Below are 268157 nucleotides of genomic sequence, written 5' to 3' on the forward strand. Positions count from 1 at the left end.
CCCAGTGAAAAGGAGCAAAATTATTGCTAAAATGAAAAGGGAACGTACAGACATGATTTTCTGGTAAGAGACACACCTCTTAAATGCAGAGCATGATAAATTAAAAAAGATGAGATTTATGAACACATTTTATTCCTCCCACAAATCAGGCCGTAAGAGTGGTGTGGCTATACTAATTTCAAATAGGATAAACTTCCAACTAATAGCCGAAATTAAAGACAAGGAAGGTCGTTTTATACTAATTAGAGGCAGGATAGACCATAAAGAAGATACTTTACTAAATGTTTATATGCCCCCAGGGCACGATAGATCGTTCATCAAAAGGATGTTTAATCTATTAATACAAGAGTCATCAGGGACTGTAGTCTGTGCAGGTGACTGGAGTATTCAATTACAGTCTAAATTTGACTCTACAAATGTAAACAAGAAGAGTAACAAAAATTCATCAACCATGCAGAATTTGTTGAAGGAGTCCAGCATGATAGATGTATGGAGAGACTTTCACCCCACTGAAAAACAATTCACTTATTATTCACCTCGCCACAAAGAATACTCCAGATTGGACTATTTTTTCATGCATACCACAGATAGACACAGGATTTGTGATTGCAATATAGGTGTTACAGATGTTTCAGACCACTCAGGAGTGTATCTAACACTGCATCTAGACAATAAAAAGAAAGATACATTATGGAGACTGAACCCGAGTTTACTGAATGACAACACATGTAAAGAGTATATCAAGAAAGAACTGAAAGAGTACCTGCTAAATAATGATAATGGATCAGTATCTCCAAATGTACTGTGGGATGCTTGAAAGACTGTAATAAGAGGAAAACTTATAGCGTTCTCTGCTTTTAGAAAAAAGGAAAAACAGAGACGCCTACTTGAACTTCAGGCAAAACTGAAGAACTTGGAAAATCAACACTCTACTCACAGAGACCCTCTATTACTGGCACAATTAAAATGTACTCAACAGGAAATGGATCAAATCTACGCTGAAGAAATTGAGAAAAAAATGAGATTTAGCAAACAAAAATATTATGAAACTGGTCCTAAGGCTATGAAACTTCTCTCATGGAGGCTACGTAAACAACAAACTGAGAGGACTAGTTATAAAATAAGAAATACAAGAAATAATAAAATATGTCACAAACTAGAGGAAATTGAACAATCTTTAAGTTTTATTATACAGATTTATATTCCCAACCTGATACAGCTGATACCTCGAAAATTGACCAGTTTCTAAAATCTCTGGATCTTCCCTCAATAGGTGTCCAGCAGAACAAGGCGCTGACCACAGAGATAACCACAGCTGAACTGGATAAAGCTATCTCACGACTAAAGGCAAAGAAAACACCAGGATCTGATGGTTTCATCGGTGAATGGTATAAAACCTTCAAATCTGAGTTGGCACCAATGCTACTCGGGTGTTTTAACTACACCCTTAAAGAAGGACAGACTCCCCAGTCATGGAGTGAGGCAGTAATAACAATAATCCCTAAAGAGGGTAGGGATAAAGGAGAATGTAGTTCGTACCGGCCTATATCTATTTTAAACACCGATTCTAAACTCTTTGCATCAATCATTGCCAAAAGGATAGAGCATATTGTCTCCGAAATGATAGACCCTGATCAAACAGGTTTTGTCCGAGAAAGACAAACACAAGACAACATTCGCAGAACATTGCATGTGGTAGATTATATAACTCAGGAAAATATCAGCGCCACACTTATCAGCCTAGATGCAGAGAAGGCGTTCGATTCGGTTGGTTGGGGTTATCTTTGTCAAGTGCTAGAACGATTCGGCTTTGACAAGAGATCAGTTCAGTGCATTAAATCACTATACACATCCCCTACAGCTAGAATAAAAATAAATGGGCACCTTTCTCAACCCATCAAGTTGGAGAGAGGGTGCTGCCAAGGTTGTCCACTCAGCCCTTTTTGCGTTTTTTATAGAGCCCTTAGCTCAGGCAGTAAGGGAAGATTCAGAGATCAAGGGGATTTTAATGGGAGGTACAGAATATAAGATACGTTTATTTGCAGATGACGTTTTATTGACTCTGTGTGAACCAGAGAGGAGTATACACAAATTGATGTGTCTTTTGAAATTGTTTGGTATCTACTCAGGATATAAGTTGAATACACATAAGTCTCAAATCCTTTGTTACAATTTTACACCAAATGCTGGGTTGCAAAGTAGATTTGACTTTAAATGGAACGCCACATCTATTAAATACTTGGGTGTGTGGATACCTAGGGACTTGTCTAAAATATATGAAAGTAACTATGGCCCTGTTACTAAGTCAATTAAAGCAGACCTCAATAGATGGACTATATTACCACTAGACCTGTCAAATAGAATTGAAATAGTAAAAATGACGGTGCTTCCTAGGTTTCTGTACTTATTTCAGTCACTTCCTGTTGCAATTCCCGCCAAGGACTTCAGTGAGTGGAATTGGATGATTTCAAGATTTGTGTGGAATAGCAAGAGACCCCGGATTAAATATATTACCCTACAATTGCCCAAAGATAAGGGGGGCCTTGCACTCCCATGCATTGAGGACTATTACACTGCTGCCCAGTTAAGACCACTTGTCTGCTGGTGCAACCCAGAGTACTCAGCAAAATGGAAAGATTTAGAACTGGTACATTCTGCATTACCAGTACAGTCTGTATTGGGAGATTATCAAAACCGGGAATCCTACCTGCGTGAACTAAACCAATGGACTAAGCTGACCCTTAGTGTGTGGTTCAAGACCTGAAAAAGGTTTCACCTTGAGAACCAAATAAAAATACTTAAATGGGTGGCCCACGATTCTGATTTTTTACCATCTGGTTTAGACATGCAATTTAGACTCTGGGCGCGCAAGGGTATAACTGCTTACTGCACTATAGCCAGTATTTATGACTTGAAATCTTTTAACCACCTTTCAAATGTATATAACCTTGGAAGATGTGACTTCTTCAGATATCTCCAGGTCAGGGACTATTTTAACAAAGTTATTAAACAGACAGAGGAAAGCGAATCTGACTTGGTTAACATATTTATTGAGGCATATAAGGCTAGAGGTGTCAAACATCTAATATCACTGATATATAATTCATGTTTAGAATAAATGTGGACTGCTCTTTTATCATACTATACCTAGGCAAAATCCCGGACAATCTCATGTCAGACGATAAATATCTCTATAAAGTCCTTCTGGTTGCAGCTAAGAAAGCAATCACACGGAGATGGCTGCAGGCAAACCCCCCATCAAAGGATGATTGGTTAGCAATAATCAATGAAATACACTGCATGGAGAGACTGACCTTCTCATTAAGGCTAAAGTTTGACCAATATATAAAAGTCTGGAAGAAATGGATTATGTACTGTACGGAATGTAACTCTTCTTAATTGAAAAACCCTGATTTGTGTATTTTGACTAATGTATGGCCCGTGTTACCTTTTTCTTTTCTTTCTTTTCTTTTTTTAATTAGTTTTTTATTCCCCTCTTTTCTTTTGTCTTGTTTTATTCTGAAAATATCAATAAAAAGAAAGTATCAAAAAAAAAATAAGTTTATCAGTTATACAACAAAACTCAAACCTTTAATATCATTTAAAGGGGAAAATACTTTCTTACCTGAACCACTGAGTAAAGATAGTGCAAGCTTTGTCCTCTCAAATGCCATCTCCTTCTTGGATGTCCCAAAGGACATAACTGGCAATGCCGGAAAGGCCTCCATCATGGCCTTTGCCAACTACACCAACACATAAAATGAAGCGTTTCATCTTTATTGTGTTTCACAAGAATAACTTGGACTTTTCTAATTGGAAAAAAATCTAAATCAAAGTATTGTTATACTTGTAATATGTAAATGACAAAGTGCATGAGCTGTATCGACTTTTTTTTACATATCAAATATTAAAATAGCACTCACCTTCCCAAATGTTGAGAAAGAAAACAATCTGTGAACAAAGTGAATCAGTAAATCAAAAAGAATGCATAAAAGATGAAATTCTTCATGTTACATTTTGTTAACGAAATGCTAAATCCTAGTTCCAGTGACTGCAATATTCTTCAGTTGGCCGAAAATAGTCAAAGTATTAACAGCATGGTCCAGAAATGATTAGTGAAATTGTGATACTGATAGGCCAAGAAACCTTCATCCACTTAAATACAGACAAAGCCGACCTAAATTTTTTCAGAGAGAGTCAGAAAGAGTCAGACATGAACCTACACAAAGAATCATAAACCTAGAAGGTATACATTAATAAAGGGCTAATAATAAACAGCTAGGGTGAGCTAGGATTGAGACCATCAACTTTGACATGATTCAAATCAAACTCATCCATAGCAGGCACTTTAGTGCATGCACTGGCCAAATACAATTCCTGCAAGTCGAGTAAAAGTTAAAATAACAATAGGCTACATAAGATTATTATGGGTTTATCATTGGGTCAGTGAGTTATGTGACAGCTCACTGGACTTGTTGCAGGAATGCACAGCAGTGCATGAGAACTTTGTTGAAAAAGTTCAATGCCATAAAGCCTAAATAAACATTTATTGGATTGGATTATTTTTTTTTTTTTACATATTTGTCAACTCACAAGGGATGCAGGCATATTAACCGCAGATGACAACTTCAAAATGTCCTGCTGGTTTTACGTGTAGGACAATAAAGACAGACACATCATGCATTTGATGAGATAGTTTCCCCTGATCATGTGTCTCATGATCATTTGTGTCTCATGATTATTTTCCTTTGATGAATGCAATGGCTTCCCTAAATTTCGGAGCAAGCCTTTGCGTTAAAATGGTGTTCGCTTTAGCACCCGCAATGGGGGCCCTATCTTCACACTTAGCTAAATACATTGTAACATATCTTTCAAAGAGATGTAGTATACTGGAAACATTTCATTAATATGTTATGTTGCCTCTATAGGATACAAAAAGACAAGAAATATGTCAGCATTGGTTTTTGAAAAGTGAAAAAAGCATTAGCATACAACTGTCATCTGCTACTCTGTTGAACATTAACATCAACTATTTAGAATAAACCTACCCTTGACGATTTGTCATCATTGATTCCACATTGGTCTTTGAAAAAACCTGGTAGCCTATATGCAAATATTCTACAAACTTGTTGAGAAAATAACTCTCCGCCGAATTGCGCACACAAAGTCCTCTCCGTCCGTCAAGTCCTCGGCACAAATCACCTCCTCAACGCGTCAAGAAGGAGAGGAAGAGGCGGGTTTATGAGTTTAACGCTTTCTGATTGTCAAGGTAAAAATAAGGGTCAAGGTAAAATAAGTGTAAAAACAAACCCACACACTCAAAGCTAAACAGAACATATAGGGTAAAACTGATGTCTATTTATAAGTTTAATTATTGTTAAAATATAAAATCGTTATAATTAATACACATTGTAATGTTGTGGGTTATGATGGCAAATAATAGGTTAAAGGACATGTATTTATGAAGTTAAAGGTAGGCCTATATAAATATGTAGAAAATGTTTTGATGAATTAACAGTTTTTTGAAAAGGGCCTCAGTGTTACGACCAATGAATTTAGGACCCAGATGCAGGACACATAAACAGAGGGGTTGATTGGTAATGAGGTTTATTGTGGTAAATGGAGATGAAGATGGGTTGAAGATTCTGGAGGTTAGCAGAGTGAAGGGGACGAAGGCTGACCAGACCAGAGTCAGGGTGTGAGTGTGGCTGAGCAGTTTTGAGTCCAGAGAGGCTGAGCAGGAAGGCAGGTGGGTGAATGGTGATCCTGAAGCAAAGGAAAAACAGGGTGAGACTCAAAAACCAAAACAAGCACAAAAGATTAATTTCAAAGGTTTTTTCAAAATCTTAATTTAGCCTGAGCCGTAGTCTACCGCAGTAGTTGATACAACGATCTGGCGATGAGTGGGTGGAGAGCCGGGGTATATATACTGCTGAGTTGATGAGGAGATGGAGAGCTGGTGTGCAGGTGAGAGCAGGTGAAAGGAATGAACCTCAATCAGGAGGGAGCCAGAGTGAGAGAGTCATGACACTCAGGGTTTGAGAAAAGAACAGGCTCATTATTGTGCTGTATTATCTCAGAAAGTACACAGTAAAAGTACCTAAATGTACTTATGGAAGATTTTGTTTTTATATGACATCAATGTCAGAAAAATAAGACTCAACAATATGACATATAATGGACTTTGACAGTGGATTTCACAAAAAGTGCAGTAATAGTACTTCATAGTACCTGTGCATGTAGTCTAACAACTACTAAGTCTAACCATATCAGAATCATTTTCTACTTATGGAATAATTCTTTTTTACAAGACATCAAAGTCAGAAAAAAAGACTCATTATAGTGATTTATAAGGGACTTTGACAGTGGATTTCTGGGTTTAGGAGTTCAAGGGGCTTGTGGAGTTTAAGAGTCTTGTGGCGCTCGGAAAGAAGCTGTTCTTGAGCCTGGTGGTTCTTGTCCTGATGCTTTTCTCCAACATCTCCGAGTGTAGAGGTCCTGTATGGATGGCAGATCAGACCTGGTGATGTGCTGTGCAGTTTTCACGACCCTCTGCAGAGCTTTGCGGTCGCAGTCGTTGCAATTTCCATACCAGGTGGTGATGCAGCCAGTCAGGATACTCTCGATGGTGCATCGGTAAAAGTTGCAGAGTATCCTGGAGTCCATACCGTACCTCTTCAGTCTGCAGAGGAAGAAGAGCCGTTGTCTCGCTGCCTTAACAACAATGTCGGTTAGGTGTGAGCAGGACAGGTCCTCAGTGATGTTTACCCCAAGGAACCTGAAGCTACTGACTCTCTCTACTGCAGCCCCATCTATGTGGATGGGGGCGTGCTCTCCTCCCTGCAGCTTCCTGTAGTCCACTATAAGCTCCTTTGTTTTGAGAGAGAGAGAGAGAACTCCCCTACCCTGGGCAGATATACCCTCACCCCCACCCAAGGCAGATAAACCTTCACCCCCAGCCAAGGCAGATTTACCCTCACCCCCACCCTGAGCAGATATACCCTCACCCCCACCCTGAGCAGATATACCCTCACCCCCACCCTGGGCAGCGACACCGAGCCTCTCAGCAGCAGCTCCCCCCATCACAGCTGTCTCTTCATCAATTGCAGGAACATTACCCCCAGAAAGAACAACCAAATGAACGTCTTCTAGAGTACACCCCACTAAAAGAAATCCCAACAGAGAGAGACACCTACGCTGATGTCGCTGCCAGAACAAAGGTTCCTCTGCAACGCCAGATAAGAGACAATATTTATCCTTTTATCACAAAGTTAATTAGTTAATTAACTATTTGGTTCATATGTTGAATTTATACTGCACATATTTGATTGTAATGAATTTATGGTATCTTGGAAACTTTGTTATGAAGCACTACACTTTTAATTGAGAGAATTGCATCCTTTTCTGTTGGTAGTTGGAATATTCAGGGACTGAAGTCCTCTATGTTTGGAATGAAAACTTCAAACCATGATTTTGTAAATAGTATAGGAAACACTGATATTGTAATCTTACAGGAAACATGGCAACATGAGAACACCCCCTCAAACTGCCCAAGTGGCTACACTGAACTGAGTGTACCATCAGTTAAACATTCCCATATAAGAAACGGCAGACAGTCAGGAGGAATCCTTACTTGGTATAAACAAAAACATTTCAATCATATCTCACCCGTCGAAAAGGGAAAAATCATATTTGGGTCGAAATTAAAAAAGGACTCATTGAAAACTACAAAGATGTTTATTTATGCATTATTTATTTACCCCCTTCAAGCTCCCCATATTATTCGGAAGAATACCTCCAAGAAGTCCAAAGAGAAATACTTGACTTCCAGTCACTCGGTTCGGTGTTACTACTTGGGGATTTGAATGCCAGAACTGGCAAAGAGAAAGATTGTATTGATACAGATGAAAATATTCATTTAAATATATCTCCCTTAAGCCTGTGGTTACAGAAGAAAGACAAAGCTATGATAGTACAGTTAATAAGAATGGGAAAGACATCTTACAAATGTGTAAATCTCTAGGACTCTATATAGTGAATGGTAGGACCCGAGGAGATTCTCTGGGCAGGTTTACCTACTGCTCTGTTTTAGGTAACAGTGTAATAGATTACGCAATCACGGATCTCGATTCAGACCAAATTAATGCATTCACAGTCCTACCCCAATGTCCCATATCAGACCACAATCAGATCACACTGTATTTAAAGACATTAGAGACCCAGACTCCTAACAACACACCCGATGACGACCTGTTAACCCTCCCCAAACATTACAAATGGACAGAAAACAGCCTCACACACTACACCAACACATTTAACAATGCTAACATCCAAAACATACTAGATACATTTCTAAGCAGACAGTACCCCATAAACAAAGAAAGCATTAATTTGGCTACAAAAGATTTGAATCAAATATTTATTAAATTAGCGAAGGAATCCAAAATGAAGAGACAAAGTACCAAATGGAACCAAAAACCAGCCAAAGAACCGTGGTTTGACAGTGAATGTTCCTCTTTCAGGAAACAGCTCAGAAAACTGTCAAACAGGAAACACAACGATCCTAAAAACAAAGAACTGCGTCATGCACACCGCCCTTCAACAATACAAAAAGATAATCAATCAGAAGAAAACTCAAAACTCAGACAATGAATTGATGAAAATCGAAAAGGCAATAGTCCAAAACTGTTTTTGGAAACAACATCGCCATTCAGAACGGCGACATTTGGAAAAGCTACTTCTCCACTTTATATCAAAATCCAGAACAATTTGGTTTAAACACACATCAGATCATCACGGTAGATAAATTAAAATCATTAGAAAATGTAATAAAAATAATCAAAATACTTTAGACAGTCCGATTACAATGGAAGAGCTACAGGACAAAATGTCTAACCTGAAGAATGGAAATGCGTGTGGTATCGATGGTGTCAGCGGAGATGTTAAAACACGGCAGCAGGACACTTCAAGCAGCTGTGCTTCAATTATTTAATTTAGTTTTAAAAAGTGGTGTATATCCTGAGATTTGGAACAAGGGTCTGATTACTCCTATTTTTAAAAATGGAGATAAACTGAATCCCAATAATTATAGAGGAGTCTGTGTCAGTTCCAGTCTGGGAAACTGTTCTGTAGTATATTAAATTCAAGAATCCTGTCCTACCAGACTGAAGGTGACATTCTAAGTAAATCCCAAATTGGCTTTCTCCCCAAACACAGAACAACAGAACAATCTTGCTTTGTAGATTTCAGGAAAGCTTTTGATTCCAACTGCCTTTTCTATCAGCTGCTCCAAAACGGTGTAGGAGGAAAAGTTTATGATCTGATTAAATGTAAATACTCTGAAAATCAATGTGCTGTAAAAATTGGACAAAAAATAACTGAATTTTTTAAACAATGTCGTGGGGTCCATTAGGGCTGTAATCTGTCACAGACACTTTTCAACATTTATATCGACCATTTAACTAAACTACTGGACGACTGTCCTGCCTCAGGACTGGACTTACAGGGACAAGATGTGAAGTGTCTTTTTTATGCAGATGATTTGTTACTGTTATCCCAAACAGAACAAGGTCTACAAGAGCTTCTAAACATCCTCCATCAGTACTGTGAAAACTGGAACATCAGTGTGAATCTAGAAAAAACTGAAGTCATGATATTTCAAAAGAAAGCAAGATCACAAAGCCAAAAATATCTGTTTAAATTGGGAGATACATTATTAAACCACACAATGGCGTACACATACCTGGGCCTAGTGGTCACTGCATCAGGACATTTTGGTAAGGCTGTGAGTACATTGGCTGATAAAGCTCGTAGGGCTTATTACAGCATAAGAACAAACTTGTTCAAACTCAACCCCCCAATAAGAATTTGGATCAAAATTTTCAAAAGTGTGATTGAGCCAATTCTGTTATATGGAAGTGAAGTCTGGGGCCCATTAATCAAAGAGCAGCTCTGGGACTCAAACCCAGTGGAAAGAGTCCATCTGGAGTTTTGTAAAAACAGATTACGAGTCCACAGAAATTGTCCAAACCACGGCTGTAGAGCCGAGCTGGGCCAGTTCCCTCTACTGATCCACATTAAAAAAAAGAAGGTTGAAGTTCATGAACCACCTGATCCAGTCCGAGTCAGAGTCACAGCAACACAGAGCTTATTTAGAACACACACACTCTCTGATCACTGATAGAAACACCACACATAGATCCATATATTAAAGCAATGTCCTGATCCCCAACTCACAAATTCAACAAACAGACAAAGATAATAAACAGAAATATATGAATCAGTGGAAATTAGAAACCCAAACAATACATAGATTATAATGCTATAGTTTACTGGACAGGGAATTCAAATTAGCCCAATATTTAAGAGAAATAAAAGAACCTCTTAAAAGACAAACAGTGACTAAATACAGGCTCAGTGATCACAGACTGGCCGTAGAAACTGGTCGATATAGAAGACAGTGGTTAGAGAGATCTCAGAGTGTGTGTGTGCACTGTGGAACAGGACAGGTGGAAACTGAACTTCATTTCCTCACTAGCTGCCCCAAATATAAATACATTAGAGACACCTTCTTTCCCAGATTTAATGATCGAATCCCCGGCTTTCTTTCCCTCCCTAAAGAGGAACAGATGAGAATCACTCTGGGAGAAGAGAGCTCGACTGTAGAGATATCAGCAGAATATGTGTCTGCATGTCATCGAGTGAGAGAGGGTTCTATGTAAGTTATTTATATTCAAGGTTCTTCATGTCACAATACATGTCTGGTCACAAAATAAGACATGTTTACTCATCTGTAAATAATTTCCATTACTCTTTTATGTAATTGTATTTTTCTTTTATTTATTATTTAATTTCATATGTAAATGATTATAATGTGTATTGTATATTTTGCTTTGGCAACATGTTTAACCCAAACGTCATGCCAATAAAGCCATTTGAATTTCAATTTGAGAGAGAGAGAGAGAGAGAGAGTTAGAGAGAGAGAGAGAGACTGGAGCGAGAGAGAGAGAGAGAGAGAGAGACGGGAGAGAGAGAGAGAGAGAGAAAAGGAGAGAGAGAGAGAGAGAGAGAGAGAGAGAGAGAGAAGGCTGGCAAAAGAAAAACGTCTGGCTCCGGCTGTGCGTCAGTCACGAGATCTTGGTTCTCACAGATCTGTAATTTGGAGTTAGCTGCAAAAAGGTAAGTTGGTTTTAAAAGGAATGATTAATTAAACGCGTAGAGACAGAAATCTTGTAATGATTGATGGTGCTTATACATTTAACAAGTAATTTGTAAGTGTGTTCAAAGAGACTACAATTATGAAGTTATATAATGTTTATACAATGATTGTACCCTAGTTTTCATATTGTTTTGACCTGTCAGAGCACGGTTCACAAACTCAAGCTGAAACATTTTTGTTTTTTCCATCACAGCCTCAACCAAGTGACTGAAAGGAAAATTGGAGTTTATTTTGGGTTTTCATGCACCTGTCAAGTTAGGTTTCATTTCTCCCTGACGAGCTAGAGAGAGAGAGAGAGGGAGAGAGATGCATCCATAGCGAGAGAGAGAGGGAGAAAGAGAAGGCTGTATTTCTGTGATTAATTTGGAGTTAGCAGCACTTGCAAAAGGGTAAATTGGTTTTAAAGGTGCACTAGATTGTAGATTTGGTGGTGAGATTTGAAGGTTGGAGAAGTCAAACAATCTGTGCTATATTTTCTGAACTAAATACACAAACTTTACTCAAAGGAAAAATGGGTCCTTGAACACTGTTTGGAGCTAAAAAGCGACCAGGAGAGTTACGATTTCACTGTTGCAGCTTGAGCTAATCATAATAAAGTATGTGATTAAAAAAATAAAGTTTATGTGGGTATGACCTCACTGTCTTGGGCGTGGAAAGCACAATGACAAAGCATTTTTAGATGGACGATGTTAAGGTCTTAAAAATAATTTTAAAAAGTAATGAATAGCTTGTAATTTTGATATATTAAATGGATTATAATGATTAATCGAAATAAAACAACATTTAATTTATTTTATTTTTGGGTCAATTTTGACACTGTACCAGTTTACCAATACACTACGAGTGAACTGGGACAGTGCAGTATTGGTAAAGTGGGACAGCCATTCAAGTCATAGTTTAGAGGGGCAGATTATATAAGATTAGTTTTCTTTCTGCTCCTTTTCATTCAAAAGGTTTACATTGATTCAAAACAATGCAAAACAAGTTTATATCTCCCCCACGGGACAGGGCATCAGCCCCCACGTTGTTTGTTTGAATGAAATACATGTATAATTACATAAATAGTAGGCTACCTTCTTAACATGTCCTCATAAAATGTGATTGTTAATTTGTATTTACTTTAATGCTAATTGCTAACTGCTCACATACAAAAGTATAGCACCCACATATAAAAACTAAATAGCTAGTTAGCAGAGTCAATTAGCCAACTTCAGGGTGACATATTAATGCTAACTAATATTTCCGAATCCAATGGTAGAAATTAGTAGGGCAGGGAGGCAGAAAGAAAGGAAATAATAATATACCAGGTTGCCATGGTAGTTTCGATGAGTGAATTAGGCTATGAAACACAATAAAATGAATTTTGACTCAGGCTTTTCCCACTAGCGTGTCCTATCAAACTTAACTTCTATTTCTGTTGAATTTGTTGTTCAGTCGGATCCTGGCTTAGTCTACATATGTTTTCTCACTTTTATAATTTATATATAATATAATTTTGTGCTACCTGTTTATATTAGTTTTATTGTATGACATCTTGTAACCTGTATTGTTCTGTCTTGGTTGATGGTTTTGTGCATTTGTTGTTGATTTGTATGCATGTTAAAGGCCAATCTAGAGATGGGTATTGCAAATTAGCTTAGGCTGTGAATGCTGTCGCGTGACTGGTATTGGTTTACTTGCTTCATACTGGTTGCTATAGGCAACCAATTAACATTACAATAACGTTAATTTAGCGTAAATGTTTTCATTGTTTTTTTAGAAGTTTGATTTTTAGATTTTTCCCTCTCAGCCTCAACCAATTGACTGAACAGAAATGTGAGTTTATTTTAATAAAATTTTCATGCACCTGTCAAGTTAGGTTTCGTTTCTCCCTCACAGCGTCATCAGAGCTCCAGTCATGGCTGAAGTGGATGACAGTCAGTTTTCTCTGATGAGTCTGGAGGATGAGCTGACCTGTAGCATCTGTCTGAGCCCCTTTAACTGTCCGGTGACCATCCCCTGTGGACACAACTTCTGCCAGGACTGCCTGCTGTCCCACTGGAAGAACTCCTACATCTGTCCTCAGTGTCGGACCGTCTTCCCAACCAGACCTGAGTTGAAGAAAAACACCGTCATCAGCACTATTGTAAATACCCTCAACCTCAGGTCCAACAAAAGCAAAGCCAGCCAGGACATGGAGGAGAGCAAAGAAAAGGAGACAGATGATGTCATACGCTGTGATACATGTATGGAGGCAGAAGCGTCCCAGACCTGCCTGACCTGCATGGTCTCTTTCTGTGAGGAGCACCTGCGACCTCACAGAGAAAATCCCAAATTTAGTGCCCACCAGCTTTGTGACGCTGTCGGGGACCTGTCGGAGCATCTCTGTATGGACCACCACAAGTTAATAGAGTTTTACTGCAGCGAACATGGCCGTCCAATCTGCAGCCTTTGCCTGCAACAGGTTCACAAAGGCTGCCCCTTCATTTCACCTGAGGAGCAGAGGAACCAGAAAGAGGTGTGTTGGTACCTATATCATTTATGACACTACAGCTCAGCTCAACTTAAACTCTAATGGACTTGTAGGTTAAAATAAGCATCTGCCTCCTGCAAAATACAGGGTTCAAGTTTAGATGTGCAAGGTTGAATTTACAAGTCACACAGCAGATAACTTTATTATTATTAACTTTAAAGTGGTTTTCAACTTTTGGTGTATTGTTATTTTCAGTCTGACCTTAGGGACAAGCTGGGTTTGCTGGACACGAAGATTGAGAGGACTGAGACTGTTTTGTTCCAAATGAAAGACGTGCAGAGCAAGCTCAAGGTATTTAAATTTTGTCTCAAAATTAGAAAACATGTCAAGAAGCATTTCATTAAAAAAAATATGTGATGGTGGTCCCTCTGTTGAGTTGGTCTTGTGTTTATGGCTCCTTTTTGTGTAGGATGCTTCAACCAAAAGGAAGACGGCGTTGGCAGGGATGTATCAGCAGATACGGGATATGTTGGCTTTAGAGGAACGTGAGGCCCAGCATGAGGTGGACCGGGAGATGGAGATTGGTCAGACCAAAGTGCAGGACTTCACGAAGAGGTTTACTGAGAACGCTGAGAACATGAGAAAAGCCAGAGAAAATATCAACAGTCTGCTTGGTCAATCCCGGACCCTGGCCTTTCTACAGGTGGGAGGAAAATATGAAAAACCAGTCAGGGAGGGTAAAAGGGAGAGGATTTAATGCTTAGCCTGAAGACAAAGGAGGAAAACATTAGGGACAAGGCAAGGGAATTGGACTGGATGCTATTTTGGTGAATGCTTCGTTTCAACCACAACATTTTGAAGAACAATCGTGTAACGTCTATAGCTACAGATGCATCAAGATTGTAATCAACATAATATATCAATCGACAATATTTTAGAATGCAACAGACCACATGAGTCAGTGTTGTTTTTAGCAATGATACCAACATTTCCTGGTTCTGAAACCTTGATAGTCGGATGGTGTATTATGTGATTTATGATCAAATATGTTTGGGTGTTTCAGCTTTGCCGTTTACATTATCACTATGTTTTAATGTATCAATGAATTGAGGAAATAAGTAGCTTCATGTAATTTCTGTTGAGATCATTTCTGTCTGTGGCTCCTCTGAGTGGTGCTATCACAAACAGATATATGCATGGTGCTACACCCTACACATGCTAGACCCATGTCTTACAAAACTTGGGGTATTTGCTGTCTCTTGTTTCTCACAGGCCTCCTTTGACTTGCCACGGGTTGTGAACTTTGACCCTTATGCCCCTCGAATCAACCTGGATACCAAGAAGGTGACAGCAACACAGGCCTTTGCTGCTGCGCTGAAGGAGCATCTGACTGAGCTCTTCAAACAGCCTGTTGAAGACAGACTACTGGCTCTAAAACCAGGTGACCCCACTGTGCAGAAAGTTTAACATGAAGCCAATCACTTTTCACCACAGTACATGTTTGTCTCATGACCTCATGTCATGAGGGAATATTGTGAAATTAATGAAATGCTTAGTTTAATGGAATAAGAGACACATTGTAAATCAGCTAATACATGCACTGCACTGACTATATACCATTTGCAGATGGATCTGAAAGTTCTGCAAGTGCTGGACCTGAATCTGGTAAGTTCATCAAAGATGATTGTTTAGCAAAACAATTAAAGGAGCAAAACTACAGATGCCTCTTTGACAAGCATTTTGAAGCACAGACATCTTTAACATATGATAGAACAGTTGTAAGTGTGTGAAAGTTTCTTTAACTCCCCTTCCTACCTTAAAACTTCCAGATCCACCAGAGCAGAGAAGACCACCAAGGTCCCACAGTCCAGGTCGTGCGCCCATCCAGCCAATCTTCCAGCCATATCCTGTCCCTGTTTATTTTCCTCCAGATGCAGGCTGGAATTCATCCCAGTATGCACAGTCCTCTCACCCTCATAGGGGTCCACCTTTCAAGGCAGGACCAAAGACAAGTAAGATATCGAATCAGCACAATGTTTTATTGATCATGATAGCGTGATGAAAAGATCTCCATATTGATCATATTTAATTTAGCATTCATCCGATGACTTTTCCCAAGAAGATGATCATGAACAAGTCAAATCAAACCAACCAACTCCACACACAAAAATACACAACAAAACACAATACTTACCCTTTTAGCCAAACTTAGCTTTAAAGGCGAGAGAACCCAATCAGTTCGAATGGATCCCAAAGAAGGCTGCAAATGTGTGCAAGACCGACAACACACAGAAGGAACACACTTTGAACTAGCTCTGGAGATACTTTAGATGTAGCGGTCCAGGTTTTGTGATCTGTCTCTGAGGTTTTCACTCAAACACACTGTGTATGACGTACTCAAGGTATTTTGTATTATGATCAAATAGGTGAACAGAAAATGTGAGGATAAGCTGTTAAGCAAATGACATGTTCCCTTTTTCTTTACACAGACAAGAAAAATGATTCCAGTCACCAGTCGTCCCAAAGTATGTCATAAATCTTTATTATCTTGTTTACTCAAAAGTTATTTTTGTTTTCCATGCACACCATTTCCTGCTGACTCATCATTTGAAATAAAATCTTGACCAGATATACATGTAATGTTTGCATGATATGAAATATTACATTTAGAAAATGATATTTTTTTGGCTTCATGGATAAGAAAAACATGTTTAATCATTTGATTCTTGCACTTTGTTTGTTGGCTTAATCTTTTGAAAAATAATTTTCTGTTGCTCAACATTGAAATGGCTTCTCTGAGTTTTCTAACAATATTTCATTTTGTAAATCATAAACCTTGTTACACTTTTTGTATAAATGAGCTCTTAACTGGAACCATTTTCTCAGTATTTGTAAGCTCTTTGTGTAGTTTAATCTTTGTACTTAAGGTCTTGTCATGTGGGCAGGGCGGTTGTTTGATTAGAGATGTTTGAAAAATGAATCAAACAGCTCATAGCTCTCTTACAAAGTTGAAACAACCTGAGCTACGTATTTGCTAAGATGTTTGAAAACTCTGGAGGCTTTTCACATTCAGAACCCATTTTAGTAATGACTACAAAATCAGGTTTTCTCACAGTTGTACTTCACAGAATCAAGGTTTTAAAAGTGCACATATTTCAGAATATTATGTTTATATATATATATATATATATATATATATGTATTTATTTTTCAGAACAAGATAAAAAGCCCCCCGGTGCTCCAGGTGGAGGTAAACAGGGTGCCAAACAGTCTGATTTCACTAAGAAAGACAAAGACCATCCTTCATCTGGAAAATCCACTAAAGGCAATCCACGGCCTCACAAAAAAGAGTAGATGCAGTAGCAGATGTATTTGCTCTTTTAGGTGGAGGTTATCAGTATATCACATGATGGGGAGTACACTTGACGCTTTGCATTGTGCAATAAAAGGCTTGTTGAGTAATGACACCCGTCTGTAAATGATTGATGAAGTGTGCTGCTGCACGGTGTCAGACGAGGTGAGCTCTGCATTCGTTTCATTGAAAATATAACATTCTGTCATCATGGTAAAGTTTGTTCCCCTTATGTACATGATTATCCTCAAATGTTAAGGATTATTGCTTTGACATGTATTAATAAAGGATCTTTTTTCTCCATCATATATTATTGTTTTCATTCCTTCTTTAAGGAGCAGCTAAACATGTTTGTTTTTCTTCTGCTGTTTTAACTACAGAGGACAACAACCATATAAACCGCCTTTTGTGTCTCATTCAGATGTTCATTTAATTTTCTCATTCAATGTTTTGAGTAAAAAAAAGTGTAATTTAATACTTCAGAATGAGGTTTTATTGCCAAGTATATTTACACATACAAGGAATTTGACTTGGTGTATTGGTGCTAAACAATTAAAGAGGAAATAAAGCAGAACTAGCAACAATTTAAATAATACAGTATAAGAAGATATTACAATATATAAAATAGAATTGAAAAATGTAAAATATAAAAACTAATTAAAATGTACAAAAGGTGTAATGTAGGAGCTGTGCAGTGGACAATGAGAAACAATCTTACAGTGTATGTAACCTACTCACAGAGTGCATGTAAAGAAAATCATTTTAAAGTCCAGTGGACGTTAATGTAACGCATAAAGAACAGTTCAAGCTTCAACCAACTTTCATTTCCTTTGATCGAGCTTTGTTTGTTTTTGATAAGAGGCCTCATGCATAAATATCAGGGTCAGCAAACAGTAGTGTGACTATTGATAGCCAGGCCTTATGGTTACAGTCATGCTACCTGTTGAAATTCAAGTTTTCTGTATGGTGTATTTTAACTCTGCATGAGACCCTTTACACTGTGTTAAACTGTGTGCCTGCTGGGTTGCTTAATTCTGATTTGACTCGCCTGAATGAACTACAGTAACTGTGTTATGGGTTGTGTTTGGACCACAGGAGAACAGATAGCATATTAAAACTTTAATATTCACTTTGCAGGTACAGGAGAAATAAGTTATGATATAAGTTAAGTTATATGGAGGGGTAAAGCAGAAAGCTGCATTTGTTCACAGGTTGCACACAGTAAACAATGTAGAAACACTGGAATTCAGAGCTACACGAAAACACACAAGTTATGATGAAAAACTCACTCCGGGTTGTCGTAGCAGGGAAACCACAAGCGGGCAAGGGGAGAGGAAGACCCTGAAGACGGCTGAAGTGATTTCCAGGGATAACAACAAGGCAGTCAGGTGGGAGGCAGGCAGGTTTGGCAACAGAGAATACGCTCTAAAGTAAGTGCTGGAACATCTTGGCATGGAAAAGTAAAGAACAGTCTGGCAGTGTCTGGAGCAGAGGCAGGATGAGTGAAAAAGTAATGAGTGACATAAGCCGTTTTCACATATGCACTCTGGATGATATCTAGAGGACAGGAGGACTTCTCCGGAGATTCTCCCGACCTAGCCGTTCACATATGCTCCTCACAGCGGGAGACTATCCCTGTCAGAGGGGAGGGGGCTCGGGGGATTTCCCGAGCTAAGGAAAGGAAGAGAAGGAAGAGATGTTAATAAACAACGCAGAAGTAGAGTCCGCTACACAACGCTATAATGACAATATTAACCTTTATATCAATGCTATGTGTAATCCAAATGGAATGACAACATTCACAAAAGAGAGGAGAACAACATACTGACGAACAGAAACATAATGCAGACGTTTAATTGCTTTGCAGCAACCGGTTTGGCAAGAAAGCATTGTCGTACAACACTACCACCTTTATAACGGAATAAGGACATAGTGTCGGCACACTGCCAACCTTATCAACTATATGCATAGAAATTGCGTTTTATTCAATTTGAAATATTTAACAATTGTCTCTAACTATGTGTGAAGGGCTGCATAACTTCAATAACTTAAAATGAAAATAAAGATTGCACAGTACATAAATAATGCATCTCCAACTCTGGGGGACAAACAAGTTAATACAGCCTGATATCGTAGTATCCGTAGCTGTTTGCCCTACATTTTGTTCTATTTAGAAGAACAAGCTCATGAAAAAGGACATTGGTGATGACCTGTAACTCCAGGTTCAATCTCCAGAGTGTATGCATCTTAAAGGGATCCTTCACCCGTTGAAACATGAATCTGTATTGACATTGGGTCATATATGTAGTAGAAATGTGAAACACATTTTGAAGTCGGTGCCTTCTTGGTCGAAAAGGCAGAAAGTGTCTTTTTGGCTCATGTGGATGAAAGACACCAAATCCCAGAATGCACAGCACCACAGGCCACTCCCACTAAGGTCAGGTTTACAGACGTAATTTACTTCAACACAGAAGGAATTGGCATCTTGGAAATTCCTAACAGAAAACAGACTCTATATCTGTTTCCATAGACAAACAGTGAGAGCACCGACACTACCAGTCCGCCCCAGCTCGGCGGTGACCAGCAATAAAGTAGCTTCAGTGGTTGAAAATATGAGGAACTAGCGTTGTAGTTTCACCTTGCTAACCGCAACAGCTTCCAATGACACAAAATTATGATTTTTGCGTCATCAGAAGCTCCCTTTCAGACTTAGAAATACAAAGATTTCCAGTCTCAGGGGAAAATGAGGGCGGGATGCACGACCATTCAAAAATACTACCAGGTTTCTAATGATACAAAGATTGATGCAAACGGGTGAAGTATCCCTTTAAGTATTAAGAGTTGCTCCTAGTGACCAAGTTCTAAAACAATTCTTAGAATCATGACATTTTCTAACAATTTCCCCTCAAAGTTAGGACTAGATCCTTGTAAAGATGAGTTATTCACAAAGAGACTCTCAACCCTTAAGAGAGCTCCTAGGGTGTAAAAATGTCCAAACACTAGGCTACATGAAGAATAATGAATCTTTTTTTTTTTTTTGAATCATAGTTGGGCCAAACAGACAAAAATTATTTGTGCAGACATTTCAATTCATCTATGACTTTATTCAGTACAAAGTGAGACATGCATGTTGAGTTTCTCTACATGTAAGGCTCTTCACATGTTGCTATTATCAGCATGTGAAGAGACCGCTGCACCACTGAGCTTCTGATTTCAAACATTTTGTAAGTTATATACTTTTAAAGTAGCCTCTGTCTTAAATATTATCACACAGATGCTAATTTCATAGTGTTCATAATTACACAATGTCATAGATTCTATGATTTCCTTTTTATCGCATTTTTTTCTTTATTAACCAATCACAGTTTCTGAAAAAAATGTATCTAGCAACAGCGGGTTCAACCACATCCTCTCACTAAGATAGAAGTTTCTTCCTTGCTCAGAGTTGCTAAATCACTCCTAGGCTAAAAGTCCTTGCTAGTATTTTTTGAGCCAAGTTAGGAGCTCTCTGAGAGGATTCTCAGAATGTTTGTGGATATGGGCCCAGGAGTCTCGGCTTTCTGAACAGCACAATTTTAGACTCCACCTTGTATTCCGTGATGAAATAATGCAGGTACACATTACACAGTGTGAAGGGTTCCGTGTACAGTTAAATGAATTTAGGCTCCAAAAGGTATAACTATAACCATAAGGTCTGGCTATCAATCATCATACTTTCTGTGTTTGCTAAACCCATATTATGCTTTTTCTGGTTTTATATGCTCTTTAGTGTGTTTTCAAAGTGTCCTGTGCATGTTTAGGCACATCTATTTGCAAAAATTCAAAGTCCGCGGAAACACGGCTTCTCCTACGTCCTCCTGTTAGCTGTAGCATTAGCTGCATGTAACGCTCGGTTCTAGGCCCCCTCGATAAAAAAGTTGTCAGTCCGACGTCATTGTCAGTGTGAGATCACTGATCTAAGCCCATTGGCTCGTTGTGGCAAGCCCTGCAGCTCATGTTACACGCCCGTTAACTTCTGTAGCACGCCCACGATATGCCGTAGCCTGCAGTAGCACAGTAGTGCTAAGGTGCTAATGTTTATGCTACCCTCAGACGGAGCCAGTGGCTACATTCCAAATATGGTAAAAGAGGCGGGACATTTCCGAGAACCGTGCTGAGCGACTGACCAATAACGACAGAGCGGATCGGCAGACCAATCAGAGCAGACTTGGCCCACGTGGGGTCTAACCAGTGGGCGCGCACTGTAGCTGTTCCCAACGTTCTTGAAGCCAAAATATGTCGCTTAGGGGCGCTTCCATCTTGCGATTTTGACGTCATTTGGAGCCAGAGTCTGCGCAGTAGGATCCGGCGGGAGGAGCCCTGGTAAGACGCCCCGCCCATTTAGCGTATTGCCCTGATGACTTACGCAGCCCAGCTACGCCGAAAGCGCTCCGCCAGTCTACGAGTCTTATGAAGAAATGTGTAAGTACAACAAACCACCGTATTCAAAGTCTAATATTTAAACACACTGTGTTTTTAAAAAATCCCGCTATTTTGATCATTATTGAAAATACGTGGGCTGCTGGGTCCTCTGTTTTTAACGAAATCGTTCTATATTTAAGCTATATTTAAGCTAGGTTAGCAATACAGTCTTCTAAAATAAAAATCACACTGAGTCATACACCAGCTAAATGTTAAATAGAAAGGTGATGTTTTCTTTTCCATTTTACAATCAACAGAAACTAAAAATGACTAATTTCAACCTTTGTCTGAACACCTGTTACAGAGGTCAGGCTGGGGTCGCTTAGTTTGAAGGAACCTCCTCCTTCTTTCACCTGTGCCAGATGCCCTGCTCATCCACTGTGGTATAAATTACCTTACTCCCAGATGAAGAGTCCTCTCTGCCATCACCCAGAGGAGCTGATCGACATCTGTACAACTGAAGAAGGTGGACAGAGTCTGGAGCTTTGTGACAGTGAACAGTGAGAAGATGGACAGAGTCTGGTGCTTTGTGACAGTGAACAGTAAGAAGGTGGACAGAGTCTGGAGCTTTGTTATAGTGAACAGTGAGAAGGTGGACAGAGTCTGGAGCTTTGTGACAGTGAACAGTGAGAAGGTGGACAGAGTCTGGTGCTTTGTGACAGTGAACAGTGAGAAGGTGGACAGAGTCTGGTGCTTTGTGACAGTGAACAGTGAGAAGGTGGACAGAGTCTGGAGCTTTGTGACAGTGAACAGTGAGAAGATGGACAGAGTCTGGAGCTTTGTGACAGTGAACAGTGAGAAGGTGGACAGAGTCTGGAGCTTTGTGACAGTGAACAGTGAGAAGGTGGACAGAGTCTGGAGCTTTGTGACAGTGAACAGTGAGAAGGTGGACAGAGTCTGGTGCTTTGTGACAGTGAACAGTAAGAAGGTGGACAGAGTCTGGTGCTTTGTGACAGTGAACAGTGAGAAGGTGGACAGAGTCTGGAGCTTTGTGATAGTGAACAGTGAGAAGGTGGACAGAGTCTGGAGCTTTGTTACAGTGAACAGTGAGAAGGTGGACAGAGTCTGGAGCTTTGTGACAGTGAACAGTGAGAAGATGGACAGAGTCTGGAGCTTTGTGACAGTGAACAGTGAGAAGGTGGACAGAGTCTGGTGCTTTGTGACAGTGAACAGTGAGAAGGTGGACAGAGTCTGGTGCTTTGTGACAGTGAACAGTGAGAAGGTGGACAGAGTCTGGTGCTTTGTGACAGTGAACAGTAAGAAGGTGGACAGAGTCTGGAGCTTTGTGATAGTGAACAGTGAGAAGGCTACCATAGTCATCCTCAGATAAAACACAGAGATCCAGGTCAATATTTAATTTATTTTTCTTTCCATGATGTTGCCCTGTGTTTGACAGGCCAGATGCTGGAGGGTTGTGTTGGATTTGTTTTTCCATCATAGTTTAACAGTCAAACAATCATCCAGGATCTTTATACTTTATTAGATTTTTGTTTGGATTTATTTGTTAAATTATTTTTTATACTTTCTCCTATGTTCCAGCAGTTCAACCTGATGGTCTCCCTTACTTATTTTCCACATGGTTAATGAAGCCAGGGGTTGTTTATTGAAGTTTTTTTTTTTTCATAAAATGTTTAAATAAACTTTTTTTAAATCTGAATTGACTGTCTCTGATTAACTGGAGCACTACAACGTGTTGGTCACAGTAAAATAATTTAGCAGTTAAGTTTATAGCTCACATTTGAAAAGGCCTTGAACTGACATTAATTTCTTCTTGACCAACAACAGCTAAGACAACAGCAACGCTAACAGACGAGATCAGCTTGTTAGCTTATTTTTACAGTCTATGGCTCTAACAGTGTGGGCTCAGCAGAGTGTAGCTGACGGACTCAGAGCGGAGAGGGAGCAAGGGGGAGCAGTACATGAAAACAGACACTTTTTTCGGACTTTACCTATTGTGAACGTACAAAAGTAGGAACATAGATTAAATATACAAACCCCAAAAAGGGCATAATATGGGCTCTTTAAAGTCTACAAAAAGCCATAAAATGCATCATGTTGAAAACAATCGAATCCAAAAGAAACTTGACTTGGTGGAAGCTTTGATTTACCATGATCTGGATGACTGAGAATCTACACAGACATTATCGAAAACAGTTTTCCCAGTAAGCGTGAATCCCTCCATGGCCGTGGGTGTCTTCCGCTGCAGCACATGCAGGTAGATTTTAATTTACACTGAAATGATGACTTGAGGTCAGGTGGACAGTTTTAAAAAGGTTCAAAAACAAGGAAGTTCCGACCAAATAATCTGATTGGACATGAGGTAGATCTGATAACATCACTGTGGGACTTTTCACTATGACAATCCCTCCGCCACAGCCAGGTGTCCTCAACAGTTGTAGGTGTAAATCACAATTGCATCAAATGGATTTTGTCATGAGCAAAAAAACAACAAGCTGTGAACTCGGAGCTAGTCTGCTGAAACGTGTAGAAAGACAGAAAGTGGGGGAGGAGCAGGGAAACATTTCTGTCTGGGAAACAAAATTAACGATTAGGTCATATATTCATATCATTGCTCCCTCTGGATGATGTTGCTTAGAGATAATTACCATGTGACTGTTTTAAAAGGGGTGCACATAAACATGCCGATAATCATGAGGCACATTGTGTCACAGTTTTGTTCCCCTGCCTTCACTATGTCACTCACCCCTCCGCTCCAGACACTGCCAGGCTGTTCTTTACTTTTCCATGCAAGATGTTCCAGCACTTACTTTAGAACTGATTTAGATTTATGTCTTCCTCTCCCCTTGCCCACTTGTGGTTTCCCTGCTACGACAACCCGGAGTGAGTTTTTCATCATAACTTGTGTGTTTTCGTGTAGCTCTGAATTCCAGTGTTTCTACATTGTTTACTGTGTGCAACCTGTGAACAAATGCAGCTTTCTGCTTTACCCCTCCATATAACTTAACTTATATCATAACTTATTTCTCCTGTACCTGCAAAGTGAATATTAAAGTTTTAATATGCTATCTGTTCTCCTGTGGTCCAAACACAACCCATAACACAGTTACTGTAGTTCATTCAGGCGAGTCAAATCAGAATTAAGCAACCCAGCAGGCACACAGTTTAACACAGTGTAAAGGGTCTCGTGCAGAGTTAAAATACACCATACAGAAAACTTGAATTTCAACAGGTAGCATGACTGTAACCATAAGGCCTGGCTATCAATTGTCACACTACTGTTTGCTGACCCTGATATTTATGCATTAGGCCTCTTATCAAAAACAAACAAAGCTCGATCAAAGGAAATGAAAGTTGGTTGAAGCTTCAATTTACCATGAACTGAATTACTGAGAACCCACACAGACATTATTGAAAACTCCTTCAGATATATCCTACTGTACCTAATACATGTGAATCCCTCCATGATGGGCGCCTGTGGATCTCTCAACTGGAAGGTCAGGGGTTCGATCCCCAGCTCCTTCAGCCACGTCCAATGTGTGACAATACACTTCCCCCAAAGTTGCTCCCGCTGTTTCATCGGCAGCGTATGAATGTGTACGAATAGGACTAGTTACTTCTGATGGTCACTTTACACAGCGCAGTCTCTACCAGCAGGGTGTGAATGTGTAGGTGTGACCTGCAGTGTAAAAGCGCTTGTGTAGTCAGAAGACTAGAGAAGCACTATCTCAAGTCCATTTACCATGACTGTGGCACCCTCCAGTCATATGACTGTTAAAAAAACATATTTTACCTATAGTATGACTAAAGAAAATATACATTGTGGAGTATGCTGTATGTGAGAAAACATGTAGGCTCACACATTGTAGAGGTCCTGGGAGAAGAACAACAGCTACATGTGTTTTTGAATGAATGTGATATGAATGTGTAGCTTTCTCCTATCATGTACACATGATCATATGTAGCTTGACACCATCAGCAGAAAATAATTAAGTACTGGCCAAGGTATTTCCAAACTATAATTAACGGGTAGGTGTGACCTGCAGTGTAAAAGCGCTGTGAATAGTCAGAAGACTAGAGTGCTATACAAGTTCTATTTAACATAAGTCAGGAAAGACATGTATCTGGATAACCAAATCTGTGATAACCACATGTGAATGCTGAAACTGTTCTTTATGCGTTACATTAATGTCCACTGGACTTTAAAATGATTTTCTTTACATGCACTCTGTGAGTAGGTTACATACACTGTAAGATTGTTTCTCATTGTCCACTGCACAGCTCCTACATTACACCTTTTGTACATTTTAATTAGTTTTTATATTTTACATTTTTAAATTCTATTTTATATATTATAATATCTTCTTATACTGTATTATTTAAGTTGTTGCTAGTTCTGCTTTATTTCCTCTTTAATTGTTTAGCACCAATACACCAAGTCAAATTCCTTGTATGTGTAAATATACTTGGCAATAAAACCTCATTCTGAAGTATTAAATGACACTTTTTTTTACTCAAAACATTGAATGAGAAAATTAAATGAACATCTGAATGAGACACAAAAGTCGGTTTATATGGTTGTTGTCCTCTGTAGTTAAAACAGCAGAAGAAAAACAAACATGTTTAGCTGCTCTTTAAAGAAGGAATGAAAACAATAATATATGATGGAGAAAAAAGATCCTTTATTAATACATGTCAAAGCAATAATCCTTAACATTTGAGGATAATCATGTACATAAGGGGAACAAACTTTACCAATCAACTTAAGACCATTCACAATAAATGATGCAAAGAACAATGAGCCACACTACCACTAATGCAAAACAACATCTAATGTTGCATGTATCATCAATATTTTAGGAGCTAACCACTGTCAACACAATATTACATCTTGGGTCACTTATGATCCAATGGAATAGCTCACACAACCCAACGCCCAAAACCCCAACACCCCCAATAAGCGACAGCAAACAGAGAAAACGGCAGATTTAACACGGTTGGTTCACACTTTACAGTGTTGGACCTTTTAAGCATTGGTACGAAACAGAAATAAAAGTTGGACCCAGAAAACCAGATTCTTTTTCTTTACCAACAGTAAGCTGATTTACATGTTATAGCAGATATCATGTCCGAAGCTTTAAAGGCGTATTCGTTAAGTCAACAGCGTCCCCTGAACCCCTTAAATGCAGTGAGGTTACACCTTTGTCATAAAGAACGAAGAGAGACATGTTGTGATGACAGATATCTACTGATCTATACCTCAGCAGTTTGTCGTACCTGCAGGGGGAGCATGCATTGTTGTACTTTGACAAACAACTTCTGTAGTCCTTTGTATCACTTTGTGAAACTGTGACTACACGTTACCATTTCCTTATTGATAAGCCAACAGAGCATTTTGATGGCTTGTAAGTTTCCAACCATAGATATAAAATGAAATAACATTGTTCTTCTATGGGAAACACTATCTTGCAAGCATGACATCACGGGGTTAAAATCTGGCCAAGGACCCTTGTTGCACGTCATGCCTTTCCTACTGACCTCAATAAAAAGAGACAAGACAATCACAACGAAGGATGGGATGCAATAAGTCGAAAAAAAGATTAAAAGTCATCATCTTCGGTAGTTCGCACCAGAATTATTAGTTGGTAAAACTAATGATTATTTTCATTAATGTAGAACCACTATGCTGGTTTAATGTTGTGTCTAAGTTGTAACGCGGCCAAACAACACAAAGCAGTGTGTGGCCGGGTAATGGACCTGCTCGACCTGCTCGGATGACAGCACTGTGGAGGATTGGATGGCATGTTGTAATGGGCAGGACAGGTTACACATCACCACTCAACCAGAGCAATGAGAAACCACATTCAGCACAGGTATACGGATGAAAACCTGCAAGGAGGACCAAATGACAGATAGTGCTGGCACTGCCAACATCAGCCACACTCTGCAAACCAATTTTACATTGTTAACCTGCAGAGTAGTAAAACGCTCCAAAGTGCCACATATTTCAACGTAATATAAAATAGCTGTGAATTTGGAGAATGTGAAAAACTGTTTGAAATAGCAATTAAATCGGCTACACACAATATGACTTTGACATTTATGGGGCTGTGTTAAATTAGCTGTGCTCCATTCTGACTGTTTTCATGCCTCAAGACTAGTCGACTGTTTTGAATTTAAATTCCCATCAATTTACAGGGAAATAACATTCAGACTAGGAATATCCCTAATCATAACGTGATAAGAACAGAGTCTATATGACTCGTTTTCTCATCAAAGAGTTGAGGCAGTGACTATGTAAGGCTGGATGATTCACACAATATATTCACTTTTCATGATGAAGATGAGAAGCTTCAATATGTTGTTCCATAGAGTACACTGCTGAAAAGATCTAAGATACGACTTAGACAAATCTCTGTCAAGCTAAACGTCTTGTAAAGAATAAACCATTTCAACAGGGCTGGTTGAATTAGCTTAACACACCACATGCTTTCGGTTGAGCTGGATAACATTTAGTATCTCAGGAAAAATAAAAAAAACTCAGCATGTCTCAATACACGTATGTTACATGCAATCTGCCAAAAATACCAGGGTGTTATACTACATCCTGTTTCATTTTGAAACTCAAGACGCACTGTTATAAATAGTGCATCCAGACTGCATGCATACTGTGTATGCAAAGTTCATTATTTGCAAGCCTAGTCGCAATAGTAAAAAAAAGGTTTCATTTGAAACACAGAGGCTGCTCTGCTATTAGAAGTTGGAAACTTTAAAAAAAAAAACCTACAGCCACACAGACCTCACATGTAGGATTTAGAAGCATTATTCACCATAGCGACCATCAGCTCTTTTTTTTAAGGTCCCATTAAAAAATTCTGCAAGGGGAGTGTATGCAGGACAGCAGGTCGGACACTAGCCTGGGAAGTGAGCCATTATTTTATACTGCCTTAGACACTCCTATTAAAGCCTGCAAAAAGGTAGATACCCTCATGTCTGGTTTCTTTGTTCTTGTCAGAACACTTGACTTATAGACTACTGTTATATAGTGAAAAAGGTTTTTAAAAATAAATGGGCCTATCCTTGCTTTATTTTTTTCTGCATCAGACCTGCAAGTCTGGCCCTCCAAATATAACTAGCACTCTAGCCTTGTATTCCCATTAATAATGACAGAGGAAAACGGCTGGCTGTGCATGTGTGGGCCTGAATATCCCATTTACCATAAAACTTAAAATAAAAGCCCATCCTAATTTCAGGCCCAGTCCTCGCCTGGAGTATCCGCATGCTTTGATGAATAAACGCAGGTCTCAAACAGAGGCCTTAAGAGGCTTTCAACACATTTACTGTTGAAATAGTTTGCAAATAAAAAAAACAAGGAAAACATGCAGCAATGCACAAAAAAATGAAGAGGAACTTCAACATCTGTCCGAGCAAGACTGAACAATGCTAGTGTTCGACGAGTGTGATAAACAGGGTTGAAGATCAGCTGGAGATTGTGCGTGTGCATCCACAAATGTGAGCACCGCCTCTTAAGAGTCTCCTGCATGATAATTCTGGATAAAGACTAAAGACATTTAGACCTCAGTGAGGGACGGAGGATGCTTCTGCTTGTGCTTGCTTTACAGATGGAAATAATTGTTGACATTGTGAAAACTAATGTTTTTTTTCCATCTCTCATGGGAGGTTTTAGCACTACAACATCTGCCTTAAACAACCAGGCATTCTGATATGTTTAGACAGCTCAGTAGGCCAGCACAGCATTCATTAGGGATCATATTAACGGGGGTCAGAGCAGCAAGTTGGGATAGATGGGAAAAGAAGTGAGATCAAACCCTTTGCTGTCCCACAAGTTTTGTTTCAAAATAATTTTAGGTGTCATATTGTCGCCTATCCCAAAATAAAGGTAGGGCCATTTCATAGACGGAATTAAATAAAAGCCCTGGCTACTGATTGAAGTGTTACAGTATGTGCATATGCATCCACACTACTACTGCAGCTTGCACAAAGTTACGGAAGAGCCACTGGAAAAAATCCAGAAAGCTGGATAAACAGCTTCAGCAAAGGGGAAGACAAAGGAGTGGAAGGGATAAGCCCTGTCTGCCACGTTATAGAACGTAGCAGTGCCATTGTCACAATCCAACAGCACACCCACACGCTTTGAATTGGGATTTTCCAGCACAGTCTCACTGCTGTTAAACCAAGCCGACAGCTTGACGTTAAACCACTCCACACACCAGGATTGGGCGTTGCGGCCCAGTCGACTGGTGGGACCTTTGCGGTCAACACTGTTGTAAGCCAAGCCTATGCCAACAAAGTTGTTGCTGCTCAGTCTGACTTCCCAATAGTGGCGACCTCTAGAGAAACCTTTTGAGGCGAGCACCTGGGAGCAGACAGAGAAGCGTTCAGGGCAGTCAGGGTAGTCTGCGTGTTCATCTGACACCGAAGCTACAGTCAAGCCCTCACTCAGTACGATGCGTTTGTGAGCCGTCTTTGGATCCAAAGTGAGAATGGTGCCATCTGGTAGGGAGAGAAAAAAAAAACGCCATTCTTCTTACAATCATTGTTACTGAGACAATATGAGGGAAACATACCAGCTACACTACAACACTTACATTTCAGAAGATCACTTCTTTTTTCAGAAGATGTTAGGTTAGGGGGGATGTCCACAGTTCCTACAGCAGAAGACAAAAAAAATAAAGATCAGGCTCATGATTAACAAATAAAAATAAAAGTGTTTAAAATGATTATAACTCAACCAATTGTACTCATGCAAGTGTGTTAATAGTTCAGAGTAGTAGTGCATGTATTGCGATAAGTGTACATGACACTTTATTCTGCATCAATTTAATGTGAGTCTGACAGTTCTGAAGTGCTACATCTTCAGAGAACTCTTTTAATTTATGGTAGATGATGTCTACCTGGTTTCTGTGTGGACTCGGCTACAGGAGTCAGTCCTCCATGCTGGTCTTTCCCACCAAAATCCAACAGGTTTTCTGTTGAACGGGCTAGATTTTTTTTCCCCATTTTGTCTTCTGTAGACTGGTTACCTTTTTTATTTTCTAAAGAAAACAAGATGACAAGTTTGTTTTGAGATTGCAGCAAAAAATAAGAAGCTGTTAAAGTGTTATGTGAAAGACATTTGAGAGAAACATGCATGAAGGGAACATTCCAGTTTCCAAATAGCATCCAGACCACAAGGCATTATACGGGAGTCTTCTCTCATTATCATAAATGAAAGATGTTCAAAACCTGACTTTTTAAAACACCTGATACTGACTTCCCATCCTATACCAAAGTGATGAACAAACAAATATAATAACAGGTCAAAAACAGCTGTTGCTAGTTGCAGCCATTGTACAATCAGAGTGGCAGCAAAGATCTTTACTGTCTCTAGTGGCAGCAGAGCACAAAGGAAACATTATTTCTGGAGGCAAATTGATGATGACAGTGTATCAGGGCAAAGCCTGGTGAATTTGTAGACATCTGTTCAAACACTGGCATTGGTATGGTAAAAACTCTAACATAGTTAAACAATTAAACAGCACCAAAACTACAGCTCCCTAAATGACCAATATAGTGGAAAAATATATAATCTTTATAACACATTACTGTCCCAGAACATGTGACCAGGTTTTATGTCTGTTAGGTTTATTCACTTTGAATCTTAATGCAACGTAACCTCTGACTGAATAAACCTCAGCCTGATTGCGTAACTTGTTGATGTCCCAAAGGTTCATGGGAAGTATACAACCTAAGAAAGTTTGTTGAGTGCTGGCAATTATGTAATCCAGCCAGTTAAGACCGGTTTTTTATCATCTTTATTTTTTTAATTAATGCCACAAGTTCAGTATGACTCATCAGCTATTGTCTGTTTTTACAGTTTATTGACCTACATGACCTTTAACTTAGGTTCAACACATTTTTTGGGATGAAACTTCATGAAAATGCATCAAATCAAGCAAAAAAACAATGTTTCACCGGTGATCCATTTCAATGGCAAAGTTCTAAAGATTAAGTTTCATTTTTTCGTATCCATCCCTGTGTGTCCCTACCTCAAACAAACTACCAGCTGCTGCTCAGGGTCATGTGTTCTTTTTAATGTATGGTTACAATGTTGAGAGCAGTGTATCAAACTGGATCACTGACATCCTGAAATACACCTGGAAGTGATGGGGATAATTCTGCAGCTCCTTTATTGACTTCTTGTTGTCATGTGGACGGAACCCGTGGTTTTCTTTTTTTTCAAGGTGTGAAAGAACTAGAAATTCATCTTCACAGCTTTACCACTCTGCATGATGATTACTAGGCATTATGTCTCATACTGGAATTAAATGAACAATTAACGCATCGGACATAGTTTGCAAGGTGTCTGTGCATAACATTTATTTTTTTCTTTGGATTTCCGATCCAAAAAACGCATCCAAAAAAAACGGACTCAGTGTGCAAAGGCCTTTAGTCTATAAACAAATGCACATTTTCTTACTTTGAGGTCTCTTCTTTGGGCCCTCTTTTGGTTGAGATCCTGGGCTGAGGGGCCTGGGGAGTCTGGGAGCCCCCATAAACCATTGGGGATCTTAAATGGAAAAAGTAAATGCATCACAATATTATATTGGACATTGTGAAATCTCCTTGTATGTTTTTCATCAACTCCAACATCTGGCTCATGTAACAAGCCTGATACTGGTACGTCTACATCGTACCAGCCTGTACTTGTTTACCTACCGTGACCAAATTGAAGTGGATTCACGCCTCTGTACTGATAAGAAGGAACTGACTGGAGGAATGGCTGAATAGGTGGGCGACCTGGACTGTGAGACCTGGGCTTTCTCTTCTGCTTCTGAGAATCTGACAGTTAAAAAATATGATGGGACATTTGGCTTGTCATTTGTGTTCAATTAAAGGCTTTCTATGTGATTTTTCACACTTAAATATAATAGAAATAGAAAGTATATCCTCTGAAAATAACTCTGTGAGTCATGACTGTCTACAATGGGTGTAACACCCGAGTCCCACTGTCTGTGATGTTTTCAGAGTTTTCAGAGTCCTATCTTCAGTTTGTTTACATCGCCTGGACGGCCGGCTGACTCCTCCCCTCGTGTATAAAAGTTGTTTAATTGAGGGACTAGAGAAAAGAAGAATAACATACTGTACTCACTGCTTAACTGTGTTTCTAGATCACGCTCATTTCAGGTAAATTTACATGCAGTGTGAAGATACAAGCATAATAAAGATCGCTAGCATTAGCATGCTAACACAACAATGCACCGTGAGTTGTTTTGGTTTCATGCTGTTGCTCAAGGGCGACATCTGCTGGATCAATAAAATATCATATATATAAAGCCTTTAAGTTTCAACCTCTCCGAGCACATGTGCTCATATTACCCTATTCATGCATGAAGGAAGGTTAACATAACACAGGCTGACATCCTGTTTTGTTTAGGATACACTTAAATGCAGATATTTTATCTATGTGGATTTCTTTCTTTCTTTTGTTGCTGAAGTAAAAGATTCATAGAGAGGAACATACCAGATTCTGACTGAGACCCAGAACTTGCAGGTCCTGAAGCAGGAACTTCTTTTTTATCTGAAAATGGTAGAAGAACAGGATTCATGTAGACTATGATTGTCCTCTATGTCCCCCACTTACACACACATACACACACACTGATGACAGAAAGCTATTATTGTCAAGTTTCCACTCAAAGTACCCAGGTACCAGTTTTTAGGAGAAAGATTTCTTTGTTGTTTCTGCCATAGTTAAAAAAGTGAATAGTACACATATATTGTATGAAATAGTTACATCCTTGTTTACAATTGATTTATCATCACAACTACATAAACTGAATTAAAACATAGCAGGTACATGGGGGTCCCTTGATTATTTGTGCAAAGATTTAACAACAGCAAACATGGAGGAAACTCAAGTTGTGCTGTGTACAGTGGTTTAAATAAAATTATTTCCTAATTGCTTAATTGCCAAACAGGACTTTTTTAAACAAACAACAATGACATAATCAGTTCCATTTTAAGGTGCCTTGTTTGAGTGGAAAGTTCCCTTTGTGGAAACACAGCTTGTGCTATCATTGACTACCACATGTGAAAAAGTAGAGCGAAAACCTGATCTACTTATTGATCCAAAGTTGTCCTTGAAGATCAGAGATACAAGGAAATCATTTTTTTTATGCTCATAATTCAAAGTTAGCCCGTCACTACAGAGAACAGAATCAATAGGGTCATCATTGGGTTAGATTTGGTTTGATTAGTCATGAACTCACCAGATCCAACAGTAGCTATGTTTAGTTCTGCAAACAAAATTAGACACACTCTTTAAAATACTTTCATAAAACATCTGCGGAAATGAATTCTCCCACTCTCTGTACAGTCAGTCACCTGGTTGTGGTGTCAGTTGTCGGGTCTCGATTGGCTGTTTGAGGATGTCAGTCAGATGATTCTTCAGGGCAGCAGCAAAGGCCTGAGATGCTGTCACCTTCTTGGAGTCCAGGTTGATTTTAGGGATGTGAGGTTCAATGTTTGCAGATTTGGGCATGTCAAATGAAGACTGGGGAAAGAAACGTAATGTTATTTTGTTGTTTTGAAAGAAATTGTGGAACTAAGTTTGACCTTTTTTCGACTGCAGGGTGTATAAGAGGAAACTGGAATCACGGCCCACGGCTTAATACTTCCACCAAATATCCATGTTGCAGTTTCCATTCATCAGTGTTTACCACAGAATGACAGTGTGACTTAAGTCAGGCAGAGGAACTATTTCTCATTTGAAAATATTTGAAAGAATAAATGACCCTTCAAAGCAAAAGAACAAAACAGTAGGCCTACATAAACAGGGGAGGTCACAAACAATGATGCAGGAGGCACATAATAAACCTCTATCTTCACCGAGCATTAAAGATTTGACCTGAACAGCAGCACGTTTCATCTCTGTTTAAACTCAGAATGCATTCCACTACTTGAACAACAGGGTGTTCAATCAATGTGCTACAGCTTCTAGTTAAAAATACGTTTGACTAGACGTTTTGTCGGGTCTGAATGCAACCATAGCTCTGTCCTAAGTCCCAGTAAATGTGTGTGGCAAAGGTAAAGAAATTCCCCACAAAGAATTCCTAAGACATCTGATTCACAAAAATGGGCTGAACAGACAACTGGAAAACATGATGCCTCCAGTCACAGCTGTCACACGTGCACACTAGAGGTGTAAAAATAGTGACTTGAGAAAGAAAAGACAAATTGCAGAGTGAGGGTTAAAGCAAAGCATGCAGCCAAATTAACCTGCTGCAACAACATCTGGATATCCTGTGTTTCTGTCTCATGTACTGATGAATATGTATAATGCATTATTTGTATCTATGGACTTGTTGGACTCAGTAATAACAAGAATTTGGTGTCACAGGGTCGTTCCGTACAGTAATTGCATACCAGTGCAGAGCATCAAATGAGATAGTCTTGCTAACTCTGTTTAAAAAAACCTGTCTTATTAAAAATGCATTTTACGAAACAACTGAGCAGATTTTGTTTCCCCGACATTGAACCGTAAAACTTGATGAACAAAGAGGTCTCACCTGTAGGAAGGCCAGAGTTTGGGACTGACTCAGCAGACTGTGGATGTCTTCTTTAGCCTTGCTCAAACTATCGATGTTGTCAGCGAACTTCTTCTTCCAAACACTAACTTTGGTCTGCCCGCTCTCCAGCTCTTGGTCCACCGCAATCAGAGCATCCCGCTCCTCTCTGACCAACATATCCCGCATCTGCTGATAGTCAGCCACCAGAGCTTTCCTCCTGTTGGTAGCTGAATCCTAAAGGAGAACACACATGGAATGCATTTATAGATCAGTAGGTAGTAAGGCAGGTGGATACAAATAAAAGACAGACCATCTACAAAAACTTAGTTTGCAATTTCAGCTCATTTGAACAGTTACCTTTAGTTTCAGCTGCATGTCTGTCATTTGAGACAAAACATTCTCATTCTTTGTAATCTTCCCGTCCAGCACCGACAAGTTGCCTCTCAGGTCAGACTACAAACAGAGGGATATAATAAATTCAGTGAACTCAGACAGATACACAGTTCATGGAGAATCTTAAATATGTCTGCCGAGAGCAGTGAATAGAACATACATGATCGATGATGATAATGATTGTAATACAGCCTCAGAGGTGGGGTTTACTTTTAAAAAGAACTAGGTGATAATGCTTTACTTATCAATCACCACCTCTACATGATCTGCTTAAAAAAAAACTTCCATCTTCTTTAAAACTTTGCATTAACCATGTCTTCATGCAAAATATTTAATTTATAATTTTCTACTAAGACAACCAGGGACCAAAATTCCACATGGATTACATTGAGGGCAATACATTAAAAAAGTAAACAATTATCAACTTAACCAACTGTTAATTCTTACATTAAAAAGACATATTTAACTTTGCTTTAAGACTACTCAGGTACTGATAAACACCTCTTTCAGGTTCCTCTGCTCCTCAGGTGAAATGAAGGGGCAGTCTTTGTGGGCCTGTTGCAGGCAATGGCTGCAGATTGGACAGCCATGTTTGCTGCAGAAAAGATCCATCAGCTTGTGGTGGTGCGGACAGATGCGACTTAGCAGGTCACGAACCGGCTGGCTCAGCTGGTGGAGGCGAAAGTTTGGATTTTCTCTGTGAGGTCGCAGGTGCTCCTCACAGAAAGAGACCATGCAGGTCAGGCAGGTCTGGGACGCTTCTGCCTCCATACATGTATCACAGCGTATGACATCCTCTTTCTCCTTTTCTTTGCTCTCCTCTATGACCTGGCTGGCCTTGCCTTTGTTGGACCTCGAGTTGAAGGTGTTCACAACAGTGCTGAGGACGGTGTTTTTCTTCAACTCAGGTTTAGTAGCGAAGACGGTCCGACACTGAGGACAGCTGTAGGAGTTCTTCCAGGTGGTGAGCAGGCAGTCCTGGCAGAAGTTGTGTCCACAGGGGATGGTCACCGGACAGTCAAAGGGGCTCAGACAGATGCTACAGGTCAGCTCATCCTCCAGACTCATCAGAGAAAACTGACTGTCATCCACTTCAGCCATGACTGGAGCTCTGATGACGCTGTGAGGGAGAAACGAAACCTAACTTAACAAGAGCAGGAAAACGAAACTAAAGAGACTTCAGTCATAAACCAAACAAAACGTTGACGGAAGGACGAAACTCCGACGAGTTTCTTTAAGTTCTTTCCTTATTTAGGCTTAGTGTAAATGGAAAATGGAAACAAATGTGTCTTAAATGTTTTTTTAACATTATACATTCCGCGCGTCGCCGAGTTTGATATTCAAGTGTAGCTTAGCCTGCAGGCTATTCAGACACTAAAAACAAAACATTAAATTCGATAGGGTTAATCTTCGATATTTTGGGGATAAATCTGCCATTAGCTTACCTTTAGTCTCCGAGTGTAACTTCAGGATAACTCCTTACACCTTACACACACCTCACACCTTCTTCCTGTGATCCTGTGAGCGGTGAGTGCGTTTGTGCTGATTGGTGCTCTCTCTCTCTCTCTCTCTCTCTCTCTCTCGCTCTCTCTCCCTCTAACCCTCCCTCCCTCTCTCCCCCTCTCTCTCTCTCTCTCTCTCTCTCTCTCTCTCCCTCTAACCCTCTCTCTCTCGCCCCTCCCCTCTCCCTCCCCCCCCCCTCTCTCTCTCTCTCTCCCTCTAACCCTCTCTCTCTCCCCCCCCTCTCTCTCTCTCTCTCTCTCTCTCCCTCTAACCCTCTCTCTCTCTCCCCCTCTCCCCCCCCCCCCCCCCTCTCTCTCTCTCTCTCTCTCTCTCTGTCTCTCTCGCTCTAACACGCAGCAAACTACACAAGTACGGAAGAGGATTAGGGCCACTTAAAATTGTTTTAATTCTGCCTTCTTTTTCCCCTCAGAATTCTATGGAAGCCCATTTCCGCCAGTTAAAAAAATGAAAATAATAAAGTCATAATTATGAGATAAAAAGTCATAATTATGAGATAAATAAATAAATAATCGAAATAATGAATATGACTTTATTATCTCATAATTTGACTTTATTATTTTCATTTTTATTTTTTTAACTGGCGGAAATGGGCTTCCATACAATTTTGAGTTTGTAAACAAGATAGTACTGACAGACAACAACAGATATACATTAAAATATAGGCAACAAACAGAACACAACAACAACAATCACTGTAAGTTCATTAAAAAAAAAACAAGGTCAAAATTGGAGTCAAGATAAAAAAAATATTATCAGTTTTTATTTGTATAGAACCAATTCATAACAAATGTTTTTGTAAGACACTTTACAAGAGGGCACGTAAAATCCCGTACTCTTTGTTATATTATACAAATAGCAGGTAAAGTCAATTTTTTCTACCTCTCCCACAACTGTAGACGAGTAGGGATGATTCTGAACTGGTCAAATGTGACCACCTTGGCAGACTCGGTAGTAAAGTCCCTGGAGTTTAACTTTCTACCACTTAATTAAAGGAAGGAGTGCAGGGCCTACTGCTCCAGATGCAGGTCGGTTCATCAAACGTTGAAGGTGGTTCAACAAAAATCTTCACTTAAGTTGTCTTATTAACTCAAAAGTCAAGGAATTTGTCTTCTTTATGTCTGCCTTTCATTCCTTTGCCATATGGTAGGCTATATTGAATAAATTGGAACGCGATGTTGTTGCATATGTGGCACCCTGGGTATTTTAGTAGCTAAGACTATGCCTGTGATTATTGGTTATCAGTTATATTATTACATTTGTGCCCCCGCCCACACACACACACACACACACACACACACACACACTATTATTGTTCTGGTTTAATGTCATTTAGATGATTTGTGTGATTTAAAATAGGAGGAATTCACCTGCTTAGGCTGTAAGTACCTGCAGGGCAATATTCATTGTGGCCAGTAGGTGTCAGTAGCAGCATTGATATGTCAACAACTGGGCCTGTTCCCTGTGTATTGCAGGAAGTAAGCACAGTTGTATTGCATCAGACAGTCTGCAAAGCAGCACTATATGCCGATTATCATATAAGACTGTCTTTCTGTTGTGTTTGCAGTTACGAATGCTGTAAATAAAAACACCTTTCTTATGGAACCCACATTGTCATAATTCAGTGTGCGTAACACAAGTCACATTTCTTCACCACTATTAATAATGGTCTGCAGTGATAATTATGATGATAGATACAGAACATTTCCCCAAAAGTGTAGCCATATAGAAGAAAGAATTATATTAGAAGAATGTACCTGCTGTCGCCAGATTAGAGCCAAAGTGGATTGCCTTGAAGATCCCTTGCAGAGAAAGTTCTCCTGAGAGACAACACTGCAACAAGTCGGCCTCAAACATGCAATGCTGCTGTGGTCAGAGTTCAAGTAGAATAATGCTTTAAACTCTCACAAACTCTTAATTTGTAGGGCTTCGACTAACATCATTTGGTTAGCATCAACCAAAAATCCCTTTCTTCATCTCTGTAACCCAGGTTTGTCCTTCATTCATTTCATATCTGTATTTGTGCCTATTCACTCCCTCATTTACTCATTAGTTTAAAAAATGTAAATAAGAAATGAAAAGGCATTATTTATCGGCAAAGTCATTGTATATTTTATTTTTTAGAGCAGAAAGTGCCGGTCAATGTACTGGACAACTTACAACCAAGAAAATCAGATTGAGTATCAATGTTCATTTGTTTAATTTCCCCCTCAAAGGAGGTTGTGCCCCTTAATGATGCACATTATGAAACGTTGATTTTCATGAACAACCTTTTTAAACAACACCTAAGTTTGAGTAGGATATGTTCCGCTTGAATAGATGACTGGACTAATGTACAGCAATGCATTGTGCTGCGACATTGTAGCTTAGAATTGATCTTATTCATTGTTGTTGTCGTTGCTCTGTTTGCCCCGTAAAGGTTCACATATAAAACATGTCCGCATCTGAGATACAATGGAAGCAAAAAGGCAGACACATCAACATTTTATGTTCATCTCAGTCAGAATCTGACCTCCTACCTGTAGTCTCATTATGTTCACAACATAGATTTACACTGGCTCACAAAAAAACTACAACTGTGACTTCAGACTGTTGTTTTCAAAACCCTCTACATGTGTTTAAATCCACACTGTGATACTGCAGCTAAAGTTCATTATAGGGTTCAGTTGCTGTTTATGTGTGGTTTTTCAGAATGCTGTGAGTTGGCCCACTGTCGTAGGCCTCACTGAGCTGGTGGAGGTCCTTCATCAGGCCTGCAAACTGTTCCTCCTGTAAGCACATAGAAAACAGACATGTTTATATCATCACTCCACCATTACTTTTGTTATTTAACAGATGCAGAGGCAACTGCTTGGGTCCCCAGGACAGTAGGGGGCACCCGAGGGCTGATAAACTTTAAACCACAGCAGTGGCTCAAAATGTGCAAAGTTTGCAATGAGAGTTGGAAACCTCCCTAAGGGGGCTCCATCTCACAGCACCCAGTCTTGTTGCGCTGCTGAGCAATGAAAGGGAGCTGGCATTTCCATTGTCATGGAAAGTTTTTCAAGATATTTATATCTACAGTACAAATAATAATAATGTGAATTGTGGAAATCTTGTGTTGGTGTGACATCATGCTGATAAAAGCTGGATGGAGGGTCCCTCCTGTGAATTTGTTCTCAGGGCCCACACAGACTCTAGAATCGCCACTGAACAGCTGAATACCCTCAATGAAAGGGTTACCGCAAATATACCTCCATAGCAGTTTTATTATTAGGGAAAATATGCATGAAATCTGCCGAGGACAACATACACTCACTGTAATCCAAATATAAAATGAACTCATGTTAGTGAAGTTAGTGTTTGAAGATCAATTATTTCCAACATGAAACTGCAAAAATATTGAAGTGTTGAATTAAACCACAAGCTCTGAAAAAAAAAATACCAATGAATGTTGTTTGTTTCATGACCTCTTTTGGTGTAAGACTGCCACAATGCCACCATTTTCTCCCATGTTTGACAATGAATGAAAACAAGTGGGTTTGTTCAACAGGTGACGTCATACAAAACCTCTTCTCTGAATCATTAGTTAGGTGTACTAGATGCCAGCACTACATTGATTTGGCACAACAAATAAACATCGGCTCCTGACATTAGTTCATGCCACATTATTTGCTGATGTTTGCATTCCTTGTTGACATATTGACTGTGAACACCTTTCAGTAGGTAACTCTGTTTTTATCATTTGTTAACCATTTCCATCTATTCCTTTATTATAGCGTGATGTGTTACTTACCAGTACGTTCATTCGCTCAGAAGCTGCAACTGCAACCCCCAGCTTCCTCTCATCTTCCTCCCTCTCCTCCTCAATCACACCCAGCCTATGACACACACAAATAAATGTGATGCTCATACTGTATATAATAACATAATACTTCAGCATTCAATTATTTACTGATAAGAAGAAATGTCATTTTAAACATAACTAGTTAGTATATAAGTAATACAGTATCTTACCTGAAGGTGGCACTGGCAAGCTGCTCTTCTCGTACAGCCAGCATGCTACGGAGCTCGTTCACCTCTGCCTGCAGCATTGCATTCTGGTCCTGGCTTTGGATTATGAAGTCCTCCAAGCGCTTTGCCATGTCCAGCTCACGCTCTGTAACTTGCTCGATCCCCAGACGTAGCTCTGACAGCTCTTGAGCATGCTGGTGTTTGGATTAAAATGTGACATTTCATGAAATGTAACAATGATATCAAACACTATGCAGGTATTGATTTTGTCATTTCAGTGGGAAGGAGTTTAAATGTACCCTATCCAGTAAGTTGAAATGCTCGCTCTCAGGCTTCATCTCACTTGACTCCCTGTTATTGTCTTTGATCCAGGGAACTGGTGCATGTGGACGTTTGATACTGGCATTCTGAAACAGCATGACATATTTCAAAGAATTCAAAGTTATTGATTCAGAAATTCAATATTTCACGGTATCCTCCCCAAAATGGTTACATATTTATTGCAGTGGCAAGATGTCACAGACTAAGAGACAAACTAGGCTCACAGTTCCTCTTTTGACTTACAGTATTTGGTTTGGAAATGCGTGGCTGGTTGGTCTCCATCTCTGGCTCATTGTCAGATGTTGGCAAATTTTCAGAACTTGTCTGCCTCTTTAAGGCTCTCTTGTGAGCGGGTCTGTGTGGAGCACTCTGGGTTCTCTTTACTGGCGTTCTCACACTCTTCTGAGGCCTGGCATCTCTGCTGAATTAATGTATTAATTATGTCAGTGACATGCATCAAAAAGTGGCATATAAAAAGTCTTTAAAAAATAATAAACCATACTATGTCTTTATTGTACACTCTGTGGATATGAGTATATCCTGATTTGAGTTAAAGATGCAACACACTGATTTCTACTAGTATGATCAATCACTTTGTAAAATAACTTTTGCATGAAAACATAATGGAATTGTCTTTTTGATGCATAGGATAGTCTAAATGTTTTAAAATTGTTCAGGAAAGTCCCTGACAACATGTATACAACTTATAAAAAGCCCAGTTATAGACACACAACTGTCATACCTGTCTTGGCCTTTGGAGTCTGCAGGAAGCTGCTGAAAGGATGATTTGTGTGGGCTGTACTTGTCCAAGTATTTAGGAGGGATGTACTCTGGCTTGCTGCAAGAAAGTGTCTGCTTAAATAACATGAACACCATGATGTACAAGTTCATATGTGATGTGGACGTTAAACATACCTGCTAACTGTAATCCTCTGTGCTTCAGGACCTAATGACTCTGATATCTGGTTCAGAATTGAAGGCAGAGGATGCAGCTTGTCAATTGTGTCCTGGGGAAGAAAATTATATTCATGTTAGGTCCGATCCAGCATTGTCTTTGACCATGAGCTCAGAGTCTTGATACCTTTTTGCTATAAATTGCCTTCCAGGAGAGATTGTCCCAAACCACCTCACAAATCAAGTATTAAGGGATAAAGGTCACACAAAAATACTCTTTAACGTGTTTTTCTAACACTAATATGTGTCCCTAGCCTGTCTACAAATGCCCCACTTATGAGAAAAGTCCATCCTCTCTGTCTTTTCCCTGCTTTACTTTTCAGAAAATGTGTGCTCAAACAGGCCATTTAGAGTTTGTCCCATCATGACATCACAAAGGGCAGTAACCCCTCCCCCAGGTGGGTGACACTCCCACAGCTAGGTGTTTGTTCTGCCCTCTGAGTCTGCCTTCTCACTGTAAACAACAGGGCATGGAACGAGAAACCCTAGCCACCCAAGCCCTTCCAGAGAGGGGGCGTGGTCAGACACAGCTCATTTGCATATTTAAAGCTACAGAAACAGTCTGTTCTGAGCAGGGCTGAAATAGAGTATATAGAACTTTTTAAATATAGTGGATTTAACAAGAAACTTCACATACTTGTTTTGGGGACCTCTGAGACTTATGTTCAAAAGGAGTATAATATGTGTCCTTTAATGGGAATCTGCCAGTACACTTTGTAGAAACAGTTACAAACAGTAAAAAGTTGGAGTTGGAGTATATTTATCACGTGAATATCCTGATAGACTCATGAACATGGAAACACTGTATAGTATGCTCAACAGTTCAATTCTCTAAAAAAGGAACAGATTATACTCATTGGTATTCTGTCCTACCTGGTCCTTCTGATAGATGATGTCCACCAGCAGGCCGTGCAGCACAGCCAAGCGCAGAGGCAGGTCCACATACCCATCAAAGGAAGTCATTGGGATTTCAGGGTCTGAACTTGAAACAGTTTGAAGAAAGCCCCTCATTCCATCCCAGTGCTGCTGCAAGAATTCATTCATAAACAGCATGTATTCCTCCTTCTCTCCAAACCTGAATCAGAACAAAATTATGGATTAGGTGAAACAGTTAAGGATAACAGTAAACATATTAGACCTGTTTTTCAGAATGTCAAAAGATGTTTTGCACAGGTATAAATGCACACAAGGATCTTTTTTTTGTCGCAAACAGGCTACTCACAGGGTGAAGTTAGCCAAATTCTGGATGACTTTGGCAGTTAAGGTGAGTGTCCGCAGGGTGTTTGTCTCTGGATAAGGCTGTATAAGCCCAAAAAGAGATGGACTGAGGATAGCCGAGCATAAGAAGCGAAGAAAGAGGGAAGCGGAGATGAGCCGCTGACCAATTTCTGGTCGGCCCTGGTCTTCACACAGCTCCACCCAGCTGGAGAAGATCTTGTTTAGCTCTTCAGGAAAGGGTCTGAGGGCAAAAAATACATATGGAAATCATAAGCGTTTGCAAATTTGGCTCTTTCATCAGCTCAAAACAACTGGCCTAACATTCTCACTTCTCTCACCCGTGGATCTCAACAATCTTTTGCACCACCTCCTCACAGGTATCCATCAAATGCTTCTGATTGTTCGCCAGTTCCAAAGCAGGACATTTACGAGGGTCAACTTCACACTTGTCCCCTGAGGCGTAAAGACGGTTGACAAAGTCCCCTGCAATGAAAAAAAAGATCACCGAGAGATTAAAACACCAGCCAATATTGATCTCAGAAAACCACCATAACAAAAGAACCACCCTACCTAGTGTATCAATAAGGTACTTCTGGCCCACCAGCTTCATATAATCATCAATAGCTTTAGTAGCCAGTGTGTTCTCTCTGAAGATCAGTGCCTCCTTCTCTCCAAGACGTTCCACCTCGTCACTTCCCAAATCAACAAGGAACTCCTGAAACAAAGACGTTCAACTTTGAAGTAATATATTTAATAGCTGTTGTTGTATAGTCCGATTATGTTTGAGTTTAAGTTTTAAATTGATGGGATTAAAATAAATGTTGACAAAGGACTAATCTTCTACCTTTGCTTTGCCAATACTCTGCAGTACATGGACCAGAGCTCCTGCCAACTCTTCCTTCTGCTTCACATTGAGAAGTGGCTCCAGGTTTCTGCACATTTCCACATAATCCACTGTAACATACTCAGCAAACTCTTTATATCTCTCCATGGGCAGCACTTGCAAATTCTGGAAACGGGCCTTGATGCGGAGTGAAGCCTGTTGCCCCAGCTGTTCTTTGCCTCCTGCTGCACCTGAGGGTTTGTATGGAGTGATGGGATACCACTTCTCCTGGTAGGTCCTCCCGCGGATCTCGGATAAAGGTATGGCCACGCTGCCCAGTGGATGGAGGCTGGACTCATCTCGAGAGTGACGCTTCTTCTTAGGGTCTTCTTCGCGGAAGAGGTGCAGGGTGATTTGGGAGACACAGGGTAGATTGTCCAGCTCAAAGAACTCACCCCAGAATAGCTGACACCCTCCAGCCACACCTCCACTGGCACCAAGGGCTCCTGAAGATCCGGTAGAGCTGTCTCCGGCAAGGTTTGAGCGGTTACTTGGCTTACCCACAGCTTGAGTGCTGGTCCGGGCAAACAGGGTCCCATCCAAATGTACCTCACAGTAATAACTCCTTTTGGGTGGCAAATCCTTTACTTCATTTACCCACAGACTAAGGGAGTTCTCTGTGCGTTCAATGTTATCCTGTGAGCAATGACACATTTAGCTTTTTTAAACATTTTTTTAATTACCAATACATGTGGAATTAATGGCTAATGGCTAATGGCTTACCTTGTTTGGCTGGGCAGCTCGTCTCAGGTCTTCAATCCAACGGTCACGCTCAGCAGCTGATGTGCATCCAAAGCAGTGGGTGTTCTCAGAGTTTATCACCTGTAAGGTTCATTGAAACCAAAAGGAATGTGTGAGCCACTGATCTAGGGAATTTTATTTACATATAAATGATATATTTAATTGAGGGGACTGTATGCTGCCCTGTGAGGACCCTAAAGGAGCATCATTTACAGACTGCAGCTCACCTCAAAGCAATACTTCTCCCCCAGAATGGAGCTGTGAACCGGCCTTATGACAGTGCTGGTGTCAGAACTCAGGTCCAGACTCCCCACTGCACTGACAGGAATTGAAACTGATTCCCGAGAACCATAGAGCCTTGAAAAAAGAGAGAGTAAGAAACTTTCAAAAATGAAAACGATTAATGTTACTTGTCGTTTGCCAATGTGTTTTTTTTTTTAAAGGTTATAACGTTTATTTTAGCTTTTCAACTACTAATTGCAACAGCCATCTGAAACCAGCATAATGTTGAATTTTCACAGATGGCTGGTACAAAAGTTGGCATAACTAGACATCTAAGCATCAGTAGTATATATGTGTAAGTAGATTTATTTTGACAGATTGGTCAGATCTTTCTCACCAAAAAGGAAACCATGTGATCACAGTACCGATTGTCATGAAATTCTAAACAGCCCTTAAGGTCTTAAGGTTGTAGCCTGTTGACTTTTGTAAGTTTTGTTGGGGCACCAACATGAAGTTAGTATTTTTCTCTGACGTCTTAATAACTATTGATTGACTCAAAATGTTGCGAAGGTAACAAGGTTGCTATGAGGATGAAGACTATGGAGTTTTCTCTACCAACAGGGTCCAGTGAAGTATCTCAATATCCACTAACAACATCCATCCAACAAATTTGGGATGGATCCCATGATTTTTGGTACAGGTCTATGCACAACCTGTTAGCATGAAATGTTATTATGTTGGTAAGCTCTAAAGCTCTAATGTCCAAGTACTGTGTTTACAGAACCAAAGACCACCTGAACACCCTCTGCTGCTTTCTGAGCAATCACCATTTTATCATTGTCACTGGGCATTATAGCATGCTGTCTTCAGCCTTTAGCTCAGCCTCACAGAGATGCTACGGTGGCTATGGATAGAGTAGTATAACAAAAAAGAGGTAAGCCTTCCTTCCTTTTTAACCTGATAATGACATTAAAAAAAACTTTTTTCATTGAATTAAACTCGCGGCATGAACTTTAACTCAGTATTAAAAAATGTATTTCAAATTTGCTGAAGTGGAGAACAAAACTACAGAAGGACACAGAATGTTCACATGTCTTAGTGGATCATGGATTGCACTGTTTTTGGCCTTTTCCAAACATTACAGTAATTTGTACCTGCTGTCTTTGTTTAGGACAGATTGGTTCAGTGGGCCGTTGTTATTCCTCTTGGCCCTGTTCTCAAGGCGGCGCTTGATCAGTGCCTAAGGGTAAAAAAAAGGAAGCATGTGTATATGCCTTCCATCAACAGGAAATGCACGGGTAGCAGAAAGATGATCATCTCTGTTGTGTAAAATACTCACCCTCACGCCACCGTCTTGGTTCTTTGGTCGAGGGCCGCCCGGAAGGCCCACATGGGGGTCAGGGCTACATTCTGAGTGTAAGAAGGGATCATTTCACTGCAGGAAACTACACCATAACTATACCATTTTTATGTCAAGCTTTTTCAGTATTCTATCACACATGGAATTGTTTGACAAAAACTTGAAGTCAAATTAAAGGACAGTGTTTTCACTTTAACTCATTTCTACATTTTTCTCCACCTACTATTCTGGTAAAAAAAAAAAAATTGTCAGATCAGACCATAGAGGAAGTGGTTTTGATCTGGAACTGCAGACATCTATATAAAGTTGACTAATTGAGTGTACGTCTTTGACACACAATCTTAATATTGTAACCCAAAGTTGGAAATTAAAAAATTACATCCTGTCATGATTGCTTCTGTAGTATCACTAAAGTAAAGACATTAAAGACAGAGGCGCTTTTCATTTGGAAAAGTTTCATTTCTTTTGCTTACCCAAAGCCCCTCCACAAACCATCCAGCGTCTAAATCCCATCATTTAGTCTCTCTCTTCATAAACATGTGATGACGATGACACCAAAGCAAATCCAGCCAAATTCAATGTCCGATTAATAATAATGTCCACAGAGCTTCATCTGAGCCAAACTCGAGAGTTGAATGGAAACAGATACTAAGACCTCTCCCTCCTGCTCCAAATGTTCACTCTACTGCTAGATCAACAAAGCTTGATGTTATCTTCCCCAAAATACGTCGCGGAAGCAATTTGATAGTGACTCTAATGCAAAAAAAAAACATTCAGCAATTTCCTCTCTGACTGGCAGCAGAGTCATACTTAGTGAGTGTTGCTGTGATGTCGATATCTGTTATTCTGGTGAAGCTTGTTTTCGCTCAGTTCCACAGCATTTTATCATGAATTAGTTGTAGGCCTACTCTCTCTCTGTGTGTGTGTGTATGTGTGTGTGTGTGTGTATTCACCTGTGTCGATATCTACAAGGTTTTGCATGCTGAGGTTAGACAGGCAGCTGCTGACACGGTTACGTGTCCACATCGTTGGCTGAGAATCAAACACAAAACACAGGTTTTTTTAGTTTTTTTTTTTTTTTTACAATCAGAGTGTATAGAAATAAGTCTGTGATGTTTCCAATGTATCTGCAGTTGTAACTAGACTATTAGTCCACCATGTGAGTATAGGTGACTGATTGGGTTTGTGCATGTTTACCTCTTCCTCGGGGGAAATGATAATTTGTCCATCTTCCAGCATACAGTTGGTAATGTCCCATAAGGGAACTTCCTGCGGGGGGACCCATGGTAGTTTTTGGAGACTACAGCCAGTGGGTACTGATTCACCCCCATCTGCAAAACAACCATATAAACACATACACACACACACACAAACACAAATACAGTGAAATGAGTTTGTTCAGTACAGTAACATAAAATAATCAGTCAATCAATCAAACTTTATTTGTATAGCACTTTTCATACAACAAACAAACAACAAAGTTTTTTTACATCAACATGAATAACACACCAACAACATGACTCCCTCCCCCACCCCTATCCCACAATCCAACTACTACTACTACTAACTAGATAAGAACAGGTACTGAGGAAACGCTATCATTCATTCTAAATGAGGAAACACAGGAGGTTCAAAATGTAAGACAATCATCAAAACCAATCGTGTATAATTTGCCTTACTCTGAAAGGCATTAGTCTATAAAAATATAAATATTGCATAAGCATAATTGCAAGAACATGCCAGCCTTTGTTTTTTTTTGTTATTGTTGTTTTAGGGGGTCATTATGGCATAATTATCTCCCCCTGCATTTGGCCCCTCCCCTCAATCAAGTCACCGGCGCTCCTGATGTTATCGCTCTCTTTTCATGACACACCAGCATGAGCTGTACACATCCTGTGGTTCAGCATATTCTACACATCTTTAAGCATGTAGGCCAATTGTACCTATACTGTGTCTTCTTTTGAATTTGATTTAAACAACAAACTGGATGTAACAATAAAAATAGAGGTGTTAATAGTGTAAGGGTAGGGGTCTCGTAAACACTTAATGAGATTAAGAATAATACTATAATACTTTACTATAACAATACAACATGTTTGTCTCAAAATGATGATAAAGACAACTGTCAAAAAGTACAGTTTTTGTGTCCATTAGATTTTCTCCTTCATACCTTTGGATGTAATTATGTGTGTAATGTTATTTTGTAATTCATACTTAAAAGATAACCCTTGATGTTTTCTTTATTTTAAACTAACACTCTTGACTTTTGAGTGTTTTTTTGGTGTGCCATTTTTGGCATGAGCAGCAACACACCTAAATGCCATACAGTCCAACTTTTTTCAAATTTGATCATCTATGTCCTTCCCACAGTCTCATAAGTAAACCCATATCATTTAAGGTTGAAATTGTTTTCTCAGCAGAGAAGCTAAGGGGGATAACCTGGTTTCCAATAGATTTCCAAGAAAGCTTGTAAAAAATGCATATCTCTAAATTGACACATCACCTTATTCCCCTAATGAAATAAATATCTAAGTAGCTAGATTTAATTTGTTTTCAAAACATTATGACTTAATTTTTAAATGATTGTCCCATTTATAGTGAAATAAAAGATAAAGCTGGGAATGTTTTAGGTGTTGCTACCTCATGATGTACAAATTGACACCATAGCATTAATTGTGTTTTTCAGGGTTTTCTGGGTTGATTTATTTTCAGTAGGCCTTTAAATAATAACCCACTGAGTCTCAATTAAAAACCATGTGACTGTGAGTTATGGAGGCATGTTGCTAGCCAAGCTAACGCTAACTTTAGATGATATCCAAGCTATGAAAAGCCTTTTACAGCTCCATCGTCTTTAACTAAAAAATGCATGCATTGTTAAGGTCAAAATGCTCCACTTAGGGCTAGAGCCAGTCAACAACCAACAGGTGATGTAAGAGTGGCTGTGTGCACTTCAGCTGTACAAGTTGGAGAATTAAAAAAAATCCCTAAAACACTCTAAAAGATTATGTAATAGCCTACTTGTAAACACAACACTGTCAAAGTGTTTGGAAAAAAAAAGTATAAATGAAGTCAAGAAATCTGGATTGAGAAACCTTCCTGACACTCCTCGAAGTTACCACGGTAACAAATTCTGCGGTGTCAGGCTCAGATTTGTTGACGGTTGTGATCACACCTTCACGTAAAATACACACATGATAATCAATTCAGCATTTTTCCACTCATTGCACTATTTGAATTTGAATTTACACTACTGTATAAATAATTTACTGACAACATTGAAATTGCAACCTTTTGTTTTACATAAATATTAATTTTTTCCTCCTTGTAATTTAATTTAAGTTTGTTTGACTTTCTTTGGCTCTTTAATTATGTGTCATAGTGAAGAAAGCCACACAAACTCCAGCTACTGAATGTTAGTTACTGAATGATCTGCTACACACAATAAATCCTACTTGAACTTATGTGGTAACCATTTACATGAAAACCACTTGTGAGTGTTTTTACGAGGATTCACATTTGATCTTAATGTGATTTGTTTGAAATGTTAAGTTTTATCATTTTAACTTTTGGGCCCATCTCAGACACTAAGATGGCATTAAGAGAAAAAAAGTTCTCCTTACCTGTCAGTAAGTTGGATGTGCTGCTCCGACTCTGCAGCTTGGGCCTTTTGAGCTTCTGGGACACCGTCCTTAGGTACTTTTTAAAGAGTGCCCCTCCGCCGCCCTTCTGTGTAGGGTCTGTGGAGGAGACCCCTGAGCTCTCTGCAGCAGCTGAAGCTGCATGAGCTGAGCCAGCAGAGCTGGAGGACGGGGAAAGGGCTGCAAACAGTGACCCTGGAGGCTCGGACAGAGCTCTCCTGAACGGGTTCTTTCTGGTTCCTCCCCCGCCTTTCTCTGGCTTGGCTCCCTCTCCACTTTTTCCACTCGATGCATTTTTGTCTCCACAGTCCTCGCTCAGGGCCTTACGCCAGTTTTGCACCTTGCTCCATTTGTTGGCTGAGGCCTTCTGAATCTTATCGAGCGTGGACGTGGAAGAAGCTGCTGCTCCTTCAGCTTCTTCTCTCACCTCGTTGAGTGTTCCTTTGGATCCTGTGTGCCACTTGTACGTGTTGAGGGTGTCTGTGGAGTCAGATGTTTGGACTTCAGGAGGATCCACAGGAGATTCCATTTCGTTCTCTGTTGATTTCTCCTCCTTCAGTGGCTGTTGAGCTGCAAGATCTAAATCGTTCCCCTCAGTGCCCATTTTCAGGTTTTAAGGTTGTGTTGCTATAGAGATTTGTCTTTCCCCTCAAAAATGCATCAGACTAAATTCAAAACCCTCATTAGACACCGTATTGCTCTCTGGGAGACGGTTTTGGGTGCAACGGATGACAGAGTAGTCTGTTCCCTCCTCTAGTTCTATCTCACTGCTTTTCTTGTTTCCTGCTTGCAAAACGTAATCTGGCAACAACGAGCCACCAACTTCTCTGACTGTGGTTGCTTTTGCTGCAGCTCTCGTCTTCCCTCATGGGTGGCTTTCTTCCTCATTAAATAGCACAGAGAAGTTCTCCTATTTGCAGAAAACTTTTTTCTGTTCTATATTTTCATTGAACTCTCCCCTTCTTCCTCACTTACTGGTTCAGGTTCTCCTCTTAAAATTAACCCTTTCTTAAGAATACTCGCATTGTCTTTTAAATTACAGCCTTCTCCAGATATTTATCAGCCCCACCTTTAACCCAAATGAAACCTGCTCGTCTGTAAGATATTGAATCACAGGCACAGTATGAGTGTGAGAAATGTGTTTTTTCATTCTGAGATAATTAAACTGTTTGAGTGTGAAGACAAGGGAGCAGCTACAGTTCTTACCCTTGTTTACCCCACTGTCTTCTATTAATAATTAAAATTGCATGGAGATGCTAAATTATTAAATGCAATACAGTATCCACCCTCATCAGCTACCTGTGGGTGTACAGACTGTTGACTGTTAAGATCAGCTTCCTGTCAAAGCGAGGCTTCACTTCCTGCTGAGATCCGTTTGTCAGACTGAGAAAACCACTTCCTGTGTTCATGCGTCTATCTGCTTGTACACACCTGCAGGATATATCTGTGTTTCACTGGGGCAAGATGGCACCATTAATGTCAGCTGTTGGCTGATTGTAAATTACACATAGCAAGCTACTGAGTCCTTATAAACATGGTTTATGTTATGTGGACATTCAAATGGGACGGTCAACCTTTTCTTTAAGAAAAGTTTGTCCCCTGTCCCTTCAAATGTTTTTGTAACCTCAGAGTTAATCTCTATTGACAGACAGCCGATTAATAAATCATCAGAGAAAAAAATGATGTGTACAATTAGTTGACAGCTATGATGGATTTTTGTCTCTTTTTTACCTGGGCCCTCTGGTGGCTGCCTGTTGGTATTGATAAAGGCACAGAAATGTTACTAACAATTTGCATTAGCTGCAGGGAGAAGTATGGTGGCTGGGAAGTGCAAAGCAAAATCACAGTGTGAAACATTTTTACATTTTGGAAAACCATATCACAAAAGCAAATACTAAAATATTATCACCTAAGTCCATATAAATGAGAGACTTGGCCAACATGATGTCATCCATTGTTTGGTCGACTGCCTTTTTGAAGCCTCCACTTTGACATTTGGGCCACTGTCAATGTATGAAATACACTTAAAGAGCTTAAAAGATATAGGTACATTTAGGGCAGACATCAATACCTGCAAATTACTATAATCAATTATATTAATGTAGAAACCGCTCGCACCTGTCACTCAAATAGGCCATGACCCTTATGCCCTGTGACCACCTAGTATTTTTTTTTTAGAAGAAAAGCGCTGCACGTCCGTCCTGTCTCTATTACAACAGTCGCTGTATGACCGACACTGGTCTGCTAATTTTTACAGCATTTTTTTTTTGTTGTTTTTTATTATGCTCTACTTTAGGCCTTTGTAAAATTTCAGTGGATGAGTTGTGAGACAAAACTGTATTTTAAACCAGGTTTCATGCTAGTTTAAAGATGAGTGTTTTACTGTATGGTCTTTTGGGATTGACTCACATTTGGAGCCAGCCCCAAGTGGCCACTTAAGGAACTGCATATTTTTGTTCATCACGCTTGATTCATTTATTAGCCCTGGAGGATGTTTTTTGCTTTATGCTCACCCTTTATATGAATATTTGGGAAATGCAAATCAACACATTTAGCTGACCCAGATGCTTTTTGCACAACTGACTGGAGATCAACTCTGCAATTACAATTATAATTAATGTTGTTTTAGTCGATATTCAGCCATGAGTCAAACTCTGACATCCTGCAGCTTCAGGCGGTCTCAGTCTTGGTGGCAGTCTGACTTGTTGGGGTGAGGGACAGGGGAGGGGGGGCTCTTAATATTGTTTCATTTCAGGTCCTCGATGCCCTCTGGCAGTCCTCAGAGCAGGCTATACCCAACTCCTCATTTTTCCTCAGCCAATATGGCTAATAACTTAGTGCCGCCCCAGCTCCCATTGTTAGTCCTGGCTGGCTGCATGCTGCACAGAGGGCAACATCACATGTGCATCAGCCCTGAAATAACGTGCATCTCCGCTTTCTAGAGAATAAACTTTCAGAAAAGTCTCCTCTGAATCTGTTTGTCCTTTTTCAAATCCTATACTTAAAGGAAGAATATACGACTTTTTGATCCAGTAGATGTCGCCCTTGAGCACCAGCATGAAACCAAAATAACTCGAGCTGCATTGTTGTGTTAGTTACAACTGGCTGCCTTCAGTTGTTAGGACTACAACACTTCTGCTGTCTAGAGGTCACATTGAGGCTGCGGTTGCCAACCTTTATTGGCTTGTGACCCAACTTTGACTTCACAAAACTCTGGGGACCCCAGATTTGATGTTTTAGCTTTTTGATAAAATGAAAATTTAAATCGTGATTTTTCTTTTGAGTTGCAAGTAAACAGTACTTTAAGGGAACTATTTCAGGTTTATTATTGAGGCCGGGGCAGAAAGGCCGAGATGAGAATTGTCCAAAAAGGGAGGATTTTTCTTTTCTCAAGTGTACAGCCAGGCGAGCTTGTATTTACAAGGCTGGAAATTAATGCTGGATGCATGATGCATAGATGACAGACAGACCGAGATAGTTTGTAACATGAGCTACATCAGCCCTACAAGATTACGTCTTGTAGCTTAATTAAAGCAGAATGCTCCAATATATTCAACTTTGAGCAATAATTAGACATTTCAGGGGAGCCCATTTGAATACCATTTGGGGTCATGCTGCTTCATGCAACGACAGTATTATGATATAACTAATATGTAAGAGCAAATAAAGAGGATTATTTGTGCACAGCAGCTATAAAATGTATTCATTTCAGTTTTATTAAATTATAAAAGTGTCATATACAAGCTTTGAATGACGTTGTTTGGTCAAATTAGAAGAATACTAATGCGACTTCTTGATATTTATATAGGTGATTTTCCAAAGGTCACATATTATGCAAAATAAACTTAACATGTTTCTCTTACACTAATATGTGTCTCTAGTCTGTCTACAAATCCCCCAATCATGAGAAAAGTCCATCCTCTCTGCCTTTCGCCTGCTCCACTGTTCAGAAAATGTGTGCTCAAACAGGCCGTTCGGAGATTTTCCCTTCATGACATCACAAAGGGCAGTAACCCCTCCCCCAGGTGGATGACACTCCCACAGCTAGGTGTTTGTTCTGCCCTCTGAGTCTGCCTTCTCACCGTAAACAATAGGACATGGAGTGAGAAAGACAGAGACACCCAAGCCCTTCTAGAGAAGGGGCGTGGTCAGACACAGCTCATTTACATATTTAAAGGTACAGACACAGAAACAGCCTGTTCTGAGGAGGGCTGAAATAGAGGGGTTTATAGACATAGACAGGATCAGAGTGGATTTAGAACAAGAAACTCCACACACATGTTTTGGGGAGCTTTGAGACTTATTTACACTGGTTGAAAAGGAGGAGAATATGTGACCTTTAGGCAACATTATTTCATTAGAATTTCAGTGAAAATAACAAAATGTGATCATTACATTGTCCCAAGGGTTATACATTTTTTTCTATCAATACTTTTTGATGTTATAAACAATATATCTTTTTTTTATAATCGATATATGGAAAAGTGCCAAAGCTTGAAAAAATCCATAAAAATATCTATCGCTGCATTTTCATCCAAAAGTTCCACCTAGAAAATAGAAGAGCACTGTCTAAATCCACGTTTAAAAAACAAAATCTGGTACGGTGACAACCCCACATGTTGTAACAATATTGAATTGAAATGATGTCTGATTTCTGATCTGTCTGTGAGCTCCCCACAATCTTCAGATAAGAGCATGCATCATAATAGCATTGTATAGGAAGTTTGAAGTTTTTATTTTATCATTGTTTCATACATACATTTATACACCCAGCCCGGTCTGGGATGGTCTTACAGGACACCATGAGTTAAAACATTCCAGGATCAGAGTGCATAGTAGGTCTATTTATTGTCACAAAATAAAAAGAGAAAACAAAACCCTAATTAAACAGAATAGCCTGTCTTCTTTTCCAGGCTTTTGAGACAAAATTAGCAAGCTTAAACACATCAGTCTTAAATAGCCATTCCAGTTTTTGCACATCTACCCAAGCCAATATTTCAGGTTTTTGACGAGCTACTTCATGAAACACTAATTCTGTTAAATCCTCATATTTTGTACAATGCAAAAGAAAGTGGGTTTCAACTTCATCCAACTCACACATCTCACAGTCAAATAAAGGAATATTTTTGAATCGAGCGACTTCAATGGCCAGAGGGAGAATACCAGATCGTTTTGTGCAACCAAGGATCTTTGGCTTCTAGATAAACGACATGTAACATACTGTATAATTCAGGCATAAAATCATGTTTGATCTGTACATATGTCCTCAGTTTTGGCTTGGATAGACCATTCTGAAACCATATTTCTTTATACTTGATCAAGAGCATATCTTTCATGGAGTTTACGTTACAACACAGATTATTCATGAAAATATACATTTTATCCACCTCCTCAAAAACTGAATAAAGCTCATTCGCCCATTGAGAGTTATGTTTTTTGCTCCACATGAATACTTTTTTGTTTATTCTGTCGATTCCACAATCAGATCATTTCACATTTTCGTAGTACAGCCCCTGGCACCCAGCCCATGTTCCCCTAGGAGCAAATCTATGAACCCCCAGGAAGCATCCTATAGTTTTAGTTCTACATTCTATCTACATTTTTGTAAACCCCACACCCCTGCAGCACAATTCAAAATGGAATATAGGATGTTAACTCAATTTCCAAACGGCTCACTTTCCCCTTCCCAAAAAGAGTGTGATAAATGAGTACACTAGTCACGTTTGTCATTTTAGATTTCATACATACAGGTGATTGTAACTATTGATGATGAGAGCGCTTCTTGCTGTCCACTCACATCCTTTAACACTAGAACCACCAAGATGGTTTTGGGGTTTTTATAATGCAAATAAATCCTAGAACTTTTCCTAAATATGTGTCTTGTATGTTTTCTGAAGCCTTTAAGTTCCTAAAAGAAAACACAAGAGCATTTATGCCTCTGACCGCAGCAGTCATACGGACCGCAGTTGAAAATGATACATTCCCCTGCATTGTTTTGCCGCAACTTTTTTTTTAAACTGCGAGAAGAACACCTGTGTGTCAAGGCCAGTCTGACATCGGTGCCCATGGAGCCACAGCAGCCACAAGAGCCGAAAAGAAGGCAGTGTCAGATCAACACCCACTGCAAGCAGAATAAGACCCTTCTCTCCTGGAAACAAATCCAGTTGCTGAGAGGAGCAGGAGGAGGAGCATCATTACAAAAATGTTTCCTCTCATTATTTCGGTGTTTATCTCTTTTTGCAGTGTTTTATTAAAATGCATATCCTAATATAATCAACAATATTAATAGACTAAAAGTTATGTATTATTTATTTTTGTAGAATGTATTTTACAGACGGAAGACGTGGAACAGCAGTAAAAAAAAACAAAAAAACACTGCCCACTATAAAAAAAGCCAACAAATATTGTGAATTGACATGAGACATTTAAAAGGTTGCCAATCCTGCTCTATGCTCTGTGATATTTTGTTTGTACATTAAAGTATTTATTGTAACTTCATCAAAAAAAGTATTATTATTTGTGTGTTTATGAGCACAAACAATTAAATTACATATGACCGCCTGACAGTCACTCGGTCACTCGCAGGGGGCCCAAAATTGCTGGCGGTCCTGGTGTTAAAATGCTTTAATTATGTTTTGAATGTTCCATCTTTGGCCAGAGCACTGCTGCATTAGAAGTTTTCCATTTTTAATCTCCAGACATCTCTTTGTCCGTCTGCTCTTCAGTTTTTTGCCCTGAAAGAGAGAACACGATATCATCTGCATACAACATTAACCAATATCTTTTATTATTAATAATAATAATAATAATAATAAATTAGATTTATATAGCGCTTTTCTAAATATTCAAAGACGCTTTGACAGGAAACAACAACAAAAAAAACAAGAGAACAATACAACAGAAGTGGTGTCGAGGGAAGAGGATGAGAGTCAGTGGTTGTAGGCGGTGATGAAAAGATGAGTTTTTAGGGATTTCTTGTAGGAAGTGAGTGTGGGGGAGTCTCTGATGTTTTTAGGGAGAGAGTTCCAGAGGGTGGGAGCTGCAATGGAGAAGGCCCTGTCCCCCCAGGACCGAAGGTTGGTCCTGCAGGGGGGGGACAGGAGGTTTGCATCTGCAGACCTGAGAGTGTGGGTGGGAGTGTGTCGGTGGAGGAGCTCAGACAGGTAGGGGGAGCCAGGTTGTGGAGGGCTTTGTAGGTGATGATGAGGAGTTTGAAGTGGATACGCTGGGGGATGTTTTACTAACAGTGGTCACTGTAAACTCTTTCATCCTCTAAAAGCCCTGACACACCAAGGAGATTGTCGGCTGTTGGCCCTAGTTGGACCATCGGTGAGCGGTCGTCGTCCTAGTTTTTGCCGTGTGTCCGGCTCTGTCGCTACCCATCGGCCTTTTTTTGGCCAATTCGACATGTTGAATCGTCGTCAGCGGTCGGTGAGAGGAATCGCGAGAGCCATTTTCAACTTTTTAATCAGACATTATTCTCGATTAGTAGGCTACCTATAAAACGAGTGGTGTGCGACAGCGGTGTGAAAAATGGTCTTCTCGTATCATAACAATGGACTACCGCCACCTGCTGGAATAGAGAGTTATTTCCTCTCGCGCATGTGCAGAACGTACGTGTTGGTTGACCGTCGGCTGTAGTCTTTGCGGTGTGTTTTAGTGCAACATTTTGGCCAAGACAAAAGGCGATGTGAGGCCACGCCTAAGGCAGCCTTTGTCGCCACTAGTTCTTTGCTGTCTGCTTGGTGTGTCAGGGCCTTTATGTCGAACACTTTGAAACTCTGACTTTCTAAACTGTTCTACAGAGATAACATTTCTCTTTGCCTCATCTCTTCTCTGACTGTCATTATTTTAATATCAGTTGATTTTGTCGTACCTGAGTGAAGTCCCAGTAAATCCTCATTCCGCTCCGTGCAGCCTCTTTGCAGTCATAAAGGCTGGGGAGGGTTTTTCCTGGCCAACGTCAGTTAAACACCGGTTGTCATTGTACTTGTGGGACTTCATGCCACCGATGTAGAACTCACCACTTTCACGATAATAAGTGTGCTGAAGAAATAAAAAAAGTGAGCAAGTAGATTGTTTCTGCTTATCCAAATGCAGCACATTATCTTTAATGCAGCTTGTTACTTCTGAGAGACTGATCATATTTCTTCCATTACTTACTTGGGGTCCATACTGGTGGCAAACATAGGCGATAGGTGTATGACCCGACACTGGGCCTCGGTCAATGCACATGTTAGCATCAAGATTCCTCATCTGTAAGAAAAAGACTTATCAAAACACAATTTGATGTAAGTATGTGGCACACACCCTGCAGTATAGTGCCTTTACCACACAGAGTCTATGAACTCTTCAGGACTGACAGAGGCGGCTCATAACATTTATGATCTTTCAGTCACATTAAACATAAACATTGTTGTGGTTTATTACTTGTTGCAGCTGGCAAATTACATTCTAATGATCACCATACATGGCAAACATTTGAAAGAATGTATAAATCAAGTTATTTTTTATTACAATATTAAACTGATTTTATTTTCAATATTATTTTAGGTTTTTCCTCACATAGACTTAATCTGTATACCTCGGTTCAGTTCTCTTTTCCTCCACACACACTAGCTAGCCACGCTACTCTTTATGTTTCTATTCACTGTAGTTAAATGGAGCTCAGCGTAAGTACAAGCAGGAAGACTTTTATACAATTTTCTTCATTCAACTTATCCCCTTCCTCGTATAAAGTTAACAAGTTTTACAACATGATTAAGCTGCAATACAGACTTACACAGAGATTCCTGATGGATGATGCAGTGAAGGAAAATAACATCTTGGTCAGGGTTTTCCTCTTTCACTTTATCCTGGATTCTTTTCAGCAGCCCAACATGTTTTCCAGTTAAATTTGGCGATCCATCCGTTGTGACATTGGCACGTTTACTCCAAGGTAGCTTCATTCTCTCGATGACAGCAGACACCTGGTTATACAAGTCCTCTCCTCGCGTTTTTCCTTTCAGGGACTCCATGGTCAAAAACTCCTCCGTTATCTCAAAACTGTCATTAATCCCTCGAATAAAAATTTGGAGCTGAGCAGTGTCTTTTACGTCATTACTTTCATCCAGCGCTAGTGAATATAACTTAAAGGACTCAGCCTTTTTGTTTAATTCGCTGGCTATATCTTCGTCAATCAGTTCCACACAGCGAGTCACAGTCCTGCGTGATAAACTGATTTTTTCAAACTGGCCTTGGCTCTCCGGACACAAGAGACCTGCTGTCTCTACCATGCATTCTTTTAAAAACTCGCCTTTGGAGAAAGGCTTGCTAGCCTTTGCTAATTTGAATGCCAGCAAAAAACTTGCCTTGCTAGTTGACTCTTGAATCGCAGTTTGATGGTGAAAAAAATGTTGCTGAGTCTGTAAATTAGCCTTCAACCTCTGAGCCGTAGCCACCCGTTCTTGCGGGGACTGCTTGCTAGCGTAGTTAGCATGCTTCATAGCAAAGTGACGGCTGATACTGTACTCTTTGAAAACTGCGACAGTTTCTTGGCATATCAGGCATACAGCCTTTGATCGGACTTCAGTGACTAAAAAATATTTAGTTGTCCACTCCGTATTAAACACTCGGCATTCACTGTCCACTTTTCTTTTCTTTGATCCGCTCATTTTTACAGAAGGGCTCATACAGGTTCATAGGGCAAAGCGAAAAAGTGAAGAAGGGCGTAATACACCACACTCTGAAGTGCGCCATCTATTGGGGAAACGCGGGCATTACAGGGGAAAACGAATGAGGTTTAATTATAATAAAATTTAATTTAATAATAATATAATTTGGACAAGTTCGGCGGGCCGGATTAAAAAGCCCAACGGGCCGTATATGGCCCGCGGGCCGTAGTTTGCCCAATGCCTGGTCTAGACTCTATAGAGGGGTATCCTATCCTGCTGTCGGTCTCATGACCCCTCCAAGTACATGAAGTCATCATGATGGAGTCTAATCCCCAAAGACTTTGCACATGTATTACCTAAATGTTTCAATAAATAATTGTTCAATCTTAATTAAGTCTCTTCTGATTGAACTACTTCAGTGTCTTTCTCCATCAACCGTGCTTTTCGTTAAATCACTTTAAAACATAACTTGAACGTGGAAAGTGGGCACGGGGGGAGGTGGGCTTTAAAGAGACACAGCTGAAATTAAAGGTTTCAGGCAGAGACGGAAATTAGGGATTTTACTGACGCCATTATCAGATGAATAAGGAAGTTTTTGTCCTACACATTTCGCAACGCTACTCAATAGGTGTCCCAGACCTACATAGCTGATGGTGAAAGAGAGTTTAATAGATATCCTTTAAGTGTAATTTCCTCGGTAGTACTCACAACACTGCAGACACAACAGACTGATCGAGGTGGCTTCTCGGCACCACCATATCGTCGCTACACATGTCCCTAAAGGATCTTGTTACAAAGATTCAGAGTGACAGAGAACTCTCGATCTTAACTCACAGAGCCGTAGTTTCATTTGTAACTTCCATTCTCAACACTGGGTGACTATGACCAACATGACTGAAATTGGATCTAAACTTACTTCTCCGTAAGCTAGTATGTCCAAGGAATCCAGCTTAGGATACACATTTTCAATGTACCATTTAAAGGGTTTACATTTCAATCTTTCTCTGAGTTGTTTCCTCTCCGAAACATCCCCAATGTCAAATCCATGACATTTTAAAAATGACTTTGAAAATTTAAATCTCTGTTGTTTAAGAGCAAAAAGACAGTAAAAAATCTCTTAAAAACTACTCAAATTGTGAACTCTTCACAATAAAGATATTCTCTTCTGATATATGAAGTACCTCTAATGGCAAACCCCAAGCAATGTTAACGTTGTTCTTGTATTCATCCATCCAGACTTCTGCTACCTTCAGGGCATTTCTCTTCATGGCGGGGGCAAGATCGAGCATGTAGGGCTTGTGGTTCCTCTCGATGTGGGCGACCTTGGAACAGGGCACTACTTCAACACTCCCTCCACATGTAAACACCTATATGAACAGGTACAAGAAAAAAACATAAACAAGAAAGAAAGCAGACGTTTACCGTTAACTATTCAAGAAGGTGATGTCAGTAATGTTTCTCGTCTGTCTCATATTAGAGAAACATAATGTGTTTAGCTTAAATATGTGGAAAATGTGCATTTTCACCTTCAATTTTCTAAAAATTCAATTTACTAAAACTTTTAAAAAAAGTCTCAGCCAAATCTTCAGCCTTCACTTGTTTAAAGTTATTTAAAAAGAAAATCTTATTTTGAGCATTTCTGATGATCCAAGGCAAGAATTATTTATTGTAATATCTACAATTGTACTCATTTTAAGCATGCCTTCCCTGGACATTTGACAGAGAATCCTGACACTTAAATCTGCTTGAAGCCAAATAGTTTCTGCATGCAGTTTACATTTTCTTGTGACATTGTAAAAGTATGCTTCTGTGAACTTAACTGGAGTTTGACAACTTCTAATTTTTTGATGTTATTTCAGGACTCAAAGCATCACCACTCAGCTCATGCTGCTAAACTGCCCAAGAAGAAGAAGTGGACCTCTGTGGCCAGTCCTACCACTTCTCCTGCTCTTCAGCACCCTGCCCATAATGCTGACTCTCTAACGTCGGCCATCAGGCCCCAGGCCACCATTCCACCTGACCAGCTACCACCGCTCCTCTGCTAGATGACGGACCACTGACGATCCACTGGTGTTCAGTGGCAAAGTATCAGTCACTATTTCATGCTGTGGTAGACGACATGCTGAGGTACAAGATCGGCCGTCTTGAAAACCCTACAGCCAAGCTCTGAGACTTTGTATGTATCAGAAGCTTTGGGAACGATTGGATCGCCCGATGTTCACCGAAACAGTAGATATGACATTTTATGAGGAACAAAGTACAAAGTACAAAGAACAAAAGTACTACCTCCAATAAACAATGTTCAATGTGCTCCAAATTTCACAAGTGTCATCACAGTGCCAGCCTGAACTGCTCTACATAAATTATGATGTAATCTTCATTGTGTTACCTGTTCAAACTTGCTAGTGCAACAACTTGTTACGGCCAGCTCATGTAGGCCCTAACATTTCAAAATGGAGGTCCACACAGTCCACTTGCTGAAGTTTTAGTTTATTTCACAACAACCCAAAAGTGCAAGAGCAGAGGGAAATCAGTCCAATCTGTCCCCCCAGGAACCCCGGAAAGCACTGGCAGCCTGCTTGTATGCCCTTCCACCCAGGTGAAGCCCATCTGCAATCAGCAGGTAGGTGGGAGAGTCTCCCAGGCATGCCACCGCCAACCACCAGATGACGCCAAACCCTGAAAGACAAAACACAAGCAGTACCAGGCCAAACACCATGGCCAGGGCCGTCACACCTCCCCCCATAAAAAACGTACACTTGGGTGTACGTACACATTAAACTACCCCCCGAGACAGAGCATCTGCCATTACATTATCCCTACCCTTGATGTGACAGATATTAAAGTTGTAGGGCTGTAAAAACAACAACCAGCGCATCAACCTTTGATTGCTGTTTTGCATGTTGGACAGAAAGGTCAGAGGGTTATGGTCAGTGAATACAGTAACTGGTGCAGACCCAGAAGTTACATACACTTCAAAAAATTGTAGACCCCAAATAAGTGCCAATGTCTCCTTCTCCACGACTGAATAATTTAACTGATGACATTTGAACTTACGGGAGAAGAAGCAGACTGGATGATCAATAGCCCCCTTCCCTTCTTGCAACAGTACAGCTCCTGCACCAACTCCACTTGCGTCCACCTGAAGCTTAAAGGGCTTCTCAAAGTTTGGCGCTGCAAGCACAGGAGAACAACAGAGCAAGGATTTCACCGTAACAAAAGCATCCTCACATTTGGGAGACCACACAAAAACCGTTCTCTTACTCAAAAGGTTTGTCAATGGGGCCACCACAGTCGAAAAATTTGGGCAAAACCCCCGGTAATACCCCACCATACCCAAAAACCTCCCCAACTCCTTCTTCGTTGTTGGCACCGGGTACTCATCAATAGCCTGAACTTTCGCTCTTACAGGGAGCACTTCCCCTTGGCCAACAACCTTACCAAGGTAAGTTACCCTAGCTTTAGCAAACTCACACTTGGACAAGTTGATTGTCAGCTTAGCTTCAACCAGACAATCAAACAGGGCCTTAAGACGCTGAACATGAGACTCCCAAGAATCACTGAAGACCACAACATCATCCAAATAGGCAGTGCATCCTGACAACCCGCGCGAAACCCCGTTCATAAGCCGCTGGAACGTTGCTGGAGCGTTCCGCAACCCAAACGGCATGACGTTGTATGCAAACAATCCATTAGGCGTTATAAAAGTACAGATCTCTTTGGCTCTGGGTGTCAATGGTACTTGCCAGTAACCTTTCAGAAGGTCCAACTTTGTCACAAAACTGGCACTGCCTACCTCATCCACACAATCATCAATACGAGGCAATGGGTAACAATCTGGCTTCGAGACCGCATTCACCTTCCTAAAGTCCGTACAAAATCTATCAGAACCATCATATTTAGGAACAAGTAAACACGGTGATGTCCAATGGGAGGATGCTGGCTCCGCTATCCCATTCTGCACCATATAGTCAACCTCCTTTTCCATACGTCTTCGCTTCTCTATAGGAACACGATAAAAACGCTGCTGAATAGGTTTAGCATCATCAACATCTATGTCATGCTGCACAAGGTTGGTACGTGATGGAGTGTCTGAAAACAGGGAGAGGTGAGAATTAATTAACTGAGTTACATCCTTACATTGTACCTCTGACAAACCCCCCAGAAGAACCCCCAAGTCATCCAAAAAGGACGAGTTGTTCAGTTTACCCGTGACAATCTGCTCCGACGGAACAACAAAGTCTTCAGATGGGACCGTGACAGGCTTGGCGACAATACACACCGGTTTAGATCGAGACACATTCACAGATTCATCATTGCTTTGCCCCGACCTCTGACTGTCGTCCATAGAACGGCTTAAGAAGGTTGACATGACACCATTGAACTTTCTTTCTCCTATTCGGTGTATGAATAAGATAGTCAACCTCAGACATTTGACTCTTAACTGTATATGGCCCACTAAACTTAGCATGGAAAGGGGAACCCACAATAGGCAACAACATCAACACTTGATCACCTGGTTCAAATTGGCGGGACTCAGCCTTGCAATCAAAAAGATCCTTCATCTTTCCCTGAGCCCCACAAAGCTTCCTTCGTGCAGTCGCACAAGCAGTATACAAACGGCACCGAAAGTCATTCACATAATCCAGAATGTTGTCAGGCGGATCAACGGTCTTCCAGTGGTCACTCAACACCGCCAAGGGACCACGTATAGTGTGCCCAAAAACTAGCTCATTTGGTGCAAAACCAGTACTCTCCTGACAAACTTCACGCACTGCAAGCAGAAGCCAAGGAAGACCTTCTTCCCAGTCACGTGAAAGCTCAGTACAATAGGCCCGTAACATTGATTTTAGGGTCTGGTGAAATCTCTCCAGAGCCCCCTGAGACTCTGGATGATAAGCACTGGAAACATTGTGTTTCACTTGAAGCTGCTTCAACACCCGAGCAAAAGTACGAGACATAAAGTTACTTCCCTGATCCGTTTGAATCACCCTTGGAACGCTAAAGGTGGAGATAAAAGTAGTCAAGGCCTTCAAAACAGGCCTCACCTTGATAGAGCGCAGAGGAAATGCTGCAGGGTATCTAGTACTCTTACACATTACGGTCAACAAATAACTACTCCCACTTTTACTCTTTGGCAGAGGACCAACACAATCCACAATCAGGTACTCAAAAGGGTTTTCCACAACAGCAATCGGGCACAAAGGAGCTGGCTTGACCTTCTGATTGGGCTTTCCAGTCAGCTGACATGTATGACACATTTTACAATATGCAGATACATTCTGCTTCAACAGTGGCCAGAAGAAATGACGAAGCACACGGTCATAGGTCTTCTTAATCCCCAAATGCCCAGCAACTCCATCATGTGAGCTGCTCAACACTAATTCCCTGAATGCAGAAGGCACCACCACCTGAGTTACCTGATCAACTTTCACACTATCAACGATACGTGTCCACTTCCTGAGTAGCACACCGTCTCGAAGGAAGTAACCACTTTCCATCTCACATATCTTTTCCTCGGAACAAACCATGTGAAACAAAGACGTCAATGTGGGATCTACTACCTGCTCTGCAATTAGTTCCTCCCTACTGACAGACGTTAAAGGCACAGGACAGAGGAAGGCTTGATCCTTGATTTCCCCCAAAATCTCACCCTCAGAACACAACAGCGAGGAAGCCCCCCTTTTAAACACTCCACTGCGTCCTGCAGCAACCCTACTCATCGCCCGAGTCACAGCACAAACAGGAAAAACAATTGGATGTTGTTTAGCACACTCATCTGGACTCTGAGAGCACTCGGGTGATGCTGTCACCACAAGAGAAGGTGGATCATCTTTCCCCACTCTTGCCCCTGCCAAGTCATTACCCAATATAACATCCACACCCTCCATTGGCAATGAGTTCCGCACCCCCATGACCACTTCTCCTTTTACCAGATCTGAACACAGGTTAAGACGATGCAATGACACCAACAAAGGAACCAAAGAAATTCCCAGAACTGGAGTTGTCTCCCTAGTGTCTGTAGCAGAAGAAAACGGCAACACACGTTTCAAAATGAAACTCTGGGATGCCCCCGAATCCCTCAAAATACTTACAGGTTTCATCTCACCATCATTCAGAGACACAAACCCATGTGACATGAAAGGGGCATACACTTCATCAACCCCCTTTGATGACAGATCAGGAGATGTTCCTGGCACCATTTGACTCTGCACTGATGGCAGTGAAGCCACCAGACCAGCAGATTTCATATACACACTTGAATCGGCTGACTTCTGTTCCGACATGGAAATTGGACACTCCCCTTTCCAATTACCTTTATTTTTACATGAATGGCACACTTTACCTGGATCAAATCTACCATCCGTACCTGGTACACTTCTGAAACTGGCCTGAGAACCCCGATTAGCCCCAACAAACTTTCCTGGCCCAAACATCACATTGTCCCTTACGCCCCAGCGCCATTCAGAGCCACCAGCATGAGTCAACACATACTCATCTGCCAACACTGCAGCTGCTGAAGCTGTCTTAACCTTACGCTCATTGATGTGTACAGCAATGTGGTGTGGAACAGAGTCCTTAAATTGTTCCAATACAATAAGGTTACACAAATCATCATAATGATCTACCTCCGAGGCAGAACACCAGCGTGCAAAGTGAGCTGAAATATCCCGTGCAAACTCTACGTGAGTCTGTATATCACCTTTCCTCCAGCTTCTAAATCTTTGCCTATATGCCTCAGGAACCAATTCATAGGCTTTCAAAACTGCAGCCTTCACCTTAGCATAATCAATGCAATCACCAGGACTAAGGGTAGAATATGCTTCATGAGCCTTACCAGTGAATACACACTGCAGCATTAGGGTTCTGTCCGCATCAGGCCAACTCCTTGCATTTGCAACACGCTCAAACAGAAAAAAGAATGTGTCCGGATCCTTCTCATTGAACTTGGGTAACAGGCGCAGATTTCCCGCAACATCAAATCCAGCATAGCCAACAACAGTCTGCCCTGACAAACCAGAGCCCAGGAGAGCTTCACTAGCTTTCCACTCTCTCACCAATTCCAGCTTTAACAGGTCAAGTTTTAACCTTTCCCTTTCCAAAGCCACCTTCACCTCTGCCTCCCTATCTTTCTGTGCCTGCTCCACTCTCAGCTTTTCGTGCTCCAACTGAAACTGCAACTTTTCCCTTTCCCAGTTAGCCTTTTCCCTTTCTAACTGCATATACTGTTCAAAAGACAACTTCTCAATAACTCCTGGAATCTTTATCTCAGAACCCTTACTCTCTTTCCCCCTCTCCTGTGTCATCAGCCTCAATAATCCCCCCAGCCACTGCTAAAGCTGTAAGAACCCTTTTCAATTGTGTTATTCACAAATCATTTTTGTGTGCCAAACTTAACCTAAGCAGTTCAGTGATCAATGGTGTGTTCATGTGCTTAAAAGCCTTATCATTGCTTAAAAGCCTTATCATTGCATGAAGCTATGGCTATATAAGTTTTAATCTTATATGCCCAATAATGATACACGATTTAGTTTATAACCTTGTATTTCCTCCTGTTTCTCTCTCAGCCCCTTATTAGCACATCGACCAGTACCACCACAAACTTTGGCACTGCAACACCAACATCAGGGAGGACATCATCCCCAGCCACTGCCGCTGTAAGAATTTTGTTGTTGTTGCCAAACATCAAACCCTAACCTAAGCAGTTCAGTGATTTATGATGTGTTAATGTTTTATTTGTGTGTGTCTTTCTGTACATCATTTTTTTATTATTAGGTTGTAACAGCTGCTCCCTCCAGTGCCTCCTCAGACCCTCCTGTCTGTGCCTCCTCTACCACTCCTGGTCCTGATCCTCTCAGCAATATGTCAGCGGAGGATGTGTTGGCTGCCCCTGGCCCTGACCTACCCTGGCTGCCAGTGAAGATGAGGAAGACCATCCCCCAACTCTGTGGAGAAACCAGCGGCTATGGACCGACCTGAAGCTGTGATACGGGCCACCTGGGCCAGCGCTCATCTACCATCAGGCCCCCACTCCAGAGCGCTTTTTTAATCATCGCCTGCTTGTGTGGATGCCGTACCACTTGTGGAAGGTCAGGCTAACCTGTCCTGTGTGTGGGAACCAGCTGGTGGGATACGGTGCCCACAAGAGAGCCCGTCAGGTCCTTGACGTGGACAGGTACTACCTGATGGTCACAGAGACCCTCAGGTGCAACAGCATTGGTTGCAAAACCAACTACCTGTCCAGCAGCAAGACCATCCTGGACCAGCTTGACCTGGCTCACCGGCTCGATTTCAGGCTCATCCTGACTCAGAAGTGAGTATTGTTATGCAGATGATACTCAGCTTTATGTATCAATGAAGCCCGATGGTACCAGTCAGTTATGTCAGCTAGAAACATGCCTTAAGGACGTTAGGACCTGGATGACCAGAAATTTTTTGCTACTTAACTCAGACAAGACTGAAGTTATTGTGCTAGGCCCTAAGAACCTCAGAGAGACTTTTTCTAGTGATGTGACTGTCCTTAATGACATCAGCCTGGCATCTAGCACCACTGTTAGGAATCTAGGAGTTATTTTTGATCAAGATATGTCTTTTAGCTCTCACATCAGTCAAGTTTCAAGAACAGCCTACTTTCACCTTCGTAATATATCCAAGATCAGGAATATCCTGTCGCAAAGTGATGCAGAAAAACTACTTCATGCATTTGTTACCTCCAGACTGGATTATTGTAACTCTCTTTTGTCAGGGTGCTCTGGCAAATCTCTAAAGACTCTTCAACGGGTCCAGAATGCTGCAGCTCGTGTACTGACCAGAACCAGGAAATGGGACCACATTACTCCTGTCCTGGCTTCTCTGCACTGGCTCCCTATACAGTCTAGAATAGAATTCAAGATCCTTCTTCTCACCTACAAAGCTCTAAATGGCCAGGCACCATCTTATCTTAAGGAGCTACTAGTGCCGTACTGTCCCTCGAGAGCGTTGCGGTCCCGGAGTGCAGGCCTGCTGGTGGTACCTACAGTCTCCAAGTGTACTATGGGGGGTAAAGCCTTCAGTTATCGGGCTCCTCTCCTCTGGAACCACCTTCCAGCCGGGGTCCGGGAGGCAGACACAGTCTGTATTTTTAAGATTAGACTTAAAACTTTCCTTTTTGATAAATCTTATAGTTAGGGCTGGTGCTGGTGTAGACCAGCTCTTAGTTATGCTGCTATAGGCTTAGACTACCGGGGGAACTGGCACCCTGAGCTCCTCTCTCTCTCTCTCTCTCTCTCTCTCTCTCTCTGCATATACAGTACATCATATTACTGCATGTATCTATCTATAAATCTCAGTCACTAACCACCTACTTTCCTGGGAGCTCTTGAGCTCTCCTAGGCTCCTCAAGATCGTCGGTTGACGGCTTGCCAGAACAACCCCCACCCCACCACTACCCCCTCCCCACCGGATCGTGGGTTGGCGGCCTGCCAGAACAACCCCCCACACCCCCTCCCCTCCCCACCGGATTGCTGATGGACGGTCTACCTCCCCCCACCCCCTTGCTCTCTATCCCTCTTCCTGCATCTTATCCCATCTCTCCCCCTATCCCTTTCCAAGCCCGGCGCAGTCTAGGCCTGTGAAGACTGTTTCGTCATGAGCCGGGGATCCGGCCGAAGATTTCTGCCTTTTAATAAGGCAGTTTTTTCTTACCACTGTAACTTTTGCTGCTTTGCTAAAGTGCTCATGATGGATAGGCCGGATCTTTGTAACATAGCAATAAGTAAGGTCTTTTACCTGCTTTTTGTAACATAACAATGAGTAAGGTCTTTTTACCTGCTTTTTTGTAATGTTAACAGACAATGAGTAAGGTATTTTACCTGCTTCTTGTAAAGTGTCTCGAGATAACACTTGTTATGAGTTGACGCTATACAAATAAAAGTTGATTGATTGATTGAGTATAAAGACACCACTGTAACGAGCATGTACAAAAAAATGTTAATGAGAATACATATTATTGTGTTACATTGTTTATTTGAAAATTGTCTGTAATTGAAACAGACTGATATAAGAGGTTGGACTGTCTTTTTGTGTTTGTCTAAATGTCTCTGTCTCTTCCCTTTCTTTTAATACAGATATGCTTGTGACATTCGGGTCATCCGCTTCCTGCGGGAGAGGACCCTGGGCAACAGCCCGTCTCACTTGGTGAAGCAGCTGAGGGAGAACCACAGCGAGGAGTGGCTGCAGCGCCTCTGCCAGTACCTCGGGGCATGCTCTGACTTTGTGGGCCGGCCCAGCCTGTTCCCTGTGGTGTTTCAGGACCCGCCTGAGCCTGTGGCCATTCCCACCTATAAGTGGATGCTGGCGGTCTACGGGCGGGACATCTTAAGCAGGCTGGAGCACATCAAAGCCAGCATTACATCTACCTTTGGCTCCATCCTGAAGATGGACTCCACAAAGAAGGTACAATTCCTCATCACTGCTCTTATTCTCATTTCACAATTCTACAAAAACGTGTATCAAAGCATCACTCAAACTGACAAAATGACTAAAAAGGGATATTCTTCATCCCTAAGTCGCATTGTTAAAATGATTTTACCTGTAAAAGGCTGTTAAACTGTACTAAAAAAGAATGGTATACTTACAAAATGTAAATACATAAGTCAATACCAGACAAAATGATATGCTAGTTAGACCTAAGTCACTGAATGTTTCCTCTGTATGCTTTCAGATCACCAGGAAGTTATCGGGCATTGCCAAGGAGACTGCCCTCTGGCTTTCCTCAGTTAGTAACGAGGTGGGTCAGATCTTGATCAGTGTCCTGACTGCTCAGGAAGGCTCTGGGCTGGACCTGATGGTGGCTGACCTCATCCGGAGGTACAGGGAAGCAGGTGTGGCTCCTCCAAAGCTCCTGTATGTGGACTGTGGATGCTGTAAGAAGGATGGGGAGCAGACCAAGCTAAAAGCATGATTTGGTGGATGGCCAGACGTTGTGGTCAAGCTGGACATTTACCATTTCATGCGCCGGCTGGCATCAGGATGCACCAAGGATGCCCATCCCCTTTACCCCATCTTCACGGCTCGCCTGTCCTGCTGCATATTTGAGTGGGATGCAGGTGATGTCGCCGGGTCAAGAGGGAGCAGCTGAAACGGGAGGGGGTTCCTGGCATCACTGATGGCCTTGTGAACCAGAACATTAGGAAGAGTGAGTTGGTACTCTACTGCAGAAGGAGGACAAGAGGAGAGAAGGAGACCATCTCAATGATTGACCTCCTTTTGCACAAGCTTATGGGGGAGAAGGGCAGTGACTTCCTTGGTGTGCCACTCCTGGACAGGGATAGGATGGTGAACATCTGGGAACAGCAGAGGAAGCATGTAAAATGCATCCAGGATGAGCCAGGTGTTCCTCTCTACACAGAGACAGGATCATCCACCAAGGAGGGCATCATCCTCACCACCTACATGTGTGCCAGGGGCTCAACATCACTGGAGTCCTTCCACTGCCACCTGGCCAGGTTCATTCCAGGTCAGTTTCAATTAAGTATAACCTAGCTCTTTGACATAAAGTATTTAGCATAAAACATGTGTCACCTGACATTGTACAAATAGCTCATTGTATGAATTTAAAATATATGTTGTTTTTATTTTAAGGAACGAGTGCCAACAGTCTGAATTTTCAGCTGTTCCTCCTGGAAGGCCTGAACAGATGGAACCAGGACCGTGGTGCTGCGGCGCTGGCTGTCAAACCTCCCTCACTCCTCACCTACTCAGGGGACCTTGTGCACTGTGTCAACACCTTCAGTGTCAAAGTGCTTGGAAAGAAACTTGCCCCCTCCTTCCAACCCCCTGCAGTGTATACTGGTGTGTGTCACTTTCCCATCATAATTAATGGTTTTATTTCATACCTTTTAGATATCATTATCATTACTGAGTGAGTTTGATAATAAAGTTTAACAGCTAACTCAGAGTACATATTTAAAAAGGCCCTGCAACGGTTTTATCTTTTGAAGAAGCTAACCTGCTTTTTTAAAAACTCAGAAGCTCTGTTGTGTTGTATGGTTCTGTTTAATTCAACCATGGTTAAGCCAAAAAACACATTTTCAGAAATGAGCAATGAGTATTCTCTTTTCGTTCCCAGGAGAGCTGATAGGTATTGACTACCTGTACCGCCAGACAGGAAGGGCAATGCAGAATGTTGACCCTGAAACAGAGGAGACGGAGCAACTGTTGGAGGATGTGGCTGTTGAGGAGGAGCCAGAGGATGAGGGTTTTGATGATGGCGGACATGACCCCACATTTGACATTATTCTGGGTAAAACCCTCAGCCAGTCTGGCCCCCCAGCTCTGACCACCAGCTTGCCTTCTGGCCCCACAGCTCCCACCACCAGCATTACCTCTGCCCCCCTGCTCCAACCACCAGCATTACCTCTGCCCCCTGCTCCAACCACCAGCATGACCTCTGCCCCCCCTGCTCCAACCACCAGCATTACCTCTGCCCCCCCTGCTCCAACCACCAGCATGACCTCTGCCCCCCCTGCTCCAACCACCAGCATGACCTCTGCCCCCCCTGCTCCAACCACCAGTATTACCACTGCCCCCCCTGCTCCAACCACCACCATGCCCTCTGCCCCCCCTGCCCCAACCACCAGCATGCCCTCCCTGCTCCAACCACCAGCATGACCTCTGGCTACCCAGCTCCCACCACCAGCATGACCTCTGCCCCCCCTGCTCCAACCATCACCATGCCCTCTGCCCCCCCCCAGCTCCCACTGTATCTGAGCAACTGTTGGTAAGTGTTTGTGTGATGTACTGCATCATTCTGTATCACATCTGTTTCTTAGTTTCCCTGCCAATATGAATATTTAGAATAATTATATTATAATTTTGTTATATTTTCCAGGCTGTTGATGAGCATAACATACCAGGGATGGACAGCCTGGCAGAGTACCTGGTTGGGCTGAGAAATGAGACAGCCCTCACTCTCAGCAACCAGCAGACCAGCACCATTTTGTCACTGTGGCAAAATCTTCTGCCCTTTGACCAGCAGCGGGTGGTCTATGCAGCTAGGTACCAGGAGAGGCTGAAGACGGGGTACTTCAGGTCTCCAAAATATAAATTGGAATTCACCCCCGGTGCGGAGAGCATGAGGCGCTGCGTCCTGGGGTCAAGTGGATCACCTGCACAGTGGCCCGACTGTTGTCGGCTTGTGGAGGCCATCTTTGTCAGGCTCTGTCAGCTGCACAAGAGCCCAAAGAAAAAGGGAAAGGGCAGCCTGACAAGATGGTCTCTCATGCTGAAGGACTATCGGAAGGTTAGGCAGCTGGTGAGGGATAATGGAACTCTAATGAAGGACACCACTCTCCAGCTGTATGAGGTCACCCAGACCACCCTCACACAGTGGCACAATCGGAGAGTGAAGAGGCAGGATTTGGCAGTACTTCTGCAGGGGGTCAACCTGCCTGCCTCTCTTCCTGTAGCCCCTGTGCCTCTGCCACCAGCTCTCTCAGCAGCGTGGACCTCAGCACACCTACTATCTGCCCCAATGCACAGCAGGACAGGCACTTTTAAAAAGAAAGAATGCTGCGCCACACACTGCTGCTCCAGCCACTGTCCGGCCAAAGGTGCCCATTCAGAGGCAGTTATTTCCCCTGCCTGCACCTCTGCCTACAGCTGCTCCTGCCCTTGTAAACCCTACCCCTGCCCAAAGCCCCTTGTTGTTTATGTTTGCTGTCCCCTCTCCCAGGCCTATCGCCCCTGCTGGCCCTCTTCCCTCTCCACCCCCTGCCCCGAGGCCCTACAATCGTCAGGTGGAACATAATAAATGCAGCAAATGCCATCAGCCCTGCAACAAAGACAGTGGCCACAGGCAATTTCATGGATACATTTATTGCCCCACTTTCGCAGGGATGCCACTGGAGCAGTGGCTGGAAGAAATGAGGAGGAAAAGGGCCGAGAATAAATTATGATTCATCGTCATCGTTCTCCCCTTCTGTCTGCCCCGTCCTGTCTGTCTCTTCACATTTTAGTCTTTTAAAATGCTTACGTGGCATTCAAATAAGCAGTGTGTACCGTCCCGTCCATGTAAACACGCTGTAGATACTGCTCGGAAAATCGGCCACAGCTGGACTCGAGTGTCCCACTCATTGTAGACAGTCATGACTCACAGAGTCTGCTGCAGGTGTCAAATCTCAAGTTCAGAGAAGTAAAATCTACAGCATTAGTCTGTTTGAGGCTAGAGGCTAAAACACCAAATATATCATTATTTTGTTTAAAGGAAATGTCCTAAAATGTGAAATGAGCCTTTTACTTGAATGTTTTTAGATTTTTTAATTGAAATATTTCAATAAATGTGTGTGCTTCTGCTCCAATTCTTTCATTTGACTTATTTCTTAGCAATTTTACACAGTAATATAAAATAATATTACAATTACAATAATATTTGCTATTTTTTAGTAAGTAAAGTCTTATATCTAAAACAATTAGATGACTTATGTCAATACCACTTAACTTCTGAGAAGAAATGAAAAACAAACACAATATCACTTTCTTACACATTTTGAATGCTAAACAGAATCAAGTATTGATTTAATTCAATCACAATATGGATAATTGTTTTCTTATTTAAAATTACTTTTTCATCTGAACAATCCAAAAAACTTTATGTGAAGTTTGTTTTGGTCCAGGCAGGGTTCGAACCCCCGTCCTTCGGATGAAAACTTCCCCTATTAGCTCTCAGCCTGCAGGGAAAGTTGTGAGGCACAGACTCCTAGCTTGGAAGTCGCGCTGCCCGACTCCCCTGGTCACTCTTTAAATTTAATATATGACTGTTTCAATCAAAAAACCACAAGGTTTATTTACAGAACAATATACCGCTGTTTTCTGTAAATGTATGATTATGACCTCGTGAGGGAGAAAAGATGTGGAAAAAGTAGCGCAGCCAGACTGGTCTATGTCTTTTCCAGCACAGCGTGCACTCAGCTTTCAATACACGGGGAATGGGGATGGGTTTTTAATCACGTTAGTGGCTGCTGCACCCGCTGTAATGAAGGCACGTGTTTCAGTATTTTATACTGGTATATTGGTCGCACCGGTGTATAAGACACAGCCAATTTTTAAGACGAAAAAATAGGTATTAAAAGTGCGTGTTATACACCGGATTTTACGGTAATTTTCGTATCATGATATCAACCTTTACGTTGCTCATTATAGGTTTTAATACAATTCGGGGAAAATAAGTATTACAAATATTTAATAAGATTAAAAAAAAGACGATCGTCTGCAAAAGTGAACAAAGTAAACATCTGTAATATTTATTCTAGTTATAGAGAAGACATTCAATCAAAGAGTCTTCAATTTAAACTTTCCTTTGACAGTTTCAGAATCTCACAGTGTCACAAACATCTCAGACAAAACAAGTGTTTTACTTTATTTTTACGTCTGATGGTTGAAATTGGAATGGTTGTTTTTCTTTGTTTAATTATTCATAATTTATCTAAAAATCAGCTGTTCAGGTGGTAAAGACTGAAATATACAAGTTATTTTTTATATATATTTAGGTTTAAAATGTAAGGCTTTAAATTGCTACCACTCTGTGAATAAAACCACAGAAGAAGAAAATGGACTTCAGCATTAAGATCCTCAGTGTGGATCATTTGATTATCAGCCTGAAGTCTACAGTTTAGTTTCACATCATATGAATCTGAACAGAGAAATTAAACCTGTTGTCTTACCTCAGAGTCTCCAGTCTACAGTTTGGACTCTTCAGTCCAGCACACAGCAGCTTCACTCCTGAATCCTGCAGCTTGTTGTGACTCAGGTTCAGCTCTCTCAGATGGGAGGGGTTGGACTTCAGAGCTGAGGCCACGACTTCACAGTGAGTCTCTGACAGTCCACAGAAAGAAAACCTGTCATGACATTAATGGTACATAATATGTTATTTAAAGGAATGTCTTAATATTTTGACAAATTGTGTTTTCCCATCAGAGGTTCAGCTGATCTGAACTCACTTTTGTTAACAAACATTTCCATCACTTGTAAACGTGTGTGTGTCTCTGACTGCTCCTGGTCCCCGTGATGGAATTGAGAAGCGGAGCGTGCATTTAGTGTGAACTATATCATCAGTGTGTATAACGCAGCGCAGTTTAACAGAGTCTGTGTTGAGATGTTCACAGACTACAGCAGGCTGTGAGATGACGTCGCTATCATTTAGTTAGCTGCAGACACGGTGACAGTGAACAGAAAAAGTGACCAGATCACGTTTGTTCCCAACACGCCGCCGTATGGATCAAGAATCCACTGTGTTCTGTTGCACTAAAAGTAAAACTGTGCACCCAGTGGCTGGAGTGGCTTTGTTGTGTCAACAAACAACATAAATTGAGTCCCCAGTCTGCTGACACGACTTCCTTTAAAAAAAATAAAGGTGAGCATAATACTTTTAATTTTCCGCAGAACATAATACCTTACTAACACAATTAAATGTACTGGAACAAATGTGTGTAAAACAAAAACAAAATGTATTATTTTGGCCGGTTTACTTTTTTATCCACCCAGCCACCTTCTGTGTGTAACGTGATGTAAGGTATTACCTTTGGTAACTTCAGTAATCATGTCACTTTTACTAAACAGTTATCTGGTTAATTGTGTTACTTTAAGTTCTTCTACTGTCAGTGTTGCTCCCCCGACCTGGCCTAGTGGTGCCAGAGAAGAAGTTTCTGTATGTAAATACAAAGAAGCAACACAGTTTAGCTGTGTTCAGCTCGGCTGCAGGATTTATTTATTTATTAAATATATATACAATTTTAACCTGAGTAGCTGTGGTTTTTACTTACTCAAATTAGCATACTCAGCCTCAAATATCACACATTCACACACAGCTGTCTCTATTTCAAGTCAACAAGAAACATATACACAAATAAGAACATGACATGTTTACATTAGCTCTGATTTCTGAATCATTAGCAAAACAAACCCCTTTAATGTGTCTCAGCATTTCCACGTGCTCCGTAATGTTATTACTTACTAGCAACAGGTGCGCTAGCCTAGCATGCTTAACATCTACTTTTCATCTCATACCTAACTGTAAAAATACTCAACTACAACCGTTATACTTTACTTACTAAATTGCCAACACTCTTAACCATTATACTGGTATTTATGCTTGTGGTTTTGAGGACAATAAACCCACCTGTATGTAAATACAAAGAAGCAACGCAGTTTAGAACTTGCCTCTTTGGGGTATTATGCTCCTCACAAGCGCTATGCGCCCTCTAGTGACCTGATTGAGGATTGCAATAACATAGTAACAAGTTCAGTGCACTGGAATTCGGCTCTGAATAGCTATTTTAGACACATAAACATAAAAAAGTATATTGGGGTCTATTTTTAACTCAATACATTTGTTCTGACTGTCCCAATGACTTTTAACACAGTTTTCAAATCTTGTAATCCATTTTTAACTTTTTGATAACCTTTGTTTTTAGCTTTAGACGATACACATTTTAATGAATTATATACACGTTTTTTTAACCCTTTACATCAGCATAAAGTGAGGATAGAAAAACGAATCAAATGTCCCTTTCCACGCACGCTAACACAACTCGTCAGACTTTAATCTTGTGATGTTGGCTCGAGTCCATGAAGGAGGAAAACAAAAATGTCCGAGCGGTTTAAATCAAGACAAAGAAAAATCTATTCTTGATTTACTTAATAGGCCGTGTGCAGGAGTTAACCTTTAAATCAGCATTCGACATTATCCTAGTCTTTGGTTAATGGCGTTGTAATTAGGGCTCCTGCGGTGATCCAAGGTGGCTCAATAGCACGGTGTGCGGTATTTATTTGTCTGTGAATCAGGGTGGCAGAGTTTGTTTTGGATGAGTGTGTGATGGATACATTTAATGTGTTAAAGATGTCTGGAAAAAGAAAAAGTACAGAAAGTAAAGTTAACTGTGTTCAAACTCATAAAGTGTCAAAAAAAGACCCAGAGTGCTCCTCATCTCTGTCAGAGAAGCCCACACAGTGTGATACACAGAGTGACCTGCAGGGTGACCTGCAGAGCTCACAGGAGAGTGACTCTGAGGAAACCATGCAGGAGAGTGGTTACTCTTTTACCAGAGTCAAATCATTTTAAAAAGAAACCAAAGGGTTAAGAGCTGTTAAGATCGGGGATTTCTTTCCTGACATGCAGCTGTTTCATGACTCTGTCAGGTTTTTTATGAAGAACTCGGGGAATCTGGGGCAGCCTTCTTTCACTGAGCAGGAAATATTCAGGCTTAAGAAACTGTTGTACAAAGTTCGAGCCCAAAATGTTAAAAATGAATATGTTTATTTTTGTTTTGTCTTTGTTTGGATGCACCTTTTATCTAAACATGTGTGACATAAAGCTGGGCTCTTTAAATTTTAACGGTGCTTGAGAAGATGTCAAAAGAGCTTCTCTGTTTTCTCTGTGTCAGAGTAAGAGACTTAATGTCACAGTACTCCTGACAATGAGAGTGACTGGAGGAGGGAGTGGAGTGGGGAGGTTTTCTCAGTAATAAGACCAGTAACAGTGGGGGGGGTTGGGATTCTCTTTTCCAGAAATTTCTTACCTGTGTCCTGTGTTGTAGAGGAAGTAATTCCTGGCAGACTTCTGGCAAATCTCTGCTGAATTTGAGCAAGTAAAAATGCTCTTTATTAATGTGTATGTTCCCACTGTGGGTTCAGAGCGCCTCGTGTTTCTGGACATGTTGAGAAATGTGCTCAGTCACTGTAACAGTGAAGAGTATTTGTTTCTGGGAGGAGATTTTAATTGTACTATAAACCCTGTGTTAGACAGGAACCACCCAGAACCCCACGCTGCTTCTAAGAGCTGTTTGTTTAAACTTGTTGAACATTTTGATTTATGTGAAGTTTGGAGATATTTCAATCAGAGTCTGCGTCAGTACACCTGGACACACTGTAAAGATAACTTGTTGTCTATGGCCAGACTAGATCGTATGTATTGTTTCAGTCATCATGTTAATGTGTTCAAAGGTTGTTCCATATGTCCAGTTTGTCATGATTTGGTCTTTTTTAGTTTTGTTTTTCAGTGTTTAGTGTTTCTTCATGTTCTAGTGTGTTTTGTTCATTCTTGAGTTCTGTGTGTTTTTAGTGTTTCATGATTTAGTTTGTAGTTGTCGTCAGTGTTTCTTGTATTCCTGCCTCTGTGTGTTTCCCAGTGTGATTGTCCTCACCTGTGTCTTGTTGGTCTCACCTGTGTTTGATTACCCCTGTGTCTATTTAGTCTCTGTGTTTCTTCCCTTCCGTGTCAGTTCATTGTATGTTGTATGTTGTAGGTGTCGTATGTCAGTTTACTCGTGGCTACTTGTTTTCTTGTGATTTGATTTCTGAAGTGAGTTTTTGTTTAATTAAATAATTTTTGGTTCCGCATCTGGGTCCTGCTCTTGGATTTCTCGACTCGTGACAGAATTAACTGACCAACAATGGACCCAGAAGATTTTTGTTTTGAGTCTTCTGAGTCGCCCTGGACAGGGACTCGTCTGGCCTTTTTCCCTGGCACCCAAGGAGGGAGGAGAACGGTTCATCGGGGCTCACAGAGATGTCCGGAGTCCATATCCTCAAGCTCACTTGTGGCCTTTCTTCTGGACCTTGCCTTGGAGCCGGGCAACTCCACTGAGCCAAGGCCTCAGCTCAAGTCTCAGACCAGGCCTCAGCCCAAGCATCGACCCAGGCCTCAACCCAGGACTCAAACCAGGCCCCAGCTCAAGCCTCAGCCTCCCTGTGCCTCAGAGCCACAGCCTCCCTGTGTTCCGGCGGAGCGCAGTCTGCCTCCTGTTCCTGTTCCCGCAGAGCGCCGTCTGCCTCCTGTTCCAGCAGAGCGCTGTCTGCCACCAGTTCCGGCGGAGCGCCGTCTACCCTCTGTTCCTGTTCCAGCAGAGTGCTGTCTGCCACCAATTACGGCAGAGCGCCGTCTGCCTCCCATTCCGGCCGAGCGCCGTCTGACTCCCGTGTCTGTGTGGGAGGTTCTGCCCACTCCCCTGTCTCTGTGGGAGGCCCTGCCCACTCCTATGACTCCTATGTCTCTGTGGGAGGTCCTGCCCACTCCTATATACTCCCCTGACAAAAGACAAATGCATCATCAGGGAGAGACAGGGTTTCCTGCTGCACGAGACGCTAGTTTATCACTGTACATTAGCCGTTAACATTTACGACGAAACTAATTAATAACTTTATATATAATACTCAAAACTTTGCAAAACTGATACAGAATAAAACAATTAAGAAACTATCTGTAAAACAGATCAAAATGAGTTAAGACAGTTGATCAGACCTCCAACCCTTCCAGAATACTAAGGTGCAGCCTACACCTCATAATAACTGGTCCCCAATAGGCTACTATGACAAACCCAGTATGCTAGCCACACAAATCCAAAATACATCACTGATCTTGTAGATATGCATTTTAGGGTTCCTGTGTACACCACAGGTTCCCACCTATCAGCCCGTTTCTTCTTGCCACGCTCTCCTTTGTTGGTGAGCAGCACCCTGTCCCCTACATGAAGAGAAACACCTTTGACTTTCTTATTGTACTGACGGGCCTGTTTTTTCTGCTCTTTGGAGGTGTGCTGCTGAGCGATTCGGGCAGCCTCAGACAGGTACGACACAAGAGTCCTGGAGTAACTGCTGAAGTCTGCCAAAACGGGGTCATGCAGAACAGACTTGAACATAATGTCCACTGGAAGCCTTGGGACACGGCCAAACATAAGATGGAATGGTGCATAGCCAGTAGTCTCATGAACAGTTGAATTATAAGCAAAGGTTAATGTCTGGATTTGTCGTGGCCATTCTGGCTTTGCTCTCAGGGGGAGGGCACGCAGCATATTGCCGAGGGTACGATTAAAACGTTCTGTGCCCCCATTGCCCATAGGGTGATAAGAGGTGGTATGAGACTTGGCAACACCTGACAGCTGCAGCAGCTCAGACAGTAGCTCACTCTCAAAGCTGGATCCCTGGTCTGAGTGAATACGTTCAGGGAAACCGTATACACAGAAAACACAGTCCCACAGCTTCCTGGCCGCCTGCTTAGCAGTCTGGTTCCTGCATGGGAAGGCAAAGGCCATCTTGGTGAAGTGGTCTGTCGCCACAAGAACATCAACTGATTTTTTGTTCTTGTCTTCAGCTGACCAGAAGTCGATGCAGACGAGCTCCATGGGAGCTGAGGTCTTTATGCTCTCCAATGGGGCTTGTGCTGCAGGCTCTGGAGTCTTGGCGAGCACATATCTCTTACAGCAACGCACGTACTCCTTCACATCCCGTTCCATGCTGGGCCAGAAAAAATGTTGTCTTGCTAGGTGGAGGGTTCTGATCTGGCCCTGGTGTCCCGCCAAAACGTGCACTCCTTCCAATGCCTCGTTTCTCAAACTCACCGTCAACACCATCTGAAGTCTCTTTGTTTTGCTCACTGGGTTTTGTGTCTCCCTGCACATAATTCTGTCTTGAATCTTCAGCTTGTCCCAGTGCTTCAGCAAAGCCAATGACCCAGCAGTCATGTTATGTCTTTCCCTTCTGGAAGGCCGTCTTCTGCGGACAACAAACGGTAGGACACTGGAGATGAGAGGGTCTTGTAGTTGGTTATTCTCAAGCTCGTGCAAGGTAAGCGAGGGCAAGGTGTCTTGACCAGTGGGCTGCAGCTGCTGGACATGGTGAGCAAGGTGGGCAGCTCTAGTCTTCGCACAGCTCTCCCAATTGCTGTGACACAACAAAGTGGCTTTAACTTCAGAAGAGCTGCAGGAACCCACAATGTCTGGAGTCAATCTGGATTGATGGACCACTTGGACATGTTGAGTTCCAAGTCTGAAAACATCCTGCACATTGTCAGCCTCAGCACCTTCTGCCTCCTGCACCAAGCTGCTGTAGGGTTCTTGGATGAGACGTCTGCTGATTGAAGAAGTGAAGGGAACACGACTGAGGGCATCCGCCACAACATTCTTTGGACCTGGGATGTACTTCAAGTCAAAGTTGTAGGATGACAGCTTGGCCACCCATCGTTGTTCGTAAGCATCAAGCTTGGGCTTGGTCAGAATGTGGGTGAGTGGATTGTTCTCCGTCCAAACTGTAAAGTCCTTTCAACCAGTGACTGAACTTTTCTGAGACACTCCACTTCAGGGCCATGAACTTGAGACGATGAGCTGGATACTTCTGCTGTGACTTGCTGAGGGCTTTGCTCGCGAAGCTTTGGCTGTGCTTTGTCCTCCCTGGCAGGCAATTGGGATAATACAGTACCCAGCCCATCTAGAGATGCATCCACGGACAAGATGAAAGGTCTTGAAAAGTCTGGATGAGCCAAAACAGCACAGTTGAGAAGCTCACTCTTGAGCCTAGTAAATTCTTCTTCACATGCAGGGGTCCAATCTGCAGCAGTCAACATTCTGAACATGCCAGGACCCTTACCAATCTGACCAGACCGCCCTTTTCTCTTCTGGCCAGCTGTCAGAGCGAACAGAGGCTTAGCGATGGCTGAGCAACTGGGAATGAAGCTCTGATAGAAAAAGACCATGCCCAAGAAGGATTTAAGCTTCCTCACAGAGGGAGTGCAACCGTCTTCATCCATCAGTGCTTCTACTGGCATGTTGGAGATCACATCCACTTTAGCAGGATCCACTGCAACACCGTTCTGATCAATGACATGTCCAAGGAACTTGACAGACTTCTGCAGCAGATGACATTTTTTGGGGCTGAGCTTGAGATTGTTGTCTCTTAGCTTCTGGAAGACCATCTGCAGCCTGCTAAGGGCCTCCTCTTCAGTTGGAGCGAAAACAAGAAGGTCGTCCAAATAGCAAAGCAGACTTGTGAAGTTGAGGTCTCCAAAGATGTTCAACATCATGCGCATGAACGACGCCGGACTGTTGCAGAGCCCTTGGCGCATCCTGTTGTACGCGTACAGGCCGACAGGTGTTGTGAAGGCGGTGTACTTTTTATCTTCTTCACACATGGGGATGTTATAAAACCCGGAGGTAAGGTCCATAGTGCTGAAGAAGGCATTGCCACCAAGTGCTGCCAGACAGTCTGCTTGATGAGGGAGTGGGTGGGCATCCTTCAGGGTTCGTGCATTCAGCCACCTGAAGTCTGTACAAATCCTAAGCCCGCCGTCGTTCTTCCAAACCATGACAAGAGGAGATGCATATTCACTGATGGATTTTCAAATTATACCCTTCTCCTCCATGTCAGTGAGTACCTGCCGGAGCTGCTGGTAGTGAGCAGGAGGCACCCTCCTGTAAGGCATGCGGAACGGGCGGTCATCTGTCAGGCGGATGCAGTGTTCAAAACCTTTAGCCTCACCACAGTCAAGTGAATTTCTTGAGAAAATGTTCAGCAAGCCGTCACTTGTAGGTGGGGCTGGCATTACATGAGTCAACATCAAGGTCGCTCAAACCCAGACTGGAGAGCCTCTCTAAAGCTAACATCTGTGGCAGAAGGTCCACTAGCCTCACCCTGCTTTCTGTTCTCCATCTTACATGAACCCTGCTGGAAGGCCAGGTCCTCCACCCCAATGCAAGGTGAAACATCTGCAATCTTGGAGTTGCGCTTCAGAGTGACCGGCTTGGATGAGAGATTGGTGATCTTCATGGGCACCCACCGGTCTCCCCACATCGGTGTGATGACTCGCCCATCAAGAATGTATCTTGGTCTTGACTTAGAAGTGCAAGGCTTCACCATAATCATGCTCCCTGGGGACACTGGCACATTGCTGGGCAGCTTGCCCCACACAAGGTGTTCATGCTGAGGGAGTAACATTACAGCATGGGGTAGCGTCACCGTGCCAATCTTGTCAGGAATCTCATCTCCCCTCCATCTGATGGTGCATGACATCATATCCAAAAAGTGCTCATAGTCCAGAAGCGAATGTTTGCACCCTGAGGATATTAGCTTCCAGTAGTCTTTGTTGTCTTTCATGCAGCGCATGAGGTGCTTGAGGACGTTCGAGCCCACAATGAGTTCATCACGCTGGCCTGAAACCACCAAGACAGGGACGATACATTTCACTCCGTAGATGGTTATAGTCAAGTCATATATACACTTGGGGTGTGTCTGTTTACCTCCACAGCCCACCAACACAATCTTCTCTGCTGATTGAGGTTCTCCCACAAGAGTTCCAGCTTCTCTGAGTAAACATTCAGCCTCCTCACTAAGAGTGCAAGCCATTGACCAACCAATCAATCATGCCCTTCAGTTTAACCTTGTCATTCACTGCAACCTCTGCATAGAATAACTCACTGAAAGCTGGCACCTCTGCTAATCCTTGGACCACAACTTGATATCCATCAGGTAAGGCTGAACATGTGTTTACATACAGGAGCTCAAGATCCGTCTCATCTCTATAGAGGGTTTTCCGACCATTACTCACACCGCCCCTCTCCGAGTGTGAGTGTTCTAGTTTTCCGAAGGCTGGCTGTGGCCGGTGTTGGGCCTCAGCCATGTGGTTGGGACAAAGGACTCAGGCCTATATCACAGTCTCGAGCCTGACTAAAGTGATTTTGAAGGCAACTAAACAAAGGGGTCTTAGCCCAGCAACCCCCCAACAGAAACTAACAAATAGGTGTGAAAAGTGGGGGGGTTGGGGGCTTCTAAATTCTCTATCCTCATTGGAGGAGGCCTGAGGTAAACCCACAGGCAGCTCCAGTCTTTAAAAGCAATCACCAGGCATTACTTCCTTCTCTTCAAGTGTGGTCTGCCGACACTAGAGGATACCCTCTCCAACAAGATGGACTCCAGCATTCGAGACAAAGCCTTTCCTCCTCTTGACTTACATAGGTTAAACTCCAGAGCTGAGGTTGCTCAGTATAGGTAGCTCTTCACATGCTGAATTCAAGCATCAGAGGATTCAGCTGACTACTTCCACGGCATATTTTTAGGAGTTTTGGGCGCAATCAGATGCTATCAGGTTCGAGCAAAAAGAAGAGTTTCTTTCCTTTGTTTTTTCGTAAGACGTCATTGAACGCAACCGGACAGGAGCGCTGAAGGAAGCCCACTGATCCCTGAATCCACAAGGACACATAAAGAACTCGGCTCCTGCAACCAGAAGACCCTATAGAGCAGCGCTCTGGTCGAAGATCTGAATCCCGCTACCCTCCTCCTACATCTGCCATGAAGGAACCCTGCCTGAATCTGATGATTCAACATTCAACAGAGTGACGATCTAACCAGCTTTGCAATGATCACCAGGAGTTACCCCAAGTAAGAGCTAGTTTCAGAAATAATTATGTTTCTTTTATAACCACTGATAATTATGCATCATTGTTGACGAGACGTCACATTCTGTTTATTATCTGTTGTAAGCTGCTGCATTTGTTTTATTGTATGTATGTAATGCTATGCTAGTTTACCTTCAGTCAACGGCTTTCACAATCAGAAAGACCAGTGTACCCGCCGTTGAATCAAAGTCCGGCCACTGGCTTTCTGGTGTTTAAGTAACAGTTACTGAACTCAGCTCAGAGAGCTCAAACTATTTCAAAAGGTAGCCACACAGCTTCCTTTGTTGTCTACCATTTTGTCCACATGTGACGAAGCCACATGGTGCATTGTCTCTCTCCACCATCTTGTTTTCTTTCTCTCTTTTCCTCTCTCTCTCTCTCATCTACATACACACACACACACATTTACACCTCATTCACAAGTTTTGCTTTATAATGTTTGTTTGCTTAGATTAGTTTATGATAGTTATTTGTTTGATTAAGTTCATGGATTTTGGATTGATGTTGCTTTGTTTAAATAAATTCTGTTATAATATAAGAGAGCAGTTGTTTGTGATTACTGGTGTATTTGCATTGTGATATAAGCTGGGTGCGAAGGCTTTGTGTACGGATTTCACGCCTTCAATTTATTAAATATAGTTATTAATTATTAATAATATTAGTAATTAAATAACTAATTTGAGACTGATTTGAGTGATATTTTGGTTATATTTCCCTGAGTACAGGGTGGTGCCCCAAAACGAGATTAAACATAGTTTAATGATATTTTATTTATATTATAAATAATTAAGTATAATTATTAAAGAATATAACCAAAGTTGACTTGATACAACCCCAACACCGGCTTCAGCCTGGCCCCTTTGTCTCTGTCCAAGTCTAGTGCAGTCCCTCTTCCAATGACCAGGATTAAAGCAAGATAGACACAGATTCTCCCTCCTACAATGCATGAGTGTGGAATGGTTGGGATCACCACAAACCCGACAAGACCTCATCTGGAAAGGGCCTGGAGCAAATTGCCTTGAAGGGGCAGGTGCAGGTGCAGCAACCTGTACATTCTGATGCACTATCATGCGATCCAAAAGGCCAATCAGAGCATGCATGCTATTCACATCAATGGTGGGGATGTGGGGGGGAACAGGTCGGCAACCAACTGTTTCAAGACAAGGCTGAGCAGCAGAAAGAGGTGCTGGCAACTGTGAAGGTTGGGAGGTGAGCACTGACCTTGGGTGGGTGGACACTGGCATCTGGGAAGGATATTGAGAAAGACCAATGGTAGGAGTTGGAATAAACTGGGGTGCTATGGGTGAAAGCTGAGATGAAATGATGCTGGACTGTACACTGCTGCAGATGATGGCTGTGAAGAAAGACCTGAGGCAGAACAGAGCTGTGAGGTAGGACTGACCTGCAGTGGCTGTGAGGTCTCCATCTCATACTCCATGGCTGTCTGGGTGTGGCTGACTGCATGTCTCTGTGGAGCTTGAAAACGTGTTTGAGTGCGTGATCTGAACCTCACTGGTTGTCCACTCTTCGACTGCTTTAAAGCTGAGCCTATTGCAGAGGATTGGGTCTGGGCAATATTTAATGAACATCTTAAACACTTCACGCCCTGGATCTTCAACACTGCGTCCCTGCCTCTTTAATCGCTCATCTGCGATATCAATGGCTTTGTTCAGTCTAATCCAGTATTCCATAACCCCCTCCTGTAGCAGTGGCTTGGTGTTATATGAAGTCAGCCATGGGCATTGAGGAGGAAGTCAACTCACCAAAATGTTGTTTCAAGATGTCAAAGACTAGTTCAGGAGTCTGGATGTGGTCGATTAAGGGGTTGTGGCATAATGTCACCTTGACTACGTCCTTAGCCTTTCCCAATAGCCTAGCTATTATCTCTTGTGACTGCTGGTGTGTTGGTATGCTTCTTTTAACTAGATATACCTCGACCATTTCTACCCATTCATGTACAGGGTATTTATCACTGCTGTCCCCTCTGAAAACTGGTGGCTCATCTTAACATCTGACTGCATAACAAGTTTAACTCCAGATAAGTTTAACTCAGGTTTATGCTCTGACTTATTACTCTCTGTCGAGACAGACTCATTGTCTTTTTTGTCACTCTGCAGCTGTGCAACAATAGACTGACCAATTTGATTGGCCAACTCTGAGATGAGAGTACTCATTGCGAGATGCTGTTTGTGTGGTTTCTAATTCACAAGGTGTACAAGTACAAGTAGGAACATCCGAACCAACAAATGACTCCATAATGACAGATACAAATACAAATTATATACAAAATAAAACCCTATTAACACACTTTACAAAAATTCACTCTTCAGCTTTTGTCACTTTTTTCGTTTGTTGTTACTTGACAGTAATAAATTGTTGCTCAACTGTATGTAATTAAAAAAAAATCCTATACTGCTGAAAGTGACCAACTTGAAATTAAAGTAGCAGAGATGAGCTCCCCACGGCGATCGAGATGACGTCGATTCTTGTAGAATCCTGAAGGTCACCAATGTAACCCAAAGGATGTGTTCTGCGTTGTGTTCTGGGTTGCTGAAATAAATCACGAGACAGCTCTTGGATTCTGGTTCTCTGTATTCAACAAATAAAAGCAGAAATCAGTCCTGTGTGTGTGTTGTCAGAGTCGAGCATCTCAAAAGACAAATGCGTCATCAGGGAGAGAAGGGGTTTCCTACTGAGTGAGACGCTAGCTTATCACTGTACATTAGCCGTTAACATTTACGACGAAACTAATTAATAACTTTATATATAATACTCAAAACTTTGCAAAACTGATACAGAATAAAACAAATATGATCATAAACCAAACACCACAGTTTGATTACATGTAAACTATAAAAAAAAATACTTTTAATTGAATTTATCGCATTAATCACCATAAACCTACCTCTGACCAAAGTTGTAACGGCACTGGCCAGAGCGCGCACGCACTTACCTCCGTCATTATGCACAGACACACACACAGACTCCAAAATAAACAGGCAAGAGAACAATTGAAAACAATTAGATTTAAAATGAAAAATTAGTGTTTTGGGGAAATTCATAGGTTTTCTAATGTAATAACGACCTGTTACATTAGCAAATTAAAAATTGTGAGCTGGGATCATCTTCAGCAATAGTTGTGGTTTTCAGACCGTTAAAGACTTAGTTAATAAAAATCAATGTCCTTCTTTTACCTCTTTGAATCTGATAACTTAGCCCCTATGCTGCTTTGTTTTTGGGTTTGATCCCTTTGTTACTATGGCAACAATAATGCTCACTAAATCCCAGTGACAGTTTGATTTGATTTTGATTTGTGTAGGGAACATCAGCAGCCTGTATAACCAGTGTCAGATTTAGTCATTTGGGGGCCCTCTGCATCTATTGGGCAAATGTGGTGTTTCTTAACGGATGGGTTGGGACCCAAAAGTGGGTTTCAGAGACTTTTTCAGTTGGAACCAAATGTTATTCACAAGTAATTAACAAATTGGAAATGGTTGGATACAATTATTATTTTTATATAAATTCTGCTAGTATAAAGCCCAGTGGTTCAGACCATTGACAACATGAATTCTGATTAAAAAAAGAACATAAGCAACATTAATAAAATGTCAAACATTATCAAAAGAAGAATAGAAGAAATTAATCTAAGTGAATTAAACATTTATTTTGGCAAACATAGTTTTGTATTATTATCACATAAAGACTCAAATTCTACAGACACATTAAACCAAATGTTAACAAGTTTAGAATGTGAAGTGTCTGACGTAACTAGGACAGAGATAATATACTGCTCCTTTAAGTTTATAACGTATACATCTGGAGATAATTTGTATCTGAAGGAGATTTAGGAGTCCCCTCAAGTTGAATGTTTATCTTAAGGTGTTGTGTAAGGGAATTGCCAAATATGGATGTGTTACATGATGTTTTTTATGACCCATGACGAAAAGCAGATGTTTAGGTGCATATAGGCCAGGGGTGGGCAAACTTTTTGACTCGCGGGCCACAATGGGTTCTAAAATTTGACAGAGGGGCCGGGCCAGGAACAGATGGATGGAGTGTTTGTGTGAACTAATATAAATGACATGTAAAAGCCATTACATGAAAGGATTTGGCCTTTAACAGGTAGCAAAGCATGAATATGCAAGGCTCATTGTACAAATTGATTTCCAAATGCATTCATTTAATTAAATTAAATTGTAATAAACACAGTAGAGAAACTCACGTTCAGTTTCAGTGGGAACAGTGTTGTTGATCTCCCTTTTTGCCAGTGCATTAAAGTCTGGAGAAAGCCAGTTCTTGTCGCTTTGCTCAGGAAATTTGTCGGATTTCCCCATTAACTCCAAAAACGCACTGATCTCCTCTTTCAGCTCCCACACTCGTTGAAACACTTTGCCCAAACTTAACCAGCGGACACCAGAGTGGTACAGTAAGTCCTGATGATCCGCATCAGTTTCCTCCAGGAACGTAATAAACTGACGACGCTGAAGTCCCCTTGCTCGTATAAAGTTAACAAGTTTTACAACTGGATTCACGACATGATTAAGCTGCAATACAGACTTACACAGAGATTCCTGATGGATGATGCAGTGAAGGAAAATAACATCCTGGTCAGGGTTTTCCTCTTTCACTTTATCCTGGATTCTTTTCAGCAGCCCAACATGTTTTCCAGTTAAATTTGGCGATCCATCCGTTGTGACATTGGCAAGTTTACTCCAAGGTAGCTTCATTCTCTCGATGACAGCAGACACCTGGTTATACAAGTCCTCTCCTCGCGTTTTTCCTTTCAGGGACTCCATGGTCAAAACTCCTCCGTTATCTCAAAACTGTCATTAATCCCTCGGTTAAAAATTAGGAGCTGAGCAGTGTCTTTTACGTCATTACTTTCATCCAGCGCTAGTGAATATAACTTAAAGGACTCAGCCTTTTTGTTTAATTCGCTGGCTATATCTTCGTCAATCAGTTCCACACAGCAAGTCACAGTCCTGCGTGATAAACTGATTTTTTCAAACTGGCCTTGGCTCTCCGGACACAAGAAACCTGCTGTCTCTACCATGCATTCTTTTAAAAACTTGCCTTCGGAGAAAGGCTTGCTAGCTTTTGCTAAGTTGAATGCCAGCAAAAAACTTGCCTTGGTAGTTGACTCTTGAATCGCAGTTTGATGGTGAAAAAAATGTTGCTGAGTCTGTAAATTAGACTTCAACCTCTGAGCCGCAGCCGCCCGTTCTTGCGGGGACTGCTTGCTAGCGTAGTTAGCATGCTTCGTAGCAAAGTGACGGCTGATACTGTACTCTTGGCATATCAGGCATACAGCCTTTGATCGGACTTCAGTGAAAAAATATTTAGTTGTCCACTCCGTATTGAACACTCGGCATTCACTGTCCACTTTTCTTTTCTTTGATCCGCTCATTTTTACAGAAAAGCTCATACGGGTTCATAGGGCAAAGCGAAAAAGTGAAGAAGGGCGTAATACACCACACTCTGAAGTGCGCCATCTATTGGGGAAACGCGGGCATTACAGGGCAAAACGAACGAGGTTTAATTATAATAAAATTTAATTTAATAATAATATAATTTGGACAAGTTCGGCGGGCTGGATTAAAAAGCCCAACGGGCCGTATATGGCCCGCGGGCCGTAGTTTGCCCATGCCTGATATAGGCGATTGTCTCTGTATGTTCGAGAGAGATCATTATTTGGCTTCATGATCCTCCTGGTCAGACGTGACCAGTGACTCTGTTTCTTGCTTAAATCAAAATTATACTCTTTGAAAGCAAGTCAGTCTCAACGGCGAATTTCTTCGTCATCAAACATATCAACAACAAGGAAATCCACATCAATTTTGGCATCACGAACAGGATCAGTTGGGGCCTTCTGCAGCGGAGAGCTTCAATGGGTGCATTCCTCCATCACCTCAGAGTGTGAGTGTCTGTTTTTACACACATTGGGGAGCCGATTCTGTCTGTAAATTTGGCTCCACTGTCAAAGAACTGAAGTGCAATGATATGTTCATGTTTGGAGTAATTCTCCCTCTAAATTGGGGTTTATTGAGTTAAAAAGTATATAAATAAAGGGGAATAAAATAAAGAAGAGAAAAGAGAAAAGAGTTGAAAGGTAATGTTATAGGATAAGCGCAACAAAGTAACTGGAGAGCAGTTAGCTAAATAACCATGCAAATTTAACAAGGACAGGGTCCGTATCCTCTTAACGGTAAGTCATGTGTAAATTAGACACTGAAGTGAAAGTTGGCTTTAAGAAGTAGTCAGATTTTGGAAGATGGCGGCAGCTGGTAGGACAGGTGTAGTTGGAGCTCTTCTGGTATATGTGTTGCTAACAAGTATATTGAAGCCTATCGACACCGGGCAGTTTTTAAAAGATCACAACAATTTCAGCGATGCTAAAAAGCCAATCCATGCCACTGATCTGAAAAGCCTCCACACAAGTCAAGCAAACAAACATTTCGGCTTCGGGAGACACGTCATAGCCGTGACGTTTGTTTACCCGTCTCTCTACAACCGGGCAACAAAACATGCCAAGACTGTGTCCAAACAACAACAAAGACACACGCTGATTATTGCCATCTGCCTCTTACTATCTGGAGACATTCATCAGTGTCCCGGCCCACTAAACCAACCTGCAGAAGATGGTACCTGCACCGCTTTCACAACTAGGAGGAGTAACAGCACCTTCTACCTGAGTGCCATGGGGGGCCTGCAGTCTGCCGGGGACGTGGCGTCCAGCGTTGCGGGGATTTCGGTGAGCGGGGATGGCGGTGTGTGTCCGTGGATCGTACCAGGTGTGCTGGCGTCTGCACCAGCGGGGCAGCCGGCAGCGGTGGGGTGCCTGGATGCCGGTGCGCTGCCCGGGAGCGTTGCGAGGATGGCGTTTCCCCGTGTTTGTACTTCGGCAACAAACATCAAAGGTGACGATCCTCCCACACGATCAGTAAAAACTCTGACTATTGGCGAATGTAACTTTAACCAAAACATTAATCCACGTGTGGCTAGAAGGCATACAGCTGATCCAAACAGGAAACGAATCATTAACCAAGCGATAAAAAAAAAACGGAAGTGGAAAGTCTTTCAAGCTGTCAATCACTCGAGAATAATATGGGATCCCAAATCAAAACCCAAAGGTCTATTTGGGGGACATCTTAACATTCGAAGTTTAAAATCAAAAAGTGACCAAATTCAACATCTTCTAATGGACTCAAATCTAGATTTTCTATGCTTGTCTGAGACTTGGCTGCATGAAAACTCGCCATCTGCAGCATTAGAGGTACCTGGCTATCAAATCTTCAGAAGAGATAGAGTGCCATCAAAGGGAGGCTGGGTCATGGTTTATGTGAAGGATAGTATTCAATGTAATTGAATACTATCAAATTGTGGTGGTCAAATTGTGAGTTGGAATGTATTGGCTTGAATATCACTTTGTCACCACAAATGTCTTTTGTCCTGATTGTAATTTACCGCCCACCCTCTGCAAATAATGCATTTTATGAAAAGTTCCAAAACATGCTTGTAGAGTGCAATTTTAAAAAAGAGGTGATAATAATGGGCGATTTTAATGTTAATTGGGATGATAAGGCTACTAGAAAGAACCTCAAACAAATAACTGATGGTTTAGATCTCTCACAGCTGATCAACGGTCCAACAAGAATAACCCAATCCACCAGAACTCAGATTGACTTGGTATTTAGTAACAGACCTGAGAGAATTACGAAATCTCTCAATATGATCACTGGGATATCTGACCACAATCTTATTCTGGTGATCAGAAAATTAACAAAAACGAGATTTAGCCCCTCAATTGCCAAAGAGAATGAATCTCTTAGAATTCCTAAGAACAAGCATGAATGTTTTAAAAACACTATAAATAGCGTCAATTGGAATGATTTGCTCTTAGGAAAAAACTTGCAGGAGGGCAGCCAAATATTCTCAAGTAAAGTGCTTAGTGTCATCACAGAATTTTCTCATAAGTTTAAGTATAGGAATAAAAAGAACAGTCTTCCCTGGATAAATGCAGATATTTAGATAACTGATGAAAGAGCGAGATCTGGCACTGAAAATGGCCATTAAGACCAGATTGTTCCACGACAAAGTTCATTTCGCTATGTTAAGAAATAAGGTGATAACAGGGTTGAGGAAGGCTAGGGTTGATTTTTTTTATGACAATAATTAATGAGGCGAGGGGAAATTCTAAATTAATATGGAGTCAGTTAAAAAAGCTCCTGGGTCAACAAACCAAAGCAGGAAAACAAATTGAACTTAGCCTGAATGGAAACCTGACTAAGGACCCATCTGAAGTAGCTGGAGCTCTTAATCGATACTTTGTCGATTCTGTAGCAACTATTGCACAGAGCTTCTCTGCTAAGCAGGTTAATCTGTGCTTGGCAAACAAAACAGAGCCAGCTTTCCATTTTATAAATGTTAGTGAATCAAAGATCACAGAAATGATTAGATCCCTCAAGCCATCAAAAGCAAAAGATGATTTTGGGATGGACACAACAATGGTTAAGGATCTTGGTGCAGCATTAGCCAAACCCATCACCAAAATCATTAATCTCTCTATATCACAGGGTGAATTCCCAAGGGTGTGGAAATCTGCCGTTATTTCACCAATTTACAAATCTGGTGATCCCCATTCACCCTGCAATTATAGGCCCATCAGCATTCTTCCTATTATGTCTAAAGTTGCAGAGAAATGGGCGGCTGAGCAAATTATACATCACCTGAACAACAGCTCTTATCACCTGCATCCAATACAGTTTGGATTCAGATCCAACCACTCAACAGAGACAGCTAATTGCTTCTTCATCGAAAAAATCAAATCACTGCTAGATAACCGTGGCATTGTTGGTGCTGTCTTTCTGGATCTCAGAAAAGCATTTGACACTGTAAATCACAGGGTTCTTCTATCTAAGTTATCCACCTTTAATTTATCTGCTGATGCACTTACATGGGTAGAATCATATCTCTCCAACCGCTCTCAAAGTGTGCGAATACTTAATTATCAATCTGACGCCCTCTGCTTGTCCACGGGCGTTCCGCAGGGATCTATACTGGGCCCACTTTTATTCTGCTTGTATGTAAATGACCTGCCATCTGTGTGTCCTGAGGTTAACATTCAAATGTATGCTGACGATACAGTTTTGTATGTGCATGGTTTAACAAAAGCAGAAGTTGCTTCAAAACTAACAACCGCAATGGTCAAAATTACAGCATGGCTTAATCAGTGCTGTCTCCAACTTAACGTGTCTAAAACTGTTGGTATGTTCTTCACTAAAACAAATGACTCAAACCAGATATCCGATCCAGATATACTTGTGTCAGGAGAAAAACTACAGATTGTAAAAGAATTCAAATACCTTGGCATTATACTTGACTCCAACCTGAACTTTAAAGCACATGTAAAAAAAAAGTCTGTAAACAAATTAAATTTAACCTTGCCAACTTCAGATTTATCAGAAACTCCATGTCCACTGAAGCAGCCAAGATGTACATGCATTCAATGATTTTCTCATATATGACCTACTGTTTGACAAGCTGGTCTCAGGCAAGTCACACCACATTAAAACCACTACAGTCTTTGTATAAACAGACAATAAAAGTTTTAGACAAAAAACCAAAGCAATTCCACCACTGTTCAATCCTCAAAAAATACAACCTCCTGAGCTGGGAGAACATGATTAAACACAAAAATGCATGCCTCCTTTATAAAATCACACATGGTTTGGCCCCTCCCCCACTCAGAGAGTTTGTAAGCATACGAACAAACACACATCACTTCACGAGGGGTGTCTCAAGAGGCGACTGCATTATTCCTCTAAGGAAGTGTGTTTTTAGTCAGTCTGCCTTTTCTGTTACAGCCTCACGTGAATGGAACAACATCCCAACAGTTATCAGAGAGAGCAACACATATCGTTCATTTGGTTCAAATCTGAAACAGTGATTATTTGATAACCACATCTGCCAGCACTAAACCTGTTCCGCTCGCTGCTGCCCCCTTGTGTCTGGTTGTTGATGAATGTTTCCTGTTTTATAAATGAATGTGGCCTACGTGTTAGTTGTCTGTTGAGGTGAGCTTCAGGTATAGCTCACTCAATGTTTTTTATGTGGCCTTGTGTAATTTGTAATTTGTACGTGTTTTATATAGTGTTACATGTTGTCTTGTTGTGTGCACGTTACAGTTACTTTAGTAGGTTTTTGGATACGTGCTTTTACTAATGTTTTTGTAGCTTTTAGCAATGTTTGAATTTGTTTTGTTTTTTTAGGGAGCCTTTTATAAAATCTGGCCAGGGACAACAGATGAAAATTAGCATTTTGGCTAACTCTGGCATATTTACTGAAATGTTTATTAATATGCAATGTCCCTGTAAAATTAAAAAAAAAAAAAAATTAAAAAAAATTAAAAATAATTGAGTAAAAATTAAATAAAGGGGATCCCTGGCCAGGGGAATTGGAATTAAACGTATAATGTAGGTAATAAAAAGAAGAAATAAAGATGAGAAGTATAAAGATAAGAAGTAAAAAGATGAAAAATGAAGAGATGAAATAAAGATTAAAGAGTTTTGAGAAAAGTGGAAAAATGAAAGAGCTGAATAAAGGGAAAATGTGTGCATTGAAGCATGCAGTGTGAAGTAATCTGTTAAAAGACAATTGGTTAAAATTTTGGCCAAAGTAAAAAAGTTAGAAGGGAAAATTATAAATGAGTCGACTTTAAGATTTAAGGTGAATCGCAGTTGAAGCTTGTGTCTGTGTGTGTGCGCTCGCTGAGGCGCGGCTGTACTTGAGATGTGTGTCCGCTTGCTGGAGCCGTGTTGAGGTGTGTGCGTTCGCTCTATACAGCCTGAAGTGTGTGTGTGTGTCGCTGTACAGTTTGTGTGTGTGTGCGAGGCTGAGGAATTTTTGAAGCCTTGGAGCAGGCTATGTGTGTGCATTCTTGGAATGTATGTGTGTTGCAAGACAGCTTGTGTCTTGTGGGTTGCGCTGTGATTTGGATGTTTTTGAGAGATCTGTGAAGCTATGTGTGTAAGTGATCTGGAAATGTTCTTGTATGTGTGAGATTGATAAATAGAATAGATGTATTATTAAATAGGCATATATAGCAGGAGATTGGTTAAAGGTGATTTTAGTAAGAGGGGACATTTTTGCTTCATCAGTGTTAAAGCAGTGTTGAGCCTTTGCTTCAGAGGACGTTTATTTAATCTGATCTTCATCAGTGTTAAAAACCTATGAGCCCTTTGTTTCAGGGGACGTTTATATATTCGATTTGATAAAATATGAGCCCCTCGGAGGACGTTTGTTTAATCTGATAAATACATATGAGCCTAATAAAGGACGTTTATACATAAGTATAGTATCTGTTTTCTAACAGAAGTGGAGAGACCAGAGAGTATAGTCTGTACACATTCAGGTAGCAAGATTAGAGACAAGAACAGAAAAACTCCTGATAAAGTTAAAACTGCCGGCTGATTGGAGTGTGAATTTCTTTTTCTGTCTGTTTGTGTGTATGTGTGTGATCACATTATGCTGCGAATTTTGTCTGTTCAAAAGAACGTATAGTCTTATCTAAATAGGTGGAGAAGTTAGTTTTAACTATCGGAGGATACATTTTGTATTTGGCTGTTGATTGGGAGGATACTGTGCTGATTTCTGTGTGCGTAGACTCTGTGCACAGGGGTGGAGCTGCGATTTTAAAAGTGTGTGTGTTCTAATGCTAGTATATTACCACCCTCTAGCAAATCAACACATTCTGATTCATTTAATGTCCAATAACTAAGTTTAGCTGACACATCATACAACAAGACAAAGTTACAAAAGATAATTAGACACTAACTTTATGAACATCCATTGTGAGTAACCCAGTTAGCTCTAAAAACCAGATTCAAAACTGCTCTTTGTGATGCTTTTATTTTGCTTTTCTTATTGCCTTGTGCCGCAGTCTCTTTATTTCCGGTCTTCATATAAAATGTGCTTTTATTTTGAAAAACTGCAAAGGGGACTTCTGCTACATCGTAAAGTTACGGGAGTAAATACATACAGCTAAAATAACAACCAAGAGGAGAAAATGTTACACTAATGTTGTTTTGTGAGGTGGATTTATCTTAAAAACATGTTTGGGTGATTAACTCTCTTTCAGAAGGATGCTACATGTAGCATGTATCCATTTGTTAGCTCTGAGCTCTGACTCAGCCAGTGATGAGTGACAGGAGGACTACTGTTAAATGCACGTAACTTTATCGTGCTTCAACTGTAACCAAACAGCTATGATTGGCTTAATTGTCACTTAATAAATCTTACTTGACCAATAAGTTTTCATCAATGACTCCACTGGTAAAAAGTGTGGGGGATGAAAATAAGTTTCAGTGAAAGTGTGGGTGTCACAACACCCACAACACCCATGGGTGAGACGCGCCTGTCTGTGCATTAACTGCACTGGGTTTGGACACGATGTTAACCTTTTGACAGCCAGGTTAGACGTTAGACTGGACGCCCTTGCTAAATTTAGGAGGCGGGTCCAAGAGGCGTTGCCTCACATAGAGAGCCAATTAGCTTACTCCTCCTGTTAAGGGGAGTGGAGAGGGAGCCCCCCTCCTCTCTTTTCTCTCTGTGGGACACAGAGGGAAGGAAAACACACCCCCGACAGGGAGACAGCTTTTGCAACAGATAAAAATGACAGATAATGTGTGCATATTTCACTGAATTGTTATTGCATTGTGTATACGAATTCAGAGTGATTAAACTTTTGTTTAGTTTTCTTTCTGTTTTCTCTGTTTCTCTTTACTATGCTGTGTGAGAGCTAAAGGGAAGACAGACAGATGGATTGTGTCTGAACTGGATCAGTCCAAAGGGCAGATGATGAGACCCCTGGCATTACTTCACAAACACTGGAAGCTTGCAGATAACAGCACGTAGGGATCCTGAATCCAGCTTGATCAAGGCCAGTGCGGTTTTATCCACAAACTCTTTCAACAAACACCTGCATTTCTCTATAAGTGAATACATTTCTTTATAGTCAACATTTTTGATACATGCTTAGTTTGTTTTCACATATAGGCTTACAGTATTTCTTCTTATATATCACATTGCAATTATTTAGGAGGAAATCTTGGCAACAGACTGACTAATTGAAGCATTTGGTTAATTAATGGAGTATTTTTGATTTGATTGATCATTTGTGGAGAAGTTGATTTCATTCAAATGCTGTTGAGTGCTGTGAATGCTGGTTTCATTATCTGAGTATGGTCTAGCTTGATCTGGGCTATTTTGAGATGGAACATTGACATTATTTCCATAATTTTAAGATAAATAGGTTTTCACCTTGATTCACCCTGCCACCCATTATACTGCGCGTTCTGCCCGCTCGCCTCATAAACTGTAAATATTACGTTCAGAGCTGGCTGAGAGCTGGAGTCTAACGTCACTTTCCTGCGTTGTCCACTTTGCCAATTCGTTTTCGAGTTGGTTTGAATTATGATCACTTTTTAGCACGGCAAGTTTGAAAATGAAAAGCCAAAGACCTTTGAGTTTTCATTTGAATGATGTCATACAATATGCATACATAGAGAGTAAAAGTATAATGCAAAATGGATGACTGAATATTCATTTTAAATATAGGTCAAATAATGCACCTATAATCTGAAAATTAAAACATGTTTCTGTTACTGTATTTTCATTTTAAAATTAGCTTTTTCATTTGAATTATGATACAGATTTAGCGGGGCATTTTTTGAAAATGATAAAGCAAATGCCATTTTCTTCCTCATTTTAATTTAGTCAAAGAATGTGCATTTTTAAAGTTGAAAACTAAAATTCAAATTAGATAAATTAATCATCATTTTATTTTTGAGTCAAATAATACACCCATATTCTGAAAATTAAAAAGAATTTCTGTTAATGCATTTGAATTTTCAAATTAGCTTTATCATTTGAATTCTGATCACTAATAGCTTCCATAGATAAGACAGGAGGGCAACTATCACATCACAGATGAGAGTGATAGTGAGGGAGACTCAGAGAGAGAGGGTCCTTCATATCTTTACCCGCTAGCAGCCAGTACAGGGGTGAAAGATGATGGATGCAGAATTTTAAGAGAGATTGAGAGGACTATACATAGATGCCTTGTGAACACAAGTGAATCTACCAGTCCAGAAACCAAGCAATTATTGGAAAAGCAATTACAGGAACTGCAAAAAACACAGAGAAAAATACAGATACTTTGGGGTATATATTACATCCGAGAAAAAGAAAGAGACTCGATAAAATGTGTCCAGTAATTGTGCGTGGTCAAAATTTAGAGTATAAACCTTGGCAAAGTACAGATATGTCAAACATACTTGAAAAGTTACCCACTCTTCAGGATGGAGCACATCCTTGGATTTCAAAGTTAGAAGAGGTTTTGGTGGGAACACAGCCTGCCATGGGAGACATTAAGAGAATCTTGGCTAGTCTCATTGGGATCCCAGCGATGGAGGAAATCCTGCAGGCGGCTGGCCTTAATAGATATGTGGTGACTGCAGTGTATGATCCAGAATTGTTGGCTGCAAGTAGAGGTCGGATGTGGAGAGCATTGAGAGATGCATTTCCAACAAACGTAGACCCTGATAATATTCTCATTGAATCATTGGGCCCACAAGAAAACCCAAGAGCTTATGTGTCAAGGGCTCATCAAGTGTGGAGAAATGTCACAGGAAATGACCCGGATTTGAATCAAATGGAGCAATCAATTTTGCGAGCTAAGATACAGAAGGGATTGCCTCTACCAGTGTGGAGCAAACTGGCAGAGGTGGTTGGTCTTGGAAGCGTGGCAAAAGGTGTGTATACGGATCACATAGCACATTATGTTGAGCTATGTCGGAAAAAGGAGCATGACCAGAAAGAACAGGACCAGGAGACTCTTAGAAAACCAACTACAGCTGGTGGACAATAAGAAAGAGAAGAAACAAGCTGTGGTTATGCAGAGTCAGCCTCAACCAAATCAATTACCACCACAACCGCAGCATGACTAGATCTAGTTTCAGCTACCTCAGCTGTTATCCATGATCCCCACTGCATCTTTTCCACAGTCAGTTTTTGACCAACCACAGATAGGAAGGTTCAGGAAGTAGAGAGATAAGTGAATGCTCAGATAATGAAATTGTTAGACCTGCTAGGTCTGATGATTCAGGAAGCACATGGTTTAGCCCATGTGCAAGGGGGGAGTTAGGAGAAAGATTACGAAAGAATATGGTTTTTGGGTACTATATTTGCTTGAGCAGATTGATTAGATAGATAGATAGATAGATACTTTATTGATCCCGAGGGAAATTCAAAAGAATACCCCTCGATGAAACAAACTTAAACTGTGCAATTAAAAAATAGACTTATACAAGAAATGTACATAACCCATGATTATGTCATAGGCAGGTGTACTATTTGTCTAAAAAAACAATGTTAGGACGCCAATAGGTCCTATGTGTGAGTTAGTTGTGGATTTCGTTGACATGATAAGACCGGTAGGAGGTAAAAGATATATGCTAGTTGTTGTGGACAGATTTTCAAGATGGCTTGAAGCCTGTCCAACCAAACGGAAAGATGCTCAGTCTGCTGCCAAGAAAGTTTTTGTGTTGTGAGGTCATAAGCAGGTGGGGACACCCAGACTGCATATCTTCAGACAATGACAAAGAGTTTGTGAATAAAACAATAAGATAAATTTTTTAAAATTGGACATTAAATAACATCTAGGAGTTGTTTACCATCTGCAAATCCAAGGTGTTTGTAAAATAAATTAAAAAAAATTAAAAAATGAATGATGTGTTAAAAAAATGGTATTGTTAAAATCTGCCAACACATAGGTCTGAATTGGATGAAGGTGTTTCTGTTGGTGTTAATGGTGTTTTGATTAAAGCCACGCAGAGGTCAAAGTTTAAATTTAAAACTTATTTAAAACGACTGTTATACTTTGATCCCTGATGCTGCTGACAATATGACTAGTGTCATAGATGCTTTGAAACTTTTAAGGAATTCATTTGGTCCATCAGAAGGAGCAGGATGGTCTGATAATGCTTGGATGCAATAACAATTAGGACCAGTAGGAGCTATAGTGTTTTAGATTCTGGTGGCTACTGAGTGGTAATGACCTGAGCAAAGATGAGGAGGTCATAGAGATTGGACAAGAGCTGGTAGAGAAATATCCATTTTGAATATCTGAATTCATCATTGACTCACTATTATTTTGAACAGGAAGTGAATTGATAAAAGGGGGTAAATTGAATATGTTAATCATGTAGTGGAATAATGTGAAAGTATGATACAAAAATGAATATTTTTGATGTTTTTGTATGTGCAAAGATACTGGTTGTTGATTTTTCTTCCCAGGACGATATTTGGAAGATCAATGTGAGGGTGGCTGATTGTCCAGAGATCCTTCCAGCTTAATGGACTTGAACAACCAAACTTGGAAAATGGAGGGTGGAAGTGGACAGCGGAAACCTGAATGAGGACATCATGATGAGGGGTTTCGATTGAAAAATCATTGAAGGTTTATGACAGTAGAAGCTGATGCTGCTACAAAGCAACAGTTTGATATATACGTATGTTTTTATATTATTGGATTTTCTTTATTACAATGTAACTTGTATTATTGATAAATATTATGTATGTTTTACTCTATAGTAGATATTTTTAGCAAGACATATTACTTTGGATTAGTATTGGAGTTTTCTGGAACTGTATAAGATGCATATATTGGGACCTCAGGTGTTTTCTTTCTTTATCGATCTTTAGGAAAAGTGGTGTTAGGTAGGGAAAGGTCCATTGGAAGGTGCGATGGGTCGACCAGCCTGACTTTGGACAATTTTTAGATTTTATTTCTGAGATTTTAAATGTATGCATTTATAAATCATCCTATAAAGTGTTCAGAACCTTTTTCTTTTTAATTGGTTTGGAGTACTATAGGTGGTTGCCTGGGGCAGAGGGACCGTGAGAGAGTTTTCCTGTCTAGATTGTTTGATGGATAATAAAGAAAGATAGTTGCCTGATGGGTTTTTCGCTCTCACACTCCACAAATAAAACTTTTACTATATTTCTAAGGTTAAGCATGGACAGAAGTGATTCTTGTGAGGCTAATTAACATCATAATTGTATCATTTTTCTCATTAGCGAGACTATTGTCTCGAAGGGGGGACTATGAAGTGTCTGACGTAACTAGGACAGAGATAATATACTGCTCCTTTAAGTTTATAACGTATACATCTGGAGAGAATTTGTATCTGAAGGAGATTTAGGAGTCCCCTCAAGTTGAATGTTTATCTTAAGGTGTTGTGTAAGGGAATTGCCAAATATGGATGTGTTACATGATGTTTTTTATGGCCCATGGCGAAAAGCAGATGTTTAGGTGCATATAGGCGATTGTCTCTGTATGTTCGAGAGAGATCATTATTTGGCTTCTTGATCCTCCTGGTCAGACTTGACCAGTGACTCTGTTTCTTGCTTAAATAAAAATTATACTCTTTGAAAGCAAGTCAGTCTCAACGGCGAATTTCTTCATCATCAAACATATCAACAACAAGGAAATCCACATCAAACGACTAACAGATAAAAGTCAAACACATCCAGCAACAATCAGAGTTTTTAAACACACTTAAAGTTAAATATCATCAATTTACACTCAGAAACCAGCAAACTGTCTGAGACTGTTTCCAGAGACTAACAGCAGTTTGGCTGCTTCAATAAATAAGAAAACACAACAACAAATAAGAAAACACAACCACAAATAAGAAAACACAACAACAAATCAAAAAACACAACAACAAATCAAAAAACACAACAACAAAACACAAAACACAACAACAAATCACAAAACACAATGACATTAACTTTAACGGAAAAGGTAGGTACCTGCAGTCGACAAGGATCGTCGCTGATTGGACGAACACAATTTCTGTCTTTTTAACCGGAAGTAAACGCTTCATACGCTTTTGGGAGCCAGGCAGAGAAATGTCAAAGAAGTAAGCGGAGATTTAAAATTCATGATGTATTGCCCAAATTGTGGCAAAGAGCTCCCAGAAAATGTACGACCGTGGTTTGCAGTGGTTGTAGCAAGAGGTTACGAGATTTTACATCCATTAAGAGTGATCGTATTATCCCCTGTGACTGCTGATAAACATTGTTTGACTCTGACGCAGTCACTTACACACCTTGGGCCTGTTTCTGAAAGAAGGTTTTGTGTATACTCTGAGTCAGTTAACCCCGAAATGAGGGAAACTCTGGGTATTCCGTTTCAGAAGAGGAGGTCACTCAAACCCGAGAAAGAGGGGTAACTCCAGCCCGTTTCAGAGGGAGAGGTTAGTTTACCTCTGAGTCAATTACTATGGTAACTGAGTCTGTGAACCTAACCTGGTCGGGAGCAGGTTTTCTTCAACGAACCCCGAGTTTCTCTAGGTCTCCTCCCTCTTTGAGAGCCAGAAACGTCGTTTCACTTCCTCATTCTATCATTCAGTCTGTATCACGTCGTGTTAGTGAAGCTTCACCGTTCGTCTGAATAAAAATCCAGGTTGTTTTAATATGATATGTTAGGATGGCAATAGCCTACTACAGCGTATAAAACTAACTGTTTTATCGAACATGGCATGTCTTTAAGTCGGTATGAAGGGGCTGCATTACTCCGTAGGGAATTAGAGCCTATGCTACATTAACGTCGGGAGATGTTAATTTAATAGGGTTAATTTATAAACTAAACAGGATAAAGATGAGAGGACATTTAGCCTATGTGTGTGAATACAGCTTTATGTTGAGGATAAAGTTAATGCACATTCAAATAAACTCTGAATGAAGTTAACTTTAAATCAATATGAGCCTATTATGTTATTATATTTCATTTTGAGCTGTTACAGCTGTACAGTTTTTTTTGCAAACTAGGCTGGTTTTATCAAAATACTTAACACAATTCACAAAACCACACACACAAACTGCAAAATACCTCATGTATCCTGCAAAATGAAGCACTGCAACCAAAACTACACATAGCATTATCAAAATCAAACTTTTGCACCAAATGGCACACACTCCATTCATATTACCAGATTTTAGTCTAACCAACTACACACTGTTGGGCATAATGAAAAGCACTCTCATCTTTAGTATGCTTTGCCATAATACTAACATAGTTCTAATTGTAGAAAATTCTTCAGATTGTTCACATGCACAGAAATATTTGCAGATACACACACATGCTGTTGAAACATTTATTTTTTTATTTTTCACCAAACAAGTCAGTGCTACATATACCAGTACAGTAAAACAGCTCAAGTTGGGCTGCACTCTCTGTCCAGCCTCTCACATTGTCAGCCCATGGTTGATGGTATGATCAACTAAGGTTGCTCTGATTTCATTTGAAAGTTGTTTTCTTCTTTGGCCATGAACTCTTCTACCAGCTCTACCCCTACTTCTCACCCTCCCTCTTCCTCTTCCTCCCCCTCTCATTCTCATTCTCATTCTCATTCTCATTCTCACCCTCCCTCTTCCTCTCTCTGCAACGTCTTCCATCGTTGTTGTAAAAAAAAAAGGTGCTCACTTGTGGTCTTTTCATAGTGCTTACTTCCTGATTGAAGTGATAACAATTAACCATTGAGGTGTTTGGCCAGGTGGCACATATATTGGCCAATTAGCTCATGTAGTGTCATTTTGAATGGCAGTGTTTTGAGATGGCAAACATGTGACTTTATGTTAGATTGTTGTGTCTTATGCAGAGAACCGTGTTCAGTGCATTTAAAAAATGCCATTTTGAATTGCAAAATGTGTGTAAAGCAGAAAATGTGTTTAGACTTTTGGAGACTTGAGAAGAAGTTTTGCTCTCTGTGTGTCAGTTTAAATAATTGTGCTATGCATGTCATTTTAGTGTGTTAGCAATTGGAAAAAAACTGTAATGTCATTGTGTTTTTTGATTTGTTGTTGTGTTTTTTGATTTGTTGTTGTGTTTTCTTATTTGTTGTTGTGTTTTTTGATTTGTTGTTGTGTTTTTTGATTTGTTGTTGTGTTTTCTTATTTGTTGTTGTGTTTTCTTATTTGTTGTTGTGTTTTCTTATTTGTTGTTGTGTTTTCTTATTTGTTCTTGTGTTTTTTTATTTGTTCTTGTGTTTTGTGATTTGTCGTTGTGTTTTCTTATTTGTTCTTGTGTTTTCTTATTTGTTGTTGTGTTTTGTGATTTATCGTTGTGTTTTGTGATTTATCGTTGTGTTTTCTTATTTGTTGTTGTGTTTTGTGATTTATCGTTGTGTTTTCTTATTTGTTGTTGTGTTTTGCACTTCATGGCTACCGTAGGCTTCATCTTCAGCAGGCAGAGGTTACACAGAGAGGTGAAGCCAAAGCATTATATTTTGTAAATTAGACAACATCTGGCAGATTAATAATCAGTGAAAAGATATTTAGTGCAGCCGTGTGTGTGTGTGTGTGTGTGTGTGTGTGTGTGTGTGTGAGTGTGTGTGTCCGTGTGTGTGTCCGTGTGTGTGCGTGCGTGCGTGTGTGTGTCCGTGTGTGTGCGTGCTTGTGTGTGTGCGTGTGTGTTTTAATGTAACTGCAGTCATTCTCCACTAGACGGCACTGCACATCCATTTTAAATGTTCCAAAGTTCCACATTAGATCTCTTTTTTTTTTTTTCAAGCAGCCATGCTATTTTTTCTGTTCTTTTGTTATTGGCCAGAAGTATCTCAATTTACAGTATCCCAACTTAAAAAAAATGTATTCTTATGCCTTTAACTCACATGTGCAAGTGCACTGATGACAAGTCATCTTCCAAACGGAGTGATGGAAGAAGGATCAATTGAGAATGCTTCAGTTATAGCACATAAACATTATTTCTCTTTTTGCCAGAATCAGAGCGAGAGAGTATATCTCACACTGTATATAAACATGTAATGGTTTTAAAACCTTTTACATTGACTTTGTCTCAGTCTGAGCCAGAGTGGTGATATGTACTAACACATCCTATTTTCATGACAAAATAAACAGAGTAAGACTTTGTTTTCACAATGAAGTCCAGACATTATATAATAACATGTCTTTTTTTTTTTTTTTTTTTTTTTTTTTAAAGTAACTGCTGTTGTTCTTTAAGGTTTGCTGTGGTGGCAGGCCTTGGTGTAAGCCGTGCACACTCAACTAGCCTGTCCTTTGAAGCACAATGCTATCATCCTCTGACATCGCTGCTAAACCTCTTACATAATTAGGATGTGAGTATTTAACTCTGAGAACTAAACAGAAGATCAGAGAATGGAGCAAAGACCAGACATATTTAGTCATCAACAAGGCAAATAAAGTCATTATAGTTTGACGTCAAACTAATTTGTGCAAATATTAGATGCTGTCATATGTGTATTGTTAATGGCTGATTTAATGATGTGTTTGCATTTCTTTCATTTCAGACATTTTTAATGCCTCTTTGTCCTTAAGGGTCCCAAAGATCGTCACAAATTAAAGGTTCTTTACAGTAGTTCAAAAAGGTGGAAGAACTAAAGTACTCTTGTACAAAAAGTCAAAAGTCTTTATTCAGTTGGCTATTTCATTCGAAGATAGATTAGATTCAGATCATTAGAAAAAACAAGCTGTAGTGGAACAAATTGGCCTTCTTTAATTTGTAGCTCTCAGCACACAGTCTGTCACATGCCAGTTTATTAAATGTTTTTTTTTTCCACCTTTATAACCCTTTGTATGAACTTCATTAGATTAGCTTTAACTTTATCTTAAAACAGCAACAGCAATGCGATGAAAAATGAAAATTGCAACATTTGATCATATAATTGTGTGGCATTTATTCTAAGTAGCCTAAATAATGAGATGAAATGCATTTTGGGAAATGTAGGATTCAGTTGTCGTTTTTTTTTTTTTTTTTTTTAGCTTTCCCCTGTCTCTGATCTGAAATATTAGATATCATGGACTCTTATGCTTCTATTTGGACCACAATCCTAACATTTTTTTTAATCTGTTTTCAATCTTTCAATTGCATTGCAAAGAGTCAATTAAAGTTCTCCAGATTTACCCTTTAAGTATCCAGGTCATCAACAAATAAGCTATCACCCATCAAATTTGTTAATGCTCAAACCTGCAGTGTGTTTTTTTTTGTTGTTAAATGTTTAAATGTCAGTCGTAGCCTATATGTTACATAGTTTTTGGTGACCAGGGTTGTTTTTTGAGTGGTATAGCATGTGCCCCAACGATCAGATTGGCCCCCCTAGGTGCCATTATCCATAGACTTGCTAACTGCGCAGTCTTATGCAGGACTGATGTTCAAAACAACATTAGCTTTTGTGGTATTTATTTATTTATTGTAACAGTGGCTTATGGAGATCTCTTTCAGTCTTAAGGATAAAGCATGGGAATTCTGTCTTCTGCCACTTTATTTAATTTAAATTAAACACCTATAGCGTCAGGAGTGTAACACCTGTATGAAACCTCAATGTCAGTTATTTAAGTGGATATGATTATGCCTCTCAGAAATGTCTGCTACAAGTAGGCTTCTTCATGCTAACCTTGCATAAATCAAATCCCAATTTGGGCCACTCTGTCCAAAAAATCTAGAGCCACTTCTTTTGTTCTGGACTGAAGGATTTTGTTTACTTTGGCTATATATGACTTAGGGAATAACAGACAGGCCACTATAGATAGATAGATAGATAGATAGATAGATAGATACTTTATTGATCCCGAGGGAAATTCAAAGCATCCAGTAGCAGGTTACAAAGACGTACATGAAACATTTGTTTACAAATTAACCACAAAACCGACGCCCCCCCCTCCCATACATATATATTTACCCCCCAAAAAGATTTAAAGAATACCCCTAGATGCAATTAAAAATAGACTTATACAAGAAATGCACATAACCTGTGCAGGGATAAAAAATATATGTGAAATTTAAACAAGAACCTGTAAACAGTTGAGGAAAAAAAATAGACCTCACGTCGTAATTAGACCTGAATATAAAAAAAAAAAAAAAAAAAGTGTTGACCTTCTGAAGTTGTGCTATATTGCATTTAAATCATAGACTGTAAATATGATATCAATTTGGTGAACACTACTGAGCTGAATGCAAATGAAACTGTAGGCCTAAATACATTGTTCAAAGCCTATCACTGCAGATTCAAGATGAAGGCATACAAAACCACTAATTCTGTTTCTTGAGGACTAAGATACATTACATTTTTTATTTAGCCTAAGTATTTACTGTGCTCAGGAATGATTGCTCTCTGGTGTTAGTCCTTCACTTGATCAGCTACAGTCATCTGGCAGCAGGTTTTTATGAACCCAGCACTGCACTGCTTGAGAGGTGGAAAAAAACTGAGTTTATAAAAGGGGAGGAGCGACGGCATCATCACAAGCATGACTGAGAGGAGGAGAGGACAGAGAGACTTTACTGACCTCCTGCGCCGGCGCTTCATCCATCCAAGCGTCGTTTAGCAGTCAGTGGTGGACCGCTGAGGGAGTCTATTTTACCGTCTTTAATCCACCCGTTAGCGCCGGGCTCCACGGGTTGCTCCGGAGCTGCTTCCTTTAGCACAATAAAGCTAACCACTGCTAGCTCCTGGCTTCAGTCACTGCCCGGACCCGGCGAAGTAAAGAACCTAGCAGGGGAATGGCAAGAGTATACTCGGATAACCCTTTCAGAAGAAACAGCCACTGAGATTAGGAAAGGAGCCCTGAAATATTTCATACTTTGATCAACGGTAAGCTAAAAAAAATATATAAAAATGTATGTTAAGTTAACAGCGTTTTGTAAAGTTAGCGCTAGCTTGCGGGCTAGTCACAGTTAGCCAGTTATGTTGTCGTGTAACATTGAGAACAACGTTAAGAAGTCAGCGTGTCAAATGTTGAAGATACACTGAAGTGTGTGTGTGTGTGTGTGTGTGTGTGTGTGTGTGTGTGTGTGTGTGTGTGTGTGTGTGTGTGTGTGTGTGTGTGTGTGTGTGTGTGTGTGTGTGTGTGTGTGTGTGTGTGTGTGTGTGTGTGTGTGTGTGTGTGTGTGTGTGTGTTGGGAGAAATGCATACAATAATGTATCAATAAATATATAAATAAATGTATTCATATATTTATTTATGTGTTTCTGTGTCCATGTTGTACAAGGAAAAGTACATTAAGTGATTAAAAAACAGACAGAAGCAAATTTACATATATACTTTTCCTCTTACGACCTGGACACAGAAATAAATATATGTGTAAATGTAAAAATACGGAAATAAATGAATAACTCAATTAATGTGGAAATGTATGCATTGATACATATATAACTGTAGAAATACGCTAATAAATGAATAAATACATGTAAAAGTATATAAATAGCCGTTTTCATTAACAAAGTGTATTTATTATATATTCATTGATGTATTGTTTTCAGCATTTATATATTTATTGATGCATTTATTTAATTATTTATTTATTTATACATTATTGTATGCATTTCTCCCAACATTTATTTATTTATACTTTAGTCATTTTTTGTCCCTCATTGCTCAGAGCTAAATGTTCGAAGACCGAAATTACTGACAAGAAAACATTCACAACATAGGAAACACTTTCACATCGCAAAAATGAAAGCGTTAGTAAAAGTACATTAAAACAGAAATAGTACTAAACATGTGGTGTGTTTTAGACTGTTACCTAAAGTCTCGTAAGTAAAGTAATTATCTAATTTTGACGTGTCTTTTAAGTTGTTTACAGATCCTGAAGCATGACGGTAATTATATATAGTAGTAGCAGTGCTTGGTGTGTTGTTTAGAGAAGCATACTGTGACGACCTGTTTAGTATGATGTCTGTCTTCTTAGCCCGTTTAAATTTAGTCTGCCCTCCTTGATCCCTCTATGAGCAGTAGTGCTGGGACGTTAGCTCACTTGTCACTCCCTTCCTTGCAGCCAAATTCCCATTACTGCATAGCAGGAGTTACAGGCATGTATGAGCATGCTAAAAAATGAAGTCTGTGTGTGTCTGTGCGCAGAACATGAAGTTCAAGATACACTCTGCACTTCTTTCAGATTGTTTGGAGTAAGCATAGTTCTCATCTTTGCAGCACATCACGGGATGAAATATGACAAAAGTTCATGGTTAAAGTGACTAAAAGATTCCTTTCATGCCTTTAAAGATTCCAAACTCCATTTGATCTGCAGAGTCCCTCTGCACCTTTAAGAAAAATCTAAAGACCCAGCTCTTTCATGAATACCTACTAACTTAATGATGATGGTCTCCATATTATTGATGATGATGATGGTAACGACGATGTTTTTTGTTTGATAACAACGACTTATAAGATGGTTTCTATACTGATTAGAGCTCTCAAGAACTGCCCTCAATGTTGTGCTTTGCCTCTGGTCACTTCCTGTCAGCACCTGTGTGTCCAATCAGACTCAAAGCTGATCGTTTGCTCTTACTGACATTGTTCCCTTTTTTCTAGATCCTTGCTTGTGTTATACTTACTCTCTGATGTGAATTGTAGAATTAATGAAAATGTGTTTTACATTGTCCCTAGCCTCTACAACAACGCTCCTGCATGTGAAATTGGCTGTTTACATGAGAAAGAAGTGTGTAGAAATGTACCTGCCCATTTTTTATTTATGTGCTGTAGAGTGTAGTTGTGACTTGAGTTTTGTACAGACAATCAATAGTACATAGCTCATTCATATCTCTGATAGTTTGCAGTTGAAGTCATTGCAGTGGTAAAGCCTCTGTTTGACAAATGAGCGGGAAATGCTGCATCCGTTGATCAATGAGCTCCCCAGTCACGGCTCAGGAGAATTCTCTTCTCCAGCCCATCGCTGTACTCATTTTTCTAGTTTGCATGGCTGCTTGCCAACATACAAACACATACACACTCTCCCACAAGGTCATGGGCGTGATTTAAGCAGTCAGACAAAACACATCTTTAGCATTCTACAGTTCTACACTTTAATTTAGCAGATGCTTTTATCCAAAGGGAGGTGCATCTGTGATTTAGAAATAAAAATAAGAACAGGTGCTGACAGGCTGTGCACAGAGGCAATCTGTGTATGGCACAGTTATAGTTATAAAATCATCATTATCAACAGTAGCATCAGTATCGTTAAGTGCTTAGGTGCCACATGTAGTAATGTTTACATTTTGGGACTCAGTTCATGTTTTCAAGAGTAAATAAAATGCACGGCCACATCTTTGACCTCAGATTGCACATCTTTGTTTTATCTCATCCTTTTTTTTCCGTTCAGGTTGTTGGTGTTACTGTAATCCCCATCATGGTGCAGAAGTACCAGTCACCTGTGCGGGTGTACAAGTATCCCTTTGAGCTTGTGATGGCGGTAAGTGTCTCTACCTGTACTCACAGTCAGTCCTCTGTCTACATGAATATTACATGTCATAGAGGCACAGTTATGTCATACTGTCATTTGGGTCACCCTCAGAAAGTAGTAATTTAATTGCACACCTTGCATGTGATTGGCTCACAGACTCACAACTGTTTCTGAAGGCAGTTCACCTTCCCACAACCTAATATCACTATTCTAACTTACATATAGTTTGAGTTGTTTGTTTTTCTAAGTGCACTGACAGTGCTGTCTTGGCGATCTGCCAGATGTACAGAAACACGACTATAAGCATGGGGGATGAGCCATGACAACTTTAAACATATAGAAATGTTCTATGTAACAGTGTGTAACAAAGTAAACACTTTATGTCTGACTAAAGGAAATGACCTGGAGATTTTTTCAGTTTCTTTCTTTTTGAAGAAAAACTTACAAACAAATGAAAACACAGAAAACAGACCAGTGATGAACTTGATGGGGAAAACCAGTGCAAATAAAGACTTTAAACCCCTGCAACGTACACAATACTCTTCCATATTCCATATTCCAATACGCTGTCCACATGAATTTTGTTTGAAAACATAAATATTTTGCTCCTTTTCTGGCTGCTATCCAGACTAGTACAGCCTTCTAAAGTCTCTAAAGAAGACATTTAGAAGACAACTGACCTTGTTTTAATTTGAAAACAGAAACTGATACGCTTTGAAATAATGAAGCAGGTACCCACATTCTCTTGCTGATTGGGTCTTAGTCACTATTTCCCCTTACCTCTTTGTTATGGATGTGTCACATGGTTCATATTTTCAGGAGAGAACAAAAATACCCAGCTTGACTTTCATTTCTTACCTAAACGTAGATGACACCCGCTGAAATGGTTCATGCTAGCTACTATTCTTTTATTTTTCCATTTTGCATTATGTACTGTACCGCCATGCTTACACAGAAGAAAAGCTATTGTTCAAGCGATTACCAGGTCGAGCTTTGTAATCAGCCCTAAATGGATTGCCACTGTTTTCAGTGAAAGAACCGTCCAATTTGTGTGTGCCTGTTCAGACAAGAATACAGATGCTCGGAGTACAATAATGGTCTTATGATTTGTGTTTTAGATGTGTTAGTTTGCACGGAGATTAGTTGTGTAATTGCACATAAATGCTTGTCTGGACTTGGATCATTTTGGTTTTAAAACCTAATTATAAAATGAAAACTTATTAGTGAGGATGTACCTTCTTATAGACGGGCTACTAAAAATAATTTGTCCATATTGCTTTGCTGTCTGCTAATGGTTTTTAGACCTGTTCATTTTACACCCAGTTGTTGAGCTGTAGAACTGCACACTCAAAATCTAGATGTACAACATGACTGTGCTGTTATGTCACACATTGGTTAAACTGCACACGCTGCAGCAGTAGTCCATTTGAGGTGTAAAAGATTCAGTGCCTTGCATTGCTACATGACTACATTTCTGCATGTATTCTTTCACCTCACCGCCTGCAGTACAGAAAGTGTCTGTAGAAATGCATGTCCATTACGTGAATTTCTTTTTCCATGTGTTGCATGTTTGGCATGCAAAACTGCTCAGTCAGTCTTTACCTTAGTGCTGTAGAATAATGCTGAAGCCACCAAATTATAGATGCACCAATCCAATGTTTGAGGTCCGATACCGATCGGATACCTGGGTTAACGTATAGGTACCTGCTGATACAGATTCGGCCGATAGTTTTAAAATAAGAACCTGTATACCTCACTGTGAGGATGAGAGGTTTTCCCAACTTTGTAAAACAACTTTAAATACATAAATAAATACATACAGACTAGATTACTGTCACAATCTGACTCACAGTCTGTGTAACACTTCCCTTGTAATAACTTCACTCACCCTCTGCTGTCACAGTGAACACTGCTTGAGCTGCATCATGTGTGCAAAGCAGCGGAAGCTGTGCACTCCTTTTGTTGTTCATGGCCTTTTCATGTTGTTAGCATTGTCTCTTAAAATGTCATGCACGTTAGTAAACTGATAAAGTGTTTCTACAATGTTGCGTAACATAATGGCTCTAGGTATCTGCAGTGAAGTTTTTAGCTTTTACATACATTAACTCTGCGGATAAGTGTTCCCTACATTCTTGAAGAAGCCAGACAGAAGGCATTGAGAAATGAAGTACGTAATTGCAAACTGCACCGCGGTCCCAACTGTTCATCACCGGAGACGTTACAACAGGAAGTTTCCTGCGTCTTTGCAATGATACCCTATCTAGGTATTTAAGCCACGATTGGACAGATGTCCGATACCAGGATTGGATCGATGCATCACTACACCAAATAGAAAACAATGTTTGAGACCCTGCAGTATCTCCTTACTCAATCTATTTATGACAAAACTGTTTCAGTACGACAATAAACAAATACATTTTCAATTCTTTTCACACCTCTGAATAAAAGTGAACACATCTTAACAATCATATATATTTTAATCACAAAATGATTGCATTTTGGCTGGATCATTTTTTACAGCAATGTTTTGACACAACATGCTGTTTACAGTTGTGCATTTACATAATTTTACTAAAACAGTCTTAGCCTTGTTAAACAACCATGCACCATTTCAACAGTAAAAGATGTTCTATGGGGTTGTTCTGATTATAACAGCAGTGTATGACTCTTCCTGCTTTCTGTGCAGTTAAAATGAGTCCAGGGTGAGTTCCTGTCGTGGGTTCAGAGCACAACAAGTTACAGACAGGCTGTTTTCTTTAAATGGAAATCAGCTTTTACTCCGGCGAGAAAGAGGAAGCAGCAAGAGTAAATCTTCTTAGCACTGGCTGGATTGAGCACTGGGGGAACAGATTGCTATAAATAGGGGGCTGGTATATCTGGGTCTGCACATGCAGCAGAAGCAGGAAAAAAGGGATCGCAACATAGCAAACTCAATATAATTTATAAGCTGAAGCTGACCCACCTTTTAGAGATGGCACAAGCCGACTTCACTGCATGTTTTTAAACTAGCCAACCAACTGATAAGGCTTGTTCTAAAGGTTTGAGACAACAAAAAAGCGTTGTGTTTTATAAGTTAAATCAGAAGCAATGTGGTAATAATTTGTATTTAAGCTTTGAGTCATAAATTAACTAGAATGTTAATTTGACTCAATTTGATGCTCAGTAAATTGCAATTGAATTATTTTCCCCTCTTATGACTTTCCTCTGCAGAGAGAATTCTTGCAGACACTGCAGAGCAGACTTAATGGTGCGTCACAACACTTGCTCGCTCTCTTTATTGAAAACTCAGTGGAATCTCTCCCTTTTACTTCCTATAGCCGTTCTGCCACTGCAGCAAAGGACTGTAACATAATAGAACTTTGATAGTTTCTCACAAATGCAGTAGGTTGTTAAACAGGAATCAGCTACTTTGTGTGAAGATCATTCCATCTTTCATCTTGTGGAAAGTGTACATATTGCCGGCAGGCAGATGTATAGACTAAGAACATCATGACAAATTACTAAAGGCTTTGTTTGACCTTGTTATTCCTCCCGGGTGTTCTGTGTTAGAAGCATCTTAAGTATTTGCCAGTAATGGCTTCTCCTTTTCCTCTGAAGGGGAATTATATTTGACATTTTGCTTTAAGGAATTTAGTGAACTCTCTCCGCTTGACACTTTTGTTTGGATACTGTCAGGTCTTTCAAATACCCATCAATTCTACTGAAGATAAAAACCAAGGCTCAACATTCCTCCGTTCTTTAAATGCATTCTTTTAGTCTCAGTGAGATAAAGCCTGTCTTCACATGGCCTCGAGGAGCCACTCGACAGGCCCACTGACAGGTGCTATCAAAGTATTCCAACCTTTGCCTAACACCACTGTGACTTAAATCAACTGTTGCATAAACCAGACTTGGATCTCAGATGCCCCTCAGCTGTTTTCGTTCTTCATTGGTAACCATACCCTGCTCTGAACGTATATGCTCAGTATTCCCAGTTGTGACAGCCGTTCAATGCATGATCCCTCCATGGTAGTTTAAAATCCTGTATGATTTTGTGATCTGTATTTTTTACTGCACAATTCTGAACTTCTTTCTCTAAAGACAATTGACTGATATGGCTTTGACTTAAACGGTTCCACAATCTGGACACAAAAGCAAGAAAATAAACAAAAAGGAAAAATGGCAGCACCAGGGTCACCCCATGAATTTGACATTCAAAAAAGCCGGGTGAAAGGATCATGTTTTGAATTGCATTTTGTCAGAATCTCTGTACTGATATGTTAGGTTTCATTATCGTATACAGAGCAGCACAGGAGCAAAACCATAGCAGACACTGGTCACTTTTACCACTCAATTTTTTAAAAAGATGATTGTACCTTTAACCACAAAGGTCTCCTTCTCTGAAAAACAAACTGATGCAGTTGTTAAAGTAGGTCAAAACACTGGATTTGGCTGGTTCATGTTTGTAATAAAGGTTTCTCCAATGCTATTTGGCAGCCTCAGTGCATCAGAAGGATCTATGAGCTTGTTTATAGGTCATTGGCTTGTTCTAAGGTTTGGAGACCTGAGTCCTTCATTATTTAAAAGGTTTTTACTAAAAAGGAATTACCTGCAAGGGCCTCCTCTTCTCCCAAACAAGCAGACCCGGTCGTTAGAATAGAGCAGCTTCATGCTAACAATCAGATTTCTCTAAGGCTTTGGGGGCTGCTAGCTGAACCGCTGCTAACCTTACCTCACTAGCTTACCAATTCCTCTATCTGCTAAAACTTGCAGTAAAATAATGCTGATGTGACTCGACTCTGTAAGAAAATAGTTGACAGGAAATATAAAAATAGGGCTGACAGTCAGTAGATTTGGAAGACTTTGTAATTTGTATCTGTCTGATAAAGCATGAGACTCAGAGTGTTTGGGGAGTTTGGTGAAGCACAGAATAATAGTAAATGAAAAAAATGAGTCAAGCATTCATATTAAACAACTGAATTGTATTTGACTCATAAATTCCACAGCTCCAGTGAGCACTCGTTCTACTGGTAGGTGTTGCTTTTCTTGTTTTGATTTCATCTTGTGAAGTAGATGGCAACAGTGATCAAAAGCTATACAAAGAAAGTTGACAGCACCAGATGAGGCACTTAAGTCAGCATTGCATGCACCGTAATATTCCAGTATTGGAATTTTTATGTTGAGGCTGACATTTGTTCCACGACAGTGCAGTTGCACTCAGAGACCTTTGGTAAGCACCAAAGTGCAACAAACCAAATTCTTCCATAATGTTGCTTTAAGAGGAAAGCTCTAAGAACCGAATCGTACCAGAGTGAAATGCACGCCATTGAACCTTCTGTCTAACTTCCTTTATAGATAAAGCAAAATTGTGCACAAACGCTTTTGCCCCTCAAAGAGCTGTACATATCAGTGGAATGGGTTTCTTTGTGCTTCCTCAAAACCCACAAGTATTTGTATTCACAGTCTTCTTATAACTCCAAAAGTTGCTCTTTCTTTTGTCATGGAGAGTTTACATATCACTGAAGTAAGGAAGTGCGGTTGTCCACCGAGTACTGCTGCTGGTCATAAACAGGAAATGTTGTTGCTGCCATTATTGTAGCTGCACAGTTTCAGAGCCTCTAGTTTATCCTCAGGGAGTCACATAGGAATGTCAAATACACAATACATTCACCCTCTGGCTGTTATTTCAGGCCTGAAGGGACAGTTGCTTCTGGAACAAATCCGCAGAAGAAGAATAGAGTCTGTTGCACCAGGAGAAATGAAAAACTGGCTCAGCCTGGAATAGTAAATAAGAGCTTACTCAATGCTGCCGGTTAGTTCAGTTGAAAAGACAATAACTATCCCTGAAGGCCTTCAACCATCAGACTAGTGCTCATGCTGAAGAGAGAAGTTATTAAGAGAGGCAAAGCCTACCTTCGCCTAGTGCTGGGCATTTAATTGAATTTCGATTTCAATTACGATTTTGGCTTTCCAAGATCATGAAAACAAGATAATCAAGATTAAGTGATTACTGTGCCGCATGCTGTGCTGCACTTGTTTAGTCGTGTGGAACATGTTTGAAAGTGTTGTTATTTATTCTCGCTTCAAAAAACATTACCACTACCTGAAAAACAAGGTTAATGTATTTTTAAGTATAATTTTTATTTTTCCCTTAGTTTTTTTCCTGTATTGCTTGTTTTTCAAAGTGTTGAGAATGTTTAAGTGTTTTAGTTTGGGGGCGCAGATGGCATAGCGGTTCGGTCACGCCCCATGTACAGAAGTTATATTCCTCCATGCGGGCGGCCTGGGTTCAAGTCCAGCCTGTGGCTCTTTTCTTGCATGTCATTCCCCACTCTCTCTCTCCCTGTTTTCTGACTCTATCTACTGTCCTATCGAATAAAGGTATATATACCGTATATAAATACATATATATATATTTTTAAAGAGTGTTTAAGTGAGATTAGTGCATGTGATGCAGATGTTTGAAAATCAATAAGTAGTGGTAATCATGTTTATTAATCGTGACCCTCAATCAAAATAATCATGATTATGATATGCCATATTTTTTTTGCCATAATCAAGCATCCTCACCCTAGCAACTAGCTGACCTGCTCCATGGAAACGTATGTTTGTGTAGTTAATCCATGAGGACAAAGCGCTTTGGTCCTGCCCCTGTCCCAGTAGATTTACTACAGGGCAAGGAACAGGATGTGCCCTAATAGTTTAATGCCTGCAGGATTTCTGGCACCATCAGGAGGCATTTCCTTCTTCATGAATCTTTTTATCACTTTCTGCAGCAATTAACACAACACATGTATGCTTAAGATACGCAATGTTTTCATTCCATTAAAATGTTTCAAACGTAAACTGCAGGAAACCATGTCATCAGGTCTGTTAAACCCTCTTATATGGAAAAAAGGACTAAAAGGCATTACAGTGATCTAAATTTCTCAAGTAATTTGAGCACAAGAAACAGAAAATGTGGCTGAAAGATGATAAAACGGGACAGGACTTACTGGTCTGAACAGAAATGGGGTAAAGTAACGAGAGGGAGAGGATGCAGAATGACCCAGACTGTATTAGCATCTTATAAGGCTAATCTCTGACCTCCATTACAGTAGCCTCTGGGAAGCAATGATGCAACTTGAGAGTATCATAATGAAGTTGTTTTTTTTTTTTGCTGGGCCCAAGCATTCTGTACCACTCAGGTTAAAGCTACGGTTGAAAAGTGTCCCTCACATGCTCCTGTCTCAGACAGTCTGGAACTTGTTTGCTCTATATCTAGGTGTTGCCAAAGGCTTGTAAATGAGGTCAACACTGTATTACTGAAAACGATTGTTTCCTATAATCCAGGGTTGCATGAACTGCTTAGCGTCACGGTTCACTTATTTTATGAGGTGTTTGAAAAGATATAAAACAGGACCTATAATGAAACCTAGTTTGAACAAAAAACTTGAATACTTTGAACTTGGGCGATCTCATCTTTTGAAATATTTTTCTACTTTAGTACATTCATGGAAAACATTGACCAGTTCTGCTTTTAATTCCTGTTCCTCTTTTGTCTTATGCTGCTGCTATCATCTGCGGTTTTTCATTTTGTTTGTGTTCCCCTGTTGTCTTTCTGAAAAACTGGTCTATGTGTATTCTGCCAGTAGCGAATGTCAGAGAAGCTTGAACACAAGGTGATGGAAGATATGTTTAAACATCCATCATGGGGAACAAAAATATTTTATTCCAAGAAGTACATGCTTTCCCTTGATGTGTAACCACACTTTTTTAAACAGCAGAGCTCACATGTTCATGCTATACAAAGAAAGGGTTTAAAGAAGATATTTTTTTATCAGCTTAGTTTTGTTCCTGCTGCACGAAAAATCTCAGATCTGAGTCCGTGAACTACTTTGAGCTCTTAGTGCCTTCTATTATTACCTGTATGTAGACCACCTCTAACACCTTTTAGTGAACATGGAATGCCAACAAATTATTTTGTGCCTGTAGACTGCTAAGCTGTATAATCCTGCTGTCCCAATTTTCTCTGTCCAGCCTTGGATAAGCACATAGCAGCCCTGCCAGGCTGACATCCTGTCCCACCTTTTGCTGACCCACTTATAGCCAGGTCTGCTCAGGGCCTCTGCTTCACAATTATCCGTCTCTAAGGCATCTCAGGCAATATTCTATCTATTTAATCCAACGTGAGAGGCTTCTTGTTTGTTACCCATTTCTCTCAAGGTCTTACATCTCAGGCTAGTACTTACACAAGCAAACACTCACCTTTGTGTCAACCTTACCTAAACGGAGAAATTTGGGCATTTCAATAATTTGTTATTAAATATCTATCCTAAAAAAGGTGCTCTGGTATATGTCCTTTTTCCCAATTAATCTGAATGACAGAAACACTCCGAAAGAATGCAAATAACTAATTTATGTTATTCAGATTTATGAATGAAATTTGATCTTTCTTTTCGAGTGATATATTTTCTGTTTTAGCTGTTAATGTATTCTTTCCACATTCGCTTTCCTCAGCATTGCACCTGTCTGTTCTGATTCAGAGAATTTCAATTTACTCTCCAAATGAATCATGTCAGAGCTCTGCCTGCAGTGTGTAATTCACTTACTCGGCGAGATGCTGTTTGCCAAATTCAGTGAAGACTTATGGCCTGCCTTTGGAACGGGGGCTTATCGCCCGGTTTTGCTGCTGGGAACAGCATTGATAAAAAGCTGCACCAACTCCACGTGACTCTTGCAGCCTTTGAGAACATTCTGGAGCAGATTTCATTCACTGATCACCAGGACACTCATTCATCCTCTTTTCCTGCTGCAAGGTCGAGATGCTGCTCCAACAGCTCCCCTCCCCCATTCTGCTAGACAAAGATAAATGTGTGCGCACATACCCTTACACAATGACCCTGTAGTAGTTTACACTGCATATAATGCAGCGTGGCACAGAGTAGTGACTCACATCTATGCGGCAGTTTTGTAACGTCAATAATAATGGGAACAGTATGCTGTGACGCCGTCTGCCTGCTTACTGCTATGTTTGTCAGATAATATGTTATGTCAGGGTCATGTTTGAACTATTTCTTCTTGCTTTCAACTTCAACATTCAATTATTTCATCAACCATGATGACCTTATTAAATGGTTTCTGTAAAGTCGGCAAGCGATTTCAGAGTATCAGATTGTTTCCTGGAAATGTTGAGGTAAAAGCACTAAAACTACTGAAGGAAAAAAGAGAGGGGGCTATATGTTGATCTCTTTTCCATGTGCTCTTTGGAGATGACTGGACTTCCTTATGTGTAAGATGTGTGTATAAGGATACAACTCAACCAGGATAGAGGCAAAGCAATGCACATCTACCCTTCCATCCAAGTATTGTCTTTACTGGCTGCAAAATATCAAGCTAGAACTGGATAAAAAATTATGACAGATAAAAAAGAGCTCGCTATAACCATCCATCTATTAATCCATTATCCTTACCGCTTTTCCCGTTCGAGGTCGATCCCAGCTGTCATTATAATTGGCTATAACCAATTGTTATGTAAAGTCTATGTGCTAAACGCAATATTCCGTCAAACATGTTTGAATCTTCAAAAGATGTCATTGATGTAAGGATGTGTAATTAAACAGGGAAACTCCATAGACTTCCAGGAAGGTTGACAAATGCCAAACATTTCCCTGATAATTGCTGGAAGGTAAAGCTGAAACAAATGGTTAAATGACTGCAGAAGGTTTTTGTATTCATAAGCAAATTCCATTCTCAACTCTGTTCATTGTATCGGCAAAAAAATGTGTTAATGAGCTGACAAGTTCAGTTTACTGAGACAGAGTTTTGTCTTAGTAAAAATGTATTTAGTTCAGCACTCTTGGTTCTTACTGTTGTGGCTTTTTGATAACCAACAGATGGCCATCCTGCTGCTTCCCTTTCCCTTGTGTGCACACGCACGCACGCATGCACGCACGCACACCAAGACATACTTGCATAACCCAGTACTACAACTCAGCATATTACATGGCCCACCAAATATTTAGGTCCTTACCATCATGCAGGGTCAGTGGACTTGGCAGACTGTACCCGGCCTCTCTCAAAGTTGATAGTTGCAGACAGTTCTGCCTTTACAATGTTTAGTGTAGCTGTGAGAACACTGCAAGGAGATAGTGGGTAGTGTGGCATGCAGAGACCAAGGGCTCTATTGTTGCCTCTGTTCAATCAGGAGCTTGTTGTCTCTCCTACCCTACATCAGCCTACACCTACGCTCATATGCCGTCTGACCTGATGGGTGGTGAAGCTTTCTATTTTCCTTTTCCTTTAGTTCCAATGAAAAACTATTCAATCACTCAGCTACATACATTTTCTTTCTTTAGATTTTACAGCAAGTTAAAACATTGCATTACTCCTTTTTAAGTTTTGGAATTCATATTTAAAGCCTTTTTAATGGATTATTTTTTTTTGTACATCAACAAAGTGTAGTGTGTTTAACTGTTTGGCCTACCTGCAAAGAACTGGGACATCAGTGGAGGCTCTTGATACATATCAGGATCTTTTCCCAGGAGTGTTTTCACCTACTTAAGCCCACATGAAAAGCTCGTAAGACCGGTCTTGTTGAAACGTTAAACGAACCAGCTCAGGTCCTGCTATCATTGTTCAGGTCTTTTCTTTCAGTTGTTCCTCAGAGTAAAACAGAAACTCTCGGTGACTCTGCTTTCAGCCATTATGCTCCGAGGTGCTGGAGCAGTCTGCTGGAGGAGCTGAGAGGAGCTGGAAATAGTGATACTGTTAAACGTAAACTTAAGACATACCAATTCAGTCTGGCTTTAATGTAGTGCTTTTACACCTAATGTACCGATACACTGATACTGAAAGAATAGTCCTAAAATCAGAGTTTGCAGATATTTTTAAGCTCTGTCCCATCTTATTTATTTTTCTTAATATATAAATTTTTGAATTGAGTTGCTTGGTAAGTATATTATGAAACTGTCTTCTTAAATAAAAGAAAAGCAAAGAGAATCAATCACAGGCTTATAGGAAAGAATCTGAAGTAACCTGCAAATCCTCATGCATTATGATTTCTCAAGTAAGCATTTTACTACAGGTTTTCTTTTGTTTTCACACTTCCCTTTGCATTTCAGCCAGTCACGAGAAACACTGAATTTTCAAGCTGTTTGCTCAGTAACTTTCCTCCTGCTCTCCCCTTTTCCTCTTCCATGACCTAGTTTGGAATTTATAGCTTCACTCTCTGGAATGAAAACTGGGAGGAATTTTCCTCTCCATATGCCCTTCTCCATACCCACTTCTCTAGAAACCTTTTCACCTCATATTATGTAAACAGTTGTCTCCTTGAGTTTGTGCGTCATGACTATTATTTACAGAAGCAGGATGTGTGACAAAGAGAACCCGTCTCATATTTCTTATTTGGCGGCACAGTAAAGGCAGGAGTGGATGGATCCTATTACCTTCTTTGAAAACAGCATCGAACACTTCACCAAGTCTGTTTGATTGATTATTGACATGCAGACTGTGCCCCTGCCCCAACATAATACAAACATGTGACTGGGCTCATGTGTTCCAACCCTTATAGCATAGTCCCCAACATGTCAGTGTCCAGGACTGCCTCAGGTGCTGGGTGGGAACTCATAATGATTTTTGCCTCTAAACATGGCTAAATGATGTCACAGGCCTAACCACAGCACTGACGCATAGCTGAGTTTGTTTGTATCGCGCCATCATGGATGGTGTGTTTTTGTTATACAACATGTGTTGGGTCTTTTTTAGAGGAAACATTGGAGAGCAGCTTAAGAGGGCCTAAAGATGGACAGCCCTCTGATAATAAACCCTCTAGTTGTTTGTTTGACAGTAAGGCTCATTAATCTGAAAGACACTGAAAGATACTGTTAGATGGACTACTTGTGTACTACATGAGCCCTGTTTCCACCAGGCGGTCCGGTTTGGTTCAGTACAGTTTGGTATTGTTTGATACGTGGGTGTAAGCAAGACGCCGATAGTTGCATCAGCTACTAGCAGCGACTTTATAACAGTGCAACGCAGTGTAGCCCCCCCATTCTATTTAATGTAGAATAAAAAAGGGACAGAGTAAACTAAGGCTGCAGTCATTTTGTAATCAAGTAATCTATCGATTATTCTGGCGCTTATTCGAGTAATTGGATAAGAAATGCTGCATGGTCCTTTTTTCACCGTTTAATCACTTGCTTTATTGGTATTGTGTTGGAAGAGAAAAGTGGAGCGGGCAAATAGCGTGCTCTAATGTCAGTGATTATAACCCCACTCTGTTTAACCGTGTGCGTGAAGGTCACAGACTACAGCAGACTGTGAGATGATGTGACGATCGTTAAGTGTATTTTTATTGTTGATAAATGCAGACACAGTGCACTTAATACTCAGCATAGTTTGTTAACATGTCTGTTGGGTATAAACATTGACCAGCCATGTGGCGGATAGCCCTGTGAAATTTACCTGCCAAACGGAAAATCTACCCGCATTTGGCGCTTGGCGGCAACCATGGCTATGGAGCATAAAAAAACAAAACAAGAAATGTCCAGTATGTCCAGTAAGATATAATATGGGACTATCAACTGCTGCGTCTCTACATTTCAGGTTTTGAAATGCAGTTTGTTTTAGACATCATCTTTATGCCGTCCTTATCAAGCAGGTAAATCTTAAAAATTCCCCTCAGCCAAAATGTTCCTGCTTCCTGCAGGAGAATCCAGCTGACAAAAATAGCGGTGGCTGACCTCTGGGTGGCTGCTGTCTTTATTACACAACCATTTTTATATTCCCCAGAGATGTCACAATGAGGAAGTTCAGAGTGTTCTCCCAGTTCAGAACACTTCCCAGGAGACTTACAGGACAGGACATTTCCTCCTAACCATAGCAGCTTGACCCTCATTTCCATTTCATATTTGTCTTGTCTTGTCATGTTTGTCTTGTCATGCATATGGCAACACAACTAAGAGGTGGATTTTTTTTGTTTTAAGATTTATTTATGGTATTTTGTCTGAAGATAGGACAGTGGATAGAGTAGGAAGTCAGGGATCATGTTTTTAAATCCTACTGCTTTGTGGAAGCAACAAGAGAATGCTCTCCTCCTGCTGTGTTTGTGGCTCTCTGTTTTTGACACGGGAGCTTATTTCTAAGGGGAATGCTGTATAAAGCTCAGTATGGAAGAACATGTACCATCAAGTCGGTTAATGTCTTCTGCGCCTTGCTTTAGTTTCTGCTTTGCTGTTGCATCAGAAGTGTTGCTATGTTACAACATCTTTGCCTTGGGGTGAGGGTGTTTCTTACTGTGCAACAAGTACAACTATGCTGTGGTTTAATATGAAGACATTGTCCTGCCTAGGGTTGGTGGTGGTTGAAGTCAGTTCAATAAGCCTGTATTTATTTTTACAGTAATGCTGTAGATTTGCTGCTTCCACTTTTTAACTGGGATGTCTATTGTACATCACAAAACATTTATTATAGCCAAAAGTGACAAATGTTACAACTCTCAAAATCATCATTTTGATGTCCTAAGTTCAAGCCAGATAATGGCTGAGCTGCCTGCCTGCATGCTTGTTTTATTGCCTGTAGTACACATGCACCAGTCCTGAAATGTTCTATTCTCTACATTTTCTAAAGCATCCTTCCTGAGCTAAATATTTCTTGTTTCCATACCGCTGCTCTTCTCATATTACCTTATATCCTTATGGAACATGTGCTTTGTGCATGCAGTAAGGAATCAACGTAACCTTTTACTATTGTTCTGAATATCTACACTTGTGTTACCCTAGAGAGCACTTACAGTCTCCAGCTAAATTCCAGGAACCATTCCTGAAGGCTTGGTCAGTTAAGATGTGTCCAAACATACCCTGTCGTCATGGAGACTGGAGGACAACGTTGTTGTAGTCTTTGTTTCACATATACAGCTGTTTCAGTCAGAATGGAAACTTTGACAGGATTTGTGTTGTTCTATTATTAACTGTTTCTGTGTGCTGCACTTGGGAAAAGGACAAATGAGTATTTGCTGTTGTTGAGTTAAGTCTGGTGTCTTTTTGGGTTGATGAGTCATCCCTGCCTGGGGCATATAAAACTTAGCAAGATTCTTAAGAAAAAAGTTAGGACGTTTTAAAGAATGTTCTTAAGAAATGACACTGTTCTAAAGACAACAATCAGGAATTACACTTAAAAACGTATTTATTTTCTTACTTATGAACTTCTCAGAAGCAGTAGGGAAGGCTTATATCCATATATAATAGGCCTATGCCTTTTTCTATACATTCGGTGGAACATCATTGACTAAAGGACTGAAATGTTATTTCAATACATTATAATAAGCATGTTTGTCAACATTATTGCTGTAGAAAATATTTGAACATTAGTTAGTTTCTTTGGGTAAAGGCAAATTAGATTGAAATCATCTGTCAAATGTGCTAGCTTATTTTCAGGCGTTTACACCAAAAACAACAGTGGCAAACTAAAATCAACGATAAATGTAAAGACAAACTTAGTAAAACTGAAAAACAGATTCTATTGTCTAAAATGTGTTTAAATGTAAGAATTTAGAGGCTTACCTTTCTACTCTAGCAATTTTGGGACAAGTGTAGTGTGATCTTAAAGTTAAGAAGAAAATTAGGACGAAATTTAACAACTTTGATTTCAAGAATCTTGTTTATTTTCATGTTTTTTTTCTTAGGAAGAAACACAAGAAGAAAGTTAAGAAAATAAATACAAACTTTTTTCAGGAATATGAAATCTTCTTAACTTGAAATCATTACTTAAGAAGTTTCTTTTTCTTAAGATGGTTTTGTGAATCTTCCCAAAGAATGGAAACAGGGGCTGGTATGATGTGAAATGAATAGAGCATCCAGCTTATTTCTGTAGAGCTGCAGCTTTCATTTTCAGCACACATCTGGTAATTGTATGTTATCATCTATAGTAGAGTAGAATTCAAAAGAGGTTTTATTTCAAGTTCAAGCCCTATATCTTTTTGCAATAGTGATGACGTGAGGAAAATAAATAATTGAGAAAACGTTTAACGTTACACACATCCACACTGTTTACCATTAAACTCTAGGTCAATATAGACTTGGATAATTACCTGGATGAATGCCAAATGACCTTATTATTGACTGTGTTTGTGTTATTTCATCTGCATTCAGCTGTGCATAGTGAGTCAGGCCTGCTGCAGAACATTTTTTTTTTTTTGAACTTGTGACTGGAGGAGTGATTTATGGAGTGCCAAAGGAGGCAAACAGGCTAGATCCTGCTAAAGGTTAGTTGATTATCCTGGAGGAACTGTAGTGCCGAGGTTTGTTGACTAACTCCTAATAGAAACTGTCTGGCTAATTTAACACGTTGGTATTTTTCTGGTTGATCAAGGAGTTGATGGATGAGAGACACTCCCTGAAACCGAGCACTTGTTCAGAGAGGGACGTGACAACAAATGCTCTTAATTTCTATTCTTATGTCATTATAAGCACCATGTGAAATACAGGAAGATGATCAGATGGGACCAGACTGATTCTACTGAATATTATGAAATAACAACATTGTAGCCTAGAAACATGTCCCTACATCCGCCTTTTCAAGGAAATTCCTGGTATCATGACTCTCCTGTTTCCTGTTTTTTGTAACACGAAAGCAGTCTGGCCTTTTTTCAGTGGACAGAGGTAACTAAATGTTTTGTTTATTTTTTCATGAAGCAGAACAAGGCTCCTTTGTGGTTTTCTGTCTCATCAAATAAACCCCATGGTTTTGTATACTTATTAAGGTGTTTGTTAAAAAAAAAAGGTGGTGTTTTTGAGCAACCATGCCATTTGTGGTCGAGTTTGCTGTTGACGTACTGTTGTTTGTAATGGGTGAAACTCCTGTTTACAGTCAGTGCTGTTGTGCTGACGGCAGTACAAAGCCTACACCCAGAGTTCCAGAGCATCAGGGCAAAAAAAAAAAAACAGAGCTCAGCATTCAGTCAGTGGACAGTGGGCAGTGAGTCGCCCTGGCAGTGGTATGCCAGGAGCTGCTGAACCCTACTGACTGCCTATTCACACACAAACAAGTTCTACTGCTGATAAACACACGAATCAGTCAGAATCTACTTGTATGTTTGTTTCTAGAAAAACTCAGTTAGGATGGTGGTTAAATTATGAAAAATAGGATAATTTCATATTGATCAATATTGAGATTTATCACAATATATAAAATGATGATGCTGCTGGTTTGTGTCCTAACAACGACAGAAGCCTAGAACACAGGGTTAGTGTTGTTCTTCATGTCTAGTAGCAACCAAATGATCAGCAGATGTTTTCTCATACTCATAATAAACTAACCAGGCAATACAAACTGGTAATTTTACCAAACCGGACAGTTTATGTCAAAAACAGTGTTTCATCAACATACTTAAGGAACTGCGGACGGGGTTGCCTCTTCATAGCTCTGCTTGTTTTGCTCTCAGCTGCCACTCTTCCTATGACTACAGTTCAGCTAATAAATTCATATAACGTTGTCTTTTTCAGATTGTAGCGGCTTGCTTTATCCATACTATTAAAAAATGTTCTTATTGCTGCTCTGTCCTATGCATGAAAAGAGGCTGTTTTGTCTGAAATAGTCCAAAAAATGAAAAATTATTATCATTAACTGCTATATGCAAACTCAACAACCTTTATCAATGGCTGGGGTTCAAATATCAACTGCAACTTTCTTCTAGGCTTTGTTGAACTTTAAGTGATTTCTGTTCTCATGCTTTTCACAGAAGCTCAAAGACATCGTCTTATGCTCTGTAGAACACAGCTCCTTTATTAGCCAGACTCAGCTGACACAACTCAGCCGACCCCAAAAGTCTTATGAGCAGCACTTACTCTCTCAGTTGATCAAACACAGTCTGTCCCTGCACGCGTCTTTCAGGCACACTGTATGATTTCAGTCTAAGTCCCTGTTAGTGAAGTGGCCGTTTTGCAATTAAAAGTATTGCACTTCCGCATATCATAAAAGTCACTACTTCATTTCTTGAAGTCTTTCTTTGCTTTCCTGGTCTCTTTTTGTATCATTATGCATCTCGTTGGTCATTCATTGGTACATAAATGCATCGCTTTGCATCCTGCAGTGTTAAGTTTCAGGATGGAGTTTCATAAGCCGTCCAAAATGAGGAAATATCCTGTTTGTCTCAATGCAGAAAACATTCAGAAGTTTCTCGGACCAGCTCAGTTTTTGGCCTAACCAATGATGTTATCACAATCATCACTCACTTTACTGTGGACTAGACAGTCTAGTCTCTTGTTTTGACTTGCAAGGTTTGTTACCACACCGTTCAGATCCTTGATTGCTTGCGATAAAGACAAGGAAGGAATGGCTGCTGCTGCACGTTATGCTGGCAAAGGCCTGGTTGTGTAACAGCTGGCTGGCCTTTACATAAGTGCTGAGGTTGCCAGTGTTTTGCATACATGAGAACGGATCATTTAGAGACACAGTGGCCCTTATTGTGTTTTGAGGAAATAAAAAAGGCCAGTATTTGAGTCGGGACAATTTTCTGCTGCAGCTCATCTTCAGTGAGGCGTGTGAAAAGATGCAAAGTTGAAAACGTTTTTGTTTTGAATATAATATAACCTGGCACTACAAGACCTTGAGTTACTGTGTGGTGTTTCTAAAGCTTTAACCTTTTCTCATATTCATTGAATGAAAAATGTTTTAGACTCGTGAACACTTTAAGACTCAAATTCTGTGTGTTTTTCAGTCAGTCAAAAATAAGTGTGCCTTGTACGTTAAATGTCTTAACTGTGATGCTCTTCTGAATAAAAAAAGATTGTAATAAGTTGTTTCTTGCTGTTTAGCTACACAGTATATACAACAACTTAATACAAAACAACACTGTATAGTTAATCACTATATTGCTCACTCTTTCAGGCCTATGAGCGTCGCTTTCCCACCTGTCACCTCATCCCCATGTTTGTGGCGAGTGACGTGGTGAATGAGGAGACCAGCGAAGACGGTTCCACCCAAAAGGTCGAGCGTCGCTGTGCCCTGGACGTTGACGCCCCACGCCTGCTCAAAAGGGTATATTGCAATTAAGTTATTACATTTTGTGAGCTTCATACAAAAGTTTGTCAAGTTACAAGTATAATTGTGGTCTCTTGTTTCATGACTTGTTTGGTGTGTGTGTGTGTGTGTGTGTGTGTGTGTGTGTGTGTGTGTTTTGCAGATTGCTGGTGTGGATTATGTCTATTTCATCCAGAAAAACACGCTGAACCGGAAGGAGAGGACACTTCACATCGAGTCCCACAATGAGACCTTCTCCAACAGGGTCATCATCCATGAGACCTGCTGCTATTCGGTCAGTAACAAACACAGCTCTGTGCTGTCAAATGCATGCTGTTGTCCAAAAACAGCTAAATAACAAACGTGTATATTTGTAGTACAACCTGTTGAATTTGAAGAACCACACGTTAATTCTGATAGGCAAATAAGCAAACACACTTGCGTTCTGTAAAGCTGTTGTTCAATTGCTGACGGGCAAGCCGCCACCAGCACAGCTATGTGAATGTTTGCTCCTCCTCTAATCCCTGCTTCCCTGCAGAGAAAGCCATGTTAAGACTAGCACTTAGCATTTAGCTAGCTATTTCAGCCCATCTCTCTCTGTGAATTACTTTTTTTCAAACACTGATCTGAAGACAGCATGCCTTCCCTATCGTACTTTCCTTTTTTTCTGTGTGCTGCATGCTTAACTCTAACTTCAGATCTGCATGAATGGTCGTGCTTTGAGTTAATGAGGTCAAGCACATTGTATTAGCCTCTAACCAACTAGAGTGCTAATATTAGGTCTGAGGCTGCATAGAGGCTCTTACTGCGTGGTTAAGCATACTGGCCTAACAGTGACTGGGATGGACAGCTCAATTAGATGGGGCTAATGGACTGACTAAAGCTGAAATATTTTGTGATTTTAAGAGGAATGAAGCTTCCAGCACAGTGATATCAAAAAGCATTAAAATCAACATGTATTGCCATGAAAGATACTAGGAATCAAAAATCAATTTAAACAACTTAAAACAAGGAATTACGTGCTCAATTCTTTAAATTGAAGTAACAAGAGTATCCTTATCCTTAGTATTCTTCTAAACTGTTTGTCTTTGACAGAGTACAGGTTCTGGCTGCAAAGATAACTTCACAATAACCAAGACCCATGTCCTGTCATCGAGTTACAGTACTAATTAACATACAGTAGTGACAGCCGCTGTTGTTATTCTTCTAACTGATAAAAGTGACAATCAGTGCTGAAACGGAGAAGCTGGTACCCAGTGTGCAATGCTCTCTGCGAAGAAGAGAGGACAGATAACACATGCTGTTTGAGTAAGTCTATGTATTTTTCTAAAACGATGACAAAAAAACAAAAACAGAAGAATGTCAAAATAGTAAAAAAAAACAAAAAACACACACTATAGGGAAATGCTTGCTATGCAGCTGGTTATATAAAGAGCAACGCTGCAACATTGCAACTTGCTGAGTCAAACAAAAAAAACATCTGAGTTCTGCAAAGAAAGAAGCAACCTTTCATTATAAAATAAGAATACATGATCCTTTAATGATCCTCAGAGGGGAAAGGCGGGTGTTACAGCAACACAAAAAGAAAGACAAATACAAAATAAGCAAGCATAAATACCAATAAGAATAAATATATTAATATTAGAAGTAAGCTAGCAATCCATGAACATGCACCTGGACTCTGATCCTGAGGTATGGCTTAGCACATCCCTATAAAATGTATCTGGTGGAGATAAAATTAAAACTACATTTCAGTTATTTTTCTGTAAAGGTTCCTGTAACAGTGATAGCATCAAGTGAAAGATAGATGGAAAATACTTTTTCTTCTGTTCTTCTCCAGTTTAGTTCTAATTGAACATCACCTCTTGAAACCTTTTCACGTCACATCAGAGACATGTGTGTTCGTTTGCCGCCCTAAACCTCCAAACTGTCACATTTCAATAGCTGGCTAGTTTTATATAGACAGACTGACACACTCCCACTCACAGTGGGAAAATTGCTTTTCTGTGTGCGTCACCATCAAGTGAAGCTTAGTGTTTAGTAACCATAGTAACCTGTGTGTCCAGTATAAATTACAGTACATGCTTGTGATTTTTGTTATAGGTCCACCCAGAAAATGAGGATTGGACGTGTTTTGAGCAGACTGCCAGCCTGGACATCAAGTCTTTCTTTGGCTTCGAGAGCACGGTGGAGAAGATTGCCATGAAGCAGTATGCAAGCAGTATCAAAAAGGTGTGTGTGTGTGTATGTGTTGGTACACCTAATAATTACACACACGGGTGGCCTTTGTATTTTCATTGTTTGCACAAAATCACAGGTTCACAAAGGAAGGACTGTTCCCTTATGCGTGTTGTATTTATTATGCCCAACTGACATGAGTCTGTTTGAGCAGGTTTGTGAACCATGATTCAGCTGGGCTGGATTTGCATAAATACGATTATATAATCTCTTTGAGTGGACAGGTGTATTTCACTGTGGACTCAGTGAGTCATCAGCTTTCATTTCTGGTAAATGTGGGAAATGTTTAATATATTCTTTTTGGTTTCTCTCTCCATTTCCATTGCCAGACACTTCGGTTGTCAAAGTTAAAAAAGATCAGATCTGAAACTGTTCTGCATGTGCTTAATTACTATTGAACATTCAGTATCAGAATCAGAACTACTTAATCAATCCCCAGAGGTGATTCAGTATTATAAGTATTGTTTATTTCTGCCTCTTTTACTACTTTTTCCATTTGAATGACTTTTGTTTATTTTACCTGTGTTTCTCAGGGAAAAGAAATCATAGAGTTCTACCTAAAGGAGTTGGAGGATGAAGGGATCACTGAAGTGCCGCGCTGGACTCCCTCCTCCCATCCCCTGCCTCTCCCCAGGCCAACCAGCCTCTCCACCAGCCCAACGTTTCTCCCCAAACTTGCAGTCACACCCTCTGTTTCTATCCCGCTGCCCATCGACACCATGGACAGCACCTCTCCGGATGCTAAGCAGGACAGCAGTGTGCCTCAGACAGACAGCCTAACAGACAACCTGGCTGGTACACCTGAAGGTCTGTTCCTACACATGATTAAACATGTATCAACTCTGGTGCTACTAGTTAGTATTACAGCAGAACAGTAATTAAAGAAAGCTGTCATCATTTAGTTTTAATGGGAAGCATAATTAATCTTCCCTGTTTTACTATGTTAAACAAATTATTCATGTTTTTATGATTGCAGATAAACTGGATGCAGACTATATCAAACGTTACTTAGGCGACCTGACCCCCCTGCAGGAAAGCTGTCTGATCAGACTTCGCAAATGGTTGCAAGAGACACACAAGGGAAAGGTAAGATTCTGTTTTTCAGGATTTTTTAAAGAATACTTTTTAACGGAATACAATTATTGAAGTTGTTTCCAATTCTAAAAATAAATATTTATAAGTATAAGTATATATATAAGTATCAGGGATATCTGTAGAGGTTTAGCTGTAGTAAGTTTCTTTTCTATCTTTAACATGTTATAAGATACTGATAACAATGGTTCATTTAAATCAGCCAGTTACTAGAGATATTGAGAATGTTCTAGTTTAATGTATTTGTTCACAAAGAAAGCACACCTAAACATTCTCTCCCCTCACACGCTCCAGATCCCGAAGGACGAGCACATACTGCGTTTCTTGCGCGCCAGAGACTTCAACATGGAAAAAGGGAGGGAGATTCTCTGCCAGTCACTGACCTGGAGGAAGCAACACCAGGTGGACTACCTGCTAGAGACATGGAGCTCACCACAAGTCCTCCAGGACTTCTACACAGGAGGCTGGCACCACCATGACAGAGGTAGGCAGTGTGTGTGTGTGTGTGTGCGCATATAGAAATTCTGTTATTTTTTTAAACCTGAGCCCCATTTTACCCTTTTGGTCCAAATGAATCATTGATACAATACACATTGTTATTCCTGTGCTGTCAGCCACAAGGAGAGATTTAATGGTGGCCATGTAAATAAATGCAAATGTGCCAGATCGTCAAGGGAGAAGCTTGTAGAGCTTGTAGATTTGTCAAGCAAAGTTTCATTTTCAATAAGAAACTTTTGCTCTCTGCTAAGTCGCTTTAGTGGAGGTGCTGTTCTACTACTGCCTTAAAGACATAGTTACTTTGGTGTTTTGCAAATGTAAGCTGTGATCCAGCAAAACAATAGCTTCTGTTAACTCCAATGTAAAATGACAAATTGTTAGTTTCTAGATTTGGAGATGACAAAAAAGGGAAAAACATATGACTGTTCTTAAACAATTAAACATTTCAAAACGCAAAAAAAAAATCTGCTGTGCACACGCCCAACACCCAAGCACACATTTATGTTCTGTGTTGGCTGTTTTTTTTTTTAGCTGGCTTGACCTCCTCCATAAGTTGTGGAAGATTTCAGCTCTCCAGTTTCTTACAGACTCAAGTTACACACAGAGACACACACCATGTGTCATTCAGGACCCAGAGTCTTCAGCCATGCCATTGAAAAAAAATATGAAACTAAGTAGTCAGCACTACTTGGTTACCCAACTGAAACAGACACACACACTCTCACACACATAGTGACATTCTTCGTTCCTTGTCGAGAGCATAATGACTGTTGACATGATCAATCAAATATAAATGACTTTTTATGTTCCCATGTCACTGAAGAGGTTTGTCACCATATGAATTTCAATAGGTGAAAAACTCAAAAGCAATCGTCTGGTTACACAATCACTTCACTCTTCCACCACGGATAAAAAGACAAACTATTCTAATCTTTGCATGTAACATGAAGCCTTATTGTATGTAAATAGAGATAAATTGTGTAAATATGTGTTTTCCTTCCCCAGATGGTCGTCCTTTGTACATCCTGAGGTTGGGTCAGATGGACACCAAAGGACTGGTCCGGGCTCTCGGAGAGGAGTCTCTGCTCAGACATGTGGGTAACACGAGTTGAAGCCCACTTCAGGCTTTGCATGTTGAGAGGGTGATATGTTTACAGGTCAAGCAGTTGGTTGGATTACAGTCTTGTGAATTTATTTATACTGGCATGCCCTGACAAGTGCATTAAGACCAGGAAGTATACAGTTCAGTACATTTATAAATAGCCAGCTTGTGTATAACGTTGCCCTTAAAGTAAGCCGCTCTAGTGCAAGAGCCAAATGCTTCAAATGTAAGATCGCTTTGGACCAATGAATTCATGTTGTGTCATTTTAGGTGCTGTCTATCAACGAGGAGGGTCTGAGACGTTGTGAAGAGAACACCAAGGTGTTTGGCCGACCTATCAGGTATACCTTCTGTACTAATCACTTTAGAGCTGAAAAATGAACTATTGCAGATTAAGTGGATCAGCAGAAATAATCAACATCAATTTGGCTCATCAGCCAGCGGCACACCTCCAACCCTTTCACACGAAGAAGTTTAGCACAAGTGGCGGACAAAATTGTACTTTCCTATGGCCTGCATTGTTGTGTTAGCACGCTAATGTTAGCACACTTTGGTTAGCACGCTTTGGTTAGCTCATAACTTCATATTGCATATGAATTGACACGGAAATGACCGTGATCTAAAGACACTTACATGACATCCAAATAAGCAGTGAGTAGGCTATGTTATTATTCTTTTCTCTAGTCCTTAACTAAAACAGCTTTATACACGAGGCCGTCCCGTTCATGTAAACATGATGTAAACACGGCTCTGATAACAATACAGCTGGCGAGACTCGCGCTTCTCACTTGTTTTAGACAGTCATGACTCAGAGAGGATATACTTGATTTCTGCTGTATTTATCAGTGAAATGTCGCACATTCTTCCTTTTAATCTGGAAATGTTAATTAAAAAATCTCATAATGATAACTCACTTGCTTTTATCAGCAAATTGGTAGCATGACATTTAAATGTGGTAAAACAAACGCGAGAGCTGAACAATTGTTTTAACAAACAAGTTTCATTTTGTGATCGTTAAAGCTAGCATGTGGGATTCCAAAGGAAAAAATCCTCTAGGCTTGTCTCTATGTGCACTCATTCATATGTAGAGAGAGAGATAGTATTTGTCATCTGTCAGCCCTCAAACTGGAGGAGCTGTCTTGGATAAGAACCATGCAGGAAGGCATGTGAACTATGAATGGCCGTGACGTCATAACTCTCGAGCCAGGGCAGATAGAGGGAAAAGGGAGGAAGTAGAAGGAGGCAGCGAGGGAGGAGGGATGCTCCAGAATTAGCAAGAAATGCCTTCACAACTTAAGCCTCACTTCAGGGTGACAGGTGCTAAGTGGTTGCAGTGAGGCTGTTGAGCAATTGTGTGTGAGCAATGCGTTTCTGGCGTGCGTTTTATCAACGCTCTAATCCTCGCTCTGTCTCTTCTGTAGCTGTTGGACGTGTCTGGTGGATCTGGAGGGGCTGAACATGCGTCACCTGTGGCGACCTGGAGTCAAAGCACTGCTGAGGATCATCGAGGTTGTGGAAGCCAACTACCCAGAGACTCTGGGACGGCTTCTCATCCTGAGAGCTCCCAGAGTGTTTCCTGTCCTATGGACTCTGGTGAGAGCTAGCAGCTAGGGCAATCTGCCATAGTGTCGAAGCTATTTCAAGTCTTTGGTCCGTCCACTCTTTAATATTTGAGACAATAACGTATCGAAGCACACCATAACAGTACTATAACCTTATAAATAGGGCTGCTCATGTCTAAAGATTTCCTACTTCACTCATCTTTTCATTGTGTTGTCATACATTTTATTATCGATATTTACATTTTTTTCAGGGGCATCAGAAAAATTGGCTTGAGTAGCAATGCTGAAAATTTTATCAATAACATTAATTAACACTACGCTACATTACAGAGAATACAACACCTTAATATTTAGCCCTTTCTGCCTCACCTCAGGGTATCAGGTGCTAAGTAAACAGACAGCAAGAAGATCCTTTTAATTGTTTGATGCCTGTGGAGCTACTTTTTTACTTGAACCTGAGCTTCCCCTGATTCTACCAACTACTGTCACTTCAATGTCTCTGTTGACAAATGAAAGCTTTACATACTTTTAACTGGATTTAATTAAACATAAAACACACATTCTGCTTTGTTTTTTCAACATAACAGCACACACACACACACACACACACACAGTTTTGCTGCTGCAGAGTTAAGATACAATGAATTTGTGTGACCATGACCATATCAATGTCTGCCTCTAGGTGAGTCCGTTCATTGATGAAAACACACGCAAGAAGTTCCTCATCTATGCAGGCAACGACTATCAGGGCCCTGGAGGGCTGGTGGATTATATAGACAAGGAGATCATCCCTGACTTCCTCGGAGGAGAGTGCATGGTAAGTGTCTAATGAAGACTTAAACTCTTACATAATCTCTTGAGGTTATGAATACACTTGAAGGTTTTCTTTTACTGTCGTCATTCTATACATGCTCGTTTGTTTCCTTTGCGTTCATGTGCATGATTTCTTTTTGCAGTGTGAGGTACCAGAAGGAGGCCTGGTTCCTAAGTCGATGTATCGCACAGCCGAGGAGCTTGAGAATGAAGATGTTCGCCTGTGGACTGAGACCATCTATCAGAGTGCGAGCGTCTTCAAGGGAGCTCCGCATGAGGTGAGACTTGATTTAGAGCCCGCAAAGTGAGGAGAAAAGCTGTATTGCTTGTGGTGTTTTAAATGAATATCTAGGGCCCGACAACAGAGAGCTGCATGTTGGTCTGTGAGGAAAGTTTTATTTCATGTTCTGCCATCTAGTGGAGGCATGTAGTAGATCACCTCTGTGTGCTCCTTTTGAATTCTGATGCGGAACAAATGTGTCGTGGCTATGAGCAGAATCTGTGCGCAGTGACATGCAGTTAATCCCGTTGCATCATTTCTACCACAGGGAGATGCATCATCATTATGCATAATCACCCCTCTGGAATGGTTTTGATTTCATTTTAATGAGCTCTAAAACAGACGGTCAGGTTTTTCTCTCACGGCCGTCGCTGAAATATTGAGTAATGTAAGAAGTTGTCCCAAGTGTAAAGATAAAGATTTTAAAATGATGATGAAATGTTTGTCAGTACTTTTGAGTCCAGTGTAAATTCACATCTTCTCACATCTCTACTTCCTCCTCTCCTCCACAACCAGCTTCTGATTGAGATCATTGACGCCTCCTCAGTCATCACCTGGGACTTTGACATGTGCAAAGGCGATGTGGTTTTCAACATCTACCACTCTAAGCGGGCTCCTCAGCTTCCACGCAAAGACCCCACGGGAACCCACGGCATCACATCCCCGGGAGGCAACAACGTGCAGCTCATCGACAAGTCCTGGACACTGGGACAGGATTACAGCATGGTGGAGTCTCCGCTCACCTGCAAGGAGGGCGAGAGCGTGCAGGTGAGGTTCTTGACCTTGAATTCACAGTTAAGAAATGCTTTTTGATTATGAGACAGGAATGCCTATTATATGTCACTGTTGAAATATGCTGGAAGGGGCAATGCTATGATTGATATGATTTATTGGTTGAATAATTGATGTTGGTCTGGTGAATCTGTCCTCTCCTCAGGGCTCCCACATCACCAGGTGGCCAGGTTTCTACATTCTTCAGTGGAAATTCCACAACATGCCAGCCTGCTCAGCCACCAACCTGCCGCGAGTGGACGACGTGCTGGCCACCCTGCAGGTCTCCTCGCACAAGTGCAAAGTCATGTACTACACCGAGGTGTTGGGCTCTGAGGACTTCAGGTCAGTAACTCATCAAGGACATAAAAAGAAAACATACATTGTATTGATTTTACATATGACCTTTTGTATGTGTTCATATTTTGCTGTTTTGATGTCATGTTACCATGATGTTTGGACAGATTTAATTTGAAACATTACTCCTACATGACTGCTCATTTTTCACTCCTGCTTTCTCTCAGTTTGGCCACTCTTTGGCCTAGATCGTAGCACCATGTATGACACTTGGTATTTAGATAATTTATGTCTGTTATGTCGCTAAATTACCTTATTTAAAGCCTTGAGTGCATCATGAGTTGTTTAGTTGTTTAGAGATATTCTAATAAGGATGCCACCCTCCTTTAAAGACCTCTGTAATTCAGCTTTTCTGTCCAATCGGCTCCTGTTCTATTGCTCACGATCCCCTCTATCTCCTCCTCCTGCTCTGTCTTCTTCCTGTGAAGAACGGCTTGCTATGATGTGCAGAGTTTGTAAGTGGCTCAGTTTTTGCCCCTTTTTGTTAGCACTAGCTCATTTTCATTTTCTGCAACAGCACCCTCTATGGCAGTCATGCTTCTAGTGCAGGGAAGAGATGTTTCTGCATCTGTTCTTGCTTATGGCTTAGAGTTGGCTAACAGGAAGATGTTGTTCTGATCACCATGAGGAAAGAATGATTGCACTGAGCCTGCTGTCTAACTGTACACTTGCTGGCTTCAGTCACCCTGCTTGCATGATTAACAACATTAGAAATCTTAGAACGGGTCAATGGGTCAGCACTCAGTCACTGTTTGTCAGGGGGAGCACATGCACAACATACACCAACAGGTGTAACATACTAAGAGATTTTGTCTGGCATTTGTGTTTATTTTTTTCTGTCATTCATTTGTATTACCAACTAACTGAATCTCACTTTGCCTCTGCATACTGTATACCGAGTCATTCCAACAGATTTGAGGTCATCAGTTTTAACTCATTCTAGCAGTATTTATGATCATTAATGCGAGTGGTTGACATATGATTGAAATCTTGATGTTTCCAAACATTTAACTGAACTAAGATGGAACTGAGGAAACCCCTTTTTGCCACAAAATGCACCTGCTCAGCAATATATAAACACATACCTAGCAATCATAATAGAAAAACGAGAGGGAGAGAGAGGGAGGGAGAGAGAGATGGTATTAGTGCAATACATTTTCAAATGTAGTAGACTAATTAATTTACCATTCAACCAAAAAAAAAGTAAAATAGGATAGTTGTGAGCTGCAGCTCTAAATACAAGTTTTACAAACCAGTCCATTTGATTCCTTAAATGCCCGAAAATGAAAAAGTTTAGGGATATTAAATTATTATGATCGGTGCACACACATAGAGTCAAGATTGCCAGAATATGTATATTGTTCTTTTTTTGTGGTTTAAAGTTTTTTACATGTCAGGTCTTTGTTGAGCCTACCTTTGTAGAACCAGGTACCAAAATAAAGGTCTACTTTGTAACATGTTTAACATCATTAAACAGCTGTTTGAAGCTGATTAGTCCAATCACACTGTTTGAAGAAAAACTGTTCTGTTGAATAACATTTAGAAGTGATTTCCCACATAATGCATTCTTGAAAGCTCAAAATTGTTTCATTATAAAAAGACTAATATTTGAATGCAGACATGCAATTCAGGGAGTACTTGAATCATTAGAACACATCAAGACCCTTGTTTCAAATCCATGTAAAAAAGATCAAACCTAATAGAAAGTACTTCATGCTTTGCCACAGGCTGCCAAACCTTTAAACAAGCAAAGACTCTTTTTTTTTTTTTTGGTTTTGCATGTGAGACAGAGGATGTGCTCTGCCTTCAACAAAACACCCTGAACTAACTAGAAATCTTTTCCCCTAACTAAAACAAGAAAATAATTTATAATTCTGTGAATCATTTTGTTACCTAAAGCATTGTTGGTTTTTGCAGCCTGTGGCAGGGCGGGTAGCATTGTGTGTCACACAGAGTGAATCAACCTCCCAGCTGTAGCTCTGATCTGGCTGCATGGTTCTGCATCCTAAGCACGAGTAGTGCACGCAGAATGCATCCAGTTAGTCACTGGCAGACTGTGGTTGCTCTGTTTTAGGATAGTGAATCATTTGAAATGAAGTGCAGAATGTTGAATTTGTGAGTGCTGACATGTTCTGTGGATCTCTGTCTCTGACCTCAGGGGTTCCATGACCAGCCTGGAATCCAGCCACAGCGGCTTTTCTCAGCTCAGCGCTGCCACCACCTCCTCCAGCCAATCGCAGTCCAGCTCTATGATCTCCAGGTAGAAACAGGAAGTTGAGAACTTCAGTCTCTACATCCCCCTCCCAAACCCCCTACCCCCCGTCAGCCCTTAAAATCAACACCGAAGCCAACTCTCCTTCTTCCCTTCCTCATCATCGTCTTTGGACTCTGTTCCTTTTTGCACAGACAGTCTTTATGGAACTGAAGCATGCTTGCACAAACAGAAGACAAAGAATAAATCTGAGGCAAAAAAACAAATGAGACTGTGTGTACAGTTTTAAGGGCTGATTTTTTGCACAAAGGTCATATATTTTTTGTGCCTGGCATCTCTGCCGGGCAGCATTTTGAATTTAGTAGAATGTTTGCTTACGTCATGTCCTGTACAGGGTGGAAAAGTTAACGGTCAGGAGGTGAATTGCGGTGCTTCTGTGGCACTGGAAGCAGAAAGAAGCAATATCCTCACCCTAGAACCTACAGGACCAGATAAAGACACTGGAGGCGCTGTTACAAATATGCATTAACATGTACACCTGCTTTTACAGTACTGAGACAACTTATACCTTGTTCATGGATGAAAACTGGACGTGCTGTTACATACAAACATACCAGAGGGGTTTGTTCAGTCTGGTGACTTGTTTAAAGTGTGTGTGGGTGGGTGAACTCTTAACCTATGTAGAATAACACCTGCATCTATTTACTTCTTCATGGAGTTAGGGAGCAGGTGGAGTTTACGAAATAATGGCAATGCAGATGCTGTAAAAATAACATTCATAATCAGTTATTTTTCTGCAGCTGAGAGAGTTGTATGACTTTCTTTTTGTTGCTCACTTGGCAAACCCCCTTTCATACATCTCACAAGGGCTTTTTTTTCATATCATGAAATCATCTGAACATTTGACTTGGGTCTGACTCTTAGTGAAGCAATCTGCCTGAAGCAATAACATGAGTTTGATTTTTTTTTTTTCAATGTGTAAAATATTTCTATTTATCATGAAACATGTGTGTGGAGGATCATGGGTGCTGATTGCAGATGAACTTTAAAGATGTGTACAGACAGAAAGGCAAACTGAGCCAGTAAACTGCTAAACTTTGTGGCAACAACTTGATCACTTTTTTGTCCAGGTTTTCATTGTGTCAGGAGAGGAACAAAAAAAAAAAAAAACTAGCCAGCTTTTCTCCTGGACATGTTTATTTTCCTCGGAATGACCACAGTTAGCCAGCTCTCTGTGCAGCGTCTGCATTATTAAAGGAACTCGACACAAAATCAAGTCGAGAGGGACATGCCTTGTCACTGATTTGTGAATGTGCTACTGATCGGCTAGTGCTCCCCAACCATTGAAACTCCTTACATTTGAAGGTTTGGGATGTTATTGAGAAGGACTGCCATCATTCTCTACTCTTTTTTTTTTCAGTGTGAATTAGAGTTGTGTGCGTTAGAGATGAATGTTACCTTCAGCTTATCATTTAAAGTTGCACCAGTAGACCACATATTGATACTGTACATGTACTAGTGTTGGTTGGAGTTTGTTACTGATTTTTATTTTCCTTTTTGTTTTGGAGATGAGTACTTGACAGGAGGCTGCAGTGTGGTGTTACTGCATGCTCATTTGGTGATTGGGTTCACTGATATAAAGTTTAAGATTTAGCCATTTTAAGAGTCATGTGTCAATAAATACCATTTTAGCCTTTGTAAGCATCACTTAGACGAGTTCCTGCTTTATTCAGGGTCATCACTGTAATAGATGAGCAATTGTAAGCTGAGTGAACAGTTCTATTTGCAACACAAACATGCTTTTTCCTGAATCGGTTTATTCAGTTGATGACTTAACTAAGATCTCACTCCCTGTAAAGGAGAAGAAATCTCAGCCGTTGCTGATGCTGTTACCGTGGTTATGGAGTGGAGCTGACAATACAAAAATAACGGATAAGGAGAGGTTTTTCTCTTGAATCATGCTTCTGAAAATACTGTCCCTGCCGATTGTTTTTGATACATATTAATGAAAGGTCAAAGGTCAACTTGTGGTAACGATGTCATTAACTGCAATAATATGAAATGCTTTACTGAGGGAAAAGGACCTCTTCATATTGTGGGCTATGAAGTGTGTATGTTGGTGTAAAAGGGTGAATGTTGGAAACAGTGGGATAAAAGATCAGCCTGTAAAAAATAAATAAATGGTGTAAACACTCCCTTTGCCCCGATCAGCAGGTGTGCTTCTCTACGCTCTCTTCTAAAGCATGTGTAGAAACAGCACGACTAACTTAACTTCACCTGCTTAGTAGTAGACTTAGTTTCCATTTTTCAATAGTTTGACTGATGATGATAACAACTGAAACAAATATCAGTTCCAGACTGAACTACTCTATACTTCCCTTGTGTCTCTCTCTGTCTCTCTCTCTCTCTCTCCTCTTTGTCATTTCTACACTCTAGTTTGCTGTTTTGCTTTGAAACATGTTTTCACTGCGTATATCATAGGAAGCAGAGTGGGACTTGATTGAAGCCATAGGAGAAAAGAAGTTTCAGTGATATTGTTTGGTAGGCTTACATTAAGTGATACAAACACCACACACCTCCCTTATTCTACTGTCTCTCCTGCCTCTCTGACTTTAGCTCTTACAGTTGTGTCCATTTTTCATCAAGATCTCATTGACAAATGAGGGCTATAACTATTTGTCTTGAGTGTTCAACATATTTGTCTTTTTCTCCTTTTGCAGAAATCATTGCATATCTTCACTTTACCTTGATGTGATGAATTGTGTAACAATGTCATGTTTGGACTAATAAGAATATTGCGCCTTTACATCTTTTTTTTTTGAAAACATTAAACTTGAATTATGAGAAAATACAAACGTGTCTCACAGTCATTTTATGTGTTTGAAAGTTTTGCCTGTGATGAATATTGCTTTAACTTGGTACTAAGTCAAAGTGCATCTTGTACCAAACTTGGAAAACAAATTCTTAAAAGAACAAAAGATTTTCATGGTCCACATATTCTCAAATTGAGACAGCAGAAATAAGTATGACTGTGTAGACTTACAATTAGCGGCTGTGGCTCAGTTGGTAGAGTCCGTCGAGTCCGTGCAGCAACATGTCCGCTGTGTCCTTGGGCAAGACACTTAACCCTGAACTGCTCCCGCTGCTTTGTCGACGGCGTATGAGTGTTTATGACTGGAATTAGGTATTCTGATGGTCTCATGGTAACCTCTGCCATCAGGGTGTGAATGTGTAGGTGTAAAAGCGCTTTGAGTAGTCAGAAAAATAGAAAAGCACTATACATGTACAAGCTCAAGTCCATTTACAATCATACATTTTTAAAGAATTGCTAAATTATGCCATAAAACGTTTTGTTTTCTGCATGCCTCAATTTCTAAAATTATATTATGAAAACCTAATCTGCCCCACTGAGCTAAAATTTATCTTCAAAATTAACTTGTCTTTTCCTCTCTGTATCTATCAGTTCTTCCGATTCATATCCGTCACAATCATTTTCTAGAATGTAAATCTAAAAAGAAAAAAAAAACATCTAAAAACATTGTGAGATCACACAAAGACATAAAACCATTAATCTGATCTGAAATAATATCAGATGAGCAGGCTACTGGTCCAGCATTTTGGATTTTGTATAGAATATATATATTTTTACAATGGTCATTCTCTGCTTCTAATAATAACATTATTTTCATTTACATGCACATGTAGTTGAGTGCTAGAAATTGATTTAATGGGGGCACGCCTCATGTATGGAGGCTGTAGTCCTCCAAGCGGGCGGCCCAGGTTTGAATCGAGCCTGTGGCTCCTTTCCTGCATGTCATTCCCTACTCTCTCCCCCTGATTTCCGACAATATCCACTGTATCTCCATTAAAGGCAGAAAAAGCCCAAAAATAAATCTTTAAAAAGAAAAACTGAAAAAATGTAATGGATTTAATGACCTCAATATTACTTTGCCAACAGGGGGAACTTGTGTAATATGGACATTCATTTGGTCAGACATTCTGTTATTCTACTGATATGAGGCAATATTAAATCAGTTTCAATTCAAAGACACATGTATCTGTATAAAGGTGTAAGAAACCATTTTGCCAGAGTATTAATTACAAAGTTGTAAGACATGCACCTCACAATATAATTCCAAATAAAAACATAACATAAAAATATGATATACAACTACTGAAAATATAAATGAATGTTAGACTTTACACACATCAAATACACAAATTATATGAAAAATATAAATAATCTTTCTATATAATGTATTGATTTAATACCATGTACTATAACACACCATATTATATCATGTGAAGAAGATGTACAAAACAATGTGACAAATAAATATAATTACAAAATTTATGTAAATAGTGAAACAACAATAGTTCGAATAATTGTAAAAAAAAAAATACATTTTTATGTGTTTTACACTTTGATCCACTAGATGGCAGAATTTACCTGCGTATGAAACTCATACGCACGCCAGAACGCCACAAACTCCGCCCTTATAGTGACGTCAGAACACGGAAGCAAAACAAACACGTTTATTCATCCATGGCATACGCTCTGTGTTCCTGGGACCGCAGAGGTTGATTTGTCGTATTAAAAGAAGTTCAACGAGCCTTTACAAATGTGCGCTGCTCCTGCAGAAGAGCTGGTGAAGCAGTGGGAGAGGTCAGAGCCACATTCATGTGAATATACTTTAAACAATCCACCACTTTGATACCTATGGAAGTTGTACAAGTAGGCTGCAGCGGTGTTACTTGTTATCAATCGCTTGGTATGATAGGATTGGTAATAAAAGAAAGAAGAAGGCCTACAGCGCTACGTAATAACCCCCTTTTTCCTTCGTCATGTATTCATAAGATATGACCACTTTAAGGTCGATCTCTGTATCTGTGTTGTTGAAACTATCTGCCTTCAGCTCATGATTTATGAGTTAGTTATGACAAGGCCAGTAAGGAAATCATGATTCAGCATGATTTCATTCAGTTCACAGATCGTGTCATTCCAGACAAAAAAGTATTTTTTTTTCTCTTCAATACCACATTCAAACTGAGGTGCAAAAATAGCTGGTCTCAAAAAAAAAATATAACGATTTGTCTGTGTCAATCAATACATGTCAGACTGAGGAAACCTGCCAAAACTGAAACTATTATTTATACAAAAACACAAAACATTCTCTCTGCTTCAACTCCAATGTTTAGGGTTGTTGGTTGAACAAAACAAAGACTCATATAATGCTACCTTCCTGTCTTTAAAAGTCGTCAAATGCATGATGACGACACAAACCGTTGCAGTCATACAATGAATTGCCTTATAATATGTGGAATATTTTTGAGAACACATCCAGTGTGTAGTTTGACATTAGGCCTTGTCAGACCACCACTGTAAGTATCCTGGTCAGATTCACTGATTTTCACTTGAGCAATATGTGTTCTTTTAGAGTGTAAACTTAAGAATACAATCAAACCTGTGCAGTAGTTGTAAATCATTAAACAGAAAAAGATTTAGTCCATTTTTGAAACAAGTAAAAGACCATAGAGGTTAATGCAGTTGCAGAAGTTGTTTCAGGATTTAATGTTTGTGTTTAGGTGTCAGTCCTTTGTTCCAGTGATTGCTCTCTAGACTCCAGTGTGTTCTCTGTGCAGTGAGCAGGCTCGTCTCAGGCAGCAGGTGGTGGAGGAGGATACCGAGGACTGGCAGAGGAGTCCAGACTTCTCCGGACTGGAGCGCATCGGAGGAGTCGACCTCTCCTTCATCAAAGGGGACGATGTCAACGCCTGTGCTCAGCTGGTGGTGCTCAGCTACCCTGACCTGGAGGTGAGCTCTTCCTTCTCAACACCCAGTAGTTACACAGAGACAAAGAAATCCCTACGCTTTGTCGCCCTCTGGTGGTTGAGCAGTACATAACAACTTGTATAACAGAAGAGTTCTTTTTGTGTGAACAAACAAACATGCTTTTATCAGAAACAAGAAAGATCAGATAAACATCCATAATAACGCAACAATATATCCTGTTGTAAAATGCAATCACTGTTTTGGATTTGTCCTTATTTACTTTATTTGGTTTGTTGAAAGCAAGGTTGACACGTAATATCTTTAAGTATACTGTTTTTATTGCTGCTGAAAGCTGGCTGTCTGTGAACAGACTTCAGCAAATGACTCACACAAAGGCTGTCTGCTGGATTTGTTAGCCACTGAAGTGATTTTAGTGGTTTAAAATGCCCTTCACTTCCAGACTATTATGACTAAGCAGAGATCAGTGACACCTAAACAAATCATTTAAGTTATGGCTGCAAACAAAAACAGCCGAGGAGAGCTGCAGAGTTGGTTGTCCCTCTGTAGACTCCTTTCTGTTGGTGATACCGTCTTTTCATTTTGATCCCATTGTTAATAGAAGGATTTCGATTTCAGCATCTTTAAAGCTCCAGTGAGAAGTTTTTCACTCGTTATGAAACAGACTGAAATGATTACTGATGCCTCTACATCAGGGGCGTGTCCAGACTTTTCTGACTGGGGAGGCCCACCTGCAGGGGCACTGACTTATGTAGGGGGTGGCATGAAGTTTGTGGTAACCCCACACAAATGAGGGTCATTTCTTTAGCCTTCTATCCCCACTTATGATCTGTACTGATAAGTAAGACAATTTGTCAACACATAAATGTTCTTAGTTTGATTCTTTTGGGATTCAAAAACAAATATGGGTGTGAAAAGTCACGATTTGAACTACTTTATAAAATGATACGCAGACCTTTGTCTAGCTTGCAAAAATACATTTATTAGCATGTTAGTCTATTGCAAGTTTTTCCTTGGACATTTTCATGGAAAAAGCAAAGTATTTATTTACAAGTGAATGCATTAACAAATATTAACTCATAAAGAAAACTATCAGCAGTCTGTTAACAACTTTCCCACCAGAGTCCCACCTCTGATTAGGCAAATAGCCAATCATAGATTTGGATTTTGGGTGGCACCTGGGGTGGCCAATCAGATTTCAAAGGGGCCCATGCAACCCCCTCTGGAAACACCCCTGATCTACATGACAAACTCAACCATAAGAAGAAGAGTGACTCTATTTAAATCATCATTGTTAATGTAGATTGTGTTGTTGTATGTGTGCAGCTGGGTCAGAGTGAGGTGATGTGTCTAACTGCACACTGCTGAAATGTCATTTTCTACATTTTAACTGCAAAGTCTGTCTGTTTAAAGACAGCAGGATGAGATTCTTCGATTGGAGAAAAAAAAGCTATATACATGTATGTACAACAAGACAGGAACAGTAAAGACATATAGAAATGTAGATGATCACTTTGTCCCCGATACACCGTAATAAATGTACAAGAAGAAATAACCTATGAAACGACCTTATAGAGCTTTTGAACGTTATTGATTATTTTTGTTCGACTTCACTTAATCTCTGCCCCCTCTCAGTTGTGTAATGACTCTCACCCTTTAAATGTTCAAGTCAGGTTCATGCAGGGTAAAGAAACATTATTATTCCACAGGAGAGCCCAGCTTTAATGAACAAACCTGTTTACAAAAGAAACACTGTGTAAAAGGTGAATCGAAACATAATGTGATAACTGGTAAAATATTGATTCCCCATCTTAAATCAGAAATAGCACAAAGACAACACATCAGAGGTTTAAACCAAAAAATGTCATGGTTTTTTGTAGAATTTAATGCCTATTTTGCATTTGATGACAGCAACAATTTCTGTAAAAGTTTATACAGGGCCATGTTTACCACTATTCTGCACCTTCTCTTTTAACAATAATTTAGAGAATGGGATGTTTTTCCCATTCTTGCTCTTAATAGGATGCTCAACAGTTAAGGGTTCAGTTTGGCAAACACTTTCAATGAAACGTCAGGGCTGAAGGCAGGCTACATTATCCCCAAGACAGAGCCATGCAGTTTGAATACGTGCAGAATGTGGTTTGGTAAGATGTCGTCTCCTAAACCTGTATTATCATTCAGCATTAATGGTGCTTTCACATGTGTGCAGGTTCCCCATGCCATGTGCACTAATGCACCTCCATACCACCATTGATGCTGGCTTTTGAACTGTTCGCTGATAACAAGCCAGATGGTCCCCCTCCTCGTCTGCCCGGAGGACAAAAGACGGAGGGGAGGGGGTTGTATCATTCACCTTAAGCTTTAGTTTTCTTAAACATGTCCATGACCTCTTTAATACAACCTTTCACAAGCATGATGACATTTTCTTATTACACATCCTTCTTGTTACTTATTCTTTTATACTTAATGACATTTTCCGCTGCATGTAATTGATGCATGAACCCAACACGGCTAATGAAGTGCTGTCCAGTAATGGGATTATGCTCCCTGCATGCCTTTAATTTACCTCCTACACTTTTGATACAAACTAATACTGACATCCTGTTGCACAGTGTGCTCACTCCCTGGGTTATGCAAACTAAATATCAATCGTTCAGTACACATTTCAATAAAATCCTTTCAAGCTAGAGCTCATCACACTCAAACATCCTGGTCTCCAGCCATCATGGACTTGACCCAGTGTTCAAATGCAAATGCATCAGATGTTTCAATAACTCAAACCTTCAACTAAAAATGGTCTGAAATCAGTGATTCTACACAGGATCGTTAACATTAAGTTACACTGTGCTTTTTAGAGAAAAATAGGGACCGAGGGGAACTGAATTTTTCTCCTAAAATAAAAAATAAATCTGATTACGCTGAATTTGGTTGTTCCAATCACAATATTTTTTAATAATATAACAGTTGTTGAATTTACATCAAAGACTCAGCACTTCATTTGGACTTATGACTTGGTGTCTGCAGCTTAACAAAGCTTCCCTTTTCATACATTAGATACAGTTTAAGCAAATCTGACAGCTGAATACTATCAGTGCAATTCAAACCATGTGTACTGATGTTCGATGCTGACTGACTACTTCAGTAACTAGCCTGCCAACTGAATTTTTATATATTTTTTGATTTAACCAGATAAAGAACCCATTGAGATCAGGATCTCTTTCACACGGGTGACCTGGCCAAGAGGTCAGCAGCACATGTCATAAGAACAGTTACAATGAAGTGACAGTATAGATTAACAACATAGTGTTTTCAATAAATAAAGAAAGTGCGGGAGCTGTGACACAACAATAAAACAACAATTTAAGATTTTAAAAACACAGGCACTTAGCAGGATGATTTTATTGCCCAGTAGATATTTGGTGTTTTTTTTCTCATCCAGCATTCAGAGTTACAACATAAATTGTGTGACTACTCAGATCATTTTGAACCATTTGTGTGTGTCCCTCTAGTGAAACAATGATAGAATGGGGTCTTCAGTACTGAGAGCATATTGCTGCCGTCGGCTGATTTCATTGACTTTACAACTTCTCCCGAGTATAAACAAAACATGGTAACCTAAGCAGAATGACCTGTCTGATGTGCTTATATCTACATGGGCTAACAGATGTTTTGCAGTGTGCCAGATGGGGGGTTGTTAGTTATAATTTTGCAAAGGTTCAGTGCCATTAGGAAGACTCATTCGTCCAAAGCAAGCAGAACCTGAACCTGGACTGTCCCATTCAGAACCACAGCTGTATGCGTCTGAACCAGAGCTGTGATAAATAAAGGGGGGGAATCACAGCGAGTGAGCAGGAAGTTTAAACACAGACAGGTGAAGATGGACTCATGAGGCTTTACAACCAGCTATCCTGTTTCCCAGAAATAGTTCTACTATGAGTATTAAGAAATAATAAGCAGTGTGTCTGTCCCCTCTCCTTTCCCAGCTTCTGTATGAGGACAGTCAGATGGTGACTCTCACCGCCCCGTACATAGCTGGCTTCCTGGCCTTCAGAGAAACCCCCTTCCTCCTGGAGGCTCTGCAGCGGCTGGAGAGGAACCAGCCTGAACTCCTTCCTCAGGTACGTTTTTTTAATAAGCCTCATATTCAAAATCTGTCTCTTATGTTTTCAGATTTTTACAGAAGTATGAAAATAAGTACGACATCATATGATGTCAAATCTGCAAGTTGGGATTTTCTCAGACTTTCTAAGTTCTTTCTTTTAGCAGCTTATATGAACATTTTCTAGTGGGAAACTACGGTCATGTAAATTTGTACATCATATGAATCCACGATGTAACGAAACAAAGAGGCAGGAATGTTTGGTTGTTCCTTTTTGAGCTGAAGTTGAGTGATTTGATACTTAGTTTGGACATAAAAACATCTATAACTCACTGCTCTTATTGAACTTATTGAAAAGCTGTTAACCCCACATTTCTTCAAACACATTAAAAAAGCTGATTTAAATTTTGGCTTCTGTGGGAAAAAAACAAGCTAATTTTCCTTCTCACAATTTTTCCTAAAAAGTCTTAGGATATTCATCCTCACCCACTCACTTCTGCTTGTCACAGCCCACATGTCTCCCCCCCGCTTCCTCCAGCTCTGTCTCTCTTTTTCACCATGCAGACACACTCACATACAGTCACTGAATTTTCACTTGCGCTGACATTTAACCCTGGACAGGTGCAGTCAATGCTCCCCTTTTCCTGCAACCTTTGGGATGAATTATTCTCGGTCACTTCTGATTTAATACTGAGATATATCTGCAGAGTCACCTTTGGCATCAAGATTTCATCGCTGTGCTGGAGCGGAAAGAGTATGAGCATCTTGCCTGTTTCTAACTTTACCTACTGAAGCTCAGACACTTTCAGCCTGACAGCTTGTGTGCTATAGTGTTGTGGGTCATAGATTATAGATAGATAGATAGATACTTTATTGATCCCGAGGGAAATTCAAAGCATCCAGTAGCAGGTTACAAAGACGTGACATGACATGAAACATTTGTTTACAAATTAACCACAAACCGACGCCCCCCCCTCCCATACATATATATTAACCTGAAAAAAAAAAGATTTAAAGAATACCCCTAGATGAATTAATTTTTTTTAGCAATGTTTAAAAAGAATAAAATGATCAAAAAACAGACATTAAATAACAGTCAGTGCAAACATTAAAGGTGTGATTTAAATAATTGAGGTTATCATTAAAGTGTCCAACTAGAGGCTGACTCTTGGGACAGCTGTGCAGATGGGAAATGGAAAAAGGAAGATTTAGTCCAACTGTGTGCTTTCCTGTGTGCCATAACCGTGAGGTGTTGTACAGACGTATGGCCAGGGGGACAAAAGAGATAAGCAGGCATTTGAAAATATTGTCAGGACTCGGACAGATGGAATAAATAACAATAAGGTTATCCCTGCTCCACTGAAGAAATTGAAATCATTCATTACCTGCACTGTTCCAACTGTGATGCATTCAACTATCTGCTGTGGAATAGTGCTTTCAGTGAGGACAAAAAAGCAGCAGTTCAAGCCTTGAACTCTCTGGACTTTAAAAACACATTTCTACGATGTTTGAAGGATGAACAGTTATGTTTTACTTTGTTTTGTGCTACAGATAAATCAATCCCTGATGTATTAGTGTTGTGCTTCCTACAGGTTGTGTTCGTGGATGGGAACGGCCTCTTTCACTACAGAGGTACGTCCAGCTCCGCCCACCCAGGAAATAACAACACCATTATTTGAATAGCACTTTTTTTAGTATAACTGTACAACATTAGTAAAAGAAACAAAAAACAATAAGGCAGTTTGATGATGTTTGCACCTCAATAAATCCCTTTAAGTGATTCATGTGCTGCAGTGTTTTCTGTGTGAAGGAGTCCATAGAAAGATATTTTCTACATCTAAGGTCCTTCTAATAGACCTCCATCTGAAGCACAAGAGGTCCCCTATATTTCTCTTTTGTTCCACACACAGTACAGATGCCCTTATAGAGAAGGTGCATTCACCTTTTGCCTTGAGCCCAGACTGCAGAACTACATAAAGGGGCTCTGCTTAAGCATCTGAGCTGTGACTCAGATCACAAACCTTTAAAAAGGTCAGTGATATAGCTCTTGGAAAATCTTTTCTGTGCATCGAAAGAAAATCAAGAAAATCTTTGAATAAACTATTAAAGGTGCTGTTCAGGCGCACTAAAACAGGAGTGTTATGATCTGGATGTTTAAATCCTTGCTGCTGCATTTTAAGAGTTGTGTGATAGATTTTTGACTAAGGCATAAAGCGAGTTGTAGTAGTATAAAGTAGATGAAATAAAAGCATGAATCACCCTCTCCAAACCCGCCTGAAGACAAACCGTTTATTTTTGAAGCATTCCTCGGCTGAAAGAGAAGGACTGCACAACTCTCAGACATACAATACCTTTGCTATTGGTGCAGAATGTTTAGAGCAACAAACTCAACAACAAAGGATGAAACCCAGTGTACAGCTGGGATGGCGTCAGCAATCGACCATAATGTGGTAATATGTTACAGACAGTCAGCGTGATGTCCTTGATGTTAAATGTACATCTGAAATTCACTGTAGTGTCCCCTGTAACATATTGTATGTTTTCAAAGTGGTGACTTGGTTTTTTGTCCTTTGTTTGGACCGTGCAGAGTTCGGCCTGGCGTGTCATCTCGGGGTGCTGTCGGGGCTGCCTTCAGTGGGCGTGGCCAAGAACCTGTTGCAGGTACAGGGTGTGGACAAGAGTGAAGCGCATCAGTCACAGGTGAGACATCATAGAATTTCAAAGCAGAATTCGACCAAACTTGGACTTTTTATGTTTTCCTCACTTGGAAATGTTGCACATTAATTTGTTGCCCCTGTATTTATTTATTTATTTACTTATTTACTTATTTATTTATTTATTTATTTATTTATTTATTTATTTACTTACTTATTTATTTACTTATTTATTTATTTATTTATTTACTTACATTGGATCCCCATTTGTCGTTTTTTGAACTTTGTCCGTCAGGGACTCGGCTGACAGAGTACATCCTTGTAAAATAAGTTGCTCAAATGTTTCATGTGCTGAGTCATAAGTTGTGTCTTTGTTGTCGCTGTGTACTAATGCAGTGTCTGTGAAAGAGCTGCAGACCTCGACAAGAGGCATGGATGAATTATTGAAGTGAAGTTACCAAAGTGTAATCACCTTTTCTGTTGTGTTTACTGCTCACTGCTTTTAAAAGAAGAAACTAAATGTCAGAGGGAACAAGCAAAGGACAGAATCCTTAATTACATTTGAACTTGAGTGGGTTTGAACTAACAGACTCCCACTTCTATTTGTGTGCGTGCTGTTTTGACAGTGTGACTTTTTCTGCAAGCCAAGGCCCTCCTTTCATACCTAATGCTGAAGTGACTTTCTGAATACAAATCAAGCTTGATGAAAAATACCTTCGGTCAAAGCACACCTTGGGGACTGCAAAAACTCGATTTTATTAATATGCAAATGCTCCTTTTGTTTTAGTCTGGGGCCTCAGTAACCAGTTTAGAAATGAATAACAACACCTGAAAGTCAAACGACAGGTGTCTGGTGTCTAACGTTCAGCAGGGTCAGAAGATTTAGAGGATTTGCAGAAATAAAAAGAAGTTCACGTATCTGTGTCTTTGAACTGTAAAAAGGTCCAAGTTTAGATCATCACACTGTCCATTTCTGCAAGTGGATCTTTAATATCATTTAGTTTCTGATTAGATTTTCAAATTCTCTGATATGTGGACTGTATAGGATGTTGTCAGAGGGAAATACTAAAACGTATAGATTTGATGTACTTAAATGGTTGCCAATAGTCCCTCCCCTTAAACTGGAGCATGTCCTCCAAACTGCACGTCACTGATCTTTTGTAAGACTCCCACACTGCAGACATTTTTTATTTCATTCTGTTTGACCGTGACAACAAATCAGAGTTTGTCCAAGGTGACTTCTGTTGCCCAACTTAAAACTCTTCTCTGAATCAGAAGTGAGGTATACTAGCTTACTTAAAGTCTTTCTATGTGATTTTTCACACTTAAATATAATATAAATCAAGTATCTCCTCTGAAAATAACTCTGTGAGTCATGACTGTCTACAATGGGTGTAACACCCGAGTCCCACTGTCTGTGATGTTTTCAGAGTTTTCAGAGTCCTATCTTCAGTTTGTTTACATCGCCAGGACAGCCGGCTGACTCCTCCCCTCACGTATAAAAGTTGTTTAATTGAGGGACTAGAGAAAAGAAGAATAACATACTGTACTCACTGATTAACTGTGTTTCTAGATCACGCTCATTTCAGGTAAATTTACATGCAGTGTGAAGATACGAGCATAAAAAAGATCGCTAGCATTAGCATGCTAACACAACAATGCACCGCAAGTTGTTTTGGTTTCATGCTGGTGCTCAAGGGCGACATCTGCTGGATCAACAAATCACATTTGAAGCCTTTAAATGTATGCAACACATGAGTCACTCACACTGGCACAAGGCACATTATTTTGAAAGGAGGTGACACTTAACCCTGAAATGCTCCTGTTGCTTCGTCGGCGGCGTGTAAATGTGTATGAATGGGATTAATTACTTAAGATGGTCTCACTACATAGAAACCACTTCCATCATTGTGCTAATGGGTGTGAATGTGTAGGTGTGACATGCGGCATAAAAGCACTTTGAGTAGTCAGAAGACTGGAGAAGCTCAAATCCATTTACTATTTAGTAGCATCAGTGTACTGTGGATACAAAATATGCACATAGAGTGTATGTACCAGAGTATATCACAAATTCAGACACAGTTGCTATAAACGATGTACATCCTGCTGTAATGAGATAAGGATGAAGTAAAAACGGTTCAAACTTGTGCAAAAAGAACTGTAAACACTTTTTATCCAAAGATTTATTTTGGGGCTTTTTTTTGCTTTTATTAGATAGGATAGAGCTGAGATCTGGAGAGAGAGTTGGGAATGACATGCAGGAAAGGAGGCGCAGGTTGGAATTTTGCCCCTTTTAGATTGAACAGCTGAAGAGAGACAGGTAATGTTGGGAGAGGAGAGTGGGGGGGGGGGGATGACATGCATCATAGTGCCGAGGTCAGACCCAAACCAGGGGTCGCTGCAATGAGGACCACAAGCCCCCCCGCCGTACACGGGTGTGCAACATTACCGCTCAGCTATCAGGCGCCCCCATAAGACTAACTTTTTAACTCATAATCCCTCAGGAAATGACTGAAGCAGGATTTATAGTCCGGTTAATTCCACTGATAATTTCAAAGGGGGCATGAACCCTGTCTTTAAACTGACCTCACCTGGGGAAAATATCATTCTGCAAACTCATGAAGATCATATCGATATGTAGACGACTCATGATGGGTATCTCCTTTAATAACACGTGCAAACAGAAAAGTTTCATATCTTCAGCAATCATCTGATCCTCTGCTTACTCCATTAGAGGGCAAACGACTCTCAGCTCATATCCCCAACAGTCTTCATGTAGTCGTGTAACATGCTAATTCAATCCTCTGTATGAGTGTATCCATCTCCCTCAATCAGTGTTAGCTGCTTTGGCGTCAGGATGTATCGCTTGGTCTCTGCTGTGGGGAGGAATCTGATCTCTTTGTTTTCACAGAATATGGTCACATCTAAGGATCAGTCACACTCAGCTCATGTTATCTATGTGCACAAACGTAATGGCATTACAAGCCCATGCTGCATCTTTGGGCTTTAAGCTATTATCTTTGGATCAGTTAATGTGCATGAAATTTTAGATCTCCTAACCCTATCCATGTAATCGTCACTCTCTGATGCTCCTTCTGATTTGTCGACAGGCTTGCCCTGAGTCACCACTGCAGCTTTGGCGTCGGAGCTCTTGGTTGACAAATTAGCTGTGAAGTAATCTGTGAACAGGTCATTGGGCGAGGGGTGGGGTTACACCCTGGACTGGTCACCAGCCAATCACAGGGCTGACTTATAGAGACAGACAACCAGACACACTCACATTCACACCTTAGTGCGATGTAGAGTCATTAACCTAAGGAGCATGTCTTTGGACTGTGGGAGGCCGGAGTACCCGGAGGAGAGAACCCGCGCAGGCACAGGCAGAACATGCAAACTCCACACAGAGAGGCTCCTGTCTGTCCGGGGGATTCGAACCAGGATCCTTGATGTGAGGCAACAGCGCTAACCACTGCACCACCTAGCAGACAACATAAATTGATAAAAAATGCTGTTAAAATAATTACTCAGAAATTTTCAAGGGGAAAAAAGAGACTCTGCCCACTTCAGACTTTACATTCATGACATTTCTGTTACTATATTTTCACTAAAAGGCTTTATATGTGATTTTTTTGATCCAGCAGATGTCGCTCTTGAGCACCAGCATGAAACCAAAACAACTTGCGGTGTTGTGTTAGCATGCTAATGCTAGCGATCTTTATTATGCTCGTATCTTCACACTGCATGTAAATTTACCTGAAATGAGCGTGATCTAGAAACACAGTTAAGCAGTGAGTACAGTATGTTATTCTTCTTTTCTCTAGTCCCTCAATTAAACAACTTTTATACATGAGGGGAGGAGTCAGCCGGCCGTGCGGACGATGTAAACAAAATGAAGATAGGACTCTGAAAACTCTGAAAACATCACAGACAGTGGGACTCGGGTGTTACACCCATTGTAGACAGTCATGACTCACAGAGTTATTTTCAGAGGATATACTTGATTTATATTATATTTAAGTGTGAAAAATCACATAGAAAGACTTTAAATGAAGAACACCACAACATCCTGTTACACAGAATAGACCATATTCTCACGGCGGCCATGTTGCCTTTATGTCACGCTTCAGGGCGGGTATCCCAAATGTTGTTGTCCTGTCTTATTGTTATGCTCCAAGTTGACGTAATGTCAACCTCACAAATCTGAACAACTGTTTTCATGTCAGAGGAGGGTGAAGGGAGATCTCCACAGTTCATGGGATGTTGCTGGAAATAGATCCTGCAAGTTTAACCTCAAGCTCAAATCATTTTGCTCTATGTGCTCACATGTGGACCGATATGTCCCTGTAGTGTCAGGATCCATTGTCTGTGTACTTTCTCATCAGTTGGGATGCCTTTAAATGAACAACATAACGGTCACTGTGCAGATCTCCCTTCACATTACTCTTTAATCCACGCAGTGTATAAAATGTTAGTTTCTTTACAACATTTCGCACAAGGACATTTCTAATTTGATTTGCTAATGACTTTGGCAGTGCTTACATAAATGTTACCGTTCACTTCATTATGGCGATCATATGCTGTTAACACTGTACGCTACCCAAAGACGCTGGAGGTCTTACATTTATCATGTTCTGTTGAGCGTTAATATATAGATTGATAAACACCTTTCATTTCGTATACCTGATTATTAAACATCCTTTAATATGGCCAGTTTTTGTCTTTTCAGTATCCATTGTCTTTGAACTTTCTCATGGATTGGAAAGCTCTGAAATGTTTGCTCATGTTTTCAATGTTAACACGACTTAAACCTGGAGTGAGTAAGACACGACAACAACATGAGCATGATGCCATGGCAACATGGCCGCTGTGGGAATATGGTGCATTGGTAGTATTTAAAGAATGGTTTACATCACCTCTACTTGTAAAATCATACGTACTTACATCATTTTGGTGTACAAGTATCTTTCTACCTCCTCATGACCCTTCAACAGTCTGTTTGTCTGTTACAGGATGTGTGCACTCTTTTAAAGTCTCTCTCTTCCTGCTCAGTCACTCTCTGTTACTAACAGCTGAATGCCCAGAAGATTGAAATGTAAGGTGTTTGTTCTTGACTAAAGACATGGGAGAAACTGTATGTTTTTAAAACACAAGAGCCTGAGACAAAACAAAAAGAGGTTGAAAGAGGAGAAAGATCGTTCCTTCTCTCGCTCTTTGTCCTTCATGCTCTTTTGGGGAAAATGATCGACTTGCTGAAGCTGCTCATCGTCCTTGCTTGTTCTGCCTCTGTTTGGTCTGTGCCTACCATCTTTATCCTTCCATTTCTCACTCTCCCCTTTTACTTTCTTTTCTCCCCACTGTGTCTCATATTTTCTGTTTTTTTTTCTTTCTTTTGTCCGTCTTTGTCCCCCTTCCTGATACCTGGGCTGTAACTCAAAGTATGTGTTATTGATGACGTGCTTGTTTTTTCTGACTTGTGCTGTTCTGGCTTCTGTCCTATACTCCTGCCAAACTCTCTCTCACACAAACACACACACACACACACACACACACACACACACACACACACACACACACACACACACACACACACACACACACACACACACACCGTTGGCCTCATCCCAGTCGGGATCGGAGGCCCTGTGCGGCCCCTCCTGTCTCCCCGCTGGCTGCTTGCTGTAATCAGTCATAGTAGAGCAGACACCCCATCCATCATGGCGGCTAAGCTTCCTTCATCGCTCTGGCCTGTAACCCACAGCATGCCTGTCAACAGCCGCTCACGTCACTACATCTGACTTTGCAGCGTCTCTCTCACTGTGAGATCAAAACAAACTTAAAAAAAATACATTTTTTTTACCTTAGTTACCTTGAACTCATCAGTCACTAATCAAACACATGTCTGAGGTAGAGGTTTGATTAAATTAAAAAGTGGCCTAGTGGTTAGTCCGCGTGGCAAATGTGTGTATAGGCTGCAGTCCTGCAAGCGGGCGGCCCAGGTTTGAATCCGACCTGTGGCTCCCCCCGCATGTCATTCCCCAGTTTCTTCTTGATTTACAACTCTATCCACTGTCCTATCTCTAAATGAAGGCATAAAAATCCCTAAAAAGCCTTTACTTTACACTGACATTATATATTATATTTCTTACATTTTCTTTGAATGACGTTTTGAATACTAAAATATAGGAATCTCACACAGACTCTTAATGATAATGATGTCACTGGACATGGTTTACTTCAGGAGTGTTAAAATACATGGTGAGTTTTTGTTAATTATAACTTTATATAATTATATTTTTAATATAATATATTTAAAAAATACCTATAATAGGTAGTGTTGATTAGGTATCTTCTTGTTCCCAGGAAACATGGAACACGTGTTCCTTCATTAAATACATTTCATATCCTAAAGATGCCCCGGTTAAGTTTGTTTTGCCCAGATCATGATCAGTGTCCTTTCTCCATTTTTTAAGTTTTTTTTATTTTTTATTACTAAATATGGATCAAATACCTGTCTTATACAAGAATGTGATATGAAAGAAAGAGACTCGGGACATGGATGAGGTGCAGTCTGCTAGTGAGAAGATGCATCCCTCTGATTGAGTTGATGATCCTTACTCATAGAAGATCTTTGGAGAAGAACAGACATATGATTGAGCGATCTGGGATGCTTATACTGTGACTAAAGTGTGACCACAGAAGGTGCTGCTGCATGGATTCTCTTTTGTACAAGAGAGGTTAGATGTTATTAACCTCACTCATTTTTTCAAAGCGGTTTGGGAAAGTACCTGACAATATTTAGATTTTAATTTCCAGATACTTTCTGCTGGACAGAGTGAATGTCACACAAAAAAAAGTCTTGAGGGGTCATCCAAAGCACGACAGACTGAAGGTCACAGTTTCTGATCGATATCAGAAAATGTAACCTGACTCCTTGACATTTAATATCACTTCGCAGCATCTAAACTGTTCAGACACTTGTCCTTTCTGTCCCCTGTGGAGCCCTGTGGTCACACGAGACAATGTGAAACATTCAAATGTTTTTCTTAGTTTGCCAAACAATATTTATTTTCTAAAGAAAAAAATATATTAAGGCAAAAAATGCAGGTATTAAACTTCTGATTTATTGTCTGTACTGAACTTTATTTGCCAATATTATAATCTAAAGTCAATATTCATTCAATGTACCGGAGTTCTAAATATGTTGAGGTGTGAAAGTGAAGGCACACCAAGATTAAAAACACAAGACTGAACCAGCACAAAGGGTTAATAGTTGTCAGGTTGCCTCTTTTGTATTTGCTTGCTTTATACTTGCTTGCTTTGACTTTGATTTTTGTTTGGTTGCCTTCACAGATAGCTGCTCTGCAGAAAGGAGGAGACAGCTTCCCACTCACAGCCGCCTCAGGCAAAGTGCTTGGAAAGGTGCGGCAAAGGACAGACACACACACACACACACACACACATGCGCACACACACCCAAAAAGAAGCAAACGCTTTAACACATGTGTTGTTTTTGTTGCCGTTACCTTCAAAGAACACCCAACCTGCTGAAAGTCAAACTCAACTGAATGTGGAGAACAGACGCAGAGAGACAGAATGCTGGAAAAGTTACTTCAAATATATTTCTCTTTGTACTCAGGCACTTCGAAGCTCCGACAAGAGCTCTAAGCCAGTGTACGTGTCAGTCGGCCACAAGATCTGTTTGGACACAGCCGTACGCCTCACACACTCCTGCTGCCGCTACCGGGTCCCTGAGCCTATCAGACAGGTACACACACACACAGACACTGTCAGTCAACAATGAGCTGAGAAAGAGATGCAGTGATCAGCAGTGAGCCTGATTGAAGCAGTGTGTTTCACTTAGCAGCATCATGCCTGAGAGACTTGTTAAAAAGAGGGGGGGCAATGTATGCAGCTAAATAAAGGATGTTCTGTTTTTAGGGATTTTTTTTTATTCTTGTAGCAATGCAGAAAAAGTGTTAGACAATTATGCAACACTTATTCCCAGTGACTGGTTCCACAAAGCTGCTGTGTGACAAGTGAAGATTTTTGCTCCAGGTTCTCTCACAGTCATTTTGTGAGCTTTCATTTGTTTACTTTAATTTGCCCCAAAAGTGTGACTGAGTCTGTTTCACTTATACTGTATGTACTGCATTCTTGACATGGTGCGGGAGGGGCGTGTGTGTGTGAACGCAAATGGCTGAATTTGTTCACACTCCACTTACTTGTGTTTATTTCAAATGCATACTTTTCCTGCCAGACCCTTAGTAGTTAGGTTGAGCTGATGTCTGAATCCAATAGATATTAGTGTAGCTCCTTGGTTCCCAACCTTCCCAAACATCTCTGTGTAAGGGGGGGGGGGGGGGGGGAGTATTTAGATCTTCACATATTAACTGAAATGATAACACAATTACTGGATATAGGGAAAAAACGTAGAAGTGAGTGCTGCACTGGGTCAAAAAACAAAATAAATATAGAAAAAATCAGGTGCTCTTCAGGAACAGGGGACAATAGTGGAATAGTTAATAAAAAAGTTTGACTGTCCTGATTAGAAGAGAAAAAGTGAAGTGTGGAGAAGCAGTCTTAAACTGAAAGTTCGAGGCACTCTGATAACATTTAAAATCCTTTATTTATCAGGGACTGTCAACGCGTTTCAACTACTGAGTCTTCGTCAGGACATAATTGATAAAGATGAGACAGGTGCTTAAATAGGGTGTCATGTGACGTCATGGTCACATGATAATTACTGGATAGTTTAGAAATTGGTCTTTTGGTAAGAACTTGTGTGTAGGACTATTCTGTTGGGATTTTTTCAATGAAAGTAATTAGAATTGATGGTAAAATGAACAACAATTTATCACTTTTTGTTGTGACTCCCGGGGGGGCTCAGCTTTTCTCAGATACAAGTAAGGGGGGGCTCCAAGTAAAGGGTTTGGAAACCACTGATCCCACATCGTTCACCACAAGCAAGTGGCAAGGTTGGTGATGTCGTCATGTTGAGCTGAGGTTCAACTTCAGTTGTGAGAGCGTGTCTGACAGTCTCTGACTGTTTGGAACGTGTGAATTGTGTGGATTGATTGAGTGATTGATTGTCTTCATCTGTTAGAAGCAGCCAGATAAAAAAATCTCCAGATATATAAGGCCCCCCCATAGGTGGAAACTTTCAGCTGCTCTTAAGTAGGTCTATTCTGCCTACACAGATTCCCGTAGTGTAAGTCAAGTAAATAATTTATGAGATGAGATGAGATTCAACTTTATTGTCATTACACATATACAAGTATAGAGTAACGAAATGAGACCAGAAGTGCAATAAGCAGAAAGGGCAAGAATCTGTGCTATGTACAGTAATTACAGAATTTACAGATGTAGACAAAAAACGTGAATTATTGGGTATATGTGGATGGATTAATGGGATGCTATAAATATAAATATATTCTTCAGATTATAATATACAGATTAAGGTGCAGTGAGCATGCTATACTAGATTACAGATAATAAACAGAATATGGACATATTGTACAGGTCGATAACTTATTGAGGTGATATGAACATACTATACAGATTTAGGTGCAGTGGACAATAATACAGGTGGATGAGAGATGTGTGTGTATGACCAGGAGGAGTGCATATATTAGAAGGCATGGAAACACATCTGTAAATGGTCATTTGTGATTTATTTTTCTGTGTTCTGGCTGAAGAAATTAAACTTTTGTCTTGAATAAGTTTAACTCTACCACAAGTTTTAACACGCTATGCACTCAGAGTCTGACTATCTGAATGTTTTGAGTAAACACTTTGTTGGATTACATTATAATGAGATGCTTTTTAGCAAAGTTAGGCCAAAATTGGATAAAGAACTAGATCTAGTCTAGTTTGAAAAAGTTGAGTTTGAAAAACTCAGAACATTTTAAATCGACTGCAGTCGACTGTGTTGTTTATATAAAATGCCTACATGGCAATCCTCCGACAGTCATTGTCACAAAAGTATCTCCTGTGAGATATGAGGGCATGTGACTGAAACAGACTGGATGGAAGTCTGAAAACAAGGAGGAGACATTTGGATTCTTAGTGTGCTAATGCATAAAGAGCTGCTGCATTTCAAGAGAAGTTTCTGAAATGAAATAATGTTGTCGGCTCATGATGAAGCAGATCAAGATATGATATGACGTGACCAGAGGCGGATTTATAGACTGGAATGAATGAACTTTACCTGAGCTGATATTTCCCACCTTCTCAGGCTCTGTTTCCTCCTACCACTAGGCTGTGCTGTGCCTTTGCTGTTCAATATGCCATTGATGTCCACTCTACAGATAAAACGCACACGCACACACACACACACACACACACACACGCACACACACACACACACACACACACACACACCTCAAAATCAGTTTTTCACCAGGGGAGCTGCAGAAGCTGTGGCTAACTCATCCCCTCCTGTGCGTGTGTTTATTTCATCAAAGTGTGAGTGTGAATCGAGCTGGTGGGAGGAGGCGTGGGAGGATGAGGAGGAGGAGGAAGTTACGGCAGCAGCAGCAGGGACTGAATGTGGACATCAGAGAGACCCACTCTCACCTTCCTCTGTCTGAACAATGGCACCACTGCTCTGTCCTTACCTCTGACTCTCACAGCACCCTTTTTTTAACATCCATCTTCCCTTTTCCACCCTGTGTTCTCTCCCCTCTATCTCTCTCCAACAGATATTTTCTATTCTCTGTTATTGCTGACATCACAGGGATAAAAAAAAGCACTCACAGATCCAGTTCTGGAGAGTGTCAAGTTCAGAGCTGAGCTCAGTGTTTACGTCGCTCTTTCGTCGGCCGAGCGTCCCTCATGCCTGTGAAACCTCATTCACAAGTTGTTTGAAAGAAATTTCAGAAAGCTGTCCCTCTGACATGGAGACTGTCTAAATAACACAACAGTTGTCTTTTTTGAAGATTGAAGCAGAATTCTGCCCCTCTGTCCAGAAACTCATTACGGCTGATTAACGGCAAAAGATTGTTCACAAAACTTCTAACAACAATAGAAAGAACGCTCACAGACGCAAACACTCTAGTGCTGCATGTATAGACATGTTAAGGGACAGAATAGATGTGTCTCTTTGCACCATAGATTTCTGCAAACATGTTAGGACTAACATCTGAAGGTGTCCACGGTCTCTGAGGCAGCAGTGTGATGTGGTGAGTGGCTCCTGTGGGTCACTGTTGACACAGAAGTGAAGTCAAGTTTTGGGTTTTTTTCCTGAGCACAAGGTCTGAATCCAGGACAGCGCCCCCTGACCCAAACTCAACCCTCCCTTCTCTTGGTATCAAAATTACACAATTACACTTTCTTCAAACAGCTTTGTTTCTCAGCCAGTGTTGCTGCTGCTGCTGTGGCTCGGGTTGGTTTATCTGTTTTGATATTTTCAAAACAGCATCTTTTTATTTATAAAGCTCTCACAGGAAAACTACCCTCATACCTGACAGAACTCGTACATCTCTCGACTGGGTATTACCAGACACCTTCCTCAAGACGTTTACTGTTGAATGTTCCTCGAGTCAGATTGGAACTGGGAAAATCAGCTTTTTCTTATTTTGCACCGGACTCTTGGAACAACATACAGCATCTTCTTGAGGGAAATTAACTTTTACCTTTTGGGCATTTTAGAAACCTGATTTTAAACCTCCCAACCTCTGTTTGTAACTGTTTTACACAAGTGTGTTTATTTATTGCAGTTTTGTACTCGCTTCATTATCCTAGTACATTTTAGCCTTTTTTAGACTGATTTTAGCAGTCTTGTATTATCTGTCCCCTGTTTTTCTATTTTCTATCTAATGTCTGTTTTCTAATTATTTCTGTAATGACTGGATGTCATTGTAAATGAGGGTTACCCCTCAATGATCTTTCGAGTATAAATAAAGGTTGAATGAATTAATATTATTTAAACTAGGGCTGAAATGATTGCTCAAACAACTAACTTGATTACTGAAAAGCCTCAAGGCAAATGACCTGCCTCTAGGCTTTGTTTAAATCAACTATACAGGGCACTGCTTTTGCGAAAGAAGAAAAAAGGCGAGAAGCAAAAGAGAACGAACACCCCAGCAGAAACAACAGAACATGTCTCGTGTTGGATCACTATTTATTTTATTTTATTTTATTTTATTTTATTTAACCTGAATTTAACCAGGAAAAAGTCTCACTGAGATTAAAAATCTCTTTTACAAGAGCGTCCTGGCCAAGACAGGCAGCATCACAATTATAGAGTTTCAGACATAAAACACTTAACAACAATGAACATAAATACAGGAATCACAAACAGAACCAGTTCATCAGAATCTGTCATAAGTCATGAGCAACAAAGTGATCAAAAAGGTTCAATACGAGTTAGCTAAAACATCTACAGTCAGATATTTCTGCCTCCAGATCATTAAGACGACCTTTAAAAACATTCAAGGAAACCAGCTCCCGAAGATTTAAAGTATCTTGCAACCGATTCCAAGAAGAGGGAGCAGCATACTTGAATGCCCTTTTTCCTAATTCAGTACGGGCTTTAGGGATGGTTAGAAGGTGTAAATCCTGCAAGCGAAGATGGTAACTTCCATTACTTTTTAGAAGTATGTAGCTCTGTAGGTAGGATGGAAGCAGACCGAGAATACACTTATAAATAAAAATATGCCAGTGATTTAGTCTACGTGCAGACAAGGCAGACCAACCAACCCGAGCATACAAGGAGCAGTGGTGAGTAAGGAAGTTGAAATGAAAGGAAACTATAGTGCAGTGTGTCTTAGCCTACCACAACAGCATTTATCAATGCTGCAACACCTCAAAAGAAAGTCAATCCAGCCTATAAACACAACAAGGTATCATTCATGAATACTAAATGAATGTGTGTTCTAGTTCAAATGAAGGCTAGTAAAGACCGCAAGTTAACAACGGCTATATTTAATGGCTGGTTAAAAACCAGTGTGATGATTATGTGTCCGTATTAGACTATGTTTTGTAATTTGATTGCAGTGAGTAGGGTCAGCAGGTGTGGGGCATCGCTTCATCATGTACATTAGCCAGTCTAGTGAACTTAAAGTATTATATTTATTTAGACCCAGTAATAAGACAAGATAAGATAATCCATTATTAGTTGTTACAGCAGTAAAGGCAAAAAAAAATTGTGAAATCTGAGATAAGCATCATTAAAACACGACAATAATGTGTAAGTAAAAGGCAAGAAATACTTCAATCTCAAAGGGGAACAATTCATTGAAAATGTAGAGCCATGTTTTATTTTGTCTCTTGTACATTACTATTGCTCTTTTAATGAAGCAAAGTCATTTAATGAAAACAAAATGCTGAGCAGATTCATCACCAAAATAAGAAAATACATGATTACTGCAGTCTGAATTTAAACACTGATACTCAAGCTTATGTAAGGGACACAAATCAAGTCAATAAAATGTCTGAAATACTCTAAAAAACAATGCTCCTTTGACACAGAGTCCAACCATATTCAATCAATCATTAAACGATGAAGAATGTGCTTTTGGTAAGGACTCTTGACGTAGTTTTTGTTTATCAGATCATTTTAATGGCTAATAGATATAATAATCAAACCTTTGTTAGAAAACTAACAAACCATTCATACTCACTTATTAAAATGTTTTGTTTTTTTAAATGAAAAATGAACTCATAATAATTATTGTTTCAACAGAACTGTTCGTTTTTAATATAAAAAGGTGTAAGTAAAGTGAGAACAGGTGATTACATGTGTGCTCAAAGTTTCATTCCATTCATGTGATTGAATCATGAATGTCATCGATGAAAGCATCAACCACTCACATCTGACTTTCTGAGGGTTTGATGAATGTCGTTTATCTTTAGCTTGATGATAAACTAACCTATTAGTGGAATAATTGATAAATGACTTCTGATGATGTAGCAAGGATCTGATTTAATTCAGTAGATATCTTACTTACTGCTCCTTTAACAACATTTAAATGTCAGCATTAAAGCATTTCTAATAAAGTCTTGCAGAGCTGCTGCGTCTTCCCGATATCATAGCAGCTGTGTGCTCATTTTCTAAGTACAAATTAACCCTTTACACTTCTGTTTTTTTCTTCTCCCTCCTCCTCCTCCTCCTCCTCATGAGAACCTCTAACTTTACATCACGACTGAAACAAACCCCTCCTACCACAGCTTGAGAGATTCACAGTGAGACAGATGAAGGAGAGAGATGACATCATAGTTGGAGTCTGCAGTGAAGGCACATGTGTGAGGGCACTGCAGCAGAATCCTACATACCACAATGGAGAGGCTAAAAACACACGCACACACACACAGACACACACTTGCACGAGCTCAAACTAATTCACGCCTCGTCTCGGTCATGCTCCCTCACACCATTAAAATCTCACACTCCCTCAGTTTCCCATGCTTCACCTGATAAAGCTCAAGGAAATGTGATAGGGAGCAGAAATCGAGCTGTCTCGACGCATCCGGATTTTTTAAGATGACAGTTAGAGTGACAGCAAAGGTCAGAGACAGGATGCTGTCACATCAGAGGGGCGTGACATTATCAGCCAGTTTAAATCATTGAGCACATTGTGGGATCTATGTCTTAGAACATGGTTATATAATGTTTTGTAAGGCATGTTGCCTTCACTATGAGATAGAACTGAATCTTGTGTTGACGTGTTTGAGCCAGTTAGCCAATGTCAATCATGCTGCAGTGTAATAATATGTAACCTTATATTTGTGTAACAAAACCACAGGTAATTGAACTCAAAAGCACGACTCAAAACACAGTCTTTAGTAAGGGAAAAAAACAGTCTTTACTTTTGACAAGCAGACAGAATCCAAATAAAGGGAACAGGCAAAGTCGACGTCAAAAACACAGCAGAAGTCGGTTCCAAAAAATCATCCAAGAGAAACAAAAGGCTTGCATGCGTCACACAGAGGTCAGAGACGAACTGGCACAGAAGGAAGGGAAGCCACAGACTAAATACTAAGGTGAGGGGGAAGACAACGAGATGCAGCTGGGAACAATCAGGGTGGGGCAGACAATCACACAGGTGGGAAACACATGAGGGTAGGTAGTGAAGGATCTGAAATGAGAGGAGAGGTTAGTGACCCAAAACAGGAAATAATACAAGTAGAAATTAAAACATAACCTAAGACACAGAGCTGACATGACAATTTGTAGATGTATTTACTTAGACTTTATTGTTTCATTGCTGCAATAGAAAAGGTAAACAGAATATCTTGCAGTCTAACACAGATACCTTTGGAAAGTGACGAAAGAACTAAATAATATTAAATCAACAGAAAGTCATAAAAAATGTAGGATCAGAAATAGAAAGGATATGTTTAGCAGACGAGTCCTTCAGGGAAAAAAAAGTAAACACAATAAAGTTAATCTCACCCACCTTGCCAATAGAAAAAGGTTCTTGACCTTGTGTTCATGAATTGTACCATAGAATTATTTTCCAGCTAACTGGCCCTGATAAGATAAAATGGCTGTTGTATGAAAATACAAGCTTCTACATAGAGAAAGAGAGAGAAAAAAACATTCTCTATGAAACTTTCAAGTAGAAAACTTTTGTCTTTTTATTTTTTGCAACTAGAATCTGTGCACAAGTGGAACCTTTTCCCACTTCAGCCCTTCAACTCTTCCGTCACACATGCACAAGTTTTTTTTAAGGGAAACAGCAGACTTGTAATCAACGCTTTTAAAAAAAGTTTAGCACAATCACATTTCCTTCCTATATGTAAATCTGCTAAACTCGCTTCCCTTCAGTCAGAAACTCACTCTGCTCACCTCTCTGTGGACGGAGAAACTAAAAATAATCCACACAGTCCTTCCATCCTGCACACAAGCATGTACTTTATGTGTGATGTCTGTGCACACAAACAAACACGGACACATCTCCTTCCTCACTCTCCTTCAACAGTCAGTTAAAAGCTCTAATGGACCGCAGAAGATGTGAAACCTAATTCTCTGTAAGCTAATGTTCTCTGACAAACACACTGCTGCTCCGTCAGCCCTGCTCACATGGAATTAACAAGCCTGTCTGCTGAATCCTGAAGAAAGTGGATCACAGAATAATACAAACAGTGGTTTATTATCGATTGCAGATTAAAGACCTACAGATGTACCAGCCTCCGGTACACTCTGAGGGGTTTTACAACAGGACAAAAAGAAGACGTATTACATTACCTTTAAATCAACAGCAAGTCATTTTTATCAAATATATGAAAGGTTACAAAACACATAGGAACACCTATTTATTCCTTAGTATTCACACAGGCATTTGTTCCAGTGCAGAGTTATTTATGTTTATTTTTATTTTTTGGCATCCCTGTGGACAAAGAGGTATATATTGTCTCTTTGCTGATCTTGTCCTGTACTTGTTAAAGTTGTCGACAAAAACCCCCCTTCTGCTGTCTTTTATAATCTAATATACTATTCACTGTGAATCTTAAAAAAGGTTGTTTATGCAGGGTGCTGTGACTGACTTTATCTCGCACCTATACCTCAGCAGCTGGTTCAGGTATTCATGATAATTGTAAAGAAATAGTTAGTCTTCTTCCTGATGATCTTGTTTGCTCATAGTATATCAATATAAGTCTGTTTGATACATAACTATTATATTATTAGTTGGTCGTCCTCAGATGAGCGTTCCAGTGATGTTTCCAGCCATCCCGATCCTCCATGCGTATGGCTAACTCGCCAGTGCTTTCTGTACCTGCATGTTATGATAATGCGTTATGAGGATTCACTTCAGTGTCTTTAGCGGTAGGTGTGGTTGGTAGGAGGAGAAGCAGGGTCAGTACTGATGACACACCTGAGGGGGGTGTGGTGGCTCTGTCCCTGTAACTTTCATTAGCAGAGGCATTTAAGTTACGGGCTCACCGGCCTTAGCGTTAGGCGCTAGGATAGCATTTAGCTGTGGGGTTTTGAAGCCCTCGTAACTTTCCCAAGAACATCTGCATATGTATATGTGGGAGGTCGTTGTCTGTGTTTAGGCTCCAGCAGCAGCAGTTTACTGTCAGGGAGCTGCTTGTGTCTCAGCTTCATCCTCCTAGATGATGTTTTTTCACTCACCCACATTGTATGCTTACACAAGGTGTCTGCGATGTGTGCAGTAGTGCGGTAGTAGTAGTGCTAGTAGTTAGTGCATGCTGCTTCTGCTTTTTGCTTTCAGCTACTGCCACCAGCTCGCCCTCTCTGCAGGGAGTAAACGAGTAGCCGTGTGTGTAAGTCTCCTCCTGCCGGTACACATCCTCTCCAACACAAAGACTATTGCTGTGCCTCCTCATTCCTATGGTTACTAGGAACCCAGCGGTCCTAGGCTAAGGGGATCTCAGAGCAGCCATGGGGCTTCAGAGACATGGCGTACAGGGCTAACTGGTGTGTGGATATGCCCTCCCACCTGCCAACCACTGTCCCACCTATGGGCAAATAGTATGATGGGTCTCATTAACTATGGAAGGCAACCCATGTAAAAGAAGTTCATTTCCAATAAAAAACACAGGTGATGCTCACAGCTTACCCAGTAACAGATTTAAGTACATAGGTAAAGGGGCGGGTTAGGGATGATTTCATTTCATTTCATTTTTTATTTGTTCCGTAAATGTCAAAACACACAACACACAAAAGAAAAGACAATTACAGAAATACATTTCTATTTTAAAGTTGTCCGTGCAAACTGACATCAAACATCTTGTGCCTGAAACGTCCACCTCCTCACAGTCCTCCCCATCCAGCATGGTAGAGTGTGAAGGCTGTTTTATAACAGGCCAAAAACTCCACACAGGACCTTTATTACCATGCCCCTGACGGAAGTCACAAAGTGTGCAGGTCGTCTGTCCATCCCTAGACGACCATCCAGTGAATGAAATACGTTAAATTTGGGATGATGAAGAAATAGTAATAAGTGACCAGCTACTTCAGAGTGATTGAAGATCAGCGTGTATGACGAGATAGAGAGAATGAGATTTTTTGTCTTTGCATTTGCAGGACAAGTTCATCAAAGAAATAATACACACTGATGTGCCCACAGGGATTTAAGGGAACCAGCATATAATGCAAGTTCTTCACAATATCTTTACGTGTTGTTAGTCCAGTGAATTTTTATCGATATGAACCTCTAGGCGCTTAAATGAGACCACCATCTTCACTGCCTCGCCACTGTAGACAAACCATTAAAGGATCATTAAGGATCGGTCCTCCTGTTGACCCCATTGTCCACCACACATTCATTCTTTTTGCTCATATTAAGCATCACGTGATTGTTCTTGTGCCATTTGATGAAGGCTTTTTATTCAGTCCTCTGTGCAGCACTGACACATTGTGTTACAACATACATGTCAGTTATGTTAGAGCTCTCATTTGATCAAAAAAATAACTCAAAGTCTTCTCACAAATATCTGTATGAACCAGGCTCTCTACATCAGAACGTCGATCTGAAAGTGATTCTGCAGCTCCAGTACGGTCTGTGATCTGGACACTTTCGTCCATCATCCTGATGACATCATCACCATAAAAAAACACACAATGAAAAGAGTTCAATGAAATGCACCCATGCTCAGTTTAATGTACTTAAGATTGCGCTAAAGATGGCTGTGTACCTGACATGACTCATCACTCACTTCTCTTTCTCTATAGAACTTTTTTTTATCCTTGAACCACTGTTAGGCTGTGTTAAGCATGGAACGGATGAATGCTTAAGTGATTTTTGAAGAAAAACAAGAAGTAAACACAGAGTTCTTCACAAAGACAATTTGTACTGCTTGTGTTTTCTTCCTAATCCTTCTTCTTCTTCTTCATTTAGATTGGGGTCAAAAAGCACATTAACACAGAGAACTATTGAAGAAACACAAACTGCTGTCACAAAGTAACTTTTCATTGGGGTTAACTTTACAATTCACCTGGTGTCATTTAGATCACTATATGGCTAGCACATCCATTTATTTTGAAAGGGCATCTTCTACTCTATGTACCTTCACTTTTTTAAACATCTCCTGGCAGACTGCATAGCGAAAGAGGAGATTATCAGTTTTCAGCTTTGTAAAATTAATAACGGTAAAATGATGACAGTGAAGCCCCTTTAAAGTGTTTTATTAGTACTCACACTTGACGGATTTGGTTGCTGTATAACAGTTATGTGGTTAATAAAGCTGAATTAATGATTCATTAATTAGATTCCAAAATTATGATTATATTTACAATTTAAGCAAACACAAAGATATAGTCATAATGTTTATTATTATAAGCCATTTGTATTTTAAGTTGTCCTTCCTGAGCAGTAGCCATTTCATGCTTTTATTTAATAAATACAATGTACATAATGTTTATCTTCTTTTTATAAATACCTGCAGTTACCTTCATGTCATTTATCTTTTTTTTACTGATGCAATATTTTTATTTTCAATTCAATTTTTTTTTACTGATGGTATGTTTTAATCTGGTTTTTACTCAGTACATCCTTTTAGTATGTAGCACTGTTCTTACTTTGTCTGTCATGTCTTGTCTTGTGTTTCGCTGAAGGCCGGCACCCTCACTGAAAAACAAATCTATGAATACAAATAAACATGTAAACCTTTCCTAACTAATTCCTGATGTAACCCACATTCAGGAAGGAGAATTTCCACCTCTCCCATATCCAGCTGGAGACATGGCAACAGCCCGGGGACAAATAGAAGTTCTTTAGAGCACATTTCTTCAGATCACAGAGACAAACCATTGAGCCAAAATTTAAAAAATCAGTACTTTCCACTGTTGCACAAATAGAGAGTAGTTCCTCCCCAAAACTTTTAGGGCCCAAGGGAGCACCCCAGGAGGAGACTCCTCATCTTAAGATTCAGAACCCCTAGTCACCAAAGTAGCTCAGGATTACACAGCAGACAAACTCCCCACCAAAATCTGTTAAATACAAAACCAGGCTCATTCTCCATCCCTCGGAGTCACTGAAGAATGAATGGTTGAGCTTACCCAGAAGCCCCCAGTCTCTCCCAGGAGGTAAACGGGGGAACACCCACTATGGTTCCCTCATCCAACTTAGGGACTGGAAGAGTCTTCTTCTCATGAAGACACCAAGCCCCCCCCCCCCCCCCCCCCATCCTAACCCTAACCCAGTCCCCAAGAGCTGGTGCCCTCAACAGTGCTCTTTCAGATATACAATGAATAAGCTGTGACCGTGCATATTGCATTAACCTAGACCTAAATGAACCTGACCTAACTCTCTGATGAAGCAGGACAAAACAGGATCCCTTTCTAAAGGATAAGGACTCCATTTTTTCTTTATGCTCTTTCACAGTCTGCTTTAAGTTGTTTGTTATACCTATAACATTATATGTATATTAACGGCCTCCCAAGTATAATTCCAGAGAGAGAGAGAGAGAGAGAGAGAGAACATTAAGACAAAAACAAGACCAAACTGAACACATAGCAGGGTGTTAAGGTCTCATTCACAAGGCTCTACACTGTGAATTAGACGTTGAGACACAGCAGACAGAGGGAGCAAATGATGCACAATTTTCGCTTCCAAAATCTTTGAGACATCCCCCACATCCCATAACTTAATTCTGTGGGAAACCCTGTTATACCCTCTTTTTTTTAATATCTCAGCTGACCCTTTCTTTCAAGAAAAAATCCTCCCGCTTCCCTTGTTACAAGCCAAAATACCTTTCACTGAAACTTTCAAGACAATTTTAGAGAATGTTTAAACTTAGGCTCTTTGGTCTGCGTGCCATAAAACACTTAGGGCACGGTCACACTGGCCATCCGTACCATGCCCAAGCACACTTCAACCCTAAAGTCCAGTTTGTTTGGCCAGTGTGACCGCTCCCTTAGTTGGGACTTGAGCTGCTGACATAGATAGAGTCGATCTTCATGCTGAGGGTCTGCTGTGCTTACTGTGACCTACTTTGTAAGTCATATAGAGGCATCAGTAAAACTCTGAGACTGTTTCATTACCACCTTCAACTCCTCATAATAGATGTGTAGAAATGTTCTTTTTGACATAAGATAAGATAAGATAATCCTTTATTTATCCCACAATGGTGAAATTTACAAATTACAAATTTGACTTCAGTTATACCAAAGAAACAAGGTCACAGATGGAGGTGTGCGTCTCCTCTTTGGTATCCAGGTTAAAGAAACACACCCCTGTGTCGAGTCTGTGTCATTCATCTGACACAAAATCTCATATTCTACCTGATCAGAGGTCAGGACATATTCACTGGCTGTCAAATTAAAGTGACCAGTCATTGTCAGGTAACCATCAGAGCACATGCATTTTGTATTTTATGCCTAAATGTAGTTTTTTACTCCCCATGAATAAAGAAATTCAACTTGTAGAATGTGCATTCTTCCAAAATGCCACCTGGCAGCAGTGGTCACTGTTAAGCCATAACTGCTTTAAAGTTAGCAGTGCAGCGGTTAGCTCAATGAACTGGAAAAGTTTGAAGTAAAGAAGATAATGGGAATAACATGGCTGGTGGCTTAACAGCCCCTAATACTAAACCTGCTAACATTAAGACAACCCTCAATTAAACAACTTTTATACGTGAGGGGAGGAGTCAGCTGGCCGTCCTGGCGATGTAAACAAAGTGAAGATAGGACTCTGAAAACTCTGAAAACATCACAGACAGTGGGACTCGGGTGTTACACCCATTGTAGACAGTCATGACTCACAGAGTTATTTTCAGAGGATATACTTGATTTATATTATATTTAAGTTCACATATAAAGACTTTAACAAGTTTTAAACAAACAGTTAAAAATAGTCTTACTGGTGAAATTTTTTTCATCTTGAACACACTTGAGCACTCATATGACATAACTGAACGCAGAAATAGACGGATGAAGCATCCTCTATTTAAAGCTTAAAGACAGAAATAGAAACTCTTGTTGTCATTGACGCACCTCGTTCATGCCCACAACAATGTGGATGATACGTCAGCTTCATAGATGAGTCTGACGCTGGTTTTCACTGACAGGTTCTTGTCAGCTGCTGTGCTATGAGTGTTGTCTTGGGCGACATGTGGTCCATCGGTCATTATCTCCAGGATGAAATCCATTACTCCCCAATCCACTCATCTTCTTCCTCCTCCACACACACTGATAGAGAGGCATCCTGTGGTAATGGGCCTCTGAGGAGCAGCCTGAGACGTACAGTAACAGCCTATTTCCAGACCTCTCCTCCCCGTCTGAGTGCTCTGCACCAAGCGGAAGTCACTAATTATTTTCTCTTTCCTTTCTCAGCAGTCACCTGTACACTGCCGGCTCTCGTTGTAAATTTCACTCCTTTGTCTAAGACTGTTGAAAGTCTTTGTTGAAAGTCTTTCTGCCGCTTTCTGAAACAATGTTTCCTGGACGTGTCAGAGGAGTTGGAGTTGTTTTTCTAAGTGGCTGCGTTTATACACAGCAGCACTGGAACACTCTCCCTGCTGAGCCTCCCATGCTCCAAAACATCTTCCTGCACAGAGCCGTAAACCGCTGGTTGTGTACACTTCCCCTGCTAAGAGGCAATAAATGTGGCTGCACAGTACAGTATCCATTTTTGTTTTTCATATGGACACACCCCCCCCCCCACACACACACACACACACACACACACACACACACACACACACACACACACACACTCGCTGCTAGGCAGAAAGACAGGCAATGTAAAAGCTCCATAGCTGCACACAGAGATTGCAAAAACAGATGGAATGTGAGTGATAGCTGATATGAAGCCTGCATGCATAGAATAAAGGAGGATGAAAAATGCATTTTGTGTGTGTGCGTGTGGAAAAAGGAAGGCATGCAGCGTATGCAGCATGTGTGTGTGTGAGTGTGTGTGAGAGATAAAAAAAAATAGCTATTTTTTGGTTAAACATTGAAGATCAGGATAAGTTTTTGTGTTTTATGTTTTGTTTAGTTTGTATAATTATTTTCCCCAATTGTGTGTGTGTGTGTGTGTGTGTGTGTGTGTGTGTGTGTGTGTGTGTGTGTGTGTGTGTGTGTGTGTGTGTGTGTGTGTGTGTGTGTGTGTGTGTGTGTGTGTGTGTGTGTGTGTGTTCGTTCTATTTGTCATCACAACTTGCCAGTGTGTGTAAAGTGTGTGTGGCTTCCTTTTGATAAGTCCACACTCTCTCAACTTTCCCTTACCCCCTCTGTTCTCCCCTACTCTGTTACTTTGTTCATCCTCACTGTATGCTATTTTCCTTCTTCTCTCGCCGCCGTCTCTCATGCATCCATCTATCTCCATCCCCACCCCCTGCTGCTCCGTCTCCACTCTCTGAATAATTCAGGCCTGCAGTGCGAGTGTATTTTTGGTTGTTGTCACCTCTGCAGTAACACAAACACATCCCTTACTAGCGAGCACACACACACACACATTCACACATGCAGCCAAAACCAGCATACACCTGTGCACAAACAAACTCATGTAGATTCACACAAATTAAACTAACAACAGCATTAAAAAAGGTAGCAGACACCTTGAGACTGGTGAGATTCACTAACTCTGAAGAATTTTCCTTACAGGGATTTCACACCGTCACTGTGCTACATCCTCTCTCTCTGCTTTGCTGTCCCAGCAATGAATAATAAAATATCTTACTTTTCAATGTCTACCAGAGTTGCACAAAGTTTGAGCATAAAGTAGTGAGCAAGAAAAACAGAACTTGGAAACTTTTTTTCCATGTCAAGGGTTTGTTGTTCAGGTAGTTGGATATGTTTTAGACAAATATAAGATACAGATTTGTTTGAGTTGAGTGAATTTAATAATTACTAATCTTCATTATTCCTGTTGAGATTATTTAAAATAAATATGTTCAGTCCTCTGACCATTGAAAATGCTTTTACACTAAAGAGCCAATCAGCATGAACTAATCCCATCCACACACAGTTACACACCACTGGCTGCTTTTTGTGAGCATTGTTATAAAGTTGTCAACCTTTTTCCACTTGCAATTTGTTTCGGTTGATTTGTAAACTGTTGTTTTTTTGTTTTATTTATTTATTTAATTTTTTTTTGGGGGGGGGGTGGTCAAGGGGGTCTGCATTTTACTTTATTTTATAGGACAGCTATAGAGAAACAGGAAATGTTGGGAGAGAGAGTGGGGGATGATTTGCAGCGAATTGCGTCAGCACCATGAGTGGATCCCAGCACGACCAGTGCGTAAAGGACTGTATCCTCTGTATATTGGCCGCTCGCTCTTCTAACTGCCTGAACCAGCGCCCTTTGATTGACCCCCCTACTGTAGGTGCCACTCCGAAATCACAACCTATGTTTAGCTATTCCCATTATCAGAGGCTGGATTTGTGTAAAAATCAACTAATTGGGTTGTGTTTCAACAAGCTGCTAACACACAAAGTGGCACTTTTCTTTTAATAGTTTCCTTAAATTGTGACTCTGGACAAGTACTTTTTCAGTTATAAAGAATTCAAGATTTGAATGTTGTCACTCTGTTGTTACTTTTTAAAGTTAAAAATATGAAACTGAAAGTAAAAGTAATTTAATTATTACATTACTAAGGTGTACAATTTCCTGGAAAAAATATATTAAGTCATATTTTATACAGTTATCTTTTTTGTTAGTAGTTAAAGTAGATGTGGTTAATGTAGATAGATAATAAATATATAAATAACTCCTATTCACTCATGTGCCTGCCATGTTCACGATCCTAATGGTAGTTAAATAGAGTTCAACTTGGCCCTCAGTCACCATTGTGTTTGTGTTGGGGGGCACAACAATGTTTTCCCCTCCGGGGGGGTTTAGAACCTCTGCAGTACAGGCAACAAATGCAGCTTTTAAAGCTACAATCATGGATTTTTTTCCTGCTAACTTCAGGGAGAAAGCTATCAAATCTGTATTTTGTGAACTTGAGGTCTAATACATACCCTCTTTGAAGCTCCATCACAGGCCATCACAACTGGAAAAATCATTTGGTTTAGGTCTGCTATGAAGAACAGGTTCTAAGGTGCTAAACTACTCGCGAACATTGTCATTTAGTAAAAAAGAAAATACGGAAAACACGGCCTGCTGCAGCTGGAGACAAAGTTAAAATGTGCAGAGTTACTATGCAGACAAACCAGAACAATGAGCTAAATGACCCTAAAACAGCCCTAACCCTAACCAGAGAGCTGAGGAGAACTGCACAGTGAAGTATGCATGTTTTTGGGTGGAAACCTTTAGACCAGCCTTTCCCAAACTTAAAACTGCAGCGGCCCACTGAAATACAAAATTACTCCAGGGCCCGTTATAAAATACAAGTTTTGACTACAGCTATAACTTTCAGTTAGGGTCAATTATTGTACATGACAAAATGATATTATGGCAAGATAGACACAAAAGTGTACTAAACATTATGTTCATGAATAGTCATGACACACCTTACTAATCACTTAAAGGGTTCACTCATGGTAAATCATCATTATTGTGATATTTATTTTATTTTAAAAATTGGTGGAGGGCTTTTCGCGGCCCACCTGCAATACCCACACGGCCCACCAGGGGGGCGCGGCCCACACTTTGGGAAGCACTGCTGTAGACAGAATCATTGAATCTATAGTTTTATGAAAAATATGGATTATGACAGCGTTAATGAATAATACATTATGTTTATAAAACAGGCTGAGGCTGATGGAAATGTCATAAGTTCTCGCAGGTGTTGGTAAAAAATGTCATTGGACAAACTGATATTGTAACCTGATGGAAGACACGCAGAAGGTGAGGAGATCAACACAATCATTAGGGTTCTTCTTCTTCCAGGGACTGCATTTCAAGGCAGTTCATCCATTATTGATGGTGATATTTCTGTCTGAACCAAAGTGGCAGACTGACTCTTTGAGTGACCAACGTTTCCAGACGCTCTCAAATGTCAGGATTTACTGCTCCTCTGGTTTTTAATATAAGCGGGTTTATTGAATTTATCGACACCTTGGACGATGGAGATTGTATCTTGTCCTCTGATCAACTCTGATGGGTATTTTTCTGACATTTAAAAGATTTCTGACAACAACTGATAAAAAATAAAGAGATAAACAAAAGAACACCTAAATAATATTAATATTACATGACTATGTGACAAATGAATGTGATTCATCGTCAGTTCAGAGATTCGATTTACTGCTTCAAACCACATAGACGTGTTTCCTCATTTTTTCTTTAAAATCTGAATATCTGTGGATCAGCCAGCATGTCATGTTGACTTTACAACAAAGCACACTGTGTTTAGAGCTATTAAAGGAAACAGACACGTCTTGGAGGAGAAAGAGAGACACTGTCAAACAGCTGACAGGGAAAAACATCCGTGAAGATTGACACTGGTGGTCCTCGGTGCCAGCTGTACCCGTCGACTTGTGGAGCTTTTTTGAGAGTGTTAAGAGTGGATGTGACTGATTTAAACTGGAGCTACCCTTTTGGGCCCCGAGGCTGTCTAAATGTTAATATATGGCTGTCTGACATTCTGGTGCTGCAGTCACCGGACTCTGGACCTCCACAGAGAGGATGGAGGAAGGTTGGAGAGAGACAGAAGTGCAGCCCTGGGATTGATGTGAGAGACAGAAGAGTACATGAGAGGGGGGGTAGAGGGTTAAGAGGAGAGAAGGAAGAGACCTGGAGAAAAAAAAAAGGTTTTATTCTAAGGATGATAATCAGGATCTTGTGTAAAATAAGGTGATGGAAAGCAGATTCCTGGAAGAGGAAGAATTATATAAATGATTTGAGAGAGTAAGGAGGGATGAAGAAAGGAAGACAGGTTGGAGCAGGCTGGCATAGCTGCAGGCTTAGAGGGCTTTTGGGGGCTGGTGGATAAAGACCTGCCCCAGGCCATCTGACCAAAGCCAGGGCTCAAACACATCTGTGTGTGTGTGTGTGTGTGGCCTGAATATACTAGAAGCCCCTGCGGAGAGCCAGCAGTGCATTTCTGTTTACCTGTGCATTCACACCTGGCTAGCGGCTTTGACCACAGGAAGTGTTTAGCCTGAAGTTCAGTGTTTCTCTCTGTTGTAAGAAAGCTGTTGCATCCTTCTCGATTGACCAATGTGGTCAATGTGGAGATAATGTCTCTTTATTATCTCTATCAGAATCAAACCCAGCAATCAAAACACAGATTCAGATTTTATTATTATTATTATTTATTTTTTTATTGTCCCACAAGGGGAAATTTGTGTTGCAACAGGAGCACACAGAAGACAAGAAACACAAGGACAACATCACCATAAAACATAAACCAAAACAAATTTTAAAAATCAGACAGCACAGCAAAATATAAAAACAGCGCAATAAAATCAGTCAAGAGCCCATACCAGAATGGAAATTCAAGGTATTAAAGTGCAAAGTGGAGGTGTGCAAATGTTCAATTCAAGTGCAAAAAGAGCAAGAAATACCTTAATTGTTGTTTAACATATTAATTGCACTTGGTAAAAATGAGACCTGGAGTCTTTTAGTCTTCCTCACAGGAGCTCTAAAACTTGGACATTTGGTCACACATTTTAATAGGATTAGTGAAGACTGCTTATTTACTCCTGTAGCCTAGCAGTTAGTGCGAGTACCATGTACAGAGGCCAAAGTCATTGAGAGCAGGCTTCAAATCCGACCTATGGTTCCTTGCACGCATCTCATCCGATGCTCAAACATATGATTGATGTGTATCTAGATGATCAGGGCAATGTCCTAATGGATCCAAGCAAGGTCAGGGCGGGGCAGGAGTGGCCTCAACCAGAGTCAACCAGGGTTCATGCTTTTTGGGGTTCTTACATTTTTTATCGGCGCTTCATTAGGGGCAAACGTTATCATTTAACCGTATGAAATCTGCTGCTGTGGGCTTGTAATGATGTTATTAAAACCCAATCATTACTTAAGTCATCGTTTGAAACAACCTCTGTCTTTAGTTATTTTCTCCAGGTAGTTCATGATCACTATGTCCTTGAGCTGTCAGAAACTGTGAGCTCAGAAACTGGGGTGATGCAGTTTAAATATCTTCTACCTTCTTAGACAATCTTTTGCATTAATTAGAGACACGTGACATTAAGCTTTAATGATGATTTTTTTGTCTGGACACTTAAATGCCACAGTCCACAACTTCGCTATGCAGCAGCAATCTTTCTTTTGATAAATTATGTATTAAAAGGGACACAAGGCGAGCACTGCAAAGCATTATACAACCATTTCTCTGCCCCAGTATGCTTGTTTGTATCAAACCAACAATCTTTAACCCCGCCCTGTAAGTGATGAGCCAAGGTGTACACAGTTTAAAAAAGGAAAACAGCAAACTGTTTTTCTTTCTTTCAATTTTATCTTCAAACTCTTCGACATAATAACATGACATTTTCTACTAATCTACTTACCTAGAGGTGAGGTCAAACTGTAATTCACAGTGGTATTGTCTGGAAGGTTTAGAGGATTTGGTGAAAAGATGATTCTAAAGATTTGCATTTTTTAAATTTTGGTTAGCTTTCCAGCAGCTGCCTCTGTGATGGAAGAGTTTGGCATTTTGGAGAAATGGCTCAGGATGTCAAGAGCTGTTAAAGAAGATTGATACCAAGTCTCTCATTTCTCTACCCCAGTGAGCCAGCTGCTTGTTAGCTTGGCGTAACATAAAGACAAGAAAGAAGTGAATTCAAATCAAACAGTGCCTTGATAGCTTACAAAAATCTCTATACTCGACAAATCATCCATCGTCACATACGCATATTTATAAAAGTATTAAACTATTTTTTTAATATCATTCATTGAATCCCATGATATCATTTCAAGCCACAGTTATAACAATTTTTTAAATAATGGATCTATCAAGACTTCATTTGAGTACCTCAGTGTCAGAACAATCCTAATCCATAGACCTTAAAACGTCTATAAATAGCCCATGCTTTTATTTTCTTTACTCTATGAAATGACCCTGACAGGCGTCAATACAAGATGGGCTTTCATTATTTTCAAACAGAACTTTTTGTCCTTATATTTAGATCCACAAACGACTTCAACACTAAATGCAGAGGGGCCTCTATTTGAGTCCTGCCTTTATTTGTAAAAACGTATGGCAACACCAGGCTAGTAAAAGGGACTGGGCCTTAAATTGGGCTGGGCTTTTATTTTAAGCTTTACGGTATGCGAAAAAGGATGTCAATTTGATGAAGGAATTGATTGATATTTCAATTTTGACATTGGCTTTTTACATGTTTCAACACAGTCGGTCTTATCTTTAGTGTGCAGCAGTGTTGTAGTACTTGAAATCAGCCTTTGTCTCAAGACCGGTCTCAAGACGACTTTGGAGTACACTTTTTGTGAAATATGACTAATGACTAGGGTAGGGTTAGGGTTAGGTAATGGGCTAAAACTGGATGTCGGTAGGGGTACTGAAGACTCTAAAAAGTGAATAACTTTCGACAGTTTTGTCGCATGTACTCTGAATCAATGGCTACCCCCCCCCCCCCCCCCCCCCATTCAGGGGCACAGCCTTTCCAACGGTACCACTCACGAGACTCTACGATGTCGGGAAGTGCTCGAACTTGATTGGTTGAAATTTGTTTTTGATATAGCTCAGGTACCAAAGGTCGTAGAGACTCAGGGACAACACCAGCGTGTTCGGCGTACCCGAATTGTGTCAGACGGAGCAGAGTCGGATCGGAGTCTCTAGGACAGGCATGGGCAAACTACGGCCCGCGGGCCATATACGGCCCGTTGGGCTTTTTAATCCGGCCCGCCGAACTTGTCCAAATTATATTATTATTAAATTAAATTTTATTATAATTAAACCTCGTTCGTTTTCCCCTGTAATGCCCGCGTTTCCCCAATAGATGGCGCACTTCAGAGTGTGGTGTATTACGCCCTTCTTCACTTTTTCGCTTTGCCCTATGAACCCGTATGAGCCCTTCTGTAAAAATGAGCGGACCAAAGAAAAGAAAAGTGGACAGTGAATGCCGAGTGTTTAATACGGAGTAGACAACTAAATATTTTTTCACTGAAGTCCGATCAAAGGCTGTATGCCTGATATGCCAAGAAACTGTCGCAGTTTTCAAAGAGTACAATATCAGCCATCACTTTGCTACGAAGCATGCTAACTACGCTAGCAAGTAGTCCACGCAAGAACAGGCGGCTGCCGCTCAGAGGTTGAAGGCTAATTGACAGACTCAGCAACATTTTTTTCACCAACAAACTGCGATTCAAGAGTCAACTACCAAGGCAAGTTTTTTGCTGGCATTCAAATTAGCAAAGGCTAGCAAGCCTTTCTCCGAAGGCGAGTTTTTAAAAGAATGCATGGTAGAGACAGCAGGTCTCTTGTGTCCGGAGAGCCAAGGCCAGTTTGAAAAAATCAGTTTATCACGCAGGACTGTGACTCGCCGTGTGGAACTGATTGACGAAGATATAGCCAGCGAATTAAACAAAAAGGCTGAGTCCTTTAAGTTATATTCACTAGCACTGGATGAAAGTAATGACGTAAAAGACACTGCTCAGCTCCTCATTTTTATCCGAGGGATTAATGAGAGTTTTGAGATAACAGAGGAGTTTTTGACCATGGAGTCCCTGAAAGGAAAAACGCGAGGAGAGGACTTGTATAACTAGGTGTCTGCTGTCATTGAGAGAATGAAGCTACCTTGGAGTAAACTTGCCAATGTCACAACGGATGGATCGCCAAATTTAACTGTAAAACATGTTGGGCTGCTGAATAGAATCTAGGATAAAGTGAAAGAGGAAAACCCTGACCAGGATGTTATTTTCCTTCACTGCATCATCCATCAGGAATCTCTGTGTAAGTCTGTATTGCAGCTTAATCATGTCGTGAATCCAGTTGTAAAACTTGTTAACTTTATACGAGCAAGGGGACTTCAGCATCGTCAGTTTATTACGTTCCTGGAGGAAACTGATGCGGATCATCAGGACTTACTGTACCACTCTCGTGTCCGCTGGTTAAGTTTGGGCAAAGTGTTTCAACGAGTGTGGGAGCTGAAAGAGGAGATCAGCGCATTTTTGGAGTTAATGGGGAAATCCGACAAATTTCCTGAGCAAAGCGTCAAGAACTGGCTTTCTCCAGACTTTAATGCACTGGCAAAAAGGGAGATCAACAACACTGTTCCCACTGAAAGTGAACGTGAGTTTCTCTACTGTGTTTTTTAAATTTTAAATTAATTAAATGAATGCATTTGGAAATCAATTTGTACAATGAGCCTTGCATATTCATGCTTTGCTACCTGTTAAAGGCCAAATCCTTTCATGTAATGGCTTTTACATGTCATTTATATTAGTTCACACAAACACTCCATCCATCTGTTCCTGGCCCGGCCCCTCTGTCAAATTTTAGAACCCATTGTGGCCCGCGAGTCAAAAAGTTTGCCCACCCCTGCTCTAGGACCTTCCGTTGTGGAGTTCTGGGCCTAAATGTCCGCCCATCTGAAATGAATGGGGCAAATTGGAAGTGAAAATTTGTGTTTTTGTCGAAAATTGTTCTTCCAGAAAGTACTTAGGAGCACGTTTCAGGCCATTTGGAGTTGATTGGTACCTAGTTTTGGGCTCGTCTCGGAATCTAAAGCATTTTTACTGGGTCTTAGTCTCAGACTGGGCGGACTCCCGATTTCTAAATCAAGTCTGGTCAAGACCACCACTGATAGGCTAGTTTTCCAAGTCATTACTGTCATTAGAAGGAAAACTCCCCTTTCTAAAAGAAAGCATGACTTCGATTCATTCATAATTTCATTTGAATCCCCTGTTTACGGGCACAACCTTCCCATTGTTACTGTCTAAGAGAGTGACACACCCGCTGCACACAAGATGATGATTTTTTTATTCATATTTATGGTCTTGGTCTTGACTGGGTTGATCCCTAAATGTCTTGGTCTGGTCTTGGTCTCGGAGCGATCTGGTCTCGGTTATGTCTTGGTCTAGGTTAGTGTGGTCTTGACTACAACACTAGTGTCCTTTTAGTACTCATAACCTCACATTTACATTAGTAAACTAAAAATGATTTCCTTGTCTAAAGTTTCACTGTGAAGTATTTGAGTACAAGTTATAAAAGAACCGGCTGAAGGACTCAAATTATTGCTAGCATGGCTAAACGAGTATCCATTCAATGCTATGAATGCAAAATGGACCTTTTTCCTTTTTCCTGTATTTGCAGTCTCATAAAATAAAATGTGTTTGTGTCTCTCAGAGGATGACAGATGAGGCACATGGCTCATTGGTATTGTGTTGTGTCTGAGAGTGTACATGAAGGCAAACCTCAAGCTGGATTCGTCTTCATGTCCCTTAAGCAGTCTCAAAACCTGCTGCTCTGCCCTTCTGAGGTTTTGCAGCTGTTGCCTCCTCCTGGATTTTGTACTGGTTCTTTTACTGACTTGGCTGGGAGCAGCAGACTGTGCAGAGAGTTTAGCTCGTTAGCCACCGCAGGTTTAACACTGATCACCACAGAATCTTTATATGGAGAAGTCTGAACTTTATACTTTATTTCAGACCCATAGGTCCATATCGTTATAAAAACGCACAGATATATAAATACAGGACATTAACAAAGGGGTATCATCACTACATGTGATTACAATACAAAGAGACATTTACACCAGTGTTTCCAGAAACACGAGGAATACCTTGTGTTGCTAAGTCTGGACTGGGTAAGTGACATTATAATGACATTTTCTGAGTTATTTAATCTACACATAAATTTGAACATAACATTTCTCAGCAGAGCATGAAATGTGGCCACATGATTAAAAACAAACATCTGACTTGCACTCGTCCATCTTGGTAGCTTCAGAAATATTCTGAATGCATCATTATATGACACCTTTCATTTTAGCTTTACTATAATTGCACCACAAGTGGGCAGTATATAGGGGAGTACAGTAAGCTCTGAACAAACACATTGCCATCTTTATGATTCAACATTTTCAGCCAGCCGAGAGCTGATACACGCCTGACTTCCTGACCATCTCGAGACAATTTCAATTTTTTTAGAGCCTAAAACTTTCCAGACTTCACTTGTACCCATGTTCCACACGTTGTCTGTGTTGGAGACCCTCTGACATCTGTGAGTAGGCTGTTTGGTTTGGGTGAGGGGATTCACGTTTAGAGAGGAGGAGGAGGACTCTTATTTGTAACTATTTATGGGTTACTATCCCCATAACATGTATAAAACATTTCTGCAGTACATGAACAATAGTGGAAGACTTAATACTGGAAACTGAGGGGAGCAATAAAGAGTGCACATCGTCATCATCCCTCCTACTCACTCAGGGGGAATGTTCCAGTCTTATTACCTGTTGTGTTAACACATCACAGGGACATTTAACCAGGGGGCTTGCAGAAATAAAGTCTGCATAATGTCAGGGTGAACAGATTCACACAGTTGTGTTTTTGTGTGTGCTGTTTTGTGTATAAGTTTTATTTTTTGGCTTTACTTTCATTGGTACAAATGTGTCCTCTTCCATAACACACACACATGCACATGCTACATGCGGTCGAGTCCGCGTCCCCAAATCGGAGAACTACACAGAGAACATGAAAACAACGCGGCTTCTTTTGAGTCATTTTAGCTCCAAGTCTACGCCTCATAGCCCATTTCAAATGAACCCAATGATACATACATACCCAGAATTCTGGATGTTTGTCTTGAACCGTCCCATCAACATGCACGCATACACATACTAACCCAGACAGGTCCTTTCCAGTAATTCCCATCTTAATGACATAACCAGCATGAGACGACAGTGTGGGGCAGTTTGATCACAGGAGAACATCTTTATGAACTCAAACAGCTTCACTGATTTAAAAGCATTGATCAAAAGCTGCTGTGTGTCTTCTGTTTGATGCTGTTAGAAGTTGAAAGCACAAATTGGCCCAAATGTTATCTAACTGAACCTTTTTTTTTTTTCCGACTTTTGACATTATGAAAGATAAAAGTAGTACGTCTGTCCTCCACTTTGCAGACATTTTATTTGATGTATTTATCAGTCAATCTTAAAAAAACACAGATCTAATCTAATTGTCTAATGAAAACATATGACTTCTAACACGGTGCCAGAAACATTAGATTAATTAATTTCACAATGCTTCACAGATCCAACCTGACCCCTTTATTGGTATTTGTGTTTGGAAAAATGTAAATAGCACCAACAGGTCATGTCTTTGAACTATAGGTAGCGTCCTCAAAAGTTTTGTACAAAAGAACATATGTACTTTGTTAATGATGCTACACTGTTAAGGAGTTAGGGTTATGAAATGGTGATAACTTCCAGAGACATCAGCGGGGGGGGGGGGGGGGGGGGGGGGCATTCACTGCGGGACTTCTGATCCAGGATATGTGCAGAAAATAGTGCTGGTGAGGGGAGTTTTTTTTACACAAGCACTGCAGAGTATGCAGGTCAGCCATCAAATCATTTATTCTGATATTAAATGATTGGACAGGCTTCATACAGCCAGGAGATCTGAATATTTAGCTTGAGTTTTTGATTCATTGATTGTTGTCGGGTTGAAAAGAAGATTTAATGAATGTACACTTGCCTCCAAGGTGAATTGACTGTTCCTGCTGAGATTTGTGAAACATTATTTATGAGTACACTCCCTGATGAATCGATGTTACATTTTAATACACGGTCCACTTTTAGCAACTGTCACTTTTACTAAGCGTCTTATCTACATAGAGAGACTTTAAGTTTTGTCTTAAACCACAATAAGTAAGGGAGTAATACACAACAACTGTTCAGAATAATGTTACATTTTTATAATTTCTGAAGTCACAGGCCGGATCACACAAGGGGTTTTCAGAAGCGTGGGACCCGAGGAGGGCCGCTGTGATATATCCTACTGATGTTCAGAAGGCAGTCCTGCCTCAAAACCATTTGTACAAACTGTGTTACACAAGGGTTTATCTTGTTTGGCAGATTTGGCAGCAAACAGAAGAGCGTTGGTTTGTTCTGTGTAAACTCAGCATCAAGGCACTTCATTTTAATTTCAGACTTGAGAAGACCTCGTTCAGTGTGTGTGAGGAGGCTTTACTCTCACAAAGTTGAGAAACTGAAAACTGTTTTATGACAACTTGTTAAATGTTGAATATCTTCCTCACATTTCTCTCTCTCTCTCTCACTCTCTCTCTCACCTTTTCCCTCCCTGCCTCCCTCACTCCTCCTCCTTCTCCTCTTTTCACAGGCTGACTGTCGCTCCAGGGAATACCTTCGCATACACTTCCCAGCTGTGGATACATGAATCAAAAAAATGAGGTAAGTGACAAAATACATCACACACAAGTGTGTTCTCACAGTAAACACACACACACACACACACACACACACACACACACACACACACACACACACACACACACACACACACACACACACACTCAAACTGGCACAGGCAACTTGTGTGTTACCTTGGCGCACAGTGAGAGAGGAGTGGTTCACACAGTCTCAAAATAGTCCCAGAAGCCAGAGTGAGTGACTCATGGAGGACTTTCCTCAAATCCGAAAGTAAAGTGTGCTTTGCTCGTACAAAGCCGAATCATTCTCGTCGTATTTGCTGTTTAAATTAAGTCCATTTTTTTTTTCAGAAAATGACTTCCTTCTGCCTAATTAGCTTGAGCTCAATGTGGACATAGGAAAGATGAAACAAGAAAATAGTTAAAGCAATTCCATTTTGGGTCATCTAAATAAAAAAAAAAAAGAGCTATTCATCTGGTGTCGTGAAGATCCTGAGTTGAAACTGGAAAGTGCCTGAAACCTGCATTTTTGTCTAATGGCCAACATGGGGTTGCAAAAAGAAATCTGATTGTCTGAAAAAAGAACGGAAATTGATTTACTTCCTAGTAGATTTTCCTAAAAAATGTATGGTCCCATTCCCTGCTTTTTATTTCACTTTTTATACAGTAAATCCGTTTTCACATCTGCACTCCGGATAATATCTAGATATTTACAGGAGGAACGCTCTGGAGATTCTCCCGACCTAGCCGTTCACATATGCTCCTCACAGCGGGGGACTTTCCCTGTCAGAGGGGAGGGGGGGCCGGGGATTTCCCGACGTAAGACGTGACGTAAATAAACAACGCGGAAGTAGCGGCCGAAGCAACAGAGTCCGCTACACGACATTATAATGAGAATATTTGTCTTTATATCAATGCTATGTGTAATCCAATGGAATGACAACATCCACAAAAGAGAGGAGAACAGTCTGGTCTGGAGGAGAAACTCCAGGTAAAGTCCGGGCGACAAATGCGGCTGTCTGCGGTCACACATAGGATGTTGTGGATGTTGTCATTCCATTGGATTACACATAGCATTGATATAAAGACAAATATTCTCATTATAACGTCGTGTAGCGGACTCTGTTGCTTCGGCCGCTACTTCTGCGTTATTTATTTACGTCACGTCTTACCTTGGGAAATCCCCCCGGCCCCCCCTCCCTTCTGACAGGGAAAGTCCCCCGATGTGAGGAGCATATGGGAACGGCTAGGTTGGAAGAATCTCCGGAGAAGTCCTCCTGTAAATATCTAGATATTATCCGGAGTGCATATGTGAAAACAGCTCTAAAGACCCTCCGGGTAGCCAAATCTCCGGAGTTTTTCAGGAGATTTCCTTATGTGTGAAATGGGTTTATGATTGTTGATCGTATGACTTCTACAGTAGATGGCACGCATTGTTAGTGGAAAAAGGATGGACAACCGGGTTCCATATTTTCTCCGTTTAAACTGAAATTTATTCAGGCTGGCCACACACACAAAGAAAAACATTATGACAAAACGTCTTCCATCCATTGTCAAGACAATGATATGTACAAGTCAAACATCTTAAATTTAAACAAAACATATATAGAAGAAATACATCATGTACATTCCCCTTTCTTTTACTTGAACTTTAAACAGAAAACTAAGCTTTATACATGAATTTGTTTTTATTCAAGTCAAAGTTATATCAGTTACAGCCATTCACTTTCATCAACTGCTTTTATTAACTGCTATCTCGGGAGAATACACGTTTATCTTAGTGGCAACCGACTTATATCACTTTTTAAATCCAGCTATTTGCATAGTGTGAAACAGTGAGGTAGAAATATCTGTTTGTGTGTTCTTCAGATTATCAGCTGTTGTTTATCACTTTTCTTCTTCTACTGCTTTTTATCCCTATTTTGAGTCGTGTATGTGCATCTGAGTATTCGTTTGAAGAACAACTACATAGAACTACACAAACATCTTTGCTGCTGTTCGGTTTGAATTTGTAGGTCATACAGAGGCATCAATATCAAATTGTACGTGTTTCATAACCGGTTAAAACACTCCCATTGATATGACTTATCTCATAAATAGTGTATGTTTACACTGAATCCACAGGTTCTTGTTTTTACAGTGATTGTTTTGTTCATTTTGCTTGAGCTTTGTCACCTCCTGTATCAGTTGAGATTTGAGAGGTGGTGAGCTCCTGACATTGGTTTGGATTAATTTAATGCTCATAGAGGTTTGAATCCAGGCATCCTGTCTCAGTAACTGTCCATGCAGGATGGAGGCAAATCTTAAGAGCCTTTGACAGGTTCTCTGCTATATCCAAGGGGTGCTGACAGGCCAGGGGGGAGCAAAGGACACCCGAGGTCAAGCAGAGAAACACAGGCAGAGAGAGGGAGAAGGAACGAAGAGCAAAGAGAAAAAAGCCTTTGATCCTGTGATTCTTATCTGAAATAACAAGCAGAGCGGCGCAGTCCAAACCTACCTCCCTCATTACTGATCAAAGCTGCTGACCGTTATCATATACAGAAGATTCCATATCTCAATCATCATTCTCTCTCTCACCCTCCAAAGTATCTTCAGACGTGCACAGAATCCCACATCGAGGAATCGACCTGCGGCTGCTTGTGGGAGCTCACACTCACAGGTTTGTTCACAGCTGCTCACACGCAGCCACACAAGGGTTGGTGCACTCTCACTTCCCTCACCGCGCCCCACTGGGGGAACATAATGGGATGTCCGTGTTCATCCGCTCAGAAGCTCCCTGACGCTGTGAATCCTCTGAGCGCGCTCCTCTCTTTGATCAGCCTTTTCTACAAAGAGACTGAGACAGGGAGGTAGGCTTTGTGCTGAGCAAGGCGAGGCTGTAGAAGGTTCCTCTAGGCCTTAACCCAGCTTTACCCTCTCAGTCATTCACAGACCGGAGGCACATACGATCTGACACACAGGAGCTCCGCAGCTGAACACTTCAGGCATGTGATCCCTTAATTGACAACAGCAGAACACAGGTGTTGACAGGAAGTGACCAGAGGCAAAGCACAACATTGAGGGCAGTTCTTGAGAGCTCTAATCAGTATAGAAACCATCTTATAAGTCGTCGTTATCAAACAAAAACCATCGTCACAACCATCATCATCATCAATAATATGGAGACCATCATCATTAAGTTAGTAAGTATTCATGAAAGAGCTGGGTCTTTAGCTTTTTCTTAAAGGTGCAGAGGGACTCTGCAGATCAAATGGAGTTTGGAAGTTCATTCCACCACCGGGGGGCGACAGAGGAGAAGAGTCTAGTCAGAGACTTAGGACCCTGTTGTGAAGGTTGGATCAGACACCTTTCATTGGCAGAGCGTAGTGGGCGGGAGGGAGTGTAGACCTGGATCAGAGAGTTAAAGTAAAGCGGGGCCGTTTTTGTCGCTGTTCCGACTCACAGAGATGTACGCTCCAAGGACAACATCTCTTTGACTGGCCCTGTTCAGAAAGGTCAGTGTGGTGGACCAAGCCACGTTCTAATAAGTGGTTGGCAGTTCGATCCTTGGCTCCTGCAGTCAACATGTTGGCCCTTTAGCAAGACACCAAACCCCAAATTGCTTACAAAGGCGTAGCCATCAGTGTGTGTATGTGTTTATGAGATTAGAAAAAAAATTCAAACAATGCACCACCAAATTTTTAAGGGGTCTTCAAATCTATGCAATAAACCTAATGTTATGAATCTCTTACTGAAAAAAACATCTCTGACTGTTGTTTTAAATCATCTTCAACCAGATGTTTAGCCCTTAAAGGTTTTATATGTGATTTTTCACACTTAAATGTAATATAAATCAAGTATATCCTCTGAAAATAACTCTGTGAGTCATGACTGTCTACAATGGGTGTAACACCCGAGTCCCACTGTCTGTGATGTTTTCAGAGTTTTCAGAGTCCTATCTTCAGTTTGTTTACATCGTCGGGACGGCCGGCTGACTCCTCCCCTCATGTATAAAAGTTGTTTAATTGAGGGACTAGAGAAAAGAAGAATAACATACTGTACTCACTGCTTAACTGTGTTTCTTGATCACGCTCATTTCAGGTAAATTTACATGCAGTGTGAAGATACGAGCATAATAAAGATCGCTAGCATTAGCATGCTAACACAACAATGCAGCACAAGTTGTTTTGGTTTCATGCTGGTGCTCAAGGGCGACTTCTGCTGGATCAAAAAATCACATATAAAGCCTTTAAGGAAGAGTTGTGCCAGAAAACAATGCCATCTTAAGTGCTCATGTTTTGCACATATTTAATTTAATTTAAAAAAAATAATAATTTTTTTAGGGTTACAGTTACTCTAAAAAGTACTTGTTTTAAAAGTAAAGTAAAAGTCTTTCTTGATGTTTTGCACAAAGGATTTAAGACCAGATCACTCACTGAAGGACTTTGTAGGTTTCTTTCCTGTAAATCATTTCACCTCTCTGTTTTGCCCCAGATCTTCCCCATGGGGTCCGTTTGTGTGCAGCCAGGAAAAGTTACATTAACTTGTTTTCAGACAGGTTATTAGCGCTGTGTGATTTAAGACACTTTTTCTCGTCAAGACAGAATAAGAAGGGGGGAGGGAGGGGGGGAATCAGTCTTCACCGTAGCTACGAGCTCTACATTACCAGGCTAAACTCATTCTAGTTTTCACCTGCAGGTCTCAGGCGGACTGAGGTGTGTGGGTCCCTAGGTGGGAGAGGAAGAGAAATAGAGTTTCTGTCAGAGTGAGAAGAGGACGACATGAAAGTATAGGAGCAGCAGGAGAGGAGATGAAGAGATACGAGAAGAGGAGGGAAACAGCAGGGGTGCAGGGGGAGGGAGGGAAAGAGCATGAGAGGGGGGAAATCAATGTCAGTGTAGGAGAGAGAATGAAAGGAGTCGAGGCAAGAGATAAAAACTTATCAGTGATAACGTGATTTCACTGATACCAAAAATAAGAAAAACATACAACTGGTCTTTGTTGTTTTATAGGGAAGATTGCACTTGCTTTATTTCATTTTGTTGTCTCTTTATATGACCTGTACTTGTATAATTAGAGTTTAAATGCAGGGGACCTACGCTGCTGAGCTATCGCTGGATTACAGCAATAAACCCTAATCTCTGTATTGAACAGACAAGAGATATCCATCTACAGGGATCAGGGATCAAACAATGTGCTAGAGAGATGAACGGCCTGGTGCTGAAAGGTTGTCCTTGAGGAAGACGTTTGCATGGTGTGTTAATCACTTCACAATCACAATAAATGTGTTTTTACATGTAAATGACTGTTATATTTTCATATCCTGTGTAAAAATGTATCCAGAAATCCTCATTTAACTAAATGTGACAGGTTGTCTCATGAATGCTATTAGCTCATTTATAAAGAGAAAGTATTTGTGAAATGTCTCACCCCTTCTGGTCGAGGCAGATGGCCGTCTACAAATAAGTCTGGTTCGACTTGAGTTTTCTACCTGTCAAAGGGAAGTTTGCCCTCGCCATGCTGTTGCCGAACGCTTGCTCATGTTCGATTCATTTTCAGAATCAGAATCAGAATAAACGTCTCCCTAAACAATACAACAGAAAAAAGTTGAGTATAGATCTGCTCTTTATTTTTTGATATGTAGGTAAAAAATGAATTGATTGGGGCGCAGGTGGCCTATTGGTTAGTACACGCCCCCCATGTGTGGAGGCTGTAGTCCTCCAGACATGCGGCCCGGCCTCAGGTCTGACCTGTGGCTCGCTTCCCGCATGACATTCCCCACTCTCTCTCTCTGCCCTGTTTCTGACTCTATCAACTCTCTTGTCTCTAAAATAAAGGCGTCTAAAGGCCAAAAACAAAAAAAAGAATTGATGAAATTGAAACATAAGATGATATGGTGTCTTTGTTATGTACGAGTTATATCATTTACCACTTATTCACCTTCATCCCATTCACTCCCAAACTATGTGATTATTTCATTCAACTTCATGCTGTTATACAAACTTAAGTGCCCTTTTAAATAACATTTCTAAAATGTCAACCAAAATGTTGTGGAGACGGTTTGACAGATGATCTCCCTTGGGAGCAGACGCTCTCATTAAAAAGTTAGAGTGCTACAAGGACACAGCTTGTTGCTGCAGGAATTCTTTGGCTAAGAATTAACTGAAGGACTGATCAGCAGAGGCGATGAAGGTTACAGCAACCCCCCCCAACCCCACACACACACACACACCGTCTTGTTCTTACCTCTCAGAAACTCCAAATTCTCCCACTTGTGTCTGAACTTTATCGAAGCTCCACACCTCATCTCAACTCACGTCAGGGGAGTTCAGTTTAACCACTTTTGGTAAATTGATTGATGAAACAATGCAGCTCTTGCTTTCTGCAAACAAGGGGACGGTGGCTGTGGCTCAGTAGGTAGAGTCGGTCATCTCACAACCAGAAGGTCAGGGTTTGATCCCCAGCTACTGCAGCCACGTCCAGTGTGTCTTTGGACAAGGCCCCCATCCCTGCTGCTTTGTTGGCAGCGTATAAATGTGTGTGTTCTCATGGTCACTGTATTTTGTCACTTACCTCATTTTTTTGATTCATGTATCCACAGCTGGGAAGTGTATGTGAAGGTATTCCCTGGAGTGACAGTCAGCCTGTGAAAAGAGGAGAAGGAGGAGGAGTGAGGGAGGCAGGGAAGGAAAAGGTGAGAGAGAGAGTGAGAGAGAGAGAGAGAAATGTGAGGAAGATATTCAACATTTAACAAGTTGTCATAAAACAGTTTTCAGTTTCTTTGCACTTTGTGAGAGTAAAGCCTCCTCACACACACTGAACGCGGTCTTCTCAAGTCTGAAATTAAATTAAATTAGTGTGTGTGTGTGTGTGTTAGGTTGTGTTAGGTTGTGTGGCTCAATAGTGTGTCCTGTAGGACTGTAGCCTCTGGCAGGTACTGGGCCTTGACTGACCCAGACTGAAGCAGAAAGCTCTGATGCCAACTCTGCTTCTCAGGGACAGTAAATAAAACATGTGCAGGTGACTCAGGGGCACCAAACTTTAATCATATATTTTTTTCCTCTTTATCTATCGGTGGCCCTCTGTCACTTTGTTCTCCCCCTCTTGTTATTTCTTTTACACACATACACAGCAAAGAAAGCCAAATTGAAAGCAGAGAATTACAGAAAAGGTTGAAAGTTGTATTGACTTCCTTACCTTGCCTTCTTAACAACACTTTGGGTGAGAGAATGTTCATTTTACACCTAAATGAAGCTTTCCGTCTGAGGATGCAGTGTGCACCACGCCTGCCACAGGGAGCAGAGCAGGCGGCCCCAGCTGGGCAACATGTCCGATGTGTCCTTGGGCAAGAGACTTAACCCTGAATTGCTCCCACTGCTTCGGTGGTGGTGTATGGGATGGGATTAGTTACTTCTGATGGATGATACTACATAGTGATCACTACCATCAGTGTGTGAATGTGTAGGTGTGACATGCAGTGTAAAAGCACTCTGAGTCGTCGGAAGACTAGAAAAGTGCTATATAAGCTCAAGTCCATTTACCATTTACCATAGTCAGGAAAGTAGCTTTGACTCCAGCACAATTTATCTGTCCACCAATAAGAAGAGAGCCCGGCCTTTCATCTGTTAAGAAGCAGAAACACGTAGCAAAGAAGAAGAGGCGGTGTGTGTTCATGAAATCCTCTGTCCTAGATTTTTTAACTTACGAACAACGACCTTGAGCTGCCCTAAGCTCGGCGCGACGCACCATCCTATATCTGAAGGAGCCTTAATACTCACTTATTTCATAGCACAATACTTTCAAATTGATCTTCTCTTCAAAGTAGTTTGAACTCCTTTTTCCTCAGAAGCTTTAGAAGCTAAATTGTCCCCTGAGTGGCTTTGCTGTAGTCAAACTTCTTTTCAGTTTTTGCAGTTGGTATCTTGCAAAGTTAAGCACTCAAACACGAAAGCACAGGAAGACAAAGTTCAAAACGAGCTCGAGAACATACTGTAGGGAAGCATTTAGCAGCTTTAGAGGTCTCCCTGAGGGGTTCATGAAGATTAAAACTGCTCACATCAGATCAGGTGGCAAAAAAACCCAACTCCCAAAAAATGCTAATGTGCTGAATGTGTAAATATGTAAACCAAAAGAAATATGATCTAAGGCCTCACTTTGTCACTTGTGCTTTAAGTTGCTTTTCAGCGTTTTGTAGTATGTTCCTTCAAAACATGTCCAAAATATTCTGACTAATGCTGCTTCAGTACCATCTCATGAGAGAGTTCATTTTTTCCTCTAAAGTTTAATTTTGTTGTAAATCCATACTTTTAGCCAATAGAGCTGGCAGCTTTTTTGGAAAGTCTTCTAACACATGAAGAGTCAGTTAATCCTGGCAGTATCCAGTCAAGCTGTTTTATATGCTGTGGTTGCTGACTATATAACTGCAGTGAGGAAGCCATAGCTTGCAGTTAGAAAAGTCCTTTCCTTTCTCTCAGATATCCCTGAATCCTTTGCTTAAAAACCCTTACATCACATCCTGTAATTTAAAAGTCACTGCATCATAGCAGCTGGCTCTACTGTTTCTCCCACCATTTGTCTTCTTGTTCTCTCTCTCTGTGCATGATCATAAAACAGCAAACGCTCCTTGTTCAATCTGATGTCTAAATCGAAGCAGGGGTAACGATAAAGCCATTTATCTCTGTTTATAAACTCCCCCAGGTGTTCCCTCTTTTCTTCCCCTGACTCCTTTTATTCCAAACCCTTCTTCTTTAACATCTCCATTTGTTTGTTCCTCGTTTGTTCCACTTTCATTGGCTTGTCTTTATCAAATCATTTTGTTTTTTATGCTCTCATCTTTGTCTAATCTCCTCTGCATGACTACTCTCTTAATTGGCAGTAAGATTAAATCATTGGCCCATTCTGCTTTTTTCAGGATATAAACAGATGGAGATATTCATTTTTTTTGAACTAGTGAAGGATAACTTTCAGCCAAGAGGGGCTTTTTTTGTAATTACTGTAATTGACCCTTCGGCATCTATATTAATCATGTTTTCTTCCTTCTTTGCTGCTTTAGCTGCTGATTATTTCTTGACCCTCTGTTGATGCGTCTTCCCTTACATGTCTTCCTCCCAGCGGAGAGAGCTTCACAGTGTGCCTGGGGCAGCTGCAGACATCGAGTGGGGGGACCACATAGTACAGGAACAGTGTGTTTGTGTGTACAGTATCTGTGTGTATTTGTGTGTTTATGCATTGAAGTGAGGAACTGAGGGGAAAAAAAGATAGGATGAGATGAAAGGTCAGAAAGTTTCCTGGGGGTTTTTCATGTGCACGTGAAAGGCTGATTTAGAGGTTTGACTGCACTGATGATGGTGTGGAAGTAAAAGGGTGGGTTTGAGCAAAATAGGTGAATTGACAGGGCATCATTGGACTGTCAAAGAGTTTCTCTCCTTGTTCATTCCTTGTTTCTATCGGCATTCTGTCATCTGTTCCACAGCAACAGAGATACAAATTACATAGGAAAAAGAGAAATGTGCACGTTTTACATTTGCAGGGCAAACCCTTAAAGCTGCGAGGAGCAGGAGGTAGGAGGGTTGCTGAGGGAGTTGATACGTGATGTGGAAGTCTGCAAAAGAGGGAAAGACCCTCTCCCCTCCCCTCACTTTTTCTCTCTTTATCCAGCCTCCCTACCTTCTTGTCTGTCTGATGCAGCGGAGGAGAAACCGCATCCATTTCATCATGCCTGGCCTCACACAGAAAAACCCTCAGCGACGCGTTTTGCTGTGCCTCCCGTCCCTCTGCTTGAATGCCGCCATGCGCCGCTCAAGTATTGATAAATTGCTGCCACCTGCCTCATTTTTCACCACTGCCGTCAAACACATAGGCACTGGCACAAAACCCCCTTCTGCACTCCTCAGTGATAACAAGAACAATCGCTGAGCTTCGAGAATGAGAGATGGGAGAGCAGAGGGAAAGGGCACATGGGTGGATGGAGAAGCAGGTGGGGTCGAGGGAGGGGGCAGGTGAAGAAAACGAGCGGCAGCAAACAGTCCTTTATTTAGTTTTTGAAATGAAGCATCCCTTTTAAAAAAAATCACTGCTCCGATAATAAGACCCTGGTTTTATTTTAGTAAATACCAGTCTTGTTGAAATATGCTTCACTGGCTGAACTGATTTCTTGTCAGAAACTGATCAATCTTCAGGAAAATGTTGGTACACATAAAGAATGACGCACAGACACAGGTTTAAAAAGATAGGTAGAAGGTGTATTCAAAAATGTTGAGGTCTTTCTGTTTAAACTACCCTTCTCCCCGTTAACAGTTCTGTCATTTCCAGCAGCCATGTGACTGTAAATCACACTCGTCACTTTGTGTCAGAGAGGTCGAGTCGAGATCCATGCAGCAGGAGAAAGGTCCAGAGCTGACTCTAAGACGAGTTAATCAATAGAATGTCCACTTGTTTTTCTCAGTTTCCATCATGTTTTGACCTTTTCATCATGACTCTTTGTCAACAAGCAAATGATGTCAGTGAGGTTTCATACCTGACCTGGAGAGCTGTACACTGAATCGCTCCTACAAAGCCTTGGATGAAATGATTGTGTTTGCATGTACAGAGGTGTCAAGTAACTAAGTACAAATACTTTGTTACCTTACTTAAGTAGAAATTGTGGGTATCTATACTTTACTGGAGTAATTATTTTTCAGCCGACTTTTTACTTCTACTCCTCACATTTTAAAAATAGCCTCGTTACTCCTATTTCATTTCGGCTTGTTTTCATTCCGGCTTGTCATCGTTCAAAAAAACACAAAAAAAACAAAAAAAACAAAAAATCCAGATAAATCACGCCATCCGGATAGAGTGAATTTGATTGTGGTTGGATGAGAAGTATAAACATATACCATTCCGACACCCACCCAATTTTTCAACATTAACATTTTAATATAACATTATAGTCATTATGGCCTTTAGAAAAATGTTTCTTTGGGGAGGTGGGGTAGTCGCCCCTGTGGCGCTGCCTAATGGCATTTTTTCCCCCTTACATTACTTTAACTTTTATATTTGAAGTAGTTTTGAAACCAGTACTTTTACACTTTTACTTGAGTAAAAAGCTTGAGTTGGTACTTCAACTTCTACAGAAGTCTTTAGTATCTAGTATCTATACTTCTACCTGAGTAATGAATGTCAATACTTTTGACACCCCTGCGCATGTATGAAAGTATGAAGTAAATGTATATCACATAGTTACATTTAGTTTTTGTTTGACCCATATTCAGGTTTTGATCCTAGTTCAAAAATACAAAGAAGCTTCAAAGTCAACAATAACCTGTTCACAAAAGGCCCACCAAAGGTCTCTGGATGCAACTGCACTTTTGTGAAAAAACACAGTTTTGTTAACGCCTCCCCCCCTCCCTTATAGACAAAGAGCATCTTCTAAAGACAAGTTTATTAGTTTGCACTGAAACCATAGACTGTAAAAATAAAACTTAAACCCCTAAAGAAAAAATCAGGTTACCTCCTATATCCTCAAAAGGAAATTCAGTTTGCCTTTGTTGTTTGATGTTTAATTGATAAAATAAAAGCAAAACTTTTTTTTTGGTCATTTATTTTGTAATTTATAGTTTATTTAGACAGGAAAAAAAAGATCAAAAAGGTCAGTCAACTCATTTTTAAAAGACTTATTCATGAGCCTTGAAAAACAGTTTGTTTAATATTTATAGTGTGCAAGTGTAGAACAACATATGTGTTACATGTTTGTTTTCTTGTAAAAGGTAATTGCAGTTTTGGTTTTGGTTTGTTTTTTGTTGTTGTTGTGAAGTCCTTCAAAAGACTCTCAATGTTGTGTTCAATGTCATTCTGGTGAGAAGCTGTATCTTAACCACCACAATTTGGAAAGGTAAACTGAATAGGAGAAAGAATAAAGCAAAGTGCTTGACTTAAGTTATGCATTTATTCATGGGTGTATGACATTCAGAGGCACTTTCCTCAAGGTGAAATCCAAACAAAAGGACTGATGTGTTTAGTGCACAAACTGAAAAAAAGATGTTTTGGTGTTGTGGTTTCTTCACGGTTGTCAGCAGGGTCTTGTTCTGTTGTGGCATCCTGACGTGTGAGATTGATAGATGACCAGCCCAGCCGAGTCCTGCAGTTGAAGTATATGGGCAGGTGATGCAGGAACAGACAAATATTCTAGGTTAAGTTCAATAGATGCTCGCAAAAATCCCCCCAAATTAAATCCCCACATACGTATTCTAACTCCTGCACCCCCTTATGCTCACACCAGCCATCAAGGTACTGTACCTTGCCATCTACTACACCTCAAATTCTGACTTATCACATGCCCTCTCTATAAACCAGAAAATCAATGAGGCCTTCTTGTTTCCCTGAGGCTTCTAAAAGCAAATCAATGTAGGCCGATCTATTGTAATAAGGACGAGTCAGCCTTGGACGAGGAAGAGGAGATGCTGCGAACATCGTTTATTAGATTTTTCTAACGAGGCGTAGATAGGCTCAGAGTACAGGGCCAGGGCTGTTGTTTTCATCGAGTGGCTGTTCTGTGAAATCTGCCCCTGCTTCGTTTCTCCAGCGTCGCTGCCAGCGTGCCGCTGAGCTCCTGCTAGCAAGGTGCTTCAGTCAGCAGCGATGCTTCTCTTCGTCAGGAGGGGGATTAACACCCCTCAGAAGTCTTTCCCACTGACTGCAGGCTTTAGATATTAATGAGATTCCCACCTTCAGCTCTGTTATGTAACACTGAACTGTGTTCAAATATTCAGGAGATCTTTGCACGATGTCCACTCTGTCCATGATGGGAATGTTAAATCAAAGAGTTAATTTAAGGAACATTGTTGTTTATAATGCATACAAATATGCAGCCAGTGCATAGCCTGTTGGTCCAGCAGTTTGTAGGACTGGTGGACTTTGTAAAACCACATCATCAGAGGCAAACACTGATGTTTAATGACTCTGCAAGGCTGCAAAGTTCTGTGTACTAAACAAGACAAGCTATCTACAGTAGTCAAGTCTTAATTGCCTCAGATTGTATGTTTGTACACACAAAAGGGGATTATGACATGAAATGAAATCTTACAGTCCTTCAACTACTTTCTTATTCCAGTGTGCATCTGTCAAAATATCCAGCCAACATGTTCCATTACAGCGACTTGAGATTCTTCAAAGCTCTGTGTTGTTTTTGGCTCCTTGAAAAGTAATCAGTTTCTCTTTTAAATGTGCATGCTCTTTTACATAGATGGTGTCATGAGATCTCAGGGAATGATACCCTAAAATATTGTTTTTTTATGTGTTTGTGCTTCTTTGTGCATATTGTGTGTGTGGGTATTTGTGCTATTGATCAGAGTTGGCTGATGCTCATGAATATCAAAAATCAAACCGAGAACATTGTTATACATCTGCCCAGAGCACTTCAGAAACTTTCATCACAACGAGCTGAGCCAAGAATCTAACACTGAATGAAGATCAGTCGTTCTGTTCCTCCAGTTCTGCTTCTCATCCTGTGAAAGGTTTAACTAACTGCTTTACTGGTCTAATGGTTAGGTTTCAAATCACCAGTAGACTGTGTAATACAATTTAAACATCAAAAAGATTCATAGTATACAGTAAGACACAAATGTAAAAGAGTTTACACAAAGCAGGTTTTTATGATGAAATGGATCATTGTTGGACTAAAGCAGAACAGGAGGTCAGAAAACAAGGGCGGGGTAAGAAAGGCAAACTTTTATTTGAAAAGTTCTCAAGTTTAAGCAATCAAAAATGTGAACACCTTTGATAGTATTTAATCTGAGTGCATGTTTGTCTGTTGCCATGTATTGTTGTAGCTGTGCTGTCTAACCCATGGTGCTTTGTATGAATGGTTGTATGGTTATATGTTTTAATGGATCCAGTATATTGGCATCATGTTATACTCTTGTTATCTGTTGCTCTGTGTATTTTTTTGCCACCCTGTGCCTAGCTTAACATCTTGCCAAAGGACTACAGTTGAAAATTAGCCTGCTGGCTAACACTGGCACATTTACAGAAATGTTGATTAATGTGCACTGTCCTTTAAATAAATGGAATGAGAAGAAGAGGCCAATCACCGGTCAGTAGTACGAGCCAATCATGGAACAGAGGGGCAAGGTTAGGGAAAACTTTTAACTGGAAGAAAAATGGTTAATGGACTTGAGGGTTTGTGTGGCGCTTTTTTACTCTTCTGACTGTTCAAATGTAAGGGAATATCTTATCTCTGTAACAGGAGTAGTTAAGAGCAGGAACATCTTGGATTTGACTTGATGATTCTCAACTGACCTTTCAGTGACCTACCAACTGGTGTTCACCACTTTTACAAAAGGTGTGGTTGCCTTTAAGCAGTTGTATTGCTATTGGTGTATTGGTTAATTGTTTTATGACTGTTCTTTGATGAGGTGATACTGTGGGGTTTAAAAGGCAGCATGAGCTGGACTATCAGAAAGGTCTTCTCTGTGTGATCACGTATGAAAGGTTTTCTGAATCATATCACATCACCATAGGCATTCACATCACTTTTACAAACTGATGCAAGGCTGCTATGTAAAGTATCTTAAGTATTAACTCATTCATTCATTCATTCATTCTGTTAAGAAGGGTTCAAAGTTGAGGTACTATCACCATGGGGGCATTGGGTCAGGATGCAGGAATCCAACAAGACTTGAGTTTAGGTAACAGGTTTATTTCGTCAAATTAGGTAAATCATAAGGGTAACAGAAGACACACATGGGATTGAACATCCATGCTGAAAGACAAATAAAATAATATTAGCACAATAAACAAGTCAAATTCCATTACTTTCTGAAGGAAATAAAGATAAGTAAAGTACTTAGAATTAATTAAAATGGACTAGATAGTAACTAAAATAGGAGTGAATGCCACCTTACCATTGCTGAACTGCCACCCCATGTGAGGATGAAAAAGCATGAGTGCAGTCTTAAATAAGGAGTAGGCAGGTGAATTCATTCTAATGAATTAGTGACAGAGTGCAAACAACAACCAATCAAGGGGGAGAGGAGAGAGTGAGAAACCAGGAAGTGTATTAAAGGAGGTGCAGTAGGAAAAGAGAGGAAGTGAAAGGAAACAAATAGTGATCTTTACTACACATTCATTCATACAACTTCACTTATACTGATATAGCAGCGGGAGCAATTTGGGGTCTTGCCCAAGGACACTTCAAAATGTGCCTGAAGGAGCTGAGGGTCAAACCTCCAACCTTTCTGTTGAAAGATACTCAACTCCACTGAGCCACAACCCACTGACTAGATGTATAGAGAGTTTGCTGAAGCGCGGGTTTAGCTCAACGATCAGATTAGTGTTCACCATGTTTCAAGGCTACAGCTGCGATCCTGGGTTCATGTCCGATCCACAGTTATTTTCTGCAAGATAAATATAGCCCAAAAACATTTTAGCACAGTTATCTGGCTTCTGTCAATGTATTTATTGTTTTGTAGTATTTCAAGATATTACTGCTATTCTGGGTTTATAAGAAGAGGTCATAGAGCCTCAACATGATCATGGGCTAAAAGCTAAAGGTCAAGTTAATGCTTCAGATACATCATTCAGCAGCATGGCATTTGTAGCTTTGACCCACATTGTGGCATCTGAGCTAATGTTTTTGTAAGCTATGCTGCTAACAGTGAAATGATGGAAAAGCATTTTGTATCTCCTCATCATTAACCCATTATTTACTTCAGACGTCAGAGTGCATACTTATCAATCTGATTTGGACTTAGGCGTATCAAACACCTTATTTAGAGCTGCGCTACATTGTTGTGTGCACAATTTTTGACAGATTTTTGAAAGATGTTTTAGAGCTTCGTTTCCTCTCAGATTTTTTGGTGGATGACAAATGAGACTCCCAACGTGGATATTTATCTTTTGCATTTTCAAATAGAATTTCCGGAGGCTTCATGGTGTGATTACAGCCTTGCTAGTGGTCTTTCCAGAAATCCATATTAACTTTCCTGGTTATCTTTGTATCCTCCTCTCATATGCATCCACAGACTTACCATAAATTTCACTTCACACTGTCCTTTCTTCTATTAGGTATGGTACATTTACGGCCACACAGTATTATTATTATTACCCCTGGGGAAACAGAGGACGCTGCTTACAAGTGTAAGTCCTGAAATAATCGCACCCTCGTCTGCAGCCTCAACCTCGGTATCACTCGCTCCGTCTTGCACATTTGTGCATACAGTCACATTTCACAGTGTTCCCCAGAGATCCTCTCTGCATGTATGTGTGTGTGGTTTTATTCAGTAAGGAGTCGTTACTGTGGGAAAACCAGCAGCTCCTACACCTATACACACCTCCCCTTCCTCCCAACACATCATTACTCACCATAAACAACCCTTAGCCTCTGGGTTTCTTTCTCACTGCAGCTGCGTAATGCCTCGTCTCCCAGGCCGTTCATAGAGTGTAATGTGCATGTTGGTGCAGAGTAGATCAACACGAGTGCTGGCGGCTTGTAACGCCTGCGAGTTTCCCGTAGATACAACATCCAATTCCATGCATCACACCCACTGTACAGCTCATTTGCATCAGAGTAATGTGGTGTTTTACTACAGGCGAGGCAGGAGTGTGATTTGTTGTCGAGATGAGTAGGGAATCGATGATAAATATTTGACTTCAAACGCAAAATGTCACGCAAATGTGTTTTTTTTTCTTCTCTGAGCAAACATCTGCTGTGGTCATGAATCATGACTGACACCCTGCCATGATGCCACGTAGTTATAGAACATACAGTGAAGACTGTACACGGTGGTAAATCTTGGCTGTTGGAGATGTAGAGATGCAGATTGTTAGGTGCACAGATTGTATTATTCGTTATGTCAATTGTGTTCACTGACAGGGGGTAACAGAGGGACCCTGCATCACTTCTCCTCCTCCTCATCCTCCCTTCAATGTCAAGGCTCAGCTGTCTTATGAAGGCTGAGCTTTAATGTCAGACATGCAGCTTCAAACGAACTCTGTTTCTCTTTGTACACGTCTCATTTGTCTTCTTGACTTCGTCTCCCCCCCCCCCCCTCTGAATTTCTACCTTTCTGCAGCCCCCTAAACCCTTTCTTTGTTTTCCTCTCTTCGTTCCTTCACAGTTTTTTCTGTCATCACACCTTGCTTCTTTTCATCCCCTGCCTTTCCCTCCATCAATTTCTTCTCCCCAGCTCTCCCTCCTCTCCAGCACCTTCTCACTCTAGTACACAGCTCTCAGACATGCCAGTGAATCGTATCGCACTGACCCAATCAGGATTCAGTCTGAGGGGGCATCTCGTCACAGCAACTGTCATGTTTTGGTAAGCAGCTGCGTTGGAGCAGAAACCAGGGAGAGACAAACAGACAGACGAGTGGCAACAAGGACTCAGCTTCTCACCGTTCACTGAATCTCTCCACTTGGTATTTCTGATCAGTCAGGGAAGGAGTTTGTTAAGGGAACAGCTTGTGTGTCGAATGTGACCAAATACATGTTTGAAGTAAATATATGTCATTGGAGAGACAATAATAATGAAGGTGAAGTTAATGGGCAGTGGGACATAATGACATCAGGGCAGCAATTTACATCAAGGTTGAAATAAATAAGCACACTGAGTGTACATTATATTAACCTTGAGAAACATCCCAGATTTGATGTTGTAAAGATGTGATGAAATTAAAGAAAACATTGTCCGCCAACCACCACAATAACAGACTGTTCCTCTCACTTTCACTGATTGAAGAGTGGGCAATATTAGATTTGTGCATATAATTACTCCAGGGGAAGCAGCCAGTGGGCTTCAACAGACAAGCTGTTGAAGTAAATACAGCCAGGAACAGTTTTAGGTCTCTACTGCAGATTAATATTACCTCTATTACAGATTAATATATCATTTTAAATGTAAAAACAGCCATTTTTAATGCAGAGTTTCTGCAGCATTGGATCATCGAAGCATCATGTATAAACAAACACATGTGTATACACAACAATATAGAATGTATAAAACATGGACGTTGTCTCAGTGACATCACCCATTAGTTTTTGTAGATTCTGTATGAAGCCTAACTATGAAGGTCACCATTTTAAAAACTCGGACTCCAGCTAACTTCCAGCTACTTGAGAGGCAGGCTAAGAGGTGGAGTTCAGTTTGGCTGATTGAATATCTTTGTTGATGAAACCTGACCACTTAGCTCTTCATCTGGTTGGTATTTTCCAAATGATGAACACCAACAAGGCTGACAGTTTAAGGTTAGTAACAGTAAATAAAGTGAAGCTTTGCCCCCTGTCAACCAAACTAGCCACGTCCCTTCTAATGCCTCATTATCATCAAAACTCTTAGCTTTAAAGGACCAATGTTTAACTCTGACCCACAGTGTTTAAAATGGGTACTGCAGTCCACATTTACAACATCGGAGAGAGTTGTCTCCACGAGCCCCCTCCTCCTTAGAGTCGATTTGCCTGCAGGTTGTCACATCTTGGACAAGGAAGCTTTTCCTATTTATTTAGCTCTACATCTTGAAATCGTTCTGCATTCTTACCTCTCTCTCCATTTTTCAAAAGGCATCTTCTCCGATATGAGCAAAAGTGCCATTTCTACAATCAGTGGCGATTCTAGAGTCAAAAATTCACAGGGGCCTCTCCAACGACGAGTCTGAGTCCCTCAAACAGAGACACGTTTTTTGGGGGGGGGGGGGGGGGGGGGTGTGGTCCTACTGTCGTTGCAAACTTTTCAGATTTTCAGCACTGTTGTTTACAGTTTGTCAGTCCAAGGACCCCTACTGGTCTGGGGCCAAGCGGTTGCCTGTCTTGCCTGTTGACAAGTAGCGCCTATGTCTACATTGTCATTGAATCCTTCACTATGAAAAAATCCATATTTTCTCTTGTAAATTGGCTAAAACACACATTTCATTGCATAATCTTGTTGAAAGGATCTCGTGTGTTTACTTCTGATCTCATCTCGTGTCAAAACTCTAATATATACTCCATGTAATCTCTGTGTTTAGCTGGCAAGGACTAATGATCGTCAAACCAAACAAGGTTTTTATCTGCATGTTTAGTAATAATATTTGCAAAATGAACACCACTGAGCGGGATATCCTATGCCAAATGTTTACATGATCATAAATTATTCTGCCAGATTATTAATAATTCATATGCAGCTAATTATCTGCTCTAAACATTTTTGAACACACTCACTGCACAATAGGCCAAAAAAGCAGCATAAAATCATCTTTAATTGTTTTCACAATCAGCAATGCGGACGTGGACATCGAAGCAGGGACAGAACATAATCCATGCTGACCAGGGTTGGAAATAAGCATCTGTCTCCTGCCACGGCTGGCAGGCAAACAAAAGTGACGTATGCTTACAGCGTGATGTGTGACATAAACATACATTTAAACCGGTACTGTGCATGTTCCAGTCTGACTTTATGAGCAGAGCCAAGCAGCCCTGAATACTCACTGACCACTGGTATAAAAAAATGTGTGAATATGAGATCAAAACAGTCATCTGCTTTTCATGAGATTGTATTTCACCCCTCCCTTATATTAAGCTGTTGAATAATATAGACAGAGGGTTGATGAAAATCCAAATTATAATGAAGTTAACTCAACTCATTTGTAACTTAACTGTCCTTTGATTAAAATCCAGAGATCTATCACCAGCGTTGTGGCTTAATGGAAAATCAAAAGTACATTTTTACTAGTGATGAGCTGAACTACTACATATTGTCACAGAGAGGTCTCATTTAAAGAGGACATATTTAAAGGTCTCATTTAAAGAGGACATATTATCCCCCTTTCCACCTTTTCAAACAGTCCCCTGTGGTCTAAATAAAACATCTGTGCTGTGCTTTGGTCAAAATATAACATGAATCAAGCACCAGAGGAGGTTTGTGACCCTGTATAAACCAGCTCTCTATACACAAAGGAATAACATTAAATATCACACAATTCAAAATATATATAACAAAAAAGAAAACATGTACGAGCCTACATGAGACAAAAGTGCAGTGGTAAATAGTGCGAAAAATGCTGAAATTACCATGATAATAATGAATCTAATGATGTAACAGATTAGGCTGATGGCGAGTATAAGCAGTGTGCTTAGATAGCCATCTGAAGAGGAGGAGAATAACATTTACCTGATTTAATGAGTGACAATAGGATGTGGATAAACCATCATATTTACATTCACAGTCGATGTTTAGGTACCTTAAAGGTCATTGCACTTCATTTCACACATAGTTCAAATGTGTAGTTTAAAGGGTCTATATGTAACTTTCAAAAATACTGCGTTTGTAGTGACACCTCATGGCCGTTAGGCGAACTGCACCAGTAACCTGTTGCTCGCTCTCCCTCGCGTGCTTTTTCACATCAGTTAACCGTTCTCTTATTAATGGGCCATAAAAAAACGATTTATACATGTAAAAAGTTACATATAGAACCTTTAACCTGGATAACTGAGAAAAATGATGCTAACTGTTTTCAGACTAAACGTACCCAGGCCACGATTAAGAACTGGCCTTTCACATATTTTGCGAGCCACTAGGCAGTCCCTCCAGGATTTCACAGACTTTTTTGGGGATTGTTGCAGCCTAAAATGCCTGATTTCGCGGCAGCTTTTCAAGGAAATTGCAATGCAAGTTGCGATGTTTTTAATGTAAAAAATTGAGACTTTTTATTATTAAACTATTTTCTTCCACACACTTCGATGTGATTGAGTGATGCCTTGTATTTTTAACCTGAACAGAGCCATTACCTTTGGGAAGTTATATATTCCTCTGCCTCACTCAGTGATGTCACTCTCTCTCTCTCACACACTCACACACACACTCACACTCTTCATCTGATTTCATTACACATCCAAATTAATATTTTGCCTTAAGCTTTTAAACCACTTTAAACATTTTACGACTAACTACTTTCATGAATACATGCACGCACGCACACACACGCACGCACACACACACACACACACACACACACACGCACACACACACGCACACACACACACGCACGCACGTACACACACACACACACACACACACACACACTGTTTGTTTCGCAATCAGACAAGCTCTATCCATGCTTATTTATTGAACTCGCCTTGCTTCTTTCAGCACTTGCAATCGATCTGGATGCAACAGCGTCTGTCACTGTGATTTGACTTGTATGTTGTCCGCGCGTTTCAGTCATTCTCCTGGTGTGCACGGGGTGCGAAAAAAGTTTACCCCTGCACATAGGGGAATTGCCTTGTATGGTCCTTAGCTGAAGTTTTTGTAGGTAAATGTGCGACGTTTGTGTCGGACATGTCTGCATCTGCATATGTAAACAAGGAAGTGAGTTTGGTCAAATTGGTCACCAAACTTTGGTGAGGTATGGCTCGCCGTTTTCGAGGGGGACTGCTATGATTGGTGAAACTCGCGAGGGAAACTATTTTGATTGGTCAAATTTGCAGAAAAGTTGCGATGATTGGACAAAATTGCAAGGTCGCCCAGAATTCGCGGGGATTGGTTGAATTTGCGTTAATTGTTGCGATCGCAACTTCCTGGAGGGACTGACTAGGTTCCCCTTCAGTCTTAAAGGGAGAGTTGGAGGGAGCTGTTAACTGTGTCTACAACCTCACCGCGAGATGCCCCTAATCTCGCACACTTATCCTTTTAATGTTGATTCAAAAATGATGATCTTTGATGGAATTTGAAACTTTAAACATCTGTGTAAAAAGAAAAGACCTTTAGGATAACTTCACAGAAACCTTCTGAGTGCCCATTTTAAAAGTTTATTTTTTTAAATCCCCTCTATGAAAAAGCAAATATTACAGAGCTGCACACAAATATGTCTGCTGCACACATACAGTAGACCCTCAATGGGTCTGGTTGCTGACCTTAGGTGTGCATCTGAGAGAGAGGCCACTTAATATAAATAAGCAGCTGAGCCATGGCATCCTTCATACCATGAATATCCCAAAAGACGAAAACAATCTTTTGAGCAGCCATAGGGGTAAGGACAAATCTAATGTTGATTGATATTAAATATTGAACTCTCAGGGAACTTTTCCATTTCCAATGCCCAGTTTTTAAAAATGGTAAAAAAAACCTTTTTCTATTGTCTATGAAACAATAACAATTTGTAATCACATTTAATTGCCAAATTTCAATAGTTAATCCAAATGAACCCCATTTTAATCGCATTTTTTAAATTCCATTTGTTAGGTATTAAAATAAAAAAATTTGGAAGGCTTTTATTTTGAATGTTTGTACAATCTTAAGCTGAGAGTACTTTACTTACTGTTTGAAGTCAACCCTGCTTTTATTTTGAAATAAAGTGAGTTTACAACATTAACTTAACCACGGATAAAGTAACTCATTATGTATAAAAAAGAAAATAAAACAGCGACTAGGAGCGGTAAAAAGTGAAATGTTTGACTTCATAGGGTGAAAATTACTTTGACTTGTCAGCTAAGCGAGAATTTTGAAATGAGACATTCAGCAGTTGCTGCAGTGTCGTATGCTTATCCCCGGTGAATGCATTAGTTTCAGACCTTAATTAATCGTTATTAACTATTTAATGCTGACAGCCTTAAAATGCATTTTCATGTAGGGCTTTATATCACTTATTTAAAGGGACAGTTTACAGTTTTGGAAATGCATATTTTTGCAGGTGAGATTTTGATAAGAAGATTGATACTACTGTCATGTCTGTAAGTTAAATATGGTTTTGCATCGAGCAGGCAAGTAGCTTAGCTTAGAACAAAGACAGAAAACAGGAGGAATCTGCTTTGCTCTATTAAATACTCTGCCAGCAACACTGAGAATCAGTAGTTCTATCTGTCTTGTAAAATCCATTAAGCCTGAACCTAAGTCTGATCATCCGTTTGAGTGGAGACACTAGCAGATACATTTTCTTAACCTTTGGAGAGATCCAGGTTTGTTGTTACCTATAAGGCTTAGACATGAGCCATGCCTGAGCCTCAAAAAGACAGACTTTACACCACCCACATGAACTGCTTAGACATGCAGTGTGTAGCAGCTGTTAGCCTACTGGCTGCTGGCTTTAGCTATTTATATATTTATATTTGGCTACATTTGTTAAACATGGTTCATCTGTTTGCAGACAAACTTGCAGTGTTTTTAATTAAGATGTCAGTCAACAGTTACTGTTCAAACTGCGCATGGCACAAGTAGGCTTTTCATCCCAGTATTCCAGTTTAACAGGTATTCAGAGCTTTTGATGTATATAATATGATGTCAATTATAAGAATTATTATTATTATTTATTTGTTATACGTTGATTTGGTATAGCACCTTTCACAGAGTGAGGTCAAAAAGTGCTTCACAAAATATTATTAAAACAGAAATAACAACCATAAATAAAAAACATCCAGATTACATTTTAAAAGGTGATGAGTAGAAGCTGCAGAGCCTATGTGCAGAGGACGAGAGTTGAAAAGTGTTTCAACAATCGCCTTTGGTTTTCAATCTTCCATGAGGGACATAAAGTAGACCCTGGTCAGAAGACCTAAAGGCCCTGACACACCAAGCAGACGGCAAAGAAGGCCAGCTGTGGCGTCAGTGCACGCCGCCTTTTGTCTTAGCCAAAAAGTTTCACTAGAACACACCGCAAAGACTACAGCCGATGGCCAACCACCACGTGCGTTCTGTGCATGCTTGAGAGGCAATAACTCTCCATGCTAGCAGGCGGCGGTAATCGTCATTCCAAAAAGGGGGAAAACGGAAGAAGACTATGAAGAAGGCGGATAAATAAACCGTTGTTATGATACGAGAAGACAATTTTCTCACTGCTGTCGCTCAACTCTTGTAATATAGGTACTTCTAATGGAGAATAATGTCTGATAAACAGTTGAAAATGGCTCTGGCTTTGTCAGCCTATTTGTCTTTTACTAGTGGAACAAGAATAGAAGAGGTGCTTCCGTATTTCTTCTCGTGCACTAGCTCTCCTGTTTCGCTTAGCTGAACAGCCAATCAGAGACATTCCTACCCCCAACCGCGCCAGCGACGTCTCTCACTGTTTCAACATGTGGAAACTAGGTGTTTCTCCTTGGTGGGTCAGGGCCTTAAGAGATCTAATGGTCATGTAGGGAGGGAACAGGTCAGACATATAAAGAGGTGACAGCTGGTCCAGGGCTGTACAAACACAAATGAGGATTTTTGAATGTATTATGACTTTCATTTGAAGACGATGCAGAGAATACAAGACAGATGTAATATGAGCAGTTTTAAGTTAACAATCAAACTCGGCTTGAGAGACAGCTCTTCTGCGTTTCTCCAAAGCTGCTAACCCCAGCTCTAATAGTTTTTTCATGTGTTAATAAAAAACAAAGCTCAGGATGTTGTGTTTAATCTCCTCTGAAAAGCTGAGACACAATATGTGTCTGAGCTGAAAAGCTGTGTTAAAGCTGTTCAATATAATACAGGGTTCATTTTGTTGTTTTGTCTCAAATTACTGGAACAGAAATCTCTCTGAATCTAGGCACCCCTCGTCTGCATGAGTGAAAACACCTCTAGACCTCTGTTCTGCTGACAACCTCTGAATAAGATCCTTGGCCTCTCTGTGCACTGCTGAATCATCGACACATACACAAACACAGGGGCACACACGCTCAGGGGATCATAAAGGCCAGCCTTCACATGGCACATCAGGGCCCCCTTCTCTCTCTCTCTCCCACATAGTGACAACATCCACCATGATTCATCCCTGTGGCAGTGTGAAGTGTAAAGGAGATTATTACCAGTGAAGGGCTCACACACCCCCCCTTAAAGATCTACTGCGCTTCTATCTGCCCTGCAGAGGAAATGGGAAAATATTGCAAATGTGAGTGTGGGGGGGGGGGGGGGGGGGGTCATGTTATGTGCACTGGTAATGCCTAAAGCCTGACCAGCATAGCTAAGCAGCTCACAGCCCTGTTTACTGTCTAGAAATGTGCTGACTTCATGTGTTTCTGTGTGCGAATGTTTCTACATGCATGCGTCTGCAAAAGCCCGGGTATGTGCATTTGCATGTGTTTGTGTACATTTATGTGTGTGTGTGGCAATGGATGTGTCATCATATATAAAATCATTTTTGCACATAAAAACAGACGGCAGCTGTTGTTGAAGACTGTACTGTATGCTGTTCAGTATTCGGCTAGAGCTAGTTCATGTCCAAACACATAACCACAGTCCATCTCTGATCCCTTGCTGTGCACAGCGAGAGGCAAAGTGACTTATATGATAGTCTAAATGAAAGCCCATTTGCACATATCATGTAAATGATTCTGTAGGTCAGCCTCATTAGTTCTTAATGAGGTGTAGGGAAGAGTCATTCATATGAAGCCTGCTCAAACTTCACCTATACCCTTAATTAGCATGCATATTGTTGCAGAAGTATTCAGAACCGTCAGCTATGATAACAGTGTTTGCATTCTGATGGTGCAAGAAGGGAATGTGCAGAGGCCAAATTATTCTCATTGCCCTCTTGAGAGATTTGCATTTGTACTAAGGATAACATCTGATGTAAGTTAGCCACCAATACCGATAAGGTTACCCTTACAATTAAATCTTATTGAGTGCTGACATTTATATTTTACCACCTTATTATCAGCAGCTCAATAAGATTAGAATTAAGATTTTAAAGAAGTTAAAACCGAATAGATGTCAAATAGAATTCTAACAAAGTAACCATGTTTTAAAAGGGCCTTATCGTACGCTCGGCGCAAAGTCTATTTGCATGCAGCTCAGGTGTCCTATTTTCCTCCTGACAGACTCGTAATTTTAACGCCCAGCCTTTAAGTTGTTTGAATAGCAATTTAACTTGCACTTCCATCAGTGCACAGAGGTGTGTATTTGTTTTAAAATGAGGTGTAGTCAGGTGAAAAGTTGGGGTGTTCCTATCTTTAGGACCCAGAAAACGACTGCACCTGAGACCACCTGACATCTGATCTAAAGTTGAAAGTCTGTGGCACAGTATGTTCCTGCTTGGATGCATTAGAAAGTTGGGCAGATCATTGGTGAGTTCACAACGCACGGCCAATGAGCTTAATCAACACACACAGGATGCAAAACAGTGCACACACCTCACCGTTTATTATTATCAGTTCATTTGCTGATAAAATCAGATTTTTATTGGATTGGAGTGCTGAGAGACAGAAAGCCTTTTTTTTGTTTTCAAGCTCTCTGTGCGCACTTACTCCAATGTATGTTCCGTCTAATACACACAGAAACACATAAACTCAGGCTCTCATGTTACACAGAGTTGGATATATGATACATTTCATACATAACTATGCATGCTATAAACAATACAGCCCACAGATAATAATACAGAATGTCCAATGTATATCACGCATGTACACCAGAATTTAGCCAAGAATTCCAGCAGAGAAAATAAGTAAGTTATTACTTACAGTCTTAAAAATACAAATAAATGTTTACAGCCTCCTACATTTATTTGATGTTGAGCTCACAAAACATTAGTTAACATAAATCCTGTTCGATCCTGTCAGCGTGTCTGGAGAGTTTTCATAATTAATGACGATACGCTTTTGTGCCTCAGGCAGAAATATTCACTGTTTCTTTTTGATCGCTTCTGATCCGCAAAATATAACTTCAATCCCCCATCGACATATTTCATACAGTGTCCTGTGTGTGTTCTGTGTGTTCAGTGGCACACTGACAGGACAGAATTTGATCCGGCCTATCTCAGAATAAAAAGTGAAATCTGCAATGTAAATGACATTGTGCTAGCCTGCAGGCGGCTCTTAAAGGGAGCTGACACGATGACAGATTTGTTTCATGTAATGCCCATAACACACCTATGTATATAACTGTTAGGTGGGGGTTGTTTCTGTAGTAGATGGACAATGATGAAATCGTGAAACAGACTGTGGATCATCTTAGATTTATTCAGCTGTGGTCAGACAACACAGAAACACAACACACATGGCTGACAAAGTGCAGACCAAGATCTCACAATCATGGACAAAGTGGCAGAATCTTCATCTTCACAGTGTTGCTTATATTCTACTAGAAGGTACATCCCACAAATTCCTGGCTGCTTCGGTTCATCTCTAAAAGGCTAGAAAGAAGACATCAGCTTGACTCTTAAATATCAGACATATACATTTCTTCAGTCTCAGAGTCACATTTCCTTTTCTGCTCACAACAGACACTTCAATCCAAATATAACTCTGCTGCTATGAGGTCTCTAACACATATGTATTACAGCTTCACAAACCTAAAAGAAGAATTACTCTTACATGGTTGACACAATTTAAAGATATATCCACAAAATTATCAAGATGAATGAATTCATGAAAATACGTACTAAAAATAATCAAACGACTTAATCCAACCTCTTTGCACTCTGTGCCTGGTTCTACACCTACATTGTGCTAGCAAACCTAGTTGGACACGCCCCAAATCACTGTGCGTGTGAGTGACTGAACAGAGGTCCTGTTTACACAACAACCATTTCAGCTGAAAAATGGTGACCTTTTGTTGTGTTCTGGCTGTTTATTCACACAACAACAACAACGTTTTGTTGTGCAGACATCATATGAAGATGTCACCGTCTCTGTCGTTGTGTATGCTGGCAATAAGCAGTTCCATTAAAAACGGAGACTTTTCGCACATGCCCATCACTGCTCCAGTCAATAGCCTCAACAAGTAGGGGTCATGATTTGGTCTGTTTTGGTTTTGTTTTTTCAGAGTTTAGATGTATTTATCTTTTAGTTCTCAGTCTTCCCTGGTGTTTCCCTTTTGTGTTTTCTAGTTTGGTCTTTGATGTTTCGTGTGTTATTTTGTAACTTCGTATCCTGGTGTTTCTTTATATTCTAGTTTTTTGTTACATTTTCAAGTTCTCTGTCTTCAGTGTTTCCTGATTTATTTCATAGTTGTCTTTAGTGCTGTGTTTTATCCTGCCTCTGTGTGTTTCCCTCCAGTGTTGATTGCCCTCGTTAGTCTCACTGTGTTTGATTACCCCATGTCTATTTAGTCTCTGTGTTTCTTCCCGCCTGTGTCAGATTATGGTATGTTTGTTGTTGGTTAGTCTACGTCAGTGTTTCTCAGTATTTTGACCGTTTTTGGGATTTTTCAGTTTGGACATTTGGATAGTAAGCTTTGCTTTGTCGTTTGTGTTAATTAAATTTACTTTGGCGTTTCTGCAGTTGGGTCCATCTCCCTTGTTTTCCCACATCTGTGACAGTAGGTGGACAACAACAACAATTGCGGATTCACAAATTCTGTTTGTGCTGCTTACTTTATCGAATTTAACAATTCTTCTCCAGCTAAGTGTATATTTCCTGCACCATCACTTTGATCAGCAGAAGTGCAATACATTCAACCAATACGCCAGCAAATGGCATACCAGAAGGGGATTAGCCAGTAGCAATTTTGTAGACGATTATGTGTACATGCATGTATTGTTTCATTACAATGTCACATCACCTGGCATGTATAACACACCATGTTAGTCATTTGTGTGGATCCATTAGCACAGCGGTTGTTATCAAAACTCTGTTGGAAACTGAAATGAAAAACAACGCCATTGTCAGTGGATGGTTTTTGTTTAAACGTGGACTTAGTTTACTTAAATCAGTGAACTGAGACTCTCATTTTGACATTCCTAACATGCTGATGTTCAGCAGGTGTCATGTTTTCCATTATCATAATCTGAGGTCAGTGCGTTAGTATGAGAACAAGCACAGCTTTGGGCTGATCTGAATGACATGACAAGATTTACCCAAAGGTATGCCGATCAGTAAGTGTGATATTTATGTTTCTGTGAACAAAACATCCTTTGCTTAAATTGTGACATCATTCAATTGAACTGTTTGGTATAACATTGACTATTTTACTGGAACATTGTAGACGTTGATATTGTAAGATTCAAAAGTGAAGTAAATTCATATATTTGAGTTAATTCATGTATTTAAGTTATACAGTGAACTATTTACATATTTGAGTTAATATTGATATATTTACATGTTTTAATGTTTGCAGTAGCACCTAGTAACTGTGACCAAATTATATTGAATCTACTTCTGTGTTTGTCATAATGTTTGCCTTGAGTTTAATCATCCTAACCTCTGATTGGCTAACGACGGGACATGTGATGAGTAACAAGGAAGTGTTGTGGTTTGTTGTCTAGCAGAACAATGTGGATGACAGTAAAGTTATCCGTCTCCAGCCTTCTGTTTCTCTTAACTACAGTGATCCATCCACCACACATTACAATATTTATAAAGTGTTTACATAGGTTCCTTACATTACATCAGGCCCCTGAGGCTACAGACAATTTGGAGGTCATTCAGTTAAAAAATGAAGATTTGGACTGAATAATTGATGCATGTCAGTTTAGTTAATGGACCTAAATCAAACCATTCATTCTTTTTTTTTTTTTATAGAGAAGGGTCCTATCTATCTACCTGTGAGGGTAATCTTCTGTAAAGTGCTTTCTCACATAAAGCAGGAGCAGACGTACTTTTGATGAATCAGAGCCCAATCTGCACTCTGACTATTAATATGATTAGAATATTAAGAGTGTTATTAATACTAGATCATTATGTACGCTTGTACGTCTTAAATCCATGCTGAGTCATTTAAGCAGAAAATCATCACATGTGCCGACCTGCATCCCATACAGGACTTGTACTGGTCCATGGTAAGGAAACGGGCAGGTATTAACACTGTAGACTCCTGACAAGAGAGAGGTGATATAGCTTACCTACGATATGACAAGCTCATCGTGCACCCACCTTCACATAAGCCCAGAAGAAATGAGGCAATGACCTAAGGAATCCAGTTTCAGATGTTGCTGTACTAGGTTTACTCCTTTCATAATATGACTGAACAAGATTAGTGTTCAGTGTCAAAAAAGTATGTAAAAATGGGTCTCATATTAGCTGTACACCGTTATCTAAAAAGTCATCTGGCATATGGGCATCTTGGATTTGTAAAGAATGTGTCAGTCTATTTCCTTCTCTATACTTGATGATGAATTTAGGGTCAACAACTTAATCATGTAAATACTGTACTACTATTATTATCCTCCTCTGATATCAATCCATGCACACTCTTAAAGAATATTGTAAAAACTCTCTACCTCGTTTAAATGAACCATCTGTTACATAATTACATCTTTTATTATATTATGTTATCTCAGCATGTTTGCACTACACACCACTGTATGGAGTTAGATCAGTCTCAATATTCACAAATGCACACAGAAGGATTCACAAATGTATTTCATTCTATATAAATGTAAAACAAATCCACAAATAAAAAATTAGATTCACAAATGTATTTCTGATTCACACACAAATATTTATAGTTTTGTATATATGTAATAGAAATCCACAAATATTTAATATACATACAGTACAGACCAAAAGTTTGGACACACCTTCTCATTCAAAGAGTTTTCTTTATTTTCATGACTATGAAAATTGTAGATTCACACTGAAGGCATCAAAACTATGAATTAACACATGTGGAATTATATACTTAACAAAAAAGTGTGAAACAACTGAAAATATGTCTTATATTCTAGGTTCTTCAAAGTAGCCACCTTTTGCTTTGATTACTGCTTTGCACACTCTTGGCATTCTCTTGATGAGCTTCAAGAGGTAGTCACCTGAAATGGTCTTCCAACAGTCTTGAAGGAGTTCCCAGAGATGCTTAGCACTTGTTGGCCCTTTTGCCTTCACTCTGCGGTCCAGCTCACCCCAAACCATCTCGATTGGGTTCAGGTCCGGTGACTGTGGAGGCCAGGTCATCTGGCGCAGCACCCCATCACTCTCCTTCTTGGTCAAATAGCCCTTACACAGCCTGGAGGTGTGTTTGGGGTCATTGTCCTGTTGAAAAATAAATGATGGTCCAACTAAACGCAAACCGGATGGAATAGCATGCCGCTGCAAGATGCTGTGGTAGCCATGCTGGTTCAGTATGCCTTCAATTTTGAATAAATCCCCAACAGTGTCACCAGCAAAGCACCCCCAAACCATCACACCTCCTCCTCCATGCTTCACGGTGGGAACCAGGCATGTAGAGTCCATCCGTTCACCTTTTCTGCGTCGCACAAAGACACGGTGGTTGGAACCAAAGATCTCAAATTTGGACTCATCAGACCAAAGCACAGATTTCCACTGGTCTAATGTCCATTCCTTGTGTTCTTTAGCCCAAACAAGTCTCTTCTGCTTGTTGCCTGTCCTTAGCAGTGGTTTCCTAGCAGCTATTCTACCATGAAGGCCTGATTCACACAGTCTCCTCTTAACAGTTGTTCTAGAGATGTGTCTGCTGCTAGAACTCTGTGTGGCATTGACCTGGTCTCTAATCTGAGCTGCTGTTAACCTGCGATTTCTGAGGCTGGTGACTCGGATGAACTTATCCTCCGCAGCAGAGGTGACTCTTGGTCTTCCTTTCCTGGGGCGGTCCTCATGTGAGCCAGTTTCTTTGTAGCGTTTGATGGTTTTTGCGACTGCACTTGGGGACACTTTCAAAGTTTCCCCAATTTTTCGGACTGACTGACCTTCATTTCTTAAAGTAATGATGGCCACTCGTTTTTCTTTACTTAGCTGCTTTTTTCTTGCCATAATACAAATTCTAACAGTCTATTCAGTGGGACTATCAGCTGTGTATCCACCTGACTTCTGCACAACACAACTGATGGTCCCAACCCCATTTATAAGGCAAGAAATCCCACTTATTGAACCTGACAGGGCACACCTGTGAAGTGAAAACCATTTCAGGTGACTACCTCTTGAAGCTCATCAAGAGAATGCAGAGTGTGTGCAAAGCAGTAATCAGAGCAAAAGGTGGCTACTTTGAAGAAACTAGAATATAAGGCGTATTTTCAGTTGTTTTACACTTTTTTGTTAAGTATATATTTCCACATGTGTTAATTCATAGTTTTGATGCCTTCAGTGTGAATCTACAATGTCAATAGTCATGAAAAGAAAGGACACTCATTGAATGAGAAGGTGTGTCCAAACTTTTGGTCTGTACTGTATATATTTAAAAAACACATTTGTATCTTGTTATATTAATATACAAACTGTTCAGTCTGCATTTACAAACTGTTTGTCATTCGTGAACCTCACTGCATTTGTGTGTGGGATTTTTGAGACTCCTCTGCCGTGGTTAGATTCACAAATGCATTTTTTTCAGCAGGGAAATGTCTGTAGCCAATCAGATGTCTCCTTCCTATTCAGCCAATCACAGTAGTGTAGATTCAAGGGTATGATTTAATGTGATCACTTTAGTGTTACATCTGCGCAGACAGTGATTAGCCTAGCTATCAGACAATCTGATTAAGTCATCTTTAATCTGACCAGTAAATAGTCTCTGTGATTGTCGTACTATAGATGGAAAGTTGTTTATCGTGGTTATGACATGGCTATATGACTGCGTGTGGTTATGTATCAACACACATTCAACGTCATTCTGATGACAGACTAGCGGTCACTGTCACAAGTTAACATGGCCAGGTGTCCATCCACGGTACTTTGGGGCTTTCTCACATCGTTCAGACTGTTTGTGTCCAGTAACGTTAGGCCTACTAGTGTTAACTTTACATTTATATAGAATGAAATATATTTGTGTGTGCACTGAAATACATTTGTGAATGCTTCTGTGTGCATTTGTGAATATTGAGACTGATTTAACTCCACTGCACTATTTTCTCATTCAGCCTTATACATATTAGGTTTTGCTTATTTTGTGTGTATTATTGATATTTAATGTTGTGCTTTCTGAACATAGAGAGCACAGTTTACCTAAACTTTACTTCCTTGTGTGTGTGTGTGAGCATACCTGGCCAATATTGCTGTTTCAGATTCCTGATTGTGATTAGGGGGCGTAGCTGTGGTAGAAGTGAAGAGCACAAGCAGACCTTGAATCAGCAGCCCATCAACCTATTAAGGGGAAAGACGTGAATGCATGAAAAAAAAAAAGTTATGTAGTGCATTGAATGTATCCAAATGTTAATGAATAAAAGTGAAGAATCTCTCAATTATGCTTCATCAAAAACGAATAACTTGAGGGGGTTGGTTCCGCTCAGTTGGTAGAGCAGGCGCCCCCATGAATAGAGACGTAGAACCTTGTCACACATGGTCACAGGAATGACTCCCGATCCTGACGCTGTTTGGTGCATTCCACCCCCCCACTCTTTCCCCCCCACATTTCCTGCCAATCTTAGACTGTCTCGTCCCAATAAAGACCAAAAGCCCCAAAATAATCTGTGTTTGATCAACAAAATGAAATAGAAAATGAAGTGTTCAGATGTTTACTTTCTGAAGCCACGCTGAGTTTCAGACTCACAGATCCTCACTCTCCCCCTCTGTACCGTTCTTGCTTTGGTGTTGTGTGTCTGACAGACGGTTGACTGTTGCAGGCCAATGAAAGCACAGCTGGCCTTGGCTGTGCAGCGCAGACACTCAGGTCAGACAGGCTAGCACTGATGACGGTGCTGCTGGCTGCTGAAGTTCAAAGATCAACCCTTTTATCTCTTTGTCCGCTTCCACAAGCCTCCAGAAGTACCTGATGAAAGGTAGCTCTAATCCTCCAAGTATCTGAAAAAATCTCTTGGACAGGTTTAACCACCCCTTTCATATAAAAAAAAACACACAAGTTATATACTGTGAGCCATAATAATAAAATTCAGCTGATGTTGCAATAGAGCTTTAAAACCAAAACTATGAATACAATAACAATAAAATAGTGAAGGACCCAAGCACCAGAGACAAAGACAATAAATATTCAGGAGCAGTATTGCTTCCTGTTATTTTTAAGAACCATAAACTGGATAAACAATCCTTGTACCACTGATTACATAACGTTTTTCTGCTCTGCTCACTCTCTGTCCCTCAACTAGTAGTTGAGAAATATTGGCACAACAATGAGCCAGTGTTTGAAATTTACCTTTGATTTTTTTATAATATGATAAAAACATCTCCCTTTATTCGGTTGATTTGACTGTAGGCCATACTCGTCCGATCCCACGACGTACTTTAATGTGTTGCACACAGACTGAGAGCAGCTTATGAGATGCAGTGAACAGTGAGAGAACACTGAATGAACTGTATTTAAAAAAACAACAAAGACACTATTCATAATTTGTTTGGCAAAGTAAACATTTTTTTTAGAGCCACCAAGTGTGGTGGAGAATTTCCAATAAGGACCAAGTGGTACCTTTTTACTGTGCTTGCTGCATTAAATGAGAAAATAAAATCATTGTACATAAACGCAGGTGAAAGATAATAAGATTTAGATTTGTTTTTGAACTAGGGGCCGATCGTTCAGGGTAATGTGGCCCAGCAGCTTGGTATTTTTTTCTCTCTCTTGTTCACTCTGATTTGGTATTCTATTTCAGAGATTACTTGTAGCTCCATCATCAATAATTTGGGACTTGGGAGATTTCCAGTTTCCCCATCCTTCAAAAAAAGCGAGTTTTTCATTTTTGAGGTATGGTAAAATATCACTGGACACACAGCTCATGGTGTGTCTGACTGAAGAACCACACAGACTAAGGCAAGAAAAACACATGACTATACTGACTGAATCTCAACATAAAATCATTCACTTTGTTTTAGCTGCAGCCCAAATTGTATTTATGTCCATTTGTAAATATGTAATACTTTATTAAATCAAGCTTTTCCCTGTTTATAATAAGTGCTGTTGTTCTGTATCCCCCCTCATGTATCATCATGTCTTATATCTAATTAGAAAAGACGCAAAATAGTCCATTAAACTAACACTTCTTAACTCTAAGAGTCCTAAGCCTGAAGCCCGACTGAACACTTTGAATAAGGTGTTGGTTTCCACTTTATGGCATTAACATGTGTAGTGTCAGAAGTTGTGTGTGAAGCATGAGGCCACAGTCAGCTCGACTCCTAAGGATTGTGTTTTTGTTATTAAAACATTTTATTTTATGAAAGATCAGACAGCCAGAAAATAGAAAATAAAAACTAGAATTGACATTTATATCTAGATTAATCAAAAAATCATGAAAAATCGATTCAAAAGGTGCCAAGGTTCACATCGGTACTCTGAAAGATTAATTGCAATAATTTCATGAGCGTCAGCAGCTGCAGAGCGAGATTTTGAAATTGAGAAAATAACAAAAAAGACAAAAACTGTGTGCAAATATTACAAGAAGACAGAGAACTACACAAATATACAACCAACATGATGCAGCATTTAATCTACACCACAACGAGAAGCTCCTATCACCTCCTCTTGTTGAGAGAGAAAAACATGAAAAGGCCAAACCACACTGACAAATGGGTAGCAGCCCCTAAAGGAATCTGTTTCAGTCATAATTTGTCTACAGTCTCATTTTGTAAAATAAATCATGAGAAAATCGTATCGTGGCAGTATCCTGAATCGTATGTATCTCGAGTAGAGTGAATCGTTAAATCCCTATATGATCATTGTACATGTAATGAGGCAGCTACTCTTTTCTGCTTGCCTGTTCATTCTTCTCCATTTCTTTAGTTGTTACTGTGGATTCAATCAGTAACATGTAGCCCTGATATAAAGGCAAAAGGTGTCATTATATCAATCAATCAATCAATCAAACTTTATTTATACATCACCTTTCAGACAAATTAAATTGCAGTTCAAAGTGCTTTACAAGAGTGCAGAAAAGTTATTGATGAAAAAGTAGTTTATAAAATTCATTGCAGAGACTAATGCACACCAAAAATGTATAAAATGAAAAAATAAAATACAACACATAAAAGCAATAAGATGTTAAAATTAATACATAGGAGAAGAATATTTAAAATTGTAGTAGCACAGAGACAATAGACAAAAGACAATACAATAATGTTAAGATTTGAATTGATATAAAGCACTATATAAAAGCCAGACTAAATAAATGAGTTTTAAGACTGCGTTATAGTGTCAGGCTTTGCCTTGCCATCTTTGGTACTTCACGCTGTGAGGGACAAGTGGGAACAACAATTTTGAAAACACTTTATAATAATAATAATTAATTTAATTATAATAATAATTAATTTATAATAATTTATCCTTTATTAATCCCATGAGGGGAAATTCAATTTCAGAGGCAGACTGTCAAAAAATGTTCTCGGAGTGTTTCTGTTTAAACAGCTTTAGTATGAAACTAAAAGTTCAAAAACACAACAGGTCGGGAGTAAGATGATATTTGTTGGTGTGAGTGCTAATTTAGGCAATTTTGAAGAGCCATAGTTGAAATTGGTAGTTTGTGGTGGGCTGCCACTCTAAATGAACGCTAGGGGAGCTAAATTCTTTATTCAGGCCTTTGGAATTTAGGAGATGTATGTGCACTCGTTTTATTTCCTTAGAGCATGGGCGTCTTTTATGCGGTTCATCGTCCTGAGCAGTGTCTCTGCTCTGCTCATGTGTTCTTATTGAGACCGATCAGGCCAACACCCCCTAACTGATAAACCTCGGGGAAACACTGCCTCTGGTGACATTTAAAACTTTTTAAGTAAATGTTTATTTCACCAACTTTTTTCTCTTCTAAATAAGTTTGGTATTGCAACACATTTATAAAAAACCTTAAAGATGTAGCGTAATTAAATTATTTAAATGTTATATCTTTATTTAACCTCAGATTTAAGAAGGGGCACCACTTCCTTTTAAAGGAAGAAAATAACTTTAATGGTATAAGTTAATTAATTAATCAGTCAGTTTCATATCTAAGTTCTGGAAATGTTAAACAAGAAAACACACAGACAAAGTCCTGAATTTTATGTGTAAAATTTAATATAAAAAGGGGTAAACAATGAGGTATAGATGAAACAGATAAAGAATATGATTATTATGATCAGGATAATGCAATTATAATGTATGGTGACATTATGTATTTAGTAATGAGATAAGACGCGGTATTGTTTGAATGACTTACTCAGAAAATGGTCAAAAAGAAAAAGTTGATAAACGAATTTTGGGATTCTATTTGGATTTAAAGGAGGGCTCTGAATAGACACGACTCAAGACTTAATCTTCCAACACCCCTTGCCACCAGCAGTCTTACTGTGAGATGTGTTCAATTGAACTCCACCGGCTGGTCCCGCGTTTCAGTCTCTGGCAAGCGGTTCTTTTCAGGCCCAGAGAGGTCCACGGGCCAGATTAGATGCCTTGACACCTGGGTCGGAGTGTGCAGCTGGGATGGAGATTGTACGTCGGTTCAGCCGTTGTCTCAGAAGCTTCAAGAGGATCCCACAGGAAAAAATATTAAAGAGTCTTTTGATACGTCGATTTCCAATTCAGATTAACCGGATGGCCATCTTGATGAATCCAAATTAAGGAATTGGCGTTCAAAATTGAAGAGCAGAGACTTTGGAGAAGAAAGTTCAAAAACTTTGCTTGAGCCAGAAAGAATTGATGTTTCCAAAAATTGTGCGTGAAAAAGAAAGTTCGGCAGAGACTCGTCTCTACGGCACAAACTTAAAAGAAGTGATTCGGACCGAAGTCCGAAGAGAAGAGAGCAAGAGCTGAAGCTCTAAACTTCAAGAAACCAAAACTAAGAAGAACCAAAGATCTGAGCTCAGTGTGAGCTCTTATCAGCTGGATGGGAGGGGGGGGTCTGCAGGCAAAGAGGGGTGACTCCCATTCTGACCGGAGGACAATTGTTTAAACTAAACCGAGTTTACTCAATAAGATTAAGAATAAGAATCTAAACATATATACGTCACCATACATTCATTTCGGGATTATTTATCAGATCCACGTTGATGTAGGTTCACGTCATATGTTTAGACAAACATTTCTATCAGATTCATGTTGAGATGAAAATCACACCATCTGGGAACATCCTCAGTCAATCCCACCCTGTAGGTGAACAAAAACATGTTATACAGTCAACATTCTTAATAAGACATATTAATAAAGTAGGAAAAGAAATTGGTGTCTTTAAATAACACCATCTATATCTAATATCAAAGAGTATGCTTTATAACACCTCTAAATGTATAATTATGAAGGTTACGTATTCATGGATATTCTAACACTAGATGGCAATAGCGCTCCACGTCAAATTCCTATTAAACATAATATAACTCTTATTCCTATTCTGAAGATCAGATTTTGAGTTTAAAAAGATGATTATAATACATTCAATGTGACAATTACAAATATCTAGATGAAGAAAGACATAAATGTTCATTTGATGCAGAATTGAAAGCTGTGGTTTAATTCAGCTCTTCAGCAGTCCTTCAACAGATGGTCAATTTTACGACTTTGCAGAGACTGGTTTCGTAGAGAGTTAAATCATTGATCAGTTCCTTTGTTTCTTGGTAAAATAAACCCAGATGTTAATCCACAGTCCTGAGTCCTGCAGGAAGAGATGCTGTAAACGTGACTGCTGATAACGGCTACAAAGACGTTTTTACAGCTCATGTTTCTCCTGTGTGCATGTTTCTGGAGATCCTGCTGATCATTGCAGAGTTGAAACTATATTTTCAAAGCTTTGAAAATAAGACTTACATTTGAGTTAATCGGAATAATCATTAACTTCATAAAGTTGCTCGGTAATGCAGGAGTGTTGTATCGATATTAACCTGCAGAGATGAGTTTGCAGAATAAAAAAAAAGTCATCAAACATGCACACACACATTCACAGAACTAATAATGTCTCCTCATAATCACCGTCCATGACTCAGTGTGTCCATATCTAATAACTAATGTGTCCTGCAGTATATTAACATCAGATCCACTGAGAGCCCCCCCCCCCCAGCTGTTGACACAGCAGGAGCCTCATCTCCTTACCTCCAACACTGACCCTGAGTCAGCCTTATGTAACGGCTGCTCTTTACTATGCGGTCCTTTTATAGCTCATGCAGCACCTTGATCAGCACTGTGTTCTTTCTGTAACATGATAACATCTCTCCATCTTTTTTTCTATTTCCGTATCCGTCTTTCTCACGCAATGGCCGACTCTATTTTTCTCTCCTCTGCTCAATCGCTCTCCTCCAGCTCGCTCGCTGATGCTGATTGTCGCTGTAGTGCACTGGAAATGTCCAAGGTGGCTATTCTGAGCAAATTGCTTTGTGTTGCTGGAGGGACCTAATGAACTGGACTGGGGAGGCAGACTCGGCCTCCATAGTTTGTGGGGGAAAGTAATGATGGAGGCTTCTAATGGACCTTGCTGTGAGGCTCCAGTTTTTGCTGTTACAGCACAGAAATAACAATAACATGATAGTATAATATGTTAAACACTGTTTAAAGTTGTAAAATAACCATAAAGTTCACACTGATTTTTTTTTCTCCATCATCAGATCTGGATGCTTTCCCAGTACCAGATCTGAGCCAGAATTTATCAAGTTTCTCAGAGACAGAAAAATCAATCCTCGCTGACTGAGACTGACCAAAATTGGATTTTTGAGACTGTTACAAATGTTGGAGGATGAAATTTAATGATGACCAATATGGCTGTTGATATATAGATACTGTTTGAGCTGGAGTGAAATTAGAGCTTTCCTGTGGGGATTTTGAACAGATGTTGCGCTGATATGATAATAAAAAAAGGTCAGAGGGCTACTTTCTGAAACAAATGACGTTATGAAAGAATGTGCACATTATAGCAATGCTTTATATTCCCGCTGTTGAGATATTTTAGTATCCAATGGTGGCTGAACATGCACGGCAGGACAAACCATGTGATGATGCCACAGAGAATTTTTCTGGATTAACTATTCTTTAAAAAGTTTCCCTATCCCGTCATATTGGACAAAATATACACAGACACTAATACTTCCATGAGTGCGGCTGTGGCTCAGTGGTAAAATAGTCAACGCTCAACCAGAAGGTTGCGGGTTCGATCTCCAGCTCCTGCAGTCACATGTCCGATGTGTCCTTTGGGCAAGACACTTAACTTAAGTTGCTCCTGCTGCTTCATCAGCCTCCACCATCAGTATGTGAATGGGTAGGTGTGACATGAAAAAATCATTTTGAGCAGTCAGAAGACTAGAAAAGTGTTGAACAACCTTAAGTCCATTTACCATTTACCATATACCCATATAAAAGTTGGCCAAAATATCTGTCAGGCTAACCTTCTGACTGGCCAAACATGGTTAGAATTACCCATTTGTGGGCCTACTTGTTCAGAGTAAAGGCTTTTGATCTTTTTTTTTTTTTTAATAAGGAAATGTATTTCTACTGAAATGTTAGAAGAAGCCCAGAAATAATGATCAGACTGAGATGATGCAAGAGCAGCAATAACAACAAGGTTACTGAAAGACGGTTTTGAAACTAAATAATGTTTGACACTGACCTTGTACCTGTCCCTGCCGAAACAACAATGGTAAAGGTGCTCTTTGTTGTTAAATGATAAATGAACAGCTCTAGAACCAATATGATTTGATCAGTGAAAACCATCCTGGCATGCAACTAATCAAAATATTGTCATAAAGTTAACGCATACTCAACAGACGCAACCTAATTTCACCAGGGTAAATATGTGTATTGGTTATTTAAGTATTGTTGTCGATTTTGTATTTTCTTAATAGTTTGAATATACAATTTGGAAAGAAGGGTGAATTGTAACAAAATATCTTCAAATTTTATGCTCCATTTCTCAGTATCAATTTTTAAAACTTTAAAAATATTTCCTCTCACTCGGACTCGTAAGATAAAAGAGTTAAAGGAGAAAACACTGTGTAGGAGAAGACTCCTGTTTAGTGGAGAGGTTTTGCAACACAGTACAAGGGATTTTAATTGACTTTCTCTGGTGAGACCTGAGCTTAAACTTAATGAGAATTCTTTACTTTTCCCTCACTAGTTTCGATAAGTATACCTTAAGAATAAAAACATTGTCCTTAATCAGATAACATAAGATGTTAAGAGGGACAAAAGAGGGACATTTGTCTTGTCCTGTAGTTATAAGAGATTTTAAGAGTACATAAATATAGATCATATAAAGCATACATACACATAGAATCACCTTCCTGCAGCAGTGACATACTGCACGGCCCCTTAGCAAACAGGAGAGTTTCAAATCAATTTTTTCATATATGGACAATGAGGTTATTGTTCTTTATAACATATTAACAGCCATTGTCTCCTAACATAAATGTTTTGTGAGTGCTGGCAGCGGCCATTGTCTATACCAAAGCAGTTCAGTGTCTACAGCACTCAGCATCCTTGGTGCTAAATTGCCATCGCTGTCAGCTGTTTTGTCTAGACGCTCACTTCTCTCTTAGTTGAAATGAGTTCAACTTTTGGAACAACACAGTGTTGTCACTGTCTCTTCTCCCTCGCTGACAAATCCAAATCAAGAAGGGCTGGGACTTCTGAGCTCCTCTTTGTCAACATCGATGACAAAGAAAGAAACTCATTGGACTTGTTTGTTTAAGGGTACAGTTGTCATATATAGGTATATATGAAGGTATATTTATTCTATATTAATAAGTATATATATATTAATATACATGTATAAGATTCCTAACTTTCAAACAATGCAACACATGAAAAAACCTTGTGATTAATTTAGCATTTTTATTTTGTACACACACAGACTACGTTTCAGATCACTGAAAACGCACCTTTTGGAAAACTCTTTCCAAGGTGATTTTCAGAAACTCTGTTTGAGGTGTTTATGTGTAGACGGGGAAAAGAAAAGAGTTTTCGGCTTGTAACGGTGCGCCAGTTTCTCATCCATTTGGTGTCATTGTGTGACGCTGTCTACCTTCTTCTTTACATGAGATTAGAGCAATGGCAGACGTATACTACATGTCCAACTGGACTTTTTACATGTTTACACATTAATCTGTGCAACACATGACACAGTTGCTCTCCCACTATGTTGACGAGCAGAGGTGCCTGAATGGACAACTTTGTAAATGAAATGGTCATTGCAGAAAAATGGAGAGAAGAACATCGTTTTTGACTTGGCATGCTCATGACAGCTGTAACAGGTCATTTTGCATTTTGACAAAGATTCTTTAAGAACTTAGCGTGTGTGGACGGGATTCTTTTTTTAAACGGAGGAGCAAAACCTCCGTTCTCAAAGATACCCGCCTATGTGTGGACTATAGGCCGGAATCTCAAGAGTGACTCTGACATGAATACAGACCGAAGCTGGACTCTGATGTTTTTAGCAGTGTGAGCTCAGAGCCATTGCTAAATTCTTAAGTACAGCCATCTTCAGGTGACCATCAGTCACTTTGGCTTGTGGTGGTGTGGTGCTTTTGCTTCTCTTTAAATACACTCGACAGAGTAAGAGAGCTTTGGTATGATATTTATTGCACTAAAAGGTTTGTTCTCCGTCTCCTCTTCTTTTGTTTCAGGTTGTCAAAGATGCAGCAGAAGACCATAAGAGCCGGGACAGAAGGCAACTACAACACAACCCTCCAATTATCTTAGAGTGTGTGTTCGTGTGTGTGTGTGTGTGTGTGTGTGTGTGTGTGTGTGTGTGTGTGTGTGTGTGTGTGTGTGTGTGTGTGTGTGTGTGTGTGTGTGTGTGTGTGTGTGTGTGTGTGTGTGTGTGTGTGTGTGTGAGAGAGAGAGAGAGAGAGAGAAATGTAACATTCATGTGCCTTTAAAAGTGTATCTGTTGTAGACCCAAGACACAATCTGATTAACTGTATCTTTTTATGCAGTCGCTCTACATTTTAAACGGATACGGGTCACAGTGACTCTTTTTATATACTGTTCTCATTACATTTTGGGGTCACGCAGCTTTTTTACACTTGGAGCCTTGTAAATTAATAATAAAGGTCCCTGATCTGCTTCAAAGGCCTGGTCAGCTCTTAATATGTGTGGGCCTTGTGAATTATGCCTTATGTTGAATTATAAATAGAGTCGTTTCCATACGGCTGTGTATGGAAATAGCTATCAATGTGACATACACACAGTCACAGGCCTTGTTGTGACGTTCGCTGAGTGTCTCTCTTTAAATGAGTCAGACTTTGGCAGCAGGCAGCCCTGTGCCGGGCCAGTCCCAGCGAGGAGAGCGGAAACGAAGGATGGAAAAGGGGCTGACTCTGCAGGGATGAGGGCCGGGAATAGAAGTGGTCAGATGGGGCAGTATTGATCTGCTGGAGGAGTCAGAAGATCAGCTGGTGGAGAGCGTAAGGTCTCACGTCACTGGAACACATTGTGTACAGATACTGTACATGCAGTATTGACAGACTGAGGCATTTCAAGAAGGTCAAACACAATGGTTAAGTTGTGGTGAACTCACGGTCATATAGGGACTGATTAACGTGACCAGAATTTGTGTACAGGCGCTTTAAAAATCAAGTGGTGAACACAAATGTTAGGAAAAACCCAAAGAGAAGGCATTAGTTTCAGGTGCAACCATGCAGGTGACAATTTATGACAATGTTTTAAAAACAGGAGCAGCAACACTTTGAAGACCCAGATTTAAAAAAATGTCCCAAAAATAAAACCTTTTAAAACTGACAGTCTAAAACCTTTTAAAACTGACAGTCTAAAACCTTTTAAAACAGTCTTCACAACAAGCTAAGAGTCCGGCTAAAATACAGAATTAAAAGTCCAACTATAAAATAAGGAGATGATTAAAAGTCCACCCTTAGAAAATAAACACAATAAACAAGGCAAATAAATCACTTAAAATTATTCACAACAAAGAAATAAATATACTTAAAAAGATGGAAATAAAACTTTATATCTGCCGTGCGACGTAGATTCTTTGTAAGTAATGCAAAGAGGATCTCGATTTACTGTAATTCGGCTTTTGAGCCCCCCCTGGTGTTAGCTGAGAAAAGAAAGAGCCGTGTATACATCTGTACTCAGGGTTTACAAAGCCATGCACCCCAATGTGTTCTGAAGATGCATTGAGGGCTGAACACTCGGGCCACATACAAAGATGGACCAGGATGCTATTCCCCCATTGGTTTGGTTGTGTGTCGTGGACCGTCCCCTCAAGTGACATCATCTGCGGTAGCAATGTTGAGAACTATGGACAACAATACGGCCTATCAGGAGAAAACCATGACAGCTTTGGCTTCAGGTTTAAGTCACATATTTATCTTGCTACTATTTTTTTTATTTTTTTTACTGACTATGTTTTCATTTCAATTTTCTTTATTCATAATACACATTTTATTACCTAAGCCAAGCATGAATAGTTTTTTTAACATGTTCTTTTTTTTAATATATATTTCTGGCATTTTCTCTAATTTTTGCACTATTGAATAAGCACATAACAAATGTAGGTTGGAAATGCACTCACAGACTTTTGCAGAGTCACGATTTTAAAGTTTGTAGTAATTTTGAAACAATGGATATTGGATTTTAGCAGAGATTAACAGAAGTAGAATTCTCTTAATTACCATTTAACTGTTAAATTTGCCAGCTAAAAAAACCTCAGCTCAATGGTTTTTGAGGGTGACAATCTAGTTGATGACGTGTTCGGCAAACATAATGCTACCTCGGGTAGAATTAGCTGATGTGGTTAGTGTGTAAACTTTCCCATATCCCAAAGTAATCAGGACCAAGTTTTGTAAGCCTAACCCCCAATTCACATATACTCTGTGCGCACCGCGGTTTTATTACGGACGGCGTACGCCCATCCCCACTGGATCAGCTTCTGGATCTTGTGCACAGCGTAGCGCACACATGAGGAGCTGTACACACATCACGGGAGAACTACAAGATCACACGGGAATAAAGAAAAAAAACGTGCAAACAACATGTTGCTTTGTCTTTCTGAGGCTGATTTGTTGTTCGTTTGATGCCTGTTTTGACGTAAAGTTGATAAAGTCCGGGTTGTCATATTCTATCTAGCGTACTCCATCGAACAATGAATTGCAGCGCATTTGGAACGGAGCAGAGCGTAGTGGCGCCGGTGGCACGCTCTGTAGACAGACTGCGGTGTGAACACATGATTGGCTAGAGAGGCAGCTAACTACGGCGCTGTGGGCTGCAAGTATGAGTGAATTGGGGGTAACTTCTGACAGCTTTCAGGACTGACAAGTAACCTGTAATAAAGTTACACACAGCAAATGTGCCAGTTGTAGACCAGCATACTTTGATTTTCACTGTAAGATAACTTCACAATCTAATAGAGCTTGGCCTTTAAAGGCTTTATATGTGATTTTTTGATCCAGCAGATGTCGCCCTTGAGCACCAGCATGAAACCAAAACAACTCACGGTGCATTGTTGTGTTAGCATGCTAATGCTAGCGATCTTTATTATGCTCGTATCTTCACACTGCATGTAAATTTACCTGAAATGAGCGTGATCTAGAAACACAGTTAATCAGTGAGTACAGTATGTTATTCTTCTTTTCTCTAGTCCCTCAATTAAACAACTTTTATACTCGAGGGGAGGAGTCAGCCGGCCGTCCTGGTGATGTAAACAAAGTGAAGATAGGACTCTGAAAACTCTGAAAACATCACAGACAGTGGGACTCGGGTGTTACACCCATTGTAGACAGTCATGACTCACAGAGTTATTTTCAGAGGATATACTTGATTATTAGCTATATACCATTAGCTGATGGCCTACTGATAATCAGACAGACATTACACTTGCAGGTTCAATTTAGCATCAGCAAGGCTTCATCACAGAGAACTAAACATGTGTTTTCAATGTTTGTGTTTTGCTATCCAACAAGTAATTCTAAATTATCCATGGAAAATGTATTGTCAGAAGTAATTATTCTCACCCAACTCCATTCATATAACCTTTATACCACTTGATGTTAAAAGTAACTTCTCTGGGATAGATCTTTGCACAAATGATCTATCACTCCAGTCTATAAGGAGCTCAGAATGTGACAGCGTCTTCCTATTCTCTGATATCTTTAGTTCTAAGTTTTTCCATCTGCAATCCTTCAATCTCCCTTTTCACTCTCTGAGTTCCAGAGGCCCGGAGCACATTGAATCTTGAGTGGACATCTTTTCTTTTTTGGTTATTTAGAGATTGAAGACTCTTGACAGAGGGCAGCGACCCTGCTGTCCTTGTCTGACAACTCTGCCGCTGTGCTCTCAGCAACTTTTTTTCTACCCTCTGTTTTCTCCCTGTAACCTTTTCAACAAAGCTCGTTTTGGCTCACCCTCAACTTCCTGACTTCCTTATTTTTTTTCTTGATGGAGTTCAAATCTTTTCTCACTTTTATAACTTTGCAGTTCTTTTCCCTAAGTTAAAAATTGATTGGTTCCCTGAAGGTTCCTTTAATACTTTTATTGATTAAAATCAAGTGTTTAATGAATGTTAATCAAATGTGTTTTTTTTCTTTAAAGGTCACATATTATCCTCCTTTTCAACAAGTTTAAATAAGTCTAAAGCTCCCCAAAACATGTCTGTGAAGTTCCTTGTTCTAAATCCACTCTGATCCTATTTTATCATACCTATTAACCAACAAAACAGAGGTGATGGCCATGGCTGTCTGTAAATAAAAGAGGTGTTAATTTCTCTTTTACTTTAGTCAGCCAGCTCCAGAGATACTGAGGAATCTCTAGTGGTCTTTGAAAAGACACAACTATGAGGAGATGCAGGGGTTAGCTTAATGTCACATAAACAGCTGGTCAGGTGCTTTTCTGTATATTCATCTTTTCTTTTAAAACATCAATAGTGCTATTCAAAATGTAGAAGTATTTCACGATCAATTCAATTAGTTATTGAGTTATAGTCCATCGTTTTAATCAGAACACTTTTCTCTTCAATTCAAGTTATTTTTCTAAGTTAAGTCAAATACTGGAAATACATCAAAGATCAGTCTAACAAGTCAAGTATCAAAGATCAGAGACCCTCTAACTTTTAACTTTATTGTAAGAACCTGAAGTCAGGTTTCAGGTAAATCAAAACAACTTCAAAAATCAGAATAACTTTAATCTTTCTATGTGATGTAATATAAGAATGTAATATAAATCAAGTATATCCTCTGAAAATAACTCTGTGAGTCATGACTGTCTACAATGGATGTAACACCCGAGTCCCACTGTCTGTGATGTTTTCAGAGTTTTCAGAGTCCTATCTTCACTTTGTTTACATCACCGGGACGGCCGGCTGACTCCTCCCCTCGAGTATAAAAGTTGTTTAATTGAGGGACTAGAGAAAAGAAGAATAACATACTGTACTCACTGCTTAACTGTGTTTCTAGATCACGCTCATTTCAGGTAAATTTACATGCAGTGTGAAGATACCAGCATAATAAAGATCGCTAGCATTAGCATGCTAACACAACAATGCAGCGCGAGTTGTTTTGGTTTCATGCTGGTGCTCAAGGGCGACTTCTGCTGGATCAAAAAATCACATATAAAGACTTTAAGGCCAACCTCAAGCCATTCAAACAAGAGAAGTCCCGAGCTCATCAAACCACGTTTTAATTTGTTCCAAGCGATTTCATTTCGGTCTCAAGTAACAGACACATATTCAATTGAAGTGCCAAGTCTTTGGACACTGGTTCAAGTCATGTCTCAAATTAGTAGAAGTGAGCCAAGTCCAGATCCCTCCAATGAAGGTATTTGTTTGTCAAGTCTGGATGAAGAATCAGCTTTTGATTTTTTTAGACCTAAATCTGACCCACATCTGAATCTTAACTCTTAAATCTATTCTCCTGAACATGCAGACTTTTTCTCCTTTGCTCCTGGTGAGATTAAACTGTTTGTTACATGGCTCGATAAGTTCTCTGTTAAGCACAACTAAACAAACACCATCTCACATTTTGAGTAGTGTAGCACAAAACACTGTCACAGACTGTTGTCTGCTCTAAATCACAGGGTACAGATTTACTTTTGGTGTTGTAGTCCAAAACTATTTCCAATTCTTTCAGATGAATGAGCTCCAAGAGAATGAAGAGGCACAGTGCTTTCAGCTCCTTTTATCCCAGGGGTTTCCTCCAGCTGATGCTCACTACTTGGTTTAACCATCAACTTGTGTTTCATGTGGTCCTGAGCTTCCTGCGCTGTAAATCTCTGCAGATATAAAATATTAACAGGATATCTGTCTTTGTCTTCCTCCTGGAGCAGCTTCAGTGTAACTGGGACTCTTTACTCAGTGTGCCGCTGACCAAGATTAAAGGAGCATTCGTAAAGAAGCCTGGGCTCATATACAGGTAAACATGCATGTGTCTGTGCATATGGGCTGCACTTGGCAGCCGTTGAGAAGTATTTCAATAAGTAACTTAAAATAATTGCAACTGGTCCAGAATAAAGCTGCACGAGTAGCTCTCTCATGTGGTTTCAGATCAAATGTCAGTAAGAGGCATGAACGCCTCTCTTGGTTGGAAGTTAAACATAGATTATTATATTCACTCATGGTTTTCTTACGGAACATGATAACAACAAAAACTCCTTTTAACTTGTACAGAAGATTATCTTTCAGTGCAGACACACACCATTATCCAACAAGGCACGCTGTGGGAGGTTGTTTTACTCTTCCTAAATCAAGAACATCAGTGTCTCAACGTTCAGTAACATACAGAACAATGCTGGAATGGAATTCACTCCCAAGTAATGTTAAACAACAAAGCACTTTATACAGTTTTAAAAGAAGTCTTAAAGAACATTATCTACGGAGAAACTTTAGTCAGTACTGATAGGACTACTGGGCCTTTTTGTGTAACCATGTTATGTCTTAGATGCTGTAAATCAGACGGAGCCTTTGTGTGTGTCTGTTTCTTTTGGGTTTTTTGTTCATTTATGTCAATTGTCTATTATTTTTAGTTATTGAAGAAATGTGGAATGTTTGTGTAGTGTGAAAAGAATAATATATAATATGAATTTGTAAAATGTATTGTCACAATATAAACTGCAGACCCCATGAAGAATAGCTTCTCGCTATTCTGAAGCTAATGGGGATCCAAATAAAACAAACAAACAAAAACAAACAATCCCCAAAGTTAAATAACGTCCTTAAAGGCAATTCTGTCTTGGTGAAGAGTTTCAATCTCCATACTACCTAGCACATGAGGTCACTTTTTTGAGCCAGGCTGTAAACATGTTGATTCCTGTGGTAAAAACTGGCTTTTTTGGCTGTGGGCTTATGGCACTTCCGACGCTTCTGCAGCCAGCCTCAAGCGGAACCTCGAGGAACTGCACTTTTTTGTACTTCCTCATTGGCTTCATTTTTTGAGACTGGAGGTTGCCCCTTGTTTTTAGCACCTTTTTAATAAAATCATGCCATCAATATTGTTAGATAATCTTGTCATCTTTAAAAATGTCAATTCAAACTACTACACAATTTGAGTTATTGTTCTGTATTTAATGCCAATTCCCTCATCAGAGGCCAACTCACAGGTGACATTACATCACCATGAATGATCACTCAACATGACAAGGCAGGCTTTCTCCACAGGAGCTTTTTCAATCTGCTTTAGTTTTTTCTCGATCACAGGCAGGCTATAATTTGTTTTACTGTTTAAGTAGGCTCAACAACACAAAATTGTTTCGGTAACATCAAGTGGTACTGCTTCTGCATCTCGTTTCCTTATTGTCAGAAGAAAAATGTTTTTCCAAATCTTTTCCAAGCTCTGATTTCAGTGTTCACAGCATCAGTCTCTGGTAGCCAATCAGAGAGAGACAAGTTACCATGGAGCAGGAGGCCTGGCAATCTTAGACATAAAATAAATTGATTTCTTATCTAACATGTTTCAACCCATGTGGTGATGTATGATGAGAAAGGCAATCGATCCCTGTAACCATTACCATTAAAAGCTAATTGTATCTTCAAAAACAAAAAAAAACACAGAGATCCTCTTTCCTTTCCTTGTATTTATTTTTTACATGTACTGATTCTAGGCAGCAGATCATTTTAACTGCGCTTGCATTGGTAACCAGTTTTCATATGTATCATTTGTTGCACCTTCAGAGTTTACAACACGTACAAGAAGTGAAAGTCAGTGCCTTCATGCGGGAAGAAGAGCTCTCATCCCATCACAATAATGAATTATAATTGTGTTATTATAATCTATAAATGCTCTGTGCAGAATCTGGTGAAATCTATCTGAAGGTTGTCTTTACATCCACACCTTCCATGTAGTCTTTGTTTGTTTGACTTTTAATTAAATATTAAGAACTACAGCAGCATCAAGGATTGGTACAAGTTAAATACTTTAAGCACTCATCATTTCTTTTCTGAAGCTTTTATGAGAGCAGCAAAGGTCACACAACTACTTCCAGTCAGGTCTCTAACATGTACATGGTTCTTCAAGCAACAATTGCTCTTGTATTTTGATGTAAACCTTGATTCAGCAGACATTTCTTCACAGCACACATTTTAACTTGTCATGGCAGGAAAGGCACAGGTCTAACTAACTACATTAACGATGGCTTGGTTCCTGCAGGAGTATGTTTTTTTTTTTTATTGTGATAGGGTCCTATAACTGACACACCAAAAATGAAGTACAGTCATAATCAATATTATTATTACACGTGTTGTTCCTGCATTAAATAAAGGTCAACTGTGAATAAGGCCTATCAGGGATGTCATGATAAAAGGTTCTCTTTCTCCATTATAGAGCACTAGGCTCCATTGCTTGTTCATTAAGGTAAAGGTCAGTTTTACGCCCTCTCAAGGGGAATAGTCAAGAAAAGAGATTTTCAGAAGTCCCATCTTGGAGACAAGACCTGAGGCAGGATTTTTAATGAATCTGAGAGCTACCTGTGTGTGCTTAAAGGAAGGCGGGGGATTTTGGCAGTGTGCACAGGGCTGAAGTTGTCTTTCTATGGGACATCACTGCAGTAATTGGTAAGGGGGTCTGGGAGTAACAGACAGGGAATTGGTTTGGGCTTAACCCTTGGAGTCATTGGTTCATGAGGTTATGTCCTGTTCAAGGCAAACTTACACTTCTTTTCACACCTAAAGAACAATTCAAACACGACCGGATTTATTTTAAATTTTTGGGATTTCCCTTCCTTTGATTTAAAATTCTGTACATGAACAACAGTTAATTTCATAATTTTTGTGATGCTGCTAGGGATCATTTCTGTTTCTGTGCATCAAGAAATGCCACCTGTTTTGGGCAAATATGTAATGGGACTTTAAATAACATAAGTAAAATATACCGTAAATCAGCAGCTTAGGATTGCCAAATAACATTCCCCACAGAAAACACCAACAACTCATTATAACAAATAGCCTACCAGCAGTCTGTTAACATGAGTCTCAGCATTTCAAATCAAATTTGAATCTTACCGTTGATGATTGTCCCATGTTAGCCCTTGTGAGTTAATGAACTCAAAGGCATCCAATCTTGTTTTATTTTGAGTTGTTGTGGAGGAGGAGAATAGTGTCCACTGTGGTTGGCAGGTCAAAGGTTATTCCAGCAATGCCAAAGAAACATTCACTGCTGGAATAACCAGAATGCCCAGAGCAAGTACACCAAACTTCTGTTGTGAGACGATGCTGTGGCTAGCAGCCAAAAGATCCATGACTCTGTGTCCATGCCATCGAGTTCCCTGCATAGTTTTCATTCATTATAGACTTTCCTGGTGACACATTTTGTTTGATGTCATCCATCCTTATCACATGAAAATTCACTGCCTGAATTAGCCATGGGGAAAGGCGGTGATGCAGTGGTTACTTCACTTCACTTCACTATCTGCACTATCACTTCACTCTGCCCAGGGACAACAGATGGAAATTAGCTAGCTAGCTAAATCTGGTACAAAGCATCTCTTCTCTTCTGAGACTAATGTTTTTTTGTACACTGTCCCTGATTCAAATAAACGATTAAATGAAATTAAATTACAGCAAGAAGGTACTTGGTTCGAATCCCTGGCCGGGTGAATGCCTTTCTGTGTGGAGTTTGCATGTTCCATACTCTGTTGACGAATGAGGTTCCTGCAGCGTGTGTGCAGAGAAGAGAAGAAATGTCGAGAGAAAATGCAGCGAACACTCAAGAGTCACTAAACTTCCATAACCCTGTGTCTCACTGTCTATCACAGGCAGCCTATAATTTGTTTTACTGTTTAAGTAGGCTCAACAACACAAAATTGTTTCGGTAACATCAAGTGGTACTGCTTCTGCATCTCGTTTCCTTATTGTCAGAAGAAAAATGTTTTTCCAAATCTTTTCCAAGCTCTGATTTCAGTGTTCACAGCATCAGTCTCTGGTAGCCAATCAGAGAGAGACAAGTTACCATGGAGCAGGAGGCCTGGTAATCTTAGACATAAAATAAATTGATTTCTTATCTAACATGTTTCAACCCATGTGGTGATGTATGATGAGAAAGGCAATCGATCCCTGTAACCATTACCATTAAAAGCTAATTGTATCTTCAAAAACAAAAAAAACACAGAGATCCTCTTTCCTTTCCTTGTATTTATTTTTTACATGTACTGATTCTAGGCAGCAGATCATTTTAACTGCGCTTGCATTGGTAACCAGTTTTCATATGTATCATTTGTTGCACCTTCAGAGTTTACAACACGTACAAGAAGTGAAAGTCAGTGCCTTCATGCGGGAAGAAGAGCTCTCATCCCATCACAACAATGAATTATAATTGTGTTATTATAATCTATAAATGCTCTGTGCAGAATCTGGTGAAATCTATCTGAAGGTTGTCTTTACATCCACACCTTCCACGTGTGTGCAGAGAAGAGAAGAAATGTCAAGAGAAAATGCAGCGGACACTCAAGAGTCACTAAACTTCAATAACCCTGTGTTTCAAACCATCACAAGAATCTGTTCTGCTTTGGACTGTGACAACTTGAGGGGTATTTGGCATTTTGGCCGTACGTTAAAAGTGTGTTTTATTTTGCGTAAGTGTTATGACATCAATACTGATCCGTATTGCACAGACTCTGGTTAGAAAAGCACAACATTTCAGTGTCTGTCACAGGCGTGTTTTAGCTTCATTTGTGTACAATAAGAAAAGATGGAAACACGTTGTCCATGCTTTACAGTCTATGGTTATGACCTAAAGAGACATCATTAAATTTGACTTTAATGTACTGTGAATATTGTGATAGGGTTTTCTGTATAATGCTTTGAAACAACAAAGATGCAAAATATAATCCCTCATCCATTATTGAGTGCTGAAGCCTCTTGAAAACTATGGGCAGAGTTGTGTAAAGCATGAAAGGGATGCAGAGACCACATTGTAAAACCATAGGACCATTTCCGGCCCCATCACAAGACTGATTTGTTCTCTTGTGGTTCTCAGCCATGTTTTTTTCTTTTTTACATTGCTACAGCATGTGGATGAAAAGGTGAGCATGTAAGAAATGCTTAAAATGTATTTTGTTGTTTTGTATATTCTCTCTTTCCTTCCACTTCTGCATCTTTGCTCTTATGTTCTCAGTAAAGCCGCACTATCTGAGGAGATCCCGGGATTTTCCTCCCGCTTGCATTTAGAGTGTCATCTCTCTGTGTCTTGTCATTTCGAGTTTTTGCAGGCACATGGCTTCTGTTTGGCTTTCACTCAGTTGCTGCTGAATCATCGCTTTGATTCCCTTCTCTCTGTCTGTTTTCCTCCATCATCCGCCAGCTTCAGTCCCCCGTCGCTGATCCAAAGAAAAGTTGCAGCTTCTCTCTGCTTGCTTATGTAATGCCAACTTATTTATATTTTACATTATGTAATGCTTTTTTTGCTGCAGTAGCAATACCCAAAACAATATATTTGCCAGTAAGGCTTGATGCAGAGATGAATCATGTGAGTTAAACAATCCTCACTGCTAATGAGAGGCAATGTGTTTGTCATTACCATGGGAATATGTGTTAGCATCACTTCCTCACTGCTATGGTACCAAGCTCTTTTGGTACTTGCTTTCATGATTAAGCCTGCTAGTGTGTAGCCAGCATTTAGCAAAGTAAATGGTTGCTGGCTAATTGCTGGCTCTGCATTACCATTTAAACACCACAACGTCTAATCTAGTGTTTTACACCTGCAGCTGGGATGTTGCTGTGAAGTTTGATTTAGTTGCATGACTGCATCTCAGCATTTCAAACCACATTTATAACTTGCCTTAAAAAATGAGGGCATGAAGTTTGAAACATAGATTTTTTTTTTATTGGCAGTGAGGGGTCTAGCTAAGGGAAATCATTAAGCCATTACGGGAAATGTAGGTCTCAGGGTTTTTTGGGGGTTTTTTTTTTTTGGGGGGGGGGGGGGGGGGGGCTCAGGAGGAGTCAGGATATCTGACTCCTCTACAACCTTCATTTACAATCCCACTAAAGCAGATACAACATGATGCAGAAAACACTTGGAGTAACTGCTATTGTAAGAGCCTCTTTGAAATACACTAGGAATTTGCCTCTAAGTATGGACGTTCGCCCTTAAAATATATACTCACTATATAGGGAGTAGAAAGTAGGGAAAAAGTAATTTCAGACAGCTTCGGTCTTCTAAATCCTGCTCCCTGTGTTTTCAGAGTGTTTCCTGCCTATGTGTGAGTCCTGCATGACTGAACTCACCTGGGTCCAATTCTCCCCTGATTGAATCTGTATTTAATCCCTGAATGTCCTCCTCATGTTGCCATTTTGTTGTGTGTGAACAGAACCATTTATTTTATTATTACAATCAGATAAGCCGTTGTAAAGTCCTCGTTGTAATATTCATGAGTCGTTTAAATAAATGAAAAAAAGTGAAATGAAAACGAATCAAACATATATGGTTTCCATTGAATTGTTTCAACAACTGTTGGATGGATTGACAAAATATGTGACTTGTCAAAACTTTCATTTGTAATTGCTAACGCAGCCTCCATAATTCTCAACTGGGAAAAAGGCAGAAAAAAGGCGCAGAGAACACAAAAAAAAAAAACGACCCCAAATCACAGAGATGCCGATTCGCACGGGACTAATATTATCACATAACCTCTGTGTTTGGCGAAATATGGTAGGTCATTTTCGGTGGAATTTCATACTTTTAAATTACGGACATGGCAGATTCGCACATGATTAAGATCACAGACGACCTCCACCTTACCTTTAACTCTGCTCGTCCCTTAACATTTCCTTGAAAGTCATCATCAAGTGAAACTTCTTTTTTTTTCAAATACTATTTTTTGGATAAAGACCTGTAAAGCTGATGAGGTTAATCAACTTTAGCACTAATTAGAACTTATTAGCAACTGTTGGAATATGAATGGACTACATTGGATAACTTATTTTAATACTAATTATACATGCTAAACACTAATATGCAAAGCATACATTATCACAGAGGACATGGTGTTGGCATGGAGATAAAAGCAAACAGGTACAGTCTGAGTAAAGTCTTGACAAGGTGTGTAACACTTAAATGTTTCTCTTTAAAGCCACTAAAGACTCCAGCCCTCTGTGATCACTTTTAATAAAGGTTTCATCATCACAAGATACCTACAATCACAACTCAAAATAGCAAGTTTCAAGTGTATGCAGGTATTAGTTTCTAAAAATGCTTCAAGAAATTCACAGCTGACCTAATTACTTAGCACATGCTTTGCCGATTTCCCCAGATGGAGGTGAGTTGAATGGGCAGGTGTGTGTTACTGTGTGAAGGTGTACGTGTGGGACTGCTATTTTGATGTCACTTACGTGCCTGCTCTCCAAGGAGGCTATACGTGGAGGGGTGAGCAAACCGGCCTCACTGAATGGCAGAATTGGGCCAATTAAGATGTAACTAGAGCATATACACACAACTTCATACACACAGAGAGAAACATGACTGCTGGAGCTGTGGCTCTGACCTGACCTGACAATAGCCCTGTGGACACACCGTTGTGCTTTTCCATACACACATTTTTATTTCTGTTCCACATCTAGCAGGCACTTAAGCAGGTACTCTGTCTGTTTTCTGTCTACAGACACACACACACACACACACACACACACACACACACACACACACACACACACACACACACACACAGACTGTATGCATACAAATCCGCTGCAGCTCTCTGTCCTCCCCTCCCTCTCAAAACAACATACTCACTGCAGCACTCTTTCCTCTCACATAGAACACACACATGCATATCTCCTGCTTGTATATTGCCAACTTTTCGTCCCCGGTCATGTGCTTTCCATCCCGCTGGGAGAACCGAGTGATCCCCCCCCCCCCCCTCCAGTGGAAATCTACTCGGTGAACATTCAAATAAAACATCGGCTATATTCTCTTCCTTGCACACTCTGACTCTGTGCATGCTCAATGTCACACAAGGCTAAGAAAGGCTTCAGAACATCTGTAGTGGAATATTTCTCCTCTACTTTACATCCCAACAGGGAGTTGTTAACATAGACTACACAGCCCAGTGTGTTTCTTTTGTGTCTTCTCACATTTAAAATGAAGCAAACAAAGTCTTGGATCTTGTTTGTGTGTTGTTTCGTTTTGTTTTTTTGTCTTGAAAGCCCGTCTGTCTGTCTGCCTGCCTGCATTCCTGCTGCACCAGCAGACACAACCGCAACAGAAATTCTCAATCCCGATTCAGGCTCGTTCAATTATTCATACTGCTATTGCGGTGCTCAGGCACAGAGAGAGAGAGAGAGAGAGACAGGGAGGGAGGGGGGCAGCAGTGAAGTAAGGAAAGGAGGGAGGGAGGGAGGACTATAGACAAGCAAAGGGGGGGTAGTGGTGTTCCCTAAGAAAGGCAGCTTTGGAGATGGAATATGTATATGTGCCTGGTGGCAGCATCTACTCTGTTTCACTCTACTCCATTTTATCTTTCTCTTTCACGCCCTCTCTGTTTCACCCCTCTTCCTTGTATCTATCCGTTTCTTATCGGTCTCACTCAGCTCCATTTGCACTTACTTTTCCCCCCTTCCCTTCTCGTCCTCTATCTCTTGTCCATCTCACTCTGCCGCCTTTCTCTTTTTATGTCCACTCGTTCTTTTCCCCTTCTACTTTTTCAGCATCTTTCCTGTTCACCTCATCTGTCGCTCTCTATCTTCTTTATTTACAGATCCCTCTTCCACTCTCTTCCTCTCTTCTTCCTCTCCCTGTGACACCTGAGTATCCCCGTCCCTCCTCCAGGGGCCCTGATCACACGAAAAGCCCCTTCCATCTGAGTCCTCCTGAACTCGAGGGAGAGCTGCAGTGGTAATCGGGATGAAGCTGCAAACTCATCCGAGGACACTTTATAGTGCTCATGCTGCTGGCCTTGAATATGTGATCACTCCCTGTACTTAACCCCCTTTGGGAGGTTACATCATCCCACACTCCACCGACCCCTTTTGGGGGGGGGGGGGGGGGGGGGGGGACGACAGAACGACAAGTCCAGGACCCACATTTGTACCTTTTGACCTACCTGTCTCCAGGTATCTCATTTTCTTTCTTGTCTCTTGTGTTTTTTTTTCTACTTTTCCTCCCCTCTGATCTTCTTGTCCACACCCTTTTTCTTGTAGGTTTTTTCAATGCAGCAGACCACTTTTAGCCCCCCCCCCCCCCCCCCATCCCTCAGTTATGGAAATCACTGGCCTTCTCTGGTGGATGGCCCGTTTCTGTGAGATATGGGCTGTAACTGGCTCCCGAGAGACACAGAGAGAGAGGGAGAAAAGAAGAAGGGAGAGATAGAGAGAGAAACAGAGACAGACAGAGAGAGAGAGAGAGAACATGAGAGAGAGAGAGAGACAGAGAGACAGAGAGAGACAGAGAAGGAGAGAGAGAACATGAGAGAGAGAGAGAGAATGAGAGAGAGAGAGAACATGAGAGAGAGAGAGAGAACAAGAGAGAGACAGAGAGAGACAGAGAGAGAGTGAGAGAGAGACAGAGAACATGAGGGGGAGTGAAAATAATTTGTGGGGAATGTGGGAGGGTGAACATGCAGGAGGGGGAAATAAAAAGCCTACGCCTGCTTAGTTGGGTTCACAGTGAGAGAAATAAAGATGATGAAAAGGAATGAAGATGAGATGGGAATATGAGAGCAGACTGTAGGAAGAAAATAAGAGAAATGGGTAAAAAGTACAGAACAACGAGGGGACCAACAGCAGTGTCATCAGAGACTACTGAAACTGTTCACATCTTCATTTTCACTAAACAAGCTCTAGTAATAACACTGATTATGTAAAGCACTCATTGCTTGATAACATAGCCTACTAACTAACCATAATAGCTCATATATAACTATTGACCTGTTGACTATATTTATGACAATATAAATAGTTTCTAAGAACCTTGCTACCTGACAGAGAAACATTTATTTTCTCTCTGACCCAGTTCAACACTCTTTTCTTTTCTTCAATTAAAGAAGACTCAATGCAAAGAAATAATGATTTTTAAATTAAAAAAGAGATTACTGTGATTATCGCACTTTTTTTGTAAATGTAAGGTCTTTCTTTATTAAAAATGGCCTTTTATTGAATTTCGACTGATAAATGATTTATTTGAAACCAACCAAGAAGAGATATTTTAACTCCCTGAACAACTCAGTTATGTAGTTATTAAAGCTGTGATTATCTACCAATCATGTTGAAACATTCTTTCTTCACATTCCATGGTGAATTTTTTTTTTCTTACTTAAAGAAAAAGTTTCTCAGTGCAAAGTCTCCCTCTGATGAATCTGTCACTTTTGTCTCCCTCACAGATCTGATTTCAGTGGAGGCGTTAACCTGAGACGACCTTTCAAATGGGATCAGAACGGCTGGCTCAAAGACTCCGCCCCCTCACCTTCCAAAAGGCATTCCTCCATGTTCCTCTTTGACATCCTGTTGTCGTGAGTCAGCCATACATATTTCATCGAGAATTCAGCAAGGGGTAGGTGGCAGTGGGTTAAGGCTAGGCACATTAATAAATCAAAGCAGATCGGAAGTGGCATGGCGGGATTTCAAACAGAGTTGGAGCTGTATTAGTTGTTTTCTTTTTTTTACTTCCACTGAAACACAGCATGTCCAAACATGCTTTATGACTCTTGATATTTGACCCTATAGCTCAAATCAAACTTAGAATAAGGCACAAATAAGTACCTCGTTGATTAAAACAAAGATAATACACAGAGGTCCAGTGACTGAGGGGACACCGGTATTCACCCAGGGGAGACTCTACACCACAGAAGGAGGAAACACCTGAGAGCCCCTGGTGCCACAGGCAAGAGCTTCCATCTGTGGAGAGTGAGGTTATAACTCTGCGGGGGTTTCAGATCAAACGTTCACTTCAAAAGACTTCCTGCATCACACAGACCGGTGTGAATTGTCAGGATTGTCCAGACTTGTTTGTGATGCAGTCACACTCACATTGACACTGTGCATCCTTAGGCAAAGTTTCATTCTGGGTGATTTACTCACAGAGACAGATTTAACACCATGCGGTAGTATGAAGAGAGAAAACATTAGATGTGATACTAATGTATGATGTCAGGTGTAAAGTTCATTCATAACCTGTCAAGTCAAAACAATAAGGTTTATATCATGATAGCTTTATGTAGCTACATTCTGAGCCTTCTTCCTGCTCATCTGACAGTAATGACATTCAAATAATGGCATTACTATAATGTGCTCCTATACTCCATCCATCCATTTTCTTCTGCTTATCCATAGAAGGGAAACCGGAGGGTGTGCTCCAATTATCGGGGTATCACACTTCTCAGCCTTCCGGGGAAAGCTTACTCTAGGGTGCTGGAAAGGAGGCTCCGGCCGATTGTCGAACCTCGGATACAGGAGGAACAATGTGGATTATGTCCCGGACGTGGGACAGTGGACCAGCTCTTTACCCTCGCAGGGCTTCTTGGGGGAGCATGGGGATTTTCTCATCCAGTCTACATGTGTTTTGTGGAATTGGAGAAGGCTTTTCACCGTGTCCCTCTGGGGATCATGTGGGGGACACTGCGGGAATATGGGGTCATTGGGGCCGTTGGTACGAGTCATCCGGCCCCTGTATGACCAAAGTGGGAGCTGTGTCCGCATCCTCGGCACAAAGTCAGACACGTTCCCAGTGCGTGTTGGCCTCCGCCAGGGTCGCCCCTTGTCCCAGCTGTCCCAGCTGTCATTGAGAGAGAGTCGGGGTTCACCCTGGACTGTTCAGTCAATCAAAGGGCTGACATACACCGTATAGATGCTGACAACTAGCCACATTCACATTCACACCTTTGGGCAATTTAAAGTCACCAATTAACCTAGCGAGCATGTCTTCAGACTGTGGGAGGAAGTACCCGGAGAACCCACGCACGCACGTTGCCAAAGTGGCAACACAATTGATTCCAGTGAGCAGTTTAGCTTGTTGCTACGTCTTTTCTAACAAAGAGGGTCATTATTAGAAAGTTGTACAGTAGGGTGCCTCCTGTTGGCATGCATATTTGAAATGCATATTTCAGTTCTTTCAAAAGTTCTCTGCACAGTTGCAGATAAAGTCAAACTTTATTTGCCTTACTTTATCAGCTTTTTTGTACAAATGCAAAGTGCCTTATTTTGAATGTTCCCATTTCTACTTCTAGGAAACTTCTGTCTTTCATTTGCATCTCACATTGTCATTTGCCGAGGATATTTTAAGAGGAATCCATTTTTGTCTGACCGTTTTGCAAACTGCTACTCTCTTTCAGCCAGTGAAGCCCACTGAGACACGCCTATTCAGGCTATGGAGGGAGGAAATAACACCTCACTTGTTCAAAGTAGGTGGCTAAAAAAAGGAGTTGATCCTCTGAGTATGGACCTAGACAGGTCTTCATTTAGTGGAGAGTTTTAGTCTCACAGTGAGTCCTGAGCTGTGGAGCAGCCTCCTGTCATGGCCCTCATCCACCTTGATCCCGGCCTGCCCAGGAAGCCTCATTATCCTCCCTGCATCCTTCCTGGAAGCTTCTGCTGATCAGTAAATGCCACAAGTTTCACTCCCTGCTGCCTCTGGGAGTGTTCACCATGGGAGGAGAACAGAGAGGAGGAGAGTAGAAAAAGAGAGAAGGCTTTCTTTCTTTCGTTCTTTTTTTCTTTCTACCTTTGGACAGAGCGTGCGTTGGCACTCCACTTTGAGGCATCTGCTGTGAGACAGATCCCCTCTTCCCATTTTAAGTTCTGGAGCTCCGCATGAAGCAGCTCCAGCGGTAAGAAATAAACAGGCGGTGAAAAGTCCAAAGACCTCAGCATTTTACTAATATTTGCAGGGACACGCAATCTTTCAAAAGACCAAAATCTCCTTAGTTGTATTTGTTGAGCTCTCATTACAAGGTGCTGCTTTGTCACCTCAATGTTAACAAGAGAAATTGCAGCAGTTCTGAACTGAAACATTATTCCTGTCTTGCCTCTGCCACCGGGGACAGCTTATGAATTAATGAGATGTCAGCAGAGATGTCACGTCTTTATCCACTCAATCTCTCCAAAAGAAAAAAAAAAACAAGCTCCACAGAGGAATTGATATAGCATAGCACCATGAATCTTGTCTGTCTGTGGGGGGCTCATCTTTAAAAAATGCTTGCTCCTTCTGTTTTGTTATGACAGATGTACATCTGGAATAAAATAAACAATTATCAATCAGATGAACCCACTTTTGTAGACTCAGAGTTGAATTGAGCTCTGATTTCAATTAGAATTTGTTGAACACTAACATTGCTTGGTTCTTGAAGTGTTTCTTTGTTTTGCATTCATGGTGTGGTTTACCTTCATCAAGGGCTCTTGATATTCATGCTCAATAACGTCAAGAGTGAACATTATTAGATATTTAGGAAGTTATTTACCGCTGATATAAGATGGGTCTAGTTTTAAAAACAGTTGGATATTTTGGTGAATTGATTTCCTCAGTGTTTCTGCAGAGAAAATATTCTCTATTCTATATATGAGGCCAGGACAGGGATAGCTTAAAGCATAAACACTGGGTACAGACCCTGTAATTCTTTTGAGAACGTAATTGCACCTATTGCTCCTTAATGCATTGATGGTGATCCTATATTACCCAAACTGCTAAGGATGGAATCAGGACACTTCTCCTCCGCAATGGTTGCCATCTTGGCGATGAAGGGATGGACAACTCATCTATGCTGATGATGCTCCCAGTTGAACATGCCCAGAAAACCTCTCGAGGGCCACCTCAGCTGGCCCCTTTCGATGCGAAGGAGCAGCGGCTCTACCCTATCTCTAATGCCGGGCTCAGCCACCCTTCTGAGTAAACTAATTTAGACCACTTGTATTGGCGATCTCATTCTTTTGGTCACTACCCACAGCACATGACCATAGGTGAGGGTTGGAATTTGAATTGATTTTCTGGTAAATCATGAGCTTAGACTTCTTGCTTAGCTCCCTCTTCATCAGGATGGTTCACCACAGTGCCTCCAATACTACGGCTGCCCCACCAATCCGCCTGTCATTCTCGCCATCCATTTTACACTCACTCATGAACAAGACTCTGAGATACTTGAACTCCTTCGCCTGAGGCAGAGACAAGGGAGATCAACACGTACAGGGAACATGTGTGATGTCTGTCTAGGCTCCATCAGGGGGATATCCGTCACAATCACTTCCCCTTCCAGTGTATGAAAATTGGCAAACTAAATCATAATTAAGTCTCTGCTGATAGAAATTTGTTTTTTCTATTGTAATGAGTAATTAACTTGAAAACTAATGACGTGTCTGTAAGCCACAGCTGTGACTTTTGTTTTATTCATATAACCTTAAGTTGTAAATGGTTAACTTTATACTTGCCACACATTAACATACTTGATAGATTTGTGAATGTATGTTAGGATTTGGCTTCAAGCATGACTTTGCAGAAGTACAATCTCACAGAGCGGGCTGCAGACTGTTAGTTAGAGCGGGCTGCAGACTGTTAGTTTTTTTTTACTTTCCCAGAATAAATTAGATGAGGTCTAAAAAATAAATAAAGTAGGACACCTCCTCTTTGTCTACAACATGAATATAGCATCTGTTTACATTGCCAGGTGAGGAGATGTCCTACAATATTATGCTCTCCCAGCAAACATTATATAAATGTACTGTGCACCGAACAAGCTTTCAGAAGTTTCTCTCCATGTTCTTTTCTTAGCTCTTATATCTGCATTAAGAACCCATGTTTTATTCTTCAAAGCAGGTGTCACTGCTGGTATTGTTGGTTTTTAAGAGTGGACCTGATCTATGTGTCTGACACAATCAAGGCTTACGATCATCCTTTAGGCCTCCTGGATCTATTTTTGTGCATGTTAGATTCTGCACAAATAGTGTCTGGAGCTCAAATGCAATCGTGTTGTAGCAATCTGTCAGCCAGGGCTTAGCAACATTATCCTGACGGAGTATCAGATGAGGGTAGTAAGCAGACCTGGTGATTATGACTGTGGGCCCATTGATGGGCGATGTGTGTGGCGTCATCTGACCCCCTAAAACCTAAGACAGTTTTCACTCATCTTATAAAACAACCTGCTGCTCTGGTAGTTTTTTTACGTTTTCTTTACTATGTGCTTATTCAAAGTAGTTTGGATTGAAACAGTTGAGTTTGTTATTATAGCTTCACAAACATGACTCTCCTTTTAATTTAAACGATTTCAGCGTGCACTTGTTGATGTCCTAAATATGGTTGGGAGTTCTTCTACAATTGATATTTTCTATAAATGTAATTCGCTGATACACTCTCTGTTTTAGGATCAATCTGCCAACATGGCTATGGGACAGAATAATCAGCCCTGTGTGTGTTTGTTTGTTGTCATTCATGTCAAAGACTCTTGACCCTGGCTGCTTTCTGCTGTGCATCCTAGGAGATTAAGGTGACGCAGATTCTCTCTTAGCCAAATGATATCCGCTTCCACATCAGGCTTAAGAACAGGACATAGTCCTCTGCAAGGACCTAATACCTGTTAACATAACGTGTTTGGTAGAAGGCATAACTTTTTCTAAAAACATCCAGTAGTGAGTCAGGTGTAGAGGCTGAAAACGTTGGAACGGTTGAAGTTTAAGTCTTCAAAGCAGTTGAAGCGATTTCATGAGTATAACACAGAAGTCGTTAAAACACAAACATTTTGATAATTTGACAATTCTGCTGAAGTTCACTAAAGTGTATTGATGGGTGTGCACTTTAATCACCTGTATCTGTTTGATTGTCTGTTTGTTTGTTTGTTTGTTACAGTGACAGCTGTAGTGGTAACTGGTAGTTAAACAACAACAACAACAACAACAAAAGGAGCTTTTGGATGGATAACTGCTGGAGGTAAAAATAGATCTTCATGGGAGATAATGCTATAATTCCAATAACATTGTTTGTTGACATTTTCACTTGTTAGTGTAAAGTTCAATATAAACATTCAAACACAATTTATGGACCTTTGTTACCTTCCAATCCTGATGTACTCACTGTATCTACTTTGGAAGAAATTGAAAACTAACATGATTTGTTCTATACGCTGATAGAAGTTGAAATGTCAGCGCTAGCATTTTAAATGTCAGATTTTAATTGATGTAAATCAACTTAAACCAAACTCCTCAGTGTCAGCTGAAGTTGAAGGGCAGGAAAAGTTTGTAATAATAGTTCTGTGAGACCCTAGTTAATGTGCAGGACATTAAGAACTCTATCTTTAGATAAAATGCAATATTATTATGTAACAAAACTGAATTTAGGATCAAAAAGTTGACTTATTGTTGAAAACAATATTTTGACACTGTGAGCGTTTCCCAAATGTCTCATCTAACAAATCCTATTATTCTAATGCAGTGCTTTCCCCACTTAATGTTCAAGTACACGGTGAACAAGTGTCTGATTTAGATGCAGGAAGTGTACACAGTCACATCTCTTTTATGCAAATATTTGATGCTACAGCAACAGGTCTTCTGAGTACATCGATGATAAAAGTCTGGCTTGAAGTGCCTTCATTTATAGGTCCGGCTGCACTCACTTAAACCAGGCCGCTTATATGACGGTGCACTTTCCTCCCCGAACAGTCTGGCTGTCTTTAGTGCAGGCACGGCATCTCACAGCAGCAACAACAGAACCATGAGTGGGTTATGTCTGCAGTCAGCACTGCACGCAAACCAAGCTCACAGTTTCACTTTGTCTCTCTGTGTGACCTTCACTGACTTTGTAACTTAACAACAAATAAAAAGAGCACAAAAGGTATGAAAATGTAAGAAAAGTTTGATAAGGAAAGGTAAAAAAAGGTGAAAAATGTCCCATACGACCAGAAGTGCTTTCTCCTGCAGACAATGTTCACTCTTCCCACCTTGCATGTAGCCGAAAGCAAGAATGCACTGTGACATTAAGTATCACAATTTTATTACAAAAATTAAATTCTTCATCTCTCAGTTTTGCCATGCTTGGAGCATATAACAATACAGTAAAAAACCCGGACCCAGAGAAGATATTAAAGCAGATTTCAACAATGCTTCCACAGCACTCTGTCATTCATGCTGTTACTATACAAATACTGTAACATTCCTAATACAGAGTAGTACAAACACCTGCCAAAACACATCATGTCAGATAACAAACTGGAATTAAAGTACATTTACCAGAGAAACAAGAAACTCAACCCAGCTCAGGAAAGAAAACAAGAAACCCAAGAAACATTGAAATTGCAACTTATAACATACTGAATGTGCTGAATGTTTGTACCAGCCCAAGGCACCCAGGCTTTGTAGCAATGTTGGCAAGTTAACGACATTCTTACAGAAAACACTTGAAGCAAACGACGATTACAAATTGACTTGTACCACAGTCTGACTTTGCAGTGTCCTTCAACGTACCCTCCTCTCCTGGCGATCTCTTTGTCAGTCACAGTGCAAGTTCCGGAGGGGTGGGAGGGGGGGGGGGGGGGGGGGCAGTGTGTGTGTGTGTGTGTGTGTGTGTGTTTGTGTGTGTGTTGGGGGGAGGCAGGAGGGTGGTGGCAGGGAGCTGTACCACGTCAGACATCATTTCACAGAGCCAAACACCGACAAGAATTGGATGGACAGCATAATCTCCCACTCCGGAGGGGGAAGGGGGGGTGGGAATGGTTATGTAATTCCTCCCTTGGATTGTGAATTGTCCGAACATAAGGCGCAGATTGCCAGTTGCCAGTCCAAGACGAGGAAAGCCAAACGAAAGCTTTGGTGTGCTTTCAACTGAACATCCAAGAAAAAAATAGAAGGAGAACCGGATACCAATACTTTCTCACTGAGGTTTTCCAAGACAATTTTTTTTTTCTCCTCAAGATGGAAAGTGTTGTTTTGCACAGAAATACCTAAGAATGATAGAAATCCCCAGATTGAAGCTTACCAATAACTCAAATAGTCTCTAACGAACGTCAAATGAAGACGAGAACGACGAAAGCTCAGAAATACAGAGAGGCCTCTCTTTTATGCAGTTCAGTTGTGGGAACGGCAGGGCTCAAATGTCCATTTGGTCGCTCCACCAAATATTTCAATGTTGCTCTCCGTCCAGGAGAAGACGTTGCCAGCCGGTGCTTTGCTGTTGCAGGTCGCCAAGTTGTAGATCTCTGCAATAGAGAGTTTCTTACTCCAGATATTTAAGTTTGCTAACTCTCCAACATAAGCTTGTGTCGCATCGAAGCCTCCTCCCAACGTGTCCTGTGGAGCAGACAGATGTAACCATGAGTTCTCAAAGTATATCAGAGCATACATCATCAGCAGGATAAGAGAAGGCTCAAATAACCAGGGTTTGCCAAGTGTTATGGATTTATGTACAAGGACATACATGACAGGATTATGTTGTAAGGCACATCCAGTAAAATGACGTTTGACCTCATTTATGGCTTTAGGTCTGAACCTATTTACCTGCCTTTGTTCAAATTTATAAATTAACCTTGGATTTAAAGTTTCCTTTCTTTTGATGAACTCCAGTCTGCAGGTCATTCACTTAGTGTAAACATCAGTTGGAGTAATTCTTGAGTATAAAAGAGTCGTTCAATAGTGAGGCTGCAACTAATGATTATAGGCAAATGTGCAAATCCAATTTCCAGACAAATTTCCCAACATGATTTCTTCAAATTACCAAACTTGTCTGCTTTTTTCATAAAATGGTTTATAAGATGGAACCACCATGAGTATGATCCTTTCCTTTAATAAAACTGACTAAAAATGTTTAAAAGAAAGTTTTCAATGATTATTTTTTCATAGGCTAGCCATTTCATCCCATAATTGTTGCAAGTAAACGTCATAATGGGCATATCTTTGTCTGTGGGAGAACTCATTTTCTCTGTTAATACAATGAAATGATTCAGGCCAGTTTAATAAAGGACTGTTATCCCAGTGAAGGGATGATACATTACACACTAATGTGAGCTGAAAGCATTAATTAGCTACCTCTTCAAAACGTTTCTACAATCTCATTTCATAAATATTCAAGCCTTTAATCTTTGACCAAAATGAAATGCATAACTGTGTCGGGATTTTTTCCAAAATGTGTGAGGCGATTAAAGCGCGGGAATTAAAAAAATCACTGATCTGAAAATGAAAAAAATCTCCACCTGCTCTTGTCCCAGGACCAGCACTCCGTCTGGTTTGATGGGGTGGTAGGGTGCCAGATTCTCCCCGCTGCCCCGCATCACTCCGTCCTGGAAGGCTTCCCACATCCCGTCACGGGTGGTCCATGTGATGCATAAGTGATGCCATTTCCCGTCATTGATGAGGAACGGCAGCTTTGCCACCTTGCGGAAGAGATTTTAAATTAGACACGTCTCTCTCTCTCTGGTGAACAATCTTTCTTTCACACTTCAGGAGGAGGAGTCAGTGAACTTCCACACCTTTTCTTTCCCTTACTCTAGTAGATTAACTTCCCCTCTATCACATATCTGTTCTTCTATAAAAACGTATTTTTCTTTTCTTTTTCTTTCCCAATTCCAGATTTGGAACTAAGAAATTGTCAGGTGACTCATCCAAGCACAAAGATGACTACATTAACGTTTTCATTTTCTTGCACCCTTTCTAAGGTGCACTTACATTCTGAATATTAAAAAAAGTACTCAGTAATTGCAGTACTTTTGTAAAAGCCATGCAAAGGGTAAGACATTTGTGTTAACACTTTGAAGTTACCTTGTCATTGATGAGAATCTCCATGGGGTTGTTGCCCCACTCGATCAGCACCAGCTCGTTGGCCTGACCTGGGACAGCATAGGAGAAGGGCGTCCCCACCCCAGGAGAGGCGTTGGACTTGATCCACAGACACACGCTGAAGGAGTACATCTCAGGGAGGCTCCTCTTGGCTTTGGCGTACATGTAGTTGGTTCTCAGGGGGAAGGTGAGCTGGAATTTGTCTGTCGGCCTGGTTTCCTTACCTAAACAAGAATGTCAGATATATTGAGATTTTCATACAAAGATTATACTTATAGAATTTTCCTCAAGTTTTAGGAGAATAACTTTGATGTCTACCCTCATAACTCAAGTATACTTTAACATACATGGATAAATAACTTTGTAAGATTTGTGATTTATATATGCGTCTCCTTAAATTAATATAAAAATTGCATTGCTGGAGATTCTGCTCTAGTTTTTTTGCGAGTGTTTTTTTCTCTGTTGTCTGTGGCTCCGTATCCTCCATTTCCCTCCCTCTTAAAAACAATAAATGCCTTTGAAAGCAGCCGGTGCGAGGCGCAACCTGCAAAGTTCCTCTGCGGACATATTTCCCTCTGTTTTGGTACTCGTGTGCACGTTAAACAGTCAGGGTTTTCGCTCATAAAAAAAACAATAACTGAGCGAGGAAAGTGCAAACAGGTCTTGAGATATGCAAAGCAATGCAGCTTTCCTCTCCTCCCTCATTCATATATGTGCGCAACGTGATGGTTGCGGCATTCCAAAACCTTCCAAGTGAGAGCTGCTGAATATTTCTGGGTTTTTTTTTCTTGTGAAGACTGAAATGCATTAAAGCTCAAAAAACAATTCAGTGAACTCCTAATCTTGTTCAGACTTCACGTAGAGCCTCTTTTCATTTGGCTTAAAAATCCAAACGCACCTTTCTCCAGGTCTGTGATGCGGTGGTGCAGAGAGGTGAGCGTGGACTCCACTCTGTTCCGCTGGTCGGTGTCGTTCCTTGCGCCCGGTTTGGTCTCCTCTAACGTGTTAACCCGGGATAGGACCTGCTTCTCCATGTCGTCTATCTTGTTCTGCAGCAGGTCTTTCAGGCTGTTCGCCTGCACGGTGTTGTTTCCTCGGCTGTACTGCTGCAGCGGACAGAGGGACACAGACAGTGGGTTAAAGCAGGACACTCTGAGTGAGGATAAACTCTCTGACACATGTTCCCTTTGCTCTGTGTGAACCTTCCAGCATCTTCCTAAGTACCCGTGCTGTTTGTTTTCTCCGCGTCACATTATTCTAACAGCAGTAACACAATTGGTCGTTACTTACATTACGATTTAGTTTCAGTAACAAATTGAATTTAAACTAAACACATGAAGCTCAATAGAAGAGGCTGCGAAAAGCAGACCAATACTCAGCAGTGAATAAGAGGCTTACGCCTAATTCTATTTAATAACCCGGAAGGCTAATTTAATGAACTTTTGAACTGATCCGTACAGCTGTCCTTCTCTACTTGCCTACCTCTAGATTCTCCAGTCTCTGTTTCAGGGTCTGTAAAGTCTGACCCAGCTGGGCCAGAGTGTCTGTTGTGCCCCGGGATACATCCCCCATCGTGTTCTTTGACCCCGGCCGTCTCCCCCCGGGTCCCGTCGCCGGGAGGCTCTGGCTCTCGCAGCGGCTCAACTTAGACGTAAGTTCCCTGATTGTCTCCTTTTGGTTCATTATTGTTTCCTTTTGCTGCAGCACGGTCTCTCGCAGCTGCATCACCGTGGTCTTCAGGTTCTCCGCCGGCCCGCTGTTCTGCATCGTGGCCGTGCACAGGTCCATATCCTTCGGCACCGACGTGCAAATAAACTGCGTCTGTCCGAAGTCTTGCGCAGAGCTCCCCACAACAACCAGGCAAGAAAGTAGAAAAAGTTTCTGCGAGGATCCCTCCATGTTTCCAGTCGTGCAGCGCGGGTCAGAGAGTAGAGTGTGTGAGGTTTCAGCACCACGGAGCTGTCCACTGAAGCTGTGAGCTCTGCCGTCTGTGAGCACTTTATATAGCGGACATAACGCAGCGCAGATTCACCGCATCACTGAGGGGAGGCAGCGGGCTCTGCTGTACTGAGTCCTGCCCCTTATTTAAGGTCGTCCTCGCTGTTTGGAAAGGCACCTACCTACACAGCTCGTCTTCTACAACAGTGAAGCGCGCCTACACTGTCTAAAGTAGTAACAGACGCTGGTAAAGACCACGCAACAGAGGAAGAAACTGTCACGACATAAGAGTATTCACACCTTTTTTATAAAGTGAAGCAAGAAAGAGTGTTTTAGTGTCCAAAGTATACATTTTAGAAAATGATCCTACAACTAGGCCTAACTTAATAACGAGTAGGTATTTATATGTTTGGATAAATGTTTGGGGATAATTATTTATAGAAGTACAATAGCATGTTTCTTTCTGAAATGTAAAACGTTGTGAAATTGTATTCAATGGAAAGCTAACTTTAAATGTTAGTTTGCAGTTTTAATTTAGACTATGTCTAAATTTGATTACATTTTTGACTTTGACTACATTTTTGTCAAAACTGCAGCTCAGCTGGTCTATTTTTTTAAATCTATTTTTTTAAAATCTATATTGTGGTATCTATCTATTTTTTTGTACATTTTTAATTTTAATTTTTTCATTTAAATTGTACTGTGTTCACGTTTTGTTTGCTCTTTGCTGCTGTAACAATGTAAATTTCCCCGTTGAGGGATAAATAAAGGATTAACTTATCTTATCCTATCTTGTCAAATCATTTCGGCCTCTTATATAAGGCCACATGTAGTCCAATAGATCCTACTTCACAAGGGTCACTGTCCTTAAATATCTGGTGAAATGATGACTAATTGTTCATGTAAACTAATATCAGCAAATACTTAATAACTGTGTTGAGTCTATTCTATTACGTCATGGATCGTGCCACTGATAAACTACATTTAAGCATTCACCATCCTCTTGTAGTAGACCTGTGACTAATTGGGTTTGTTTTTAGCCCTTCATTGGTGCGTGGCAGCAGCAAAGCGTGGCGTAATTATCGGTCCACCTTAAATGATAAGTCGTTTCCCAACTCATCCACATAGAAGAGAGTGTCCCACGGTCGGAGTCCCCCACTCCCCCACCACCAACACAGCCTCCCCCTCTTCTTCCTCATGTCTGCTTTCACATCAGATAATGTGATTCAGAGCGTTGCTTTCCAATAAAGGCACAACAGGTTAATCCTACACGCTGTGTTTATACGTGTTGTAATGTACAGACCATATTTCTGTGTATATTTCTGAGGAAACACACAAACACACAGGAGATGCTCTGAGCTCCCCGGATGTGTTGATAACAGGCTAAACAAGAGGAATGCTCTTAAATGAGGGAGGAATGTGCTGGTTATTAAACATCACTACCCCTCTGGCTCCGACTTTGATGAATAAGATACAGTGAGAGTGAAATGCTCCAGCTCTCTGCCATAGATCAACAAATGATGAGTGATGGCACACTGCTGTAAGGGAACAGTCTGACCCAAACTAAACTTCAAATGAACTAAAGCTAGATTTGATATAATAAGATGCAGTGAGAGGCAATAAAACAGAAATTATCCAGACTCTGTAAAAGCAGAAGGGTTTTTTTCTATCATAACTTCACCTACTTTCAGGGTGCATTGAGAAGGGAAAAAGTATTGAGAGGTAAAACAAACAAATGTAAAGTGTTTCTGGAGTTTCAAAAATACATTTTTAATCATCATTACATTTTAGGGTGCACCCAGTGTAATACTAAATCTTTCCTGTTTATGCTTATCCTATAGCTATACATTAAAGGTCACGTATTGTGCAAAATGCACTTTACAATGTTTTTCCAACAGTAATGTGTGTCCCTGGCTTGACAACAAACCCCCAAATGTTGAGAAAAGTACATCTTCTCCATCTTTTTGCTGCTCCACTTTTCAATAAATTTGTGCTGAAACAAACTGTTAGGATATTTTCCCTTCATGACATCATAAAGGGCGATAACCCCTCCCCCAGATGGGTGACACTCCCACAGCTAGCTGTATGTTCTGCCCTTCCATCGTAAACAATAGGACATGTGCAAAAAAGCCCAAGACACCCCAAGCCCTTCCAGACTGGGGGCGTGGTCAGACACAGCTCATTTGCATTTAAAGCTGTAGACACAGAAACATCCGGTTCTGAGCAGGGCTGAAATAGAGGGGTTTATAGATAGATGATAACATACAGGATCGGAGTAAATCTTTTGGCAAGAAACTTCACAGACGTGTTTTGGGAAAATCTGAGACTTAATTTAACTTGTTGAAAAGGAGGATAATATGTGACCTTTAATAAAAATACTGGGCATTTTATTTTATTCCTCTAAGCCTTTGAAACTGTTCAAACAAGCAGTATTTGTATCAATCATCAGCTCTGTATCTCTACGTGACTAGAGAATGTTGAGAAGGTGAAAAGCCTAAAATGTTTTAACATCCACTTCATGGGTTTTTACAAGGAAGATTTTTGGCTTCTTTTTGATTTCAACCAAGCTCAGTTTTTCTAAAATTGTACAGTTGAGCTGTTTTCTATTTAGTCAATTTACAAAAAGTAGAAATCCTTCTAGGGTCTTAAATACTTTAACCAAGTACGAAGAAAGGAAAATTAACCAAATTGTTTACAATAAAAAATACATGAAATATCCCCTTGACTGTAAGTAAAGCCTTAGGGGCTTTTTAAAACCTAGCAGATTATTATATAAACTATGTCAGTGTTAATATTTAAGGAGTTAAAATAATTAGAAGGTCCACTCAGTTCATCTTCCTGTGCCTTCTTATATGTTCATTTGAAGTGCTTCTCTGTAAGATTCAATCTGTCACACTCTTGAATGTCCAGCATAATTCTACCCTCTACCTGTATCTATATTCACAGTCATCAACCATTGCACCACTAGTCCCACAATGGAGTCGTTTTATAAAAGTCACAGGTTTCCCGCCAACTGAAGAGCTCCCGCCTGATCTGAGACAAATGACTTCACCCTCGCTGTCAAATCAATTTGGCAGAGCGTAGCTTCAAGCGGAGCCATCAAACAGAACACAGGAAACAAATGCACAGCTGAACATTTTTAACAAGTTCTTTAATTTAGCTCAGTTGAATTTCAAGAACGTTTTTTTTTTTTTTAGAGTTGTGCATGATTTGGCTTGACCCACTGGCTAAGACGGGATGGAAATTGACCCAGCAGTCTTCCTCCATTTGTTTAATTATCGATCCAGCACGTTGTAATCAGCACGGTGCCAAGCTGAAGGCGATAAGCAGCAGATATAACAAATGGTTAATGGCAGGGTCTAATTGCCAGGGTCCAAGACGGACATGAAACAAATCCTTATCTCAGCACATGCACATTAAAGACGGAGCAATACTTGTCATTAACGCTCATAGTCTGACAGCTGCAGATGAACAAGCAATGCTTCATTCATAATCATCAGCAGTACAAAACTCGTTAAACAAATGGGAGCAAATGAAGAAGCATTTCATGTGCATGATTTCATATTGATGATCATGCTGAGCAGTGATTCCCACGGGGACACAGTCCACCTCTGATACAGTCAAGTCAGAATCAGCGTGTGCAGCTGGCCTCATACACGACTGTACATCTATTCAGTATTCATCTCCTACCCCTCACATTAAAAAGTGCTGCAGCAGCATCACGGTCAGCCATGTTTCCTCTGGTTCTCATCATGTGCCTGCCACTTATTCTGCTTTAACACTGAGAAACATTGCTTTGAAAGTCAATCAGCTGCCTGGCTGATTTTTTCTATTCCTATAAAACTTGTTGGCCTCTCTGACACAAATAGTGGAAAATATGTGTTAAAAGAAGACCCACATTACAGAAAAGTACTGATCCCTGCACATCACCTCACACCCATCATCCCCCCACCACTCCTCCTGGTCATACACACACACCTCTCATCCACCTGTATTATTGTCCACTGCACCTAAATCTGTATAGTATGTTCATATCACCTCAATAAGTTATCGACCTGTACAATATGTCCATATTCTGTTTATTATCTGTAATCTAGTATAGCATGCTCACTGCACCTTAATCTGTATATTATAATCTGAAGAATATATTTATATTTATAGCATCCCATTAATCCATCCACATATACCCAATAATTCACGTTTTTTGTCTACATCTGTAAATTCTGTAATTACTGTACATAGCACAGATTCTTGCCCTTTCTGCTTATTGCACTTCTGGTGAGATGCCAAACCTCATTTCGTTACTCTATACTTGTATATGTGTAATGACAATAAAGTTGAATCTCATCTCATCTCATCATCTCATCCAGATTCTTTACTGAAGTAAAATTTGAAAAGTATTGGCTCATTCATGTACTCACAACATAAAATCAAAAAGTCGCCCTCTGAAGGACATTTCTACAGGATGTTCCAGTGACATATTGATTAAAATGATTAAAAAACAATATACCTAAAATAATAAAATATTGACTTGGGTTGATTCTTTTGTGTTTGTTACAACATTAAGTCCCAAAAATTTAGTTGGAGTTGTGAGACATTATCTATAACTGAAGTGTTATATGTGCTTATACACAAATGCTTGTTTGTAGTGATTGATGAGGGCTAAGTGGTTAGCCTTTTTTTTTTTTTCTCTCCACCATGTATATAAGGAAAGCCCTCTGACAGGCAATAGATTAATTCTACTCAGACAACAATCAGAAACCAGAGGCTCGATACACGATAGAGCTCGTCCCTCACCTGCTGATTCCACATTTGTATGATAATATTTATTTAAAGAGATAACAGCAGTGTTGGTTGATTCCCTGTTGGTCATGAACATCACATCCACTGGACTCCTCTGCTCTATGAAACAGTTGCCTTCTCTTATCTGTTTAGTCTTTTACATCTCTGATCCATGACATGCACTTATTTATACTCCTGAAACCATCGTTTTAATGTGCTTCTGTCTCATTTTTGAAAAGCAGCAGAGTAATGCAAGAATGAACACAAACGAGTAAATCATCGCTAAACAATCAAAGCTAAGATAGCGAGCCATTTATTGAAATTGTAGGAAGTAGAGGATTTTTTTGTTGTTGTTTAAACCCAGGGAGTAAAAGTAAAAAGTTGTCAGAAAATAGTACTTGAGCGAAGCAGAGTTAAATGAAAACTCTACTTGACTATACAGTATAACATAGAGTCTAAAGCTGAGCCATTCACAGTTTTCCTCCAGTGTTCGGAGCACAGGGTCAGATCTACACATGCCTGAGCTGGACTCCAGGGGGCTGGTGTGGTAAAGGGCTGAAATCTATAATGATCAGTTGCTCACTGAATAATGCAAAGCTTTATAATAGAACCCACTCTCTAATGGCAGAGATAGATAAGAACAATTTCACACACTGGCAGAAAACTGCTTGCTTATTTTTCCAGCATCTGCAGAGAGAGATGATGGGGGGGGGGGTTTCACAGAGCTGCACAAACAAAAACAAAGCAATCCAGAAATGGAGAGGCAGAGGCTGAATAGGGGAATACTTTTTTATATTCATCATTGTACCACAATAAAGAAGACTCTATCCTGCTTGTCTTTGATCAGAATCCTTTGTTATTCTCTTTTTTTTTTTACAGCTCTAGGGAGCTGCCGTTTTAATTGTAAAACCTATTGACTTTCTGTCTTTGTTTGCACTGTCTAGGTTTTGCTTTACTTTCCCTCTGTACACCCCTCACTGCTTCACTTCTGTCTGCTGAGAATAAAGATGTGCTGCCAGGTAAGTGAAGCCTCAGCACAGCAGCTCCCCCCCGCCTCTGCTGCACTGACGTCTCCATTTCAGCTTTCCCACAGAGAAGGAGATGAAGGGGGAGTCAGGAGGGAGTTGTCCAATGCACTTTGGAGCAGTGTTCTGCTATGCATGTTTTTTTCCAAAGTACGGAAAGGAATGGAGAAAAGAAGAAAGGCAGAAAAGATGAAGGAGTTTATTCAGTTTTATGAGTAGTAGTCACAAGTCGTAAATACATTGAAAGTTTGACCTTTGACTTTGTGATCAATTGTTCATAACTTTCCCCACTTGGACATTATTTTATTGATTTCCAGCGACACCACAGAGTCGTTCACTAACTTATTCCCCTCTTATTAAAACTCAAAGTGGCATAAACAAATACTGGTGGCATTATGCGTTCCACCGGGCGCAAAGCTAACCTCATCATAATTCTCCAAAGCCTGCACATTAGTGCTTTGCTTCGACAGAGCAGTTCATCAAGCTGCTTGTGTCGGCCTTGTTGGACTCCCTCCAGAAACACCATTCTACCCATTAGGCCTTTGCCACAACAAGTTCTGGCCAAAATGTGCCCAGAAGAGGAAGTGGGTTCACTTTATATCATCAAAAATTATGGTTATAATGATTCTGTCTTTCAGAAAGAGTTTTTTGTTTTTCACAAAGTGAACTTTGAGGAAAGGATGTTTTTGCCTTGTGTTAGGTGCAAGAGTTGGATTGCAAGATCATTTGTGTTTTAAGGCTCTCATTATTGTGACTTTAAAAAAAAAGTGAAATATGTTACGTTTTGATAATTTTATCAAATGTATCTATCTTAAACTCATCCACAAATGTTTAAATCATCAGGCTCGTCATGTGCTCTCTGACCTCACATTTCCAAGTGGCTAATCGTATGGAGACTGTAAAGGTGCCATTTGGTAAGGTTTCATCTGGAAAAACAGCTGAATTCTGTTCAGGGGATCTACATGTGGTGGAATGCTTTACCTGCAGAACTTAAACTGGATCCAGACTGGGCTCATTTAAACTCAAGCTGAAAGAGTTTTTAAAGAGGACTCAGTCTTGCAGTCATGTTTGATCTTGTACTTCCTGTTTTACTTTGTTATATTGAATGATAGTTTGGATCCTGTGTGGTTCTGTCTGTATTATTGTTGAGCTTGTTTGGTATTGTTTCTTGTGTATTTCTTGTTGAATTTTATGTATTTTAAAGGCCCATCTAAGGACAGGCATCCCTATAAGTTTAGGTCATAAATGCGGTATTGTTTGGCAACAGTTATCTTCCTTCATATTAAACAAACATTAAATATATACATAAATAAATACATTGGTTAAATAAAATGCATATTTGCCCTTGTAGATTTGTTGGAAAACAGTATATCATTGCCGGCCCAGATTCATGATCTTCCACTAAAACAAATGTAGTTTTAAAACAGGCAGTTATGATTCTGATGTTTTTAAGCTATCTCAACATTAGCCTAAGTGATTGCACAGGTGTGGGGTTCATAGACCAGCCAACTCCAAACAGAACCAGCTGATTCCTGAAAGTGAATTAACCACTGGCTATGATCTGCAAACCAGCTAGTAATAGACACAATGCTTATGAGTTAGAGCAAGCGATTTCTTCTCTTTTGGTAAATGTTAGCTCCTATCACTTAACTACATGCACTACTCTGCACCACCAATGATCCCAACCTGCTCTCAACCTGCAGCAAACAGCTGACCCTACAAATACCAGAGTACTAATAAGTAACAGTAAATTAATTTCCTGTAATCCCTTGAAAAATTACCAATTTATTCAGATTTGACTAGGTGAACACTAGCGACCACAGTTGGTTTTTAGCAGTCAGTTTGACATTATAATTGGCTCTTGTATCAGAGCATCAGATTGTTCAATAATTGGGTGATGTAGGGGAGTATTGAAACTTTCTTTCACCTACAGAAAGCAGACTTTGACATATTTCTCTGACCTATAGGCCTACACATAACCTCATTGGTAACTATCACACATAAGGATTCACATTCTAATATTTTACAAAAGCTAAAATGACAGGTTAAATAAGATACGCCTCTCTAAAAAAAATAGGTCAGGGTAATATAGCGAACATTTGATTAGTGACCTGCTGGCAGCGTCGACCCTTACCCACTTGGTGCCATAGGCTAGACTTTTGTATTGCAACCAATTCTAACATTAATTGCAATATTCCTACACTTAAATAAAACTGGCATTTTAAATAGGTGACAAGTTGCATATTCTTGGCTTCATTTGTACATTACTAGTGAGGGAATTTTATCAGATATATGGCCAATCTGGGAATAAATTCCTTACCAACCAATTTCTACACCAATGTGTTTCTAAAGGTGTCTAGTTACACATATAAAAAGATTTAAATTCAACTCCTGTAGGAAAATCCGTGAGAGCTGCTGAAACTTCGGGTACCTGGAACCATATTGGTTGAAAATTAGGAATTTTTCATTGTTGATTAATTTGATTGATTGTTTGATTCATCAATTATACATTTATAAATAGACCTATGAAGATACTTTATAATTCACATGCAACAGGCAACATTGATTTTCACCTAAACAAAGGGTTTTCAAAAGAGTGGGAAAAGTGGGCGTGGCCGTTTCTCTACCAATGAGTGGTTTTGGTTCAAAATAAATGATTGCAATGGATTCAGCATCCCAAATAACCCCTAAATTGACCCTCATATGCTATTTAAGGCACATGTAAAAAATCAAAAATTTCTAATTTTCATCCAATAGGGTTCCAGGTACCCGAATTTTCAGCAGCTCTCACGGATTTTCCTACAGGAGTTGAATTTAAATCTTTTTATATGTGTAACTAGACACCTTTAGAAACACATTGGTGTAGAAATTGGTTGGTAAGGAATTTATTCCCAGATTGGCCATATATCTGATAAAATTCCCTCACTATACTTATTAAGAGCATGGAAATTAATAACATTAAGTGTTGAACCATTTTCCTTCTTTTTCTTCTTATTATCTTCAACTTTTCTTTCTCACTCATTTCGCATTTGCCTACACTGCCTATGCCACGGGCCGGCTCTGCCTGCTGGATTTAAAATCAGATTTAAGTCGTTTTAAATAGTGGTGTTCTCCACAGTTACCTGTTGCCTGATTTCTGAGTGAGGGAGGCACGAGTGATTTAGGGGTTCAGAATGATTTCATTCGACTGCCTCCCTGACCCGTCTCTAAGAATTTGCTGTCTTGACACAGAAAGACATTTAACAAAACAATCTTCATTGGACAGACTCTCCTGTCTACTTTTGTGATTTAATACTTTTTCACAATTTGTGAGTCACTAAAGTCGGCCTGATGGAAAAGTGACACACGTATCCATGAAGACCACTCTCAAACAGGGGGTTTGGGTTTCAGACACTGTAAGACAATCCAACAAGCAGCTGATATCTAGAATAATGAGGCCCTCTGTGATTGCTTACGGGCCGTTCACTTTTATTACTACAGATAAATTCCCTTTGGTTTTGATCTATTTAATTCTCTTTTCACATCCATACGTGGCAGGATAGGGTTTAAAGAACCCTTTTGAGTGTTTTATTTTATTACTAAGATGGATTTTTCAGGTTAGGTAAATTAATAAATAGTTTACAGCAGCCCTTGTGTTTGTGTGAGGCAGGCCTATAACATTATCGCAACACTTCTGCTTCTAAGAGGTCACTTTTTCCCCGCGCTTGAAAATGTCAAAGCCAACTATTAGTGGGCTGGAAAAACCACACAACCTGACCTGTTTTGAGTTGTTCACCATGCAACACCATTCAGACAGAAATAAACATTTAGCCTTCTTACATTTTAGGCAGCGCTCTAATGGAGCAGCAGTTCCCTCAGAGCCCGGCGGTCTTAAAGACAAGCTGAAGCACTTTGCGTTTAGTGGCGGAGTGAGGCCATGGCACCGTGGGAGCAGGTGTGTTTTAGGACTCAATAATGTTGTGAAGATGAAACCCTGTAAAAGCAGAGGGGTCTGGAGTGGAAGAGAGTAATAGATAGAGTGAGCTCTCTTCACATCCCCCTCTCAATTACATCAAGTGACCAGAGCGTCCTTGTAAAATACAACTCTCTCTGCCGTGGCCCTCCTTTGCGCTCGGTTATTTCTCCCAAAAGGAGATTACATTTTGACTGAGGGGGAGGCGAACTTATTTTATAGAGAGGGGAAAGAGCTGAGGACATTTTATTAACACACCAAGTTTCTTTATTTTCAAGTGATCAGAACATGCACGGGGGGAAATATATTAAATGCCCGATATTGTTTTCTTGTGAATTTTTTCAAATAACAAATATGTAATAATAAACACAATTGTAGAGCATTATGCAAAAGAAAAAAAGAAGCAAGTTGCTTATTGCTCCACAGAAGAAGAGAAACAAAAAAGATTAATTAAAAAAAACATCATGTTTCAAAAAAAATTATAACAGTGTAAGAAAGGAACTGTACTTTAAAGGAAAGAAAATAAAAGAAAAACATAAAAAGAAAGGAACCATATACTGTATGACAGCACTCTAGACTTGTTTTTCTCTCCTCTGGCTTATTATTAATGTGTTTCTGTCAATGTGTCTCTTTTTCATCTGTCTTAAGAAGGAAGTGGGAAATGTCATAATGTAAATGTTGTGCGAGATGTCACATTACCCACACAGTTAATTAAAGCACAGTGTCATCATTGTTCACATTTGCTTTGTTTGCATTTTTAAAAGG

The 268157-nt window shown here is 40.3% G+C and overlaps 8 protein-coding genes and 3 long non-coding RNA genes across 16 annotated transcripts; 5 read left to right on the top strand and 6 right to left on the bottom strand.

Moving 5' to 3' along the window:
* Positions 1 to 11054: 11054 nt before the first annotated feature.
* Positions 11055 to 17132, top strand: LOC132981301 (E3 ubiquitin/ISG15 ligase TRIM25-like). Its single transcript, XM_061047440.1, has 8 exons — positions 11055 to 11178; positions 13097 to 13715; positions 13926 to 14021; positions 14140 to 14373; positions 14943 to 15111; positions 15297 to 15335; positions 15500 to 16195; positions 16885 to 17132. The coding sequence occupies exons 2-7, from the start codon at positions 13116 to 13118 to the stop codon at positions 15727 to 15729; spliced, it is 1368 nt and encodes a 455-aa protein (XP_060903423.1). The 5' UTR covers positions 11055 to 11178; positions 13097 to 13115; the 3' UTR covers positions 15730 to 16195; positions 16885 to 17132.
* Positions 17133 to 21881: 4749 nt separating this feature from the next.
* Positions 21882 to 23140, top strand: LOC132954442 (uncharacterized). Its single transcript, XR_009665763.1, has 2 exons — positions 21882 to 21934; positions 22741 to 23140. It is a non-coding gene; the product is annotated as an uncharacterized LOC132954442 (long non-coding RNA).
* A 2961-nt stretch (positions 23141 to 26101) lies between these two features.
* trim25 (tripartite motif containing 25) lies at positions 26102 to 36996 on the bottom strand. Of its 2 annotated transcripts, XM_061047441.1 has the most exons (12): positions 36851 to 36996; positions 35907 to 36525; positions 35370 to 35465; positions 35013 to 35246; positions 33829 to 33997; positions 33714 to 33740; positions 32966 to 33022; positions 32161 to 32283; positions 31922 to 32011; positions 30357 to 30497; positions 30051 to 30110; positions 26102 to 29955 (listed from the first exon to the last, which is right to left on the bottom strand). In XM_061047441.1, the coding sequence occupies exons 2-12, from the start codon at positions 36504 to 36506 to the stop codon at positions 29426 to 29428; spliced, it is 2127 nt and encodes a 708-aa protein (XP_060903424.1). In that variant the 5' UTR covers positions 36507 to 36525; positions 36851 to 36996; the 3' UTR covers positions 26102 to 29425. The 2 variants fall into 2 exon arrangements, with proteins under 2 accessions (XP_060903424.1, XP_060903425.1); XM_061047442.1 differs by lacking the exon at positions 33714 to 33740.
* Positions 36997 to 39030: 2034 nt separating this feature from the next.
* Positions 39031 to 51088, bottom strand: rasal3 (RAS protein activator like 3). 3 transcript variants are annotated; one of them, XM_061047444.1, is made up of 19 exons: positions 50239 to 51088; positions 47816 to 47949; positions 47572 to 47650; positions 46598 to 46668; positions 46413 to 46498; positions 45264 to 45393; positions 45019 to 45117; positions 44257 to 44931; positions 43983 to 44127; positions 43751 to 43895; positions 43417 to 43653; positions 43068 to 43269; positions 42156 to 42247; positions 41983 to 42078; positions 41484 to 41658; positions 41219 to 41326; positions 40923 to 41113; positions 40702 to 40786; positions 39031 to 39695 (listed from the first exon to the last, which is right to left on the bottom strand). In XM_061047444.1, exons 1-19 carry the CDS (start codon positions 50858 to 50860, stop codon positions 39600 to 39602), a joined length of 3468 nt encoding a protein of 1155 aa, XP_060903427.1. In that variant the 5' UTR covers positions 50861 to 51088; the 3' UTR covers positions 39031 to 39599. The 3 variants fall into 3 exon arrangements, with proteins under 3 accessions (XP_060903427.1, XP_060903426.1, XP_060903428.1); XM_061047443.1 differs by having other exon boundaries at positions 41484 to 41661; positions 50239 to 51087; XM_061047445.1 differs by lacking the exons at positions 47572 to 47650; positions 47816 to 47949; positions 50239 to 51088 and adding an exon at positions 47092 to 47292 and having other exon boundaries at positions 41484 to 41661.
* A 3837-nt stretch (positions 51089 to 54925) lies between these two features.
* On the bottom strand, positions 54926 to 58273 carry LOC132954449 (uncharacterized). The gene is made up of 3 exons (XR_009665764.1): positions 58133 to 58273; positions 56179 to 56990; positions 54926 to 56048 (listed from the first exon to the last, which is right to left on the bottom strand). It is a non-coding gene; the product is annotated as an uncharacterized LOC132954449 (long non-coding RNA).
* A 4166-nt stretch (positions 58274 to 62439) lies between these two features.
* LOC132954040 (uncharacterized) lies at positions 62440 to 66676 on the bottom strand. Its single transcript, XM_061026480.1, has 3 exons — positions 65624 to 66676; positions 62967 to 63267; positions 62440 to 62588 (listed from the first exon to the last, which is right to left on the bottom strand). Exons 1-3 carry the CDS (start codon positions 66344 to 66346, stop codon positions 62440 to 62442), a joined length of 1173 nt encoding a protein of 390 aa, XP_060882463.1. The 5' UTR covers positions 66347 to 66676.
* Positions 66677 to 70021: 3345 nt separating this feature from the next.
* Positions 70022 to 73817, top strand: LOC132954049 (uncharacterized). The gene is made up of 7 exons (XM_061026493.1): positions 70022 to 70343; positions 70612 to 71406; positions 71532 to 71741; positions 72019 to 72507; positions 72635 to 72669; positions 72781 to 73501; positions 73624 to 73817. Exons 2-7 carry the CDS (start codon positions 71142 to 71144, stop codon positions 73815 to 73817), a joined length of 1914 nt encoding a protein of 637 aa, XP_060882476.1. The 5' UTR covers positions 70022 to 70343; positions 70612 to 71141.
* Positions 73818 to 76337: 2520 nt separating this feature from the next.
* LOC132981379 (uncharacterized) lies at positions 76338 to 77705 on the bottom strand. Its single transcript, XR_009674574.1, has 2 exons — positions 77065 to 77705; positions 76338 to 76591 (listed from the first exon to the last, which is right to left on the bottom strand). It is a non-coding gene; the product is annotated as an uncharacterized LOC132981379 (long non-coding RNA).
* A 30731-nt stretch (positions 77706 to 108436) lies between these two features.
* si:dkey-237i9.1 (SEC14-like protein 1) lies at positions 108437 to 143139 on the top strand. Of its 3 annotated transcripts, XM_061047446.1 has the most exons (18): positions 108437 to 108795; positions 109778 to 109803; positions 111303 to 111392; positions 129228 to 129377; positions 129523 to 129654; positions 131463 to 131591; positions 132131 to 132404; positions 132574 to 132683; positions 132984 to 133173; positions 134193 to 134281; positions 134560 to 134630; positions 135711 to 135882; positions 136534 to 136668; positions 136808 to 136942; positions 137461 to 137712; positions 137882 to 138060; positions 138501 to 138527; positions 140231 to 143139. In XM_061047446.1, exons 2-18 carry the CDS (start codon positions 109798 to 109800, stop codon positions 140334 to 140336), a joined length of 2247 nt encoding a protein of 748 aa, XP_060903429.1. In that variant the 5' UTR covers positions 108437 to 108795; positions 109778 to 109797; the 3' UTR covers positions 140337 to 143139. The 3 variants fall into 3 exon arrangements, with proteins under 3 accessions (XP_060903429.1, XP_060903432.1, XP_060903430.1); XM_061047449.1 differs by lacking the exon at positions 109778 to 109803; XM_061047447.1 differs by lacking the exon at positions 138501 to 138527 and having other exon boundaries at positions 108438 to 108795.
* A 1654-nt stretch (positions 143140 to 144793) lies between these two features.
* Positions 144794 to 230674, top strand: LOC132981426 (endonuclease V-like). Its single transcript, XM_061047450.1, has 9 exons — positions 144794 to 144950; positions 145928 to 146099; positions 150059 to 150193; positions 151767 to 151806; positions 152762 to 152874; positions 160179 to 160247; positions 160465 to 160593; positions 187937 to 188007; positions 230209 to 230674. The coding sequence occupies exons 1-8, from the start codon at positions 144907 to 144909 to the stop codon at positions 187991 to 187993; spliced, it is 759 nt and encodes a 252-aa protein (XP_060903433.1). The 5' UTR covers positions 144794 to 144906; the 3' UTR covers positions 187994 to 188007; positions 230209 to 230674.
* A 22225-nt stretch (positions 230675 to 252899) lies between these two features.
* On the bottom strand, positions 252900 to 257677 carry LOC132981442 (neuronal pentraxin-1-like). Its single transcript, XM_061047451.1, has 5 exons — positions 257178 to 257677; positions 256594 to 256801; positions 255678 to 255919; positions 255113 to 255292; positions 252900 to 254213 (listed from the first exon to the last, which is right to left on the bottom strand). Exons 1-5 carry the CDS (start codon positions 257592 to 257594, stop codon positions 253992 to 253994), a joined length of 1269 nt encoding a protein of 422 aa, XP_060903434.1. The 5' UTR covers positions 257595 to 257677; the 3' UTR covers positions 252900 to 253991.
* Between the last annotated feature and the right edge of the window lie 10480 nt (positions 257678 to 268157).

The sequence above is a fragment of the Labrus mixtus genome, chromosome 2 (genome assembly GCF_963584025.1).
Source record: "Labrus mixtus chromosome 2, fLabMix1.1, whole genome shotgun sequence".
Taxonomy (NCBI): domain Eukaryota; kingdom Metazoa; phylum Chordata; class Actinopteri; order Labriformes; family Labridae; genus Labrus; species Labrus mixtus.

Bases quoted from the DNA above. Each gene is read 5' to 3' on its own strand.
- LOC132981442 (XM_061047451.1), bottom strand. From the start codon at position 257,594: ATGGAGGGATCCTCGCAGAAACTTTTTCTACTTTCTTGCCTGGTTGTT. The intron at 255,293-255,677 runs GTAACTTCAAAG...CTCTTCCGCAAG, and splicing joins AGATTCTCATCAATGACAAG to GTGGCAAAGCTGCCGTTCCT. The intron at 254,214-255,112 runs GTGGAGATTTTT...TCTGCTCCACAG, and splicing joins TGGTCCTGGGACAAGAGCAG to GACACGTTGGGAGGAGGCTT.
- trim25 (XM_061047441.1), bottom strand. From the start codon at position 36,506: ATGGCTGAAGTGGATGACAGTCAGTTTTCTCTGATGAGTCTGGAGGAT. The intron at 35,247-35,369 runs GTAACTGTTCAA...GTTCTCCTTTAG, and splicing joins ACATGCAGCTGAAACTAAAG to GATTCAGCTACCAACAGGAG. The intron at 33,741-33,828 runs GTGACTGACTGT...TTTTGTTTGCAG, and splicing joins ACAACTGACACCACAACCAG to AACTAAACATAGCTACTGTT.
- LOC132981426 (XM_061047450.1), top strand. From the start codon at position 144,907: ATGTGCGCTGCTCCTGCAGAAGAGCTGGTGAAGCAGTGGGAGAG. The intron at 152,875-160,178 runs GTGAGACATCAT...TTGCCTTCACAG, and splicing joins GTGAAGCGCATCAGTCACAG to ATAGCTGCTCTGCAGAAAGG. The intron at 160,594-187,936 runs GTACACACACAC...CTCTTTTCACAG, and splicing joins TCCCTGAGCCTATCAGACAG to GCTGACTGTCGCTCCAGGGA.
- LOC132981301 (XM_061047440.1), top strand. From the start codon at position 13,116: ATGGCTGAAGTGGATGACAGTCAGTTTTCTCTGATGAGTCTGGAGGAT. The intron at 14,374-14,942 runs GTGGGAGGAAAA...TGTTTCTCACAG, and splicing joins GGACCCTGGCCTTTCTACAG to GCCTCCTTTGACTTGCCACG. The intron at 15,112-15,296 runs GTGACCCCACTG...TACCATTTGCAG, and splicing joins ACTACTGGCTCTAAAACCAG to ATGGATCTGAAAGTTCTGCA.
- si:dkey-237i9.1 (XM_061047446.1), top strand. The intron at 129,655-131,462 runs GTCAGTAACAAA...TTTTTGTTATAG, and splicing joins ATGAGACCTGCTGCTATTCG to GTCCACCCAGAAAATGAGGA. The intron at 134,631-135,710 runs GTATACCTTCTG...TCTCTTCTGTAG, and splicing joins GTGTTTGGCCGACCTATCAG to CTGTTGGACGTGTCTGGTGG.
- LOC132954040 (XM_061026480.1), bottom strand. From the start codon at position 66,346: ATGTTTGGGCCAGGAAAGTTTGTTGGGGCTAATCGGGGTTCTCAGGCC. The intron at 63,268-65,623 runs GTTGCTGCAGGA...CCAACAACGAAG, and splicing joins TGACTCGGGCGATGAGTAGG to AAGGAGTTGGGGAGGTTTTT. The intron at 62,589-62,966 runs GTAAGTTCAAAT...TTTGTCTTTCAG, and splicing joins TCCAGTCTGCTTCTTCTCCC to GGTTTGGCGTCATCTGGTGG.
- LOC132954049 (XM_061026493.1), top strand. From the start codon at position 71,142: ATGATTGACCTCCTTTTGCACAAGCTTATGGGGGAGAAGGGCAGTGAC. The intron at 71,742-72,018 runs GTGTGTGTCACT...TTTCGTTCCCAG, and splicing joins ACCCCCTGCAGTGTATACTG to GAGAGCTGATAGGTATTGAC. The intron at 72,670-72,780 runs GTAAGTGTTTGT...TATATTTTCCAG, and splicing joins CTGTATCTGAGCAACTGTTG to GCTGTTGATGAGCATAACAT.
- rasal3 (XM_061047443.1), bottom strand. From the start codon at position 50,860: ATGGGCACTGAGGGGAACGATTTAGATCTTGCAGCTCAACAGCCACTG. The intron at 46,669-47,571 runs GTGAATACACAC...TCTTACACTCAG, and splicing joins CCTTGTAGATATCGACACAG to AATGTAGCCCTGACCCCCAT. The intron at 46,499-46,597 runs GTGAGTATTTTA...TTTTACCCTTAG, and splicing joins ACCAAGACGGTGGCGTGAGG to GCACTGATCAAGCGCCGCCT.